Raw genomic sequence first — 288,358 nt, 5'->3', positions numbered from 1 at the left:
ACACAGAGGAAACCAGAATTGAAAGAGACACATGTACTCCAATGTTCATCACAGCACTCTTTATAATAGCCAGGACATGGAAGCAACCTAGATGTCCATCGGCAGATGAATGGATAAGAAAGCTGTGGTACATATACACAATGGAATATAACTCAGCTATTAAAAAGAATGCATTTGAATCAGTTCTAATGAGGTGGGTGAAACCAGAGCCTATTATACAGAGCGAAGTAAGTTAGAAAGTAAAACACCAATACAGTATATTAACGCATATATATGGAATTTAGAAAGATGGTAATGATGACCCTATATTTGAGACAGCAAAAGAGACACAGATGTAAAGAACAGACTTTTGGACTCTGTGGGAGAAGGCGAGGGTGGAATGATTTGAGAGAATAGCACTGAAACATGTATATTATCATATGTGAAATAGATCTCCAGTCCAGGTTCGGTGCATGAGACAGGGTGCTCCGCGCTGGTGCACTGGGATGACCCTGAGGGATGGGATGGGGAGGGAGGTGAGAAGAGGGTCAGGATGGGGAACACATGTACACCCATGGCTGATTCATGTGAATGTATGGCAAAAACCACCACAATATTGTAAAGTAATTAGCCTCCAATTAAAATAAATTGAAAAAAAGAAAAAAAAAATAGCCAATACTCTTTATCCTTTAAAAAAAAAAAAAAAAAAAAGAGTCGGACAAGACTCAGGGACTAAATAACAGTTGTGAACTATAGTCACTGTCCTGCACATTAGATCCATCAAATTTGAGGCTATTTGAATTCAGAGCCTGAGTTCCTATCAATATTCTGTCTTTTAGAGGATTCTAGATCACATTTCAACCAGTGAGAAAAGCATGTGTAAGATCTTTGGGTATTTCCTTTCTCCTTAAAGTTCTGGGACATCTCGAGGTTCAGCCCTTGTCGAACAAATGGCTCCTTTCTGCCGCCTAGAGGACACAGCCTACACAGTGGAGAATTAAAGGCAAGAAGGTATGGGGAAAAAAGTGTGCTCAGATCCGGACAGGTCCAGACCTGCAGAAAACAAATCTAAAAATGAACACCATTTAGTCCATGAAAAGTGGGTGGTAATGGGTTGGGGACTTTCTGGATCAGCAGTGAGAACAGTGTATCAAGGGCAAGACCTGCAGTCAGATTGAAGTCATTTTTGAAATGTGCCCAGATAATTCACATGCTTACAAAAATGTGCATGATTCATTTATCCTAAAAGGGTTTGAAGATCACCTTCCATTCACAGTCCACTGTCACTTTAGCAGCTGGTAGATCCCAAGGGACTCAAGGCTGGGTCCCTTCCTAAGGAAGGAGATAAAGGGGCCCCAGGCTGAACAGATTCTCCACTGTGGACAGAAACTCCATAAAAGCAGAAACTCATAAAAGCAGATGGAGGAGGCTGAACCCTGTCCAGATAAGAGATAAAAGACAATATATATTCCGCATTCTTGACGTTAAGGAGAGCTTCCCAACTATACACGGGCAGAAAGGCTCCTTGGAGGTCAAGAGAGAGGGGGTGTCACTTCACAGCAAGTGATGTCAGATACCCATAGGCCTCTTCACTAGAATCCATCTTCACTAAGAGATGAACTCACACACATGGAAGGACTCTGAGGTAAACCCAATATGGATTCAGAATCAGGCAAAGCAAGATGATTGGTCAAAGGAAACCCAGCAGAAATGCCTCATATAAGTGATTCAAACTACCAGGAGGGCACGACTCTCTCTGAGCCCGCCCATGTGTCTATCCACACATACTCTTTTTCTCCCAGTAAACACTTTACTTGTTTCACTACTTTCCAACTCTATGTGGAAATTTACTTCTACACCGCTGATGGGCTAGGGCCTTGCCACTAGCCACTGTCCCTCGTGGTCTAGTGACCAGGATTCAGCGCTCTCCCTGCCGCTGCCTGAGTTCAATCTTTGGCCAGGAAAACAAATCCTGCTTCAAGCTGCTGCAGGCCGAGGCTACCTAAGATTGTTCCCACGGGCAATTGCATCACCTCTCAGGTTCTGGGCTTCCTAATTGAGAAAATGGCTCATGTTCTAAATGGTGTGGGAGCCAGGAGACCCAGATTGTGCTTGCAGACAGTAAAATTGTTCTCTACCTAATCTCCCAGACCTGTTTCCCTTTCAGCAACAGGAGAGGGTGCATGGCCAAGATTCCCTCCTGCCCCAAGATTCCTGAGTCTCTTTCAGTCCCAGCTGAGAAGCTCCAGGGAAACCTTGAGTGACCTGCTTAGGAGGCTGGGCTCAACAGGGCGCAGACACCTCCTCCTGCCTCCCTGTTCAAAACTCTTCTGTGGTCTGCCTCCTCTTGAGGTTCAGAGCTTTTCAAGTCTTTGTTATTTGCATTCACAGCCACACTGTAGGATCCTCTTTTTCACTGCCCTGTGGGGTGGACTGTTTACTTTCTGTTCACACAAAGGCCCTGAACATGAAGTTGGTTTGGAAAAGGAAAGTTCTCTAGAAACCGAGAAATAGAGTTTCTGAGATCATGACCTCTGGAGTTAGACAGACCAGTCTTCAGATTCTGGCTGTTGCTGCTCAATAGTTGTGTGATTTGGGGCAAGTTGCTCAGCCATTCTACCCTTGGTTTCCTGTAAAATGGGCATGAGAATAGTACCTATACCATTGGGTTGTGGTGAAGATGAAGTGAGAAGATGCCATGACAAATGTTTGGTTCATACCCGGTATATAATAGGTATTCTGGAATGTGCCCTGACTGCTACAATTGGGAATGGCAAGGTAGTTCACAACTGATACCTCACACAGAAATTTAGTATCCAAGTGACTCCTTGAGCTTGTCCTCTACAATGACCCAAAGTGCTCTTTGTCCCCTCTTTTCTTTTTTCTTTTTGGCTGCATAGCTTGCAGGATCTTAACTCCCTGACCAGGGATCAAACCCAGGCCCCAGCAGTGAAAGCACCGAGTCCTAACCACTAGACTGCCAGGGAATTCCACACCCTGCACTCTTGTTTAAAGATGTTCTTTTCTTTTGTAAACTATTTATTTATTTTGGCTGCACTGGGTCAACCTTGTTTCTCTAGTTGCGATGCACAGGCTTCTCATCGCAGTGGCTTCTCTTGTTTCAGAGCATGGGCTCTAGGCACACAGGCTTCAGTAGGTGCAGCATGTGGGCTCATTTTTTGTGGCACAGGAGCTCAGTAGTTGCGTCTCCTGGGCTCCAGAGCGTAAGCTCAAGTAGCTGCAGCGCGTGGGCTTAGTTGCTGGATGGCCTGTGGGATCTTCCCCGACCGGAAGTTGAACCAGTGTCCCCTGCGTTGCAAGGCGGATTCCTAACCACTGGACCACCAGGGAAGCCTTAAAGATGTTCTAATGAAGCTAAACTCCCTTTCCCAAATTCCTCTAGGTGAGTCCCCATGGGTCCGTGGACTCACAGTGCCACTATCAAGTCACTGGCTGGCATGGCCATCTGGGCTGAGGCTTTGGGAAAAGTGATGCGTGAGGGTCTACAGTAGGCTGAGGCCTCAAAGGTGTCCTTCACAGGAGCCGGTTCAGCAAGCAAGAGCTGGGAGGGCTGAAGTGTGACCTTGCCTGACACTTGGTTGTTTGCAGTTGGAAAATGAATAATTACTGCCTTTGCCCTAGAAACAAGCTACTGCTTTTGACTAAAACAAAAAAAAATCCACAAAAACATCCAGCAAACAGGCATATGGAATTGACCAGAAAGAGTACTAAGGTCTCAAGAACAAATTGCTTATTGATTGAAGCAAAAGGTCTTAACAAGAACTGGCTTCAGCACAAATACAGCTTTTGAGTCTGCAGCATCTCACTCCAACCCAAGTGACCTGCAGTAGGTGGTGGGGCCCATGGGGCCTATATAGAGATGATGGTCAGGTATAGAAAGCACTGGGCTCTGGTCACATGATTCACAAAGGGCCCCCTACTCTGGCTTTGGACATCATCTCTAGATGACAGGATTGAGAGACGTTGATGTTTGGGGTAGATCTCTAAGTCCAAGTTCCATCGCTGCCTGTAGAGCACTTCATGTCATAGATTTAAAATAAATCAGGGCATTATAGTTCAAAAGCATAATTACCTTTACTCTATGTTTCTGTGGTAAAAGTATTAATCTGTCAAATATAAACTTTTAAAATATAGCACAGTTCCCAGCAACCTTTTGAGGGGGGACATTTCTTCACATTTTAATATTTGTTGTTGTTCAGTCACTAAGTTGTATCTGACTCTTTGGCACCCCATGGACTGCAGCACACTAGGCTTCCCTGTCCTTCATTATCTCCAGGGAGTTTGCTCAAACTGATGTCCATTGAGTCAGTGATGCCATCCAACCATCTCATTCCCTGTCATCCCCTTCTCCTCCTGCCCTCAATCTCTCCCAACATCAGGGCCTTTGCCAATGAGTCAGCTACTAGGAACCTTAAAAAATTCACATAACTGCAGGTTACTCTCAACCTCTAAGTGGCCCTGGCCAAGACCTGCTGTTGAGAGCAAAGAATTCCTGCAAAAATGGTTTTTCCCTTTTTCACATTGATTTTTCTCAGGACTTTTTTGCTTCTCGGTAAGAGGAGACAACCCGGTAAAGGATCTGTCTCCTCTTCTCATTTAGAGGAAATCCATCTGCAAGAACAAGCCCTGAAAATTCCCCTTGTTCAACCAGACTGAAGGGCCTCTGAGCATATTCACACATGGAATGTCTGGCTCCCTCCCTACACCCACTCCACCAGGGTCTGAACTACAGACATAGCACATTTCTCTGTATTCCTGCCAGCTCTAAATCATGGCCTCACGTAGCACCAACTGGTTTTCTTTACCTCTTATGTAAATCTCCAAAGCCTGCAATAAAACACATCCAAATTCTCACTGGAGTACTTGCCACCTGCCCCTGGTCCTCCTAAGATGAAGCTGTGATACTTGGCCTTGAAGTCTGGGATGTTTTTGTTAATGTGACACACCTCAGAAATCAGTTTCAAGAAAAAAGGGTCGAAGCCTCCCTCTGGAACTTCCTCTCTTGAAGTTAATAAAAATGTCAGTGAGGACTATGTCCAGCAGGATTGCTGGCAGCCAATGCACAGTCGCAGATAAACTGCAGCCACGCCGTTTTCCCACACAGAGTGCCAGCGTCTCACCCTTTAGAGACAAGCTTTTCTTAGGAAACACAGCTAGCCCTAAAATCTCAAAAATCTGAGAGTTGATCCAGAGACCCCAGAGTTTCTGTTTCAGGGATGAACTGTTCACTCAATAAACGTGTGTATCAGGAATTCCCTGGTGGTCCAGTGGTTAGGACTCCTGTGCTTCCAATACAGGAAACCCAGACTCGATCCCTGGTCAGGGAACTGAGGACACAAAAGTTTAGCATGCCCTCCCAAAAGAAAAAAATATGTATATTTTAAGGCAGAATTTTTAAAAGTTGGGGTACAATTCATATAATATAAAAACCATCACCTTAAAGTTTACAGTTCAGTGTTTTTTAGTATATTTCCTGTATTGTACAACTATTACAGCTAATTCCAAAGGATTTTAATCATAACAAAGAAATCTCATGTGAAGAGATTTTTTCTTTTTTTATTATCTCCTCCCCCTACTAACCCCTAACAACCCCTGGGTTTTTTATGGATTTGTCTATTCTGGACACTTAATATAAGTGGATTCATATAATATGCAGCCTTTTGTATCTGGCTTACTTCACTTAGCATAATGTTTTCAAGGTTGTAACAGTACGTCATTACTTTTTATGGTTGAATAATATTCCACTGTATAGATAGACTGCATTCTATTCATGCATGCACGAGCTGATGGACATTTGGGTATTTCTGCTTTTTGGTTATTATGAATATTGCTGCTATGAACATTTGCATACAAGTTTCTGTGTGGACACATGTTTTCAGTTCTCTTGGGTAAATACCTAAGAGCAAAATTGTGCACACTATGGTGACTTTAACTTCCTGAGGAAGTGCCAGACTCTTCTCTCACTCAATGCATGTTAACCAGCTCCCCTATCCTCTGTGCCAGGAGTCAACAGCACAGTGGTGGACCTGGCAGGCCTGGCTACTTGCCCTCTGGGGCATGCAAGTCAGCAGAAGGAGACATTAAACAGATTATTAAAAATAAGGATAAAAAACATCACTAAAAAAAAAGATCACTTGAACAAATTCCAAGAAAGGGAAGTTAATGCCACTATGAGACTATAATACAGGGAGGCCTGACCTGAGGATTGAACCAAGGTCACAGGACAAGAACACAGGCCCTCTTGAAACAACAAATTTAGGACCTGTGATACCAGGAAAACCCCTTAATTAACGAGAAATTGAAATGAAGAAGTTCTTGTAATTAAGTGGGGTTTTGAAATTTCTCACCATTCGGGGGCAGAGACGCTCCACCTGCCCCCATGGAAGGTCTGAAGTGATTTATGGGAATATTTAGACATGGAAATGTGACAAGGGAACAGGCCAATAACGTTTGAGGATAATAATGAATAAACTCTCAGGCTGCCTTCCTCCTCCTCTTTAAGGCCCAGGAGAATTTTCTCCCTTCTTCACTTGTCCCTGCCTTCCTGACTCAGACCTTTGCAGCTTTCCCTTCCTGCGGCCCTTCCCAACAGCCACTTACAAAATCAACCACCTATTGTTTAAAGTAGCAGTTCAAATTCAGCTTCTCACAGGAAGAAGGGAAGCTCTGGAAATGTCAGCAATTAATTCCCAGGAATGTGAAAGTTTAGTTTGACCTCAAGAGATGGACATTGCTGTATTTCAAGTGGCAGAATTTTATGAAGTTTCGTTCCTGTTGAATGAATCTAAAATATGTGTGCTGTGATCAAGGCGCTGGGTTAGGGGCTCTAGGGAGATGCAGAGGAACAGGGGTGTTGGCCTCAGTCCTGTCCTTAAGAAAGTGTCCACTGAGAGGGAAGAGCCTGATGAAAGATATACACCGCACATGTGAGTCCTGTGAGGCTGATGGATCCATAAGAGACAGAGTTATGTGGGGGAGGAAAAGAGGTCTCCTTGGGTTGTGTTGGGAACCCCAGACTTCACAAAGGAAGTAAGACTGAGGATAAACAAACAGGCTTTACACAGGCACCTAGCAGGGGAGATGACTTTCCGACACAGCAGATGACAGGTGCAAAGGCCCAGTGGTAGAAATTTGAAAGATATGCTAGGTATAACAGAGAGGTTCCTGAATGATGCTTTGTTTTTTAAAGAAATGAAGACACCTTGAAATTTCTAGTTTTTATCCAATAGTCCCAGTAAGGTCTGAGGTTTCTCTTTCATCCCTGACCAAGGAGATATCAAACTTCCCTCGCTTCACTCCAAGTGTGGGAAACATCCCATAAGCTTAGGGTCCCTTGATGCAGATGACAGTGAATATATGCAAAAGCGCTCTCTTCCGGCTGATCCTGGCTGGTGGTGGTCATTGGAGGAGCAGGGTGGGGCCTCTACCAGGGTCTCTGGGATAGGTTGGGATCCCTCCACCCATCCACACGTGCATAGGTCTTACCTATCAGATGTGACATGAGGCTTTTTGCCTTCCATCCTCTATTTTGTCACTGGGTGGTTCATTTCTGTCATCAGACAGAGTGCCTGATGAACTATGGATGGAGTGTTCGTGACATTGTACAGGAGAGAGGGATCAAGACCATCCCCAAGAAAACGAAATGCAAAAAAGCAAAACGGCTGTCTGAGGAGGCCTTACAAATAGCTGTGAAAAGAAGAGAAATGAAAAGCAAAGGAGAAAAGGAAAGATATAGCCATTTGAATGCAGAGTTCCAAAGAATAGTGAGGAGAGATAAGAAAGCCTTTCTCAGTGATCAGTTCAGTTCAGTCGCTCAGTTGTGTCTGACTCTTTGCAACCCCATGAACTGCAGCAACCAGGCCTCCCTATCCATCACCAACTCCTGGAGCCTACCTAAACTCATGTCCTTTGAGTTGGTGATACCATCCAACCATCTCATCCTCTGTCGTCCCCTCTCCTCTTGCCCTCAATCTTTCCCAGCATCAGGTTCTTTTCAAACGAGTCAGCTCTTTGCACCAGGTGGCCAAAGTATTGGACTTTTAACTTCAACATCAGTCCTTCCAATGAACACTCAGGACTGAGATTCTCCTTTAGGATGGACTGGTTGGATCGCCTTGAAGTCCAAGGGACTCTCAAGAGTCTTCTCCAACACCACAGTTCAAAAGCATCAATTCTTCGGTGCTCAGCTTTCTTTATAGTCCAACTCTCACATCCATACATGATTACTGGAAAAACCATAGCCTTGACTAGACGGACCTTTGTTGACAAAGCAATGTCTCTGCTTTTTAATATGCTGTCTAGGTTGGTTATAACTTTCTTTCCAAGGAGTAAGCGTCTTTTAATTTCATGGCTGCAATCACCATCTGCTATGATTTTAGAGCCCCCCAAAATAAAGCCAGCCCTCAGTGCAAAGAAATAGAGGAAATCAATAGAATGGGAAAGACTAGTGATCTCTTCAAGAAAGTTAGAGATACCAGGGGAACATTTCATGCAAAGATGGGCTCAATAAAGGACAGAAATGGTATGGACCTAACAGAAGCAGAAGCTATTAAGAAGAGGTGGAGAGACTACACATAAGAACTGTACAAAAAACATCTTCATGACCCAGATAATCACGAAGGTGTGATCACTTACCTGGAGCCAGACATCCTGGAATGTGAAGTCAAGTGAGCCTTAGGAAGCATCACTATAAACAAAACTAGTGGAGGTGATGGAATGCCAGTTGAGCAATTTCAAATCCTAAAGTATGATGCTGTGAAAGTGCTGCACTCAATATGTCAGTAAATTTGGAAAACTCAGCAGTGGCCACAGGACTGGAAAAGGTCAGTTTTCATTCCAATCCCTAAGAAAGGCAATGCCAAAGAATGCTCAAACTACCACACAATTGCACTCACCTCACACACTAGCAAAGTAACGCTCAAAATTCTCCAAGTCAGGCTTCAAGAATATGTGAACTGTGAACTTCCTGATGTTCGAGCTGGTTTTAGAAAAGGCAGAGGAACCAGAGATCAAATTGCCAACATCTGCTGGATCATGGAAAAAGCAAGAGAGTTCCAGAAAAACATCTATTTCTGCTTTATTGACTATGCCAAAGCCTTTGTGGATCACAATAAGCTGGAAAATTCTGAAAGAGATGGGGAATACCAGACCACCTGACCTGCCTGTTGAGAATCTGTATGCAGGTCAGGAAGCAACAGTTAGAACTGGACGTGGAACAGTTTCCAAATAGGAAAAGGAGTACATCAAAGCTGTATATTGTCACCCTGTTTATTTAATCTATATGCAGAGTACATCATGAGAAACACTGGGCTGGAGGAAGCACAAGCTGGAATCAAGATTGCTGGGAGAAATATCAATAACTTCAGATATGCGGATGACACCACTCTTATGGTAGAAAGTGAAGAAGAACTAAAGAGCCTCTTGATGCAAGTGAAAGAGGAGAGTGAAAAAGTTGGCTTAAAGCTCAACATTCAGAAAACGAAGATCATGGCATTTGGTCCCACCACTTCATGGTAAATAAACGGGGAAACAGTGGAAACAGTGTCAGACTTTATTTTTTGGGGCTCCAGATTCACTGCAGATGGTGACTGCAGCCTTGAAATTAAAATACGCTTACTCGTTGGCAGGAAAGTTATGACCAACCTAGATAGCATATTAAAAAGCAGAGACATTACTTTGCCAACAAAGGTCCATCTAGTCAAGGCTATGGTTTTTCCAGTAATCATGTATGGATGTGAGAGTTGGACTATAAAGAAAGCTGAGCACAGAAGAATTGATGTTTTTGAATTGTGGTGTTGGAGAAGATTCTTGAGAGTCCCTTGGACTTCAAGGAGATCCAACCAGTCCATCCTAAGGGAGATCAATCCTGAGTGTCCATTGGAAGGACTGATGTTGAAGCTAAAACTCCAATACTTTGGCCACCTGATGCAAAGAGCTGACTCATTTGAAAAGACCCTGATGCTGGGAAAGATTGAAGGTGGGAGAAGAAGGGGACGACAGGGGATGAGATGGTTAGATGGCATCACTGACTCAATGGACATGAGTTTGAGTGAACTCTGGGAGTTGGTGATGGACAGGGAAGCCTGGCGTGCTGCAGTTCATGGGGTCACAAAGAGTCGGACATGACTGAACTGGACTGAACTGAACTGGTTCATTTCTATACTCCCCAGACTTCCTCACAGGAATCTTTGGAATTTCTCTGTTCCTTTCCTTTTTCTGGGGCTTCCCAGGTGGCACTAGTGGTAAAGAACCCACCTGCCAATGCAGGAGACATAAGAGATGCTGGTTTGATCCCTGGGTCGGGAAGATCCCCTGGAGAATGGCATGGTTTTTATTGAATAGTCCCAGTAAAGTCTAAGGTTTCTCTTTCATCCCTCCAGTATTCTTGCCTGGAGAATCCCATGGACAGAGGAGCCTGGAAGTCTACAGTCCATGGGGTTGCAAAGAGTTGGACACGACTGAAATGACTTAGCAGGTATGCACTTCCTCTACAGAACTGCTTCTCAATAGGGTTGCTGATGTCCTCCACGAGGAGTTTTGGAAAAGCATAGGTGCTGTTTTTGGTGGTCTCAATGCTGGAGAGGGCACTATTGACTTTTTAAAAATATTTATTTATTTTTGTTTACTTATCTGGCTGCACCAGGTCTGAGTTGCGGCACGTTTTTTGTTGCGGCATGTGGAATCTAGTTCTTTGACCAGGGATCGAACCCAGTCTCCCTATATTGGGAGCACAGAGTTTTAGCCACTGGATCACAAGGGAAGTTCCCACTACTGGGTTTTAGTAGGGATCACAGAGGCCAGAAGTCCTCCTGTGATTGTTGGAAAGTTCTGTAGGAATTGCCTTATATCTCCCATGACGTTTGCGTGTTCCCTGAGGCATTCCTATTGGTAAAACAGCTTATTTATAGATTAACAATCTATTTCTATAGGCTTTGAGCTTTGAAACCTATTAATAACTCCACTTTACACATAAACACAATGTGATTTTGCGAACTTTTATATGCTCAGATTTCCCCCAAACCCCACCACCCTCCACCCCGACCCCAGGAATACAACTACCATGTAAACAGGAAAAATTGCACTTTGTCTTGTGTAGAGTTTTAGAGCATTCACCATTTTGGAAAATCACACCACCCACAGCATCTCCACTCGTGCTTTTTGAGTTGCCCTTGGGACACACCTGTAGTAGTCTGCACCTGTGCGGCTCACATTCAAAGTGATGCTGTGAATAGTGCAGGAATCTGACTTCTCTACTGTAACTGTGAGAGCAGCCACACTGGAGAACTTACATTTTGAAAGACATAATACTTTATTATAAATTGGTTTCCTTTCCCCTTATATCACAGTTGGACATTTGTTACATCATATTTTCCAAAGATGCCAGACCAATACATACCCCATGCCATAAGCGTATGCTTCTTACAACATGGTATTTATATTACTCTATTGAATTGGCAGCAGGGGGCATTCTGTGGTCTCTTTGTTTGTATTTGACTAAACCTTTGTAACAGCCTTGACCAATAGAATGTGGTGGAAGTACACTGTGTGAGTTCTGAAACTAGGTGTAATGGTTAGTTTTACGTGTCAACTGGGCTGGGCCACAGTGCCCAGATATTTGGTCAAACACTATTCTGGATGCTTCTGTGAGGACTTTTGGGGGATGAGATTAACATTTAAGTCTGCAGGCTTTGAGTAAAGCAGATTGCCCTCTATGATGTGGCTGAGCCTCATTCAATGAGTTGAAGACTCGAATAGAACCAAAGACTGACCTCTCTCAACAAGACGGAATTCCGTGGCAGACCGCTTTTGGCCTTGAACTGCAACACTGGCACCCCTCTCTGGATCTCCACAATACTGGCCTGCTTTGTAGATTTGGACTTGCAGCCTCCATAATCACATGAACCCATTCCTAACTAACTAACTATATATATGTATATATATATATATATATATATATATATATATATACACCCTTGAACACTGCAGGGATTAGGGCTGATGATCCTCTACACAGTTGGAAGTCTGCAGTTCCTCTGTATCCACAGTTCCACACCTGAGGATCCAATTAACTGAGGAATACTACTACAGTGTAGTACTGTAATATTTACTCTTGAGAAAATATCCTTTTATAAATCCCTGGACCCATGCAGTTCAAATCCATATTGTTCAAGGGTCAGCTGTATATATATATGCATATATACACATAGATATAGATATCGTCTAATGTTTTCTCTACCTCAATTACTCTGACAAACAGGTCATAAAAGGCAATGCAGCCTTCACCTTGCTCTCCCTGTTTCTCTGGGCACTTGTTTTGGAAAGAAGCTGCTTTGTTGTGAGGAAGCCCAGACCATGTGTGGAAGCCACATGTGGACGTTCTCACCAACAGCATCAGTGAGGTTCCCAATTGAAAGCCAGTATCAATCGCCAGCACATGAGTGAAGGCACATTTAAATGATTCCAACCCCTAGCCTTCGTCAACATCTGCCATCTGAAGCCCCAGATATCACAGGGCAGAGAATAGTCATTCTCACTGTGTTTGATCTGAATTCCTAACCAATAGAAATCTTAAGATAATAAATAATTTTACTTCAAGACTTAGTTCAAAATTTTAATCTAAATTATTCAGTACTTGAAAGAACAAGATGGATACGGTCTCTAAAGAGGGTAAAGATGAAAACTGCAAGGAAGTCTTTGCTCTTAAATCTGTGAAAACTAAATACACCCTCCTTAATCTACAGACACCTCCACCCTCTGTGACTTCCTGAACTCGTGTTTTAAGTGATGAGCCAGAGTAGAGCCCAAACCACACCCTCCAATGTCCAGCTTAGAGAGATGCCATGTCCCCTCCTAGTGGCTATGCACCGGACCCTTAGGGTCTGGCCTCCCACATGTACCTTCAATCCCCACCTGCCTACATTTGAGACACTGATGGCCGACCTTTAGGATAAGCCACTGGCCAGGAATACCTGGCTGCCTTCCAGAACTTCTGAAATGAGGAGATTTAGATGGGCCACCTCTGGATTCAGAGTGGAGCCCTCTGGACACCTAGAGGAAATTCAATCAAGCCCCAGGCTGTTCAGGAAGAGATAGATGCTTGCCCCAGCAAGCGACAGGAAACCTGGACTGTGAAGCAAGAGCTCCATCCCGGGGCTTTGCTTCAGACTTCAGTGCTTTAGCCTGGGGATCTGAATTCAGGCCAAAGAAAATAATTCTGACTAGTGGCTGATCCCGAAGACAACAATGTCTATGATGATGGTGACAAGGTCTCAAAGCAGAGCAGCCAGGAGGGAACCCAGGAGGGACCCAGCCACAAAGCTGGAAAGCTAATGTTTGTACAATGACAGTTCTTCATCCCTCTGAAACATGTTCAGGCAATAAAGATAGCTAGAGGTTATGGAAGGCTTGCCATGTGCCAAGTATCAGGGTAAGCTCTTTACCAACATTGTCTTTTTTTTTTTTTTTTTTAATTTTTGGCCCTACCTGAATTTCTCTGGTGGCTCAGATGGTAAAGAATCTGCCTGCAATGCAGGAGACCCGGGTTCCATCCCTGGGTCAGAAGAACCCCTGGAGAAGGGAGTGGCTACCCATTCTGGTATTCTTGCCTGGAGATTTCCATGGACACTGGAGGCTGGCGGGCTACAGTCCATGGGGTTCCAAAGAGTCAGACATGACTAAGAGACTGACACTTTCACTTCACTTCACTGTGGCATGGGGGACCTTAGTTCCCTGACCAGGGATAGACCCCGGGCTCCTTGCATTGCAAGGTGGATTCCTAACCACTGGACTACTGGGAAGTCCCTCATTGAATTCTTAAAATTCAATGAAGTAAGTAGAGTATTAGCTATACTTTACAGAAGAAGAAACTTAGACTTGGTTTGCAAAGGGAGTCAGGTGTGTTGAATTTTAAAGCCCATCTTCCCACCCACTTTTGCTGTTATCCTGCTTTTAAAGGCGGAGCAACTGTTCCCCACTTAATTACTTGAGTGTGTTTCCCAAGTTCAAGGACAGGCTGCAACATAACCACAGTACAACCATGACAATCAGGAAATTGACACAGATTATCTCAAGGATATCGTCTAATCCACAGACTCATTCAGATTTCACTGCTTGTCTCAGTTATGCTGATTACAGGTCCAGCATTCAAACCTGGATCACAGTTGCCTTCACTTGCCATGCCCCTTTAGTCTTTTTCAATCTAGGACAATCTCAGGCTTTCCTCACCTTTCACGACCTTGATATTTTGAAGAGCACAGGCCAGTCCCACTATGGCGTGTTCCTCAATTTGGGTTTGTCTGATGCTTCCTCATGATTTATATATTTGAGGCAGGAATACCACAGAAAAATTGCTGTGCTCTTTTCAGGGCATTGTATTAGAAGGCGCATGACATCAATTTTTCCTGTTAGTGATAAACACAGAGGGACTTTGAACCAAGGACTTGGAGTCCATATGAGAAGAAAGACTGCAAGAGCCTGGAATTCTGTCCCCCACAATGAACACTTCAATGTACTTTGACCAGTGGGCCAACCGGACAGAGGCCAGACCTAGTCTATGAGGGGAGCAATAGAATCACTTTCAAGTTATTAGGAGAGAACAGGTTGTGTTGGCCAGGACTCCACTCCTCCTAGGGAGGGAACCTGAATGGTTGGGAAGGAATTCCCCAAAAGCCATTTGGAGAAGAGGGTGAGGCCCCACAGGGTATTCTCACACAGCCAAAAGAGTCAAAGCTACATTCTGGGTAAGAAAAAGAATGAAGCTGATATAAGAGGGAAAAAGAAAACAGGAAGAGCAAGAGAGGAGAGTAATGGGAAGAAAACCAAATCATCCAAAGGGCTCAGAGTATTTGCTTCATGTACCTTTATGGGTGTTTAAATATATATGCTTTGGAGAAAACCATAATTTGAAAAGATGCAGGCACCTCAATGTTTATGGCAGCACTGTTTGCAAAAACCAAGAGATGGAAGCAACCAAAGTGTCCATCAATTGATGAATGGGTAAAGAATGTATACACAAAAACACCCAGTGGAATACTACTCAGCCATAAAAAGAACAAAATAATGCCATTTGCAGCAACATGAATGGATCTAGAGATTAGCATACTAAGTGAAGTAAGCTAGACAGAGAAAGACAAATATCATATGATATCACTTATATGTGGAATCTTAAAATAAATGATACAGATGAACTTGTATACGAAACAGAAATAGACCTACAGAGATAGAAAAAGAAAAAAAAAACAAAACCAAACCTTATGGTTGCCAAAAGGGGAAGCTGTGGGAAGGGATAAATTAGTCGTTTGAGATGAACAGACACAGACTACTATATATAAGAAAGGTAACCAACAAGGACCTACCATTTGGTACAGGGAGCTATATTCAGTGTTTTATAATAACTTGTAAGGGAAAAGAACTGGAAAAAAGATATATACATACAAATGAATCACTCTGCTATACACCTGAAACTAACACAGCATTGTAAAGCTAATATACTTCAATTAAAAAAAGAAAAAGAAAAAAGAAGAACATACTTTATTTTGATGTACTTCTTATGCACTGGACTTGGAGCCAAAAAACCTGTGTTAATCCAAATCATTGGGTCAATTACTCAGTCTGGCCGACTCAGTTTTCTCGTTTGTAAAGTGAAGAGAAAATACCTCCCAGGATCGCCCGAAACCCCACCTCGTCATATGTTCAGGCACTATTGATGGTGTGCCTACTGTGTGACCCCATTGTTCCTTGGGCTGGGAATGCAACAGAGAACAATACAGAGAAGAATGCTTTTTTTTTTGCCTCCAGGGAGCTGACATTCTGGGGGCAGCCTTCCCGAGTGTTCTCTAAACTGTCGGGCACTGCGCACAGTTAAGGAATTCCTGCTCTTCAGGTTATGGTGAGTGTGACCTGAGTGTTACAGATGGGAACTAAGTCACAGCGGCAGTTTGAGCAATGGCGGCCCTGAGAGAAGAGAGGTCTCCTTCAATTCTGTTCAGACTCTTGTCATCTGTAGAAGGAACCGTGCCCATCTGGAACTCTGACAGAGCCAAGAAGAGCAGAAGAGCTCTGGAAGAATAGTCACCAAATTTCCCCTTACTCAGCCACAGTCATCGAGTCAGGAGCAAACTGGGCCTGTGTGTGATTTTGGGAGGCTGGAGACAGTGATCCTGTTAGGGGAAACATTCCTGCATTCAGTCTTTGGCTCCCTCTTGTCTTTATCTCTCTGCTCCTTTCTTAAACCTGGGTCCTCGGGACTTCTTTGGTGTTCCAATGATTAAACTTCACCTTCCTATGCAGGGGGTATATGTTTGGTCCCTAGTCAGAGAGCTAAGATCCCACATGCCTCGTGGCCAAAAAAAAACCAAACCGTAAAACAGAAACAATATTGTAACAAATTCAATAAAGATTTTAAAGATGGTCCATATTTTTAAAAAATCTAAAAAAAAAAACTCGGTCCGCTTGTGAGAAAGTGAAAGTGTTAGTCACTCAGTCGTGACCAGCTCTTTGTGACTCCCCACGGACTGTAGCCCACTAGGGTCCTCTGTCCATGGGATTTTCCAAGCCAGAATACTGGAGTGGGTTGCCATTTCCTTCTCCGAAATATTTTTTCTTCCAATTTTATTGAAATATAGTTGACATGCTATGTTTAGTGGCTCAGTTGTGTCCAACTCTGTGACCCCATGGACTGTAGCCTGCCAGGCTCCTCTGTCCATGGGATTCTCCAGGCAAGAGTACTGGAGTGGGTTACCATGCCCTCCTCCAGGGGGTCTTTCTGGTCCAGGGATCGAACCCTTGTCACTTATGTCTCCTGCACTGAGAGACAGGTTCATTATCACTAGCTCCACCTAGGAAGCGTCCCTGTGCCACACCACCTCTCTTTTCCACAACGCTGCTTCCTTTTGCTTCAGCTGTGCAAACTCTTATTTGGGAAATCTTTACGTTCCCATCCTTTTTAAACTTCTCCAATAGTCATGCGGTTTCCAATTCTGAAAGCTAAAAGTATTACATAGCACCAGAGGAGGCGGACATGAACCATGTAACATGGGAGAGGGTGAACACAATCCCACGGCTGAAGTATAAACTTGTTTCTCATTTTATAAAACATTCCATTAGTTGGTTCCCGAAATAGGAGCGTTGCTTCCTGGTTTCTATGGTGATTTAAAAAATTTTCTCAAACATTAATATCCATATGAGACTGAACACGAATTCAACAAACCAGAGCTCTGTGATGGCCAGCGCTATTACTGCTGGCGAGGGACGCTGCATCAGCCAAATGCCCGCCCAGCTCTGGAGCGCAGCTGGCCAGGGGCACAGACCACAAGGCTCCTCTCCACCTGGGTTTCCGTTCTGATGTTAAATGAACCCAGCTGCTTGGCTTTACTCATATTCACTGACTTTTTTCTGTTGAGGATGTTATTTTATTTTTAAGGGCAGTTTTAAATTCACAGCTAAATTCAAAGGAAGGTACAGAGATGCCCCATATACCTCTTGCCCCCACAAATGCATAGTCTCCTGTATTAGCCACATCTCCCACCAGAGTGATGTATTTGTTACAACTGATGAACCCACATCGACACATCGTAAGTACCCAAACTCCACTGCTGTTGCACATCCCATGGGTTTGGACAAATATATAATGACTTGTGTCTATCATCATAGTATCATGCAGAGTATCTTAACCACCCTAAAAGTCCTCTGTGCTTCATTGATTTTTTTGGATATATTTCATCCTTCTCTAAACCAACCATCCTCAGAGGCATTGCAACTTCCCCTCTTCCATCCATGATCACCTTAAAGTACACTAGTGGTTTCTAGAACTTTCTCAGTGTTTTTCTAGATGTGTCTGATGTATAGATTTTTCTGGGGAAGATCTGACCAATCTCCTCACTCAACTTTAATCCAATTCAACAAACCCTGAGGATGTGGTAGGGAGGATGGTCACAGACTCTAGAACAAGGCAGCTCTGGTCCACATCCCAGCTCTTGCTTTTGCCCTCCAGCATGTTACCCAATCTCTTTGTATTTCATATTCTCATCTGAAAAATGGGGATGATAATAATATAATCTATCTCAGTTACCCTGAGAATTAACTGAGTTAATACGTGTATTGGTTCTGGATAAATGTCTGGTATACATTGTAAGTGTTCAACAAGTAATTGGCAAAGCTGCTTACCCTAAGTCAGGCATTACCAGGTTTGGGGGACATAAAAAGGAATAAAAACACAGATTCTGATTTCAACAGGATTTTTCAAGGGAGCACCCCAAAAATACATACATAGAAAAGTAGCAACATTTTATACCCTTTTCATGAACATTTCTAAACAAGCTAATACTACATCATTTTTGTGTTCCATATGGAAATTTGTTGCTATAGCATTAGCTTTGAATACCACTAAATAAAATAATTTTGTTTATAACTTTTAAATGCCACTGTCCATTAATTCATCAACATACTGACATCTACTATGTTCTCAGCACTATAAAGGCACTTAGGATGTAAATGTGATAAAGACACAAAACGTTAACACATCGTTCTTCCTAGCCTCCCTCTTCATCCTCTCTCCATGCCCCACTCAAAAGTCTTTGTGGCTGATACCTGGTTTCTGGGGCTTCAGAGTAAAGGGGAGAGCTGAGAATTAAGAGAAGTTGACTTAATCTACACAGTTGAGATGGGGGTGGGGAGAGGTATGAGGATTTGAGTGAGTTTAGAAGAAGAGAGAATTTGGTGTGATGAGTAATAACTTCGGAGAAATATGTGAGTGAAGAGGAACTTTAGAACTTTTGATGGGCCCCAGGCAATATAATTCCGTCTTCCTTGCCTCTCATTGAAATGTCAGTAAAGACTGCTTTTTCAGCGCTTTTGAATGTGAAACTGGTGGCTCTTTTGAAAATGGTACCATGCTGAGACTGGCCGCACTAGCCAGCTTCCGTGAAGGCCTCCAGGGAGCCTCGTCTCCTGATATTCACGCTCTTGCGTCATTCCCTCCCACACTGAATAGGGATAAACTGAGACAGCAGTACATGCTTCCCATATGGCACTAGCGGAGAAGAGACTGCCTGCCAATGTAGTAGACGTAAGAGACATGGGTTTGATCCCTGGGTTGGGAATATCCCCTGGAGAAGAGTATGGCGACCCACTCCAGTATTCTTGCCCTGAGAATCCCATGGACATAGGAGCCTGGTGAGCTACAGTTCGTGGGGTTGCAAAGAGTCGGACACAACAAAACACATATAACAACAGGATATTATAGAAAGGAAAGAGTGGATCACTTACAGTCGGGTAAGTCAGCTGCCATGTTATGAGGATACTTAAGCACTACTATGGGGAAGTCCTCTCACATGGGACCTCCCACCCCTACCAAGAACCAACACTAGAGTGAGTCTTCCCACAGTGCATCCCCCAGCCACCATCAAGGAACGGATCCTCCAACCTTGGCCAACAGTTGACTGCAAGCTCATGAGAGATCCCCAAGTCAGAACCATTCAGCTAAGCCACTCCCAAATTTCTGACCTGTGGGAGAGAGTAAGCATTTACTGTAATTTTTAAATTTCTAAGATTTGGGGTAACTTGTTCTGCAGCAACAGGTAACTAAAGTGCTGAAGGGGAGGTGGGCCAGCTTTATTAAGGTTACTCAAGTGTGCCTGCGTTTCCCAACTCAGTCCATGAGTAGACACAGCAAGAGCAAGACTGGGATTTCACTGGTCTCTTGTCTCTTCTGCTGAGACCTGGGCTTGCATTTCTCTACATGAGCCTTTCCCCTGCCCCTATAGAAAAATAAAGAGTATGTTTGTTAATTGGGAGAAGAAGCATAATTCTCACAGGTGCTTATGAACCTCCTTGTAAAAGGTTGCTGCTACAAGCGTGTAGCAGCTGGGATGCTGGGATTCCTGGCCTTCAGAGGAGAGGATTTCAATCCAGGGCCAGATTCAGTACTTTTGTGTAATGAAGTTTGAGAATTGCACCAGGCCCCTCATTCCACAACATGCGTTTTGAGAGAGCATTGGCACAGGGTGAGTCATCCTGGGCCATAAAACAATTGACATGAATCTTGAAGAGAGGCAAATTTCCAAGCAGATACATAGTTCCATTAACATAGCTGAAGAGAACATTTCCATGAGTAAAACATACTGGTTTGTTGAGCCATTATTGGTTCTGAGTCTTAGATGGAACCGACTTGAAGAAAGGCAGATTCTAAGGTAAGCACATAGCATTAACATAGCTTAAGAAAAATATTTCCATAAGAAAAACACATTGGTTAGCTCAAGCTTTGAGAAAAGTTAGGTTCAGGTGGAACTAGGTGTCGTTATGGCAACACAAGACTTTTAAAAGAAAACTTTTAATTTTGTATCTGTTCAGTTCAGTCTCAATCCTGTCTGACTCTTTGTGATCCCGTGAACTGCAGCATGCCAGGGTTCCCTGTCCATCATCAACTCCCAGAGCCTACTCAAACTCAAGTCCCCAAGTATTGTTTCTGAAGAACTCATTGGACCAAAGCTGGGAGAAGCTCTGTGATGAAGCAGCAGGAAGATGCTTCTCTCCTCTTTGATGTTCTGCCCTTGCCCTGTAGTTTTATGAGGATTTTACTGACATAATTCCATTTGTACTCACAACCCTGTGTTCCCTTAGGTCTCAGCCATGTGCCAGGCATTGGGTAGGGACACAATCAAGTGACAGCTGTTATTAGGATCCTCAGCATCCTTTAGTGATTCAAACTTTGTTACTTGGCTGGGCTAGGAAAGGCAGAGGATCCAGAGATCAAATTGCCAACATCCATTGGATCATAGGAAAAGCTAGAGAATTCCAGAAAAACATCTGCTTCATTGACTACACTAAAGCCTTTGTGTGGATCACAACAAACTGTGGAAAATTCTTAAAGAGATGAGAATATCAGACCACCATACCTGCCTCCTGAGAAACATGTATGCAGGTCAAGAAGCAACAATTAGAACTGGACATGGAACAATGAGCTGGTTCCAAATTGGGAAAGGAGTACATCAAGGTTGTATATTGTCACCCTGCTTATTTAACATATGCAGAGCACATCTTGTGAAATTCCAGGCTGGATGAAGCACAAGCTGGAATCAAGATTGCCAGGAGAAATATCAATAATCTCAGATATGCGAATGACACCATCGTTATTAGCAGAAAGCAAAGAGGAACTAAAGAGCCTCTTGATGAAGGCTCTTGTCTTGGGCTCAGAAATCACCACAGACAGTGACTGCAGCCATGAAATTAAAAGACGGTTTCTCCTTGGAAGAAAAGCTATGACAAACCTAGACAGCATATTAAAAGGCAGAGATATTACTTTGTCAACAAAGGTCCATATAGTCAAAGCTATGGCTTTTCCAGTAGTGATGTATGGATGTGAGAGCTAGACCATAAAGAAGGCTGAGCGCTGAAGAATTGATGCTTTTGAGCTGTGGTGTTGGAGAAAACTCTTTAGAGCCCCTTGGACTGCAAGGAGATCAAATGAGTCAATCCTAAAGGGGATCAACCCTGACTATTCATTGGAAGGTCGATGCTGATGTTGAAGCTGAAGCTCCAATACTTGGCCACCTGATCCAAAGAGCTGACCCATTAGAAAAGACCCTGATGCTGGGAAAGATTGAAGGCAGGAAAAGGGAACAACAGAGGATTAGATGGTTAGGTGGCATCACTGACTCAATGGACATGAGTTTGAGAAAGCTCTGGGAGATGGTGAAGGACTGTGAAGCCTGGCATGCTGCAGTCCATGGGATTGTAAAGAGTCAGACACAACTGAGTGACTGAACAACAACAACAACAAAGGCGTGGCTACAGGCTTCCCTGGTGGCGCAGACTGTGAAGAATCTGCCTGCAATGCAGCAGACCCAGGTTCGATCCCTGGGTCAGGAAGATCTCCCGGAGAACGGAATAGCTATGCACTCCAATATTCTTGCCTGGAGAGTTCCATGGACAGAGGAACCTAGTGAGCTGCAGTCCATGGGGTCAAAAAGAATCAGACATGACTGAGTGACTAACACTTCACTTTTCAGGCATGGCTACCGGCAGCTCTAGGTGAGATCATGCCTCACAATGTTTGGCAATGCCACAGTTTGGCAATGCTGTGGAAGAAAATAACTCCCCAGGGAAGAGCTCTAATTAGTTGGGTGGGAGTCTCATGCTCACCTCTTGGGCTGTCATGAAGAGGAGGCCAGGGAGCTGTGATAGGCAGTGCTGTGATCTGAATGTTTGTGTGTCCTCAAAATTCATATGTTGCCATCCTAACCCCCAAAGATGACAGTATTAGGAGGTGGGGCCTTTGGGTGTGCCTCTATGGAGCCCATAAATGGGATTAGTGCCTTAGGAAAACTATCCCACTGGGATCCCTTGCCTGCTTCCACTAAGTGAGGGCACAGCTAGAAGGCAACACATGTGAACCAAGAAGCAGGCTCTCACCCAAACAGCCGTGCTGGCAGCCTCATCTTGGACTTCCAGCCTTCAGAAGTGTGCGAAACACATTTCTGTGGCTTATAATCCACCTTATCTGTGATATTTTGTTACAGCAGCCCAAATGGACGGAAACAACAGCTTTACCAGGATCACAGGGAGTTCACCAAAGGAAGGAGGCATGCTCACCCTCAATGCAGTGGGGCCACTGCTGGAGGTCACACGGTGCTGCCCAGGTAGGTCTGGAAACCCAGAGAAAGCCCAAAGCTCCACCACCTCATGTAGCCTGACAGAAAACTGCACTGTGGTCATATTACTCAGTTATAAAAAAAGAATGAAATCATGCCATTTGCAGCAACATGGATGGATGTAGATATTATCATACTATTAACATACTGAAGTAAGTCAGATGGAGAAAGACAAATATCATACAATATCACTTAAAGGTGGAATCTCAAAAAAATTATGCAAAGAAATTTATTTATGAAACAAAAATAGACTCACGGGCTTAGAAAACAAACATGGCTATCAAAGGGGAAAGGGTAGCGAGGAATAAATTTGGAGGTTGGGATTAATAGATACACACTACACACCATTAAATACAAAGCAGATAAACAATAAGACTTACTATATAGCACAGGGAACCATATTCAATATCTTGAAAAAGTGTGTGTGTGTATGTATATATATAACTGAAACACTGGAGAAGGCAATGGCACCCCACTCCAGTACTCTTGCCTGGAAAATCCCATGGATGGAGGAGCCTGGTAGATTGCAGTCCATGGGGTCGCTAAGAGTCGGACACGACTGAGGGACTTCCTTTTCACTTTTCACTTTCATGCATTGGAGAAGGAAATGGCAACCCACTCCAGTGTTCTTGCCTGGAGAATCCCAGGGGCGGGGGAGCCTGATGGGCTTCCTTCTATGGGGTCGCACAGAGTCGGACACGACTGAAGCGACTTAGCAGCAGCAGCAGCAACTGAAACACTTTGCTGTATACCTGAAACTAACACAACGCTGTAATTCAACTGCACTCCATCTTTTTTTTTAAAGGCCTACTCTAATTAAAAATAATGCATTGTGGTCATGTAAAATGGTGCAATGAGCATATACCCAACTATATCCAAAATGTGGGGATTTTGTAGGACAAAGAGTCTGGTTTCTTCAACAAATAAATGTGAGTAAAAGAGACGGCTCAGACAGTAAAGAATCTGCCTGCAGTGCTACGGACCTGGGTTTGATCCCTGGGCGGGAAAGATCCCCTGGAGAAGGGCATGCCCGGCCACTCCGGTGTTCTTGCCTGGAGAATCCCATGGACAGGGGAGCCTGGTGGGCTTCAGTGCATGGGGCTGCAAACAGTAGGACATGACAGAGCAGGTGTGCACGTGCACAGGGTTGTGTGTGTGTGTAAATGTTTTCTGTGAAAGACCAGACAAGAAATATTTTAGGCACGTGGGTCACACGATTTCTGTCACAACTATTCACCTCTGCTGCTGTGATGCGAACACAGGTATAGACAATAGAAACCATTGGGCATGGCTGTGTTCCGGTAAAACTTTTTTTCTTTCCCTGAAAAACAAGAGGCAAGTTGGTTTTGGCCATGGATTTGGCCAGGCCCAACTCTAGTGCAAAAAAAAGAAGAGGAGCAGATAAGTGATAAAGGTTGGCAATGTTGATAATTGTTGAAGTGGGATGAGGGGTACCCAGTGGTTCATTAGACTATTTTCTCTAGTTTTGAATGTTTTGAGTATTTCCATAATAAAAAATCCAAGCACTCTGAAGAGATCCTTTTAGAAGGAAAGAACTATTTGCCTTTGACCTCTCTCCTTATCTCCCCATTTTATTTTTGCCTGTCTTTTTTTCAAATCTGTTTCACACGCCTACTCACACAAACACATTTCCATTCTGATATATTTTTAAATCAAAATGAACTTCCTAGACAGCCCAGTCCCGCAGAGGAATGCAGCGAAATTCTACGGCAAATCCTCACGGTGGGGTCTCATATTCTTTCCCAGGAGACTCACAGGCCTTTTCCTTTCAGAGGATTCGTGCTCGGGGAAACATTTTTCCTAAAATGGAGATTGCGAGGCAGGGCTGAGGCACACTGCCCTTAGGGAAGCACTGTTGTTTTCTTACTTCTCGGCAGGAAATAGGAATGTCCCGGAGAGGATTAGAAAATTTACCCGACGGCTCTGGTGAAGGGCTGGGAACAGGGACTGGAGGCTGGAATCTGGTCAGAACATCTGGGAGTTCAAAGAAAGAAACATTCAGCTATTCATCAGGCCCCATAAATTCTCTTTAAAAGCAGTTAATTATGAAGCAGAGAGAACAGAGTGGAGCATGTTGTCAGAGCAAAGGAATTACATACATCTCACTTGAAGCTGCCTTGAAAGTCTAGGGCTGAGCACACACGTCATTTCAAATCAGGGCCTGAAGATCTACAGAGGACAGAGGAGGTCTTGACCCTTCTGTTCCCAAATCCTTCAGCAAATGACAAAGTGAAAATGAAAGTTAATCGCTCAGTCTTGTCCGACTCTTTGCGATCCCATGGACTGTAGCCTGTCAGGCTCCTCTGTCCATGGAATTCTCCAGGCAAGAATACTGGAGTGGGTAGTCATTCCCTTCTTTAGGGATCAGACCCGAGTCAGATTCTTCATGGCCTGAGCCACCAGGGAAGCCCAATGGAGGTAACGTAATCATAGAATGAGATCATTTCAGGAGACAAGTCCTGGAATTTAATACAGTCCTCTTAAATGTTAAAAACTATGTCTAATTATGTCTATATTCTGGCCAGCCAACTAATCTCTCCCTCGAGCAACCGGCAGCCACAGGTCTTGGATCCCGTGCACCCCGACTCTGGCGGCTGAGTTGCTGACGCTGGCACCAGTCAAGTTTGGGACTGGGTTTGAAGGGCAGGGCCTGCTGATATTCTCAAAGGGTCCAGCAGGTGGCAGTGTTTCCAACACTGGCAGAGCCGACCAGGGTCTATACTGAGGGGCTCTGGAAGAGAACTGAAGGACAAATCCACCAACCTAGATTGTTATTTTTTTAACTTACCTTTTTTTTACATTTTATTTTTTAAACATTTCATTAAAAATAAGCAAGGTAGGCTTTAGTGAAGATGGTAGAAATAAGCAGGCTGCCTCCCTTCTCATGCATTGGATGTCCTTGGCTGCCCGAGCCCCTCTCTGTGTTGTTCCCAGTGGATCTGTCCTTTTGGAGACACCCAGGAAGATGATTTCCAACCCTTAACTTTCTCCACCTGTCCCACCCCAGCACCTACCATCAATCTGCTGCCCCACCTCTCTGAAAGCCAGCTTGGTGCTGTCCTTCTCAGTTGCAATTCTCCTGGGAGAACCAAGCCTCCTTCCTGGAGGAGGCTGTGAGGGAGACCGAGCCATCCGAGAAGAATCCTGGGGCCCCAAAGAGTAACTAATGGCCTACAGCTGTTGGCTGTAAGGAAAACCCATCAGGACTGATGGAGACTTTGCCAGGTTTGTGCCTGTGTGGCCCACCAGCAGCTACTGCAAGTTTAATTATTAGCAACAGTTGGGAAGTGCTTCTCTCCCACCCACAGCCTCCATATAAATATTTCTTTCTACCATCTGTCACACTGACTGAAGTCTCCGTACTCAGTACAGATTTTGACAATAGTCAGGTTTTCAAGAGTTTCCTACTAAAATTGTAAATGTGGCAGGGAGATCATCAAACTGGACTATGAATGCCATGGAAAGGGGCTGCTTCAGGGGGATTGGTAACTGACAAGCATGTAGATAAATATGATAAGAAACTCCTTGGTAATTTTCCTAGTGGGAAACATTTTTATATACAAAAGCAGAATTAACTTTAAAGTTAATTAGAAAGTTGAACAGCCCTAGAAATTATGCTTTTAAATAGCAGTCCACTTTAAATAATGCCCCAAAGGCCAAAGTTTTTTAAAAAAATTATTGTACAAATTCTTGTTAAGTTAAACTATCTAAGCTTTGCTGTAATACTGGTTTCTCTTCAATATGTGATGGTACAAGAACAAGGTTAAATGAAGGGGTAGTATTAAAAAGCAGAGACATTACTTTGCCGACAATGGTCTGTCTAGTCAAAGCTATGTTTTTTGCAGTAATCATGTATGGATGTGAGAGTTGGACTATAAAGAAAGCTGAGCGCCGAAGAATTGATGCTTTAGAACTATGATGTTGGAGAAGACTCTTGAGAGTCCCTAAAGGACTCTCAAGTACATCCTAAAGGAAATCAGTCCTGAATGTTCATTGGAAAGACTGATGCTGAAGCTGAATACTTTGGCCACCTGATGCAAGAACTGACTCATTGGAAAAGACCATGATGCTGGGAAAGATTGAAGGCAGGAAGAGAAGGCGATGACAGAGGATGAGATGGTTGGATGGCATCACCAACTCGATGGACATGAGTTTGAGCAAGCTTCGGGAGTTGATGATGGACAGGTAAGCCTGATGTGCTGCAGTCCATGGGATTGCAAAGAGTCAGACACGACTGAACAACTGAACTGAACTGAACTAATTGCTGGGGAGTATTTTAAATTTCAGAAGTAAAAAATAATACATTTTTAATTACAGTAGGCTTAAGTTTATTTTTATGGGGAAGATTTTTCTTCCCTAAAATTGTTTCTGGAACAGCAAGCTGTTTCCATTATTAAAAGTTGAAGTTGTTAGGAAAGAAGGAAACCTCAGAGATTTGGTTGGAGGGACAGACATCAGTGCTAGGAAATTTGGCAGAAGAAGCTAGGAAATTTGGGGGGGAATCTTTTAATGTCTAGCCTTTACCTATTATCAGCTAACTTTTTTCTAGATTGTTTAATGCCTACTGTATGCCATGTGGTATGATAGATACTTTGTATACATCATTTTGTTTAGTAATGGGTCCTTTTTTGAATAAGAATCTGAAGCTTCACAAAGTTAAATTGTCCAAGGTCACCAAACTTAATAAGCACTGGCCAGGATTCACATCAGAATTCAAGCCCCAATTCAAGAGCTTCCTGCCGTTTCTACTTGGTCCCACCGCAGTCACACCAGAGTAACCCAACATCACAAACCACGGGAAAGTGACCAGTGACTAGAGATTTCCAAAGATCCCCATAATACTATTTGTCTCAGGTCTTTATTGAAATGCAAGGACACAATTCTTATAATCCAATTCTTATAATCCTAACTTCCTGGGCTATCAAATGCTCCCCTGTGAGAAATACTATACTTGGAAGGACTCTATATTTCTGTCCCCACAATCAGGACTAGTATTCTGACTTGGAGAATTCCACACAAGGCAACACATTATTTAAAAGTAGGATTTGGCCTCTAGGACACGTGGTCATCAGAGCTAAGCTCTGATTCAGATTCCACGCCCTGTTTTCGTTCTCAATACACAGAATTTAGTACTCCTGGCAGCTCCCTCCACCTGACATACATATACAGGTTTGGGTGCCCACACACTTCTCTTGCTGACAGGCACCCTGGCTGTCTGCTGGCTCCAGGGAGGACAAGAGATGTTAACTAGTCCATCTTCAAGTGGTTACAAAGGGAATGCTGTTGTGTGCAACAAAGAGGCAGTTTGTTTTGCTCTCAGGCCTCGCTGAGCAGGGCCAGCCCACGGCATGGTTCCCATGTAATGGGGATGATATGTATTAAACTGGTATGCTTTCTTTCCACTTAAGTCACGATGTTCTGTGGCTCTCCACCCATTTAATCAACAGGTTTCTATGTTTCAGGGAGAGAGATCCAGTGAGAACATCCAGTTCATTGCTCAGCTTTGGCTGCCAAAGTCTTATTTGTTTGTTTTTTAAAGCAAACTCCTCTGTCGATGGAGTTTTTTTTAGGCAAGAATACTGGGGCAGGTTGTCATTTCCTACTCCAGGGGATCTTCTCAACCCAGAAATCCAGATTGCATCTCTTGCATCTCCTGCATTAGCAGGCAGATTCTTTACTGCTGCGCCACCTGGGAAGGCCATGTAATATATTAGTACAGTATTACATATATATATTTCAAAGACACACACATATGGTACACATATATATCAGTGTATGATGACCTATGACCTCTGTCCATCGACCTATGACTTGATTTATGAACTCTTATCTATGACCTTTGACATATGACTTCCAAACTTTGACTCCAACCCAAACCATCAGCTCATGGCTTCTGACTCTTTGACCCTTGACCTATAACACCTGATCCCTTAACATATGCCTTCTGACTCTTGAACTATGACCCTTGACAATCATACCAAAAAAGTGAAATGACACAGCCACTGTGGAAGTCATTGTAGTGGTTACTCAAAAACTTATGCATAGAATTAACATGATATGTTGATTCCTGACCTAAGACCTCTGAGGGTCAATCTATGATTCTTGACTTATGGCTTTTCACTCTCAACATGTGACCCCTGATTTCTGACCCTTGACCCATTTCAAGTGCTCCCACTCTGTCAGACATCTCACCTGTGACCTGTAACCTATGACTTCTGACCATTGAACCATGATCCTTGAAAGTGCAAGTCGCTCAGTTGTGTCCAACTCTTTGTGACCCCATGGAAGAGGAAAAGACCCCATGCTGCTGCTAAGTCACTTCAGTCGTGTCCGACTCTGTGCGACCCCATAGACGGCAGCCCACCAGGCTCCCCTGCCCCTGGGATTCTCCAGGCAAGAATACTGGAGTGGGTTGCCATTTCCTTCTCCAATGCATGAAAGTGAAAAGTGAAAAGGAAGTCGCTCAGTCGTGTCCGACCCTCAGCATCCCCATGGACTGCAGCCTTCCAGGCTCCTCCGTCCATGGGATTTTCCAGGCAAGAGTACTGGAGTGGGGTGCCATTGCCTTCTCCAATACACTGGAATACTACTCAGCCACAAAACAGAATGAAATAGTGCCATTGGCAGCAGCATGGGTTGACCAAGAGATTATTATACTAAGTCAGAGAGAGAAAGACAAATATAAGATATCACTTACTGATGGAATCTATAAATTCATACTACTGCTGCTGCTGCTGCTGCTGCTGCTAAGTCGTTTCAGTTGTGCCCGACTCTTCGCGACCCCATGGACTGCAACCTACCAGGCTCCTCCGTCCATGGGATTTTCCAGGCAAGAGTACTGGAGTGGGGTGCCATTGCCTTCTCCATAAATTCATACAAGTGAACTAATTTACAAAACAGAAACAGACTCACGGACTTAGAAAATCAACTTATGATTACCAAAAAAAAGTTAGTTGGGGGGTGAATTAAGAGTTTGGGTTTGACATATATACACTGCTGCTGCTGCTGCTAAGTCGCTTCAGTTGTGTCCGACTCTGTGCGACCCCAGAGACCGCAGCCCACCAGGCTCCCCTGTCCCTGGGATTCTCCAGGCAAGAACACTGGAGTGGGTTGCCATTTCCTTCTCCAATGCATGAAAGTGAAAAGTGAAAGGGAAGTCGCTCAGTCGTGTCCGACTCTTAGCGACCCCTTGGACTGCAGCCTACCAGGCTCCTCCATCCATGGGATTTTCCAGGCAAGAGTACTGGAGTGGGGTGCCATTGCCTTCTCCGGAAATCAACCCTACTCCAGTATAAAATAACAATTAAATTACCGGAAAAGTGGTGGTTGGGGGGGGGCATGAAGAAATGCTACCACCTTGTGGCCATTTTCCAAAACAACAGCTTTAAAACCTGCACTGATGGGCACTTCATATTCACTAGGTCTGCCTGGCTGTAACTGAAAAACACCTACCCTCGGGAAATGTCCCAGACAGCTCATCAAAAAGAGTTCATAATAGCTCAGACGGTCAAGGAGCCAATTTCAAGAGGTAAGTTTAACTCACACCGTTTTGAAAAAAATCACATGAAAAGATGTCAACATCGCTAAATATGAGAGAAATGAATATCAAAACTTCAACAAGGTATCACCTCACACCAGTCAGAATGGCCGTAGACAGAAACTGTACAAGCAATAAATGCTGGAGGGGGTGCCGAGAAAAGGCAGCATTCCTATATGGATGCTGGGAATGGAAATTGGTAACAGCCACGGTGGAAGACAGCGTGGAGGCTCTTTATACAATGAAAATGAGGATGAAATTAGAATACTTCCTGACAAAAACACAAAAGCAAACTCCAAATGGATTAAAGATCTAATCGGAAAAACAAATACCTTGAAACTCTTGAGGAAAATACAGGCAGAACACGCTTTGACAAAAATAACAGCAAGTTCTTTTTTGATCCACCACTTAGAGGAATGAAAAATAAAACAAACATAAACAAATGGGACCTAATTAACCTTAAAAGCACTTGTATAGCAAAGAAAACTATGAAATGAAAGAAAAAGATAACCCTTAGAATGGGAAAAAATATTTGCAAACAAAGATACCCACAAGAATTCATCTCCCAAACACACAAACAGCAATATATATATATATATAGGTTCATGACATTGTACAGGAGACAGGGATCAAGACCATCCCCGTGGAAAAGAAATGCAAAAAAGCAAAATGGCTGTCTGGGGAGGCCTTACAAATAGCTGTGAAAAGAAGAGAAGCGAAAAGCAAAGGAGAAAAGGAAAGATATAAACATCTGAATGCAGAGTTCCAAAGAATAGCAAGAAGAGATAAGAAAGCCTTCTTCAGCGATCAATGCAAAGAAATAGAGGAAAACAACAGAATGGGAAAGACTAGGGATCTCTTCAAGAAAATCAGAGATACCAAAGGAACATTTCATGCAAATTTGGGCTCGATAAAGGATAGAAATGGTATGGACCTAACAGAAGTAGAAGATATTAAGAAAAGATGGCAAGAATACACAGAAGAACTGTACAAAAAAGATCTTCATGACCCAGATGTTCACGATGGTGTGATCACTGACCTAGAGCCAGACATCCTGGAATGTGAAGTCAAGTGGGCCTTAGAAAGCATCACTACCAACAAAGCTAGTGGAGGTCATGGAATTCCAGTTGAGCTATTCCAAGTCCTGAAAGATGATGCTGTGAAAGTGCTGCACTCAATATGCCAGCAAATTTGGAAAACTCAGCAGTGGCCACAGGACTGGAAAAGGTCAGTTTTCATTCCAATCCCAAAGAAAGGCAATGCCAAAGAATGCTCAAACTACCGCACAATTGCACTCATCTCACACGCTAGTAAAGTAATGCTCAAAATTCTCCAAGCCAGGCTTCAGCAATATGTGAACCGTGAACTTCCTGATGTTCAAGCTGGTTTTAGAAAAGGCAGAGGAACCAGAGATCAAATTGCCAACATCTGCTGGATCATGGAAAAAGCAAGAGAGTTCCAGAAAAACATCTATTTCTGCTTTATTGACTATGCCAAAGCCTTTGACTGTGTGGATCACAATAAACGGTGGAAAATTCTGAAAGAGATGGGAATACCAGACCACCTGACCTGCCTTTTGAGAAATCTGTATGCAGGTCAGGAAGCAACAGTTAGAGCTGGACATGGAACAACAGACTGGTTCCAAATAGGAAAAGGAGTATGTCAAGGCTGTATATTGTCACCCTGCTTATTTAACTTATATGCAGAGTAGATCATGAGAAATGCTGGACTGGAAGAAACACAAGCTGGAATCAAGATTGCCGGGAGAAGTATCAATAATCTCAGATATGCAGATGACACCACCCTTATGGCAGAAAGTGAAGAGGCGCTAAAAAGCCTCTTGATGAAAGTGAAAGTGGAGAGTGAAAATCAAGTTGGCTTAAAGCTCAACATTCAGAAAACGAAGATCATGGCATCCAGTTCCATCGCTTCATGGGAAATAGATGGGGAAACAGTGGAAACAGTGTCAGACTTTGTTTTCCTGGGCTCCAAAATCACTGCAGATGGTGACTGCAGCCATGAAATTAAAAGATGTTTACTCCTTGGAAGGAAAGTTATGACCAACCTAGATAGCATATTCAAAAGCAGATACATTACTTTACCAACAAAGGTTTGTCTAGTCAAGGTTATGGTTTTTCCTGTGGTCATGTATGGATGTGAGAGTTGGACTGTGAAGAAGGCTGAGCGCCGAAGAATTGATGCTTTTGAACTCTGGTGTTGGAGAAGACTCTTGAGAGTCCCTTGAACTGCAAGGAGATCCAACCAGTCCATTCTGCAGGAGATCAGCCCTGGGATTTCTTTGGAAGGAATGATGCTAAAGCTGAAACTCCAATACTTTGGCCACCTCATGGGAAGAGTTGACTCATTGGAAAAGACTCTGATGCTGGGAGGGATTGGGAGCAGGAGGAAAAGGGGACGACAGAGGATGAGATGGCTGGATGGCATCACCGACTCGATGGACGTGAGTCTGAGTGAACTCCGGGAGTTGGTGATGGACAGGGAGGCCTGGCGTGCTGCGATTCATGGGCTTGCAAAGAGTCGGACAGGACTGAGTGACTGATCTGATCTGATATACACACAAACTCAATTTTAAAAAATGAGTCAGAGATATCAATGGACATGTCTCCAAAGAAGGCATACAGATGACCATAAAGCTTATGAAAAGATGCTAGGCATCACTAATTCTTGAAAGTGAAAGTGAAATTGAAGTTGCTCACTTGTGTCCAACTCTTTGTGACCCTGTGGACTATATGTAGCCTACCAGGCTCCTCCGTCCATGGGATTTTCCAGGCAAGAGTGCTGGAGTGGGTTGCTGTTTCCTTCTCCAGAGGATCTTCCCAACCCAGGGATCGAACCTGGGTCTCCCGCATTGTAAGCAGATGCTTTACTGTCTGAACACCAGGGAAGTCATAATTCTTAGAGGAAGGCAAATCAAAAGTACAATGAAATGTCACCTCACATTGGTCAGAATGGCTATCTCAAAAAATCTACCATAATAAAAGCTGGAGAGGGTATGGGGAGAAGGGAATCCTCTTAAACTGTTGCTAAGAGTGAAAATCAGTACATCCACTAAAGAGAACAGTATAGAACAAACAAACAAAAATAAATGGAACCTAATTCATCTTAAAAGCATTGGCACAGCAAAGGAAACCGTAACTCAACAAAAAGGGAACCTTCAAAATGGAAACAAGTATTTGTAAACAAATATACCAATGAGGAATTCATTTCCAAAACAGACAAACAGTTCATGCACTTCAATATTAAACAATTCATCAATCCAATAAATTAGGGGTGAAAGATCTAAATGGACATTTCTCTAAGGAAATGACAGAGATGACCTTAAGGCACAAGAAACGATGTTCAGCAAAGAACTGCGAATCAGAAGTACAATGAGGTATCACCTCACCCAGGTCAGAAAGGCCATCACCAAAAAATCTACAACAATAAATGCTGGGGAGGATGGGGAGAAAAGCGAACCCTCCTCCACTGTTGCTGGGAGTGAAAATTGGTACATTTGCTAGGGAGACAGCACAGAGCTTTATTAAAAAAATTAAACGGAGAAGTAACATTGACCCAGAAACCTTGTATAACAGAAAAAAGATTATGTACTGCCAGGGTCCAGCCCCGGTGGATCCAGGGAATTCGAGGCGGGGACGGCGTTTGTGAAGATCGGAAACAACTGCTTAATTAAATGTTAATTAAGGATATAAAGAGTAATAGAATAAGGATAGCTCAGTGAGGAAATTCAGTGGAGAAAAGAGGCTGAATAATTCAGCCAGAAGATGAGAGAAAGAACGACATGGGGAGACCAAGTTTCGGTGAACAAGGCCCGCACTTTATTTTCCAAAGTAGTTTTTATACCTTAAGTTATGCATAGAGGATAATGGGGGAAGGGGTAGAGTCATGCAGTAAGCCAGGCTTTCTTCCTGCAAACTTATCATATGCAAAAGTTCAGGTGATTTGCATCATCTTTTGGCCCGGAGGCCTGTTAACATTTTAAGACCCTTTCTTCAGAAAACTTATTTTTCTCTAAAGGTGATTAGTCAGGTGCCACCCTCCAAAAGCATTAGATAAAGTTGCATTCCTACAGAGCAAATGTGTGGTGGGCTATAACAAGAAAAAGAATTAACTCAAGGGTCCAAGGTTACAAACATTAAAGCTACTACTTACACCAATCATATTAATCAATACACTGCCAGGGACACAGCAGGTAAGGGATATGGAGACTTAGCAGCAAACATTGGCCCAACAAGTGAAAAACCCTTCACCAGTACAATTTCTAATCAATCTTTTAACTGCTCAAAGGAATCTGTATTCAGACAGTTTAGAACACATCATGCCTCTCACAGTTGGGAGGCTCTGAGCAATCACATGTGGCTGGAAAAACCTATTCAGGCAGGCTAGAGGACTTCCAAAGGAGTTTGTAAGTTGAAACACTACCACACCCAGGAACTTTATTAACTGGAGCTGTAAGTTAACTCTTTTTTTCAGAGAGAGGTAGTGGGGGACAGCCCCCCATAAAGTCAGAGGTGTAGGTGAGAGCACAAAGCAGAAAGTAGGCAGACTCTGGTTTTGGGGGTAGATGCTCGAGAATTTCCAGGGGGACTCCTGAGGCTTGATCCCGCCTTTGCGTATGCCAAGCCTCCTTCCTCATGACCTTTGTCATGGGTGGAGCTCCTGCTCCCGGCAATGTACCTACAACCCCTTCATGGATCACAGTCTTGTTGTGGCAAAGGGACTTGCAAAACTCAATGAAGCTATGAGCCATGCCGTGCAGGGTCACCCGAGATGGACGGGTCACAGTAAAGAACGTGGTCCACTGGACGAGGGGTGGTGAACCACTCCAGTACCCTTGCCACAAGAACCCCATGGACAGTATGAAAAGGCAAAAAGATATGACACCAGAAGATGAGCCCTCGAGGTCAGAAGGTGTCCGATATGCTACTAGGGAAAAGTAGAGAAATAGCACAAGAAAGAGATCTGGGCCAAAGTGGAAAGGACACTTAGTTGTGGTGAAAGTAAAGTCTGATGCTGTAAAGAACACTATTGCATAGGAACCTGGAGTGTTAGGTCCATGTATCAAGATAAATCAGATGTGGTCAAGAAGATGGCAAGATTGAACATTGACATCTTAGGAATCAGGGAACTAAAAGGATGAGAGTGGGCCAATTAATTCAGATGACTATTATCTCCACTATTCTGGTCAAGAATCCCTTAGAAGAAATGGAGTAGCCCTCGTAGTCAACAAAACAGTCCGAATTGTAGTACTCGGGTGCAACATCAAAAACAACAAAATGATCTTGGTTCATTTCCAAGGCAAACCATTCAACATCATAGTAATCCAAGACTGTGCCCCAACTGTTGATGCTGAAAAGGCTGAAGTTGACGGTTCTATGAAGACCTACAACACCTTCTAGAATGAACACCCAAAAAAAAAAAAAAAAAAAGATGTCCTTTTCATCATAGGGTATTGAAATGCAAAAGTAGAAAGTCAAGAGAGACCTGGAGTACCAGGCAAATTTAGCCTTGGAGTACAGAATAAAGCAGGGCAAAAGCGAACAGAGTTTTGTCAAGAAAGCATACTGGTCATAGCAAACACCCACTTCCAACAACATGAGACGACTCTACACGTGAACATCATTATGTTGCAGTCAAAGATGGAGAAGCTCTGTATAGTCAACAAAAACAAGACCTGGAACTAACTGTAGCTCAGATCATGAGCTCCTTATTGCAAAACTCAGGCTTAAACTGAAGAAAGTAGCGAAAACCACGAGGCCATTCGGGTATGACCTAAACCAAATCCCTTATGATTACACAATGGCGGTGACAAATAGATTCACGGGATTAGATCTGGTGGACAGAGTGCCTGAAGACGCACGGACAGAGGTGCGTAACACTGTACCGGAGACAGAGACCAAAAGCGTCCCAAAGAAAAAGAAATGCAAGTAGTCGAAGTGGTTGTCTCAGGAGCCTTGACAAATACCTGAGGGAAGAAAACATGGCAGAAAGTGAAGAGAAACTAAAGAGCCTCTTGATGAGGGTAAAAAAGGAGAGTGAAAAAGCTGGCTTGAAACTCAACATTCAGAAAACTAAGATCATAGCATCCAGTCCCAGCCCTTTATGGCAAATAGAAGGGGGAAAAGTGGAAGCATTGACAGACCACATCGTCAAAGCTGTGGTTTTTCCAGTAGTCGTGTACACTTGTGAGACCTGAGTGCCAAAGAATTGATGCTTTTGAACTGTGGTGCTGGAGAAGACTTTTGAGAGTCCATTTGACTGCAAGAAAATCAAATCAGTCAATCCTAAAGGAAATCAACCCTGAATATGCACTGGAAGGACTGATGCTGAAGTTGAAACCCCAATACTTTGGTCACCTGATGCAAAAAGCCGATTCCTTGGAAAAGACCCTGATGGTGGGAAAGACTGAAGGCAGGAGGAGAAGGGGGTGCCAGAGGGTGAGATAGTTAGATGGCATCACCTACTCAATGGACATAAATTTGAGCAAATTCTGGGGGACAGAGGACAGAGGAGCCTGGTGGGCTGCAGTCTGTGGGTTTGCAAAGGGTAGGACACAACTTAGTGAGTGAACAACAACAACATCTACAACACACACAACATTGTATAACAATGTTACTCCAATAAAATAAAAAAAATATGGGGCTTCCCTGGTGGTCCAGTCTTGAGTCTGCTTTGCAATGCAGGGGACACCAGTTCAATCCCTGGTATGGGAAGATCCCACATGCCAAAAATTTCATTTTTGTATGTGTGTGGTTGAGTAGTATTGAATCTTCTTCATCAGTTCATCCTTCGATGAGCACTTTGGTTACTTCCATATTTTGGTAATTGTAAACAATGCTGCTATGAACATTGGCATGCACGTATACTTTTGTATTAGTGTTTTAGGTTTTTTTTTTTGATATACACCCAGAAGTGGAGTAGGTGGGTCATATGGTAGTTCTATTTTAAGATTTTTAAATCTTTTAATATATTCCATAAGTGTTTATGATCTAATTACCAATGTATTTAATTTTTTCAGTCACTTTTTAAAAAGCCATTGAGGTTCACAGTGAAATATATAACAGCCAAAAAAAAAATAGCTTCCCTGGTAGCTCAGATGGTAAAGCATCTGCCTACAACATGGGAGACCTGGGTTCAATCCCTGGGTTGGGAAGATCCCCTAGAGAAGGAAATGGCAACCCACTCCAGTATTCATGCCTGGAAAATCCCATGGACCAAGGAGCCTGGTGGGCTACACTCCATGGGGTCGCAAAGAGTCGGACACGACTGAGTGACTTCACTCACTCACTCAAAGTGAAAATATAAGAGCGATTTCCCATATACTTCCTGCTCCCACACAGGCATGCTGCTGCTGCTGCTGCCAAGTCGCTTCATTCGTGTCTGACTCTGTGCGACCCCAGAGACCGCAGCCCACCAGGCTCCCCCGTCCCTGGGATTCTCCAGGCAAGAACACTGGAGTGGGTTGCCATTTCCTTCTCCAATGCATGAAAGTGAAAAGTGAAAGGCAAGTCACTCAGTCGTGTCCGACTCTTCGCGACTCCATGGACTGCAGCCTACCAGGCTCCTCCGTCCATGGGATTTTCCAGGCAAGAGTACTGGAGTGGGGTGCCATTGCCTTCTCTGCCCACACATGCATAGTTCCCCTCATTCTCAATACCCCACAGAAGAGTGGTTCCTTTGTACCACTGGTGGATCTACATTGATATATCACACTAATTCAAAGACCATAGTTTGTTTACCTTATGGCTCATTCTTAGTGATATATATTCTGTGAGATTGGTCAAATGCATAAGGACATGAATCCATCACTACAGCATTATACAGATTATTTTCATTATCATGAGAATCCTCTAGACTCAGACTATTCATTACCCCATCTCTGCCACCCTGGGTAACCACTGACCTTTTAGCAGTCTTATAAATATGACTTTGATATATAACATATATTTGGAATCATGATCATACACTATGAAAAATAGTTTGGAGATTCCTTAAAAAACTAGAAGCTACAATATGATCTAGCAATTCCACTACTGGGTATAAATCTGAAACATAACAAAACAAAAGCAAAAACACTGATTTGAAAGGATACTTAAACCCCAATGTTCATAGCAGCACTATTCACAATAGCCAAGACATTGAGACAATCCAAGTTACCATCATCAGTCAACAGATATAAGAAGATGTGGTATATATACCTATACAATGGACTATAACTCAGCCATAAAAAAAAAAAAGAAAGAATGCTATTTAAGGCAACTTAGATGGACAGGGAGAATATTATGCCTAGTTAAATAAGTCAGATAGAGGAAAACAAATGTTATATGATCATTTATATCTGGAATCTAAAAAATAATACAAACGAATTCATGTACAAAACAAAAACAGACTCACGGACATAGAAAACAAACGAATGGTTTCAAAGGAGAAAAGGAGAGGAAGAAGGACAAGTTAGGAGTATAGTGCAGACTACTATTGGAGAAGGAAAGGGCAACCTACTTCAGTATTCTTGCCTAGGAAATCCCATGGACAGAGGAGCCTGGCGAGCTACAGTCCATGGGTTTGCAAAGAGTTAGACACAACTGAGCGACTGAGCACACAAACTACTATACGTAACATAGATAAGCAACAAGGGTTGACTCTATGGCATAGGGAATATTATTCAATATCTTATAACAACCTACAATGGAATGTAATAAAGAGAAAACCCAGAGGGACTTCCCTGGTGTTCCAGTAGTTAAGACTTTGGCTTCCAATGCAGGGGGAGTGGGTTCAGTCCCTGGTTGGGAAGCTAAGATCCCACACGCCTGTGGCCAAAAAACAAGACAAAACAGAAGCATTGTTGCAATAAATTCAATAAAGACTTTAAAAAAAAAATCCTTGTTACTCTCTCAGTTAGTTCCGCTCTCTCCTTCCCACACTGTGTACACTAGTCTGTTCTCTATTTCTGCATCTCCATTTTGCTCAGTCACTCAGTTGTGTCTGACTCTGTGAGACCCTATGGACTGCAACCTGCCAGGATCCTCTGTTCTTGGGATTTCCCAGGCAAGAATACTGGAGTGGGTTACCATTTCCTTCTCCAGGGGATCTTCCACACCCAGGCATCGAACTAGCGTCTCCTGCACTGGCAGGCAGATTCTTCACCACTGAACCACCAGGGAAGCCCTAGCTTCTACCAAACCATCCATATCTCCATAACATATCCTGGACTACTCTTCTAATCCTGCTTCCCTGAAGCGAGAGAATGAGGGAAGTCAAGGGCCCCAGATCTCCAGGACTGACGCACAAAACTCTGCAATCTTCTCTATAAACACCCCTCCTCCACTAGCTAGTAAGGTATTTTAACTAGCTGACAAGCTGAGTTCTTGGGGCTTCAGCTCGCTTTGCATAGTGATGGGTGAAAAAAGTAGCACATGACTCCACTGCACATGCACTGTGACCGGCGCCGGGCCCAGGTGTTTCTGGGACCATAGTCAGGCTTGGGGGCTGAGCTGGGCTTGTACCCACCCATGTGGCCTTGGGCAAGTGATAATCCTCCCACGCCTCCGTTTTCTCATCTGTAAAACCCGGGAACAAGGGAGATGTCAGAAGTTGAATGAGCAAGCGATAGAGGTGGAAGTATATGGCTTTCAAAGTTACAACATTAATCAATGCAATATAGGGGAACTAGCAATTTAACTATAAAGAAGTGGGAGGGGTGTCACAGAGGTGGTGACATAATCTAAATGCTTGCTTTGACAGCGGGACTCCAGATGTCAAGCATATTATTTAGAGATCAAGAGGTAGCCCTCGGAGGCAGTAAAACCATGACAGGTAAAAGTACTTACCTTTAGGGATCGGGATTCAAGGTAGGAAAAGACACAGCTGTAGCTTTTCATGGCTGGATTTTCCAAAGGTTTTGCTTTTTACTTTTATTTATTGATTAAAAATTTTGGGGGGGTGCGGCACCACTTGGCATGTGGTATCACAGTCCCCTGACCAGGGATCAAACACACACACCCAGCGCTGGAAGCATGGAGTCCTAAGCACTGGACCCCCAGGGAAATCCTCCAAAGGTTTTGCTTTTTAATCCTGGTCATGTATTATGTTGATTTAATTTTTTAAAGAAGAAAATAGCTATACCTTCTATTAGCTAGGTTTGTAACAGCTTGAAAAGTGAATTGGTTTCATCTGTTCTTTTCTCTGGAGTTGAATTTACCATCCTATGGAGACATTGGAAGGAGTTTATTTTTATAGCTCCTGAAACTGTAAGTTTCTGTAGTTCCTTGAAGTCTGTTTTGTATGTCTCGATTTATAATATGTTGGTAAATCATTCCAAATAAAGTCTTTTTTCTTGTAAAAATATGTAAAGAAATAGCACCAGATGACTCAGAGTTTGAAGTGGGTGCTTTCATCCCCGAGGCACTGAGCTGGGTGGCAGGCAGCCACGGCAGCCTGAGCAGCACCCGCTCTGCTCAGCTGAGCCTGGCCCTGACCTCAGAATCAGAACCTTGATCCCAGTCTGCAAACCCACCCCCACCCCCACCCCAACCCCCACCTCCAGGCCAAACTGGAAAACTTTGGCCCATTAACCTCAAGTCCACAGGCCTGAGGCCCTACGGATAGGCTTCAGGGGACCCAGCTGTGCACGTGTCAGTTGCTCAGTTGTGTGCGATTCTTTGCCACTCCATGGGCTGTAGCCCCCCAGGCTCCTCTGTCCATGGGATTCTCCAGGCAAGAGTGGAGTGGGTTGCCATTTCATTCTCCAGGGGATCTTCCCAACACAGGGATCAAACTTGGATCTCCTGCATTGCAGGCAGATTCTTCTTCTTCTTTTTTAATTAATTATTTTGGGCTGCCTCAGGTTTTAATTGTGGAGCATGGGCTCAGTTGCCCCTTAGTATATGGGATCTTTAGTTACCCAACCAGGGATGGAACCCACATCCCCTGTGTTGCGAAGTGGCTTCTTAACCACTGGACCATCAGGGAAGTTCCAACGCGGGCAGATTCTTCTTCTGAGCTGCCAGGGAAGCAACAAAACCCCAGAATTATATTTGCAATTGCATGTTTTTTCCGGAAAGAGTGTCCAGACAGTCTTCAGGTTGTCAAAGTCTTTGGGACCCTGGAACTGAAAAGGTTTTGCTGACTGTAACTCTCTATTATTCCTGATGAAGCAAACTTCAGGGGTTTTTACCCCATTAAACAGTAAAGGGTGATTCTCCACCCTTCCTTATGTTTCAGAGTGGTAGCTAAGCACTCCAACTCTAGGTGAGAATGCCTGGATTGGAAGCCTACGTTGACCATTTCCTAGCTGTGTGATCTCAGGCAAATTACTTAACCTTTCTGTGTCCCTATTTTCTCAACTATAAAATGGAGCAAATAATATCACCAACCTCACTGACTTGTTTTGAGGTTAAATTCTGGTGTCATTTTTGGCCTTTATTTTGCTTAAAGTCTCCTGTAACCTTCTTGAAGACAGGGGTCATATCTGATTCATTTCTGTATCTCAAACATCCATCATCGTGCCTGGCATACAGCCGTGCTCAATAAATGAATGCATGGATCTGGAATTCAGGCTTTGCAAAATTTCTACCCTAACTCACCCCAATTACAACCTTTTTTAAAGCCTTTCATCCTTGATCGAGTGATTTTTAAGTGCCCAGTTCATCCATTTGCTTATCATCCATTCAATAAACGAATATTTATTTAGTCCCTACTTTGTGCACCAGGGATATGGCAGTAAAAAAAACAGCCAAACCTCTCTAACTCATGAAATTCATATTCTCCTTTCATGGACGTAATCTTTGTGGGGACCTCTGCCTGGCAGTGCCATTCAGATACCACTTGTTGGTAAAATAGTGGTGAAGGGCACAGACAAGACCTTTTAGATTTACAATCCTGATGAATAAATACATGCACGCTAAGTCACTTCAGCTGTGTCTGACTCTGTGCCCCTACAGACTGTAGCCCACCAAGCTCCTCTGTGCAGGGGATTCTCCAGGCAGGAATACTGGAGTGGGTTGCCATGCCCTCCTCCAGGGGGTCTTCCTGACCCAGGGGTTGAACCCACACCTCTTACATCTCCTGCACTGGCAGGCAAGTTCTTCACCACTAGTGCCACCTGGGAAGCTCCAGATAAATTCATGGATATCAATAAAAGCTATTCCCACACTCAAATCAAAATACTCACAGCTCCCAGGCTGTGTGATAGTCCCAGAGCCCCTGTCTCAAGTACAGGGGCCCTCCTGGTATCCTGGGTTCCCTGTTCCCATGTACTGGGCTGCCTTCCCCTCCCCCTCCCCTTTCCTGGTTCTGACCCAGGGGCAGAGCCTGGGCTGGCTCGGGACACTCCAGTCTTGCCTGGGCTGTTGTTAGCATGGGAGTTAGGAGAGTCAGTACTGCTGGGGCGTGTTGGGTGGGGCAGGCAAGAGCTGGCTCTGGGTTACCAGTAACTGGGACCCCCCAGGTCAAGTGCAGGGAGATACTGCAGAGGTTCTGAGATTAACCAGGGACCCAGGGTCACAGAGCTCACCACACATGTCCTTCCTGGTATTTTCTCTCTATGAACAGGTTTTTAACCATAAAATCCTTTGTAGCTATGGAAGGGAGGGAAGATACAGTCTGTTACATCAAATAAAATCTTGTTACTGGGTTATGAAGGCTCCACACAGAACCCAGAGGCTGAACAAATCAGCCCTTGACTCCTTTTTTCCAGTTGCCTCTGCCCACAGCTACAAGACAAACAGCTGTCTAGCCATCCGTCCTCCTCCCATGACACAGTGGAGTCTCAGCACCGACCTTCAGCCTGTTTCAGCAGTTCCTCTGGGTCTCCCCCACCCTCTCATCTTCCACCCCACCTGACCTCGGGGCACCCAAAGCTATCTGCCTCAGTCTTCCCCTTCCCCCACCTCCTGCCTCAGGTTCTGTAATCAGCTATTTTTACTTCAGTGACTATATACACATGCATTGTGTTCCTTGGGACTGGGGTTGGGGAGCTGGGATTTAGGGGCTGCTTCACTTTCAGGAGGACTTCCCTGGTGGCTCAGCAATAAAGAATCCATCTGCCAATGCAGTAGACATGGGTTCAATACCTGGGACGGAAAGATCCCCTGGAGATGGAAACAGAAACCCACTCCAGTATTCTTGCTTGGAAAATCCTGTGGACAGAGGAGCCTGACGGGCTGCAGTCCATGGGGTAGCAAAGAGTCAGACACAACTTGGCAACTAAATCACCACGACCTTCAGGGGTCTGAATCAGAGCCGTCCGGTCCACACCGACCTCAAGCAGCCCTGAGTCTGTAGACCTGTCATTGTATATGCAACAAGTTCAGTCACGGTGCTGGGAGTCTTCTCCTGGGTTGGGAACTGGTCCTACTGGTTATTGGCCATGTGGGTCTCTGTGGAGAGTATGCTTGAGGGCAGAGTCTACATGGCGAACTCCTTGGGGACAGAAGCCAGGCCTCTACCTCTGGGAACCGCCCTCACCTCTTGGCATCTTGATGGTGAGTAGGAGGTATGGACGACCTTGCTGATGGATGGCTGATTAAAGCTGGGAACTAGCTGCGTCATTTGATTTCACCCCTGGTAAGAGAGGGAGGTAGTTGGCACTTTGGGGAGGGGCCCACACCTTGATCATTCTTTGCTTCATATGCTGTCTCAGCAAAAACCCGAGGCTGCATAGGAATCCAAAGGAGTGGAAATTACAGGGAACGTCTTGCTTGTCTAGGCTCATGTTCCAAAGCGATGATAAAACATCCAGGTACACTTCCATTCACAGCTCAGAAACCGCAACAGACAGGGCCGAGTGTGGGCCGTAATTAGAGGCCACGGTGAGAGAGCAGAGTCATCCATCGGGCCCTGGAAAACCTCATCAAAGGAAAGCAACACAGAATAAAGTCTCCCTAGGTTTGTTTTGGAAGAAAGGCTGGGATTTTATGTCCTGGCTCCTACACGTACAAGAGGCCCGGCACTGGCTTGGGCCATCCGAATAAGAAACCCGGTGATTATGTGCTGTGGGCAGGGCTGGTCTGGTTTCTCAGTGCCACATCCATTTCCTGTGGTGGGTGGCAGGTCTAGAAGGCACAGCGGTGCCAAGCTTTCTCAGCTCTCTTCTCAGTGTGGGGAAGTTAGAGTAAGGCAAAGAGCATAGTCTGGAAACACACAGTGAGCCATTGTGAAGATGGTTTGAACAAGATGGCCAGGTTTCAACCAAAACTGCTAGTTCTTTATGAACAGAATCAAAGCCATGGAATATATATTCCAGTGGCAAAACCAGCCTGGGTGAAGAGGCACCAAAGGCAGGAAGACAGTGAAGAAGCACCTAGTCTGATCTGGGCCAGCGAATGTTTTGGCCAACTTTATTATCTATCCTGAGGACTGCGTGGAAGCACCCAGGAGTTTCTGAATCCTGTGAGAGGTTTAGGGTCATGGTCCCTGCTCTCTCCCTTGGCCCTAGCATCGGCACCCTCTGTTAAGGGAGATGGCTCCTCTCCTTTGTCCCGCCAAACCAACTAAATACAAATGATCTAATTTGGTAAAAATGGTCATTGGATACCTGCACATTCCTACCCATGGGAGTGGGAGGTCCCCCCAGAATAGAACCTGGGGTCCCCACCATTTTGGGGCTCAAGGAAGGAGATGGTCACTGGGAAGGTCAGGGCTGGGAGGGTCCCACAGAAAAAAATTTGCACCATTTTGTAGTCCCACCAGTTGTGGATGAGTGTTCCAGTTCCTTCTCATCTTCATTAACACTGGTTTGGTCAGAAGTTTTCATTCTAGTCATTCTGTTATTTGTTTATTTCGGCTGGACTGGGTCCTTGTAGCTGAGCAGGCCTTTCTCCTTTCTCCTTTCTCTCCAGCTGCAGCGAGCTGGGGCTACTCATCGATGTGGGCGAGGACTTTGCATGGTGGTGACGTCTCTTGTTGCAGAGCACAGGGCTCTAGGCACGCAGGCTTCAGTAGGGGCACCGCAGGCTCAGTAGCTGCGGCGCAGCCGCTTGAGTTGCTCCTCGGCACGTGGGGCCTTCCCAGACCAGGGATCTAACCTGTTTTCCCTGCATTGGCAGGCAGACTCTTAACCACTGTACCACCAGGGAAGCTCTCTAGTCATTTTATTGAGTGTGTTATTATATACAGTGTTTTTTATTTAACATTACATCATGAGCATTCCCCATGATAATAAATATTCTTTGGAAACACCAGTTTCTGTGGATGTATTATATATCATTATATGGGTGACCCATATTCAGGTTAAGTAATTCCCTCTTGGTGAACATTTAGCTTATTTGTTGTTTTCTCCATAAACAATGCTGTTAAAACATCTTTATCAGAGTAAGTGGTTATTTCCTTAGGATAAATTATTCAAGTAATTCTTTCTTATGGTATAAAAATTAGTAAAATACAGAAGCAGAAGGAAAACATCATCTACAATTTCACCACTGAGAGAAAACCATTTTCAACAATTTGGGGTACAATTTTCCAACTAACTAGCTAACCAGCTAGCACCTACACCTTTGAGAGTCCATTTTTTTTTTTGTTCACTGCACTAAACTGCATCTCAAAATACGGTTAATTTTCTTCAAAGCTATGTCCATTTGAAAAAGTTATAAAGGAACGTAGTCGAGAATGAACTTTATTAGGACTCGATACATATTGATACATGCATAGCATTTTGGTGCAAGAAAAAGGGATTCTAGCATTTCATCTGTCCAGTGGGCAGATTTGGATATTCTTAATTGAAAGGATCTGGCATCTGGTCCCATCACTTCATGGGAAATAGATGGGGAAACAGTGGAAACAGTGTCAGACTTTATTTTTCTGGGCTCCAAAATCACTGCAGATGGTGATTGCAGCCGTGAAATTAAAAGACGTTTACTCCTTGGAAGGAAAGTTATGACCAATCTAGATAGTATATTCAAAAGCAAAGACATTACTTTGCCAACAAAGGTCTGTCTAGTCAAGGCTATGGTTTTTCCGGTGGTCATGTATGAATGTGAAAGTTGGACTGTGAAGAAAGCTGAGCGCTGAAGAATTGATATTTTGAACTGTGATGTTGGAGAAGACTCTTGAGAGTCCCTTTGACTGCAAGAAGATCCTACCAGTCCATCCTAAAGGAGATCAGTCTTGGGTGTTCTTTGGAAGGACTGATGCTGAAACTGAAACTCCAATACTTTGGCCACCTCATGCAAAGAGTTGACTCATTGGAAAAGAGCCTGATGCTGGGAGGGATTGGGGGCAGGAGGAGAAGGGGACGACAGAAGATGAGATGGCTGGATGACATCACCGACTCGATGGAGATGAATTTGGATAAACTCGGGGAGTTGGTGATGGACAGGGAGGCCTGGCGTGCTGCGATTCATGGGGTCGCAAAGAGTCGGACACGACTAAGTGACTGAACTGAACTGAACCTTAAGGATAATCACCTACCCTAAGGGCGTGCTTGTGTGCTAGGTTGCTTCAGACGTATCTCACTCTTTGAGACACTATGGACCACAGCCCGCCAGGCTCCTCTGTCCATGAGATTCTCCAGGAAAGAATACTGAAGTGGGTTGCCATGCCCTCCTCCAGGGGATCTTCCTGACCCAGGGATTGAATCCTTGACTCCAGCATCTCCTGCATCGACAGGCAGATTCTTTATCTAGCGCCACTTGGGAAGGCCCACTGTAAGGGCAATCCCCTACAAATCTCAGGGCATACTCTAGAGATATTATCTCTAAAAATCTCAACTGGGACTTCGCTGGTCGTCCAGTGACTAAGACTCTGTGCTCCCAATGCAGGGGCACAGGTTTGATTCCAAGTCAGGGAACTATGAATAGATCCCACATGCTGCAGCTAAGACCTGAGGCATTAAAAAACAAAAATAAATATATTTTTAAAAAGGAAGAATGAACTGCTAGACACACTGTCTCTGGACCCAGGGAGAATTTCCTAAATGCTGGGGGTGTACTAAAAGCAGAGAGGCTCTGCTGGAGCATGAAGACAGGCCCTGACAGGCGAATGTCTCCAAGCCTTCAGGCTGATGAGCACGCAGGGGAGGCACGAGGCAAAAACCACCACTCTCCAGAAGGGAAGAGGGAAGAGAAAAGCTTTTTTTTTTCCATCCAGGGGTTATAGCTAAAGGAGTATAGATTCAAGCAAGCACTTAGAAGCAACACTTAGAAAATGTACCTGTGTTGCCTTTGTGACTTCCCTGTTGCCTCAGACGGTAAAAATGTCTGCCTACAATGTGGGAGACTCAGTTTCGATCCCTGGGTTGGAAAGATCCCCTGGAGAAGGAAATGGCAACCCACTCTAGTACTCTTGCCGGAAAATCCCATGGATGGAGAAACCTGGTAGGCTACAATCCATGGGGTTGTAAAGAGTCGGACACAACTGAGCAACTTCACTTTCACTTTCTGCCTTTGTACTTCCTACGTGCCAGGCACTGGATTCAATGCTTTATGTGCATTTACTCCTTCAGTATTCACAGTGACTTTATGAAATCATTAATACTTTTATCCCAATTTTTTAGACAAGGAAATAGAGGCTCAGAGAAATTAAGTAACTTGCTTGAGATCACACAGCTCATGTGTATGGCCTGAGGCTCTCAGACCAGAGCCCTAATTATATGGACCCACACAGCCCCGTAATTCCCAGCCCCTCCCCTGTCTCCTGTACTTGGCAGCTCTCTGACCTGGGTCGCAGTCATACCACCTCTGCTCTGTTCATTGTATCCATATGTGCATCTACACCTGATCACACTGGTACTTTGGAAAGTATAACAGCAGGATGGAAGAAGTATGAGTGATTCTCCCAGGGCTCCCAGGTGAGGGAGGCAGCATTGTGTGGCACAAAGGGCATGGGCCTGGGGGTTAGAAGGACTGAGTCCTAGCCTGAGACCTGCCGTAACAGCCTAATGACCACGGGTAAGTCATGTGCCTTTCCAGATCTCTGTCAGTTCCCCAGCATCATTTGATTACAAGGCCTCCCTCGGGGTCCTTGTGGGGACTAGCTGAGACCATGTATTTCAGTATGAAACCCCTGGAGCCACTCAGCTGCCAGAGCAAACTGCTTGAATGGAGTCCATGGTCTGTCCACTTGCTGGTTGTGGAATTCTAAGTAATTTTACTTGCTGGGCTTCAATCTCTCCTCTGCAGAATGGGCCTACCTCATAGGGTTACTGTATGGTCCAAAGAGATGATGCCTGGGACAGAGTGAGCAGTACATACATGCTGTGATTATATGAATAACACTGTAATCTATACCTGCGCCTACTTAGGTTGGTTTTTCCCCTGTCATGTAAGCCCTTATTCTGCCTGTGTTACCAATGATGATGGAATGAATTTCCCACAGGCCTCTGGTTCTCTTCAGAGGTTTGCCACAGGGCAAGACATGCTTGGTGTTGTGGTTGGAAAGTGTTTAAACACAGGGCCAGGAAGAGAGCTGACTCCTGCTCACTGAGGTGAAAGCCACCTATCTCTTTCTTCATTGCACAGTGATTTTATTATCATGGGCAAGATGCTGTCCCAGAAATACTCCACACCATGATAGTGTCTAGGGGGCTTTTCAGGCGGTGCCAGTGGTAAAGAACCCGCCTGCAATGCAGGAGACAAAGAGACGTGGGTTCCATCCCTAATTTGGGAAGATCCCCTGGAGGAGGGCCTGGCAACCCATTCTAGTATTCTTGCCTGGAAAATCCCATGGACAGAGGAGCTGGTGGGCTACAGTCCATGAGGTCTCAAAGAGTTGGACATTACTGAAGTGACCTAGTACACACGCACAGTGTCTAAAGTGAAATTCTATTATGTATGTGTTCCTTCCCTGAAACCAGGGAAGAGCCAGGGCTACATAAAGAGTGAGAGCAGGAGGGAGGGCGCTGTAGAGACATTACTCATATGCTCTTCATTTTAAAGACTGCTGAAGGCATGGTATCCTTGCCCCTGTGTTTTAATAAAACAGCCTCAGTGGCACATTGCCTCAAAACCTGCAGGCAAATCACACTGATTCAGACCAGGTGGACTTTGTAAAATGTCAGCATTTTTGACTTTGCATTCAATTCAAAATATTTTCTAATTTCCCTTGTGATCTCTTCTTTGACCCATGGGGTACTTCCAGAAATCTTTCTTTTATTGATTTCTAGCTTAATTTCACTGTGGTTAGAAAATATACTTTGATGTCAATTATTTTTAAATTGCGAAGGTTTGTTTTTCAGGTCCAGGTTATAGTGGGGTATATCTCATGTGCACTCGAAAAGAGTGGGTGACCACCCTGGGGTGGAGTATCTTATAAAGATCAATTAGGTGAGGCTGGCTAATAGTTTTGGTCTTCTCTGTCTTTCTCATTTTTCTATCTGCTTATTCTTTCTTGCTACTAGAGAAGAGTCTTGAAATCTCCAACTATAATTATAGATTTCTCGAGTTTATCAGTTTTTATTTTAGATATATTCAAGCTCTGTTATTGGGTGCTACACATTTAGAATTGTTATGTCTTCTCAATAAAATTATTTTTTATCTTTATGTAATGTACCTATCCTTGGTAATATTTCTTATTTTTTAATATATTCAGCATTCTTTTGATTTATCCTTCTTTATCCTTTTACTTTTAAACAATTTGCATCTTTATATGGAAAGTATGTTTCTTATAGGCAGCCTACAGTTTGATCCAGCTTTTTTTTTTTTTTTGATCCAGCTTTTTAATTCAATCTGATAATCTCTGACTTTTACTAGGGGTGGCGTAGACTATTTATACTTGATGTAATTATTGCTATGTTGGATTTACAGCTATCATCTTGCTAGTTGTTTTCCATTTGTCACAACTTGTCTTCATTTCTTTTCTCTCTTTTTCTCTCTTCTTTTGAATTAATTTAGTATTTTAAATTATTTCATTTTACCTCCACTTAAACCATCTTATGGAGAAGGCAATGGCAACCCACTCCAGTACTCTTGCCTGGAAAATCCCATGGATGGAGGAGTCTGGTGGGCTGCAGTCTATGGGGTCGCTAGGAGTCGGACACGACTGAGCGACTTCACTTTCACTTTTCACTTTCATGCACTGGAGGAGGAAACGGCAACCCACTCCAGTGTTCTTGTTGGGAGAATCCCAGGGACGGCGGGGCCTGGTGGGCTGCTGTCTATGGGGTCTCACAGAGTCAGACACGACTGAAGCGACTTAGCAGCAGCAGCAGCAGCAAACCATCTTAATTGAAAGTGTTCTCGTACATACTGAAGTCTTTTGACATACTAATTCATTTAATGCATTATATATTTTTTTCAAGCACTATGTTTTATTTATTTATAGCTCTGCTGGGTTTTCGTTTGCTGAGTAGGCTTTTCTCTAGTTGTGGTGATTGAGGGCTACTCTCTAGCTGCAGCGGCGTCTCTTGTCATAGTCTTGTAGAGAACAGGCGCTAGGGCACAGGCTCATTGGTTGTAGCACACAGGTTTAATTACTCCATAGCTTGGGAGATCTCTCCGGATCAGGGATCGAACCCAAATCTCCTGCGTTGGCAGGCAGATTCTTTACCACTGAGCCACCAGGGAAGCCCTATTTTTAATTTTTTTTTGGCTGCTCTGGGTCTTTGTTGCTGCAGGTGGGCTTTCACTAGTTGCAGCGGGGACTGCTGCTGCTGCTGCTGCTGGGTCGCTTCAGTCGTGTCCGACTCTGTGCGACCCCATAGACGGCAGCCCACCAGGCTTCCCGTCCCTGGGATTCTCCAGGCAAGAACACTGGAGTGGGTTGCCATTTCCTTCTCCAGCAGCAGGGACTACTCTCTAGTTATTGTGTGTGGGCCTCTCACTGCCGTGGCGTCTCTTGTTGCAGAGCTTGGGCTCTAGGTGAAATGGGATTCAGCATTTACAGTGCTGGGGTTCAGTAGTGGCGGTGCACAGGCCTAGCTGCCCTGAGGCAGGTGGGATCCTCCCAGACTAGGGATCAAACCTGTGTCCCTTGCACTGGCAGGCAGATTGCCAACCACTGAATCATCAGGAAAACCACCCCCTCCCCGCCCCGACTTTTTATTTTAATTGAAATAACAGTGGACTTTGGAACTGATCAAACCTGAATTTGAAACTTGACTCTGCTTACCTGACTGGCCATCTGGCCTCTGTCAACTTAATCTCTATAGGATTCAATTTCCTCATTTGTAAAAGTGGATAATCATTACTACTCTTCTGAGTATGGTAAAAATCAAATGAAAAAAGTTTACAGTATCTAATGCTTACTTTTAAAAAAACGCACCATTTAAGAGTTGTAAGTTAAGTTTTATTTGGGGTGAAATGAAGTAATGCTCAAAATTCTCCAAGTCAGGCTTCAGCAATATGTGAACCGTGAACGTCCAGATGTTCAAGCTGGTTTTAGAAAAGGCAGAGGAACCAGAGATCAAATTGCCAACATCCACTGGATCATCAAAAAAGCAAGAGAGTTCCAGAAAAACATCTATTCTACTTTATTGACTATGCCAAAGCCTTTGACTGTGTGGATCACAATAAACTGGAAAATTCTGAAAGAGATGAGAATACCAGACCACCTGATTTGCCTCTCGAGAAATCTGTATGCAGGTCAGGAAGCAACAGTTAGAACTGGACATAGAACAGGCTGGTTCCAAATAGGAAAAGGAATACGTCAAGGCTGTATATTGTCACCCTGCTTATTTAACTTATATGCAGAGTACATCATGAGAAATGCTGGGCTGGATGAAACACAAGCTGGAATCAAGATTGCTGGGAGAAATATCAATAACCTCAGATATGCAGATGACACCACCCTTATGGGTGAACTCCGGGAGTTGGTGATGGACAGGGAGGCCTGGCGTGCTGCAATTCATGGGGTCGCAAAGAGTTGGACACGACTGAGCAACTGAACTGAACTGAAGAAGAACTAAAGAGCCTCTTGATGAAAGTGAAAGAAGAGAGTGAAAATTTTGGCTTAAAGCTCAACATTCAGAAAACTAAGATCATGGCATCTGGTCCCATCACTTCATGACAAATAGATGGGGAAACAGTGGCTGACTTTATTTTTTTGGGCTCCAAATTCACTGCAGATGGTGACTGCAGCCATGAGATTAAAAGACGCTTACTCCTTGGCAGGAAAGTTATGACCAACCTAGAAAATATATTAAAAAGCAGAGACATTACTTTGCCAACAAAGGTCCATCTAGTCAAGGCTATGATTTTTCCAGTAGTCATGTATGGATGTGAGAGTTGGACTATAAAGAAAGCTGAGTGCCGAAGAATTGATGCTTTTGAACTGTGGTATTGGGGAAGACTCTTGAGAGTCCCTTGGTCTGCAAGGAGACCCAACCAATCCATCCTAAAGGAGATCAGTCCTGAGTGTTCATTGGAAGGACTGATGTTAAAGCTGAAAGTCCAATACTTTGGCCACCTGATGTGAAGAGCTGACTCATTTGAAAAGACCCCGATGCTGGGAAAGATTGAAGGCAGGAGGAGAAGGGAACGATAGAGGATGAGATGGTTGGATTGCATCACCAACTCAATGGACATGAGTTTGGGTAAACTCCAGGAGTTGGTGATGGACAGGGAGACCTGGAGTGTTGCAGTCCACGGGGTCCCAAAGAGTCGGACACAACTGAGTGACTGAACTGAACTGAGGATTATAGCCCAGGAAATAATATTTCAGATAGCTCTGAGAAACTGCTCCAAACAATAAGGGGAAGATCAGTATATATGTGATCTTGATGAAGGGGAAGTATATGAAATCAAGCACATAGTTTTGCAGAAGGTTTCTGCTTGTCACAAATATCACCATGAAGGAATTCAGTGCTTTTCTAAATACAAGGAGATGGTAGAATTGGGCTCATAAAACCAGCTCCTGAAAATATCTATCTTAAGACCTGTCCTGCCAGTTTTTCCAGAACACAGTGTGCCTCATTTCTCCACCCTGAACTCCCTTCAAAGGGTGTTGAAAATCAGCAGCTGCAGCAACACATGATTTAATCCTTGTAGTGGTAGATGACAAGTGCCCATGGCAAGTGATAATTTCCCATTGATTCTAGCATAGGTCTAGAACACAATAAAGGATTAATTAATGCTATTTACTTTCATTGTATTTGTTTTCTACACAGCTCTGTTTCTAAAAGAGATTTGATCTTTATTAAGGAAGCAAATGCATGCATGTGTGTTCAGTTGCTCAGTTTGTTCTACTCTTCTCGATCCCATGGACTGTAGCCTGCCAGACTCCTTTGTCCATGGGATTCTCCAGTCAAGAATTCTGGAGTGGGTTGCGATTTCCTGTGTCCCTGGAGGGAATCTTCCTGACCCAGGGATTAAACCTTGCATCTTCTGCATTGGCAGGCAAATTCTTTGCCACTGAGTCACCTGAGAAACCCAAAGAAGCAAATACCTGGCCTATTTACCACCACTCCTGTATCTCACAGTGATGTTTTAAATAAACAGCGCGCCCTTCCTTTCTTCTTTTTAATGTATAATCTTCCTTATTGTATCAATCAATTAGAAATGGGCCAAAATATAGAATCCATCTACCACCAAGGACTAATCAACCCTAAAGTCTTTTCAATACATTTATCATTTTAGTTGGGTTAAATCCCCTCTTCCTCTGATGACTTTTTATCTTTGTTTATTTATTAAACATTTTGCTAAGGAATTAATGCAAGGGAAAACTTTAGTTAGTTCAGCTCCAATGATTTCAAATGCTGAATCAATGAGGTTTTTATTTGGCATCTGTGAAACCAGACACCGAAGAAGAGACGGAGGAGAAAGTAGAGTTGTTGGCCAGAGGTCAGGGGCAGGGCCTCAGGCCGGCCCATCAGGCTCCATTTAGAGCCTGACACAAGCATGTGATGAGGGCGTGGTGTCTCGTGATGGGCACCAACTATTCTTCCTGGGGCCTCGGGTGTCACTTGGCTACAGATAGACAAAGAACAATCTGTCATTTGCTTTGAAAAAAGCCTTGACCTTGCACCATAGCAAAGCACCCAACAGTCCTCGTTCAGCTGCTTCTCCCCCACCCAGCCCTGAAAATAAAGCCTTCCTATTAATGGTGCCAGGCCGTGTGCCATTCCAGGGACTTGCTGGTGCCCAGGGACAGATATGCAGCTCTGTCCCCTAAGGATCCTGAGTTTACTGGGTGGGGACCAGCCTGGTCAGTGGCGCCACCGCTGCCCTCCTTGTAACCCCAGGAAGGGCCTATCTTATAACAGGATTCAGTTATTATTGAGGAAAACATCAGCAAGAGAACAAACTCCCTGCCTGGAGGGAGGTTAGGAGAGACCCCTGGAACCCCGGCTTGACCTCACTCCACAAGACACCTGTGTCCTCCTTCATGCTTTCCTTTCTCTTTTATTCTACTCTTCCTGTCATAGAAGCCTTCAGAATGAAACCAAGCAGGACCCTGTGGGGTTCCTGGGGCCTGGAAGCCTTTCCGCGAACTCCGTTTTTTGTTTGTAGGTCAATGGGTACATATAACAATACCTTTGAGCTCTTCTGCAGAACTAAAACCCACAACAAATGGAAGATGCTAACCACTTGAAGTCATCTTCAGAGAAAATCAAGAGACAACTTGCAGTCGCATTAAAGAAACCAGACAAGCTCACCAGAAGATCACCTAGCCAGATTAAAAAAGGAAATAGGCCCTGCACACACCCTGATCCTTATCAGCAACCCCACCCTTGAACCATGGCTACTGATTCTTTGCAACCTGATGGACTATAGCCTGCCAGGCTTCTCTGTCCATGGAGTTTTTCAGGCAAGAATACTGGAGTAGGTTGCCATTTCCCTCTGCAGGGAATTCTTTCCAACCCAGGGATCAAACCCAGGTCTCCTACATTGCAGGAGGATTCTTTACCATCTGAGCCACAATATAAAACTCCTCACAAAATGCCCCCAGGTTAGGACACACAGATTTTGAGGCAGTGCCTTCTGTGTCCCCCTTTGCCTGGCAAAGGAATAAAGCTATTCTTTTCTACTTCACCCAAAACTCTTTCTCCGAGATTTGATTTGGCATCGGTGTATAGAGGTCATTTTAAGCATTAGTAACAGCATGCAGGGGGGTGAGATTTCTGGACATTTCCCTTATTATGTGTAGAGTGTTCTATGCTTTCACCAGTTTGGACCATAATGATAAAGGAGAAGAGTGTCTACTCCTCATACACTCCTATGATTGGGCAGATGTGACTAGAACCCTTACAAATAAATGAGAATCCAGAAAGAGTGCCTTCTCTTCTTATTTATCACAGACAGGACTTCTTTATCTGGCCTTTACTATTTAAAAATTATTTTGGTCCAAATGTAAAAGAATGGCAAAAAAATAAATAAATGCATAGATGGATGCACACACACACAAACCAAGATTCTTTTTTTTAACATTTATTTTGATTTATTCGGTTGCACTCCAACCCTATATTTCAAATCCTAAAAGATGATGCTGTGAAAGTGCTGCACTCAATATGCCAACAAATTTGGAAAACTCAGCAGTGGCCACAGGACTGGAAAAGGTCAGTTTTCATTCCAATTCCAAAGAAAGGCAATGCCAAAGAATGCTCAAACAATCGTACAATTGCACTCATCTCACATGCTGGCTGGGAGAAGGCAATGGCACCCCACTTCAGTACTCTTGCCTAGAAAATCCCATGGACGGAGGAGTCTGGTAGGCTGCAGTCCATGGGGTCGCTAAGAGTAGGACATGACTGAGTGACTTCACGTTCACTTTTCACTTTCATGCATTGGAGGAGGAAATGGCAACCCACTCCAGTGTTCTTGCCTGGAGAATCCCAGGGACGGTGGGGCCTGGTGGGGGGCCATCTATGGGGTCGCACAGAGTCGGACACGACTAAAGTGACTTAGCAGCACACACTGGCTTGGAGAATTTTGAGCATTACTTTGCTAGCATGTGCTGCTGCTGCTGCTAAGTTGCTTTAGTTGACTGAAGCGACTTAGCAGCAGCAGCAGCAGCACATGCTAGCAAAGTAATGCTCAAAATTCTCCAAGCCAGGCTTCAGCAATATGTGAACCGTGAACTTCCTGATGTTCAAGCTGGTTTTAGAAAAGGCAGAGGAACCAGAGATCAAATTGCCAACATCTGCTGGATCATGGAAAAAGCAAGAGAGTTCCAGAAAAACATCTATTTCTGCTTTATTGACTATGCCAAAGCCTTTGACTGTGTGGATCACAATAAACGGTGGAAAATTCTGAAAGAGATGGGAATACCAGACCACCTGACCTGCCTCTTGAGAAATCTGTATGCAGGTCAGGAAGCAACAGTTAGAACTGGACATGGAACAACAGACTGGTTCCAAATAGGAAAAGGAGTACATCAAGGCTGTATATTGTCACCCTGCTTATTTAACTTATATGCAGAGTACATCATGAGAAACGCTGGGCTGGAAGAAGCACAAGCTGGAATCAAGATTGCCGGGAGAAATATCAATAACCTCAGATACACAGATGATACCACCTTTATGGCAGAAAGTGAAGAGGAACTCAAAAGCCTCTTGATGCAAGTGAAAGAGGAGAGTGAAAAAGTTGGCTTAAAGCTCAACATTCAGAAAACGAAGATCATGGCATCCGGTCCCATCACTTCATGGGAAATAGATGGGGAAACAGTGTCAGACTTTATTTTTTTGGGCTCCAAAATCACTGCAGATGGTGATTGCAGCCATGAAATTAAAAGACGCTTACTCCTTGGAAGGAAAGTTATGACCAACCTAGATAGCATATTGAAAAACAGAGACATTACTTCGCCAACAAAGGTTCATCTAGTCAAGGCTATGGTTTTTCCTGTGGTCATGTATGGATGTGAGAGTTGGACTGTGAAGAAAGCTGAGCACCGAAGAATTGATGCTTTTGAACTGTGGTGTTGGAGAAGACTCTTGAAAGTCCCTTGGACTGCAAGGAGATCCAACCAGTCCATCCTAAAGGAGATCAGTCCTGAGTGTTCATTGGAAGCACTGATACTGAAGCTCAAACTCTTCAATACTTTGGCCACCTGATGCGAAGAGCTGAAAAGATCCATTTGAAAAGACTCATTTGACTCAAAGACTTATTTGAAAAGACCCTGATGCTGGGAAAGATTGAAGGCAGGAGGAGAAGTGGATGACAGAGGATGAGATGGCTGGATGGCATCACCGACTCTATGGACATGAGTTTGGATAAATTCCAGGAGGTGGTGATGGACAGGGAGGCCTGGCATGCTGAGGTCCATGGGGTTGCAAAGAGTCGGACACGACTGAGCAACTGAACTGAACTGAAAGTGAAAGTGAAAGTGAAGTTGCTCAGTCATGTCCGACTTTTTGTGACTCTGTGGATGGTAGCCTACCAAGCTCGTCCGTCCATAGGATTTTCCAGGCAAGAGTACTGGAGTGGGTTGCCATTTCCTTCTCCAGGAGATCTTCCCAACCCAGGGATCGAACATGGGTCTCCCACATTGTAGGCAGACGCTTTACTGTCTGAGCCACCAGGGAAGCATATGGGATCTATTTCCCTGATCAGGGATCAAACCCCGGGCCCCCTGCATTGGGAGTGTGGAGCCTTAGCCACTGGACCACCAGAGAAGTCCCACACACCAAGATGATTACTCTGAGTTGTTAGTGGTACTTTTGAAATCTTTCTGCAAAGCAGAGGTACAACTTAAACCTATGACCGCTGAGTTCTTTTGCCTCAAATACTGCATCATGTTCATGTCTATCTAGAAATGTCACTGATCTATGCCAACTTGACTTAGGCAAAGTAATAATGGTAATGTATAATGACAACACCCTTGCCCCTGGATCCAATAGAAACTGTCACTCTGTAGACCTCCTTTCAGCGTCATCTCAGAACTTCTCTCCCCTCCCCTCTTTCTTCAAAGTTCACTTAAGTGTCTGGGTTTCCGGGAGCCTTTGATGATTCCTAGGAAAAAACCATCAATCAGGCTCTGTTCCATGGCAGTTTGCACCTGAAACATGCCTTCTGTCACGTAATATTAAAATGAACTCATTGTCTTCTTTTTCTTGTTAGACTGTGAAATCTCTAAAGGCAAGAGTAGTTTGTCATTCTATAGGCCTAGCTACATCCTCAATAATGGTTACTTGAACTGAATGGAATTTATTTGAATTGAGTTAAAATGGTTCATTAACTCAAAATTTGGATATGGATTTATCTGTGGCTCAGCTGGTAAAGAATCTGCCTGCAATGTGGGAGACTTGGGTTTGATCCCTGGGTTGGGTAGATCCCCTAGAGAGGGGAAAGACTACCCAGTCCAGTATTCTGGCCTGGAGAATTGCATGGACTGTATAGTTCATGGGGTCGCAAAGAGTCAGACACGACTGAGTGACTTGCACTTTCATTTCACAGTATGACAGGAAGTCTATACGATAATATATCTGCAGTATCAAAAGAACAAGGAGCAAACATTCTCATGAGCCATGTCCAACTTTGCCGCCCATGTGATTGTACATGCGTACTGTGGGCAAGACGGCCACATTGAATGCACAAGATTTATAATTTTGAGATACAAGAATGTGATAGAGTGAGGCAGTTTTGAAATGATGGCAAAAATACTGTATGAGATGTTTTGCATAGACACCATGTGTTGTTCACAGAGTTGACTCAAACTAGAACCATAAATTTAACCATAAGTTTGAGACAGCCTCAGAAAAGATTCATGGATCCCCTCCAGGTACATGTTCTAGAAGTTTTACTATCCTTAGTGGTCAACCAGTAATCACACCCTTCTCAGGACTTTGCCTGCATCATCTCATACTGTCCTCCCCACAACCTCATGAGGCAGACAGTATTGACCTCCTGCTTATTAGATGGGCAAATGGAGGCAGATTGAGGGTAAGTCAGGCTCATAGATATTAAGTGGCCAAGCTGGGATCTAAACCCAAGCTAGTTCCAGAGTCCACAGTCTCTACATTCCAGGTGCTGAACACAGCTACCCAGTACAACTAATCTACCTCTAGCAAACATGTCCTTGCTTGCATGCATGCAAAGTCACTTCAGTCGTGTCCAACTCTGTGTGACCCTATGGACTGTAGCCCACCAGGCTCCCCTGTCCATGGGATTCTCTAGGCAAGAGTACTGGAGTGGGTTGCTATGCCCCCTTCCAGGGGATCTTCCCAACCCAGGGATTGAACCCACATCTCTTATGTCTCCTGCGTTGGCAGGAGGATTCTTTATCACTAGTGCCACCTGGGAAGCCCAAACATGGCCTTAGATCCAAGTTAATCCAAATTACTGAATGTTTACCTCTTGATTCACCAACTCGATGGACATGAGTTTGAGCAAACTCCGGTAGTTGGTGAAGGACAGGGAAGCTTGGCATGCTGCAGTCCATGGGGTCACAAAGAGTTGGACAGGATCGAGCAACTAAACTGACTGACCTCTTGATTTCCAGTTGTGTCTTTTGTGCAAAAAAGATATTTAGTACTCTATAATCACACCATGAATATTTGAAGAGGGTTCTAAAGCTCTGAGTTTTATTTCTGCAGTTTCAATTAGCTTAATTTTCCTCCCAGAGATTTCCCCTCTTTTCCTATTTTATAAGTCACCCACATTTTTCAAGGTACATCTTAATTTTTTAGATAGACTTCCAAATTATGAAGGCCCAAACTGGATAGGAATATTTTCCAGTTAAGGCCCGATCAAGGCCATATGTGGGAAAAGCATTCAGTTTTGCTTATCTTTCCTCATTAACATTCCAGCATCATGTTGTTTTGTTTTCTCAATAGTTTCTCTTCTACTGACTAATTCTGTGCTAGTGACATAGTTGCTAACTTTGAAAATCTCATCATAATTTTTTCACTATAGCTTTTGTGAGCCACTTCTCATCTTGTATTTGCGGTATGGCTCATTTTTCAAAAATGTGTCAAGGCCAATTTAAAAGGGTCATGGTGAGTTAAGTTCTCACTATTTGCTGCTGCTGCTAAGTCACTTCAGTCGTGTCCGACTCTGTGTGACCCCATAGATGGAAGTCCACCAGGCTCCCCTGTCCCTGGGATTCTCCAGGCAAGAACACTGGAGTGGGTTGCCATTTCCTTCTCCAATGCATGAAAGTGAAAAGTGAAAGTGAAGTCGCTCAGTCGTGTCCGACCCTCAGTGACCCCATAGACTACAGCCTTCCAGGCTCCTCCGTCCATGGGATTTTCCAGGCAGGAGTACTGGAGTGGGGTGCCATTGCCTTCTCACTATTTAGGATGTTAGCAACTCCACCTAATTTGGTATCAGCCACCAACATAAGATGCTTATTCTCAACTCTATCATGTGGGTCACTGATTAAGTATTTATATAAGTCTTTTCCCATAAATATATTTTTCTGGTTTCCAGATTGCCTGGGAGTGTTGAACTGAGTTCACATTTTAATCCTTTCCAAGAACTATACTTGATTATCTGAGCTTTTTGCTGACTTATGAAAAAAAAAAAATCACGATTTACTTCCAAATCGGAAGAAATACAGATGTTTGGCCACTGCTCAGTTCCTGCAAGACAACCAGAATTGAATTTATTCTAAATGCAGGAGGGAAAGCAATGTTCTTTGGAAGCAAAAGCTTGGCCTGAACATCTGGAACTTCTTGTGAGGGCTCTGCTCTCATTTTGTTTCTAGACTGGCATTCCTTTTAGTTATTGCTAAACAGAGAAAAATTACAGTCTGGTAGCAAGCCAGGGCGACTATAAATTTAAGGATTGGAAGTCTTTAAATACAGGTTTTTATACTGTTTATATTATATATTGTGTCCTAGAAAGGAGAACACAGGCCTTCTTTTATAAAGGAAATTTTATGGCTTTTTCTTTGTTTTCATGTTTGCAGGGTCAACTGATGCATGGCTCATGCCAATAAATCCCAGACCTGGAGAACCACCTGGAGAGTTTGGAAAATTCACAGGGTCAACTTCTCCTTATATTTCCTGAATCTCCATCTTGTAGGTGGTGTGTTTTTTTTTATCTTTCTGTTTTTGTTTTCCTCTAGTTTTATTGAGATATAATAAACATACGGGTTTCCCTGGTAGCTCAACTAGTAGAGCCCACCTGCAATGCAGGAGACCTGGGTTCCATCCCTGGGTTGGGAAGATCCCCTGGAGAAGGGAATGGCCACCCACTCCAGTATTCTGGCCTGGAGAATTCTGTGGACTGTATAGTCCATGGGGTTGCAAAGAGTTGGACACAACTGAACAACTTTCACTCCACTTTCAAACATATGGCACTGCACAAGTTTAAGGTATACAGCATAACGACTTGACTTACATACAACATGAAAGTGTTATCACAAGTTTAGTGACCATCCATCCTTTCATATAGCTACAAAATTCAAGAAATGGAAAAAGTATTTTTCCCTAGTGATGAGAACTCCTAGGATTTACTCTCTTGACTTTTACATGTAACATACAGCAGTGTTAATTACATTTATCAGGTCATACATTACATTCCTAGTACTTATTTATCTTGTAACCTGAAGTTTGTAACTTTTGACTACCTTTATCCAGTTCCCTGCTCCACCCATCCCACCCACCCACTCTTCTGCCTCTGGTAACCACAAATCAGATCTTCTTTTTTATGGGTTTGTTTATTCACTTTTGAAGTACAATATACTTGACCTACAACACTATATTAGTTCCTGGTGTACAATATATTGATTTGATATTTCTATATATTTCAAAATGATAAAATAAACAAAAAATAACCCTCATGAGCAGTCTACTTACCATGAGTCACCATACAAAATCTCAGGGTCTCTGGCTGTGGGACTGAAGGTCCCAGAGCTACTGCTGGCCTGCTGGTAGGTGGGGTCAGATCCAGACGGCTGGCCACAGGGCCGGGGTCCTGGGGCTAGCGCTAGCCCTCTAGTGGGTAGAGCTGGGTCCCAGCATCTCTGGTTGTGGGCTTTGGGAATCCTAGAGTTGATGTTGGACTGCTGGTGGGCACGGCTGAAGCTTAGGGAGTCCCAGGGCTGGTACCCCCTGCACTCTGCCCACTGATGGGTGAGCCTTTGTCCCAGTGCTAGTAAGCCCAATGGTGGGCAGGGTGGGTCCCTGGGTGGCTGGGGGCTCAGATGAGCCTGGGGCAGTTGACCTCCTGGTGGGTGGGGCTGTGTCCCAGTGCAGCTAGCTGCTTGGCTTGGGGAATCCCAGGACTAATACTGGCTAGGTCTGAGTCCTGGGCTCAAGAAGGAGGATTCCAAAATGTCAGTTGCCAGCACCAGCATCCTTAAGACAGATGAGCTCCCAAGATGACTGCCGCCAGTGTGTGTGTCCCCAGGGGGAGCCCCACTTGTCTGTTTCTTCGGAAGGCTCTCCAAGGTCAGCAGGTCAGTTGACCCAGGCTCCTTTCAAATTCCCGCTTCTTCCCTGGGTCCCAGCGTGTGAGATTTTGTATGTGCCCTTTAAGAGTGGAGTTTGTTTTCCCACAGCCTGTTGATCTCCTGAAAGTAAGCCCCACTGGTTTAAAGCCAAATGTTCTGAGTGCTCATTCGCCCAGTGCAGGACCCTCTGGCTGGCACCCAAAGCAGGGTTTGAACCCTTTACCTCTTGGGAAGAACCTCTGCAATTGTGATCATCCTCTCATTTGTGAGTTGCATAGCTGCGGATGTGGGTCTTGACTATACCATGACTCCACCTCTTCTACCCATCTCCTTGTGTCTCCTTTATATTTTTAGCTGTAGAAGATCTTCTCTGCTAATCTTCAGGTTGTTCTCATTGACAGTTGCTTTATAAAGAGCTATAATTTTGGTGTGAATGTGGAAATAAATGAGCTCAGGGTCTACTTACACTGTCGTCTGGGCCACACTTTTGCAGGTGGTATTGAGATATGGGGGAAGGACATCTCTATTTTTTAAAACCTCCCCAAACTGCTTAAATCATTTATAGTTAATCTATGTAATGAAGCAGTCATTTAAAAAGGGAATAAATCTACGTGTATGTATGCAGAAAGATCTTACATTAGCCACACCGAATGTTCCCATTTGACATGAAAGTAAGTTCCCATTTGATATGAAATGTGTCCTAAATTTTTGATATTTATATATACTTATATACATACACTTCCCTGGTAGCTCAGAGGATAAAGCATCTGCCTACAATGCAGGAGACCCAGGTTCAATCCCTGGGTTGGGAAGATCTCCTGGAGAAGGAAATGGCAACCCACTCCAGTATTCTTGCCTGGAAAAATCCCATGGACAGAGGAGCCTGGTAGGCTACAGTCTGTGGGGTCGCAAAGAGTTGGACATGACTGAGCGACTTCACTTTCACTTTCATATGCATACACTTACAATGTATACTGTGTACATTAAGATAAATCACCAGAGGTACCTGTTAATTAGACAGAATACCACGTGTAGTATCAGAGCACCTGTTCCCAGTGTAACTAGTGAGATGATGGGTTGTAGGGAAGAGAGAGGGTCCCAGGGGAGGAACCTGGAAGCCTAGCATCTCAACGGGGCTGGGAGCAGTGCTTATTTATCAATACCAACTGGCACAGAAGTATTTCATCATTTTCACAACTGGATGAGGTTTAGTCTCACATTTTCATTCATAAAACAATCCTGGAGGGATTCCTAATAACCTGAAATAAGCAGTCTATCAATCAACACCAGCTGATTCAAGGAGAAAGAGAATTTACTAGGAGCATATTAGGTAAAATCACCAAGAAGGCTCAGAAAATATCAAGAATTAAAGAATGGGCAACCAGCCATGACCACAGACAAGACTACACTGCTGAACCAGTCCAGTGAGCCCCATGCTGCCACCACCCCTTGTCACTGGAGGCTGCTGCGGGCACCATGCCACTTGCAGACTTTGGGAGAGCACTTCACACGTCATCTTTCGACATCACCTTTCCCTCTCACCGGACTGTGATCCCCATTAGCATAGGAACAGCATCTTATTAATCTCCCAATTTCCAGTCCCCACTTCAGTCCCTGGCACAGAGGGAACAAAATGCTGGATGAAATAAAAGAGCAAATAGAATTTAATTGCCAGGTATTGGCCAGGTATTAGACTAATATCAACCCACTCCAGTACTCTTGCCTGGAAAATCCCATGGACAGAGGAGCCTGGTAGGCTGCAGTCCATGGGGTCTCGAAGTCGGTCATGACTTAGCGACTTTACTTTCACTTTTCACTTTCATGCATTGGAGAAGGAAATAGCAACCCACTCCAGTGTTCTTGCCTGGAGAATCCCAGGGATGGAGGGGCCTGGTGAACTGACGTCTATGGGGTCACACAGAGTTGGACACGACTGAAGTGAATTAGCAGCAGCAGCAGCAGCAGCAGATTAATATAGGCAGAGAGGGGGAGAACTGTACCTGGCTGTCTGTGTCACTTTAGAGCCTCAGAAATGAACAGGTATACATGCGTTTTTACCCTTCATTCCTCCACTATGGTTGGTTGAATGTGGCTTCAACAAAAACACATGGCTTGGGTTTTGTGGTGGATCCATTTCTGCCTCTTTCTCTAAAGCGAGCATTCTTTTTAGCAGAGATTTGTATAAAACCATGGTGCCATGAAGTTATCTTAATTTCAAATGTAAGAGTCCAGATGAAGTGAATTTAGGAGTCAGTTGTACCTGCATCTTTTAGGACTTCTGTTTCAATTGCCTACACACATGAAGGAATATCCAGCCATACCTCTGAGCCTTTCCTAAGCAAGCAACTCAAAACCAAATATGGTTCATGTCGACCAGGATTCTGGAGAGAGGAAGAAGAAATAAACCCTACCTGAAGAACCGCACAGTGGTTTTCATAGTAGCCACAGAAAGCCAGAAGTAGAGAACACACATCAGAATTCAGTCTCCACTGGACCTGCAAACACCGTATGTAATTCTTCCAAGTTTCATCTGCTTTTTTCCAGGCCATGAGAAGAGTTGGAAGATGAAGGATAATAACATGATAATAACAATTGTGATACAAAATAGTGGATGGTCTTTTGTTTACTTATGATTGTATACTATCCACTCACAGAAAACTCAGAGAAATGAAAATTTATGTTCAAACAAAAACTTGTACGTAAATGTTGATAGCAGCTTTATCTGTAATAGCTCCAACCTGGAAACAACTCATATGTCCTTAGAAGGACGAACTAAACAAGTTGTGGTATATTCACATCACAGGATACAACTCAGCAATAAAAAGCAACAAACTAGTTTTCTTAATTTTTATTTTATATTGGAGTATAGTTGATTTCAATGTTGTGTTGGTTTTAGGTATACAGCAAAGTGATTCAGTTATATATTTGCATATATTTATTTTTTCAGATTCTTTCCCATATAGGTTATTACAGAGCCTTGAGCTGAGTCCCCTGTGCTATACAGTAGGTTCTTGTTGATTATTTATTTTATATATAGTAATGTATATGCTGCTGCTGCTGTTGCTGCTGCTGCTTCGAAGTCGCCCCAGTCGTGTTCGACTCTGTGCAACCCCATAGACGGCAGCTCACCAGGCTTCCCCGTCCCTGGGATTCTCCAGGCAAGAACACTGGAGTGGGTTGCCATTTCCTTCTCCAATGCATGAAAGTGAAAAGTGAAAGTGACGTCGCTCAGTCGTGTCCGACTCTTTGCGACCCCATGAACTGCAGCCTACCAGGCTCCTCTGTCCATGGGATTTTCCTGGCAAGAGTACTGGAGTGGGGTGCCATTGCCTTCTCCAAGTAATGTATATATATTAATCCAAACTCCTAATTTATCCTTCTCTCCCACCGTTCCCCTTTGATAACCATAAATTTATTTTCTGTCTTGTAAATAGTTTTACAAAATAGTCTGTTTTGTAAATAGTTTCTGTTTTGTAAAAGTTCATTTGTATCATTTTTTTTATATTCCACATATAAGTGATATCATATGGTATTTGTCTTTGTCTGACTTACTTCACTTTGTATGATAAACTCTAGGTCCATCCATGTTGCTGCAAAAAGCATTATTTTTTTTATGTCCAAGTAATATTCTATTGTATATATCACATCTTCTTTATTCATTCATCCATCCCTGTCTTGGCTATTGTAAATAGTGCTTCAAAGAATGAGTTATTGATACATGCAACATCCTGGATGAATTCCCAGAAATTATGTTGAGTGATAAAAACCAATGCCAAAAAGTTAGCTACTGTATGATTCCATGTATATATTCTTGAAATGACAGAATTATAGAACTGGAAGACAGATTAATGGCTGTCAGGGGCTGAGGGTGGAGACAGGAAAGAGGTATGTGGTGATAAATGGGCAGTGTGAGGAATGGAATGTTTTTTATCTTGACTGGATCAATATCAGTATCCTGGTTGTGAAACTGTACTGTAATTGTGCAAGATGTTAACACTGAGAAAACTGGGTAAAGGGTTCACAGGATCCCTCTGTACTATTTCTTAGAAATTCATGTAAACCTGCCACAAAATTTCAAAATTTTATAATTTAATTTTTAAAAGGAACAAAAGAAAAGATATAAGCAACACAAAATTGGGAAGATAGAAAAAAAAAATCAGAGAGATTGAAGCTCTAAGTTCTTATGATTAAGCAGTAAATTTATTTCTGTGCTTCCTTGAAGCAAAAGATAAAGAGGAAACCATGGTAAGTTAAATAGTCTTGTTCTGTGATGAAAGAAATCACAGAAAATTTTAGAAGAGACTTTCTTTTCCCTGGCAGTCAATTCTAGAAGAGAAATGAACTTAATCTTAAAATAGAACCTACAGGGCACAAAAAAAACATCTACAGAATTGAAGCTGACTCAGAGCTCAGGTGCTGTTAATTTTTTAACCCTTGATGATCCATGACTTGGTTAAGGAATCTTAGAGAAAAAAAAAAGATACAACTTTCCCAGCTGGTCTTATATAGAAGTGGAGTAGATGATCACCCAAAAAGTGTGGCTTCAGGGAAACCAAAAAGACACTTCCAGCCCAGCTATGTATTTCCTTCCTATGCAGAGTCTGAAAGTCCACCATTTAGAATGCACTTTGGCTGTTTTTGCTAAGTAAGTCTACTGAAAATTCAGAGGCTGCACCTTGCTCAAGCTGTACACACAGAAGGGGCCTCTGGGCATCTAAGGTAATCAAAGGAACCTGGGGAAAGAGCGTCACACCCTCTGATTTCCCTCCTGTGACTCCAGGTGCCTTTCCTATTAAGGGCAACCCCCAGCCTGTGCTTCACATCCCAGCCCTCAAGGTCTCAGCTCCTACAAACATCCCCTTCCTCTACCGGATCATCTGTATCAGTGTACAGACATATTCCAGACTCCATTCTCCATCTCCCACCCCCAGCCCATCTCCTGTCTCTAAAAAGCCGAAATCCAACACAATCCAACACTAAAACTGCACCCCCTTGGTCCTGCCTCTCCGCATGTATACTGCCTCATTTCTTTCCTCCCCTTCACAGCAAACCTTGCATTGTCCATGGTCTTCGTATCCACTATCCACTTTCTCACCTCAGCCCATTTCAAGGGGGCCCCACACCTTAAGTTTGCGCAGTTGTCCTCCCCGTCCCCAAGTCTGACGGTCGCCTCTCTCTTGTCCTCTAATTCCCTCTGCAGCGTTTCTACCCAGCTGCCTGCTTATTTCACATCACATTTTGTTCTCTGGTCTTCCATGACTTTTCCTCTTGCCTCACTTGCTGGTGGCACATTCTGAAGTTGAGTTTTGTTGCTGGAGCAGGGAAGGGTTTGCTGCATGTTGCTTGCTCCTCCTCCATCCTCTCTCAGCTAGAGAGTGATCTAAGCTGGTCCTTTGTCTTCTCCAGCTTCATTCTCCTTAGGTCATCTTACCCAGGCCCATGCCCAGTTACTCCAAATCTGTATCCCCAGCTCTCCCTAGAACTCCTGATCTCTACATCCAAAGGCCAACTCATATCTGCATGGGTGGCTGGTTGACATCTCAAATTTAACATTCCTAAATAGAATTCAAGATTTTCGCCCTCAACCTATTCCTTGTACACTCTCCCCTGTGGAAGCACCAAACACTCGATTGCTCAGGCCAAAAAGTTTAGAGGTTTCCTTGCTTTCACTTTTCTCATCCTCAACATTCAATCCACCAGCAAATCCTGTCAACTCTTCCTTATCCAGAACCCATCCCTAGTTCAAGTGGCCATCTTCCCTCTCCAGGGCCACCTCTGTAGCCTCTAATGGGCCTTCCAGCCTCCACTCTCCATCCTCCACCCCAGCCCTATTTTCCACACCGTGGCCACAGCAGTCCTTTCAAATGAAATTGGATCGTATTACTCCTTTGCCTGAAAATTCTCCATCTGATTCCTATCCCAATTAGATAAAGTCCCAACATCTTGCCACAACCCACAGAGCAGAAACTGTCTGCTCCCTGCTAACTCCCTCTCAATCCATCCTCTGTCAGGAGGGGGCTCCAACTGTGTGGAAGGGTACAGACTATGTCTGCCTTGTCATGGAAGTATCCTCAGGGCTTCGTGCAGAAGTACACAACAAATATTTGTGAAATAATTAAGCAATGAGTTGGGCTTCCCTGGTGGCTCAGATGGTAAAGAATCTGCCTGGGATGCAGGAGACCTGGGTTCGATCCCTGAGTCGGGAAGATCCTCTGGAGAAGGGAATGGTAACCCACTCCAGTATTCTTGCCTGGGGAATCCCATGGACAGAGGAGCCTGGAGGGCTAGAGTCAGACATGACTTGAGTGACTAACAATAAATAAATGCAATAAAATAAAAGCAATGCTTTAGTAAGACAAACTGACAATTCTAAACTGATAACAACACCTCTGTTACTCAGGATCCTGGCTTGAAAAGCCAGCAGTGTAACCCCCCTTCTTTCTGGTTTGGTGTGAGAACTAATGGAAAAGTTTTCTCCAGCTTTAAAAACCCACCCACTTGTTCTTTAATGGGTACATGTTAGTGTGCAGTGTGCGATGGCATTTAGGGCTCCTTCTCGCTTTCTTCTCTGTGCACAGTGAAAAGACTCTTCAGTCCTCAAGCAAACGCTCCATTTGTGCCTTATAGGTCTGCATCAGCGTGTGATTATCGGCCATGGTGAGGCATGTGTGTGAAGGAAAAAGGCTGCATGTGGGGGAGGAGATCATTACCCCCTAGTAAAGCAGCAGCGTGCGGGGAGGAAGCTGCACGTTCACCCAGAGTCAGTGGGCTCAGGGAAGTCACATGGAAGAACTCACGCCCCTGAAGGAGGAATTGTGCTCTAAACCCACTGCCCTGCTGTGGCAGAGTCTCAGGCTGATCCCCGCTGTGCGGGCATGTCATCGATTTACTGCTTTTTGTTACTGTTTTCTTTTTCTGGAGGGTATGTTTTGCTTGTTAGTTTAACACACTCATGCATGGTTTGGTCTGCACTCATTGTAAAGTAACAGGACTTTGGAAGATGGTATAAAAATCACCCTGCAATCGCATACAGAGAGTTGATACCTACTCATTTTGTTTCTTGATTTCTTTTCCACTGCTTACCTTTTCTCCCCCCTTCTATAAATATTTAAGTTCATGCCTCTAAAAATGGATGCAGTGTTAGAAAACAATAACACCAAAACAAATTTACCAAATATTCTTCAATATCAAATATCTCCTTAGTAGTAAATTTCCCTTGTACATGTACATATGTATACACACATTATATATAGTATGTGTCTCTTAAACTAATTGGCTTATTCAAATTAGGATCCAAGCAAGGACCTTAGATGTCTTCTAAGTCTCTTTTTTTAACCTAAAGCTTCTCTTTCCCCCCTTTATTCCCTTTTCATTTATGGAGGTTATTTTTCATGTATATGTATGGCTGAGTCCCTTCGCTGTTCACCAGAAACTATCATGACATTGTTTGTTAATTGGCTACGTGCTTGCATGTGTACTAAGTCGCTTCAATTGTGTCTGACTCTGTGCGACCACATGGACTGCAGCCTGCCAGGCTCCTCTGTCCATGGGATTCTCCAGGGAAGAATACTGGAGTAGGTTGCCATGCCCTCCTCCAGGGGACCTTTCCCACCCAGGGACTCGCACAATCGGCTATACCCCAATACAAAATAAAGTTAAAAAAAAAAAGAAGGGTATTTTTTTTTTCTGTAGAGTTTCGTGCATTTTAAATTTTTCTGATGCAAACTCTGTCCTATTATTTAGCATATTTCTCCTCCCTTGAATTTCCTATAAATCAAATGTTAGATTTAGAGGCTCAATCTGCTTTGGGTTTTGTTTTCTGCCAGGAACACCTCATAGGTGATGTTGTACCTTCCCATCTGGGCATCTGAGGACCAGATGTCTATTGTGATGTTAACCACTTCTGATAATCATTATGGGGACTCATTATTCCATTAAGGTTTTGCAAGATGGTAAGATTCTAACTCTATCATTCCTTCTACATTTTTTTTTTCTGAAATATTTCTATACAGAGAAGTTTTTCCCTCAATCAACCATTTGGGTTGCCCTGAGTTACACCTGGCTTCCCAGGTGGTGCTATAGTGGTAAAGTGTCCACCTGCAGATGCAAGAGACATGGGTTTCATCCCTGGGTCGGGAAGATCCCCTGGAGGAGGAAATGGCAACCCACTCCAGTATTCTTGCCTGGAGAATCCCATGGAAAGGAGGAGCCTGACAGGCTACAGTCCATAGGGCCACAAAGAGTCAGACACAACTGAGCATGCATGCATGAGGTACATTGTAAACAAAAGCAACGCCTGCCAGGGAAAAGGTCAGTTCAGTTCAGTCGCTTGTGTCCAACTCTTTGCGACCACATGGACTGTAGGCTTCCCTGCCCATCACCAACTCCCAGGGCTTGTTAAAACTCTCATCCATCGAGTCGGTGATGCCATCCAACCATCTTATCTTCTGTCGTCCCCTTCTCCTGCCTTCAATCTTTCCCAGCATCGGGGTCTTTTCTAAGGAGTCAATTCTTCACATTAGGTGGCCCAAGTATTGGAAAAGAATCAAATTCAAATGCACTAGCCACGCTGCTTGATAAGAGTGTTCATAAAAGCGTTGGTTCAGGAGGAGGTGGAGAGACCAGTGGACACAAGAAGTTTCCACGCCTCTCCAGGATCCTCATTGTTTCTGCACAGACGATTCTGAACTGACTCATTGCTGAGCCTGTAGTCTCCAGGTCACAATTTCGCCCTACCTGCATGTTCCCTGCTGCTGTTATTAAGGTTCATCCTGACTCTGTAGGTCAGCTCTGAGGACAAGAAGTTTACCCTGAACTTGAGTCCTTGATAAACCTTGCAAGGCAATGAGCCCTGAGTAGACTATCAGTAAATGACTGATGATCGTCTGTAAATTCAAGAAAAGTTTTTTCTTTTATCACTATCATCAGTTCAGTTCAGTTCAGTCGCTCAGTTGTGTCCAACTCTGCGACCCCATGAATCTCAGCACGCCAGGCCTCCCTGTGCATCACCAACTCCCGGAGTTCACTCAGACTCACGTCCATCGAGTCAGTGATGCCATCCAGCCATCTCATCCTCTGTCGTCCCCTTCTCCTCTTGCCCCCAATCCCTCCCAGCATCAGTCTTTTCCAATGAGTCAACTCTTCGCATGAGGTGGCCAAAGTACTGGAGTTTCAGCTTTAGCATCATTCCTTCCAAAGAAATCCCAGGGCTGATTCCTTCAGAATGGACTGGTTGGATCTCCTTGCAGTCCAAGGGACTCTCAAGAGTCTTCTCCAACACCACAGTTCAAAAGCATCAATTCTTCGGTGCTCAGCTTTCTTCACAGTCCAACTCTCACATCCATACATGACCACTGGAAAAACCATAGCCTTGACTAGACGGACCTTTGTTGGCAAAGTCATGTCTCTGCTTTTCAATATGCTATTTGGTTGGTCATAACTTTCCTTCCAAGGAGTAAGCGTCTTTAAATTTCATGGCTGCAGTCACCATCTGTAGTGATTTTGGAGCCCCCCAAAATAAAGTCTGACACTGTTTCCACTGTTTCCCCATCTATTTCCCATGAAGTGATGGGACCGGATGCCATGATCTTCGTTTTCTGAATGTTGAGCTTTAAGCCAACTTTTTCACTCTCCTCTTTCACCTTCATCAAGAGGCTTTTGAGTTCCTCTTCACTTTCTGCCATAAGGGTGGTGTCATCTGCGTATCTGAGGTTATTGATATTTCTCCCGGCAATCTTGATTCCAGCTTGTGCTTCTTCCAGCCCAGCGTTTCTCATGATGTACTCTGCATATAAGTTAAATAAGCAGGGTGACAATATACAGCCTTGACATACTCCTTTTCCTATTTGGAACCAGTCTGTTGTTCCATGTCCAGTTCTAACTGTTGCTTCCTGACCTGCATCCTTACTGTTAATGAAAAATGTAAATTAGAACAAACATATGATTCCATTTTTCACTACCATAGAATTGGCAAGGATTCCAAGGAGTGGTAATGCCCAGGTGAGGGGTGAGTATTCTCATACGCAGACAGAGGTAGCATGCTTTAGGGATGGCCTTGGGGAGGAAATTTGGCAATCATAAGGTCTAGAGAAGGTGTGTGATCTTTGAGGCAGCAATGTCATTCGCAGGCCTTTATCCTAAGGAAAAAAGCAGGATGTGTGCAAGAAAGTAGGGGATTGGGCAAGGACACAGTGACCTATTCATACCATAGATCACTGTCATTTAGTCAGGAAGTTGTGTCCAACTCTTTTTCCACCCCATGGACTGTAGCCGGCCAGGCTCCTCTGTCCATGAGATTTTCCAGGCAAGAATACTGGAGTGGGTTGCCATTTCCTTCTCCAAGGAATCTTCCTAGCCCAGGGATCGAACCCACATCTTCTGCATTGGCACGCAGATTCTTTACCAATGAGCCATCAGGGAAGCCTTACCATAGAATACCACAGGGTAATTAAAATCATGTTTTAAGGGGACTTCCCTGGTGGCCCAGTGGCTAAGACTCCATGCTCCCAATGCAGGGGGCCCAGGTTCAATTCCTGGTCAGGGAACTAGGTTCCACATGCTGCAACTAAGACCCAGTACAACCAAAACAATAGAATATTTTAAAAGTAAATAATTAAAATGTTTTAGATGGGTACTGGCTGACACAGGAGAATGTTTGAGATATATCACTTTGTGTAGGAGGGAGGTTGCTGACAAGGGTACACAGCATGACCTCATTTTTTGTTTGTACATATATGCACACAAATGATTGAAAGGAGATTTACCTAAACATTAATGATGAGTTATCCTGAGTGATGAGATTATGGGCATTTTTTTTGTGTTTTCTAAGGTTCTTTTTTTTTTTTTTGCCCTGAACAAGGATTAATTATGTAAATTAGGCAGATGGTAGCATTAAAAATCATTCCTAGAAGTACAGGTTGATATGGGGCAACTACAAATAGACTCTGATTCTAAATAGCTCCAGTGTCTGACACTGGCCAGCTGGGGTGGCACAGGTGTTCCCTGCCAAGGTCCTAGGTGTGGGCGGCCATCTTTGTGCCAGGTTTCAGTATGACCTGAGCTCTTGGGCCCCAGGGCATTCTCCTACTGCTCTGCTCAGGCCTCTGGGTTAGAGACAGGAGAAGTAAAGGAAATGAGATCAAACCATTCTGTACAAAGAGGATGAGGGGGGCCGAGGTACAAAGCAAGTGGTATAGGACATCAAGCCACTTGGCATGGCTCACCCACCTAGACTGCCTCAGGCAGAAACTCTAGGCAGAGAACAGCAAACCCTCTGCCAGACACAGACTGCTCTGGAGATATCCTGCAAAAACAAGGGCATAGTTCACCCTGAAACCGCTTGCTTTCTGCAACCTGAAACTTGCTCAGAGGGAGGAGAGCTGAAGGGCAATGGTCCTGGAAAAGGCACATTTATTCTTCTTTCTTGGTAAAAAAATTAGCTAGAGTTCTCTGGTGGCATTAGTGATAAAGAACCCATCTGCCAAGGCAAAAGATATAAGAGACATGGGTTTGATCTTTGGGTCAGGAAGATTCCCTGTAGGAAGGCACAGCAACCCACTCCAGTATTCTTTCCTGGAGAATCTATGGACAGAGGAGCCTGGCGGGCTACAATCCATGGGGTTGCAAAGAGTCGGACCCGACTGAGCAACTTAGCACGCACATCCAGGTGGCCTAGTGATTAGGATTCTGGGCCCAGGTTCAATCCCTGGTCAGGGAACTGAGATCCTGTAAGCCTTGCAGTGCAGCAAAAAAAAAAAAAAAAAATTAGCTAGAGACCAGAATGCCATATGCCAAGTTCTAAGTAGGGTGATTTGTATCTATGATGGAACTTAAGCTCAAAACAGAGGTAAGGATGGAAATGCTGACATGGTTGGCCAGGCTGAATCCTAGAAGAGGGTGACAGTTTAAATGTTACAGGAGCCTGCAGGGGTCAGCCTGAGAACAAAGATTGAATAGAAAACATTTTGCAGCCCTTGGAAAAGGTTAAGAAATAACATGATCTTTCCTACATGAAAAAGTCTTCACTGCTTCCCTAACCAAGCCCACAGCCCAGCTTAACTGCACAAGGCCCCACTGCCACCTGGTTTTCGGGTCTGAACCCTGTTAGAATGCCAGGAAATATCTCCTGATACTCCCACCCCATCTCTGCCTATCCAGACCCCTCACATCTTCCAGGGGTCTTGGAAGATGTGTTCCAAGACCAATGCTCTATGCTCATCTCCCAGTCTCCTAACCTGAAAGGCTCTCTCCTTTAATACCTATTGCATTGTGCTTCTTGATTCCTGACTTCTAGACTCCATTCTGTACATGTGCTTATCTTATCCTTCCACTTTTGTCCAGAAAGCAACCTGAATAAAGACCGTATGTGGTCCAGCTCTATGCCCACATGTCAGGTTTGACATAAGTATCTGCTGAACGTTTTTTTTTTTTAACTTTTTAAATTTTAGAACAGTTTTAAAGAAAAGTAGCAAAGATATATAGATAATTCCTGTATCCCTACATCCAGTTTCTGATTATTAACATCTTATATTAGTATGGTACATTCGTTATTACTGTTGATTGGTCGCTAAGTTGTGTCCAACTATTTTGCAACCCCATGGACTGTACAGCACCAGACTCCTCTGTCCATGGGATTTCCCAGGCAAGAATACTGGGTTGGATTGCCATTTCCTTCTCCAGGCCATCTTCCTGACCCAGAGATGGAACCCATGTCTCCTGCATTAGCAGGCAGATTCTTTACCACTAAGCCACCAGAAAAGTCCATGGTACTTTAAGGAACCAATACTGCTACATTATCATGAACTATAATCCATATTTCATTAGGATTTCATTAGGTTCTGCATAATATCCTTTTTTGATGTTTGTTTCAGGATCCTCTCCAGGGTACTAGATTAGATTTAGTCATCACGTAGCAATTTCTCAGACTTTCCTTGTTTTGTTTTTAATTAGGATATAATTCACATACCATAAAATTCGCTCCTTTATCAGGGATGGTCTATTGACAAAGTTGTGTAAAATTAGCATTATCTAATTCCAGAAATGGTATGGACCTAACAGAAGCAGAAGATATTAAGAAGAGGTGGCAAGAATACACAGAAGAACTGTACAAAAAAGATCTTCATGACCCAGATAATCATGATGGTGTGATCATTCACCTAGAGCCAGACATCCTGGAATGTGAAGTCAAGTGGGCCTTAGAAAGCATCACTACCAACAAAGCTAGTGGAGGTGATGGAATTCCAGTTGAGCTATTTCAAATCCTGAAAGATGATGCTGTGAAAATGCTGCACTCAATATGCCAGCAAATTTGGAAAACTCAGCAGTGGCCACAGGACTGGAAAAGGTCAGTTTTCATTCCAATCCCAAAGAAAGGCAATGCCAAAGAATGCTCAAACTACCACACAATTGCACTCATCTCACACGCTAGTAAAGTAATGCTCAAAATTCTCCAAGGCAGGCTTCAGCAATACGTGAACCGTGAACATCCAGATGTTCAAGCTGGTTTTAGAAAAGGCAGAGGAACCAGAGATCAAATTGCCAACAGCTGCTGGATCATGGAAAAAGCAAGAGAGTTCCAGAAAAACATCTATTTCTGCTTTATTGACTATGCCAAAGCCTTTGTCTGTGTGGATCACAATAAACGGTGGAAAATTCTGAAAGAGATGGGAATACCAGACCACCTGACCTGCCTTTTGAGAAATCTGTATGCAGGTCAGGAAGCAACAGTTAGAACTGGACATGGAACAACAGACTGGTTCCAAATAGGAAAAGGAGTATGTCAAGGCTGTATATTGTCACCCTGCTTATTTAACTTATATGCAGAGTACATCATGAGAAACGCTGGGCTGGAAGAAGCACAAGCTGGAATCAAGATTGCCGGGAGAAATATCAATAACCTCAGATACGCAGATGACACCACCCTTATGGCAGAAAGTGAAGAGGAACTCAAAAGCCTCTTGATGAAGGTGAAAGAGGAGAGTGAAAAAGGTGGCTTAAAGCTCAACATTCAGAAAACGAAGATCATGGCATCTGGTCCCATCACTTCATGGGAAATAGATGGGGAAACAGTGGAAACAGTGTCAGACTGTATTTTTCTGGGCTCCAAAATTACTACAGATGGTGACTGCAGCCATGAAATTAAAAGACGCTTACTCCTTGGAAGGCAAGTTATGACCAACCTAGACAGCATATTGAAAAGTAGAGACATTACTTTGCCAACAAAGGTCCGTCTAGTCAAGGCTATGGTTTTTCCAGTGGTCATGTATGGATGTGAGAGTTGGACTGTGAAGAAAGCTGAGCGCCGAAGAATTGATGCTTTTGAACTGTGGCGTTGGAGAAGACTCTTGAGAGTCCCTTGGACTGCAAGGAGATCCAACCAGTCCATTCTGAAGGAATCAGCCCTGGGATTTCTTTGGAAGGAATGATGCTAAAGCTGAAACTCCAGTACTTTGGCCACCTCATGCGAAGAGTTGACACACTGGAAAAGACTCTGATGCTGGGAGGGACTGGGGGCAAGAGGAGAAGGGGACGACAGAGGATGAGATGGCTGGATGGCATCACTGACTCGATGGACGTGAGTCCGAGTAAACTCCGGGAGTTGGTGATGGACAGGGAGGCCTGGCGTGCTGCGATTCATGGGTTGCAAAGAGTCGGACACGACTGAGCAACTGAACTGAACTGAACTGAATTCCAAGACATTTATAATCACCCAAAAAGAAACCCTGCTAGCAGTCACTCCCCATTCCCTCCTCTCTAACCTACCTTGTCTTTATGGATTTCCCTATTCTGGATGTTTCATACCTTTATAATCACAGAATATGTTGCCTTTTCTGTCTGGCTTCTTTCACTTGGTGTGATGTTTTCAAGCTTCATTCACCTTGTAGCATTCCTTTTTATGACTATATAATATTTCATTGCATGGATATACATATTTTGTTTATTCATTCATTAGTTGTTGATCATTTGGTTTGTTCCACTTCTTTGTCCATTGTGAATGATGCTTCTTTGAATATCTGTGGGCCAGTTTTGATGTAAACATATGTTTTCAATTCTCTTGGGTATATACCTAAGAGTGAAATGCTAGGTCATGTGGTATATACTAAACTTTTTGAGGAACTGACAGTTTTCTTAAGTGGTTGCAACACTTTACATTCCCATCAGGAATGTTGTGAAGGTTCTGATTTCTCCACATCCTCATCAACACTTGTTCTTCTCTAGCTTTTTGCTCATAGCTATCCTAGTGGGTGTCAAGTAAGATTTCACTGTTGGTTTAACAACTAAAAATGTTGAGTGCTTTCTCATGTGCTTAGTAGCCACTTGTACATCTTCTCTGGAGTAATCTTTATTCAAACTTTTTGCCAATTTTTAAATTGAACTACTTTTTATTGTCAAATTATAAGAGTTTATTATGTATTCTTAATACTAGACCCTTATCATATATAGGAGTTGCAAATATCTCCTCCCATTCTGTGGATTGTGTTTTCACATTTTTCTCTATAACAGCTTTATTGATAAAACAAACAACGAATATATTGAATTATATATCAATCGCTAACAGCTTTTTAAAAATATAATTCACATGCCATGAATTCATCATTAAAATGTACAATTCCATTTTCTTAGTATAGTCAGAAATTGTGGTACAATCATTACCCTAATTTTCTATTTTATTATTTTTATTCGGCTTCACTGGGTCTTAGTAGTGTGTGGGATCTAGTTTCCCAACCAGGGATTGAACCCAGGTCCTTTGCACTGAGTGCCGAGTCTTAGCCACTAGACCAACAGGGAAATCCCCCTAATTTTTTCAGGGACCCAACTTCACTCTTTTGCTTGCACATACTCTCTCACTTGTTCACGATGATAAAATCAGCTGGCATGTTGTAAGCTTCTTTTGGAGGGACTTTCGTGGAAAAGGACCAAGGAAGGCCTTGGGCCAACAGCATGCCAGGAACTCAGTCCTGCCAACAACCACTTGAGTCATGCTGGAACCAGATGACCTCTCTTTTGCAGCATTCCCCACCGTGGCAATCAGTTATCTGAATATTCGATCCCTGTCTTTCTTCCCCAAGACTGTCAATTCCAAGTCAGAACTGGCTATATCATTTCTATACTGAATTCCCAGGACCAAACATGGTTACCCAGCACAAAGTAAATGAAAAAAATGAATAAACAATGGAAGGAATTAATAAATGAAGGACAATAAAGCCTCACAGGTCAGAAAGAAGGCAGGAGGAAAAAAAAAAAAAAAGCCCAATGCCTTAGTAAGACAGTTATAAAAGTCTCAAAGTTCCCAGGACTTACTTAAAAAAAAAAAAAAAAAACCCATAAAAATAAAATCACGTCAACATGTTCCAGATAAAAATTTGTTATGACAGAGTGCATTATAACCAAATGCTCTGAGTAAATATAAAGTTCAACAGGGGTTAGTTCAGGATTTTTTTCTTTTCTCCCCGCCTTTCCCCCCTGCAGGATCTTTATTTGAGAAAAATGTTGCAATTTTAACAGGAGTAATTGGAGCTGACCTGGAACATAAGGGATGACAGTGAAGCCAGGCTGTATGTTGCACAGAAGATGCCCCACATGATCAACAGGCTGGAGCTGCTGTTCCTCTGCTCTTGATATTAAATCTGGGGAACCTTTAGCTAAATGCAAAAAGGAGGATTTTTGAAATTTGAGGATAAACCCGTGGCCACAGGAAGGTAAATTCACCAGTTGTTTTAGTCGGTGAAACTCCTACAGGACTTTTTAAAGGATAATACTGCATACAATCAGAGGTCAAAAAACAGCTTCCTTCAACTGGCTCCCTGCAAGGGCATGCAGGGCTCGGCTCACCTTTGCAGTCCGCTCTTCTTCCTCTCTGCCTCGCACACCCTCCCCCCTGTACACCCATGACTCTTGCCATCCTCGGTCACAGGACATAACTTTTCATCTCTGTGCCTTTGTACACTGTCTTTCTCTGATTGGAGGCTCCTGTTTAGTGCCACCCAGTCCCCACAACACCAATTTCAAAATCTGAATGCTCCTGATTCCTCTGGAAAAGTGAAAACTGAGAGTGAAAGTCACTCAGTTGTGTCCCACTCTTTGCCACCCCATGGTGGCAAACTATACAGTCCATGGAATTCTCCAGGCCAGAATACCAGAGTAGGTAGCCTTTCCCTTCTCCAGGGGATCTTCCCAACCCAGGGATCAAACCCAGGTCTCCTGCATTGCAGGCAGATTCTTTACCAGCTGAGCTATGAGGGAAGTCTGATTCCCCTGGAAGTGAGGGCTCTATTGATCTGTCCTCAAAGGGTACTTGGATTTATCTCTTTAAAGGCCTCTAACTCATTCAATGTTGTATCACTAGCAGGTATGTGTTTTACTGATCCTTTCTTTACTACCCAGACCAGAGGATATGGTCTCTGTCTTGATGATCTTTTTTCCTTACACAACCCAGCACAACGCTGTGGATGGAGCAGGGGCTTGAAACTTAAGTTTTGTTAAATAAACAAATTTAAAAAATCAATGAAATGTACATGCTAAAAGGCCTTTAAATGAGTCAGATGTACTTTACATCCCAATGCCAATAATAATATAGCCATAGAAAGAGATTTAATGTTAAAAATATTTTATTTTGCCTTTTTATGATATATTGTTTTCAGATGTACCAATTACTCTCTCTCATAAAACAAAAAGGAACTCAAAAATGAAGAAACAGAATGTTTCTTCACTAGTCCACTAGAACACTGGCGAAATGTCCTAATTATTGTTCATTCCCTAAATTGTGTCTTACTCTTTGTGACTGCAGCACACCAGGCCTCCCTGTCCCTCACCATCTCCCAGAGTTCACTCAAGTTCATGTCCATTGCATCTGTGATGCTATCCAAGCATCTCATCCTCTGCCTCCCTCTTCTACTTTTAGCTTCAATCTTTCCCAGAATCAGGGACTTTTCCAGTGAATCGGCTCTTGGCGTCAGGTGGCCAAAGTACTGGAGCTTCTGTATCAGTCCTTCCAATGAATATTCAGGGTTGATTTTCTTTAGGATTCACTGGTTTGATCTCCTTTCTGCCCAAAGGGCTCTCAAGAGCCTTCTCCAGCATCACAGTTCAACAGCATCAATTCTTTTAAGGTGCTCAGCCTTCTTTATGATCCAACTCTTACATCCTTACATAACTACTAAAAAGACCATAGCTTTGACTATACGGACCTTTGTTGACAAAGTGATGTCTTTGCTCTTTTTTTTTTCCTTTGCTTTTTAATACACTATCTAGGTTTGTCATAGCCTTCTTTCCAAGAAGCAAGGGTCTTCTCATTTCATGGCTGCAGTCACCAGCCTGTGATTTTGGAGCCCAAGAAGAAAAAAATCTGTCACTATTTCCACTCTTTCCCCTCTACTTGCCATGAAGTGATGGGACCAGATGCCATGATCTTCGTTTTTTTAATGTTGAGCTTTAAGCCAGCTTTTCCACTCTCCTCTTTTACCCTCATCAAAAGGCTCTTCAGTTCCCCTCACTTTCTGCCATTAGAGTGGTATCATCTGCATATCTGAGGTTGTTGATATTTCTCCCAGCAATCTTGATTCCAGCTTGTAACTCATCCAGCCCAGCATTTTTCATGATGTACTCGGCATATAAGTTAAATAAACAGAGTGACAATATACAGCCTTGTCATACTCCTTTCCTAATTTTGAACCAGTCAGTTGTTCCATGTAAGGTTCTAACTGTTGCTTCTTGACCCGTATACAGGATTCTCAGGAGCCAGGTAAGAATGATCTGGTATTCCTACTCTTTAAGAACCTTCCACACTCTGTTGTGATACATATAGTCAAAGGCTTTCGTGTAGTCAATGGAGCAGAAGTAAATGTTTCTGGGGAATTCCCTTGCTTTCTCTATGATCCAACGAAAGTTGGCAATTTGATCTCTGGTTCCTTTGCCTTTTCTAAACCCAGCTTGTACATCTGGAAGTTCTCCATTCAAGTACTACTGAAGTCTAGCCTGAAGGATGTTGACTATAACTTTACCAGCATGGGGCTTCCCTGGTAGCTCAGTCGGTAAAGAACCCACCAGCAATGCAGGAGACTCCAGTTCAATTCCTGGATTGGGAAGATCCCCTGGAGAAGCGATAGACTACCCACTCCAGTATTCTTGGACTTCCCTTGTTGGCTCAGCTGGTAAAGAATCCACCTGCAATGCAGGAGACCTGGGTTCAATCCCTGGGTTGGGAAGATTCCCTGGAGAAGGGAAAGGCTACCCATTCCAGTATTCTGGCCTGGAGAATTCCATATACTGTACAGTTCATGGGGTGGCAAAGAGTTGGACACGACTGAGCGACTTTCACTTTCTTTCACTTTACTAGCATAGGAAGTGAACCCGGTTGTCTGGTGGTTTGGTGGCTCAGATGGTAAAGAATCTACCTCCAATGTAGGAGACCCAGGTTCGATCCCCAGGTTGAGAAGATCCCCTGAAGAAGGGAATGGCAAGTCACTCCAGCATTCTTGCTTGGAGAACTCCCTGGACGGGGAGCCTGGCAGGCTACAGTCCATGCGGTCACAAAGAGTCGGACATTACTAAGTGACTTTCACTTCTGAACATTTTTTAACACTGCCCTTCTTTAGAATTGGGAAGAAAACCGACATTTTCCAGTCCTGCGGCCAGTGCTGAGTTTTCTAAATTTGCTGACATATTGAGTGCAGCACTTTAACAGCATCATCTTTTAGTATTTTAAATAGCTCAGCTGGAATTCCATCACTTCCACTAGCTTTATTAGTAGTAATGCTTCCTAAGGCCCACTTGACTTCATACACCAGGATGTCTAGCTCTAGGTAAGTGACCACACCATCATGGTTATCTGGGTCATCAATACCTTTTTTGTACAGTTCTTCTGTGTATTCTTGCCATCTCTTCTTAACCTTTTCTACCTCTGTTAAGTCTTTACCATTTTTGTCCTTTATCATGCTCATCCTTGCATGAAATGTTCCTTTGATATCCAATTTTCTTAAAGAGATCTCTAGTCTTTCCCATTTTATTGTTTTATTCTACTTCTTTGCATTGTTCATTGAGCAGTATAAAAAGGCAAATGTCCTAATACATTACTCTACACAGTCATGTAAAGCCAAGGAAGTAAATAATTAACAAAGCAAACTATTAAATATAGGAAAATGAGCTTTTCAAAAGCTTCCTAGAACTCTTTAGTCTACTGTTGAACTTTTAGCAAAATAATTTGGATAAGTTTTAAAGTTTAATAATAAACACTAGTCATATAAAGTGATTAAGTCAAAGTAGTTTACTTCAAATATAAGAATTAACTACAGAAGTGGAATGTATAGATTATTTAGGGAATGTTGTTTGAGAGGACAGTGTTCTCATGACTAAGTCCAGTGTATCCTGAATCCTCATGTTATTTCTTTCTATCAGGGAAGACGGTTTCCCAGACTTCATGCTTTCTTCTGGATCAAGAGGGATAAGGGTATGGGGGTTGAACTGACATCGAGGCTCCCCCAAGATGCCAACTCTGTGGAAAGAATGATTGGTATAGATGAATCTTTGCTGAGGTCAAAGACTAAGGCATATGGTTGTGCTTTGTATGTGTATAAAGCTAAGACTGATAAACACACACACACACAGATTTATGCACCTATTTTTTTTAAGCTTTCCCTATTTCTATGAACCACCACTGTAGTCTTAAATATGGGTCCAAACACTTGACACCTAGCAAGATTTCATACACTTCCCAAAGATTATTCTTCTAATGGGAAAACCTCAGTCTTACAAAGTCTGCTATTTACTTCACCAAATTAAAACTGTTTGAAGTCTAGTATAACTTTCTAGTTTTTTCTAGCCTAGATGCGTATACCAAGAGCCGATCTGGAAAGAAAACAGGTGGACAGGAGCCAGGGATGGTAGGAAGACTGTGTTTCCACCTTTGTTCAACTTTCTGGCAGAAGTACTGTTTCTGAGACCCTGGCCCTCCTGGGTCCCAGCTAGGAAGTGACACACAACACTCGGTCTCTCCTTCCTCTCCCCTGGGGCCACTTACATTGGCATGTGCAAAGAATCCAGAGTTTCCCTGGGCTCTTGCATCTGCGCTGGGAATTTTGTGCCTATTTGACGGTACTTTTTCTCAGAGACATTCTGAGCTTTTTCTCTGAGAGAGGGCAGCAGAGTGGACATGACTGGAGAGCGCATGTTAATGGCTTTTTTAATCGCTGGGCGTTTTGCCATCATTCTCCTGGCAGGGAGAAGCAGGGATGACATTTAGGTCACATGATCCTGTTTTCTAGCAATGTCCTTGAACTTAGAGTCAAAAGGTCATACCTGAATTGTACAAAAGTCATGCGCTTCTTCTCCCCTCCTGACTCTTCATCCTCACGCTTCCTTCGAGGAATGTTGAACATGTTGGAACGAAAGAGCCTTCCTATTTCTTCCTCAATCTCTGTGAAGTGTTGACGTCGGAAGACAATCCAGGCTACGTATGTACAGAATGTATAAAAGGACTACGACAGAAGACAGACAAGAATCACAGTCCACAGCTATGCCATGAAAAATGACATGGGAAACTCCCGTCTATGGAACACCGCTAAGGAGATGCAAACCAAGATGACCCACTCTCTCCACATGCCTGAAGAGCTGTGGGAACTTATACATGTACTCACTTTGGCAGGAGGAAAATCAGACCAAAGATTTAAGGAATGGCACACAGCTTATTAGTATCCTTTTTAGAAGATATTTACTAAAAATATGTGCCCGAAAAATAACTATTGGTTATTGCTATACTTCATATTTCATGTCAAAGAGCAGAGTCCCCAAAGGTAAGTGACTCACCTCAAAGAATTTCCAGTCTTTTTGTGTATCTGATATTTTCCCCCTGAAATAAAACAAATTACAACTATAGGTTGAAAAGGAAGTTCAATATTTCAGTGATCTAGGCAATCCTTTATCTTCAAAAGGCCTCTTTGCAGATTATTACCAATGGTCTCATAACTATTTACTCACATAAATGCTATCAAAAAGGCACTGTGAATGAGTGCCAATGTCTTTTTCTTCAACTTCCTAGGTTACCTAGATCAAAACCCCTAGTGTTTGGTTAATCAATATATCCTGTGAGAAACCATAACGGAAAAGAACATGAAAAATGATGTTTATGTGACTGAATCACTTTGTACAGCAGAAATTAACACAACATCGTAAATTAACTACACTTTATTAAAAAAAATAAAGTGGGACTCATAAAAAAACTAAAATAAATTAATAGAATTTCAAGATATACATAATCAGTATAAATTCAGGATAAACAAGCCAGCGAGAAAATGTACTGTTCCAAATATATCTGGTAAAGTGTATGTTAGGGAGGTGAGGTGAGGAGAGGGGAACGGTGGTGAAGAGGCCACACAAGGTGTTGGTACGAATGGAAATAAAGAACTAGAGACTGAGTTTAAAATAAAGAAAAAACATCTCAAACAGTGGTTATGGCTATTGGATGCAAAAAGAATCAGAAAGAAAACAGACACAGGTTGATAAGAGTGTAATCCAGTAGAAATATAATACAACCCCCAAATGTGACTTAAAACCTTCTAGGAGTCACAGTAAAAAGAAACAGGTGATATTAATTTTAATAATATACTTATTTTACCCCCAAATATTATACTTCAATATGTAATCAATATTTTAAATTATCAGTGAGTTATTTTATTCACTTTTAAACTTTTTGTACAGTGCATATTTTACACTTACAGCACATATTCATGTGGGTCAGCCACGTTCCAAGCACTCAGGAGCCACAGCTGGTAAGTGGCTGCCATGCTGGTTAACAAAGAGGCCTTACAGTCGCCTGTGAGGGTGGAATCCAAAGGAAAGAGGGGGAAGCCAGGCTGTTGGTAAACTCAGAGACTGTCATGGTCTGTTATATGGTTTCTTTTTCCTTCCTGCTAAATGCGGCTCTTAGCTCTAAACCAAATCATATTTTCAGTCATTCCTGAAGGGGTGTAAAGCCTAGAGCCAGACATATGGGGTTCTGTGCTGGGGAGAGAAAAAAAAAAACTGTGTTCCCACTAGGCCCCCTGCTGCCTTTAGGTTTAAAAGATGGTCAAGGCCTGCTCTGTACAAGGGAAGAAAAATTTCAAAGGTATGTGCTTGGGGGAGGGAAAAGAGGCCTTGGTGCAAGTGACTGAAGATAAGGGTTGGGGAGAAGGACTTAAAGATGACTTAAGCACCTGAGCTTCAAAGAAACCCCTTTGTCCCCATTGCCATCCCCACCGCCAGTCTCTTTGGTCACCGGTCAGGTGACAGCTGCACTGAGAGCAGAGGACGAGGCGTACCTTCCAGGGCAGAAGTGGGGCCGGAGCCAGAATTGGCCATAACCAAAGACCAGATCCAGTTCTATGGGCTTGTGCCATTTGGAGACTTTCTTATCTATCCCGGAAAACACAGAGCGCTTTTACTCAACAAGTTCATCAAAATTTTGCTGAAGATTTTGTAATATCAGGATTTCACAGATGTATTTAGAACAGAAAGACATGTCCTCCTACTTCTCAAGAATCATGAAAGCACCAAATTAACAGCTGCTAAATTACTGGTTCTACTGAAATCTTTATCTCCAGAGATAAACAGTAGAAGGTGTTCTAGTCCAACATTAAGGATGCATACATTAGAAAGAAAAGTCAGAAAATACACAGGAGAATAGAAGCTTGTTCACAACAGGACTAAGTTAAAGAATGATATGTTAAAATCAATTCATAACTCATAACTGGCAAAAACATTGTCCTTGTCTTCTCGAAATAAAAGCAACCAAAAAGAGCAATATAAACTTCATGCAAGGACGCAATCAACACTCATGGCCAATTAACAACTTTTTCTGGTAAAGTCATGTTATAATCTGTTTTACTCAATATCCATTGTTCAGCAATTTGGCCTATATAAAATTTATTATGTGAATGGGGGTGGTGAGCTAAAAAACTGATTATTCTCCAAAGCAGGTGACATTGTCCACAATGGCAGAAAGACCAACATCTCCAGGAAATGTACTGAGGCAATCACTTGTAAACATGAGTTCTTTTAAAAGTTTGTATAAAAAATACTATGTAATAAAAATGTACTTAAAAATGTTTTTTAGAGTATGTGTTTTTTTAACCTTGTTATAGACAGAGTGTGTCTTTCCCCTATCCTAATTCATATGTTGAAGCCCTTAAAACCCCTCCAAAGTGATGATAATTGGAGATGGGGCCTTTGGGAGATAATTGAGTTTAGATGAGGTCAAGAGGATGTGGCCCCATAATGGGATTAGTGTCCTTTTAAGAAGAGGAAAAGACAGTAGGGAGCTGTCTAGATTTGTTACATTTTCCCTTTCAACTCCAATTCCAGTTCCTACGGAATATTGCTCTTTACAGTATTGGACTTTACTTTCACCACCAGACACAGCCACAACTGAGTTTCTGCTTTGGCCTAGCTACTTTATTCTTGATAAATCTAGACAGTACATTAAAAAGCAGAGAAATCACTTTGCTGACAAAGGTCCACATAGTCAAAGCTAGTTTTTCTAGTAGTCATGTACTGGTATGAGAGTTGGACCATAAAAAAAGCTGAGCGCTGAAGAACTGATGTTTTTGAACTGCAGTGCTGGAGAACACTTTGGAGGGTCCCTTGGACAGCAAGGAGATCAAACTAGTCAATCCTAAAGAAAATCAACCCTGAATATTCCTTGGAAGGACTGTTGCTGAAACTGAAGCTACAATACTTTGACCATCTGATGTGAAAAGCTGACTCATTGGAAAAGATCCTGATGCTGGGAAAGATTGAAGGCAAAAGGAGAAGGGGCCAGCAGAGAATGAGATGGCGAGATGGCATCACCGACTCCATGGACATGAATTTGAGCAAACTCTGGGAGACAGTGGAGGACAGAGAAACCTGGCATGCTACAATCCGTGAGGTGGCAAAGAGTCAGACATCACTCAGTGACTGAACAATAACAACAACAACAAAACAGCGCAAATGAACAAAGTTACTTATATAAAGATATTCAATGTAAAAACAGTAAGCATAAAAACTGAAACTACACAAGTGTACACAAGAGGAAAGGTTAAGCACACTGGTATGTTATATAACAGAATAACCACAGTTGCTATTCAAAGTAGTAGGTGAGGTTATATAAGCAGAATACTAGAATAAGGTTCACAGAAAAAAAAATGTGGAACACAAAAAGTATATACAATACAAATATTGGTATTTTGAAAAATGTGGGGGAATGTGGGGAGAGAGAAATTATGTACTGGGTTCTTTGCTAATAAAGTTTAAAAAATTTTTTAAAGTCTGGCCATGACCAGAGACAGGTCTTGAGCTTGTTGTGAAATTAGTACTGTTGTGATGTTGTGAATGTTGGTAATGTTGTGAAATCAGAGAGGGAGATTTTGGGTTAAGGATTGCAATTTTCTCTCCTGTGATTCCAAACTTTCCTGTGATATGACAGTTTAAATTTTTAATTATATTAGTTATTATAAACTGTCGTCCTAAGGTAAACAATTACATCCTTTCACAAACAGGGTCATTTTACTACTCCTACCTTACTCATACCCACAACTGTTTCTGAAAAGCAAGCAGCACAAGGGCAGAGGACACACCCAATACCCCTTCAACACTGGCCCATCACTCGGCTGCTCACCCAACGCAGCCAAGCAGCCCTTGTCTGGCAACAGGAAAGCATGATTTAATCAAGCTGATATAATTTGAGATTTTTTTATTTTATTTTTACTGTTCTTACTTTAATTTTTATTTGGAAGATAATTGCCGGATAATATTGTGTTGGTTTCTGCCATACAACATCGTGAATCAGCAGTAAGTATACATATGTCCCCTCTCTCTTGAACATCCCTCCTCATCCCTCCCCTCTAGGTCATCAGAGCACCAGGTTGCGCTCCCTGTGTATACTGCAACTTCCTACTAGCTCTCTATTTTATGTATGGTAATGTGTATGTTTAATCCTATTCAATCTGAAAGAAATTTAAACCCAAGTGGTAGCAGGCTGTTAAAACATCTATCACACCTGAAACTAACACAGCACTGTAAATCAACTTTAATTGAAAGAAAGAAAAAGAAAATCAGCTGAGATTCTGGGGTTCTTCCTAGACTCACTTGGCTCTCTCCAACACGACATCACATGAGTTTGGGACAGTCTCAGTTGAGCCCACTTATTCTGTACAACAAAGAATAAGCCTTTCTCAAGGGTACCGAAAGTCAAAATTTAGGGTCATAAGGATGTGGATATACACACAAGTGAAGATCTAAATGGGTGCTTACTTTCCGCAGCTCATGTGATGCTTATCAGGCATTCCCAAGCCCAGGATGAGGACACAGTACTTCTGTGCCAAGTATTTCTGTGCTGCTTCTAACTTACTGATAATCATTTCCATTTCTTTCTTCTCTTCAAGGCCCCTGAAAAGAAAAACAATAATCTGTATTAATTTGGTAAATTTCTTTATCAACTAGTGAAAAGTCAGAAGTATAAACTATTTTGAAACACAAGTGAGTCAACACATCTCACTTATCGTTTCTTTTTTTTAATTTGAGCTGGGGCAGAGGAAGGTCCTCCAAGTCCTTTGACATTTATCATTGTAATCAGCATCTCAAGTTTATGCCAAATATTATTAATTTATTTATTTTTGGTTGCGCTGAGTTTTCGGTGCTGAACACGGGCTTTCGCTAGTTGCAGAGGGCTACTCTTCCGTTCCAGTGTGAGGGCTTCTCATTGCAGTGGCCTCTCTTGTTGCGGGGCACAGGCTCTATAGCCTGGGCTCAGTAGTTGTGGCTCATGGGCTTAGTTGCTCTGCAGCCTGAGCGATCTTCCCAGATGAGGGATCAAACCTGTGTCCTCTGCATTGACAGGCGGATTCCTATCCAGTGTACCATCAGGGAAGTCCTGAGTATTCATTTTTTAAAGATTCTTTATATATTGTGCTATGTACTCTTGGGAGTCCTGAGTGTTCATTGGAAGAACTGAACTCTAATACTTTGGCCACCTGATGCCAAGAGCAGACTCATTTGAAAAGATCCTGATGCTGGGAAAGATTGAGGGCGGGAGGAGAAGGGGTTGACAGAGGATGAGATGGTTGGGTGGCATCACAGACTCAGGTGGCATCACGGACTCAATGGATATGAGTTTGAGTAAACTCCGGGAGTTGGTGATGGACAGGGAGGCCTGGCTTGCTGCAGTCCATGGGGTCGCAAAGGGTCGGACACGACTGAGTGACTGAACTGAACTGATGTACCCTTAATTTTATACACAGACAGTCCTAATTGAGAACAGCTCAACTAACAAATTCCCTATCCTAGTTTCTGAGGCAGTGAGCAGCCCACTTTCCTGCTGTTTTGGTATAACAGCCATGGAGACTTTTTCCCACCTTAGCGCCCTGAGGGTTTTCCGACGTTACTACTACGTTTGGGGGCTCAATGTTTGAACTACTCAACGTTTGCCCACCCTCAGTTCTTTGTTTGCTAAAAAGGCAATAGTGAGGAACTACTCTGGAAACTTTGGCATCAATTACAATCACCTCCCTGCTTGCCTGTAAAACACAGCCCCATCCAATTGAATTGCAAATGCACTTTCTAAAAGACAATCTGTTTTTAGGTTACAGCATGTCTGAAGCCTAATTTTAGAAGCTTCACAGTACAATATAGTAGGAAACAACATTGCCAACGATATATTCCAATGATTGCTACTGAAAAGCGAAGTGGCACTGTCTTGTTTCCTGCCCTTTTGTTTTCAGAAAGATTTAAACCAGATGAAACGCACTTCAAACAACAGGAATAGCATCCTGCCCCTTCTGTTGTTAACCACTAGACTAACCACAGGAGGATAAGCTGTGGGGAAAGGGAGTGGGTTTAAGGATAATATAGATGTCTCCAAGCACAAAACTTTATCACACATGGTGAGAAGGCCTGTGAGTCATCAGAATAACATGAGCTTCTGCAATAGATAAAAGTGGGTTCCAACTTTAAATGCCCAAATATCATATAACCCAACACACACTCTCCCACAAGCACCCCAATGACCATCACTGTTTCCGGCCTCCCTGTTTCCTTCAGAAGCACCACCTTCAGCCTTCACCTCTACTTTGCCAGATCTGCCAATAGTTAATCTCTCCTTTTGCTGCTGAAAACAAAGCAAACCAAACAACAACAAAGAAGAAATGGTTTGAAATGTTTAGGCAAATGGTTCTCAAGTCTTAATAAGTGTAAAAAATTTCACCTGGGGTAATTGCTAGACGTCCAAATTCCCAATGCCAACTTCTCTTTCAGATTTTGGTTTCATTAAGTCTGGGTAGAGCCTGGCATTTAAAACAAACCCAGGTATAATCCTCTGGAAAAAATTTTGGTAATAATTTCAAGTGCCATACAACTGGTCGTAAGTTTTGATGCAACAATCTATCCTGGAAATTTCTTTTTAAAAAAATCATCCAAAGTTAGGGGAGAACTGTAATACATGAAGATATCAATGCAATTATTTATGTCTATCAGAAAACCTGGAGACTCCAAAAATATATAAAATACAGGGATAATAGGAATAGTAATACAGGCTATAGTAACACAGCCAGTTACTGTTTAAGAACTTGACAAGGATCTAACATGTGAGTCCCTGTGGGATTTAAGCCAGGCACCAAAGTCTGTCCTGTTATCACTATACGACATTGCTTCTTAACAGGCAGATCTATAAGTCACTAACATACAGTGGCTTGATGGAGCGTTATGCCACCATTAAAAATTATAATTATGAAGCTTGTAACAACCTGAAAATACTTATGATGTTTAAAACTCCATACATAGTTGAACCTTTGTTTGGAAGCTATGGAAAATCCATGGACAGAGGAGCCTGGTAGGCTGCAGTCCATGGGGCCACTAAGAGTCGGACACGACTGAGCGACTTCACTTTCACTTTTCTCTTTCATGCATTGGAGAAGGAAATGGCAACCCACTCCAGTGTTCTTGCCTGGAGAATCCCAGGGACGGGGGAGCCTGGTGGGCTGCCGTCTATGGGGTCGCACAGAGTCGGACACGACTGAAGCGACTTAGCAGCATTAGCATTGGAAGCTATAAGTCCTAATTACAAATGGATAACCTTAGCAACAGAAAGCCAATCTGACTAGTAAGGGATGAGAGCATACCCCACAGACATAGACTGTAGAGTTAAAGAGACGTGTGTTCTAGTCTTAGCTCCACCACTAACTTGGCAGGTAACCTCCAGCCAGCTATTTAAACTCTCTGAGCCTTAGCTTCATCATCTGTAAAATGGGGATAAGGCTTCTTCTTCTGGAATGAGGTCTTTTAGTCATCTAAGATCATCAAAGTGTACCTTTGATATCTTTCTATATCTCTTCCTGCTCTCCTCTCACAGGTTATAGGCTTTCCTTCCAAGTGCCAACCACTAGGTTAGGATAAAATGCATTATCTTATCTAATTTGGACAATAACTGAAAATGAGTGCTACTATTATCTCTATGTTAGACCTCATTATTTTGACTGAAATTAATTTTTAAGTTATGCCCAGATATCTCAATTTAATTTGTTTCTATTATAATAAATAAACCAATCAACTAATGGAGACTTGAAAATGAAGTCATGCTGTTTTAGAACCACACCACAGAACCATTACTTTTAAGGCTTGAATTTTTCAGTCATTCTGTAACTGATTCCTTCTATGAAAATATACAAATATCACTGAAAAAAAAGTGAGTGTTAGTCGCTCAGTTGTGTCTGACTCTTTGCAGCCCCATGGACTGTAGCCCCCCCAGACTCCTTTGTCCATGGAATTCTTCAGGCAACAATACTGGAGTAGGTAGCCATTCCTTTCTCCAGGGGATCTTCCCAACCCAGGGATTGAACCCAGGTCTCCTGCACTGCAGGCAGATTCTTTATCATCTGAGCCACAGGGAAACCCCAACCAAATATTACTAGGTAATTTTAGTACATTTCAAAAATAACTAAGAAACTTTTCTTCTCTGTTATTTATTCTTATAGATTAAGAACTGAAACAATGTCTCTGGCTTGAGTAGCAATAACCTGCAGAATTTGAAAACACTATACAAAATAAAAGCTAATATGCTACCAAAGTCTAATAAATTTTCTCTTTGGAAACAGTAAGACTCCTCAAAGTTTCTGAGCCCACAGCTGGCTTGAGCCCCTCTGCTACCATAGAAACACTTCATGATCTCTGGCTGCTCTGGTGGATGTTGCATATTATAATGGCTTTACTGGAGCAGCAAAGTTTGAATTATTTATTTGGTTCCTTAGAAAATTGCTATCCCAATACATTCATCTGTCCACAAAATGTTTCTCAGGCTGCTTGTTTATGTGCAAGGATTTTGCATTTTGAAAACATTCCACAGCAACAAACTGATGACTCTTATCCAGCATTCCTAAGAGCTAAATCATTGGGTTGGTTCCACATGTACTGGGGAAGGCACTGGGAAAGTTTCATGGCTTGCAAAGGTCACCATGCCTGAGAGGCATTGTTCCACTTGGGACGCTGAGTTCCCAGATTCTTGCCCTGTATAGCTCTGAGCCACCTCCACCTAAAGTGATTAAATTCTTCATATGTAGCCTATGAAATCTTGTTTTCTTCTGTGATGTGGAATATCATTTGGGTCATACCTATTAATTTTTTTTAATTCTTAGTTTTTTTAAATTAGATGCTTACAAACCCTTTAGCAAGAACTTTGTAAGCATGAAAAACAGAAATAATATCTATATCCACATTGTTCAATATGGCTGTAAGCCACATGTAGCTGCTGAGCACTTTGAGCAGCTAGTGCTCACCTATTCCTCAATTCCTCTGAATTGAGGAATATTATAAAATAGACCTTATTTCAAAAACTTGCTAAATAAAAGTAAAGTATTTTATTAATAACTTCCTAACATTGACTACAAGTTGGAATGACAATATTTTTGAGTCATTGGATTAAATAAAATACCTTGTTAAAATTAATTTCACCTGTATCTTTTTGCAATTTAAAAACATAGCTATCAGAAAAGTTTAAATTACATACATAGCTCTCAAAAGTTGAGCATACTCTTCTATTGGGCATTGCTGGTCTATATTATTTGGAATATTTCATTAACAGAATACCCATCTGAAGTATTCAGTGAGCGTTAAAACTGAAGAACTCCTCCCTGTAAAATGTTTGATAATAATAAACATTTTATTTTTTATCTTATAAGAGAAACATTAAATAAACATTTTATCTTAATAATCCAAGATTTCTCAATTTCCATCATCTCTTTAGCCTACACAAAATTTAGTTCTAATACTGGCAGTGATAAAGCTTTAAAGTGCACTATGGGGAATTTCCTTGTGGTCCAGTGGTTAGGACTGGTGTTTTCACTGCCAGAGCCCTGGGTTCAATCCCTGGTGGGGAACTAACATCCTGAAAATCCCGAGGCTCAGCCAGAAATAAATAAATCAATTTTTAAAAAATTCTACTTACACCATATAGCTTCTGGGTTTCTTTTCCTGTGAGATTTTTTCCAAGTAATAATATAAGTAGTACAACAATGCCATAAGGAAATTGTCAAGATTCTTATTCCTATGAGGAGATTAAAAGAAAATAATGACAACGTATTTCAATCATGAAGCTAGTCATAAAAAAATACATAGGCACACAACACAAGAATAAGTAGAAACACATGTCAGCATACCCATCACACAACTAGTTTACATTTAAAATTCTACCTACTATAACTGTTGAAGATATAAGAAATCTGACTTTTGTAAACAAAACTTTTTAGGAGGTCACAATTCAATTACAATTTTGCTTATCAGTTAGTTTTCATATTTTAAAAGTTTTTATACTATAGGTAACTTTGTTGTTCAAAAAATGTACACAAACGTACGAGGTAAAAAGGCTCTCCCCTCACTCTTTTGTCACCATCCTACTCCTTAATGGTACCCACTGTTAAGAGTTTGGCATGAATCCATCCTAACCTTTCTAGACCACAGACAATCACATATAAGGTCCTCCCCTACCAACACACATACATATGCATGAATATATGCCTTAATTTTTTTGGTAACAAATGGGACAATGCTGTATACACAAGTCTTTGCAACGTGCTTCTGTCACTTATCTGTGTAGGATGGACCTCTTTCCATGATACCATGTATAGATTTTTCTCATTTTTTTTAAACAGCTGGATAAAGTATTCTGTGGCTCATAATTTAATCCTGTACCGATGGATATTTAGGTTTTTTAAAAATATTATAGACATTGCTGCAGTACTCATTCTTATAGCCACATTTTTGAGTAACTTCCTAGAAGTGAAAATGCTAGGACACAGAATATCTGTACATTAAAGTTTCATAAGTTTTGCTCTCCAAAAAGATTGCATTGATTTACAGTCCTACATCATTTGTTTTAAAACTAAAACCCTTTGTTTTCTTTCCAAATATTCTTACAATTTTTGCTGCTTCCTTTCTAGCCCCAGATGGAAATGTTTACTGTGGCATGCTTTCCTTAAACATACCTTGAGAGCAAGATGAAGATGAGCAGTGCAGACTTTTTTTCCACGATATTAATAATTACCTGTCCTAGGCTGGGTTCTCTCAGAAACGTGCCATGAGACAGATGTGAGAGTAAGTAGTTTACTTGGAAATGATCAGAGTAAACATCAGTAAGGGAGCAGAGAGGTGAGATAGAAAAGGGGTGCTAACAAGTTCATTATCACTGTGTAGTTCGGTCCCATGGGGGACTCTGGGAGGCAGTATAGAAAACTCAAAGTTATCCTGACAGGTGGAAGGTGGGCTATTTATCTGCCAACTCTCCCTCCAGCCCATCACTGACTGGAGGCTGCTTCTGGGACGCTGACTCCCTAGTGCCCCAAGCTTGCCCTGTAGTCTGGCTGAGTGTGCTCCTGCCATAGAATAAAGCATCAGGCAGAGACTCTCAGATGTTTTCCATAAATGGTCTTCGCTGAACGCTGAGGGAATCTGAGGGCGCTCCCACAGTTCGGGATACGCATCTTCCACTGAGCGGTCCAAGTGCAGCTGTCACGTGGAGCACCTTCCACGAACAGCCACCTGCGACAGCAGGACTTCCAAACTTGTATCTGAGCAAACTGACCCTTAGGAAGGACAAGAAGCTCTGCCAAAGTCACACACCTAGTACTTGGGGCTGCCAGACACAACTAGTGGAGAACACTGATCTTCAGTAAGTGAGCATACCCTTTAACTAACATACACACAGTGTATACTCATTGGAACTCTGACAATATGCTCTCCAAACTCCTTGACTTTATTTTGGGCTCCTGTGACCTGACTTTTTCTCCCTGTGGTCTCAGTCTTTGAAACAGAATTGTTTCAAAGGAGGATGGCTAGCACAGAGCCAGCTCTTTCTCCTAAACTTAGATTTTTCATCATTTATCAGATGGAATGACTTCAAAATAAAAGATAAAGGATCTAAAATGTCTCACAAAGCATTACATACCTCATAAATGTTGTAAAGGAACAGATACGCGGCATCTCAGTATCTTGTAGCAAAAGCAAAGCCACAACTGAAGGGAGAGAAGATGGACAGTTGAAAGAGGGATGAACTGCTGCGTTAGAGGCTGACACCAGGGAACATATGTAAGGATGATGACACAGTTACTCACATTTAACATCATGGAGTGTAACGTTGCCCTGCTGACTCCGTTTCTCTAAGCCTCTGGGTGACTTATCGTCTCTTAGGGCAAACCTTTTATCTGTCAACCTGTTAGGGGATATGACAGTCTCTAGTAGTGCTTTAAAAATTATTTTTTTAATTTTTGGCTATTCTGGGTCCTTGTTGCTGCAGGGTTTTTCTGGTTGCACAGAGCAGGGGCTACTCTCTAGTTGCAGCGAGCAGGTTTCTCACTGCCATGGTTTCTTTTGTTGGGGACCATAGGCTAGGGCATGTGAGCTTCAGCGGTTGCAGCACATGGGCTCAGTAGATATGGCTCCCAGGCTCTAGAACACAGGCTCAACAGCCGTGGCACATGGGCCTAGTTGCTCCACAGCATATGGGATCTTCCCGGATCAGGGATGGAACTTGAATCTCCTGCACAGCAGGTGGATTCTTTACCACTGAATCCCCAGGGAAGCCCTTTAGTAGTACTTTGAAAGGTTTTAGTTGTATTTAATCTATCCTGAGGCACAGAGAGTATTTACTATAAAGTAAGAAGACCCTGAGTGTTATATGTGGATTTCATTTAATGTAGGATCATTTTGGAATATATTTTATTAAACATTATATATACTATGCTAGGGATAGGAGGAATGCATACTGCCTGACATAAAATGAAAATACCAATTTCACCCAAAATAGAACATTTAGCTCATCTGTTTTTGGCATATCTATCATTTTCAATTCTTTTTAAAAGTATAAGAAGCTGAAAATTCATTTGTAGCCAAATTATCACAAGAATACACTACTGGGATGACTAGCTCCTATCATAATTGTGAAATAGTGCATCTTCTTTCCTTAATGCGTATTTGCATTTCAACTTAAGATGATGGGAGTGATATTTTCTTAAGAGTTTGTAGAGGCTTAAGCCATTCCGCTAAGAGGCGCTATTAGCAACACTGCCATGGTGGTAGTTAAGCTACCTGTCTGAAGCTGGACCATCAATTTCAACAAAGTGAACTGCTTTGCCTTTCTTTCCTCTTTCCTTGAATTCCACTGCAGGTGTAAAACTGTAATAGAAATGAGAAAATTAGGAACTTAATCTTTTCTTGGGAGAAACTAATCAGAGCATTGCCACAGCTCATGGAACCTTAGGACTGATACATATTGTGAGTGTCCTGGAGAGAATCGGAGGTACATCCACACTTAATCCATGTATTCACATGCGGAACAACCACCTAGGAAAAGATGAAAAGATTGGACTTTGTATTCAGCATCTACATATCACTAGCCCCCAGAATACCACCATAAACAAATCATTTCATCTGAAAATCCAGCTGTAACTTCACAAGAAATAGAAGGCTTGTGATTGATTTGGAAGGATTTTTTTGATTTACTGAGTACTTGTTAGATGCAAAGTGCTTTGAAGTATGATCTCATTCAATCCTCACAGCAACTCTATGAGGAAAATATTGCTACTGTCACAATTCTTCCATTATGAGAAAGGCTGAAGTTTAGAAAGAGATTGTAAACTGACCAAGATCACTTGGCAAGTGCCAGAGCCAGAACCGGGGCCAGTTCTCTAGCTACAGAGCCATGTGCTTATCCACCAGGCAGTCCTGCCTCCCGAGCAGGACTCAGTTGTCATCGCTGTGAACTCTTCTAAAAGCTTGATTATCTCTAAGGTTTCAGGACCCTTTACTTAACTCAGGGTTTCTTAGATTCTTTAGCTTGTGTACAAGCATTATTGACCAGTAATGGGCCTAACAAACAATGGACCACAATTAAGCAACAATAAATATATACTGAGGCCATACTCTGTGTCAGGCATTATTGTAATATCAAAAATAAGTGTTGTCTGACAAGAGTGTCCACTTTCACTACTATTATTCAACATAATTCTGGAAGTCCTAGCTACAGCAATCAGAGAAGAAAAAGAAATAAAAGGAATCCAGATCGGAAAAGAAGAAGTAAAGCTCTCACTGTTTGCAGATGACATGATACTGTACATAGAAAACCCTAAAGATAGTATCAGAAAATTACTTGAGCTAATCAGTGATTTTAGCAAAGTTGCAGGATACAAAATCAATACACAGAAATCATTTGGATTTCTATATAATAACAATGAAAAATCAGAAACAGAAATTAAGGAATCAATCCCATTCACCATTGCAACAGAAAGAATTAAATATCTAGGAATAAACTTACCTAAGGAGACAAAAGAATTGTACACAGAAAACTATAAGACATGGATGAAAGAAATCAAAGATGACATAAACAGATGGAGAGATATTCCATGTTCCTGGCTAGGAAGACTCAATATTGTGAAAATGACTCTACTACCAAATGCAATCTACAGATTCAATGTAATCCTTATCAAATTACCAATGGCATTTTTCACAGAACTAGAACAAAAAATTTCGCAATTCATATGGAAACACAAAAGACCCCAAATAGCCAAAGCAGTCTGGAGAAAGAAGAATGGAGCTGGAAGAATCAACTTTCCTGACTTCAGGTTATACCACAAAGCTACAGTCATCCAGACAGTATGATACTGGCACACAAACAGAAATATAGACCAAAGGAACAAGACAGAAAGCCCAGAAATAAACCTATGCGCCTACGGGTACCTTATTTTTGACAAAGGAGGCAAGAACATACAATGGGGTAAAGACAGCCCCTTCGATAGATGATGCTGGGGACACTGGACAGCTACATGTAAAAGAATGAAATTAGAACACTTCCTACCATCATACACAAAGATAAACTCAAAATGGATTAAAGACCTAAATGTAAGACCAGAAACTATAAAACTCTTAGAGGAAAACATAGGCAGAACACTCAATGACATAAATCAAAGCAAGATCCTCTATGACCCACCTCCTAGAATAATGGAAGTAAAAGCAAAAGCAAAATAAGTGGGACCTGATTAAACTTATAAGCTTTTGCACAGCAAAGGAAACTATAAGCAAGGTGAAAAGACAACCCTCAGAATGGGAGAAAATAATAGCAAATGACACAACTGACAAAGGATTAATTTCCAAAATATACAAGCAGCTCATACTACTCAATGCCAGAAAAGCAAACAACCCAATCAAAAAGTGGGAAAAAGACCTAAACAGACATTTCTCCAAAGAAGACATACAAATGGCTAACAAAGACATGAAAAGATGCTCAACATTGCTCATAATCAGAGAAATGCAAATCAAAACCACAATGAAGTATCACCTCACACTGGTTAGAATGGCCATCATCAAAAAGTCTACAAACAATAAATGCTGGAGAGGGTGTGGAAAAAAAGGAATTTTCTTGCACTGTTGGTGGGAATGTAAATTGATACAGCCACTATGGAAGACAGTATGAAGATTCCTTAAAAAACTAGAAATAAAACCACCATATGACCCAGCAATCCCACTCCTTAGGCATATACCCTGAGGAAACCAAAATTGAAAAAGATACAGGTATCCCATTGTTCATTGCAGCACTATTTACAATAGCTAGAACATGGAAGCAACCTAGATGTCCATCAACAGATGAATGGATAAAGAAGTTGTGGTATATATATATAATGGAATATTACTCAGCCATAAAAAAGAATACATTTGAGTCAGTTCTGATGAGGTGGATGAACCTAGAACCTATTATATAGAGTGAAGTGAGTCAGAAAGAAAAAGATAAATATTGTATTCTAACACACATACACGGAATCTAGAAAAATGGTACTGAAAAATTTATTTATAGGGCAGTAGTGGAGAAACACAGAGAACAGACTTACAAACATGGGGAGAGGGGAGAAGAGGGTGAGATGTATGGAAAGAGTAACATGGAAACTTACGTTACCATATGTAAAATAGATAGCCAATGGGAATTTGCTGTATGGCTCAGGAAACTCAAACAGGGGCTCTGTATCAACCAAGAGGGGTGGGATGGGGTGGGAGATGGGAGGGAGGTTCAAAAGGGATGGGGTATATGTATACCTATGGCTGATTCATGTTGAGGTTTCACAGAAAACAACAAAATTCTGTAAAGCAATTATCCTTCAATTAAAAAAATAAATTAAAAAAAAAACCATTCTCTGATTACAGTCAATGCACAGATTCTCAGGATTATTAGGAAATGCTTAATAGGAAAACAGAAAAAAGTGTTTTAAAGACCAGTAGGATGCGGTTCCTGCCTTATAAAGAGTGCATTTTATAAGAGAATTGTGGTGTCTACCAAATACATTAGTTTGGCAGCCACTGTGGATTATGATGTTTATTTTTCTGCCTGAAATAACGCCACACTGATAACATGACCTAGAAGTTTAATCTCTGCCCACGGTTACAGGTCTCTTTGTTAAGTGTAGATATAGTAGATAGCAGCACTTTCCCCCCGACTTTAATCATTCTCTAAGCATGCACATACACTCTTATCATCTCCTTGTCAACATAAGTTTTGAAACAACTTCCTTTACATTTTTTCTGGCATTGGTTGCCCACAAAGTCATAATTTTAGAGAAATTACCTGCCATGGGAATAATAAAGTTAATCAGTTTGGTACTTTCTTCTTCCAGGAGTTTTTGCCAACATCCTGGCAATATTCAGATTGAAAACTAGGTTAGAATCTAAAAGCATATATATACTTTTAGATATGTCACCTCAAGGGAATGATTTTTTTCTTTTGTTCAGAACATTGACACCAAGTTGGTTAGTGGATGATTCCTGAACTTTTCATTCTTTCTTGTCCTCTTCTTATCACTGGTCTCCATGGATTGGGTATTTAGGGGGAGGGTGTGCTGAAACACTGAGAAAAAAAGAAGTGAAAGGATACCAAATGGTGATAGTGGCCGTCTCCAGAGAGAGATGGGGATCGGATAGGACAGAGAGGCGGTACGGTGATGAAGGGAGCTATCTTCCCCAGCTGTATGCTTTTGTATTATTTGAAGTTTTTTTTTTGTAATAACAAGAATTTGTGTCGTGTGCATGCTGTCATGTCTGACTCTTTGTGACCCTTTGGACTGTAGCCTTTTAGGCTCCTCTGTCCATGGGATTTCCCAGGCAAGAATACTGGAGTAGACTGCCATTTCCTCCTCCAAGAATAAAAAGAATGTATTGATATATTACCTGCATACCTTAAAAAATGTTGATAGAGGTATAGAGGAAGAAACAGTATGTGGTCAGTACATTCTATTGACAGACCATTTAGATAGTCTTTAACAAGATGGTCAATTCCTCTAAACATTCAGACGTTTTCTAACAGCTCTGTGAAGTCCATTCTGCTTGCTGGATATCTAATGTGCAGCATTGATATTAATATAACCACCTTAAACAAGAACACAAAGCTGTTTTCAGTTTTCCCTTGGACCATCAAAGTGTTTGGGGCACTTATAAGCCATTGGCTGTTAACTCTCCCCCCAGGCTAAAGAAATTTCAGGTCACCAGCCCTTTCCATGGTTTCTCTTCTCTAGGAGATGAGAGAATACAGAAACACCCAATCTCAGTTAATGTCAAATGAAACTGCTTCTCTCCTAACCTTGTTTCAGATCCATCCCTACAATTCAACATTTCTTCCCCTGTTAGTTTCCCTGAGTTAAACTGGAGATGAGAGAGCCTTATGGTAAGGAAAAGGACACGTTTGGGATCTTACAGATCAGGTCTGTGAACTAAGTCAAGTGAACTTAGAATTATAAAGGCATAAGATCATAGAATTTGGGGTTAGAGGACATCAAAAAGATCATCCAGTAGATGGATGTCATTTTACTGATGGAGAACTAAGGCTCAGAGAGGCTGACCGTGTCTCAGCATTTGAAACTTGTGGCAGTGCATGCCCTTAGCCAACAGTCTGACATTTACTGCTAAACCTTCATCTTTATTTTTATGACCTCTGGACATGTAACACCTTCCCACACTTGTCTGAGTGGCTTTTAACTTGACTAAAGTCATCCTCTGGTTCAGATGGTGAGATGGATTCCTCCTTGTGAGTGTCCTGCCATAGCTCTGAAAGCAGCCTATGCTCACAGTGCTTTTGGAATCACTAAGCAGCAGCACTAGTAAAAATTGAAAATTGTCCCTTAAATTGCACCTCTGATTGGCTCCTAAACCACATTCTGACCTAGATCTATACTTTCTTCCAATCTTCATAGTCCCTCCTTCAATCTGGCAACCTATTTAGACCACGTTGTGTTGATGTGCTTTCCTGATATTTCTAGAACAATCATGTCATTTTTCCTTTGCCCTGAAACAAATGAGAAAAAACAGTCATATTTTCTCCTAGAACTCATCACTAAGATGCAGAGGGTTGGACCACTCTTGGCTTCCACACCATTAGAGCTCTTCAGGGGTTACTAGAGTCTTTTCTTAAGCTATGTTGAAAAATAAGTCCAAGGCTTCTGGAGGTGTAGTTTCCTGTGCGTCCTCAGGGGAGTCCATGACCTTAGCAAAGACTCAGACAGGGGCTGATTCTCTCTCAGCTGGAAGAAGAAGGCACCTGAAACATGAAATGATAGAACTATAGACACTGTCAGAGAGATGCATGTCTTGTGGGCCAACTCACCTGTGAATAAAGGTATTCCTTTCTGTAAAAGATCCTTTGATGTGGACCATTTTAAAAGTCTTTATTGAATTTGTTAAAATATTGCTTCTGTTTTATGTTTGGATTTTTGGCCCTGAGGCATGTGGTATCTTAGCTCCCTGACCCGGGATTGAACCCATGCTCCTGCATTGGAAGGTGAAGTCTTAACCACTGGACAGCCAGGGAAGTCTCCACGGTATTCCCTCTTTAACAAATAAGAAAAAAATGGACATGCAAGCTGATGAACTATGCAATGCCCTCATTTACTCCTCAGAAGCCATTATTATTTAATTTTCTGAATAAGGGAACTTACAATTAACAAGGCTAAGTAACTTGACAAATTATGACCACCAAATTAGTAGCAGAACCAGGATTTGAACCAAGGTCTCCCTCCAAACCACTCTCCATGGTCTTTTTCTTAAGAAATAATGACCATCCTTTCCCTGCCCATTACTGTGTCATTTCATGCATGGAGGTAATGGGTATACTGCTATATTCTGATACAGTTATCCTCCTCAGGGTATAATCTGCAAAGGTCAGACACTCTGCTTGTGAATAGGGCACTACTTCTCTGAAAGTTAAGAGTCCCAGTGTCATTCATCCAGGAAAGATTCCAGGAACTGCAAGGTGGGGGAGAGGAAAAGGGGTCATCTTCTCTTGACCTGAATCTGAGAGTACCTAGATGTCTGTGAACTCCTGTTGGCTAGTGGGTGTAAAAGGTGACCTACCTACCCTAGGTGGAGGGAGACCAAAATCATGGAAGAAATCTCCAAGGTCTTAAATTGATGTGCTAGAACTTGACCACTCCTGAGATCAAGCTGTTAGTTTGCAAAGCAGATTATCTGGGTACATGACACTCCAAATTCCCTCCCACAGCCCCCATGTCCTCAGTACAGTATGCGCTTGTTCAGTAAACATTTGGTGAGTGCCTACTCTGTGAAATTCTGGAGACGGTTTCAGGGATGTGAAGATGACTAAGACAGTTCCTGCCACTGAGGGCTTACAGTCTATAGGAGGGAGATGCTGTTTAAAGTGGAAAGGACTTTGGCATCAGATAAATCTTGGTTCGAAATGTCAGTTCTGCTGTTCTGGCTGTGTGGCTTTGGCTTAATTGCCTCATCTCCCTGAGCCATGTTTCTTCATCTATGTAGTGGAGAGGAGATATTAACACTCACTTTTCAAGGCTGTTTTAAGAATCAGAAAAATATGCAAATATCTGGGACATAACAGGTGCATAGCAGATGGTGGCTAGTCTTGTTAGTTTAGCAAAACACTTAACAGAGTCAATATTTTCCCAGTGGAGAATTAAAACGTTCTAATCTTCCCTAGTAGCTCAGTTGGTAAAGAATCTGCCTGCAATGCAGGAGGACCTGGTTCAATTCCTGGGTAGGAAAGATCTGCTGGAGAAGGGATAGGCTACCCACTCCAGTATTCTTGGGCTTCCCCTGTGGCTCAGCTGGTAAAGAATCCACCTGAAATGTGGGAAACCTGGCTTTGATCCTTGGATTGGGAAGATAAGATCCCCTGGAGAAGGGAAAGGCTACCCACTCCAGTATTCTGGTCTGGGTCACAAAGAGTCAGACGTGACTCTCACTTTCTTTCTTTCCTCTAATCTAATAATTTTACCTTGTAAAATTTACTGTCTATTGCAGCAGGTATAACATGGTCTCATTAATGTAAAACTCTATTTCTATAACTCAAAAAAGCAATTTTATAAAGTAGTTAATAATATAGAGTGTTAACCAAGTAGACGTAGATTTAAAACATCTTAGTCACCTCTGAGCTGTGTGATATGGCCAAGTCTGTTAGCTTTCCTCAAACTTCTTAGCCCTTTGACATCAGTTTCTTCATATGTAAAAGTGGATTAACATGCAGCTGTTTCAAAGTAGATAAACTGATTAGCACAGTTTCTGGTACATAGGAAGCAGCTGATAAATGTCATCAGAAAGTGATATCTGGAAGGCTGCCAAAATAGTTATCTCTAGATGCTGAGATTTCAGGAGACATTCATTTTATTCTTTGTACTCTTCTGTATTGCTTGAATTTTTTTTTTTTTTACACAAACATGTAATTTCCCTAAAAGCTATAATATAATAAAATTTTGTTAAAATTTACCTTCTGAATTCAAGTGTTTTGGTTTCATCTTTCCAGTACCACGTCCCTAATCGCAATCCCAATTGCTGTAAAATGAAATGATTGCAGCAAAAATAATTAAAGGTTCAATTTAAAATCAACATGTCATAATGAACTTTTAACAATAATTCTCACTAGTTGCTCTTTAACGCTACAGAGCCTTAAACTTTACTACAGGTTCGCACTCTCCAAGGCTGAGTAGCTACCAGCTCGGAGCCTTTCCTCTCCGGGGATCCCAGCCGGACCGAGCAGGACTGCTTCCTCCGAGGGTTTCTTATTTTGCAGACAACCCATCAGAGGTGGTGAGGTGGAACTTTCCTACATCTGGATATCAGCGTGGGGAGCCGGAATTCAATTCTGACCGTTTGCTGAACACACCTCCATCATCTGGTTTTCGCAGACCACTTTGCCCAGGTCTCGCGTCGAGTGCGGCTCGCCCCAGGCTACGGCGGCGCCGCCCGGGGAGCGCGGAGGGCAAGGCCGCGGCTGAGGCAGTGTAGGCGCCGCGGCCCAGCCACCGAGCCCCGTCGGGCGCCGGAGGTGGGCGGGGGCCGCAGGGTCGTCCTTCCACCCGCCGCGGGGTGGGGTCGGCCGAAGCTGCACTTACATCCGACAGGGCAGACTGCGCGTACAACCGCTGCCGCCTCGAATAAAACTCCGGAACACGACTCATGGTCTCCCGCTGGCCGCTTCAGAGCGTCGCCTGGAAACCGTGACTGGGGGCGGGGCCGGGGCCGGGGGCGGGACCCTGCTTCCTACGCCGCTGCGGCTGGTGGCCGTAGCTCCCGCCTCTGCCTACACCCCCGGCAGCGGTGGCGCGCTGGCCTCTCACTGCGAAGCTGCCCGAGGGTTTCTTGCTTAGGAGTCAGTTCTTCGTGCCTTCCCACCGAGAAGCCAGCCACGTCACTGGCTTTGTTTTTAATTAGAAAAACTAGATTCAGTTCCATAGGGAAACTCCCTTTGTTCCCAAGTTTGATAGCACGAAATGAAGTTTAAATCCAGGTTGGAGAAACAAAAAAAAAATCCAGGCTGGGACTAAATTGATTGGGGCGGGGTGTGGGGTGGGGTGGCGTGGCGTGGCGTGGCGTGAGTGGCGCAACCGTGGAAATCAAGGTTTTTGATGTGGAAGTCGTTTGAAGATACCCAAATGATCGGTGTTTGAGGATTCTTAAGGAGTAATGTATGTAAAGCATCACCCTGAATTAAAGTACTGAGAATTAGTGTTGCTGAAAGCAAAGAACCTTGGTTTGTGTCAGTGGGTATTCAACAGTGTCTCTCATTTGTGTACAACTCTTTTGCAACCCCCCATGGACTGTAACCCATTACGCTCCTCTATCCATGGCATTTCCCAGGCAAGAATACTGGAGAAGGTAACCATTTCCTTCCCGAGGGGATGGAACCCCCTGTCTCTTGCTTTGGCAAGTGGATTCTTAACCACTGAGCAACCTGGGGAAGTCCACGTTCAACTTCATTTCTGCATTTACTTTGTCTTGTAATTTCTTCTTGCAACTGAGTTGATACGCAGATTGTTTGGTATTTTCCCCCTTCTAACACTGATGGTAAGCAATGCTAAATGACACTATATGACTGGGAATGCCTCATATATTCTTTTGTTTTAGCTCCACAACTTAATTAGCATTAAATAGATGGTCAGTAACTACCTGATTTTATTTTCATATAAACTTATGAATCCCACATTGGTGGGATGATGGATAACACCCATTTACTAGTTGGTTTCTTTTTTTTTTTTTTCGGCTGCACCCTACACACATGTGAGATCTTAGTGCCCCAACCAGGAATTGAATTTGGCACCCCCTACATTGGAAGGTGGAGTTTTAACCACTGGGGAAGTTCCTTGCATAAACTTTACAAACAAGAGCAATAGACACTCCACTGCTTCCCCTTAACCCCACCATCCTAGTCTACTTGGTAACACACAATCACTGTTCACAGTAGTATAAAATTGTAAACACCTAGATTCATGATCCACTCTCTTGAGTCCACTGCTGGTAACTGCTCCAATTGGCTCAGATATAAGGAAACCCACCAGTACACTGGCAATGTTGCTTTGAGGCTATGGCCTTAAGAGGCTGGCTTATTATAAGATGACTCACTTGAAAAGAATTCACCGAAATATCCCAGTCTTCAAAAGCTTTTCTCCAACCTGGGTATTTAACTTTGGGTGGGAACAAGGAGAAATAATGAGTTGAAGCTCCAAAAAGGACCAAGGAAGAACAAGGACTCTGGGTGGTACCCATTTACCACACTTCCAGGCAACCTCTTCAGTTTAGCTAAATGAGTGAAGAAATGCTAATAGAAAACCAAAGATTTTTTATACCTTACCATGTTTAACTTTAGGCTGTCTAATATACAAAACTAAAGGTAAAAATAAAGGAATTGAGAACCCAGAACAATGACCTACATAAAAGTTACATGACAAGTTACCACAGCTGTGCTAGAGGGCCATGTTAATACTTAGAGGAAACCCTGGATAACTCTGAATGTACCATCTTATATTTCTGTGTTACTAGACCCTAACGAAAGAGGGAGTAAAAACTGTTTTTATGACTCTAAATCATTATTTTTAAAGTGACCCACTCATCTAGATTTTCCACCAGTTTTTTTAATGACATTAGAAACTCACAACCTAATATGGAAATATAATTTTCTCTTAAAAAAAAAGTCATGATGCAATGAAGTAGGGGAAAGGTGCTGTCTAAATATTTAATAATTTCAAATGTCCTGTAAGGATTTTTTCTTTTTGGCCTAATTAAGTTCTTAAGATCACAGAACTAAGAGCATATGACATAAAATTAAGTTGACTGTCTCAAATTTTAGGCCCAAGATATTAACTGGGTACTATGCATATTTATACTATGAGAAAATCAGTGGACAGATTTTCAAAATGTTATGGTTCTACTTTTAAAACTAATATATAAGAAACAGCAATACCAGTATTTGAATTAGCAATTCCATTTCTGGTGCTTATTTCTCCAATCTTCAATTCAAACATCCTAATCTGTACTAAAAGGGATGGAGAAAGAGTCTGACTTTTTCACTAGTTTAAGGGAAAAACATTTCAACATTAAATTTTAGAAATACATATATCCTAAAATATTTCCATCCCCAAAGCTGTAAATACTTAAGCTGTAAAAAGAATAAATACTGAGCTCTTCTTGTAAAGATCCGTAATTTTTCTTGAAGGATTTAAACTTTATATCTAATTTTAATGCTTAAGGAAAGTCCTTCAGAACAGTTGTCTCATACATTAAATATACAGAAACAATTGAATATTACTGTTGTTCTATATATATATATCTATATATTCCTTTAGCAATTGTCTTGTGATCATATGGATTTGAGATTCTTTAAAACTTCAGTTCCAGTATTCAAAAGCAAGAGAAATATGCCTCACAACTTTTATAAACTACATCCAATTGAAATACCTTATCATGAGCCCAGTATTTGATGTTCATAAGAGAGACCTTTTGATTTCATCTAGCCAGATTATATTCATGTTTAAGATTATACATAGAATAAAGATTTTTAGTTCTCCTTGACATACAGAATATATTATGTATTTTAATATGCATGCTAAATTTAAAGATGTAAAGAGTACTAGTATCTCCTAATGCACAAGTCAGGTGCATTAACTTCCATTATACATATAAATTAATATGATAAAAAATTTAGTTATCTTGTTTTGAAATTTCATACAACTGAAATACTCAAAACAATTTTGACAGGTGTCTAGATTTATTGCCTCAAAACAGGGACAAATGTTAATCAGACATTCAAGAAAGAAGAAATTAAGTCCCCATTCTGAGAAATGTACTTTTTCAATCCCTAAGCATTCTATACATATTTCATTAGCTGTAGTCATGACCACTAGTCCCTAACATAGTATTACTTTCAAGGGCAAGTGATGTTAATTATTCCTTAAATTGTAATTTAGCCTCATCCTGAACTCAGGTACTTTTTCCATTGTCATTTGACTATGGCTGATCTAACATCTGCTAAAGGGTTCCCATGAGTTATTGAGTTACCAGCTTCAACTGACCCTTGAAACATGAATGGCTACTGTAGTGGCATTTTATCTTAAGCAATATTTAGATCTAGGTAAATTTGAGAAGACAAAATTAAAAGAACTCAAGAGTTTTACAAATTACTTTTCAAAATAACAGAAAATGAAGTATCTACATAGATTGATGTTAATGTTACAGCAAGTTACCAGAGGTCAGGCTATAGGATCAGAGAGATTACCATTTGGCATTTTTCTGATCCTTTAGAAACTAATCTTTTCTAAAATGAGGTCTAAAATGAGTCAAACTAATACCAAACTGCACTTAAAGACCCCATTATACTTTGTATACTTTGAAGTTAGAGCAAGGGATAAACACTCAATATAGAACAAAAGGTTAACAGAATATTATCTTGGTAAAAACTCAGGAGAAATGTCACTCTAAGGCTACTAATTACCAAGGTAACTTGTCAAATATTTATGCAATGCTATCTGCAGTCAATGAAATATCCTTAATGCTTCTTTGCTGAAAACTTTCCACTCCGGCAACAGCACTGAAAAACTCAAGTTATGTTCACCTTTCAGAGTGTAAGGAACAACTATCTTTTTCAAAAATGTTTATTTTGAAGCAATTTTACAACTGCCTTTTTATCTCCTCCCACCCACCCAAATGCGACTTGTTAAAAGAAAAAAATTCTATGTACAAAGAGTCAGCTCTTACATGAGAGGACTGTGACTGAAGCTCAATATTTTTAGGCTATTTTGTTCTCTAGTTTTTATATTTCAAAAATTCCTCTCTCTGCTTGATATGGAAGAGTCCACTACTAAGTTTAAAATTAGCTTTTATATATGTCACTGTTATGAATAACATGAAGTAAATCTACATCACCTGGAAGGGGATATTAAATTGTCTGTATGGTGAAAACATTAGATTAACTATGCATTTTCCAATCAGCTTTACTGAATTTCTTCCAAATTCTCCTTAAAGAGAATAAATCAGTACAAAGCAGATGAGTCAGTCCACTAAAATATAAACATGAACTCCCTTCTTCCAAGGATGTGGATTTTTAAAATTTAAGCCCAGGACAGTGGATTTCAAAGGGTTATATTTCTATCTGTAATAATCTCAAATTGGAAATATTGGAAAATGAACAAGTTGCATATTGACAAAATACAGGACTATATTGCAGTTTATCTTTTAAAAAAAGAAATACATTCTAGTGATTTAAGGCAGGTATTGAAAAAGCACTATGATCGTCAAATCAGAACAACAACAAAAAACTATTATCTTCCTTTACCATCCAAGTAATTTAAGTGCTGAAAACATATATTTTTTAATTTGCCATATGCCCAGAATTTGAACTGTTTTACTAGAAAAAGTTAACAAAAGTTTGACTGAATTTGGACTCAATATTAAGTGGCTTTAACTTTTGTCTGTTGGATCTTGTTTCAGACACCTGTATGCAGCAGAAAGCAAACTTGTTTCATATTAGGTTATTTTCAGAAGACAACTCCTTTTGTTTACAGAAAGAATCTTTTTGTACTTAACCTTGGAATACAGCTTGTATTTTGCTGGAATATTCAGGTGGATTTTCACTTGAACATTTATGCCAACTCTGGTTTCTGTATTAAAAGGAGGGTAAAGTTTACCCAGATCTTCTCCCTTTAAGTTGCTGGTAATTCAAAGCAGGAAACTCATCTGAGAATTAGATAAGATTGAGTTAGACAAATTTCACCCTATACTTATACCTTAAAGACATACATGGGTAAAACAGTAAAAAAAAAAACAAAATTAAAAACTCCAAGACAGTAATTTTTAGATCAATTTCAGCTTTTTACTTTTAAATCTGTATTTATGTGTTTGCAAAAAGTATGCTTTCCTTAACATTACTGCAATGTTCACCTTTCTCTTCAAGTAGTACATACAAATAAGCAATTCAAGCTTCTATGTAGTTTACTGTTACCAAACTTCTACAGAAACTGTGTGAAAACTTCAGGTTTCCCCTCTCAAATCTCCATGCACAAACTAAGCTAACCAAAAAACGTTCAAGTCAGCAAACAAGCAAAATGCATTAAAGAGATACCTCAAATAATGTTTCTAAAAAATCAAACTTTAGAACTAATCTTTTATCATTCAACTAAGTTGTTGCACCTTTCCTTTCATATGCATACACCGGTTAAACACTTCCAATAATAGATCTCGTATTTGGCACAAGGACATTTCAAAGAAGAAACAGAAACAAAAGGAAAAAGAAAATAGAAAGGAAAAGAGGTTTTTACGCTGTCTTGAGTGCAGGTTTAGTCCACTTCCTCGATGGTCGGTCCCCCAGATGCTCCTGAACCGCCGCCGCCGCCAGGGCCACCTTGGTATAGTTTGCTGATGATGGGGTTGCACACTCTTTCGAGCTCTTTCTGCTTGTGTTCATACTCATCTTTTTCCGCCATCTGGTTCCGGTCGAGCCAGTTGATCACCTCCTGACACTTGTCGAGAATCTTGTTTTTGTCCTGATCGCTAATTTTGCCCCTCAGTTTCTCGTCTTCCACCGTCTGCTTGATGTTGTAGGTATAGGACTCCACAGCGTTTTTGGCGGCTACTCGGTCGCGATTGGCCTCATCTTCCGACTTGTACCGCTCCGCCTCCTGCACCATCCGGTCAATGTCATCCTTGCTCAGACGACCCTTGTCGTTGGTAATGGTGATTTTGTTTTCTTTACCGGTGCTCTTGTCGGCGGCGGTGACGTTGAGGATGCCATTGGCGTCGATGTCGAAGGTGACCTCGATCTGGGGGACCCCGCGGGGCGCTGGGGGGATCCCGGTCAGGTCGAACTTGCCCAACAGGTTATTGTCCTTGGTCATGGCCCGTTCGCCCTCGTACACCTGCACCAGCACGCTGCTCTGGTTGTCTGAGTATGTGGTGAAGGTCTGCGTCTGCTTGGTGGGGATCGTGGTGTTCCTTTTGATGAGCGGAGTCATGACGCCGCCAGCCGTCTCGATGCCCAGGGACAACGGGGTCACGTCGAGTAGCAGCAGGTCCTGTACGTTCTCTGACTTGTCCCCGATGAGAATGGCCGCCTGCACCGCGGCTCCGTAGGCCACCGCCTCGTCGGGGTTGATGCTCTTGTTGAGCTCCTTGCCATTGAAGAAATCCTGCAGCAGCTTCTGGATCTTGGGGATGCGAGTGGAGCCGCCCACCAGCACGATCTCCTGGATCTGGCCCTTGTCCAGCTTGGCATCGCGCAGAGCCTTCTCCACCGGCTCCAGGGTCCCGCGGAAAAGGTCGGCGTTGAGCTCCTCGAAGCGAGCGCGGGTGATGGACGTGTAGAAATCCACGCCCTCGTAGAGCGAGTCGATCTCGATGCTGGCCTGCGTGGACGAGCTCAGGGTGCGCTTGGCACGCTCGCAGGCGGTGCGGAGTCGCCGCACCGCGCGCTTGTTGGGTGCAATGTCCTTCTTGTGCTTGCGTTTGAACTCCTCCGCCAGGTGGCTCACCATGCGGTTATCGAAGTCCTCCCCGCCCAGATGAGTGTCGCCAGCCGTGGACTTCACCTCGAAGATGCCGTCCTCGATGGTCAGGATGGACACGTCGAAGGTGCCGCCGCCCAGGTCGAAAATGAGCACGTTCTTCTCGCCTCCCGCGCAGCCCTTCTTGTCCAGGCCGTAGGCAATGGCCGCCGCCGTGGGCTCGTTGATGATGCGCAGCACGTTGAGGCCCGTAATGGTGCCCGCGTCCTTGGTGGCCTGGCGCTGCGAGTCATTGAAATAGGCCGGGACGGTGATGACCGCGCTCTGCACCTTGCCCCCCAGGTAGGCTTCGGCGATCTCCTTCATTTTAGTGAGGACCATGGAGGAGATCTCCTCGGGGAAGAAGGTCTTGATCTCTCCTTTGTACTCCACCTGTACTTTGGGCTTCCCTCCCTCGCTCACCACCCGGAACGGCCAGTGTTTCATGTCTGACTGCACTGTGGCGTCCTCGAACTTCCGACCAATCAGCCTCTTGGCGTCGAAGATGGTGTTGGTGGGGTTCATGGCCACCTGGTTCTTGGCTGCATCGCCGATGAGGCGCTCGGTGTCGGTGAAGGCCACGTAGCTGGGGGTGGTACGGTTGCCCTGGTCGTTGGCGATGATCTCCACTTTGCCATGTTGGAAGACCCCCACGCACGAATAGGTGGTGCCCAGATCGATGCCAATAGCCGGGCCGCGGGCAGACATCCTGACTGAAAGACAGGCAAGCGACGTTAGACGAGAACACCTGGGGCAGAAAATCTGCGGCCTCAACTAACGGTCACCTAGCACCAGACTCCGCGAACGCAACAAGCGTCTCTCACTCCCCTCGCTCGGCTCCCCACTCTTATAGTCGCCTCCCCGCCGCCTTTTGGAAACTCTCGGAGCCAATCCGCTCTCGGGACCGCCCGCCACAGGCTTGCCGGGATCGGAGTGACCTGCCTGAGGCCCAACAGACTTCTAGATGGATAAGGGGCGGGACTCCGGGGCGCGCTAGGACGCGAGGGGCGGCCGTTATGCAAATGAGACCCCTCCCACGTGCCCGAGGCGGCCCGCAGTCTCCGCGGCCCCCGAGCGGCCTGCAGCTCGGGGGCGTTAGGCTCGCGCCTCAGGCCAGGTGTACGCGCTTTTTCTCAATTTTCACCTTCCCTGAGGCAGGATTCGTCGACGTCCGTTGGATTGGCAGGGCAAGAAGCCAATGAATAGCGCGAATTCCCAAGCAGGGCGGGAGAAAAGGATTGGGGCGTGGCGCTGGGAGGAGTCGCGGAAGCAGAACCGGGAAGAGGGAGCCACCTAGTCTGTTCGCTCAGTTCTTAAATCCTGAAATGTCGGTCAATTACTAATGTCTCGGCCAACCTAGCTCGCTGGGGCGGGGCAATTCGTTCTGAGCTTGTGGCAGCAAAGAACTAGGGCCAGAGCTGGCTTTTTTCTTCTGCCCGCTTGTGGGCGTTGGCTTGGCGGGGCCTGGGCGTGAGGGCGGCTATGGCCCAAGGGAGGAGGACCTGGGTGGAGGACCGCGGAAGATGAAGTTTCTAGGACGGGCCGTCGGCCTCCTGTAATTTAATTTTGCGTGCTTCGCAGCGTCTTGGTGTGAGCTCTGGATATCTTATCTGGCGGCGCGGGCAGCAGGAGACCGGGAGAGCTACGGGAGAGGCTGACCATTTTTCCCTGCGCGCGGCGGCCTAGAGAGTGGGAGGGAGGCATGGGCGTGGTTGCATTGCAACTCGTCCCCTTTCTTGACCTCACTTTCCGTTTTCCCTACTTGTCTTACTTAACCCCTTTAAGCTTCCTAGTTTCATCTCCATGTTCTCTCGCCACTGCTTTTGTTATTTTCCGTTTCAAGTGCTTTATCCGCCGCTTTGAGTTCTCCGGGAAGCCTGTAGTCAAACCACACACGTTGAAGTATCATAAAATAACCCGGTCTCACGCCTCTCAGGATTCTCTTAACCCAGGCGGTCGTAAACTCAGCTGAGTGAGAACTCTCAGAGTAGGTAGAAAGGAGCGCAATTCATTATGTCGTGTTTTAAGAGGAATATGGGATAGGTGATAGAAGCAGGCTGCTATAAATGGGCTCCGGAAGGAAGACAGTAACAAAACAACAGTAACACTTCACCTTATGTGGGGAAGCTGGAGACATTGATTCAGCTTTAACAAGTCCCAGGATGTGAGAGTAAGACGACGAGTGCAATAGTGTGTCTTTATGAGGTTGACAGCTCAATAGAGGTAAAAATAGCTCAAGAGAAGTGCTATGGGGAACACAAAGGAGGGAGCACATCCAGTCGGGAAACTAATGTTCCCGAGGGCTTCCTGTAAGAGGTGACATGCCAGCCTCTGACCTTTGACATTCTTTGCATGGGTTGTAGCATGGGCAAAGATGAGAGCAGTGTGTGCTGGGGGCAACTACAAGTTGAAGGTTGGTGTCAGTACATGAGGAGGGATACAAACAAGAAATAGTCTTTTCAGTTGGACGGGATATGCCATGATCTTTTCCCTGAGGCTATGGGGCCGTGGAGAGAAACATCTTTTGAAGGAAGTTAATGTATGGTTCATATTCAAGTTCTTTGAGACAGTGCTGGAGAAAAGCTTTTGAGAGAAACAAGTTATCTATAATTTAAAAAATAACGTTGACAGAATCCTATGAAGTTAACCAATGGATATTTAAGTTTCTTTTATCTAGTTGTGTATGTAATTTCCAATTTTTAAAAGTACATTTACTGTTAATTTGTTAATCTCATTTCACAATTCCCATCTCTTTTTCCATTAAAGAAGTTAAGGAAAAAATTTGAACTAGGAAAACTTTTTTAAAAATTAGGAATATAAGGATCAAACCAAAAATTTCTATCGAAGTTGCCTTAAATGGTAAGTACAGATTTCTTGATTTTATTCTTAGAAATTCTTGCCTTTCGTGCAGTTGGAGAGCAATACACAGTCTTTATAGAACTAATATGTGATTTAGAGATAGGGCCCAACTACAACTGAAAGCAGAAGAGAACTGTGAGAAACACTGACTCTTCAGATCTGTTGTATTCAGTCCTCACACACCTCAAACAAAGCAAGATTGTGAAAAAGCAGACATGTCAATTCTTACACACAAAAACCAAAATTAGAGCTTCAGAAGGGAGAGGTTTTTTTGTATAGTAACTATGTACTATCTCTCTGCACAGTTATTACATCTTGCCATCTAACTACCACATTCATCATTAATACAACTTTCTGAAACCACAGTAGCAATTTTGTCTGTATTTTCATTAGCTGTATGTTTTTTTTCTGCTCTAACTTTTCACTCAGTAAATTGATGTTTCATAAGTTTCATACTTTAAATGGCATCCTGAGCTTGTCCCAAAAAGACACAGTATATGAAATAAATTTTTGCAGTTCTGGAGCATTATCATATACTGACCTTTCTTGGATTTTTAAATATTTCTCCTCATTTGTATTAAAATTTTTTTTTCTATTTTATGATTGTGGCTCATAGTTCCTTAAACTTGTGGCACATTAAAAATGATCAAACTTAGCAAACTTGAAATGATATTCATCAACCTCAGTAATGGTGTGGCAAAACAGGTAAAGCCCTACCTACCGGTGGGAATGTAAATTAGTACAGTCTTTCTGGAGGACTGTGTGACAATATTTTTTCTTTACCTTAAATATGACCTTACCCTTCATTTAGCATTACTCTGTGGGATTTATCTTAAGGAAATAATGGAGCATGTAGGTATATTATTTATGATAACAGTGATAAAGGGGAAATGGCTTAAATATCTGACAATAAGAAATAATTATTTGACCTATAGTCATGAATTAAACGGAGAAGACAATGGCACCCCACTCCAGTACTCTTGCCTGGAAAATCCCATGGATGGAGGAGCCTGGTAGGCTGCAGTCCATGGGTCGCTAAGAGTCGGATACGGCTGAGCGACTTCACTTTCGCTTTTTCATTTTCATACATTGGAGAAGGAAATGGCAACCCACTCCAGTATTCTTGCCTGGAGAATCCCAGGGGCAGGAGAGCCTGGTGGGCTGGCTGTCTATGGGGTCACACAGAGTCGGACACGACTGAAGTGACTTAGCAGGTAGCAGGTAGCATGAATTAAAAATTGTTTACAGGATTTTTAATGACACAGGAAAATGTTCTTGGTATAGTTAAGTGGAAAAATTAGATACAACAGTTTTGTATTATCTTATCCTCTGTGTAGGATAATCATATATATGAGAATTGCATCAAAATTAGTTATCTCTAGAGGGTAGGATTATCAGTAATTTTTCTAAATTTTCTTTTTTACAGATGATTTTTAAAGCTTGGCTATCAGCATTCAACTGAAATACAATTCACTAATCCTACTATTTATGTAGAAATTACTACTGATTTTCAACAGGTGAGATCTGTTTGGCAGATTATAAATACTAGGGTGTTTGAAAATATTTTTAAAATCCAAAGACTGAGATTTTACAGTCTGGATAAAACAAAACCTATATGTGTGTCAGATTTTCTCTGATGAACTCCCTAAATCCAGAAGAGTACCTGGAACACAGTAGTAATTCACTTGTTCAGTGTTTATTAAAAGTGACCTGAGACATTAAAAACTGGAAATAATAACTTCACTTTTTCCCTGTATAAGTGGACGATTCTTTGCTTGCCTCTTACATTTCTGTACTAAATAATACTGCAGAGACCAAAAATTGAAACAAATTCACATCTGAAAATACTTGTACCTAGAGATACAAAGATGAATAAGATGAGGTCTAAAACTGTGTGCTTGTGGTAGTAAGGCCTACCCTAAGGAGATTACCTGAGCAAGAATACATTTTTTCCAGAATTACTAGTAAAGAAATTTATGGATATTCTGAAACCCTCTCATTCCCTACCCAGGCACCACCTTCATAAAGGTTGTGGATTGAAAAGGTAATGTTGCCCTGAAGAGAGGAGTGGAGTCAGTAGCAGCCTATAATTTGAGAACCTATCAGCAAACTGGAGTTCAACTTCTTATTATATTTAAGATCTCTATGAATACTGCCATTTTATAATTCTTTGGATGTACCCAGTCCCAAAACATTTCTCCAATCACCTGTTACTAAAATTTCACCATCTGTTTCTTTGAATCTTGAAAAACTCAAGTCTTTAAAAGTTCTATTTGAATTGTAGATACACAGTAATTGGAATACGACATTACTTTGCCTTGTATGGAAGGCTAGGGCTCCCAAACCTGGAAGAGAGACTTTTCTAGAAAAGTGAATCTGTGTAATAGCAGACAAATTGTACCTTCTTCAGTTTTGTAGAGTGCTAACCTCGAAGACAAGACTCTTGTAGAATTCAATGAAATAATTTAAAAGAAGTAAAAGTAAAAGTCGCTTAATTGTGCTGGCTCTTTGCGACCCCATGGACTATACAGTCCATAAATTTCTCTAGGCCAGAATACTCGAGTGGCTAGCCTTTCCCTTCTCCAGGGGATCTTCCCAACCCAGGGATGGAACCCAGGTCTCCTGCATTACAGGCGAATGTATAGCATTGCTGATCACTTGAAAAAAGAAAAACAATTTTTTAAACTCTCAAACGGAAATTTAACAAAATGAACTACATTGATAAGGTAGCTATTTCTCTGAATAAATTGTTATTTTGAGAAATAGATTAACGCTCTAAAAGAACTAAATACTATGTCAGTTAATTTTTATAAATAATTACCTATTTTTATATTATGAGGAAACCTAATTTGTTACCATCTGTTTGCCATGAGATAGTACTTTTCTAGTCATTCTGTATTGAAAGAAACCAGAATTTGGAAATAAGAATTTTAGTTAATTCTTTGTGTACTTCTTAAGGTGCTCAGGAATACTATAATTAGCTATATCAGATACTTTATTATTCTGGTATTATAGAATGAAAGGAACAGATAACTTTTCAGCCAAATAATTTTTTAAAAAGAGCAAGGTTAGAAAAGTACAGTATAAAAAAAGTAATATAAAGACATTTTAAATTCTGAACATAGAGGAGGAAATTTTATTAAATAAAGCGTGGATTAAAAAATGTAACAAAAATTCTCTATGTAACCCAGTATTCCATTTTATACTAATATACAGAAAGTAGTCACATTATAGAATGCACTTATATCATTTATAATTATTATAATTTATTACATTTGTAGTTTAGTACAGTCAAAATTTAAGTCATATTTCTCCTGTAAATCTAATTCCACCAGTAATCAAAAATTGTTGAGTTTCTACTATATTGATCTAGCACCTTGAATTATTGATAGTATTCTTTTATCTTTACTGTTTTCTATTTACTTGTTAGAAGTCTGCAGTTCTATATACTTGTTCATATTTCTAGAAGAAACTGGCTATAGTTTTTGGTTTTTAGACTGTAACACTTCTCTAAGTTTATTTATTTCTCTTAAAGCAGATGAATTCTTATGAATTTGAAGTCTTTAGTGGATTTCTCATCTCTCTTCTCACCCCTGTACCCAGTATCACATTTTAATTAACTTTTTCTGATTTTTAGTTAGTCTAATTATTAGAATATTCATGTTATTATCCTGCTTTATATCTAGAGATGTTAAATGACTTAAATTCTGCATCTGCTCTTAAATATGCTCTTAAGTTAGATGTCTTTATGCAACTCCCTATTAAAACATTTGAAAGCATTGGCATAAAAACAAAATAACCATTTCTGAATATATACATCTTAATATTGCAGATGAAACAATAATGATTATGATGATGATATTGAGTTGACTATGCAGTTAGCCAAAACTACAAATATATTCACAATATGCAAATAATATGGCTGTAAGATTAATATGGTTGAGAAAGGTATGTATATGTATCTTCAGGTTAAAATATCATCAAACATTTCATTTTCCCATGAAAGCTTTTTTAAACATGTTAACAGTTGTTTCATTCAATACTTAGTTGAATTTTGTCTTGAAATTTGAAAACTGAGAAGCATGGTATTATGTATTAATACCAAGAATAAATGTTTAACAGAAGCTTATTCTGCCTATTAGGTTACATTGCTAAATTGAGAAGAAAATGTGACTTGATACATTCTTCTTGGTTGTCTGTGATCTGTGAATATATACCACCATGGAAGTAATACCACTTCTGTTTTTTCTTAAAGCAACAGACTTAAAAGGGAGCCTCATTAATATTAATAATCAAGATTTGTGACTGGTATATACAGTGAAAAAAAGAAAGGCAAATGTCACATTACACTAAGCAATAACTAGATTATCTTGTTAAAATATTGGTCTTACACGTAACGTCGTCTTCTTTGTACCCACATCTTTTTATTTATAACCTAAACTACAGATTTGGGATATAATTTTTGAAACTAACTACATTTCATGATATATAAATTGTAATTTAAGTTTAGAATTATATGTGTTTACACAGATAGGTGATTATCTTACTTTATAATGTATTTCTAGTAGCCTAACAAGCCCTTTTATTTTAGGAGGGGCTCTTGAAGATAATTAGCATGTAAAGTTTCATTTCAGTGTAGTTTAATCACTGATGTTGTTGTTTTCTTTAGCAGATTTTTTTTACAAATAATAGAGTCACTGTGAATCGATTTTGTCACAACAAAGTGATTCCAAAGTGATCTTTACTGAGTTTTCTTGGATCCTTGCAACTGGAACTTTTGGGGTTGATGAGGTTTGTCAGAAGACAGAAAAGATGGTGTCACTTCAGATCTGAAATTCCTGGGTCTGGACTTAAAGATTATCTGTTGATGATTGATTCTTCCCCATGTCCTCTCCAAATTCAGATCTCACTTCTCCAGAGGTTTAGAAGGCCCTATTTGACCACTGCCACACAGAAAAAGACAAAACTCAAGAAAAATAATATTGCAAGTTGACTGCTCTACAAGATACAACATAAATCTTAGGTCAGAATTTCATGACTTTTGGCACCAGGCCAGCACACTGGTAATTGAACAAAAAATGAGAACAAAAGCACAGATCCTAAAACTTAGATTTAACTTCTTCCCGAATGTAATTCACTATACCCTTTAAATATAAGGTATTCTTTTCACCAATATAATTTTTCAGCTATTGGGGCAACTTTTTCTTACAAGGGCTAACAAAGAATGGGTAGGACTCATAAATATGAAACAAAGAGGAGGATAGTCAGGTAAAGTAGGGAGGAAGGAAGCAGTTAAAAAGTATTTTCCTTCAAATAAAATAATTTTACAATGTACTTGTTAATAGCAAATCTCTGAATGAAACATACATCTAACAAGTTCATGTTCTTTTTATGAGTGCCTTCAGCCATCAGGCTAACATTGTTCTCTTCAAAGATTGTTTTACACTCTGCAAATGGAAATAAAGTACACCCACACACAAAAAGGAGTGTTCCTTCAAATTCCTATATTCATAGCACTCCTAACCTGCCCCAATGATTCTGGGTAGAATTTTATTTTTTGCAGCAATGATTTGCCCTAATTTTGTAATAAAAGAAATTTTTTATTTTTTCCACATCAAGGAACACATAAGCATTTGAAAGAAACAGTGACTTTCATAATAGAGATGTTTATATTTCTGTCATCTAAAAATGAGCTCTGTTGATTCTGCCATAAGGAATTGGTTTAAGTAGAAAAAAAACAACATAGTAACTTTCTAAATAAAGCTTAACTGGGATTCATGAGATGTCTACCCATTCTTTTCTCAAATAGGTAAGTACAAAGTTATTCAAATGTTCCCACATAAAATTACTACTATTCCTGACTCATGAAGTCATGTTTTTTTACATTTTTGTCATCCTTCAGTCCTAGAGTTTCCTGTGATTTTTTACTTATTACAGTGGTGATTAGTACATTGATACATTTAATTTAGAGGCAAGTACTCAATTATAATCTTCATACAGTCTTTTTCTTGCCAGCAAGATGATTAAAAAAAATTATAAATGGCTTCCTGCCCACTAGTGATCTGTGGTGGAATTTGATAGAAAAGATGAACAATTTTGTCACTAATAATGGACCTTAGTGATTTGGTTCTCCTAAATATAGTAAGGGAGCAACTTAAATGAATTTAACTTCTAAATGCTAAGTCAACTAAGCATATGCATATGTGTTATTAAACTAGTTTAAAATTAGCATGAATTTATAAGCTGCTATTGTCATTTAGTTTATATTTACCAATATTTAGAGACACAAACATTCTAAATCCTTGCACTTTCGCCTCTTGCCAGCATATAAATTTATAAGTAGCTAAATTTCACTTGGTCTAGACTCAACCCATATGTTGGAGCCTTCCTGGTGGCTCAGTAGTAAAGAATCCGCCTGCCGATGCAAGAGACACTGCCTCAATCCCTGGTTCAGGAAGATCCCCTGGAGAAGGAAATGGCAACCCACTCCAGTATTCTTGCCTGGGAAATCCCATGGACAGAGGAGCCAGGAGGGCTACAGTCCATGGGGTCACAAAAGAGTCATGATTTAGGGACTAAACAGCAACAACCCTTGTTACCAAGGAATAAGTCCTTGAGTTTGATAGAAGGCAATGAAAGTGGGCCACCTAAAAGATTATATATTTTGTATGGAATCTTCACCATCTTCTTCTTCTAGTCTCACCTTTTAAAAAAAATAACATTTGGCAGATGGTAGAGATCATTAAAGTAGTAGGCTTTGTTAAGTAACAGTAAAACCTATTGTATAGCTTTTAGAAATCAGGCAATAGATGCATGAAATTAAAATCGATTAGATGGGGAGGGATGTTGTTTCACTTAAACCAGTAGACTATTCCATTTCTTAAAAGTTTGCTGCTAGGTTAGGGTGGATATACAATTGTTTCCGGAAATTATCTTTCATTTCTTTTACAAGTAAGATTGTAAGCTTACACTAGAAATACATAGATACTTTTGGTAAATTGAATTACAAATGGCTAGAATAATTTGTTTTTAGACAGACTTAGATTAATCTGTAAACTTCAATCCTTACAAAATGATAATTAGGGATTTTGTTTTGTTTTTTAGCCAAAAAAATGAAGAATTTCTTATCCACATCACCTGCTAAGGCAAAAGAGGAAAACATTCTGGGGTCCTGATTTGAGGGGGGGCACAATGGAGGTTTTCAAATGATTTATCACATAACCAATAAAAGGAAATGCTGACTGGTCAGAGAGGTTAAAACATAACAATCATAACAGAGGCAAAACATCACAGAGGTAGAAATATAAAGGAAAATTAAAACAAGAGTATTTAATATTCATTTCTAAAACATCATTCTGAATGATCTACTCAAATAAAAATGTTTTGCTTCTGACTGATATATTTTCACATTATGCAATATGTTCATTTAGGTACCACTATTACCAGCTATCTTACCAGGCACAGTAGATGACAGATGATGAACAAGGAGCACAGAATCTCCTAGGAGCTTTGTCATACGTGTTACCTGAACTGAAAAGGCTTTTCTTTGTACTTCTTGGTAAAGTATGTTGCTTAATGGTTAAGTACAGGAATGTAGGAATCAAATAGGCTTAGCTTCAAATTTCAGTGCTAGTATTTAGCTTCTGTATGCTCTCAGGAAAAAGACTCAGTCTCACTGAACCTCAGTCCCCCATCTGGAAAATTATTGATAGAATACTTACCTCATAAGGCCATGACGATTCATTAAAATTACATCTGTATCAAGTGTTTAGCAGAGTACAAAGAGTGTTAATGAAGTGGATGATGGGATTACTGAGAGCCCTGGGATGGGTAGTTCATAGACTTCCAAATCTGGGCCACAAATTCTAACACCAAATCTAACTTTACTTGCTTCAGTTCCCTGGCATTCATTCTATCACCTTGTTTACTGCACCTCAGGTATCAGGAGATGGGAGACATTCCACAAAGGTATGTTCCCACAGAGCCTTTTGGTATCCTGGGAATCTTAGGCATTGTCAAAGCCTTCAGAGCACTTCTATCACTGTTAATGGCAAAAAAAAAAAAAAAAATGTGTAACTCATAAAACCCATTTAGAATTAAATACACCAAACTACTTTATTCTCAACTATGTATGCATATACATATTCAGGTTTTTCTCTTCTGATTGGTACTAATTTAGTGTTTTGTTAACAAGTTTTATGTTTAACTTAAACTGTTACACTGGGTCTTTAGGGAATTTTCCACAGATCTATTAAATACAGAAGTTCTTTAGTGATATATAGGAACATGTATTGTTTAACCAGAGAATGTTACAAACCACCACCAGCTTCTCTTCCCACTTTTTTTAAACGTTGGAATATTATCTCACATGTTATGCATATCCTTGGCATGTTCATAAAAGCTGTTTTCATTAGGCATTCTGTAGCTCTAATGGAATTAATCATTATTTTAGCCAATCAAATTCTATTTTTACTCACTTCACTGATTTTTTTTTTTTACCTCGATGTTTCTACCTGGCTCATATTTTTGTTCTCAACCACAATACTTGTGATTTTTACTTGGTCTATAATATTTCCTTTTAATTGGTGCTGGCTGCTCTAGAAAACTCTGTCCTTATTTTAATTCTTTAATTTTTGTATCTTGCCCTTGGAGTGCTGCTTTTTGTTTATAGTCAAACTTTAAACATTAGCCATTTTACTCATGTAAGTCATTTCTCTGAATATTACTTTAAAAATACAGGATTAAGACAAATTTCTGAGTCATAATCCACTAATCTCTGAGATTCTTAGTCCTGTTTACTAAAAATTATCAACATCTGAGCTGCGCTGGAATTGGTGGCAAGATTTTTTGCTGGAGAACAAAAGGCCCTTTAAGAAAGACTGTATTTGTAAGAAAAAACAAGTTTCCATATATACCTATCTAGATTTCCCCTTCATTTTCACATTTGGAGCCTAATCACGTAAATTATAGACAGTAGGAGGAGGCAACATTCACAACCTCGATTCACTGTCTTCATAGCACTGGAGGGTAAGAAGCGGTATTAAGTAGGCACGACTCTGTAGCTCCACTCCGGGAGAGGGAAGTGAGAGAAAACTGGGCTAGAGAGGTGTCGGATAGTTTTCACTCCCCCTAGTTTTAAAAGGAGGCACGTAGTCATTAAATGAACTCTTAATGAGGAAGACTGTACATATACTCAAAGAAGCTTATACTGCTGTAGCTAGTTGCAAAACAAAAGGCATGTGTCCTGTGTAACACACGGGGAAAACACATCCTGTGGTGTGGCTTTGTGAAACTATAAACATCTCAGTTATGTAAAATTATGTTTAATGTTTATATATATGTTTATATATTCGCTTGCTAATTGGCTGTTAGTACATGTCTAAAACTAAACCCCTTTCCCAATGGGTGTAGAAATCATTTTTTACAGAGTGGTAGTATTTAGATAGGCTTCTGTTCTTTAAAGGCTTCCCAGGTGGCTCAGTGGTAAAGAATTCACCTGCCAATGCAAGAGACATGGGTTCAATCCCTGGGTCAGGAAGATCCCCTGGAAAAGGAAATGGCAACCCACTCTGGTATTCTTGCCTGGAAAATCCCATGGACATAGGAACCTGGCTGGCTACAGTCCGTGGGGTCGCAAAAGGAGTCGAACACAACCTAGGGACTAAACAACAAACTTGTTCTTTAATGGTGGGAAAGCCATTGCAATAGAGGCTTTGAAGAGGGTGATGGAAAAAAGTGGTTCCAAAGAAAGTGATGTCGGCTGCTGCTGCTAAGTCGCTACTAAGATGCTATATACTTTTGAAATTTGGTTTGAGATCTTCTATTCTCTGATGGTCTCTGGATTTGTTACAGAACTTTTATCAGGTTTCTTCAGTAATGTATATACATTTTTCATTTTAAGTTGCATTTCAGATTTAATAACTTGATAAACTACTGTATCCACGAACTAAGATGAATCATTTTTCTTGCTTTTTCTGCTATATGGCTTTTTAAAAAAAATCCTGATTTCTCATTTGCCTTTTTGTGTATTTCCCCCATCTCTACTTCCCATTATTTTGCTCTAATACTGTATGGCTCCTGTAGTATTTCAATTCTTAACACCTCTCAACATGCCCCCACAAATCTTTGAGCACACACTGTGGTCTTCTCTTTCAACTAAATCTATGCTAGTCAATATGTCTCTCAGTTCTCTTGGCAAACTTGTTCTTTTATGCAAATTGTATATAAAAATATGACTTGCATATCTTTAAAATGTGATATAAACAAAAAGAACAATACTGTTAAATTACTGTTCGTAATCACAAAATTATACTTTTAAATATAGGAGTTATTTAAAATCCCTTTCATTATGAGAAGGGTATTACTATGCAAGTAGTTTACATTAAAACACATTCTATCCAACAGATGTGTGGATTTGTGGGCTGGTTTTGCCAGTTTTAATTCACATGTAATTCATGTAGACTTCGTGTCAGCAACAACTAACAGTAATACTACTTTATCTAAAAAATGATAAACTATTTACATTTATATGTTCTGTTATTATTTTATAGTCCTCAAATTTTATAGTCCTTTACAGAAAAAAAAGCATGTTGATAAAACTGTAATTTTCCATAACACATTTTCTCCAAATCTTAGTATAAAACACAAGACATGTTTTTTTTGCACACTCTACTTTTATAGAACAACCAGATTTGTGATTGATTTCTTTATTTTATTAGATTTATCAATATACATGGCAGCTTTCTCAAATCTCAAAGTAAGTTCCAAAAGTATGTCATTTTAAAGGTGAAAAATCATTTTCCTTTAGATGTCATCTTCCTAGAAAGCTATTAAAGTCTATTTATAAACAAAAATAATTGATAAACTAACACATTTTAGAAATCAAAATATTTTAAATTATTTTAAATGAATACAAGATATGCTTTTTTAATTAACTATCATAGTTAAATTTAATATCACAAAACAAAATGACTTGTCCCCACTAATTTGCCAAGTGGAGTACAGTCATTGGGTTTTTACACTTAATATAAGTTTTAAATGTGATTATTAAATGATAATATTTTATCAATTATAGGAAATATTCATTTATAGGAATTTCCTTAGGTCCATCAATCTTTTTAGGCCAAGTTTGAGCCCATGTCAACCTTCAAGGTTAGATTCAGCACACCTAACCTGCCTACTAAGTTTTCAATTTAAGAATATGAATTTCACTGGTAAGAGGGAAATAAACAGTGGCTAAATCATTGTTCAACTTACAGGAAAAAAAAAAAGCTAAAGTAAATGGGATAGTTTTAAATAACTACTTAAAAAATATATTTTTTAAAATTTAAAACAGGAATGGCCAATGATATTGGGTTTAAAATTTCACAAGGTAGCCTTAAAAAACAACATAAAATAAAAATTGTGACATCATCACCTTATTGATTAAAAAAAAACAACCTAAGCTTCAATAGTCACCAAAGGGGTAACAACCACTTGTAATCTACATTTAAAAGTAATTTTAATCATAGCTAAAACAAACTAAAAACAAAGAATTCTATTAAGAAATAACAAAAATGATAAACATTTAATAACACCTAAAATGTAGATACTTAAGATCCTAAACAAAAATATTAAAGGTAAAAGGGCCTTAAAATTTTTTTTCAACAATTCCATCTTATAAAATCATTTTCTAAATAGCTCATATCCTTTGCTTTGGTGTTTTGTCTCCTATCAGCTAAACATTATACAGTAGAAAATCACTTATGTTCTTTTCAAATGCTTGGCATTATAATGTGATCTCATATCTTTCCTCAAGTTAAATTTTGCTCCACATATTCCACATGTATACAGATGAATATCCATGTGCTGTTCCAACTGTTCATTATTTGGAAATATCTGAAAGCAGACCTGGCATATAGTCTCACCAGCAGATAAATGAGAAATCATATGCCGTACATGGTCATGTTTTCTGAAGTTGCCTTGATCACAAATGGAACAGACATACCTGGCCATGCCTTTGTGCATGTCATTGTGCAGGCGCAATTGACGTTCTCTTAAAAACTGCTTTCCACATGTCTGACAAACAAACTGTTTTTCCTTGGTATGAACAGTATAGTGTTCTCTTAAGTGACACCGCTGATAAAATCCTTTCCCACACAGGTTACAAAAATGCTTTCGTCTGTGATCTCTTTCATTCTCTTCCATGATGGCACTCTTAAACACATCTTGGTCTAGGCAGCTAGACATATGTTCAACCACTAGATTTTCAGTTTCAAATCGCTGGCCACAATTAGGACATCGAAAAGGACAGGCAGAATGTTTAAATAACTGCTTCTTTTGGATACTGTTTATCTGGAAATGATTGTCTCTAAAATCATCCAACATTTCAACAAACATATCCCTTATTTCTGACTGTTCATCAGGATTCTCTTCCATGTCCATCTTCTCCTCGGCATTTCCTAACCCATTCATGGTCAGATCTTGGGGCTCTCCGCATCTCTGGGCATGCTCCTGAAGCTGTCTACCCTTCACAAGTATTTGTCCACATTTGCCACATGCGCAGATATTTTCGATGTGTTTGGCTAAGTAATGAGATGACAGGTCCTCCTCAGTTATTGTGAGCCCACACAGCTCACAAGAAGCATTTTCAGTATCCTCTTGTACAGGACTGCTGTTGTTCGGGGGCCTCATATTTTCTAAACCACCTCTTTCATCAGCATTTATTGACATCCGAGGTTTTAGAGTTTTCCTCCCACTTTTTTTAATACTGACATCTTCTTCAACATAGTATCTATAAAATGGCTCTTCAGCTTCGTCTTCTAACTCATCATTGTCAGTGGACTCATTACAGTCTTTATCAGTAACTTTAATAATGTTAAAGTCTTTCAGTTCATCTGTAGGAATATCTTCTGGTTCCATCTTAATGATGATTCTTTTCCTCTCAGCAGCTCTGCTTTTTTCTTCACTGGCTAGTTCAGACTCCACTGTGCTACTTTTCCTGCTTCCAGTAGTTGAAGCCGAATCATCAGCAGCCTGGCTTGTGTCTCCTCTGTATTTGTCTGTCTGTGCAGAAAAGGTTTTAGAAGAATCCTTTTCACCAAATTCAGCTTTGATATTACTGTCTTTTCCATCTCGAATATCCACTAACCTATGATAGGATCTTGTGTTTTGGTATGAATGTCTGTTAGTACAGGTTAGCACATGCTCATCTAGTAATTTTTCACAGCTAAAGCCAAATCCACAACTATCACAGGTGAAACTCCGTCCAAAGCGTCGTGATACACGTTCTTTTGGAGTAGATAATTTGGACACAGAACTCTTTTTACATACATCAAATAATGGCTCAGGAAAATTACCTAATTGCAACGACTCTTCATCAGGCTCTCTATTATGTGGTGTATTCACTGTTGAACTTGGCTCTGCACACCACCTATTAGCTTCACTGCCATTTCTAGCCACAGTGTCTTCATACATTCTCACCCCAAATATCATTTTGCTGTTCTGTTTGCTAGAAGCAGAAGATGAACATTTTGAACTAGAACAATCTGCATCCTGTATGTCTTCTAAGCAGTCAGGGACATTGTACAGCTGCAGGTAGTTCATTGCCACTTTAAACTGTTCAAAACTGGAAGGAGCTGTCATAATTTTTCCTAAATACATGAACTGCAAAATGAGATCAAAACACTCAGCACTAATTTTCATGTTGCTGAGATTCAGTTGTGCAGTACTATGCTGATGGTTCATGAAAAACATTCTAAAATAGGAGCTACAAGCAGCTAGAACAGCTTTGTGTGCTTGAAAGTAAATGTCATCAATTGCAATACAACAGTCACAGAGAAAACCCCATTCCCTTTGGTTGTTTAGCTGCTGAAGGACGTAGCTGCTGTGGCTGGGCTTTGCCATCTTCTATTAATTAGAGACCTATGTAAAACAAAAACATTAAAATCAGACAAGAAATCAGAAAAGCACTTGAAAAAAAAGAGCTGTCCATTCTAATGTAGTAAAACTCAATTAATATATATCTGAATCACTTTTAAAATTTAAAGGTGAAGATACCCAGCCATTTATTCAAGCTTCTCATTTTTATTTTAAGAAATACAAGCAAAGGTATCAAAAGCAAAACCCATCATTTTGGTTTCATTACAACTCTAGGAGGAAACATGCAATTTCAAACTAAATTTGAAAGGAAAAAAGACACTAGTTTTAAAGTACTTGAAGAATACAGTGAAAGCAAGTAAAATAGCAATTTGAATTGAAAGTAATTGCCGAATATTAAAAACAAAAAAACTCTTCAGGTGATTGATATAAAGGAATTATTGCTCATGCTTAAGTGTGATGCAGGTATTTTGGTTGTGTTAAAAGCATCCTATCTTTTAGATACACATATTGCTGTATTTACTGATGAAATGATACATCTAAGATATGCTTGAGAATAATCCAGTGGGGTGGGTATAGGCTATAAATGATACAAGATTGGTCCTGTGGTGATAACTATCGAAGGTAGGAGGTAGACATAATTCTATTTTTGTATGTTTGAAAGTTTCCTTAGAAAAAATTCTACTCACTAAAGCTTATTAGACTACATGCAAATGGTACCAAGCAAATAGGTTTGGTCAATGCCTGTCTCTTAATTTATTAGAGAAGGAGTAATTCTGTATAAAGAAACAGGGGACCTATTTGGGAAGGAGGTATCTGTCCTTAGATTGTAAATTTTTCTTAATTTTTCAATCATTAAAAAAAAGGAGTACAAAAGTAACACATGCTTACTGAAAAAAATTAAAACATAAAAGTACATAAAATAAAAACACACCTTAGGTCACATACCTCTTTCCAGAGATAACCTCTCCAATTATTTATCTTCAAATCTGTTTATATGTATACCTACAGAGTCAACAGCTATTGAGTATCCACTACATGCCAGACAAATAGTTTTGCTTTGATTTTTTTTAACTTTTTTTTTAACCTAAATGATACTGTACTGTACATATCTTTCTGCAACTAGTTTTCTTCACTTATCAACATTATAAATATTTTTAATGTATAGAGCTGATGCTGAATAAAGACAGGAGCATTGTAAGTCCAATATATTACAAAGCTAAAATAAGATCCAATTTTAGCCCTAATTTTTAACCTATATAAATAAAATTTCAGAATCTATCTTCTACTTGAAAACAAGTTCCTATGCAATTTGACTGAACATAAAAAGAACTGAACAAGCTGTTCACAGAAATAAAACATTCACGTCTCCACACCTTTTAATCTCTGCAGTGATAATTAGAAATTATCTAAATTTACTTACTTCTACTTGCTTTTTATCTGTCACAAATCACATGTGGGTCACATACCCCTTTCCCCTACTGCCTAAAGATCACCCTGCTTGTTTTTTTCCTGCCTGAAATCAGAGTTACACAGTAGGGACATGCCCCTGGTGAAATGAAGATGGCTTATGAGACCTACTGCCATCTTTAAATTGAAATGTCTGGACCTTTTCTGTAAGCCAGATCAAGTAGTATTACAAGTAGGTATAGTATTTCAACCTTGTGTAACTTAAATATCTGTATCAGAATTGAGTCATGTTCAGTATGTAGCTATATACAAAATGCAATGTATGCTCAGGTATTTATCAATGTGTTATTTATAACTCAAAATGCCCGATAAGAAGGGAGTTGTAAGTAAACCAAGGTAAATCCACTTCCAAAAATTCACTGTCATGTGGCCTTTATGAAAATTATATTCATGAATGAAGGCTATAAAAAAATGAGAAAAGTTTTCAGGATGGAAAGTCAAGTAAATAACCACAGACTATGAAGTTATATAAAAATTACAATAACATAACAACAACAAATCCTTATTTAAAGAGTTAAAACACACACTCACACACAAATATTGACCCCCTCCAAGCCCATTTTATGTAGGATGAGATTTCTAGGTCTATAGACATTTTACAGCAAGGGTCCCCAACCTCCAGGATCTAATGCCTAATGATCTGAGGTGGTGGAGCTGATGAAGTATATAATAATAAAGTGCATAATAAATGTAATGCACTTGACTCATCCCAAAACTACCCCCCTGACCCCAGACCTTGGAAAACTTGCCTTCCACGAAACCGGTCCCTGGTGCCAAAAAGATTGGGGACACCACTGTTCTACAGGCTTCAGAGAGACCTTTAATGAATAAAGAGGTAGAAGGATAGATATTATCTCACATTTTCTTCTAATAATAAGAGTTGTTAAAAAATGAAACAAAGTCATCTAGAGGATAATGACTGTCCCATCTAGAAGCAGGGAAGAAATTCTGTTGAGGACAGTACAGTGAAAAGGCTTTGGGTCAGGCCTGAGTTCCAACTTAGCTTTGCCACCTTAGATGACTTGGTTGTCCTCACTGACCCCAAGTTTCCTGAACTGTCAAAGTGGGGATAATTACACCTCAAAAATCAAGTCAAACATGAGGCTTCACAGGAGCCATGTGTGAAATGTTCAGTGCTTGGCACGTGATAACTAATGGAAGGAATAGTGGCAGTTGTGATGGTAGTGTTGCTTCCTTAAGCACAGGAGGCAAGTCTGACTAGACAGTCTTAAAATTTCCTTCTAAATAAGAGCCCATCCGTATGAAAGCCAGCAGTTTATCTGTTAAAACTTTCAGGTTTAAATGTCTTATGCTTGAAATAATGACATTAAGAGCTTAAAAGTTCCAAAGACCTTTCTAATCTAAAGGAAAAGCAGTTTTATGGTCAGCAACCAACATGATAGGCACATCTGTAGCTACAGTTATAATTCACTTAAATTAGTGAACATACATTCTGTGTTAAACAAAACACTAAAACAAGAGAATCGACAGCATTTTAACACACATTAACTCAAAAATCTGTTGAGTATTTTGGTGTACCAGGCACTGTATAAAGTACTGAGAATCGGCAACAACATAGGTATCCTATAATCTCAAGGATACATCACTGAGGGCAACTTATTGCTCTAGATGAGTTACTTCACTCAACACAGACTCATGTACTATGCACGAAGGCAATGTGCTGTGATGGACAGAACAAGGGCTCAGGGTCCAACAGACCTGAGTATGAATCCCACCACCACCATGTCTCTATATGTCTATCTTCCCCTCATACAGCTGGAAGCTGAACAAGTACCTTTTTGTTAAAAATTAATGCTAATACTACAGCTCTTAGGCTGATATAAAACTGTAGTTTCTACAACATTACAACCAAGTTCTGAGTCAAGCTGATTTTAGGGAGAGTAACCTTTACTAGCAACCATTCACACATTAGCATGAACAACTCTCTTCTTGTTACATCTCATTCAGAAAAGCTTTAAGGCAGCTTAATAACACCAAAACAAAAACAAACAAAGGCAGGAGGTGGAATCATGGGTGAAGGATCTAAATTCCTGTGAGACTTTTAGCTTGTTATGTCTTGAGAATAATTTTTGCATTAAAATCTTTATTTTCACTCACTTTTATTAAACAATAGTTTCACTTGGAGATTGCAGGGGGCTGGAGTTGGAAAAAAAAAAGTTTCACTCAAATTCCAAAAGAAGTTTGCTCTTTTTTTATATCCTTAATAATGCTACCCCAAAAAACATAGTGAACTTTGTTACAGTAAAGCTTGTTACCTGTTTTTAATAAATGTTTAGATTTCAATTCTTGTTTTTATAATGACATTCTGTGATTGCTTTTGTTTGTATATTACTACTAGCTGCATCACTGGTAGAGCAAGTTTGTACAGCCACAAGTCAAAGGGCTAGGGCTGAGAGCAGAAACTTCAAAGTTGATCCAAAGCTGAGGGTTCTCCCAAGGCTAGAAGGAAACCCAGTGTGGATGTAGTTCTCTAGAGGAATAAGGAGTTAGGTGATGCACTGGATTTTTAAAATTTTAGTTTGAAAAAGTTTAACCAGCTTTCTCAAATTCAAAACCAGCTACCAAGCACATTAAGAATATTCAGTAATTTAGATATTCAGAGGCTTTTAGAGCTTAGAGATCTAATCTGGTCAAACAGGCTTATTTCACACAAGGACAATGATGTAGTGCTGTTAAAACAATGTATTAAGGAGGGTTAACTGTGGTAAAGTAGGAACTGGGATTCCTGACCATCCAGATGGTACTAACCACTAAACAGTGATTACTACATACTCCTTGCAGTGTGCCCTTCTGCAAAGAACAGTCAGCAAGGATTGAGCATGAGTCCTTAACACGAGATTTATTAAGATCCTTGCACAAAAAACTACCCAATCTGAACTCCCATCTGTAATGTGGTTGTGTCTGTGTATGTGCATCTAGTCTTATTCAGTAGATGTGTTCCCTAAATTATACTTTAAGCTATTTCAGTAAATTTCTCACTGACATAGTAAGGTTTCAGAAATACTTTTCCTTCATTGCTAAATCTCTTAAATGGAAAAAAAGTTTTGCTTGATGTTTCTATTGCCCTGCTGCTGCTGCTAAGTCGCTTCAGTCGTGTCCAACTCTGTGCAACCCCATAGACGGCAGCCCACCAGGCTCCCCCGTCCCTGGGATTCTCCAGGCAAGAACACTGGAGTGGGTTGCCATTTCCTTCTCCAATGCATGAAAGTGAAAAGTGAAAGTGAAGTCACTTAATTGTGTCCGACTCTTCGCGGCCGCATGGAATGCAGCCTACCAGGCTCCTCCGCCCATGTGATTTTCCAGGCAAGAGTACTGGAGTGGGTTGCCATTGCCTTCTCCGATAAGGCGAATCAAGTCAGTTCAGTTCAGTCGCTCAGTCGTGTCCGACCCTTTGCGACCCCATGAATTGCAGCACGCCAGGCCTCCCTGGCTATCACCAACTCCCAGGGTTCACGCAAACTAACGTCCATCAAGTCGGTGATGCCATCCACCCATCTCATTCTCTGTTGTCCCCTTCTCCTCCTGCCCCCAATCCCTCCCAGCATCAGGGTCTTTTTCAGAGTCAACTCTTCGCATGAAGTGGCCAAAGTATTGGAGTTTCAGCTTCAGCATCAGTCCTTCCAAAGAACACCCAGGACTGATCTCCTTTAGAATGGACTGGTTGGATCTCCTTGCAGTCCAGGGGACTCTCAAGAGTCTTCTCCAACACCACAGTTCAAAAGCATCAATTCTTCAGTGCTCAGCTTTCTTCACAGTCCAACTCTCACATCCATCCACCCTCTAATCTGTGTCAATGACTTGCATTACTAAGAACACTCTTCTGAGAACCATTTGCATAGCTCAGGGCTTCCCAGGTGGCTCAGTGGTAAAGAATCTTCCTGCCAATGCAGGAGAGGTGAGTTCAATCCCTGGGCTGGGAAGATCCCTGGAAAAGGAAATGACTACCCACTCTAGTCTTCTTGTCTGGAAAAATCCCATGGACAGAGAAGCCTGGGGGGCTACAGTCCACAGGGTCACAAAGAGTCAGACACGATTAAGCACACACATGCAGTTGAGTTTATAGTTCAGCATCCTAATCTCTGAACTAACAATTACCTCTGTGTCTCAAAGGTAATTGTTAAGTACATACATTCATTTCCTCATATCTATTTCTATGTCTTATATGATAAATGTATGTATATGGATTTGACTTGAGGGCTATAGACTAGATTCTTAAGAAGCCTGAAATATAGTGAAAGGATTCTCTTTGCTTATAAACCAGAATATCAGAATGTATTAAACACCCACCGTGTTCCTAACACAGCATAAAGCACTGAGGTGGACGGTGGAGAAGGATGGTATACAGTAGAGCTAATTACATACGAGGGATTACATTTTCTTTTTTTATTTTGCTGAGCGGTGAAGCTTGTGGGATCTTAGTTCCTCGACCACAGACTGAACCCGTGGCCCTGGCAGTGAATGTGCGAGTCCTAATCACTTGACCACCAGGGAATTCCCTGAGGGATTACATTGTAAACCAAGAAACAATTTGAGAAAAATTAAATACTAAATTATATTCAATAAAGCTCAGTAAGAGTTTAGAAAGAGAAAAGCATGAATTGTACCAGAACAGTGGCCTTTAGGAAGGATTTGACTAAAGTCTCCACAAGTGAGGATAAGAAAGAAAAGTAGAAAGCAAGGGGAAAGACATTTCAGATATCTGCACTGGTGTGTATGTAAACAATTGGGGAGAGGTACACATCAGCAAAAATAAAAGCTTGAAAATGTAATGGGAGGGAAGATAAATTTGTTTCACTGGCCTTACTATCAAGCAGATGTGTGTGTGTGTCTATGTGTGTGTAACATATATCTGCTTAAACTGGAGCCTGGCATGTCAACAGTTAAGATATATAGTATTATATATAAAACATGTATATGTGCATGTAAATATGTATATCATTTTATCATTTAATCCTCATAACAATCCTACAAAGTATGTTCTAAGACCCATTTCCAGATAAGAAAACAGAACACAATGTTCTATAACCTTCCTAAGGCCACAGAGTACTTGGTGAGATTAGAACACAAGCAATATGACTTTGCAGCTTGAGATCATAGCCTTAATGACTTTGCTGCCTATAAAAATAAGGTCACCTTGGCAAAGTTCTTCCTAGAATACCATTTTCCAGGGTATACAGTGCTCCAATCTCTAAATTTAACCTCAGTAAAATTCTTTAGGTTTTCTCCTTGAGATTTCTAGGAAGAACTGGTTATACAGGTTTGTTTCCTAAAGAGAACAGGTTTTTATTCAAGGTGCTGAAATTGGACAGTCATCATCAAGTTTAGAAAATTTTATTCACTTTTTAGAATAGGCATCCTGACTGATTATTAGACTGCAAATTCAGTACTTAGTACAGGAAGTTCTGAAATTTTACTGGGTTATGTTCCAAAACTTTTAAGTTATTTGGAACTTAAAACATATTCCCATAGAAACAAAGCTATAAATGGTGGCTCCATTCTGTCCTCACACCATAAAGTCTTTAAAAACCCCAATGAGGCTGTGTATTAATTTGTCCTAACTGTGCTGTGCAGTGCATGCCATGCTAAGTCAATTCAGTCATGATTCACTCTCTGTGACCCTATGGACTGTAGTCCACCGGGCTCCTCTGTCCATGCGATTCTCCAGGCAAGACCACTAGAGTGGGTTGCCGTGCCCAGCTCCAACGGATCTTCCCCACCCAAGGATCGAACCTGTGTCTCTTAAGTCTCCTGCATTAGTAGGCAGGTTCTTTACCACTAGCGCCAACTGTTCTGTAGTAGTATTAATACTTGCACCTTTAGCACTAACAGAGAGACTATGCCTACTACACTCAGCTCTCCAAGACAGGGACAAGGCTTAATGGACTTTGTGTTCCCTGTGCCTAGCACAATTCCCATGGAGTTGGCACTTAATGCATGCTTGTTAAATGAACATATTAAATAAGACCCCAGGGAGCAGACATTGATAGATTTGAATACCAGCTCTACTACTTACCCAACTACAAATTTTCTTCACCTCTCTGAGCCTGCTTTCTCAACTATAAGATAGAGATAACCATACTCCTCATGTAACTCTTATATAAACCAGAGATGAAAACTGTCTTTCTAATCCAAGAGCAACAGAATTTTTCTTAAACATTAATGTCATCATTGTGAACAAAATTCACAGAATTTTACCAAGTGATCAAGTTCAACCTGCTGCTTTATAGATGAGAAAACAAACTGAGGCCCTGAGAAATTAAGTCATACTCAAAGTCATATCTAATTTTTTAGATGACAGGACAGGACCTTTGTCTCTTTCATTCTGGTCTGGGGCTCCTCCTCCAATTCCAACAGCTGCCCCACATACAGCAACACCTGGCTGGCTACTAGCTCCTCTGCACCAGTTTTGTTTTTCTGAAAAATAGGAACTGTTCAAATTGCAAGGGTTGTTCACACCTACACAAAACAGCCTGAGGCTGTTATACTTTTGGAGAGTGTAGTTTGTGGGGTGGTTAGTATTCTTCTGTCTCCTTACTTGTCCAGGCCAACTGCTGTCACTTCTAAAAGGTCTGCTGATCTCCTGTAGCCTACTACTTCTGTTATGGGTTATGAAATTCAACAAAAACTCATTGAAACTGAGTCTACATAAATAATTTAATTTTCTGTGAGGACCTAGGGAAGTGTTTTATGAGTATAATAAGGTTTTAATTCATGCACTTTGTTTAACCTATCTTAATTTTTGATAGGCAACAAACTGCCTTACTCTTTGCTGAGGTTGTCAACCAAATAACTTCTGAATAACTGAGGTGTTCCTGAAGTCAAGGTGCTAGGTCTAGGAAATGAATTTATTCACACAGAATGCAAAGGAAACATAGTGACTCCTGAAATATTCTCTCTCTCCAGGAGAAAAGCATTTAATTCAGTCTACATTTTGATCCGTTCATCCTGAGGAGGCAACATGGCATCTTCTGACCACCAGAGGGCACTGGGTGAACAGCAGGTTTGTCTCAGCAAAAGGCAGCTTCACCAGGAAGTCCCTTTTTGCACGTGGCATTCATATTCTTAGGGTTCATTTTGTGGAACCCTATTCTTCAACATATTCACTCTGTGACTTTGTCTGGGACCCACCTAAAATTGCTCTTCCCCCGCCTCCATCATGCACTAACCACCCAGGATACTTGTGAGTCACCTAGGACTTCTGCCTCACAGTTAACTAAGTCTTGCCAATTTTCTCACTAAATATTTCTCAAATTTGCCCCTCTATCCCATCCTTACTTTTCCTGTCCTTTGAGGCATCTATCTTTACTTCTAAATTATTACAATAGGCTCCTTAACTGGTCCCTCGTATCTATCCTTCACCCTCAGATGATTCATAAAGAACAAAAATCAGACCCTGTCATTCTGCTTCTCTGAGTCCTTTCACATACCCTCAGACTGAAATGCAAACTCCTTAAGGAAAGCATACAAAAGCGCTTCCGGTCCACCCATCTAGTCTCCTATGTGGTTACTTACTGCTTCAAACTTCAGACAAGAAGCATCAAACTGCTTGCCACCTCCCCCATCCTCCAACTCCATATACTTCATGTATTTCTTATCTCCATTTTTATTCATGCTAACTGGTTTTTAGCTGTTTTCAGCTGTCTGAACCCACCACATATCTTTTAAGAATCAATCACCTTCTCCAGAAAGTACTCTGTAAGACCTCCCTCTCCCACTGATTTAGGTTTTGATATTACTGTGTATTATCTCCTTATTTTGCACTGACTATGCTATTTTTTAAATCATCAGAACAGCAACATAAAGCAGATGTTAATGCACAGACTAACCAGACTGCCTGGATTCAAATTCTGGCTCTGTCACTTAGTAGATGTATGAACTCAAGCAAGTTACATCTAAAATGTGCCTCAATTCTCTCATCTGAGAATGGGGATGATAATCCTCCCTAGGGCTTCCCTGGTGGCTCTGGTAGTAAAGAATTTGCCTGCAATGCAGGAGACCCGGGTTCGATCCCTAGGTCGGGAAGATCCCCTGGAGAAGAGAATGACAACCCACTCCAGTATTCTTGGCTGGAGAATTCCATGGACAAAGGAGCAAGGAGGGCCACAGTCCATGGGGTTACAAAAAACTGGACACAGCTGAGCAACTAACACACAATCTTCCCTAGGGTTTAGGGTTACTATAAGGAGGTGTGTCATGGAGCAACTGCTAAATAAGAATCAGTTGCCACAATTATCCATATGTTGCCACAATTATCCATATGTCTCCCAACTAGACTGTGAGCAACTTGAAGGCCAGGACTTTGGCTTGTTCAATTCTCTGCAGCATGGTGTGTACCCAGTAAATGTTGCTGAATGAAAACTGGTCAGGCAGCTCTAAGATGATGGGAGGGACTATCCAGCTTCCTTCTTTCAGCAAGTCCACATATATTTTTTAATTGTATTGTTTTCAATTGTTAAATTGAATAGCTCCAAGTGTTAAATTTTTAATTCTAACCAAAATCCTGAAAACTTCACACACCTTGAAACCAATAAAAAGTATCATAAAAAGTATGTTCAGGGGCTTCCCTGGTGGCTCAGTAGTAAAGAATCCGCCTGCCAGTGCAGGAGACTGGTTCAATCCCTGATCTGGGAAGATCCCACATGCTGCAGAGCAACTAAGACCATGTGCCACAACTATTGAGACTGCTCTGGAGCCCAGGAGCTGTAACTACTGAGCCCACGTGTCCTAGAGCCTGTGCTCCAGAACACGAGCAACCAGCCCAATGAGGAGCCCGTGCACCACTACCAGACAGTAGCCCCTGCTTGCCACAACTAGAAAAAAGCCTGTGCAGCAGTGAAGACCCAACACAGCCAGCAATAAATATAAATCATTACAAACAACAACAAAAAGCACCTGGCCTCCAGAATGTTGAAAAAATTAAAGTAAAAAAAAAAAAAGGTTATGTTCATTCTAAGAAGCTTAACTCCATTTTTAAGTCTTAAGTCTATTTAATATTTCCCCTCATCTCAAACTAACTAACACAGCAAATGCCTTTGTGCTTTCATACAAATAATGTATCATTCAAACTGTGATGCTCTATCACCACACTCAATGGCAGGGATTATTATGATGTGGTTCCCCTGCTTCACTGTAGGCTCCCTGAGATCAGGACACTATCTTAGTCATCTCTGTCCCAAGCCTCTAACAGTTGCCTGACATTTAGTTGGTATTTGATCAGTTTTTGAATGAATAAGTGTTGAAGAAGGCAAGTTTTATTTTGCTTATGAACTTTTTGCATTATTTCAATTATGGCTACTTTTATATAACAGTCAAAAATTACAATGTGATTTCCCATACAACTAATTTTTACAACAACCCTGAGGTAGGTATTTTTACTATCCTCATTTTGTGAAATGAAGAAACAGGTTCAGTGGTTGATACTTAAGTGCTCATCTTACAAGATGGGATTCAAACTCTGACTCTTTTGATTCAGAGCCCTACGTTTCAGTGTTTTCAGCCAGAAAACACTCTTTCTGGCAATGACTATTAACTGAAGTGTCCCTTTGGACATTCTAAGCCTCCCAGAGTCACCCCATTCTTATAAAGCCCCATACTGCAGGCAGAATGCCCTACTCTCCCCATTTCCTCTTCCATCTGCTGACTCCCACCACCCATCAAAGGAAGCCCTCCTCTAATACAAAAGATTTAAAGTGAGAATGGAGCTCTTCAATTATCTCTAAAAATGATCACATCTCAGACAACAGAAAATCTGGTTGGAGATTTAATTCTTTTAATTTTCCAATTTTATTTTGAAAGTGATTTTAAATTCAAATCACAGAAAAAAAAAAAAAACAACAAAAAAAACAAAACTCATGTCCTCAACACTATCAACCAATGTTGTAATTTAACTTCTACGTACTGTTTCAGCAATTTGTTTTCAGAATATCAGTTACTTCACAGTTTACTCTTCTTGAAAATACCAGGCTAAGAAATGAGTGATTCTGTACTCTTAAGACTTCTTACATGTGCCACAATATGAATATACTTAGAAATCTAACTTAAATATGTACTATCTCCTTCTAGGCCACATCTGAAACCCACAGTCATTAATCTTCTTTCCTCTAGTTTCCTTTCCTTGATGTTTGGCATGTTACCTCTGGATACAGATCCAGAGGGACCTCTCACCCTGTATCAGCACAGTGATATCTTGGCAGTGGTCTTAATGATAAGTATAACTACTCCTCCCCAACTATAAATTATGAAACTCTTTACAAATGTGAGGGTTTGGTTTTGCTTTAATGAGTTTGGCCAGTATAAATCAACCCATCAAAGGCCTGACACCAATATTAACATTAAAGTGTGAGAACTAGCCTGCCAAGCTACAGTAAGTACTTCATAAGGACAAACCTAAAATAGCAGCCCTGTTATATTTAAACTCTCATGTCTGTTACTTAATCATAGAATTTTAAATCACTCTAATGCAAAACTTTCCCTTTTTCTCTACCTTGCCAATTCTCACCAACCAGAATAGTGAACAGAGAGCATGAGTTCATGAGTCCATGAATCATCACGGCTGTCCCTAGCCAGGGTGAGGTGCACACAGCAGCACAGTATGACCAAATGTTGCCCTCTCCCATTTTAAACAAGGAATTGACTGTTAACAGTGATTATCTCTAAGGAATGGGAGTCAAAATTACTTTCATTTTTGTTTTTTATGTACTTCGGTATAGGTTGAATTTTTATAAAGAAAATGAATTTTATATTAAAAAAAAAGCATTTCTATTCTGAGGGGAAAAAAAAGACATGAATCACTTTTAATTTGGTTCCCATAAGAGTATTAGAATAATTTCAATTTTTACGGTAAGAGATAACAGCACAAGAAAGTGTCAGGAGACAAGATCCTACAGGGACCAAAGTGACCTCTCAAGCAAATTTTTGTTTTCAAATGTATCTCAATTTTTTTGGGCAGAGGGAAAGACAACAGATTGTAGCTTAAAAATAAAATTTATGGAAAATTTTCTGTATTTTTAATCTCAAATGGTTCTCTCTCCCCTTTGGACCAGAGCTTAATAGCAAAGGCTTAGCACTTCTCTTGGATGGAGGAGAGGCCTGAAAGCAGGCACTTCTTTTCTCTAGCATATTAGAATGGTTATTCTGCAAGGCACAAAGAGATACCCTTAAAAAGCTCCATGAACTATATCTTCCCCAGAGCCTGGCAAAAGAGAACGAGGAAACAGTACAAAAATTTAGCTGCATTAAAGCGAAATAAAACACAAGGTCAAGAGCAAGTGTCTGAGACTGCTCTGCCCTGCTAGGGTCCTGGTTAAATATGATTTCTCTTTGACAACGATGCATCAGGGCTCCCCCTTGCCTCCAATTTAGGCCATACTGGGGTACAAAGAATAGAAAGGCTTCAGTAAGATTGCTTAACTCGAGCAGTTATTATTCTATACCATGAAAATCTGGTTGTAATAGAGAAACCTGCTTTTAAAATGAATATATGATGCTGATTGAGGGGGTTCTACTTGCAGACTATCATTATTTTATCAATCTCTGGGAAAGTATTTCCCCATCACTACGGTTCAATTTTTTCTGTTTAAGATAAGGAAGCCCCATCTAGCTTCTTCCAAACCCATTCAGGTATTACTGAGACTTTATTAGATATCTAGCAAGTGACTCAAAAGTTTTGAGGTTCTGATGGCCAGCCATCATTCAAGCTTCATCGTTTTGTATTCCAAATCTCATCATATCCATTTGAAATGACAAAATTTCCTAATTTCAAAGAAAAATGTGGTGATTGCTTAGTAGTCATCATGAGAACGGCATCCTTCACCAAATCTGCTCTGGAGTGCCTTGAACTTGAGCTCAAACGACTGATTCTAAGTCTCAAAGAGCCTGGGACCATTTCTTGGGATCGAGTGTCAAAGGGGAAATATTTCGTTCCTGGCATAGTTTTCCTGACGTGATACATATTGCATGGGAATACACTTAGGCCAGTAAAGAACCTGCGCGTGCATACCAGTTTGATTTAGAAATATTATTACATACAAACGCCGTACTGTCCCCAGAAAACATCAAGGACTTTCATCAACATCTCCCTGACGCTCCCAGCTTGGAAAATGTCATGTCAGCCTTTCAGATCACGCAGATGCGCTGCTTAGGTACGAAGGGAGACGGGGTGAGTGGCTGAGCTCAGACCCAAACCTACATATTTTAGTGTTAACTGCTCCCGATCTACATCCAACATATTTACCGAACACTAACAGAACTCTAGTAAGCGCCCACCACTGGAAAGGAAAGCACTTTCTTCCCAGGAAACGGATCTTTCCACTAAAAATCCCCAAACCCGAGACCTACCACTTTTTACTGAACAAAACAGTGAGTGTGACGGCAAGAGGGGGTGGGAAAAAGCGTGGCAAGAATTTGCACGGCTCTTACGCCTCCTCCCTCGGAGCGCGCCCAAGTCTGCGGCCTCGGGCTCCGGGACACTTCCCCTCCCACCCGCCAAGGAGCCGCGGCTGTAAGTTGAGAGAAGCGGGCTCTGGGCACGTCAATCAACCGGCTCCTCCCGCCTCCCGTCTACACCTCCCCTCCCCTCCCCCCTCAAAAAAATAAAGGCAGAGAAAGAAAGGGAAAAGAAGGTAACTAATTTGGGAACTAGTCTCCGTGGGGGCTTCGCCTCCGACCCAGGGAGGCCGCACGTCCCCGACTGGGCGCGCTGGCGGGCGGCGGGATCAAGCAGGCGGCCCGGCAGTCACCCGTCACCGGGTCCTCGCCGTGCGCCCGCGGCGCTCCGGCTCCCCGCACGGGTCGGCGCCGCTCAGGTCCCGCACTCCGCCGAGCCCGCCGCCCGCCGCCCTGCAGCCCGGGCCAAAGTTGCGCAAATAGCTCCATAACTGGCAAATACTCACCGGCCGCAGCAGGAACCGGGGCTGCGGAGATTTTAGGGAGTTTAAGGCAAATCGGCAGCGGGAAAGGCGGGCGGAGGCGAAGGGGCCGAGAGCTGCAGTGGCGGCGGCGCGCGGCGCTCGGGCTGGGCTGCGCGGAGAGGCTCTGGCTCTGCCAGGGACTGCGCTGCAACAAAGGACTTCCGCTGCCGCACAGCCGCGCCTGCTGCACCGCACTGAGCCGGCCCCGCTTACGCGGCGACTCCGGGTCTGCCCACCAGTTCGCTGCGGCGTCCGCCAGCCTTCCCCTCCCTCTCGACCGCCCACCCACTCCGCCGCTGGCTGCTAGGGGCACCCGCGGTCGCCTGTTTGTTGCAACAAGTTTCTGCGTCGGGCTCCGAGGAGGCTGGCGCAACCCGCACCGCGGGGGCCGGCGCGGCGGCGGCCTGACCACCCCTCTCGCCCCTTTCCCAAGGGTAGGCTTGGGACCTCCTCCTCCTCCTGTTTGCACAGCTGGATAGGACTGGGCTCCTCCCGGCTCCCCAAGGGCAGGCTGCTGCTTTCCCACTCCGTCCAGATGTCAGAGCCCGGCCCCAGAGGGCCCAGCAGCTGAGACCCTCCCTCACAGTACGTTTCTAGCGTTTGGGGGGCGCCGGAACCCTCGTCCAGTCCCGTGCGCTACCGGTCGGTTCAGGGTCGCCCATTCCCCGCACCTCCCCCACGCTTGCCTTCCGTGGGCTTGTCCGCCTCTGGCCTTGAGTCACTTCCCCCGCCATGCCCCACCCCGCCCGACCGCCTCCCCTCGTAGGCTCCCGGGGCTTAAGCTTCCCTGGCCCCGCGCCCTCATTCCTCTTCCCGCGAAGACGCGGGTGCACCCTTTCCCGCCCCCATCTCTGAATTGAGGTGGTGCCTGTGTTTTTGCACACCCTGGGGAAAGTCCCCGGGTCACGCGGTTGTGTGTGGGGGAGCCTGTGACGCTCAGGCTGGTCTCCACGCTTCCGCCTACAGAATCACGACTAGCAACCGTGGCGAAGGCACCCGGAGAGCGGGCCGACCCCCGCCAAGCCAGTTGAGCTGGCGGGCGAGCGGGCGGGACGGCGCGCACGTATGCACGCACGCACGCACACTTCGGCCCCCGCGCCTCTGGTTCCTCAGCTACAAGAGGCGCGGTCACGTGGGGCTTTCGCCGGGCGGCTGGCGCGGGAAGCCGCGCGAGAGCGGGCCGCGGGGTGCGTGAGCCGGCGCCGCCGCGTGACGTACGCGGCGCGGGAGGCGCCCCTCCCGCACGGAGAAGTCGGCCGCCTGCCTGCCGCGGCGGCCTCTGGGTAAGCGACGCGGCCCGGCCCCTGTGGGCTGCCCCGGGCTCAGTCCCTCCCGCCGCGAGCCGCCTGGGGCGGCGGCCTGCAGCTGCGCCGGTCGCGGGACAGATGCAAGTAGCTGGGGAGATGGGTGTTTCTGGTCCGTTTGAGATGTCAATCAGGGCACTGGAGGAAAATGGCAACCGTCAGTGAAAGCTGGGCGGAGGATGTCCAGAGCGGCCTTTCTCTGCCCACACCACCCGGCCGCCGGGCCCGACGCAGGCCGGGACTGGGCTCCGGGGCGCTTCAAAGGGACGGAGACCTTCCGCCTAGGGGTCCCGGGGCGACTTGGCGCGGGAAGCCCCTACGGGCCTGCGGCATTCCCCAGGCTGCTGCACCCTCGACCCCTCTCGCCAGTGGGCGGGTCTCCAGGTGCCACTTGCGGAATGCTTCAGGCACTGTCCTGCGTCTCCCCTCCACAGCCCCGTTTGTGATTACCCCGTCTCTAGGGCAAGAATTCCCCCTCATCTCCATAATTCTTTTTTCAGATTATGTTAATCTCATTCTAAGTCAGTTTTTCTTTTTAAAGCCTTCTCCATCTATCGCTGACTTCTTTAGCACTATTTGGAGAAATCAAGCTGATGTCAAATTGCTTAGGCAGCGCCTAGCGCCGTACCTGGAAATTGACAGCAGCTAACATGTTTCAGGCAATGGCACCCCACTCCAGTACTATTGCCTGGAAAATCCATGAACGGAGGAGCCTGGTAGGCTGCAGTCCATGGGGTCGCTAAGAGTTGGACACGTCTGAGCGACTTCACTTTCACTTTTCTCTTTCATGCGTTGGAGAAGGAAATGGCAACCCACTCCAGTATTCTTGCCTGGAGAATCCCAGGGACAGCGGAGCCTGGTGGGCTTCCATCTGTGAGGTCGCACAGAGTCGGACACGACTGAAGCGACTTAGCAGCAGCAGCAACATGTTTCATAAATTAACGCCCCGGTTCCCCCCAGTGGCATGCATTCTCTTGAGACTCCTGTTTGGCAAAGCTGTTATTCTCACAGGATTTTGTGAAGTATGTAAAGTACACCTTAGAATAACAAGTCTTAAAGCCAAAAGGGGCCTAATAGAAAATGCAGTTCATCCCTCTCATTTTACAGGTGAGGACACCAGGCCAAAAGACTAGCTTGATCGAAGTCCTATACCTCTTCAATAACTAGACTCCAGGGCTCTAGATGTCTTGGTCTTCACAGTCCTCACCACACCAGGGGTGCGATGCCAGTTTAACCCACTCACTATAGAGACTTATATGCTAGAAGTGATTATACTTGATTCCGGTTATTGAGAAATCAGACTTGGCTAGTGTGATGACTCTGGCATCTTAAGGAATGTGGTTAGCACTATTTCTAGGTGGAATAGACTGCCTATTAATGTACTTTGAGCTCAAAGCTCCTCCCCCTCCCCCGCACAAAAACATTGAGCTCTGTTTTCTGCAAGAATAACCAAGATGTGCAGCATTAGTTGCTTCCTTGGGTAAAGGCACAAGAGATCACTTTGGCAATCTGAATATGCTGTAATTCAGAGTGAACTATTAATCCATTATCAGACGTCAGCTCTCTAATAGGGAACAAAACTGTGATGGGATAGGAAGCAGAATAGATGAGTTCTGATGGCTGGGAGGTTTTCAGGAACCAATAGAACATCACAGGGATAGTCAGCAAGAAGACAGGAGGGGACCGCACATAACTTGCTACACCTTTTCTCCCAGTGCAGCTCTGAATGTCTTATTTGGAGGTAGCAGAGATGGATTTGGTCCTTGTTTATTGAGTAAACAACCCAACAGCAACCTGCAGTGACCCGCTGCTTTCATAGATGAATTATGAATACTTAGCAAAATGGAGGTAGTATTGTCTCCCATCTTACAAGCAAGGAAACAGGCTCAGAAAGGTTTACCTGGCTTCAATGATGCTGTCATTTGCAGTAGAATTCAAGGCTAAATCACTTTATCTCCCAAGTTTGGTCAGTGCTCTTTTACATTAGATCTTGCTACCACTTCAAGCCAGGAAGGGGATGAGTGAATCGCCTGTGGCTGATTTATTGGCGCCTGTGGTTGCCCAGAGAGGCTGAGCAGGACTTTCAGCTGCCCTCTATGCCTTAGAAAGTAGAGCTGTGTGCTTCCACCCTATCTCCTGAGGGGAGTGCGGAGGAGCCAGGCTGTCTAGCTGGGGAGGAGGGGCCCAAGTGCCTTGGCCATAAATTATCCTGGTCAGGGCTGTGCTGGGAAGTGTTGCATAATGCCCTCCCCAACACTGAACCAAAGTGATTTATTTACTATGGTCCGTAGATGGTGCTTGACCATCTTGTTAAAGAAAAACTTGTACATTTTAGTAATAAAGGCCAGAAAAGAGTTGGGGGTTTTATATTATTGCAGGTTTTTTCCTTGTCTTAAAAAGCAGTGCAGGTGCTCTTATCTTGATAAATTATAAAGTACTTCTATACCACTTCCTGTGCCCCCTTTCTGCTTATTTATTCCAAATTGCATGTGAACTTCAGTCTCTTGAGAAAAGAATGCTAAGAAAAATACTGTTCCAGTTTATAGTTACCAGCACAGGCTGTGGAGTCAAATATAGCTTTTGATCCCCACTTTGTACTATTTGCTTGTTGTATGTCCTAAGCCTAGGTTTTTTCTTATCTGTAAAGTGGAAATAGAAATAATACATATAGTCATGGTGTGGATTAAGAGATAGTGTACATACAGCATTTAGCACAAGGCCTTACACATACTATTTACTCTATAATAATAGCTATTAATAACTAACAACATTTCTTCTAGGCTAGAAAAGATATTGCTGCTTGAATTTGCTTAGGGAGAGTGGAGGAAGAGGAAAGAAAGTGTTTGAAGCAAACAGTAGTTTCAGGATTATTGGTTGAATTTATTAACACATCTGCTTTCCTTTTCTAGCAGGGATTTTTTTTTTCTTTTTTAATCTTACCTAGAGAAAATGTGTTTATAGTGTTGTTAGTTATTTTTGAATATTTTTCAATTCATTATTTCCCTGGTTACAAGTCAATCATACAATGGCTCTTTAATTCCTCCTGAGAAATCCTAGGCACTTTAAGTAAAGGGTTTCATTAACGCATGTGGATAATGTGTGTATGGAACATTGCGTGGCAAAGGAAGCGTTGGTTCACCTATATTCAGAAGTTATAATCATTCTTGTTTGTACTGTGTTCCAGGTCTGTACCAGCGTTGTTGTTTTCCAGTTTTCTCCAGCCCTGTCAGTGGTTTGCTTTTTCTTTCAGAAATGCAGACTTAATTTTTTTTTTAGTGGACCAAGAGGAAACTTTTCCTTTACAGGGTTCTGATATTTTTAAGATCCAGTAGCAATTTGCACTCACCGGTGTTAGCTTTCATGTTTGCCTGGCATTGCGGCTTTATCAGGCATCCCACGTGTTGGTTAGATGGGGGTAGAGATGTAGAAGGCTGGCTGTGTCTACCAACAGGCAGCAGGCCCCAAACTAACGTTTCCCTTGTTCCGTTAAAGGTTTCTAGAGCTTAACTGCTCTTCCTGTATCATCTACTGTGTCTGCTCCTTGCCCTCTTCTCTTACATTCTCAGAGATATTTTCATTAGCAAATGCCTAGAATTACTGCAGGGTTTACCTCACACAATAATTTTCAGATTTTGAAATTTCCATGTCATTTTCAGATATTATAAAAATAGATATAATAGTGTCTGAGAGAGTAAATATACCTCTTTTTCCTAAGTAGTTTTTAAAAAGAAATTTGAAAATGGTGTGTTCTTCATCTGCTCCCAAGACCCATACTACTTTGGGAATATTTGTTTCTTAATCTGGCAAATTTTTAGTTTACAGTTAGAATTACAGTGGTTGATTTTGGTTCATTTAATGTAATTCATATAATTCCCATATTTTAAGCCCTTCTTGTGAAATAGCTTTTCTCTGTAATTTTAGTGTGTGAAATAGTCTCTTGGATTTTCTGGGTCCCTTGTTCTTCTAATGCAGTGGTTCTTAATTGAGGCATTATATTAGAATCACCTGTATGTTAGTCACTCAGTTGTGTCCAGCTCTTTGTTACCCCATGGGCTGTAGCCTGCCAGACTCCCCTGTCTGTGAAATTCTCCAGGCAAGAGATACTGGAGTGGGTTGCTGTTACCTTCTCCAGGAATCACCTGAGGAGGCTAAAAAAGGCTCTGTGCCTCACCCTCAGCAGTTCTGTTTGGGTTAATCTGGAGTAGGACTCAGACATCAGTACAGCTCTGCATAGAAGGTTTTACAATGCAGTTAGAGCCACTATTCTGGGGTAAAATGATTTCTGCAAACATTCTTTCTCTTGGTTATAAAACATTACACTGCCACAATCATGTGGAGGTAAATTAAAAAGTTAAAATCATTGTATAAAGTCTTAGTAAGTAGCACTTTGGATATCTCTGCTTTTACCTTTGTATTTATAGCCATGAGTAAGTATCTCAAAAAAGCTGTACACATTCCTAGGCCAACTTTACTGTCTCTGTGTCTTAATAATTAACAATAAAGTTACACTGGTGGAAACCACAAAGAAAATAAGTGTTTTCCAGAGAAACGGATGTCTTACTCCTTTTGTTTATTCTTTTATTGAAGAGTCTTATAGCCTGCCAGAATGAAAAGTTGCATATTGTAGGACATTATTCTGGCTGTCATAGGTCTGAGAGTCCAGATCTGAGAGTCCAGTCTGTCTATTATAAAATATTTTTTTTAGTAAATTCAAAGATGTTGGATATCAAGCTAATGTTGAAACTGTTCTAGCTTACTTAGATTGAGCTAATCCAGAGTTATTACAGTCTAGTAAGTAAACAATTTTTTGTAGTCTCTTAAATATCAATGCTATTATTATAAATATCGCTTTGATAACAGATAAACCATTTTAAGATGTAGCATCATTACATTTGGTTATGCATTTGTAAATATAATGGTAAGTTATTTTATTGCAACCTCTCACGTTTTAAATCTCCACGAAAATTTCTCAAATGTAACTTCTAAGATGTTTCTGTACACATAGGAAACTGACTATTCCACATACTAAAGAAAATCAAATAAGTAGACAAAAAATGATGAACAAAGGCTATATTAAAAGCCTCTCTAATAATTTGTAAGGTGAGTTGTATTGGAAAACGTCCTGCATTAACTATGTGATGTTTTGGTTCTATTAACATGAGGTAAAGTCTGGTTGTACTGCCTTAAAACTTGAAATGTCTATAATGCAAACAAGTTTGAATGAACTTATATATATATATGACTTTTTATTTAACAGATTTGACTTTATTTCATTTTATAAACTTGAAACATTTATCCCCTTATTTGATTCAATATATTTGCAAAATCTGCCATCAGTATATATGTTGATAGTTCTAGATGGGGATTTTGAAGAAAGGGTACCGAGTTTGAGGTCAGACTTGAAGTTCTGCCAGTACCATTTAACAGGTAGTTATCTGATTTTGGTTACCTTTCCTGCCTTCTCTGAGCTTATGGTTTCTTAACCTGAAAATGGAAATAATACAGGATCTGCTTTAGTACCTCACAGGATCAAAAAAAGATAGTGTAGGAGAGAGGTTCTCAAAGTGTGGTCCACAGACACCTTGAAGTTTCCTGAATTTCTTTCAGTGGGTTTACAAGTATCTCGCTTTTACCAAGGCAATTTCTCTTAATACATTTGAACCAAAACATCATGTGGCAATAGACTGATTGAAAAGGCAGAGAAAAGAACCCAGCTATAGTTTTTAAAGCCAGGTATTAAAGAAGATTGCAAAATATAAGTGCCACCCTTCACAGTGGATAAGAATCCACCTACCCAGTACAGGGGACACAGGTTCAATCCCTGGTCTTGGAAGATTCCACGTGCCGCAGAGCATCTTAAGCCCACACGCCGCAACTACTAAACCCATCCATGCTCTAGAGCCCTTAAGCCGCAACTACTGAGACTGTGCCACAACTACTGAAGCCCACATGCCCCAGAGCCCATGAGCTGCAACTTCTGAGCCCACATGCTGCAAATACTGAAGCCCAAGTGCCTAGAGTCTGTGTTCCGCAACAAGAGAAGCCCACGCACCGCAACGAAGAGTAGCCCCAGCCTGCTGCAACTAGGGAAAGCCCACACACGTACACAGAAAGCAGTGAAGACCCAGTGCAGCCAAAAATAAGTATTTTAAAAAACTGATGCCACCCATCTCACTTAAAAAAGTTATGTTTGAGAATGTATGTCTTATTTATATTAATATGTAATGGGTTTATTGTTATTTCAAACATTAAAATTTTTAAAATTTCTCACTCTAATTCTGAATATGATAGTGATGAACATAACCCACATAACAGCCCTTAGTACTTTTCTTAAGAGTGTAAATGGATCTGAAGAACAAAACTTTTTAGAATAGCTAATAAAGGGTAATGACTGAGTAGTTCTATCAGGAAAATTCTGCAAGTGAAAATTGTAAAGTTGAAAAAAAGTTTGAAAACGACCATATGGCATTAGAGAGCGACAAAAAGCAAGCAGAAACTGGAATGAGGTCTACACTTGGAAGAATGGAACCGTTGTGAATAATTTTCCATTTTTATGGCTTTTAGCCTGAGAAAGGCCCGAGTTGGGGACATGAGGGCATGCCTAAAACTGTGATAGTAATCTGTAGTCTTACTTGCTTGAAGAAAAGAGAACAGAGTTCAGAGTGACCACATAGGTAGAAAGTAGGGAGGAAAATCCTAGAAAGGTTGTCGAGGGGACCCCCAAATAATGTGTATAAACTCAGCTTAAATCTCTTGCCAACCCTGAAATGTATATGTGTGTTGAGCAGCCTCCAAACAGCACACCTAACACAAAAAAAACCCCAAACCATAGTGGAGGCAGAACTTGGGAGTTTAAGTTCAGCCTAGTTAATTTGCAAAAACAAAACAAAAAAACATTAGTGCTGTTTGGAAGAATATTGTAGTACCTAGAGTCTTTAGTAATGACAGTGTCTAAGATATTATCCAAAATGATGAGACACATGAAGAAACAGGGAACTATCATCCTAATTGAGATTGACCCCAAGATGACCCAGAGGTTGGATTTAGCTGAGAAGATTTAAAGCAACTACTGTAACTGCTGAAGGATGTAAAGGAAAATAAGTTCATAATATGTGAATAAACTGGAAATCTCAGCAGAGAAATAGAAACTTAGAAAAAAGTGAGATGAAAATTTTAGTCCTGAAACTATATCTGAGATAAAAAATGGGTTAACAGGAATGATGAACTTGAAGATAGGTAAATGGAAATGATCTTATCTGAAGCAGAAAGAGAAATGACTGTGTGTGAAAGTTCTCTATAAACTTCAACACTCTATATTAACAGATCAGATCAGTCGCTCAGTCGTGTCCGACTCTTTGCAACCCCATAATGGGTTTCTTTCAAGGCCTAAGCTTACCTCTTTCCTCTGCATATGGACTGACATCATAGTTTGTAAATCGGTGCCATCTAAGAATACTCTGAGATTCTCTCTCCTTACCTCAACCATGTGCTTTCCATGATCAAAAAAATTTAAAAAAAAAATCCTTTTTTTCCTCCACAGCTCACTGCTGCATTTATACTTTTGATTCTGTTCTTTCCAGCTTCTAGAGATTCTACCCCTCTTAAGCCTGGAAGTCTTTGATCTGCCCTTCCCTCAATATCCTGTTCTATCTGTACCTATCCTCAATGGCCTCTGCTTTCTAACATTCTAACATCCCCCTGCAATCAGATACTTTGTTCTTTCCCAGAGTGTTGAGAGAGGTCACTAGAAACCTTGGTCAGCACACTTGGGGGGTGTTTGTAATAGGTCTCTTCCCCATGTTTCTCAGCCACTCCTTTCATCAAGGTTTCTTGCCTTTTCTTGTGTTAGTCGCTGAGTCGTGTCCGACTTTTTGTGACGCCATGGACTGTTGCCCGCCAGGCTCCTCTGTCCATGAGGTTCTCCGGACAAGAATACTGGAGTGGGTTGCCATTCCCTTCAAAGCATCCACCTTTTCTTTACCTCCCTCAATAACAATATATTTTCTTACTTCTCTTCATCTGTCTAGCTGTATCCATGTTTCTCAAGGATTCATTTCTACTTTTTTCATATTTTACTTGGTAATCCCATTCATTCCTGGTGACTTCAACCCAGTTATTTTGGAGGACCTCCTCTCCAGTGCTGCCTGTATCTCCACTGGTAACTAAACATTTCTACTCAGTTGTCCTAGGGTGACACCTCAAACTCACTGTATCCAAAATGAAGCTTCTCTCTCACCAAGCCAGTTTCCATGCCTCTCCTCTGGCATTCTGCTATACTACCTGTGTATCAACACCTTGCACATGGCAATTACTCTGCAAAAAGGATCCTGAGGAAGGAATGAATTCTTCCAGTTGCCCAAGCTGGAATTCTGAAACTCACTTTTGATTTGATCTTCTCTGTGACTGACCACATCCAATTCTCAGCTGATGCTTGTCAGTTCTCCATCTGGTATATCTTCTTGTATTCCTTTCTTCATTCCCACTGCCATTATTTGGATGTTACAAAAGACTACTTGCTGGTCTTTATTGCTCCATGCCTTTTCTTTGTTAATCTTTTATATGTGTTGCTAGTAGAGCAGTCTTGATTCTCAGGCCTAATGATCATGATTTTACTCATTCTGGTTTTTTTCCTGCCTGGAATGCTATGTTCACCTCCATTTTCATCTAAATCCAGTTCAAATGGTTTATTTCATTGGGTTTCCTGTCATTTATCCCCCCCTCCTGCTGTCCAGTTGCTCTTATGGCACTTACCACTTTTGCTTCATGTCATAATTGCTCTGTTTTATGTTTTGTCTCCCCTATTAGCTTACTGACTGCAACATCATTGTTATTTTTTTCTGTCCCTGTGCCTTGTACGGCGCATGCTTTCAAATACTTTCCTTTATTAAATTTCTCTTCACAAAGTATTTGATAAGTGAATTTAACTGTTACTCATAGACCATTAACCACAGATTTTTATATATGTGGCTTTTTAGTGTGTGCTATTTTCATTTCTACATGGTTCAATAGTTCACTATACTAATGCACTATTTATATACACCATATGTATGTATATATATATATAGAGAGAGAGAGAGAGAGAACTGTTGAAAATGTTTACGATCCAAGGCGGGTGTTTTGGAGACAGTTTGTAAGACTGGTTTAAAGTACTTCAACCTTAACTATTTTATTGAATCTAAGACTTGTTTTTCACATATTGAAATATCCAATATAGAGTTTTAATTTGGTTTTTTAATCTCCTTATAAATTGGTGGTATTTTAGAATCAGGGAAATGTGGTAAATACAATAAATAATGACTTGATTAATTGGCCTTTTGGAACAATAGCCCCAACTTGGATTTTTTATTATGTTTTTAGAGGATAGGCTCAGGTCACTGTAGTTTCTGTTATCTTAATTTCTTATTTTATTTCTGCTTAAAAGCTTTTAAAATGAGATAGAAAGGGATATGGGTTTTGTTCTGTTACTCGAGGGAGGACCAGGGGGAAGCTATTATGTGTGAATTAGAATTTTTTAAAGTAGTATGTGAATATAGAGTTAAAAGATGTTTTAGGATTCCTAAAGTATAATACTATTCATATAAAAACCTTCTTAAGGGATATATGGGACTTCCCTGGTGGCTCAGATGGTAAAGTGTCTGCCTACAATGCAGGAGACCTGGGTTAAATCCCTGGGTTGGGAAGATCTCCTGGAGAAGGAAATGGTAACCACTCCAGTATTCTTGCCTGGAAAATCCCGTGGACGGAGGAGCCTGGTAGGTTACAGTCCATGCAGTCACAAAGAATTGGACATGACTGAACGACTTCACTTTCACTTTCAAGGGATATATACATATGCAGTAGAACTATGATGATGTACAGGAGAGTCATAAACACTAAATCAAGATGGTGGCTGCCTTTGGAGGCAAGGAGTGGGGGGTGGTAGGGGATAGACTGAGGGAGAGATGCAGTGGTTTTCTTCTCTGTTTGTGATTGTTGACTCTCTATGCCCGGGGCCAGGTGGATGGGAGGTGGGTGCTTGTTACATTGTGCTCTTTATCTACTTATCTGTTTGAAATACTTCAGCATATTCAAACAGGATAGTTCACCCCACCCCCACCCTTAACTCCCTGTTCTCTAGTTTTCCTGGCAGAAACGAAAGTGGTTTCTTTGAACCTTTCCAGACATGTGTACATAAACAAGAGTATATTTATGCATAAATTCTTATCCCACCTTTAAAAATAAAATAACCACTCTACCACTTTTTCATAAATAGTAGTCTTCTCTACACAATTTTACATTTTGCTCTTTTTTAACTTAATATGTATTGGAGATTATTCCATATTAGTACATTAAATACGTGGTTTTAACAAAAATAGCTCTAACTTTTTTATCAGTAATAATTGCTTTTGTCTTTACCAGTTTTAAATGTTTATTTTGCTGTGTCACATTTGCTTAAGTAGCAGGAATCTGGGTTTCTCCCTGATTCTTCTTTCCAGGTATTCCTCTGAGACTTCCCAGGGTACTTGATGACTGTTCCCTCTGCTCCTTCAGTTGGTGGGTTGTGTCTTTTTCTGGGAGGTGGAGAGGGAGGACCCTGGGGGTCTGGAGTCCAGTGCCCAGGTTTGAATCCCCAGCTCTGTATCTCACTAGCAACATGATCTTGGGTCAGTCAACTCTCTGTGCTGATTGTTTCCTCACCTGTAAAATGGATTGATTATTTCCTTTCTCACAGAATTGTATTGAAAATTAAATGAGTGAAAAATTCCTGACACACAGGAAACATTATAAACTGTTGATGATTTTTATTATCCATCACTCAGCATTTTGCAGCCCAAGCTACTGCCAGTCTCCAGACAGCTAACCCCCCACTCTCATCACTGACCTCCTTAAGACTTTGATCTGTCTGGTTAGTGAGAAAGCTTCATTCTTTTTTTATGCTATGCTAAGTCACTTCAGTCGTGTCCGACTCGGTGCGACCCCATAGACGGCAGCCCACCAGGCTCCCCTGTCCCTGGGATTCTCCAGGCAAGAACACTGGAGTGGGCTGCCATTTCCTTCTCCAATGCATGAAAGTGAAAAGTGAAAGTGAAGTCACTCAGTCGTGTCCGACTCTTAGCGACCCCATGGATTGCAGCCTAACAGGCTCCTCCATCCATGGGATTTTCCAAGCAAGAGTACTGGAGTGGGGTGCCATTGCCTTCTCCGATTCTTTTTTTAGGACCTGCTCTTTTAGGGAAGGTTCTCCCAGACCCCAGTGATGCCCTTTGTACCACAGCTGCCTTCTCTTTGAAGCATTAGGGCTCTGCACAGTTGAGGTGAAGAAGGTGGACGGAGAGGATGGCACAGCCTCCTGCTTCCAGGGCGCCCTCACATGTTCTTGCTGCTCTGCTCACACTAGGCTTCTTCACCAGAATTCTTTTGCATGTTCTTCCCAAGGCATGATTTTTTTTCCCCCTGAGACCAGTGGTCCCATCCAGCATTCTACTTCTTCGGGAACCTCCATGCTTGTATGTGTCTGAGTCCAGTTAGGTCAGGGCTTAGGTTCTTTCCCACTGGGCTCCAAGCCCCATGTGGCTTGACATCTATTTTAAGGGCTTCTGTGACTGATAAGTTTCCCAAACCTTATATGATAGTTTGGTGGCCAGTGTCCCCTGAGTACGCAGAGGATCCCTAAGGAGCAGGGACAGCTCTTGCCTAGCCAGGACACACTGTAATGTTATTAACATTTAGAGTCGACATTTGAACAGTAGTTTCCTTTACAAGGTGCTTTTCACGTAACTTATCTCATCTGGCCCTGAGGCAAAGATCCGTACCTTATTCCCATTTTTGCCAGTGAGGAAACTGAGGACTAGAAACATTGTGGTCACATGGATAAGAAAAGGACAAACTTCCTCTTTCACATCTTTGGAACCCACAGCAAGTCACTTTCTTACCAGATTTTAAAAAGGCCATGTGTTACCTGTTCACTACAGTTGATATCAGTTATCATAATTTAATGTTAGCTAAGTTTAGGGTTAGATTAACAGTATTGAAAATTTGAGTAATTTCATTTAGATTTAGGTCTCCCTGTCCTCTGTAGGTTTGTGTGAACAATTTGGTAAAAAAAAAAAACTATATTGTCCTTTTTCTCAGAGCCACAATGGACACAGCTAGCCATAGCCTTGTCCTTCTGCAGCAGCTGAACATGCAGCGAGAATTTGGTTTTCTGTGTGATTGCACCGTTGCTATTGGAGACGTCTACTTCAAAGCCCACAGAGCAGTGCTTGCTGCTTTTTCTAACTATTTCAAGATGATATTTATTCACCAAACAAGGTAAGGAGGTGCTTTTGTAAATCAGAATTTTTAATACCGTGATATAGCTAAGCTTTATTATAACATCATTTTTGGGTATTCTTTTTTATGGGATCACCTTAGGAAATAATAAAAAATTATCATTTTTTTACACATCTGTAATTAAGCTCTGTATAGGATGCATGGTGGAAGATAAGAATGAAAACAATAATAGGTAAAGTTTATTTATTTAATCCCATAACCAACCACTAAGCATTTATCTAATGTAAATTCTACCATTATCCATATTTTTTTTAGAGAAAAAGAAACTGAGTTATTAATTAACTTGTCCATCTAGGATTACACGCACAGCTAATAAATGAAACTCAAATGCAAATCTGTGCTCTTAGTTACTAAGTTGTTGATTTCTGTTCCTTAATATTTTCATAGCAAGATTTCAATGTCATAACTCCACCCACCTGGTGCCGGCAGAGGAGCCCTGCTGGTGGGCAGGAGAGTCCGTTCCACCCTTCTTTCCTCTCTGGGCTCTGCCTCTCTGCGGGCGGCGGTGTCCTCAGCCCGTTTCTGTGGCCGTGCCGCCGAATCCAACCCTGGGTCGAGTGGCGCTGTCCCCACGGAAGGAGGGCCGATATTCCATTTTGTAATTCAAAGGTCATTTGTTTCAAATATTTTTTCAAAATTAAAAAAAAAATTTAGATTAACTCAACATGATAGGTAGAGGGGTATAAAATGGTATCCAGATTCTGAGCTCTTGGTAAAAAATAGCTTTAATGCATCTTAGGTTAAAAGTGATGGAACACTGCTTTTTTAGAAGACCTTACATTTGGCATTTCTCCGGCAGTCCAGTGGTTAAGACTCTGTGCTTCCCCTGCAGGGGGCGCAGGTTCGCTCTCTGGTCAGGGAACTAAGATCACAGGCCAGGTGGCTTGGCCAAAAATAGAAAAAAGACATTTATAGTCTAAGAGAGAGGTAATGCATGTAAGGAAAATAATTGCAGTGTAATTGATCTCTTTGTGCCTCAGTTTCCTTCTCTGTAAAACACTAGAATAGTATATCCACTTCATGATGTTGAGAAAATTAAATGGATTAATAATATTAAAATGTTTGGAACAGAGCTTTGCACTGTTAGCTGCTGCTATTAATTGTGTGATGTGTATAGTCGAAGTGCTGCACAAAGTAGACTGGAGTGTCAGCCTTATTTTGGGAGGGTTAGAACAGGTTTTACAGAGGTTCTGGGGACTTCCCCTGTGGCCTAGTGGTTAAGCCTCTATGTTCCCACTGCAGAGGGCCTGGGTTCAATCCCTAGCTGGGGAATGAAGTTCCCACATACTGCTGGGTGCAGCCAAAAAGAAAAAAATGTAAAAATACAGAGGTTCTGAATCGTAAAGGATCAGGAGGAGTTTTTCAGATGTTATAGAGGAATGCCAATAATTGCAATTATAGGCAGAGGAAAAAAATACAAGAAAACATATGCAGATATGAACCAGGCTAGCACATTCAAAAAATGGAGTAAATCAGAATGATTGGCATATATGATTAAAAAGGGGAGAGGAGATTAGAGTCAGGGACAGGTCATGGGTAGCCTTTTCTGTCACACAAAAGTTTCCTCTCCAACTTAAGTGTCAGTGTAGAAACTAGATTAGGAATGCTACTTTCACATCAGCCTCATTTGAGAGCAGTGAGTTGGTTTAGCTCTTAAAGCACCTGTTGTGTACCAGGCACCATGCTAAGCTAAATTCAGGAGATTCAGGTAACAGGCCTGCTCTGTGATATTTCTGCTGAGTAACTAAAATTCCTCATTTAAAAGACCTCTGTGTTGATACTAAAAAAAAAAAAAAAAAACAACCCTGCCACAGACCATGGCAGTGAGTGGGTCAGAGGTAAGAGTGAAACCCAAGAGGGAATCCTAAAATATCAGGACTAAAGAAATGGATTGCTGGCATACAGACTGCTTTCTGATGTGTTGAGGCAAACTTTCGTTTCAGGGAAGGTAAGTCCATCGACTGATTCCATTGTTCCTTGTTATCCAGCCTTTCCCTCAGGTTCTCTTTATCTTAATTTTAACAGAGTGTCTCCTGATTTCTTGTTACACAATTATTTCCATCTATCTTCTGAATTCTAGATTCATATGTGAAAAATTGGGCTTGAGATTAAAGCTTTTCAAAATTACACTTGTGTTCATTTGTGATCTAAAGAGTAGATATATTAATATATTTGGAAGCCAAAATAAGGTGAGTATGATTCAAATTCTATATGGTACCAATTCCAATAAGCCCTTTGAAATTTTTAAAATATTTTTTGTTGTGGCAAAATATATATAAACATAAAATTTGCCATTTTAACCATTTTTAATTGTACAGTTCAAGGGCATAATCATATCCACAATGTTGTGTAACTATCACCATTACCTATTTCTAAAACTTTTCATCATCCCAGAAAGAAACTAACCATTACATAATAATCCCCCATACTCTCCACTCTCAAGTTCTCAGTAACCTCTAATCTATTTTCTGTCTCTGAATTTTCCAAATCTAGATGTTTCTTACAAGTGGCATCATATAAAATTTGTCCTGTTGTGTCTGGCTTATTTCATTTAGCATGTTTTCAGGATTCATCCATGTTGTAGTATATATCAGAACCTGATTCCTTTTTATGGCTGAGTAATGTTCCAGTATACATATATACTGCATTTTGTTTCTCCATTCATCTATTGATGGATAGTTGGGTTGTTTTCTGCTTTTGGTTAATGTAAAATGCCATTGGTTTATGGATTTCCATTTGAATCCTTGATTTCAGTTCTTTTGGTTATATACCCAATAGACTGTTAAGTTCCTTAAGGGCAGGGTATCTGTTTTATTTGTTTTTCTACCCCCTGCATGCAGTTTAAGTGCATGTCACTTAGGAATCACTAAGTGTTGAACTAATCAGAATATCTGTGTTTCTTAACTTTAGGCAGTAGATTGAATAAGTGAAGACTTGGTGCTGGGCCATAAACCTGGTATACAATGAAAATCTGAGCTTTTGTTGCTGTGTTTCATCAAGGCAGATTGTCAAATTAGAAGTTAGGAAGAAACTGCTTTAGCCTAAGACTGTATGCTATTAACTAAAAGGCCAACTGGGTTGTTTCATTCTGTGTGGGTCTGTTTTTTTGTTTTTAACAGTGAATGCATAAAAATACAACCAACTGACATCCAGCCTGACATATTCAGCTATTTGTTGCACATTATGTACACGGGGAAAGGGCCAAAACAGATTGTGGACCATAGTCGTTTGGAGGAAGGGATTCGATTTCTTCACGCCGACTACCTTTCTCACATTGCAACTGAAATGAATCAAGTGTTCTCACCAGAGACTGTGCAGTCCTCAAATTTATATGGCATTCAGATCTCAACGACCCAAAAAACAGCTGTCAAACCAGGGCTGGAGGTCAAGGAAGCTCCTTCCAATAACAATGGAAACAGAGCTGCTGTCCAGAGTGACCACCCCCAGTTGCAGCTCTCTCTTGCTATTGGGCTGGATGATGGCACTGCAGACCAGCAGAGGGCCCATCCTGCCTCCCAGGCCTTGGAGGAACACCAGAAGCCCCCAGTGTCCATCAAGCAGGAGAGATGTGACCCAGAATCTGTGATCTCCCAGAGCCGCCCCTCACCTTCATCAGAGGTGACAGGCCCCACTTTCACCGAAAGCGGTATCAAAATACACTTATGCCATTACTGTGGGGAACGTTTTGATTCCCGTAGTAATCTAAGACAACATCTCCACACCCACGTGTCTGGATCCCTCCCATTTGGTGTCCCTGCTTCCATTCTGGAGAGTAATGACCTTGGTGAAGTGCATCCACTTAATGAAAATAGCGAGGCTCTTGAATGCCGCAGGCTCAGCTCCTTTATTGTCAAGGAGAATGAGCAGCAGCCTGACCTCTCAAACCGGGGTGCCACAGAGCCTTTGCAGATCAGTCAAGTGTCTTTGATCTCCAAAGACACTGAGCCAGTAGAATTAAACTGTAATTTTTCTTTTTCAAGGAAAAGAAAAATCAGCTGTACCATCTGTGGTCATAAGTTTCTCCGAAAGAGCCAATTGCTGGAGCACATGTACACACACAAAGGTAAATCTTATAGGTTTAACCGATGCCAAAGGTTCGGTAATGCATTAGCCCAGAGATTTCCGCCATATTGTGACAGCTGGTCTGACATCCCCCTGAAAAGTTCTCGTTTGTCGCAAGAACAGTTAGATTCGTCTTGTGCCTTAGAGTCAGAACTCACACAAGAAAATGTGGACACTATCCTGGTTGAGTAGCAGTTTCTCCTTCAGAATTTTTATATCAATTCTGAAAAAGGAAATCCACATGTGGTTTTTTATTCATAAATTATTTTCCTCCTCAAGTTCTTTACCATTTATCCCTAGTTCTAAGGTTGTATATACTACATCTTTTTATTGTAAAGATATATCGATACATTGCTGCCAAAATGTAACCTTCTAATTAGGGCTGTATTTTCCTCAGTTAAATCACAATTTAGAAATGAGAAATCAATGTGGAAGTATGGAAGTTTTTTCAGGTTGTAGAATCTGTAAAAGCAAATTGAATATGAAATAAGTGTAATCTTTTTTAAAGAATGTTCTAAACTATCACTTTTGGTTAATGTTCCACATGAATTAAGCCCCTATGAGGATTATTTTAAAATATTTTCTGCCATATAGGAAATTAATAGTTATATTAGTATATAAATATGTTATAATGTATGAACCATTTGTTTGAGGGTATAACTATACCAAATCATGAGTAATTTTAAATTACTGTTTATTTGCTAGTTCTGCAACATCTTGCATGATTGTGTGTGCATGCTCAGTCACTCAGTCAGATACTGGGGTGTGATTCTTTGTGACCCCACAGACAGAGTGTCTGACTGTGACCCCATGGACTGTAGCCTGCCAGGCTCCTCTGTCCATTGGATTATCCAGGCAAGAAAACTGAAGTGGGTTGCCATTATGTGACTTTATTTATTTAACATTGAGCATACCTCATTTTCAATAAAAGTATTTTATTTAAAAGAGAGAAAAGGAGAAGAGTCAGAAACACACAAAACTTAGTCAGTAAGATACATACATGTAGGTAAGTGTAGATGCCGCCGGTGTTAGAGACAGCAGTTCAGACAGATCTGGTGGACTGACACCCTGGTGTTGTTACCTTAATCTAGTGTTTTCTTAAAGAAATTAAGAGCAGTTTGAGATTTTTATGACAAGAGGTTTATATGAGCTTAAGAGGAAAATGATAGAATACAGATTATCTTTCTATCCATAGTATCAGAAGATTTTATAGATTGAGTTGACATTAATTTCCTTTTCTTTTCCCCTTTTTAGCTAAGGAATTTATTTTTTAATATAAATTTATTTATTTTAATTGGAGGCTAATTACTTTGCAATATTGTATTGGTTTTGCCATACATCAACATGAATCCACCACGGGTGTACACGTGTTCCCCATCCTGAATCCCCCTCCCAGACATTAATTTTCTAACAAAAACCTGAAAAGGTACCTTTTCAGTGGCACAGTTTTCACTTTTTTTCTGGTACATAAAACCAGCAGAGTAGATACAGTCAGTGTACTAGAACTATGTTTAAAAATCATGACCAGCCTTCCCTCTGTGAGTCAACTTAATTCCCCTTTCTAATAGTGAAACTTACAAAGCTAAAACTCCAGAAAAATTAAAATTGATGGACCGAATGACAGATTCTTCTGCTATGTGTAGCTGGGAAAAAGCTGGTCAAACTTGACCACAGAGGATAGATCTAAATTGTTTCTGATATGTTTAAATTTTAAATACTAGATAGTCAAGAATAACCAAAGAGAGAGGCTTTAGAACACCCTCGTCTTTTTTGTATGTTCCCCTGTTAAATTCTAACTCTCACAAGTATTTTAGTAAATTTAATAAATTTGGTTTCTACAGCTTATAATTTAATTGCATACAAAAACTCTTTAATCTCCCTGATGACTGCACACTTCATAGTTCCTGGCATCAGAGTTCCTTAAGTGTCTGAGTTTAGTCAGGAAAGAGCTCAGAGAGAAATCCATCTCATTTTAAGGGTGCAAGGATTTCTCTGAGTTATCGGTGAGTTTAGGTAGATTATGAAGTGGTAAGTTTTTCTTAAGAAGTGAATGAAGAAAACCAATGGGCATTATCTAAGGTGGTTGAACTTCTGTCCTAGAAAAGGATGTGAAGCCTCATGGGGTCAGGATTAACGTGCTAAGAACAAAATCTAAGTAGCTATTGATACAGAGTCAGTTGTATCAGTCAGAAGTTAAAACAAATGCATTGCTCTTTAGTATTAGAACATCATCTAATCATATTCTTAAATCATTTCAGCAATTATTCAAACTTACGCTGTCCTCAATGACTTCATCACATACGGTGAACACAAATATTAACATTGATTTCATGTATCTTAGGCTATTCTGGATATATTCCCTAGCCTCCTTCAAGTAAAATTTTATTTTTTCTTGTTTAGATAAAAATTTTCTTGATTTTTCTGTTGTGTTTCCTTTCCTACTTGGTCAGTCATTAGTCCTTGACACAAAAAGTATGTGTACCTTAAAGGATGGGATTTAGTGTGCATATGAGTTGTGGGTAGGACAGCAGTTCAAGGCAGAGTCTGGATGAGGCAAGAGTTTGCTATTGGCTGACTGTCCATAATAGACAACATTAACTTAAAGCAGACATTTATCTACTTTGTTGAGTGTTAAGAAAGGAGTAGTTAACTGTATTTTTATTCTTATTCATAAGGTTCCTTTTAGGAATTCAAAGCAAGTGTTCTTTCCTTCATCTTTATAGTATTCTGTCTGTATTAGGAAGTGGGAAAATGAATACTCCATTTTATAGGAAAAAAATCCCCAAACCTGGGTTCCAGAGAGCCAGTGAGTAGTGGTATGGGGAATGATTCCAGTTTTATCTTTTTCATTTGTTCAACAGGAATATTTTAAAAATTATTTTATAATTAATATTGTGCCCTGAGTATTTTTAAAGACATGATTCCTAAGAAAATCTACCTTGTGTAAAAAAGTTCCTCCAGCTAAACACTTTAATTTTGACTACATCATTTATAAAATGGAGCTGATATCTTAGCCATATAGTATGGTCTGCATAATGATTGTCAAACTCTTGAAACTGGAAATGCTGCGTGCACCTTAGTGTATCAGGCAAGCACTAAACAGACATTTCCTCTTTGGATCAGCTTAGAATTTCCCCTTTTTTTCTAGATCCCACATATAGTTGTTTTCTGGAGGAAAACTGACTGTTGCAGTATTTGTTCTTGTTAGCATATTGTTAAACTCAGTATCTGATAAGTGCAGTCTGCCTTATAAGAAAACCAACATTCTGGATTTATCTCTTGAAATTATTATTTCTTTCTCTGAATTATTATTCACTTTTCCATCTGTAAAGTGTGTGAAAGCAATCCCTACCTCACAGGGGTGTTGTGAGGATTTGTTTTAAAATTGTGGTAAGTTATATCAGTATTATTGATGAAAACCAACCCTATAGGGACTTCTCCAGTGGTCCAGTGGTTAAGACTTCACTTCCCAATGCAGGGGGTTCCGGTTCAATCCCTGGTCAGGGAGTTAAGATCCCACATACCTCATGGGTCAAGAAACGAAAACATAAAAACAGAAGCTGTATTGTGACGAATTCAATAAAGACTTAAAAAAACCAACCATATAAAGAAAATTACATTCTGCATTTTTTATGTAGCTAAACCTTTAACTTTGGTATTCCAACTCATAAATTCTAGAATGTCTTCAGAAGCAGTCATGTACTATTTAATACTCAATAATTAATTGGCAAAATTTTTACTTTTTACAAATACTCTAGAAACAGCAGAGTTGCTGGAATTCCTATTCTACCTTAGTTTAATCCTAAGTATTTCTCTTTAGCCTTTAACAAGAAAGATAGTAATTCTTTGGCATTATTGGGAATGAAAACTTTCCAAGTTCAATGTTACTGAAAGTTCCCCCAAACATATTTATATATAGGAAAAGGAACAAAAGCAGTTGAGAAAATACCATTTTCATTTCTTTGATGTAGATCATCTAAAAAGTAGATAGAGACAGGGAATAGAGTAGGGATAATAACAGTAATGTATTATGTTCTATCAAAATAGTATTGGAAAAGGCTTCACTTAAAACTGAAGGAAATACTTATTAATCATGGGAAAAGATAGTCTGGAAAATGTATAATTCCATTGATGTTTATTTGCACAGGTGAATTCTTGATATTGTAACTCAGATCCTTGAAAAGTATCCATTTTTTGTCTAATTGAGGTAAAAAATAGGCCATGTGAAGAAATTTCATAACGTAACTTGTATCTTTGTATGTTTTAAACTAAATGTAGCTCTGTGGTTTTTTATTATAATTTTTAAATTCCTAAGAATGAAATCTGTAAATTATTATTCTTTGCTGTACTTCTGTATGTGTATGGTTGGACTATCTGAAGACTGGTGAGATTATACAGTCCTTAGCCTGTCTGTCTTAAATGTAAGGAATTACAAACTGTGATTTTTTGTCTTCAAGACCTGAAGAATCCTTTGTGCTTCAGTGTGTATCTGTCCACACTTGATTACTTAGTAGATATTGTTCCAGTGCAATTGATGGACTGTCATCAACTCTTCTGTTTTGTTCCAAATAGTCATTTAGTCAGATTAAATCAAATATCAACATAAAATGCTTTCAAAGAAACTTGGACTTAAAAAATTTAAACCAAAAAAAAAAAGGAAAAGGGAAATTTCCTGGTTGTCCAGTGATTAGGACTCTGTGCTTTCACTGCTGAGGGCCTGGGCTTGATCCCTGGTTGGGGAACTAAGATCCCACAACCTATGTGGCACTGGCAAAAAACCCCCAAAACCTGTACAATGAAAAAGGCCCCCTGAATAAATCTTCAAAGTACTACTAACACATAGTAACATATAATACAAGAGACTGAAATCAATAATATATTGTATGCTTAAACTCTTCCACGTAATGTATTGTGAGTTTGCTTCAGAAATATTCTTTCAGAAAGTTTTGTATTCTCCATTTGGAATGAAAACAGTGAATTTCATGTATTTTATCATGACAAATAAATTAATGTGGCTTGATCATAAACAAAACTTTTTATTAGCTCAGCTTATAGAATGTGTTCTTATTTTACAGCAGTGTCTGCCAAATGTTGTCTTCCTAGTGTTGAGGTAAGTAGTCTGTGTATCAGGTAACATTTTGGATGTGTGATGCAAAAATGCATCAGTGGGTCCAATTCTTGTCAGCAATAATCTGTGTTAATAGAAAAGTTGTGTCCTCATCAAGTGCTTGTCAGCTGGTATCTCTGGAAAGGTAGTATCTAGTAATTTTCTGGAAGTTTCTTGCTTTGCTCCTTTCTCTCTTCCCTTTTTACTATCCCTCCAGTAGTGGAATCTGCAACAGCGATTTTTAGCCAGGATGTATTAATTGGGGTTCTCCAGAGAAACAGAACCACACTGTGTGAGTATGTGTATGTGTCTGTGTTTGTGAGAGAGGGAGAAAGGGAGAGAGAGAGATTGACTGGTTGATTATAAATAATTGGCTTATGCAAATATGGAGGCCAAGTCCCAAGATCTGCTGGTGGCAGGCTGGAGACCCAGGGGAGCGGGTGAGGTAGTTCCAGTCCAAACTTTGCAGCTTGCGACTCATAAAGGCAGGAAAAGCCCACTGTCCCAGCTAATAGGCAGAAGTTCCATTATTCTCAGGAGGGTCAGCCTTTTTGTTCAATTCAGGCCTTCAGTTGATTGTACGAGGGCTACTCACATGAGAGAGGAAATCTTCACTCAGTCTACTGAGTTAAATGTTAACTCATTCAGAAACAGAGACACGCCCATAATAATGTTTGACCAAATTTCTGGGTATCCTGTGGCCATGTCAAGTTGACACATAAAGTTAATTATCACACTGGGTGATCCCCCCTCACCATGGTGACATTTAGCAGTGTGGAGGTATTTGTCACAACCGGGTGGGGCTAGAAGAAGGTTGCTGCTGGCATCTAGTAGGTAGATAAATCAGGGGTACTCTGAACATCCTACAGCACAGATTATAGCCCCCACAACAAAGAACTGTCCAGCCAAAATGTCAGTGGTGCCAAGAATTAAATTTCTATTTGTATTAACTTGATCCCATCTTTTCAAAAATAAAAATGTGATTATTAAAAATTGTAGATGTATTAAGCAACAGGACTGTCTAAAATCTACTCATATAATCTTTGAATTAAACAATTGTGTCCCTAATAAGTTCTCTGTGAAATTAAAATGTGATCATAAGTTGTAATTTGTATAAATATTTAATTTGGCCAAAAGGTGGCACCAGTGTACCTTTTAAAAGTCTTTCACATACCTTTGACTAGGCTGATAAAGGTCCCTCTAGTCAAAGCTATGGTCTTTCCTGTGGTCATGTATGGATGTGAGAGTTGGACTATAAAGAAAGCTGAGCACCGAAGAATTGATGCTTTTGAACTGTGGTGTTGGAGAAGACTCTTGAGAGTCCCTTGGACTGCAGGGAGATCCAACCAGTCCGTCCTAAAGGAAATCAGCCCTGAATATTCATTGGGAGGACTGATGCTGAAGCTGAAACTCCAATACTTTGGCCACCTGATGCAAAGAACTGACTCATTGGAAAAGACTTTGATGCTGGGAAAGACAGAAGGCAGGAGAAGGGGACAACAGAGGATGAGATGGTTGGATGGCATCACTGACTCAATGGACATGAGTTTCAGCAAACTCCAGGAGATGGTGGAGGACAGGGAAGCCTGGTGTGCTGCATTCCATGGGGTCGCAAAGAGTCGGATATGACTGAGCGACTGAACTGAACTTTATTCTCAAATTTGGCATCACTATTTGTTTAATTCAAATTTATTTAGTACTTAGATTCTTTGGGATTTTGTCTCACTTTATAGAGTCAAGATTAATGAAAAGCTTCCTAGCATTCCCTAATATACTAGGTACTGAAATATACTGACATCCTGCTTTGATCAAGATGCTCCCAATTTACCTGTATAGCAGCAGATAACTTGAAAATATCATTTAGTATGCTTCTTATATCAATAATTTCTGAGGATGCTTGTAAGTCTTTAACATTAAGTGAAAGTGTTAGTTGCTCAGTCTTGTATGACTCTTTGCAATCCCATGGAATGCAGCATACCAGGCTCCTCTGTCCATAGAATCCTCTAGGCAAGAAGACTGGAGTGGGTTGCCATTTCCTTCTCCAGGGGATCTTCCCAACCCAGGGATCAAACCCGGGTCTCCTGTATAGCAAGCAGATTCTTTACCATTAAGCCTTAGGCATTTTAGTCTCAATCACATTTGTTCCTTTAATCAGGCATCAAACTCAGTTTTTAGTGTTCTGACGGGTTAGTAGATAAATCCAGGGACATATGAGTAAATACTCCCTAGTTTCTTACCTTTTGTTTCTTTCCTTCATATGCACAGCCAGTGAGGTTAGCCTGTATATTATTTTCTGGAACTTACTTTATTTTCAACTGTGATTTAACACCTGACTTTCTAAGCTGGTGTTCTTTTTCCGTCTTCATTTGCTTCCTTCCAGCCAGTTTCATTCTCTGAGTAGGCTGAGACATTCTCTCATAGAGTTCTTGTGCCTTCCAATGCTGAGTGAATGCAGGCTACCCTTTCCTCTCCACTGTTTCTGCTTGCAGTAGTGCTATTAATATTATCCTTGGGCTTTGTGCCTCATCACTAAATACTTCTCTTACATTTATTTTACAACTGATTAACCAGCTTGGGCAATGAACCTGCTTCCTCCCAGATAAATTCTCTTCCAGTGTTTATTTATATAATGTTAAAATAAAAGATCTTCATTTAAGCTGCTAGAAATCTTGGTGTCCTTTCATGTCAGAAATCTGAAGGAACAGCAGTGCTATGGGAGGGCTGCTCTGTACAGCAGTCCTGGCTCTCTTGGGAAGTGGAGGAGAAGCTTGTGCAAGAAGGAGGCCTTCATCATCTGAAGTCACCTGCTGTATGATCTATGTTATTACTCAGTTTCGAGAAGGTGCATGTTAGATTCTTGTGGACCAAACAGGCCCTTGAGGAATGAGATCTTACGAATTTAGCTCTGCCACATTTTTCTATAAGGGAAGCCATATGGTACTTAGTCCAAACCATATGTAGGTAAGTATCTAATTCTTAAAAAATAGTTTTTTTGATAACTGGCATTTGTACCAAGTGCCTTGTAGGGAGGAAAATCTAAAGAACCTATGGTGTGGTTCTTTAGGAAAAGGATACAGCATGTGCAGAGATAAGAGAAAAGGTTTTGAAATGCAGACCAAAGGTTCCAGTGGAGTGCATCTCAAAAAGATTTTTTTACTGGACCAGTTCTCATTTCCCACACTGCCCTTCTTTCACATGTGTGCACACAGTCCATGCTATGAGCTCAGTGGTACCTGTCATCTATCACAGCATTTCAAAATTTGGGAGGAAAGGCATATAAATGGAGAACACCTTTTTAAAATGCTGAACGTCTCCTGTTTCACTGTTAACCACAGTTTTTCAGATTTCTCCAGTTGATGGTTAGCTTCAGACCCACCATGTAGAGCCATGCAAATTATGTACAATAACACTAGGGGGCGCCACTCACCAAATGCATACTTCTGGCGTTAGGCTTGCAGTTTGCACAGCTGTGCGGGGCAGCCCTGTCTTTCCTTATCCTGGTTTAAATGTTCAATTTAAGAAGCCCTTATTTTGAATTTCTGCAGCAAGTGACAGTTTTCACTTGTCTAGCCAGGAAATTATATTAAACTAAAATACACAGGTGGTATAAAGAACAATGAAGAAAAAATGAATACTCCCTAGGTGACTCAATCATGTGTTTGTTAAAATTTGTAGAACTGTGCACCTGTAGAACAGGGTGGATTTTACTGTATGTAAATTACACCTTAATGAAGAAAAGATTAAGACCACCCAGATAAATATAGAAAAGTCTTAAAGTTTAATGAGCCATAATGATTATCATTCACTATTAATCCTTCCATGGGTCAGGGAAAAAAAAAAAAAAAAAAAAAAACCACCACCACCATCTAGACATTAAGAGTACAGAGAAAAACTCATGAAACTAAAAAGGTGATTCTGAAATTCACTCAAATCAGACAAATTACTGATGAGGCTGTGGCACATCTGGATAAAAGATCAAAAACTCAGGTTGAGTTTTTCACCTGAATTGAATTGTGAGTGACCAATTATTTTGGCATTTGGTGCATCTCAGCTTTACACAGAGGACAGCTAGTCATTCTGATCAGGGAGATAGAAGGCTGTTCCACATGGAACCTCTGCATTGTAATTTATATATGAAGATATTTGATTGACTTGAGCATACACGCCTGTAGCTGCATTAGTCATGACTGTGACTGATCACAGATGTGGTCCAGAGGCCCGCTTGTCACTGTACTGACCAGACCTTCCTGTGACCTGCAGATACAGTATGGATTTGGGATTCAAAGGTTTGAGTACAAGTATACAAATGACTGCACCTGCTTTTGTCACTCCTAGACAGAAGAAATGGCCATCCACTCCAGTATTCTTGCCAGGAAAATTCTATGGATAGAAGAACCTGGTGGGCAATAGTCCGTGGAGTTGCCAAGAATGGGACATGACTGAGCAGGCACAAACATCTCTCAGGAGTACAAAATTGGAAGACCTGTTTTTTTGGCCACAGTTATAGCTGAGAAAAGTATAGGAAAAGTTTAATCCCTGCCCCAGAATTGCACTGTCATAAAGATCAAGACAGAGCTTCCCAGGTGGTGATAGTGGTAAAGAACCTGCCTACCAATGCAGGAGACGTAAGAGACGTGGGTTCAGTCCCTGGGTTGGGAAGATCCCCTGGAGAAGGACTTGGCAACCCACTCCAGTATGCTTGCCTGGAGAATCCCGATGGACAGAGGAGCCTGGCAGGCTACAGTCCGTAGGGTTGCAAAGAGTTGGACATGACTGAAGTGACTTAGCATGCATGCAGAGATCAAGATAAGGCCAAAAGTCCTATTTGAGTCTAGCCATGAAACAAATTGTGAAGAAAGTGCATCTGGTCTTGTAAAATGCAGAAACTGCTAGACACTGCTACCATTGCCGTTACGATAAGTTAGAGACAGTTTTAAGTTTAGGAGTTTTCCACCCTAGGAGGCATCCTCCCCTCACCTAGGTTTTTCTTAACTGTGGTATCTGTGCCCAGCTTTGCTGAGGATTTTCTGTGAATGTATAGTGTGCTCATGTACAGATACATATTTACTCACTCTTTTTCCTAAATTCAGAAACTTAGCCTCCAATGATCTCAAACTTCAGGGAAAAAAAGGTATGTACTTCACAAAGTGATTGGGGGCTCCAGACTTAGCATAAAGGGCAGAATTGCCTGTGAGGACAAGTGTTGCAAAAGGTTATGTACTATTCTCTTAAATTAGAAAGATGTGACTTAATAAAAAATTTTAATTCCACAAAGCGTGAAATATTAACTACCGTATGTACAGTGTACATTAACAAGACATTTTACTTCAGAACAAAGTTTAGTTTTAGGACTTTTAAGATGTTATCAACTTTAAATTGATCCCAAGGTTTGGAAAGCACATTTTTTCCTAGAGCCTAATTATTGTCATTGGTCTGTGCTTCAGAAAAACAGGGTTGTCAGTGTTTAGGGAAGAAAACTGGTGTCTTAGTAAACAGAACCTTTGAAACATCCAGCTTTAGCAGGCACCATCTGAATAAGCATTTTTTTGCATCAAGGTTGCTTAGTTATTTGGTAACCATATAGATTATTAACAATGTGTCAGTTAATACAGAAAATACAAGAACAGCAAGAGATGAAAACAAGTGCACTTCTGTCAGGTTCATAGATGGCATCACAAACAGAATTGCCCTTTAGGTGGAATTATTTCAGTGAAACTCAATTCAAGTTCAAGGTGTTTTCCTTCTCTTTCCTGGAGGTGGGCTCTTAGGCATGTCATCATAAAATCTGGCCAACACTCAGCAGAACAAAACTTTTGGTGGTGCTAACTCAGTTTCAATCTGTGATCTTTATGGTTTTAGGAAATTAATGTACTATACCATGTTTCTCTTAAAAGACCTGGGTAAATAAACATGAACCAATATCACATTTATTTTATATTAATATTCAGTACATATTATTAATTCAGATTAAAACTTTTTTACAGAGTATTATTTCTTTAATATTTGCATCTGATCCACAGTAATATAGTACTAATTTTAATGAGAAATACAAATTAGAACTTTTGCTTTCATAATAGCTCATCCAATTAACATTTTTACAGACAAAGAACTACTATAAATATGTAACATTATGTAGGCTTTTTTCCTGCACCTGTTCACAAATCAGAAGGAATATACTTTAAAACTACTTAGAAACCAAATGCTATCAAGCTGCCCCTGTACTTATATGACCATCTCCCCACACCTGACAACATGAATTCCTCTCTTTGGTCTCGCCCGCAGTGCATCACAGTGCTCGTCCCTGTGGCTCTTTCCTTAACCCTGGTCCCTGTTTCAGTTGCTGCTGTTTCCCAGGTTGGGCTTTTCAAGGGCAGAGAGTCTGTCCCCTTTATCAGTGTTTGGGATGTGTCATACCCAAAACATTGAATACATTGAATTCAACCTAAATTTAAGTAGTTGCTTTCTGTTAAATTTTTTGTTAACTAAGGATTACAAAAAAATCTTTTCAAAAATGTACCATAAAATGTACTATATACTGAAAATTTGAATTCTGTATAATAAGAAACTGTAAGTTACACAATAAAACATCACAGGAATTTGAACCTACAGAACTCTAAACCTTAAATAAAGATCTTTAAAAATGCAGAAAGGGCAGACAGAGAAGTCTACCCCTAATGTATTGAGTATCAGGTGAAATTAAAAAGCAGACTTCACACATCTGAATAAAGTTGACATTAAGAGGATCTCTTCAAACAATAGGATTCTGAAACCTAACCATTACGTTAAAAATTCCGCTATAAACTGTCCCCCCCTCAAATTAAGTCTTAAACTATAAAAAAATAAGGCAACTTGAAGTTAGAAACTTACGGATGAAGTTAGCTCTGGATTTTTTGCAGAAGCCAGATTGGACTGGTGCCCTCTCACAATGTGTATTTCTAAAAGCCTTTAGCAGGAAGGTGAGTCACACATACTGGTGAAATAACGTATTCTCTCAGAAATACATCAATCGAGTGTCTAAGACTTCACTAAATAGTAGACCAATTAAGATCACAAACTTCGTGCTGTCAAATAGATTATCTTCAAAGAAAATTATGCAGACAGTTTTTCTGAAGAACTCTATTTGTGCCACATGCTTATTGTTCTTTGAGGTGGAGGTGGCAGGGAACCTAATTTCTACTTGAATGTTCTTTTGTTTCCTGCTGCCTTTACTTAAATGTTACCAGGGACTATTTTTATACCCTATAAAGTACTTTGAGAAAATGCTAAGTGGCTAGTGCTACACAAAATAGAGGAGGATTTTCTTATTCTTGTTGTAAAGCAAACTGAATAACAGGACTCTCAGAAGGGGGAATATAATGTGCTGAAAAATCATCTGATAAACAAACTAGCCTTGTAAAATTCTGAGTTCAAGAGAAACTGAATCCCAGCTAATTGATGAATGTTCATTAAAAGCAGCATTTATACCACAGCAAACTTAAAGGAAAATTAATGTGTTATTAAATTGCATTTTAAGTGATATTTTAATACTATCAAGTGGATATGAATTGAATAAGAACCTATTTACATTCACTTCATGTCTTACATATAAGGTCAAATTGCTTAAAATAAAAAATATTTTATGAGAGACTCCTAAGTCATCTGATTCTTGATTATTTCTATAAGAGCAAAACAATTTAGATCATCTTAGAATTCACAGTAAGTAGAATTTGGCCATGTAGCAGAATAATCAGATTGAGACCAGTGCATTTCTGGATTCCTTTTTCAAACTGGAATCCTACTTAATTCACCAGATATTCTCAATAGAAAAGATTGAGGAGAAACCATTTAAGAATGAATGCAAATAAAGTACACATTTCATCACAAAAACACTCAATTATAATACATTCTAACCAAATATGTATCACACCACAAAGGGAAGAAAAACAGCAGAAATCTAGGACTACTTAGTCTTAGAAAATAATCATTACACATATTTATCTCACATGTTTTTAAAACTCCCAAATAAATATACCTAAACATTTGAAAATATTTTCAATAACTGGTAAGTGCTATACTTTTTGCTCATTCATGAGAAATTACTAAAAACTTACAATCAAGTATATTGGCTTGAGCCATCCTTGCAGTAAATGAAGGCAGGATTCTTCAAAACTCTGTAAAACGCACCAACTTTAGTCAGTTTTTTTTTTTAAAAATTGCTCACTTTTAAATATGTAGTTGCTGGTAGCTGTCCAAGTCCATTAGCACCACATATAGTGAATTAAAAAGTATTTTTAGGGAGGATGACTTAGCAGTCTTTTGCTTAAGAGTTATATAATTAAAAGAAATTGATTTCTTGGGTCATGTTTTGAAAGATCCACTTTTCATCTTGTAAATTGAAGGACTGGTAGTTTCCTTCCCTGCGCTCCCTCCCTGCAAGGTTATAAGCATGAAGGGAGGAAAATCTGGGGAAATACTTTTACACTTCAACAAAGAATCTTGCTAATAATATCCATTATCTGGTTTAGTTCCAAAGTCACATTCTTTTGCCAGAGGTCTCAATAGGTACTTAAAGGAAGAAACTAGATTCTAAGGGACAAATTAGCACATACTTTCTGTATGCAATCCATAAATAATGCAGGAAGTCACCAGATCATTTTAAATCATCTAACATACATTCTTTTCTTTAAGAACATACGAATACCTTTAACAAGTACCTTACAACTCAAGTGAAAGTTCTTAGCTATTTCATCTACTTTCAGAGTGACACTGTCACTCAGTAGGGGACTGTACAATGTGAACCCTGACCTGTGAGGTAGGGAAGTGTATTGCAGTCTTATGGCTATTTCACACAAGGAAAGGCTGAAACAATTACTTTTTCAAAAAATATGGCAATCACTGAGATTGATGATTTAAATAACTAAATAAAACACTAGCCCTTCTTGCTATATTAAGTTCATTTTTTTTGTGTAAGGGATTAGCTGGACTAAGTACTGATGAAAAAGTAAATTTTCAATATTCATGTAAAATGTTTACTGGTGTCTCTCAACACATAGGCACAATGAAAGAATACTAGCATTTAAAATATAATGTACTTTAGTAATAACTTTCTACTTTATATTCAGCTATGTATTTGGCTCATTCTTGAGCAAGCATGAGTAATATTTTCATTAAATTATTGTGATTTCCTAATAAATCACAATCCAACCAGTCCATCTTAGAGGAAATCAGTCCTGAATATTCATTGGAAGGACTGATGTTGAAGCTGAAACTCCAATACTTTGGCCACCTGATGCGAAGAGTTGACTCATTTGAAAAGACCCTGATGCTGGGAAGATTGAGGGCAGGAGGAGAAGGGGACGACAGAGGATGAGATGGTTAGATGGCATCACCAACTCAATGGACATGAGTTTGAGTAAGTTCCGGGGTTGGTGATGGATAGGGAGGCCTGGCATGCTGAGTCCATGGGGTCACAAAGAGTCGGACACGACTGAGCAACTGAACTGAATTGATTGTGATTTCCTAGGACTTTTACTGCCAGGTTGGCTTTGAATCCACTCTCCCCTTTTCGAGGAGAGATTGATGTATATAGTCTTCAGAGATTTAATCTTGCAAGATGAATCCTGTGTCACCTGTGATCACTTGTTACTTGGGAAGTTTGTCTTCTCCTGGATGGAAAATAACATTCCACTTTTTGTTTTTGTTGTTGCTTTTTTTTTTTGTTTTAGGTTTTCAGCAGGTGGTCTTGCATAAGTGGATTTACACAGGTCTTTCTGGGGTAGAAGAAAGATGGAGAGGGAAAACGCACTCCCTGTATCCACACCTTTGCACTTGGTAATTACTTGCCTGTTTCAAGTAGTTTGTGAATGGCTTTTGTAAGGAACTTGAGCAAGACTAGAAAACCACTCATGTTTAATCAAACTATATACATATATATTTTGGTTTGCAGTATTGTTTTGAGGTAAGGCTACTGCCTAGGAGTGTAAGTCCTAGGCAGTAGTCTTACTACTATAAATCACACATTCACAAAAACAGTTCACCATATTCATCATTTCAAATAACATAAAAGTGCACTGTAAAAAAAAGTTGTTGAAAACAGAATGCAAACAACAGAAAACAAAATAGATATTAACCTATACACAGTGTTGAACTATCAAAAGGAAACCAGGCTTTGTGACATCAGAGGACATGAAAGAGCTTATGGCATACTGCAAGTACTCATTAAATGTATCTTCTCCCAAGCACTCTAATCTCCAGAAACCATTTTAGCAACTCCCCTGATGTCACTTTTCATTGCAATTTGTACTGACTTCCTCCAATCCAGAAATGGCTGCATTTCAGTGGTAGGGAGGGTTTTATAACTTGATTCATTCTTTAGCACTTGACTTCTAGGTTGGAATTGTGTTGGGTTAAATTCCAGATGCTAAATCTCTCATTTGTTGCTGAAAAAAGAAATGCCACAAATATGTAAAATAATTAACTATTAAGCTTTTGTTTTCCCTCCCATGATCTAAAAATTGTCACTGTAGACGATTGTTTATTGTATTATCATCAGAGGCCATTTCATTAACAAGCTGTTCTATAGACAACTGGATAGCATTCTTGACAAGAGAAGAAGCTGTTTCTATTAAGAGTGTTTCATATTGTTCCGAAGTTCTACCCTCAAAACCACTGTCATTAGCAAAAACCCCTACTTGCTCATTTTCAATTGAAATTAAGAATGGCTTAGGGACATTTTTAGATTTCTTAACATCAAATTCACTGATTTCAGTGTCTGTGATAATAATAGCAATTGGCTCCATTCTTTTGCTTTCTTCTGGTTTGGGTTTTTCTGCAGTGATCTCATTTTCTTGAAAATCCAATTCCTGGCTCAATTCAGTATCTTTTGGCTTACTCTCCTCAACAACAATCTCTCTACTTTCATGCTCCTTCCAATCTGGTCCACTTTCTAGGACACCATTTCTGGCTTCTTCCAGAATTTGTTGATCTGGGACTGCAGGTGAGGGAGGAACTTCAGAACCCACTGGGAGCTCCTGTTCTGTGTCCGAAGCTTCCAATGGGCTCATGTGCTGAGGTTGAATGCTTTGTTTTTCCTCAAGCATTTCAGTATTTTCAAGGATTAGAGTTCCTGTTTGAATAGCAGAATGACCCATATCTAACTCAAGTTCTACTGAAATCACTTTCTCTCCAGGAGAAGTTATGCTGCTGTTCACATTTGATTCACAGACCTCATTGTCCCCTTTCTGTGAGACATCTTCCCTTACATCCTGGGGCGACTTGCTCTTTGTTGCCTGGTCATCTGATTGGGTCTGAGTTTTTGTAACCAGATTTTCAGCCTCTTGGACTTTGACACTGCGGTCTGAGTCTTCTATGATTTTGGAGTGATTACTTCTTTTCTCTCCTTTTGAGAATTTTATGCAGGGAATCTTGAGTCTGGATTTTACCTTTTTCTTAGAAGGATTAGCATCCTCAGCATTGATTTCAGATTGCAGTTTAGCCTTAAAGGGCTTTTGCTGCTTTGAAGACTCTGACCTTTTCCTGCGTGTTACAAGGCGTTTGATTGAGTCCCAGGCCCTGCCAGGGCGCTGTGGCTGATCAGAAGCTCGCGCTTCTGGAGGACACTTCTTTGCTGCATCAGCAGCTTTAGAGCTGGCTTCAGGCTTCATTGCTTTGGCTGCTTTTTTTCTTCTCTTGAAGCAAAGCATCGATGCTTTTTCCTCCTGCCTCTCATCCTGAGGTCTAACTTCTACTGATCTCATCTCATCCTTGCTTTCTACTTGTATTTCAGAAACTGTGATCTCCATTTTCACATTACACTTTTCTTCCTCTAGAAAACTATATCGTCTCTTCCTTAGCAGTCTATTATGACAAAAAAGTGGGCAAAAATATCACACTGAGTATAATTTCTTCCAGATGTAATCATTCCTTTCGTCTTACTCCATATAGTCATTTTAGGTGGTTTCTTCAGTTATACAAATGCCTACATTCTCTATTGTAATTTTGCTAATTTCTTCATGAAAGCCCTTTTACTGGATAGATTTTTGTTTTATTTAAGGAGCAACCTGATAAGAGAAAAGAGGGATATTTTATTTCATTATCAGTCTATTGTTTTCTATAGAGACTATTTCAGTTGAATGCATATGATTCTACCTGGCATATTTCCCATATACTAATTTACTGAAATGACTGGAGAATAAAAGTTGGGGTTTATTTTTGCCCTATACAAAAGACTTCAGTGTGAATTTATTTTACTCTTTTTTTTTGTTGTTGTTGTTAAAACTTCATTTTGGATTACTCTGCAGATCTGTTATTATTTTATCAATTCTGGAGTTGTGCTGTTTCTATGAATTGTTTATGTAATTCTCTGAATTGCAAATTAAGAAACAAAAATCACCATTACCACCAAAAACAATAAAAAACAATGAAGAGCAGGGTGATAAGCAAGCTAATGTAATTTTTTACTACATGCAATAAAAAGTTCTGAAGTTGCAAAGATCTTAGAGATTATTTGAGATTATTCAAGTCGAGCCAGGTGAAAAAACTGAACTCCAGCGTGGGCAGCTGGCCTGTTGAAGGTCTCAGTTAGATGAAGTCAGAGCCAGAGTTAGAACTGAAGACTTTGACTCTCTAATGTTCTTTCCAGTATACCATAAGGTTTCTGTTCTAAAAATGTATGTTCCATGAAGGAGGTGCTACTTTTCATACATGCTCATGGGAAATTTAACATTACTGTCATTCTCTACTTGTAAATTTGTTTGTATAATTTTAACATTTTTTTCTAAGTATCTGCTGTTCAAACATTTTCTATAATGAGCACATAGTTGAAGGTCAGAGTGAATGATGATAAAACAGTTGACATTTATTGAGCAATTCCTATGTATTAGGAAGTGCTAAGCACTTTTATATACATCTCTAATCCTCCCACATTACAGAGGAGGTGGTGCTATCACCATCTACAGATGAAGAAATCTAGGCCTAGATAGGTTAAGTAACTTGCTCTCGATTATACAGCTAGTTGATAACAGAGCTCAGATTCAACCCAAGATTGCCTGTTTTCAAAGCTTGTCCTCTGAAACTGGGCTTTAAGAGTTTCATCAGAAAAATGAATTGTTTGGAGATGCTAATCTGCACTAGACTCACTAGTCAAAAAATTTTAAAACTGCTTAATGATCATGTAACCATAATGTAACCCATCAACTCATAACTGAACCAAGACTCAGAATGAGTTCTTGCTATTTTAAAATCAAGCTTTTGAAATTCTTTGTATTTTATTATCTTGGCTCTGGAACTAATCTGAAAGCCAAAAATAAGTTGATAAGATATGCAATTGGCAAACTAATTAGTGACATAAAGGTATATTTTAAAATCAATCCACAGAGTGGTATGAGGGTACCAATGAACAGAGATGTGAGGTGGTCACCTAACAAAAATCCTATGAATTTTAGATGGATGTCCTAAAATAAGCAAAGGGACTCTTTCTTTGTACTGTTTTTTGTTTGTTTTTTAATGTAAATCCTTCACTGTTGAAGGTTTATTTGGGTAGCCCTTGATTCCATGAACCATAGAAGGAACTGGAACTCTGAAAATCAGTTCATCATCTAAGTAAATATCCCCTTAGGTTGAGTCTTATATACTCCATTCCTCTGACAGAAAGACAAAGTCATCCTACAACAATGACGAAACTAAAATATGAACATTTTTACAATGTCCCTCCTCATATGCTTCCAAACACAAGAACCACGGCTGATTATAGCTCTTTAAATCCCCTCCCTTCTTGTGAATTCTCAGCGCCTGAGAGTTTTTATTAACCAGAGGATGTAGAGCCAATAGAAATATCGAAATTAGACCATGTTTAGAAATGTATCATTTGAAATTATCCTAGATTGCCCAAAGACAACTGCTTGAGAAGCTCACTTGAATGTATATCAGATGAAGAAATACAACAAATATCCAAATAAAACCTAACTGAAATGGGGAAGGTTCAGGGCAGCGACACTAAAACTTTGCATAACACTAAGCTGCGACTGATTCGTCCTTAACCTGCGCAGATGGTTTTATCGCCTCGGCAATCTTAAAGTCCCTGTTATAACTTCCTGATAGAACCGCAAGTTTACTGCCACAGAAAATACCCCTCCCCATATTCCCGTGAGCAGAGAAGCACGGAGGCAAAAAGCAGCCGCTCTCTGGGGAAAGTAGTGAGTCTCTCCCATCTCCCGGTGCTGACGGCGAAGCTTCCTCCTGGAGGAAGGCGTCTCTCCTTTGGCTAGATTGTGCGTTTGGCAGGAGCCAGAGCGCCCGAGAAAGTACTCAAAAAGGAAAATGCTGGGGCGTGGAACAGGTAACCCAGCTTCAAGTTCTCTGCACAATGATAATGGCCAGGAACCCCACACCATATTTCCCCCCCAAAAGGGCAAGGAATGAAAAAAAGCTATCAGCAACACCTGCTCCTAGGAGGAGATGTAACACGAAGAGGTGGGTGGACAGAGCCAATGAGGGTCGCTCTGGCTGGAGATGTCTGCGGACAAATGACCTTCCTGATTCTCACCCTGGCCACCTTGGGTGGTCCAGCGGGCACCTCCCGCCTACTCTGCCGCACAGGCGAACAGCGGACCGGACACCTGCCCGCACCCTCTTCCCCTCAACCTCCTCGCCTTTCTCACTTACCGCGGGGTCCCTGGCCGACGCAGGGCTGGACGCCGGGGCACGCGGAAGCCACGGTCGCACCGGGAGCGAGCAGCCCTCTGCAGAGGGACCGCAGCCCCGCGGCGCCCCCTCCCCAGAGCGCGGGGACCGACAGGCGGCGGCACCAATGCGCGCGGAGGGGGCGGGCGCGGGGCGGGGCCGGGCTGGGGGCGGCGGGGCGGTGAGGGTAGCAGATCCAGAGGTCTCTCCATCTAGCAGTTCGCCCGGCCGCTGAGACGCTGACCGTCGCGCTTCCAGCCTGGCGGCAATCCCTGCCGCGCGACCTCATTGGGGCCAACGAGAGCGAGCCGGCAGATGGGGAAGGGACCAGGGTCAAAAGCCTCCTCTATTTTTTTCTCAGAGCAAAGTAGTTAAATCCAATTTTGAATAACGCGCATCCCATTATAAATCCCCCCACTGAATATTTAAGTCACAGCATACAGCACATTTTAAAAGTAGGATTCAAAACTTTGCAGTGAACCTTGTTGGGAGAGAAAATGACATTATGTGAATTGAGAGAGAAAGAGAGAAAAACGAAACAAAAACCTCGTTACACCCAAACCCACTCCTGGGAAAGTTTTGGATAATCAAGGTTCACGGCCAAAAGGTTTCAGAACCTCAAGACATAGTAGGCTCTTCTCTCCCTAAGTGTCTAGATGTGATGTGAAGTCGCTTAGTCGTGTCTGACTCTTTGCGACCCCATGGGCACCAGGCTTCTCCGTCCATGGGATTTTCTAGGCAAGAGTATTGGAGTGAGTTGCCTTTTCCTTCTCCAGGGAACTTCCTGACCCAGGGATCAAACCCAGGTCTCCCGCCTTGTAGACAGACGCTTTACCATCTGAGCCACCAGGGAAGTCAGTGCTTAGAAGGCGGGTAGAAATGATTCAATCTGTGTGCCGAAGGAGTTCAGAACGCAGGAATCCAGCTCCACCCATCCTTTATACCTTGTATAGATTTCCAAGATTAAGTGGCTTACAAGTTACCCATGTTTCCCTTCAGTATGTTCCTAGGTGTCTGCTTAACCTTGTCCCTCTCAGTTAAGTGGGGGGTGGAGAACTGGAGCCCTGTTTCTCACAACTCCAGTCCTGATCAGAGCAACGGTACTGGCATTATCTACTCTCCTGCCTGACTGGAGGGTAGATTCAGTTTAGCTACTGTGTATTTTGAAACATTTTGAGTCTTTATTTACAGATTCTTAAACTTTAGTGAAAAGCACCATAAGCATTTATTTGAATACATAATCCATTGTGTGCTTTATGTTAACACCAATGAAAGGTGCTGCAGTGAGTGACTTGCTTTGGGTTTAATATGACATCCAAGGGCACTCCTGGGAGCTCCAGAGGTGAGGTCCTCCAGGATGCTCGGCTCCTCTCTCCTCCTCTGGCCCCTCCCATGCACACCCCCAGATGAAGAACTCATTAAGATGGAGGGAAGAATTTCTGAAAAGTAGTTGTACTTATCTCTCTTCTTTTATAGGATCATGATACTTTATAGGTAAACCTCAGTTACCCATTTGGGGATGTTTTTCCAGGAATATATTTTACTTTTGTTAAGATTCTATAGCTTTATCTGAGACTTATTAAGCAAAGAACTATTAGCACACAAAGGTAAAGCTGAATCTAATCTGTCAAGATCTTAGAGACAAAAGCTGTAAAACAGGAAAATCCATAAGCATTATAAGCACCAATTTATAGTAGTTATAATTAAGAGTTCAACTTATCTTTGTTTATTCAGCAAATATATGTGAAGATGTCTCAGATGGGTTACTGACCCTGCTGTTAGTTTTGAACTTTAAACAAATCAAAAGAAATCCATGTCATTCATAACTAACTGAGATGCTATTATTGAGATACAAATTTTCCTAGATCTAGCAGATTTGGGAGTTTGCAGCAATTTCAAGCAAAAATAAGATGAGCTTATCTAGATGAAGACAGGGTAGAATAGCTGTCTTATTAGGAAGTAATTGGAAATGAAATAAGCAACAGATTAAAACAATAAAGGTCATCTTAATGACATAGATCTTATTCCATCTGCTTTTCTTAAAAAAAAAAATACTGAAAAGTGGTTTGGGGTGAGAGGTGAATTGATTTTGTATTTGAAGGGCAGATTTCTTTAAGGTGTATTACATATAACTCATCTCCAACCTCCAAGACACACATAGTATAGAATCATAAATAAAATACTGTATTGTGGTTTTTCTTTAGAATGTAACTAGAACCCAATGCTAAGTCAGAGTTCCAAAAAATATATCCAGTACCTCATACATGAAAGAAACCTGTCATCCTTGAACTCATTTAAGTGACAATTAGTAAGTAAACCCATATCATTGTCTGCTATTCCATTAGTAGCTTTTTATTATATAATGAGAAACAGGCTCTAAATATATCTTCAATCTGATGAGATATCCAGTACCTCATACATCTGATGAGATATCCAGTACCTCAAACAATCTGATGAGATATCCAGTACCTTATACAGCTGATGAGATATCCAGTACCTCATACATGAAAGAAACCTGTCATCCTTGAACTCATTTAAGTGACAGTAAGTAAACCCATATCATTGTCTGCTATTCCATTTGTAGCTTTTTATTATATAATGAGAAACAGGCTCTAAATATATCTTCAATCTGATGAGAAATTACCCTACCTACAGCTTATCTTGTTAATATCACCAGATACAATGTGCCAATAAAATCGCTTATTTATCTGATCTCTACAGATGATACCATTTCTCCCATTCTAGTCCCTATCCACCCACAGCCTGGGTCTGCAGTTACCAAAAATGGTTCATAACTCCCTGGTAATAATTCTTACATGTTATGAGACCTCCTGGGAATAAGCCCTCCACTTCCCTTCCCCGGTACACCATTAAATGAATATGGCTGCAGCTCTCTGCTGGTTTGATCTGTTTTCGGGCACCACCAGGGTTGCCCCAGCCAACGTAAACTCGACACTAATTCTGCTGCAATCTGCTTTACTTGACAGCACATAAACATTTTCTTCCTTGAATTGAGAATGTATATACATCTTCATTGCACAGCAAGCCTCTGAGGTGCAGATCTGAGGAGATGCAATCTGTTTATCAGTAACATTACGAATATAGGGAGGGAAACCATTAACCACTCAGGGTCAGAGCAGGGACAGGGAGGTCAGTGATCTTGAAGGATGCCTAGGCCCAAAGGAAAGACACTAGTCCTTCTCTGGCTACACACACTATTCCAAGGCCACTAATGCTTGGCAGTCAGTCTTTTTTTTTTTTTTTTTTTGGCAGTAAGTCTTGAGTTCAGGTCTTCAGATAGCCTGCAGTTATTTTTTGTTCTTTATGCCTTCTCTTGACCTTCAAATACTGGGTAAAAAACTATTTATTGTATTGAAAGTGAGTTGCTCAGTCGTGTCCGACTCTTTGTGACCCCAAGGACTATACAGTCATTCTCCAGGCCAGAATACTGGAGTGGGTGGCCATTCCCTTCTCCAGAGGATCTTCCCAACCCAGGGATCGAACCCAGTTCTCCCACATTGCAGCTGAGCCAGCAGGGAAGCCCATTTATGTATTAGGGCTTTGTTTATAATCTTTGTCTTCCCACCAGTTGTGTTCAGTATTTCTAGAAATATTAAAGATTAAGCCCATATGGCTGGGGCTTCCTTGGAAGTCCAGTGGTTAGGACTCTGTGGGTTCTGCTGCAGGGGCCACGAGTTTGATCCCTGGCCTGGGAACTAAGACCGCACAAGCTGTGCAGCACAGCCAAAACACATATACGACAAACAAAACCCACATGGCTTTTGGTGGTATGAGAAAGCCTAAATTTTTAAAGATGATCTTCAGGTCACCTAGACTAACAATACACTGCTTTACTCTCTTGTTTACAAACTGAATTCCCAGCAGGTCCCATTCCAGATGAGGTTTTATAGGACATTAAAAAAAAAAAACCCACTGGAAATAGTGAACTCTGTGCAGACGGCCCTAGTGATGCTTTCTAACAGGAACTGACATCACTGAGTGTGTATGATGTGCCAGGAAGCGTGCAAGGCGTGATGGAGCTGGGGCTCTGTGCTTTGACCCCCTCTGCCATATGCCTATGCTGTCATTTCTTTAGACTGTGAAACTGACAGTATTATAACATTGATATGAACCAGCTAGGGGATTAAAAATAATAAAACCAAGGACACCAGGAGAAACACTGCTCTGCAATGCTAACCGTGCAGCACCGGCACCAGTGTGGATGTGACATCTTCTGGAAGGGCCCAATGCAGGAAGAGAAAGGGGAAAGAGAAGGAAAAACGGCACGACAGAGATGGACGATAAACAAAGAGAAGGGAAAACTTTTGAGGGGGAAAAAACATCCTGTAGGGAGGGCTAGAGAGCTCAGGCACAGGGTAGAAGCTAAACAATCATTCGCAGAGCCAAAAGAGCCATCCTACGGTTAATACTGTATAACCATCCTTCCTGAGGACTTTTAAAAATAAATGATGCTGGGGACTTCCCTGGTGGTCCAGTGCCTAGGACTCTGAGCTCCCAATGCAGGGGGCCCAGGTTTGATCCCTGGTCGGGGAACCAGATCCCACATGCTGCGTCTAAGACCTGGCAAAGCCAAATAAATAAATAAATAATATGTATATTAAAAAAAAAAGAATGGTGCTGAAGCTGTGATAGCAATGGGAATTGTAAGGACGTTCAGGATAAAAACCTATATAAGCAATACTTTCTCAGAGTTTAAAAAAAAAAAAAAAAAAGGCAGTATTTTGGGCTTCCCTGGTGGTCCAGTGGTTAAGACTCCAAGCTTCCAGAGCAGACGGCATGGGTTCAATCTCTGGTTGGGGAAGTTTCACATGCACACAGTGTAGCAAAGAAAAAAAAAAAAAGTAGTCCCCAAAAAACCAGACTGACTTACTGACCAAGGCAATGAGGCCAAGAAAGCATTAAAAAAAAAAAAAAACTCTCTCTCTATATATACATATATATATATATATGTACATGACAAAAAGGCATGTTCTCCAAATTCCATTTCTCTCTCAGCCCTCTAAGGAGGTCTCCTTATTACGTGTCCTCCCAGAAACACACAAGCACGCACGTATCGTTCCCCCTTTAAACACAACGTATCCTAAGGTACACACTAGGACTTGCTTCTTCTGTTGTGGCAGAGATCTCCCAGATCACAGGGGAAAGCAGAGCTAAGGCAACACAGACTGTTAAATGCTACAATTTCTATTTGAACACGGAGACTGAAAAATTATTTACTTTTATTCCATGGATTCAGTAAGGTAATTAGATGTGTACATGATTCAGGTTAATTTATACACAATGATGCAAATTAAAACTGAAGAAAGGCTTCTAGGGAAACTCCCACTACTCATTTCAGAAGACCTTTGGGGCAGGGGCTGACTTCTCTTGATTTCCCCACACTTCCTGACAGGAAGCCTGAATAAACACCAGCCAAACTTTCAAAACAGCTTCTTGAAGACGGACAATCTAGAAAGACAGAGAGACAAGAAACACAGTTTTCTCTAAGCACTGAAGTATCTCCTCTTCCTGTCCACGCCACACCATCATCTTCTACCGCTGCTGAAGTTGTTAACATTTACCTCCTTCCTCACCGTCAAGACTTCTGTCCACAGACCTGAAAACAACGTACAGGATTTACACCATGGCTGTGCGAATACTGTCTAAGTCCAGACCAAGGATGTATAAGTCCAGACCAAACATGGGCCATGACAACATTTCCAAGGTCACACATGCCTCCTGAAGAACAGTGCTTCCCCAGCACCAAGCACAGGTGTCTGTGCTTCTGTGACAACCATCCCTGCAGTTGCCTAGGTGATAGCCATGGTTGGCTTCCACCTGGACCCTGACTTTCTTAGACAATGTGAGAGCCTTTCTTTTGCATAATTACCCTTTTGACACCCTTGTCTTAGCTGTCTCCAGTCTTTCCTCCCCACTTCTATTGCATGTGGGACTTGTAACTCTGGGTCACTTGCAGTTCTCAGGACTCCCCTTCATTAAGTCCAGATTAAGATTTGATCTTCTGAAAACCATGTCTTCCTTTGTCCTGGTTTGGTCCTCCTTTTGCTGGAGTAAACTGCTAAATCCCTTCCGAGGAAGAGACGTGGGAGCAGCAAGCCTGAGAACACCTGGACAGTTTTAGTGGAGTGTAAATACAGGTGGAAAGTCACCTTTCCTCGTGAGTGTGGAGGGCTTTCCTCCACTGTCTAAAAGCCTCTTACTACTAGGAAGACAAGCGTTCAGTCTAATTCTCACTTCTTTCACAGGCCAGCCATTTTTTCTTCTCTGGAGAAGGGTTTTTAGGATTTTTCATCTTTAATGTTTTTGAGATTTCACCTGGTATGTCCAGGAGTGGCTCACTCATTGTGAGGAGTACTTTGAGGCCCTTCATTTAAGACCCCAAGAATTCCTGGACTGCTCCCGCTTCCTTCTCTCATCTACTTTCTAGGACATTTACTCACTCCTGCCTGCCGTCCATTCAGAGTATACAGACCTTTAGCTGCTCCTGCCCTCCAATGTGCCATCAGCTCCAAGCCCAGAGTCTCCTGGGGCTCCACAGAGGTCTAACCTTCACTGGGGTCCCTCCACAATTCATCAGATGGTGCCTCTCCCCTTGATGCTGCCAATTTGTGATGAACCCTGCTCTTCTTCCCAAAATGTAAGGAAATATAAATATTTCACTTACTGGGTACTACCAATGCTCACTACTACCGCCTCTCCTCTCACTGATGTCTGGAAAGGAATCTTAAATTATGAAATCTGCGTTTTCATAGCTTTAGATGGAATCCGATAATTCATAAATATGCCTCATAAGGAAAAAGCAAAACTCCTGCCAGTAATGACTTACCTGTTTAGAACAGCCCATTCACCTGCTCGGTTTCAGGGTCCAAATCAATATCATAGAAACAGGGCCGAGTAGGGAGTCCAGGCATGGTGCTCATCTAGGAGATGTGAAATAGCATTAAAAACAAACTAAACCGGGTCTTTTCCTTCATGCTCCTTTCAGTTAGAAAGCCCAAGACACAATATTATTTTACAGTTGTCCATAAAGTGGCACTCTTCGTGTTACAAATTAAAAACCAAGTCACTGATTCTGTTATGATCTCAAGAGAAAACCCTTGAGTCCTCCAGCAAACCAGTCACCAGTCTTCCCTCTGGGCTCCCACACAGACAGCTGCAACAGGAGGCTGAGGGGGAGTTTGCACCTTTGTCCCACAATGGCAAGTGCTGGGAGGCTAAGCCAGTTATTCACCCCCTTGGTTCTCACACTGAAACACCAAAAGGAGGTGCAGGCTTGTCTGCTATTTAATTTTGTTTTAAAGAGTCTTGAGATGATACTGGTATTATATATTTGCTTCAGTAACAAAAGATTAGCAATCAGTATCTTTAAACTTGGGCCAAGACGTTGCTGGACACAATCTAGATGGTTTTACAATCACTGTTACTACTAGTCCAATCTGGCTTTCTAAAACTGAACTTGCAATGCTTATGGATTTTATTTATACTTGTTTCTTCTGAAGACTTGGCTTTGACAAATACCTACTTGGATATAAATTTGTAAAGTCTTGTCAGTGAAAACTCAGCATATTTTAACCTGTAACAACATCCTTTATAAAGAATACACACATACAAGTTTCAAATCAGATCCAGACAGGAGGCGAGACTAAATGGAACTTCTACAACTTTACTATAAAAGTGTCATAGAAAAGGATGAGTCACCTTCCATAACACAAAATACATATACTTTAGAAAACCTGATTCTGACATGTGAGTGTCAGTCAACACTCCTGAGAACACACTATATGGAGCTCATGTTGGTCTCTAGTCTCAAATTCTGTAAGACAAGCAAGTGCTGAGTGTGGGGACGAGGAAGAAAAAGGGAGCCTGAAGATGACATTATAAAGATGAAGGACAGGTGCCCACTGATGTAGACACGCATGTGCAAGTTGGCAGAAAATTCTGAAGATGTTCCCCCAAATAGTAATTAGCAGGATTTTCAGTACTTTTATTCTTTTCCAAGTAGGACTTTTTCCCCTTAGACACTGGTCATATTGATAATCAGAAAACAGTTTTAAATAAGATTATATATACACATATAGGAACTTAGATAAAAAAAAAAAAAAACACCTCTAAAAAGAAACCACCACCCCGTGAATTAGTACATAAAACGCTCAAATCCTCTAAGCCTCATTCAGGCCCCAACAGCAATTAGGAAGCAGGAAGAACAGTAATCATCAAGCCATCTAGATTTTGTGTGGAAATGTGTTGGTCCACGCGGGCTTCTAATGTGAGTTTGTCTAGATGAGACTGCCGTGGAGCTGGGCAGGCTGTGCTCCTCTCCGAACTGCAGGCCTGAAACTTTCAGTTTCGCTTTTGCCTCCACAGCCACCCTTCTGCACGCACACATCAGAAGAGACAACACTGTTCTGCTTCTTCAGCTGCCAGCTGCTGAGTTTCTCCAGAATCAGTGTACATTCTACAATATCCAAGGTGCTGGATAAATGGTTTAGAGTTCTTATAAAAGGGGATTTTGACAAACCCTGAGCATTGATGAATGCTGTCACCAGAGTGAGGCCTCTGGCATCTGGAGGGGCTGAGGGACACTGGCTTGCAGGCCCGTCTGACCACCACTGTGACGTGGTGACGCTGCCCCAGAGCGCTGCGAGGAACAGGGCTCACACCTCTTGTTGTTGTTTGGTCACTCAGCTGTGTCCGACTTTGTGACCCCTTGGACTAGCCTGACAGGCTCCTTTGCCCATGGAATTTCCCAGGCAAGAATACTGGAGTGGGTTGCCATTTCCTTCTCCAGGGGATCTTCCCAATCCAGGGATCCAACCAGTGTCTCCTGCTTGGCAGGCAGATTCTTTACCACTGAGACACCTGAACTTTCCTGAGGCCCAAACCAGCAGAGCTGAAAATGAATTTGGCTTTAACCTTCTGTACTTCCGACTGTAATATTGCCTCCTACTGCCTTCTTACTAAACTGAAAGAAGCTCCAAAAGGAGATGTATTGATTTCTTTACTTGTGTACTGGCTTAGTTCACTATTTCAATCCTGTTATTTCAGGTAAGAAAAAGCTGCAGATATACTGGTTGGCCAAAAAGTTCATTTGGGTTTTTCTGTACATCTCAAACAAATTTTCTGGCCAACCAAATAGGCTACTGGGCAGATCTGTGGGGGAGACCTGGGCACAGGATCAATGCAGACTTTGGGACAGAGTCCAAACTAACTAACAAAGTCAGTCCAAATCATGCCCATAACCTTTCCTCTACTTCCCAATTAGCAATTTTCCTCCTAAAACATGTATGAAACCTGTAAGACAAGGAAGGATTTGAAAATTAATTCATCTCAAAGTGTAAATAATCAGTCATAAAAAGGAATGCATTTGAGTCAGTTCTAATGAGGTGGATGAACCTAGAACCTATTATACAGAGTGAAGTGAGTCAGAAAGAGAAAGATAAATATTGTTTCTAATGCACATATACAGAATCTATAAAAATGGTTCTGAAGAATTTATTTACAGGGCAGCAGTGGAGAAACAGACATAGAGAACAGACTTAAGGACATGGGGAGAGAGGAGGAGAGGGTTAGATGTAAGCAAAGAGCAACATGGAAACTTACATTACCATATGTAAAATAGACAGCCAATGGGAATTTGCTATATGGCTCAGGAAACTCAAACAGGGGCTCTGTATCAACCTAGAGGGGTGGGATGGGGAGGGAGATGGGAGGAAGGTTCAAAAGGGAGGGGGTATATGTATACCTATGGCTGATTCATGTTGAGATTTCACAGAAAACAAAATTCTATAAAGCAATTATCCTTCAATAAAAAAAATTAATTAAAAAAAGAAGAAAAAAGCATAAATAAGCCACCTTATCTTTCTTATTTATAGGCTTCATTTACACTTTAAGGGGCAAATTCTTTACTCAAGAATGGTTAATTCCCTGAATTTCAGGCATAAGCTCCAGGCCTATTGATAAGACCCAAGAGGTGCAGAGCCTCAAACAGGCTATTGGGAGGACTAAGTTAGTCTGTAAAAGGTGCCCAATAAAAGTCAGCTGTGATTATATACAACAGTACTATACATAGCCTATGAATTAGGCCCATCCGGGATTCAGACAAGGTCACACTGCCACTGGGAAACAATTATTATTCAGTACAAGCAGTCATGGCATCATCCTTGAACTGAGACCAAGATGGTCCACAGCTAGACAATTTATCGTAATGGGTCCGACTCCAGCTTTCTCCTTAGCAATGAACTCTGCTAATTAGGCATTTGTGTAATGTTTGCAGTAATCGATTTAAGAAGCACTGATGAACAAGCGGTCCTCTCTGCTTGCAGCACTCACTCACCGTTCCCACCAGAGGGTACAGAAAGCCGGCCCCAACGCTGGCACGGATGTCACGAATGGGTAGGACGAAGCCAGTGGGCACGCCTTTTAGCTCTGGGTTGTGAGACAAGGACAAGTGGGTCTTGGCCATGCAGATGGGCAGATTCCCAAAGCCCTGGGCAAAGATGGGAACAGAAGTGGGAGAAGTGAAAGGCTGGCAATGCAACGAAGAACATCTGGGCACTGTGCTTCTGCAATTTACCTGAAACACCCAACTCCCTTTATGTCCATGTCTACGTCACCGCTCTCCTCCAGCTTAGTCATTATAAATTAAAAAAAAAAAATCCTTGTTGGGCAAAGGAGTGGAGCCGCACAACTATATCCCACAAATAAACATTTCACTTTCATTTATATAACCGATTAAAATGATAGTCTGGAGCAGAAGTGAAGATACGACTCAAGGCAGGCTCTCAGTGCTTTAGTAAGACATTTCATGTTTCCTCATGACTTTTCTACACTCACTTACCACCTCAGGGAAGATAAAGAACTTGGGACTGGACCACCTAATCCATGCTCAGTATTTAAGAGGGGAGACGGCTGCCGCCCAGAGGACAGCGGTGCCTGGCGGGGCTGGGAGAACGCAGGCATTCTGCCTCCAAGACTTGATATTTAAAAAGAGCTGAAAGAACACACCTACCTGCTTTGTGTAGACCTCCGCTTTGTGCTGGGCTTCAGGGAGCAATTCGATGTTGTCAGCGCCATAGATCTTCTGTGCAATAATTCTGATTTTGTCCTCAACTGGGAGCTAACAAGAGAGAGAGGGGAGGACATGAACCTTTACTTACAGCGGTATTCCGGGTCAGAGTCCCCGAAACGGCCACAGGTGTTTATACATATACAAGGATGGGCAAGTAGTTCAAAGTTTACTGGATTAGAAACGTTTTTTACTACAAGGTCCCAGATCTTATAAGCCGAAACTGTCCCACAGGTGCCAGGTTACTGTATGCGTGTGTGCATGTGTAAGATTTTACTAGGTACCTCATAAACAATACTGCTCAAGGTAACTATTTCTTCGTAAATAAAAATAATGTTCTAATACTGACGATCAGTCTCCCATCAAAGCACACTTGGGATACTGTTTATGAAATAAGACAACTGATACCCATTCACAGAACCCCCGGTGTGTACAGATGCTCCCTTTAACACAAATGACTGTCAACTGCTGTTACTTTGGAAATAGTTATAAAAACAAAATCATCCACATATGTAAACAACAATCTAATGACTTATACGATCAACATACAACAAGGATGGTGGGAAAGGATATGTTTTTCATGGCACTTGTGTAGCGGATAGAGGCCAGTGGTCCAACCAGTGACCTCCAGGTCTAATGAGGAAGCCCAGAGCTGCTTCCTCCAGGGCAAAAACCTTCAGAAGTGGCGTCTGGCCTCTGAAATACTCTTGCAGCCCAGCTCAAGTCACTAAAATTCAAGAGCAAACAGCACAAGGAGAAACTGCCCAAAGGAAATGGCAAAGACAGCTACTCTCACAGGTAACCTGGGTGAGCAAATCACGTAAATTAGGCAGTATGTGACTCCATGCCCCCTAGCAACTAAGGCTAACATTGGGCGAGTTTTGCTTTCTGAAAAGAATAATTACGAAAAGAATTACCTACGAAAACAAGTATTTCCTTTTGAACTAAACTGTGATCATTTATGAGGGGGATTTGTATAATGGACATGTATAAAGTGAAGCTATTCAATTGCGGCTTTATAAAGATTCAATAGAGATTACTTTCATATGCCTCTTATAACTGGAGCTCTATAAATGCCAAGGCACATTCAGAACTTCTGAAGCAAAAGTACTTTCGTTGAGGAGTGATTTAAGACCAACAGATGCTGAATACGACAAAATGCGACAGCTTCCCGTCTGTCAGATACAAGTTCCAAGTAGAAACAGGTTATGAAGTCCTCATTATCCCACTTCTTCCAGGCCTCCTTCTCACCTCCAAGGATTGGGGTTCCTCACTCAGGCACTGTGGATGCGGGCTTAGAGAAGGTGTCTATAAATGCTCTGTATTTGTGTGCAAATTTCTGTGTATGGCACTTCCCCCAAAGACGGATGGTTGAACAGGTTTTCAAACCAGTCTATAAAACTAAAGCTCAACAGGAAAATGTCCATGTCAATAGAACGTTAATTAACTGTAATTAAGATATAAGCAGATTAGGTCTGCGAGGGACAAAGAAAACAAGAGACTGTTAAAATTCATGAGTAATAGGGTTTGCTTCCTTCTACCTTTTTATGGCTATTTTTGAAAGTCTATGGCCTAGATAACACAAGCAGAACCAGCTGCAGTGTCCATGCCATGCTCCTAATGAAGCTGGCAGTTGTTGCTGTGGGCAGACTGCTTAATGTCCAATCGCCTTCTGAAGTATATGGACAGAGAACTGACAGCAAAGTACAACCCTATAATAAGAACAACCACTTTGTGAACTACCTTTATTGTACCCCAGAATAAGCAGTGCTTCTGCCTACGCCAGACGTATCATAATTTACTCAGCGACAGAAAGGACGCTGAAGCCTGCCAAGGTGCTCTGGTTTCGCGCCTGAGTGCTTCTCTGAACCCCAGGCACCCCGTACCAGGAAAGGTGTGCAGAACCACACTGCTTTCCCCTATGCTGGGAAGCAGTCAGACGACACTTCTCAGCTTGATGTAGCCCAATGCCAGTTTGCAGTAACATGGCTGGTGCCCTGCTTTAAAGGCTGTGGTTCTCTATGTAAGCCTTTCTCCTGCCAGAAAAGAGGCTGTACTGTGAGCCTTTTCCAAAGTTAGGACGTGAGCCAACCTCCTGGGGTATTCTTGTCTGGATGCCCTCCTCGGTCAGAAAGCAGCAATGCACGTTGTTAAGAAAGCTGCCTGGAGTTGGGCGTCCAGGCTGTGGTCATGTAACTCACCTCCATGAGACGCAAATCCACAGGTTGAAACTGCTAAACATGGCTCTAAACAGAAGCCTAAACAGAAACTTCGTTGTGCTTTTTTTGGCTTATTGTTTTTGCATACAGCAGTTAACCCACCTTGAGGTCATAGAGAAGCTGGAAGCTGCTGGGGGCCGCAGCTGCCCTCTGGACGGCCTCAGCCAGCGCCAGGGCGCCCCTGCCCCCTTCTGCCCAGTGACTGCACTTCACGGCGTCAAAAGCACCATGTTCTTTGGCGAGGCGGCTGACGAGGTCCAGCTCGGCCTCCGTATCTGTCCTATAAAGGCAGAACTTCATGTTAAAGCACTGAGGATGGGGGAGAGGACAGAATTTGTCACGTTTTTGCCATAAAAATCCATGTGCATTACCCACTGATAAAGAGACATGAACAGTAACACTGCTTGGGTTTGAACCCTGACGCCACAATTTACCAGCTGGATGACTTGCAATGTCTTGGTGTCCATGTGGGTAGAATGGGCATAATCACTGCATTTCATGGGATGTCATGAGGCTTAGATGGCAAACACACGCAAGGTACTTAGAACATTCCAGGCACATCATAAGGAATCAATAAATACTAGCTTCTCAAAATTTTTGTTTCCTATTTTGCTGTGGCTAGACCATCAGAACAAGATCAAAACCAGCATGAGAATAACTAAACAACCCATGCAAGTTCTCTTACAGGAACATTTCCAGGTCACTATGCTTAACAAACTGTCAAGACACTCTCCCACCAGACCTGGAGAAATAATGGAACTGTAGGCCCATGACCTTATCTTAGCACAAAAGGCCTTTAGAGACCAGAAAGAACATTTAAGTTCTGGCCTGTGTGTTACCCACTTCACCTGGTGAGGATGGGCACCCACAGGAGCCAAATCTGACTCCGCATGCTCAGCAGGGAGGGTGACAAGTCGCCTGGGACATATGCAGTTCCTGTCATATGGCAGGCTCTCATCAACAGCTCCCAAAGCAGACGCTTGATAACTGACAGCAGCAACTGAAGAAAAGAACAAAGCCAAGAGCTGGGCTGCACATCCGCTCCAGGAGACGTCTGCTGGCCATTTCCCACAGTCTACGTCAATTCTTTGTTTTATTAATTAATTTTTTAATTGAAGGATAATTGCTTTACAGAATTTTGTTGTGTTCTGTCAAATCCTGCCTCAACTCACACCCCATACTTACTTGAAGGCGTTCACGGCCACTACCACTGGCACGCCAAACATCCTGGCATTTTCAATCTGCTTCTTCAAGTTACTGAAGCCTTTTCCAACCAGCTCCAGGTCCTGCAGAAACAACAGAGGAAGGTCTGGAAGGTTAGAGACCAGAAGTTAAAACAGCTGCAGGTTCTTCTTAAAAGAGAAACTGTCTCCTTGAGCCAGCAGCCACTTGCTGTCAGGACAAGCCGACAGAGCGCAGGGGCGGTGATGCGTTCCCCAGGCCGCTCCAAGTGACCTGCAACCCTGGCGCAAGCTGTGCTCGTGGCCTGGCTGCCCTGAAAGCTGAGATCTGCCTGCGCATCTGCCTCACCACGCCATATCTCGAGCTTATTTGCTGTTTGAAGGGACTCAGATGCCCTTAAATTATATTTACAACCCGTTTTATAATAGACTGTATGTACTTCTATGGCACAATGGTACAAACTGACTGTTCAGGATGGCACAGACGCTGCCATCAGAAGGCAGGGCCTAGCATACGGTGCACAAAAAAGTCAAAGTGTCAGTCACTCAGTTGTGTCCAACTTTTTGCAACCCCATGGACTACAGCGCCCCCCAGGCTCCTCTGTCTAAGGGATTTCTTAGGCAAGAATACTGGAGTGGGTTGCCGTTTTCTCCTCCAGGGGATCTTCCCAACCCAGGGATCGAACCTGGGTCTCCCATACTGCAGGCAGATTCTGTACCGTCTGAGCCGCCAGGGAAGCCCTGTGCATGGCATTTGTCAGAAAATGTGGAGTCATCAGGAATGCTTCAAAAGGTTTAAATGAACTCAACCATAATAAACCTTGTATCAGAAATAAGATAAATATCATCTTTAAGAACCAAATACTATGAAATTGAAAGGAAAGTAATTAAGGAAACATTTTAAAATATGCTTCCTGGAGTACTGCCTGCAGCATGAGAAGACTGCAAACAACACACACCTCCTCCAACAGGGGACTGAGTCAGTGAATTATGATATACACACTCAATAAATATGTATCATGTACATGTCATGAAAAGTGAGATAATCTGTATTAGCACAGAACCTCTCAAAGATGTACTAAAACTGTGAAACTATGAATAGCTTAATTAATGCTATTTTGGACAAATACAAAAATACATGTGCATATGCAGGAAATTTTAAATGTTGAGAGATATATACACTAAACAGGGGACTCATATCATATATATTATAATCTTAAATTTTTTTTTACAAAGTGTATGTTATTATATAAGCTTAAAATACATTAAGTATTTTAACAATGAAAGTATCATGGTCTCATATACAAATATGTACCCAAGACCATGGGTAAAACCCAGCAGTAATAGTGCTTGGTTTATGGACTCCATAAAACCATGGGAGAAAGGGTAAGATACAAGCACAAAACAACTATCATTATAAACATGATTTATGGTTTTTTTCCCTTTAATCACTGAAAACTGAGATTAGAATTTAGTTGACATTCTAAAGAGCACAGCTAATTCTTTACCTCTAGTCACATGAAAACCAATTAATATGTAAGACTGATTGAGAACAGTTTTAAATAAGGCGTATTTCTTAAATGAAGACACCAGCTGGGCCAGTGAGGGGCAGTCACTCTAATTAGACACAGGAAAGGCTGCGGGGTGGCAGGAGGGCCAGAACTGTGAATTCCCCTCCTACGCGTGAATCACACAAATGACCATAAAAGGCAAATCATAACTCAGAAGACAGGCAGGCTGAAGGCACCAGCGATGCTTTGCTAGCTGCTTTTGAATTACTTCATTTGGGGGCTGAAAAGTGACCCTGCACTGTCTGACAATTTAAAAGCCTCCAAAAAAGGCAGAGAACTTGAATCAACGGTGATAGCCGCTGACCTTACCATCTCACATGGTGCCCGCACCTCTCTCAAGACCACCCCAAACTGGCGCCAGAGATGCTTCTCGATGGTAAATGATACGAACATGAGAAGCTCTACACTAACAATTCTTTGAGCTCCTGCTTACTGCTATAAACCATATCAGTTTATGAAAACCTTGCTTAGAAAAATAACCAGGGTGCTGATCCTATCTTGGCCCTTGACTATGAATTTAAATCTGCAGAGAAAAAAGCATTTGAGAAAATACCCCTACTTGCCTCTGATTTGAATGGCATTTGCGAATCAACCAGTCAATGCAGGGAAGACAAGGAAACTTCCACTAGATTAGTGCATGGTTCCTTATTTCTTTGTAGTGGGGGGTATCCTACGAATTATAGCTTCCCTCTTTAGCAGCAACCCTGGCCTCTACACTCTGAATGCCAGTAGCACTCCCCACCTCCAGTTGTAACAATCAAAAATAAATGTCTCTAGACATTCCCAAATATCCTAGGATGGGCGAACTGCTTCTGGTTGAGAATCAACCACTGGTCTAGGGGAGTGGTTTTACCAGTATCCTATGTAGGCAACTGTTTTATGAGGCATTTCTTCCCTGTTTCATTTAGTCCAGTTGTTCAGCACACTATGGGCCCCTTGCTCCCAGGAACAGCCCTGGGTCATATGACAGCCCACTCATTTCCAGATATGCCAGGCTGAGAAATGCTGATTCGGAATGTGGTGCATCCTAGGGCAAGCAATGAGAAGTGACTGAAGTTACCTCCTCTATGTAGGCCTTGGGAAGCGGAAGTCCAGCAGTAACCTGGAAGATAAAGCAGCAAAGTCAGAGGCATTTTTACTTACAGTAAAATTTTAGCTTCTAACAGTGCTTTGCCATCTGTTCAAAGCCAGAAACTGCATCCTTGGGGCAGGGGGCTGGGGGGTGGGGTGGAGGATATACAGCAGTAGAAAGCTGTTTCCTGCTTTAAGGATTTAGAGCAAATGACCAAAACTACGGCACAGAACAAAAGTCACTGCTGTGAGCAGGGTGGGAGACCTTCATGAACTGAATTAAAGAGAGAAGGGACGAATCTATGAAGGCGGGTGGGGGAAGCGATGTGTTCCCCTGTGAAGCACACAGCAGTGGGGGTGGAAGTAGAGCTGAGTACAGGGAAAAAGGCAGCTGTCAGCCCTGCAAGAGCCACCCTGAGACGTCCGCTGTGGAGTCTGAGATGCGCCCGGCAATGTATTCATGAGCTGGTCCACCAAGCCAGCCCACACCTTGTGGAGCTGAACTGGGTGCGTGGGGGCTGAACTGGGGCACGTGAGCAGTACAAACAAGAGGGAAACAACACACAAAGATTTTCTTCCTCTACGGTTACAGAGGTACCTGGTGGGACCTACTGTATGCACAGGGAAGTGCGTGAGGGTGCAGGCGCCGGTCCCAGGGATCCGGCTGGGCAACGGACTAAGAAAATTCCGAGTGCTCTGCTCCCTTTCCTCAGACGCCACGGTGCTCCACCTCCAAATGGGGCCTCAGAGAAGTGGGGCAGGAAGCTGGGACCTGATCCCACTCTCTGGGCCTCACATGGCTCCAGGAGGTACAGGAGCAGCGGGCCAGTCTCCCAACAGAGCTGTGTGCAAAGCTTTCCTCTCAGTGCGGCCAGGTGACACGCCCACATGATTCCTCAGACCATGAGATCAGGAGGAAGGGAGGCGCAATGGCGTGAGGATGAGTGAGAGGATGGAAGAGGAAAAACGCTGGTTATGATAAGGAAGAGAAAGGGAGTCCATCCTGCAGCCCAGCAGAAAGGGATGTCCTGGGTTAGGAGGGCCACAGGATGAGAAGGACCAGAGAGGTGTGCTGGGCTGTGGCGGCGGTGGTTCTCCCCTGAGTGGGGACCTAAACCTTTCCTGGGGTCCAAGAGGTCAGGACTACTTCCATAACCCTAAGATATTATGGCTCTTTTCACTCTCATTCCCTCAGGAAGTCTACAATGGATTTGCCCACAGATTATGTGACATCACAACAGATCAAATGCTGAAGATGAGAATCCAGCAGTCTTTGATTAAGCCAGACACTGAAGAGATCTGAAAAACATACAATGCCCAAATGTTGTTTTGGAAAATAGAGTCACTTAAAAAAACTGTTTATGTAAGCATTTAATTATGTTAATATTTATGCTAAAATTTAATTCCTACTTTGGTAAATATCAATATACACAACTCACCTAAACAAAAGTTCTTTTAGGCCTTTAATAATTTTAAGTGTGTCAGGAAGGTCTGAGGCCAACATTCTTGAGAACTGCTTTATCAGGAAAAGCCCTGATCACTACACTAAGAAACAGTGATTTTCTTCTGCAGATGAGGGAGGTCTTACTGCTCAAGCTACAAGACCAGCTCCCAGAGGATAGGAATTTAATACTTCATCAACTCATTCCTGAAAAAGAGAGCCGTATCTTCACATGTACACGCTGAAGGAAAGGTTACAATAGTGAGAGTGTTAGTCATTCAGTCATGTCCGACTCTTTGCCGCCCCAGACTGTAGCCCACCAGGCTCCTCTGTCCATGGGATTCTCCAGGCAAGAATACTGGAATGGGCTGCCATTCCCTTCTCCAGGGATCTTCCCGATCCAGGGATCAAACTGGATCTCCTGTATTACAGGTGGATTCTTTACCGTCTGAGCCACCTGGGAAACCCAACAATAGAGCAAAAAGTACAATTTCTAAGCAGTGTGAATAGAGGAAAGCACAGTTTCAGGATACAGCTGAAGGAAAACCGTGCTCACCTGTTTTCCCCATCACTGGAGGCAGTCCCAGCATACCTGCCCCTCTTCTCCTCCTCTCCCCAGCCCAGGCTGTTATCAGTCCTGCCCGGCACGCTGACCTCTATCTCAAGCTAAATGGTTTGGCTGGCTGGCTGCCAGCAGCACCATTAGAGGGAATGGGACTCAGATGTAAAAAGAACAGTCCGAACAGAAAGGAGTTTTTCGGTAAATATAGCCAAGCACATGTCCTTGGAGGGGTTTGGATATCATCAGGTGTTTTCCTCAGAAAGGTAGGCCACGAGGCCAAACTTGGCCCTCTCCAAGAGCTGGGACTACCTGTGAGTGATGAGACGGCCAACACAAGAGCCATGTAGATGTGCCCTGCTTTGGTACCCTAATAATCTTAGGGATAAGAGCAGCTTAATGAAGAAATAGGCAGGAGTCATCAGCTTCCTTTTAGCCTTCAGAACATGTCTGAGAATCAGACCCTTCCAATCCCTGATTCTCACCGTGGGGCCACCTCCGTGCATTTTCAGAGCCCTGACAGTGGCGACAAGCACCACCACGTGCGGGCGGAGACCCGAGTACCGGCATTTGATGTTAAAGAACTTTTCCATTCCAATGTCTGCTCCGAATCCTGCTTCAGTCACTGTAAGGACAAAAGCAACTGTAAAAATGCTACCCCAACTCCCTTGATGCTGAAAGAAAAATGGTCTATCACTGATTTTGCAAAAGTACTTGCCTACAAACCCTTCGGGACCGACAAGCTTGAGTGCAATCCTATCTGCAATGATGGAGGAATTCCCATGTGCGATGTTGGCAAACGGCCCAGCGTGAACAAACACTGGAGAGCCCTGCAGAAAGCAAGACACCGTGAGCAAAGCTGCCAATCCTGCTTCAGAAGGGACCATTCGGTCAAGGGGAACCAAAATTAGTTGGCATCCAAAAGAAAAAGGGCAAGTATGAAGCCACCTCTTTTATATTTCAGTGAAGTCCCAGTCATAACTGTGAGAAGAATGGGAATAGAGAGATGATCAGGAAAAGAAGTGTCTCCCTAAGGACACTGTCCAGTCCAGGACAGCGGGAGTCACTCTGCTCACCTCTAATGTCTGCATGAGATTGGGCTTGATGGCGTCCTTCATAAGGACCGTCAATGCTCCACTCACTCCCTACAAAACAAAAGCACAAATGGTTAGTTCCCACCAGGAAAAAACCCTCCCTTTTGAAGCCAAAATTCAACATTCTTAGGTTTTCCATTTTTGGCCATCTTGGACTAATGAATATTTTTACCTAAACTAGACCAGTCATTCATGTACTTATAAGCTACCAATTACCTTAAAGGAGAATAGAGAATGAAAATGGCATTCACATGTAAGTTCTGGAAAAACATGTAACCCTGGAAACAAGCATCTCAATGAAGCTCTGGTTACTGATCCATGCGGGGAATCCATTTTAGACAGCATGAAAACGCTAGTTCCTAGAATACTGAAGTATAGGTAACTCTGTGGTGTCTGGACTGAAATGGCTGTAAACCAAATTTAACATGCGTGTCTTGGGGCCTCTCCAAATTTAACATGGGGCTTCTCCTGTGGCTCAGTGGTAAAAAAAAAAAAAAATCTACCTGCAATGCTGGAGCTGCAGGAGACACAGGTTTGATCCCTGGGTTGGGAAGGTAGCCTGGAGAAGGGCATGGTAACCCATTCCAGTATTCTTGCCTGGAGAATCCCATGGACAGAGGAGTCTGATGGGCTACAGCCCATAGGGTTGCAAAGAGTTGGACACGACTGAAGGGATGTAACATGCATGCATGTCCTGTACCTTAAACTGAAATTTACCCAGGAGTTCAACATCAACTCATATATCAGGACCCTCTTTTAAGCCATCCAACCATGGATGAACAAACTGGTATCAATGTACGATAAAGCTATAGATTTCAGTTTCCATGAGTTTCCAGGTTTCTGGTTTGGTGTAAAAATTTAAAGCAATTTTTGTTTTTACATACAGAAACTGTGAAAATAAAAAATTAGTATTTCCCCCCTTTTCTGAATTCATCTGACATACCACTAATTGTAGACCAACCATTTTGGTGTGTGTCAACACAAATAGGCTTTTTAAAAATTAATCTAGAGATTATCTCATTTCAAACTTCATATTACCATGTAGACAGTTCAGAAATAATCCTGACATGGACAACAGCCAAGTAGGATCATTAGAAGACCTGGTTGAGCTATTTCCAATATGGTCATCAGTGTGGATATGGGGCCAATGAGCCTCATGATGAGAGGTCTCTGTGCAAGGAGGCCTGTTGCGGGGAGGGGCCGGGATGGGATGCTAAGCTCAGCTCTAAGGGACTTAGACTTGAGACTCCTGATGCTCTCTGAAACTGAAGTCAGACACCCTCTCTTGGAAATATTCACAGGTTGAATATAAATGCTCAAACCATCTGAAATCTGTGGTCTGTTACTGGAGCATACTGCCTGTCACTCTCTGTGGAAGTGTTTTTTATAAATTCCATATTTATTTACCAAGTAAAAAGATCATATGACTTCATTAGTTAATTGCAGTATCTTGACTACACCATAGTTTGTGTTATCGGTAGCTGCTGAGAGAGGCTGGGAATACAGACACAGAGGAATCACCCTGGGACCCACCAGATCCTCAGTACTGATGGGCTCCCCTTTCTTGCTGGACGCCACCACCATTTTGCCCAGTCTCGCTCTCATATCTTCTAGAGAACTGGTGAGAGCCAGGACAGCCATGATTTCACTGGCCACGGAGATATCAAACTGGGCCTGTTGGCAGGGAAAAGACACAATAAGGAAAACTGTGTTAAACCTAGAAGTGTGGATTCTCTTCACATCCTAGGCTTAAACAAATAACTTAAAAGGACAGAATAAAAGAACAGTACACGAAGAACTTAATGAAAATAAATAATCCCCTAAGAGCAAACAAGTTTGTAATTAAATATTCCAAGACTTTGAATAGACAGTTTTTAGAAATAAAAGTCCTAGAAGGACCAACAATCCCTCTGGAGGCAGCTTGTGCTTATGTGATTATGGTTTCCCTAATATATAGGGACTGACACAGAAGCTCTCACACTAAAGAAACATACTGCAAGATGGCCACAAAAAAGAAGCAATTTTAATCAATTTGTGTGCAAGGATATTCACTGGGGGCTCTCCACCTCTAGGAGAAAATGTTGGGGGAAAATACATAGGTGACACATGGGGTTTACTGCAAAAGCTGTCAAGAGCGCTCAATGCCACACACCTACTCGCTCCCACTTTAAAAGGAAGAAGGCAGAACAACACCCGGCAGAATCAATCAATCGGGAAAGGACGGAGGAGGAGAGAAGCAGCAAGGATCCAGTCCCCATGAACTAATCTACTTAGAAAGGAACAGTTACCGTCCGTGAGTGCCCCTTCTCCGTTGGAGCCTGTCCGATTGTGATCTTCCTCAGGAATCTATCGTTGGTATCCAGCACTACAGGAGAAAGGGAAGACGCAGAAGAAAGATACGGTAGACACAGCAGAAAGGAAAAAGGACCACAGAGTTAAAGGAACTTGCAGATTTGTAAAGCAACAAGTCTAACTTAATGACTATTTGATTTCAAATTTTATGGTAAAGCTAGAATATGGGTTCAAGTTTAGAAATGATGCTCACGTACTGCTAATGTGCAGGGATCAAGGACAGGATTGTAGAGTGGCTTTGTTTACGCTTTCTAGAGAATTCAAACAATTATTAATAACTAGAAATCTGGACTCTGTTTCAAAGCATATTCCAAATTCCACAGAAAACAGAGCAGGTCACACTGTTTCAAAAGGCCAAGGTTTGTGCTGGTCCATAGGATGACTCACTGATTTTACACAACCCTGAGAACCACAGGGGCCATAAACACAGGGCAAGGGCAAGGCCTTGTGAAGCAGGCTGGGTGACAGACCAGCTCTTTCCTTAGTATGTGCAGATGGAATAGTTTCCATTCTGATGACACAACATCGATCCAATTGCATACCCTTGGAAAACATGGCTTAGCTCAACCTACTAACTACTCTTAATCCCACCGCCTACGTCTAACTACAGTGAACATTTTAATATATTCCCAGTTTTTGTGGACTTCGCTGGTGGCTCAGACAGTAAAGCATCTGTCTACAATGCAGGAGACCCGGGTTCGAGCCCTGGGTTGGGAAGATCCCCTGGAGAAGGAAATGGCAATCCACTCCAGTACTATTGCCTGGAAGATCCCATGGACAGAGGAACCCGGTAGGCTACCGTCTATGGGGTCGCAAAGAGTCGGACATGACTGAGCGACTTCACTTTTCACTTTCACTTTGTTTTTTGTATGACATGCCAAAAATAGCAACAAAACACAGAATGAACAACAGTGGCAAACCAGTTCATACTTTTAGGGTGGATCAAAGAGAAGAGGCATTTTTAAGGTACTTGATAACATGCTAAATTTTTTCCCATAATACCATATTTAAACACTAAAAGCAGTGTCTTGTACAGCACTTGGAGACACACACACAACCCCATGTTGACAGTGAAGGATGTAATGAGTTGTTGGAGTTTATCCTTTTTTTTTTATAAATAGTGTCAAGTTCCTTGTATCTAATTTCTGTGTATAAAACAGCCAATGGGTATGATCTATTTTTTCCCTTGTCTACTTCTACCTTCTCAGAAAGCATGAAATTACATATAAAGCAACGGAAAAGTGAAGGAGATACCAAATTTTCAAACCGGATCTTTATTCCTCACAAAGTATTATACCATAGGGTTAAAGCTACTGAAACAAAGGAAGAGAAATATCAGTGTAATTTTAGATGTTAAGAGAGTTACCTTAAAAATGCCATTAGCTAGCACAGTTATTGGGCCAATGACAATCACAAAAACAGTCAATAAATTACTTGTTAGCTGCATTCTGTGCACCTGGATAAAAATTCCTTCTCAGCAATGATAGAGTTTGCATGGATGCACTGTTGGTACAAAATAAAAAACTAAGCCATGCTGGCTGATATAAAGAAAGGCAACATATGGCAGGGAAACCAGGCAACTCACTCTTCAACTTGCTAAATGTTTAGACCTACAAGGCTACCTATTTTGTTAAAAGAGAGTTTAACAAAATGAGGTAAAAATGAGTAGGCAAGCTCCAGAGCTACAAGAAAAATCAAGTCACTTATGCCAGACAAGAATTCTAAGAATAAAGGGCAACATGATTCAAGAAGTGATTAAATATTACTTCTGTACTTCATGACACCGAAACTTGCTGTATAAAATGAAACTTGCAAAAATGTTACTTCTGGTTTGTGCATGAACTTCCTTAAAACCATCCTCACCAATGAACACTGCAAAGCCAGCAAAATGTCCAACTGACCAAACAAAAGCAGGTTTGATTACAGCTAATAAGGAGAGAGACTGGTAGAGGTGGCCAGGAAAAGGAGTAAGTTGCCATCTTGGTCAGCCATTAACCATGAACACAAGAATACCCAAGCTCTGGACCTCCTGTTTTACCACCTTTTAGGGAGGGCATGGGGTGTGCGGCATAACTGAACCAATGGGGCGTACGCTCTGCTCTGGTACCTCTTTGCCAAGTTATAGTTTCTGGATCAATGTCCAATCTTGCAAATCTGTTTATCTCTTCATCTGTCAGTGTGGCAGGGTCAGTCTTTTCAATGCCTAGTCTCTGAAGAGATAAAAAAATTAAAACAAAAATAAGACAAAACAAACAAAGCAAATAAAATTTTAAAAAAGATTTTTATCCTTAGCTCCAGATAGGGTCCCCTCTAGGAAATATGAAAGTGAAAATGAAAGTGAAAGTGAAGTCGTGTCTGACTCTTTGCAACCCCATGGGCAGTAGCCTGCACCAGGCTCCTCCGTCCATGGGATTTTCTAGGCAAGAGTACTGGAGTGGGTTGCCATTTCCTTCTCCAGGGAATCTTCCCAACCCAGGGATTGAACCCAGGTCTCCCTCATTGTAGACAGACGCTTTACCATATGAACCACCAGGGAAGTCTTAAATATAAACCATATATTTTAGGTTATAAGTCTAGGAAATATAAACCATGTTAAATTCAGAAGGGCAAATTATGATCCCTTTAGCTAAATCTTTATTAATACCACTCACACATGTACCAAGGCATGAGTAACACATTTGTCCCTATTACTGAACACCAGAGGCATTTCCCTAACCAAAGCCTTATGTAAGCACAGTGACCAAAACATGTCATACTAATTCACCATATGCAAACATATTGAAAGGAAAAGAAGTGCAAAGCTTTTTCAATCAAACAACTGAGAAGCCCAAGTCAAATGCAAAATCAGAAATGGCCAAAACAAGTAGCAATCAATAAAAATCAATGGAAATCACTTTTAATGTTTTTTTAAAAAAATAATATGCTAATATTTTGAAATATATAAAGGGATAGTCTTTTCAATGCAGAGGAAAAGAAAAAACATCGCTCTAGCACAGTACATGCTTTTGAAGTAGCCCTATTGTTTATTCCTTCTTACTGTTTCAAAAGGCATAAGAAAGCTTTGTCTCTTCCTCCTCATGGAACTTGGAAATTTGTCTATTTACAATGTGTACCGTGGTCACATCCTGAAATGGAAAATTCCTTTAAAACATACCCTCCTTTTCTCATAACTCTTAGTAGAGCTGAGTGGCCTCAGCAAGCCCTACTCTTCCCGTAGTTTCCTTCCTATGCCAATAGGACTTTGTTTTCAAACCTCAGGTGTGTTTTCAGAGTTGGTGCTCATGGGCTTGTCAAACAGCCTCACAAGCCTGGAACGTGATATTGTTTACAGAGGTCAGCAAAACCCTCAGTCGCTAAGTTGCGAATCTGCGGTTGATAATCCACTATTTACTTCTTTGGTTGCACTGGGTCTTGGCTGCGGCATGCGGGACCTTTGATCTTCACTGTGGCATCTTTAGCTGCAGTATGCAAACTCTTGGTTGCAGCACGTGGGATCTAGTTCCCTGAGCAGGCATCGAACCCAGACCCCCTGCCTTGGAAGTATGGAGTCTTAGCCACTGGACCACCAGGGAAGTCCTGACAACCCACTCTTGACTAAGCCAGGGGGTTAGACTGAGAAAACAAAGTTCAGGAGAGAAAGTTTGGGAACCAGGAAACAGGGGACCAATGTTCTCGTTCTAACCTGTCGAGGGGTTCTGCGGCCACGGACAAATCCCTCGTTTTCAAACCCTAGAGCATTTTAAAGGATCATTTAAACACTGAGTCCAGCCCCTCCCCACACACTGACAGAAAGTTCTACCAACAAAGGTTAAGATCAGTTGCCTGCTCTTTCCACCATACTTGCAGAACACAATTCTCTGACATAACAAGGTAGGAGCTGACTTATTTTCTGCATAGTATTTTTGGGGAGGTGTGAAAACAAGAGAAGCTAAGCAATATCAAATTGTGTAAAAGTCAGTTTTTCTCATGTCTAGAGAAAAACGCATATGCATACACGTGACAGCACGGTAAAGTAAGTAGGGCAAAATGCAAACAATGACTGCATCTGGGTACAGGGGACCTTGTGTACTATTCTTACAGCATCAAAATACAAGTTGCAAAAAATTAAAAATAAGGTGAGTATAACTAATATTGGTAACAAGGCAGCACATACCATTTACTGAATGCTTACATGTGCCAGGCAGTCTAAGATTTATAGATGTACAATATTTCTTTCATATGTAAAAGTAACACAGGAATATACTTTTGAGTTTTATTTTTAAAATTCCCCTGTGCTACCCCTTTATAGTCACACTGTCCCTGACCCGTAACTGCTGGCACCCACTGACCCATTCTCCATCACTATAGCTCTGTCTTTTGAGATTGTCATATAAATAAATGCAAGCATACGGTATGCAACCGTTTGAGACATTTTCTTCCACAAAACATAATGCCCTTGAGATTCATTCAAGTTGTTGTATCAGTTCATTCATTCATTCATGGTACGGATGTACCAGTTTGTTTATCCATTCATTCACTGAAGGCCATTTGGATTGTCTCTAGATTTTGCAGATTATTAACAGAGCTGCTAAAAAAATTCATGTTTTTATATGAATACACATAAAAGTTTGCATTTCTCTTGGGTAAATACCTAGAGGTAGAATTTCTGGGTCATACAGTACAGTGTATGTTTAATAACTATATATTTGCATTAGAGATTCAAATAAAATACAGTAGCAATAATCTTGCTAAGCTCCCAATGCTGGGATGAGCAAGTATTGAAACTCCCGAAGCTGCCATGCTGGCATCCTGACTCCTACACCCATGCTGTAAAGGAAGTGTCATTCTTTTTCTTAGCTGAGGGCAGGTTGTCAGATTTCTGCTTTTTTCACTAAAAACTCACAGACAAATGAGAAACAACCTCTGCCACCAATCTCCGCTGTGTATATCATGACCTTATGATTACTAAATGAACCTGTCCAAAATAGGCTACTCTAAGGAGATTATCAATCACCTAATTCCACATAATAACAAAAAAGAACAAGGAAAAGGCTTACCCGCAACCTCCGGATTTGGATATCGCAGAACTTTCTCACTCCATTTACTGATGGCACCAAACGATTAAAAAGAGCCTTAAAGAAAAGGAGCACAAGAGTTTTTAAGTGAAAAGAACCCCACTGCCTTGCTACCTGCATTATCAGCACCCACTGGACCAACATTAATTCACACCTTCTCAAAGTGTCTGTGGGGTCTGAGCAGCCTACCTTGTCTGTCTGGGTCTCTTCATGGAACATACGGGCATCGATGGCTGCGGCCACAAGGTTATTAGCTGCAGTGATGGCATGGATGTCACCAGTGAGGTGGAGATTAAACTACAATAGGGTGGAAGCCACATCAGTCTTAAAACTTCTTTGTATCTTTCCAACAGTCAATCTATCATGACCAAACCTATCCCTATGGTAAAGCCAATGGAAAACGGACGGCAGCACAGCTAGTGGACAAACACCCAATAGCCCTTGAGAACAAATGCCTATCTGTCCTCAGAAGGGACTGGGACCTTCCCTAAGAGATCTGGCTAGTAGCCACAAATGCCACACCACTGGGATCAATAGTGACACTGGATTAGAAAGGACACACTCATGAGCTTTCAATAGTGAGCAAGGAGTACACTGGAGCTCCATTCCTGTATGCTGCTCCCACTTCTGTGGTTATTACTTTGAATTCACTGCATGTTGGTTTTCCCCTCTCTTGTGCCACATCTGATTGCTTGCTTAACGTTACTTCCACTGAAAGCCAGGCTTTGAAGTCCTTGTCATATCAAAAAAGTAAGCTGTTTAGAAGTTTACAAATTAAGATGTTTTTCTTCTAAGTATTGCTTCTGCCGAGCAAACGAGTTGTTTGTCTACTAAGATCTCTGCGATAGACTTCAATTCCAGGAAGGAAAAACTATAATAAAAGATCTGATTCAGCCAAATTCTGGACTGCGTTACCTCTTCCATAGGAATGACCTGAGAGTAGCCACCGCCTGCAGCGCCACCTAGAGGACAGGTCAAGGGTGAGGACTCATGTTAAGCACACTTCATAACTTGAAAATCAAATGAAAGCAAATCGGTTTTTGTAACTGCCTCGCGTATTATTTACTTTTTACAAATATTTGGACAGATTTGAATAAGTGATTCTTAATTTTCTTTACCAAGTATTATTTGTTTACTTTTTACAAACATTTGGACAGATGTGAACAAGTGCTTCTTAATTTTCTTTACCAGACTAAACCACTCACTCTTGTTCATGCTGAATAGTCTCTCAACTGAAATGTGACTCTAACTGACAAAACCATGAACACATACATACCTACTCATTATCTTTAAAAACAGGTTCCCCGTGATTCCTAACATTTGTTAAAAAACCCAGCCGACGGTTACATAAAGACAAACCTGTTCAATTTCCTACCCTCATAACTGCTATTCTGGCATTTTAAAAAAAGGAATATTTAAAATACACACACCAACATAAACACAGAGACTGCAATTCTTCCTAAATAGGACACATATGGTGGAAAACAGCTTAAGTGCTAGATTTTTGCTGGCCCATACTGGGTTCAATAAACAGGAAAAGGCTCATTCTGAGCTAAAAGGGAGTTGTTAAGACAAGCTCAAAAGCAGAACTAAGTCAACGGACTTATAGCTAAACAACAGGCTGAAGAAGGGCAAAGGTGTACCCATATCAACATTTGTAGTAATGAGAGTAAGGAGAATATATAATACCCTATCACCAAGCAAATGATGAAGCTAACTCTGAGTTAACCGATTATAATTAATAAAAATATAATTTTAATTTTAATTACAAGAAGATGTTTGGAGTATTGCTGCTACCAAAAACTGAAAGTGAAATACAGTTACTGATGTTGTGTTTTCATCTCATCAAAAGAAACACTGTGTTGATGGTATTATCTTAGACCTTGAGATAGACCCGGGGGCTCTCCCTGGTACTCGATGATAGTGCCTTGACCAAGCTCCTCTGAGTTCCAGCTGTTACTGTTCTAAGTGGTGATAAAACTATCTTAGGAGAAATAGGCATAAACTGCTTAGCAAAAAACCTGGCATGAAGCCTAATACTCAGCAAGTGTAGGCTTTTCTTATTCCCTCAGCGTGAAACATCTGTAGGGTTTGTCTTTGTCTCTAGAGAAGTCCATGGTGATCAGCAGTTGTGACTGTCTGCTCAGTTGCTCAGTTGTGTCCGACTCTTTGCGGCCCCATGGATGTTAGCCAGCCAGAGTTCTCTGTCCATGGAATTATCCAGGCAAGAATACTGGAGTGGGTTGTCATTTCCTCCCCCAGGGGATCTTACTGACCCAGGGATTGAACCTGCATATCCTGCGTCTCTTAAACTGGCAGGTGGATTCTTTACCATTAGTGCCACCTGGGAAGCCCCTGGGAAGCAGTTATGATTACCTTTACTTGTTACTATGACAATCGACTATCAGTCATATAAAAGCACTCCTGGCTATGTATCACCCAATCCAGGAATCCCTGTGTGGTGTCAGACAGTGACAGTAGGAACTGGGGTGAAATGATGAAAGCTTTCAGCAGAAGTACCATGATGGGGTGTAATGAAGACGCATCTAGTGTCTAAACGAGTTGAAGACCACCGCCCACCAAGATGTTCATGGGCCAAGTGGGCCAGAGGACTAAAGGAGAGGCAGGTGCCCTCTGGCCACCCAAGTCTGGTCCCACTTATACATTTTATTCCTCCTCCAACTGAAAATAAATAATTTTTTTTAAAATACCTTTTATTCCAAAGGTCGGCCCCTGAGAAGGCTGTCGCACACACGCAAAGACATTCTGATGGAGATGGGCCCCGAGGGCCTGCACCAACCCAATCGTGGTTGTGCTTTTCCCCTCTCCCAGGGGTGTTGGAGTGATTCTTCAAGATGAAAGCAGAAAAGGAAAATTAAGTTTAGATAAATTAAACTCATGTGTATCAGTAAGTCAGATCTAACAGAGCCTAGAGAACAACTCTTAGTCTGAATAATCAGAAAGATGAAAGACATGAAAGGGATCTTTTCCAAGAATCTTAGTTGTAACTTTCTCCCAGTTAAAAAAAAAAAAAAAACCTCCTGCATTTTAGCTCTTCTGACTGTGAGGGGCAAATATACTTTACCTTGTAAGAGACACTGCTAAAATCTTACATAATTTCTCAATTTTAGTCTCAAAAACTAGCTTTTAACTCAGTAAAACAAAAATATAGATGAATGCTCAACAGATCTACGGAATTAATGATTTGGGGCTAAAAAGAAAGGCACTTTCATCTGAAGATCAGGTTTTAAGACTCAAACTCTTCCACCTACTAGATGAATGACTTTCACAAATTTTCTCATCCCTGAAGGGTTATAATCTACTCATACCTCACAAGGTTGCTGTAAGGATCAAATCAGTAAAGACATATGAAAATGCCCAAACCAAATTAAAAGAACCTCCACAAATACATGCTAAGTGCGAATGCAACCTCTGGTAATAATAATCAGCATTAACATTCAATTGGCAAATGGACAGAAGTCATACCCAGTTACCACCACGTATTTCCCATCAGGCTGGTGCTTCAGCCGTTCCAGCGCCGACAGCAGGACTTTAGCCTTGGTTTCACCATACAATTCTACCTCTTCAGTGCGCAGACCAATTTCTCGAGCCAGGTTACCAATGGGCTTTGGCTTGTAAGACCGTGATATATCAATGTCACTTAGAAGAAATACAGAAAATACGAATCAACCTTTATGAATCCCATCGTAGTAATGACACACTCCAACCCCTTTCAGAAGGGGCATACACATTAACCATCAGTTAAAAACCTAACAATCCACGGAGTTTTAAAACAGTAATTTTTTTTTTTAACAGTAAAATATTTTACCTTGGCACGGGTGTCTTCAGGTTAAGTTTGTTATACTGAATGATCCACTTTCCTGGCTTGAAGTTCTCCAAGAAACGCTTTGCACTCTCTACTGTGCTCTAAACAAAATGACACGAATGGAACTGAGAAGAGGTGATGATTTTTTAACCTCCACCTCAATTCTTTATCCTGGTCACTCAAGTTCAATTACAAAATGAACAGCTTCATGATCTGACTATTAACACGCTTCAACTGTAGGCCAGAGTCTACGAGCAGCCAGGACTCCCTGGGCTGTGTGCCTCGCCCCCATCAGCTGGTGTGTGTTTCGAAGGGCAGTAAGCCAAAACAGACCGAGCAAAGCCAGGGTGTTTATACAGTTTTTTTCCCCCTGAAGTTATCACATTCCAGAGGAAATTAGAATCGTGCTCCCCCTGATTCCCTTTATTAATATGCCTGATTCTACTTCTTTGGTCTTTCATTTCCTTTTTTTCTTCAAAATATTCACATCCTTACTCAGATTTTGAGTAGGTTCTATGACATTTCTACTTGAAGAGAAATGCACTCCCTAGAATTCTATCAGTTTTGTAGAACTATTATAGAAACTTGCACCCACACGCACCTGCATTAGCATCGCCACTGTCATGGGCCCGACGCCACCAGGAACGGGGGTGATGAAGCTTGCCCTCTCCTTGGCTTCCGTGTACGCTACATCACCCACAATTTTCTTCCCATTTGGTTTTGTATCATCTGGTCAAAGAGGTTTAAAAAAAAAAAAAAATCAAAGCCCAGCCTCAGAATCGCAATCCTGGTGTTTATGTCTAAGTTATGTGATCAATTATTACAATAGCTTGTTCCAAAAACTTAAGTTGAGTTTAGGGGGTGCTGACCCATCTGGTTCAAGTGCCTGCTTTACTTTTAAAAAGCTGTGGGGTAACAGGTATTTGCTATTTCCTAGGGAGAGACTTACTCTACCTGCAAAATTCCCCAAGATGCTTAAGTGGTTTTTCAGAACCAGGAGAATCCTTTTGTCATCTGTCAGGTGGCAAATAAAATACCAACTGTTTTGTATTCTTACAGCCAACCACCCAGTATATAATAAGCACCTTTTAAAATGTTAATTTGCCAAGGCCTTCAAAGGGATTTTTTGGGTGCACAAAGCTCCAACTGTATCACAGCTGCTAGATGCGGTTTCCACAGCGACTGTCAGCGTGTGGTAAGCTCCAGGCATGAGCTGGAGGAACAATTCAACATCCAATTCCAAAGACGAGCAGCTACTTAAATGTATGCAGAAGGCAAAGAATATAATTACACTCCCCTTAAAAGGATACAAGAACAACTACGAATCTCAGCAGCAAAGAATAGCTATTCAAGAGAACAAAAATCCCACGATGCATCACTGCTCACACACGAACCACATCCTACACTTGGCTTCAGAGCCCTTCTGGGAGAGGCTGGGGATAGGGCTGGACCTTGAGGCTCTCAGGCTTCCAGGCAGGACCTGGTAGGATCTTAGCCATTTCATCTTTTTGAACAGAACACCAGAAATAAGAAAGAAAACCTTGCTGCTGCTGCTAAGTCGCTTCAGTCGTGTCCGACTCTGTGCGACCCCATAGACGGCAGCCCACCAGGCTCCCCCGTCCCTGGGATTCTCCAGGCAAGAACACTGGAGTGGGTTGCCATTTCCTTCTCCAATGCATGAAAGTGAAAAGTGAAAGTGAAGTCACTCAGTCATGTCTGACTCTTAGCGACCCCATGGACTGCAGCCTACCAGGCTCCTCCATCCATGGGATTTTCCAGGCAAGAGTACTGGAGTGGGTTGCCATTGCTTAGGTTCAGCCAAAAACCCAGAATTAAGTGACCTCGGCTCTAGGATCGGCTCTTCTACTAAGATGGAGTCCTCAGCCCCTATGGGCTCCTTACTCGTGAAAAGTCCAAAGGGGCAAAGAAGGATGAACACTACCTATTTCAGAGGCTTGTGAAGACTCAAGGGAGAAATTGTGTTTCTTGAAACTGAAAAAAAAAAAAAAACATTCTCCAAACATAAGGGTTTCTCTTCCCATTCTAGATGTGGTGGTTGGTTTAGTCGCTAAGTCGTGTACGACTCTTGTGACCCCATGGTCTGTAGCCCACCAGGCTCCTCTGTCCATGGGATTCTCCAGGCAAGAATACTGGAGTGGGTTGCCATTTCCTTCCCCACCCATTCTAGATACATATTTTCTATACATACTCTAAGGGGGCAGGGGACAGAAATCCTTACGATGGTTTCAGGTTTCTAGATTATAAGGCAACAAGTTATGGCAACAGGAGAACATTTCCTACCATAACCACAAAGGTTGTTTCAAGATGCCAAGGAAATATAATTCAGCGCTGCCTTCTGTATAGGTTTCAACTTTCTAACACCGAAGTCAGCTAAAAATACCCCTACACCTCCTTCTCTCTATGAATGTTAGTCCCTTTTTCCCTGTGTTTCTCCATACGTACAGGAGATGTATCAACGACTACACAGCTTAATGCTAAACTGTGTGAGCTCAGCTCTGCCCCTCCTTCAAACACTATCAGGGCTGGCCTGAGTGCCCTCTGATATATGCATGGGCTTCCCTAGCGGCTTAGATGGTAAAGAATCTGCCTGCAGTGCAGAACACCAGGGTTCTACCCCTGGGTCGAGAAGATGGACAGGGTTTCATGGAGGGTGTAATGTGGTCAGCGTAGCCATGTCTCGATCTAAGCGTATGGCTTCAGTAACCAACACACATTTTGGTTACTTATCCCAGCCCCTGAATTTCTGTTTCATTGGGAATTATTAGCACAAAACTACTTAAGATCAGCTGAGGGAATTCCCTGGAGGTCCGGTGGTTAGTACTCTTGTGCTTCCCCTGTAGGGGCACAGGTTCAGTCCCTGGTTGGGGAATGAAGATCCCACAAGCCTGACAGAATGGCAAAAAAAAAAAAAAAAAAAAAAAAGACCCAGCTAAACGTTAAGTCCTTCATGTGTAATCTGGGGATCCTAGTAACAGGGTTCAGCATAGAAGCCACTACACTAAATAGACTGAGACTGGATGGGGGAGCAGTGAGGAATCTGTTTCCACTTTTATAACCTTGCCAAATAAAGCACTATTAATCCAGCCCTTTTCAAATGATCTTTAGTAAGCCAAGCAGAAAGAACACTTTCACATGTTTCTCTGGCCAACACTTTCTGCTCTGCACTTGAATCTTAAAAAAAAAATTCCGTAAAAAAACAACAACAAAAAACCACATACCTTAATTCATCCTGAATTTGGAAAATGACTTAAGACATTATCCCTGACTGGACCATGCAAATGATTTAAATAATCAAAATATGAGCTAAGAAGTGGCCTAGCTGTGGAACATGGTGCTTTAAGAATGAACATTTGCAAAGAGCAGTCTTAGGTCCCTCTGCTCATCCATGGATTGGTAACAGCAATCCTGCCCTCCTTGGGGAACAGTAACATCCAGGCTTGTTGATGCTTATTCACCTAAATGACCAGGACTAGAAAAAACTACAGCTGACCAGGAGGAAAGATACTACTTTGACTATTCATATTTCACCTTCTATGTGAGGAATAAATGTGAAAGGGAGGTAAGCTTCAAGTGTAAGTCAGCATTTCATGCCAAACTGTGAGACTCAAGAACCCTACCCAGGCTTTTCTTCTTTCATCTCTCAAATTCAGTCCAAAACAGAAAAAAGCCAACAGCAGAACTATGTTACAGAAGATGCAAGGTTTTAAACACAATGAGCCTGAATGTCACATTGCAAGTACTGAAAGTGAGGAGTTATAGGAGAGCAATTTCTTTATCACCCGTCAGATAATTACACTACAAGACAATGAATGATCAATTGTGAGCTACTGTCTTAAAATCATGGTACCGAGAGTGGGAGGGAGGTTAAAAACGGAAGGCTTGACAGTGACTAATGTTCCTGGCAGCTTAGTGTCAATATTTCAAACCTGAGATGGGAAGGGAGAAAAAAGGAATATTCTTGCTATAACTCTCTTCAACAATCCAACAGATGAGGGCCTGCTGTCAGCAGGCCTAAGCTGGACACGACACCACAGAGACCACTGCCCCGAGGCACCCATGGGCAGACGAGTGGAGAAAAAGTCAGAGACACATACGATGAGAGAAACACCAAGTTCTGTGGGACGGGAGGGAGAAGAAAAGCACTTTCAAAGGAGAGATCCTCTTTTGATGAAGGGAAATAAGACAAGGTTTGGAAGGAAGAATGGACATTTCAGACAGAGAAGAGGTGGGCAGGAAGTTGCTGAAAATGAAGATGACAGATGAGTTTTATTTGACTCTGTAGCCCAAGGCCTGGAGTGGTGCCCCATGCACAGAAATGATCGCTTGATTAAAAACTGTTCCCTTTTTAAACTCACAAAGTATGTACACAAGTATCACTAAACTGTCCTTTCAGCTTTTACGTTTGAAAACTTCATCAGAGAACAGCCTGTCCCACTAAAGATGCAGAGGAGCTGCAAAGGAAAACAGGCGTGTGTGTGTGTGTGTGTGTGTTGGGGGGGCACATGGTCCACTTTACAATAGTTAAGACAGGTATTCACAAAGTGCATGTGAGAAAAAAGCCCGCAGAGGTGGCCGAAACTAGTACAGGGCTGAGGAGTCTGACAGGTGACACAGGACAGAGAGGCTCACAAGTCCACGTCAAGCCCCCAAACCTGGCAAGAGCACGCAGATGGACTGGAATGGGAGGCAGCTGGCGGTAGGCAAGCCAGGGAGACATTTATGGTAGTGCATCCACTGGAGAGGGGGACACTCGGTGGTGACACTGAGACCATAGAAGGGGAAAAAAATTCATAATATTTAAAAATGGATCCATACGTGGAATGATTGGGAGGGAAACTGAAAGGTTTCAGACCCGCGGGAAGGAAGAACAGTGATGCTATTACTAACCAAACAGGGCCATGAGGAGTACCTTAGGGATGAGGATTCAAGGACAGTTACAGACATGACTATAATGTTAGCATTATCCTTGGTCTGGAAAAGGTGCAGGTCAAACACCTCTGCAAAGCCCTAACTGGAGGCCTCTTGACACTATGTATCCCTCTCCTGGAGTTTCAGAGCAGTTTGTAAAGATCACACTACACTTTAACTGTCCTTTGCTAAAATCCACTCAAGGTGAGGCTTCCCTGGTGGCTCCAGTCTATAGAGAATCCATCTGCAATGCAGGAGACCCGGGTTTGATCCCTGGGTCAGTAAGATCACCTGGAGAAAGAAATAGCAACCACTCCACTATTCTTGCCTGGGAAATCCTATGGACAAAGGAGCCTGGTGGGCTAGTCCATGCAGTCGCAGGAGTTAGACATGACTTAATGACTAAACACCACCCCATCTCTAGGTCATCTTGGGACTGCACGGCACAGTGGCTAAAATCACAGCTTCTTCCCGCCAAGGGGCAACTATGCCATCTACTAACGTCACGCGCCCAAGGGCAGGCTGATCGCTCTGAATCTTAACACGTCAAGCCTAAAACGGGACAAAAGGTTCTTGCTTAGGCTTCATCTTCCTTTTCCCAGCCTGCCTCCAGAAACCACCTTCTTCCCTGCAACACTTACCTGTGACGTAATTGATTCCACAGTCGATGACTATCGCCCCAGGTTTGATCCACTCCCCTTTCACCATTTCAGGTTGACCAGTTGCAACCACCAGGATGTCACCTTTACTTATCTAGGAAAAGATGGTTCTGACTTCAGAAACTTAACAGTGACACATAAAAAAAAAAATGTAGAAGCGGAAAGGACACCCCTAAGTTTTACACGACATTCTTCGTCATCTGCTATTTTATGCAGGCCGCACAAAGTCTCTGACAGCTCTTTGTATACTGTGCTCATTCCTACACATGTCAAAACCTCCCCTTTCACTAGATATTTTACTGAATGGGGAACCTGATGAGAACCTGCAAGGTAGGGAGGCGTATAGGCTTAGAGCCACAGGCCTGAAACAACGTCCCTGAGTTACATGCCTCTTCCCCAGGATGTGGGAACTATCACCTTCCACAGAGGACTGCTTGGGGAGGATTAAAGAGATGCTGGGCCTCTCCTGGACTCTCCCCACGTTTACGAGACTGCACTGTTAATGGGATGTGTCTGTATAAGAATTCCTGAGTCCAGGTGTCAAGAACAAGCTGTGACTGAGGTCACAAGACCACCGTCCACATCCTCCTCTAAACACCTCCACCTCTGAGGCCACCCCGTCACGTATCTGGGATCTGGCAGCCAGGGGTCAGTCTCAGTTCCTATACTGCTAAGCCCTGTCTACCGCGGGATGGACTGGTGGAGAAAAATACAGTCAGAACAAAATCTGTATAAATTTGGGCAAGTTTTAAACTTGAATTTGTTTCTTCATCTTGTAAAATAGACAAGAATCATAGAATTGTTAGAGGGGTTAAATGAGATAACGAGGTAAAGTACACGACAATTTTTGGCACTGAAATGTTAGCTATTCCCATTACGCAAGAACCCCCACCACACATGGGAACGTGCATGCAAATGTGAGCATGCGTGTATGTGCACGCGCACACACACCCCTTCCACTCCACTCTGGATCCCTTACCTCCTCGTTCAGATTGGCAGTCTTGGAGTGGCAGGTGGTCACTGTGGCATGGTTCCATAGAAGCAAGTCATGCATTGGGGCACCAACGATTTTACTGCGCCCGACCACCACAGCGTGCCTTCCGGCAATTTGCACCCCTGAAAGACAAGCCAGCGAGCATCAGAGAACAGGGGAAGCTGCCCTCCTTTGCAAGCCACCTAAATGGGAAAATTCAGAACAAGTGCACAAAAACAGGTTCTTAGCATCAAAAACAAATCTTCCTAAAACCATCCCTTCTTTGGCAACTCAGGGTTTCAGCTACAAAATTGGGACTTGTCCATGTGGCCTTCTTGCAAGTGGGTTTTTGAGTGGAGCTTAAGCCAAGATCCATTTACTGAGTCATAGCAGAGTGGGAAGAAAACCTACACTCAAAGCAGAAAGAAACCCTGACATACAGCTTAACAGCCATATGGAAGCAGAGAGCCGATTACATTACCTGGGAAAAAGTTATAAGAAATAGGGTGCATGTTAATGGAGTGGAGGAGAGAAGTGAAGGAAATTAGATTCGTATCAGTAATTCTTTAGTTCCTCATCCAAATTTCTCTTTTGGCTTAGGGCCTGAGCCACAGGGTTATTTGCAGGGAAGTGATAAAGGGGAACCTAACTGTAATATAAAGCTTTCTTTTTGTTTACTGAGCACCCATTCTTCTGGCAACATTTCTCAGGACCAACATACTCTCCGCAGTAGAGTTGATGTGGGTGAGGACCCAAGTGTGGATGAATGACTGTATTTCATCCCCTGGCCAACAAGATCCGCCCCATCACTCTTAGGCACAAGGATGGAACAGGCTGGAGCTGCTCTGGGAGACCAAGCAGAGCTGAGAAGGAGCTGCCATGCAAAGGGGAGCAGAGATGAGGTCTCTGCTGAGGCCCTACACCCAGTCCCACTGAAGCCAACTCAAGGCAGTTTGTGTTCAAATTATGCTTCTTGTGTAACATTAACTCTATCCAAAAATAGGGAAGTTTCTATATAATGCTAACACCATGAACATCTAGAAGTAAAGCCCTCAAATTGTGAAGTGTTTATAAGGTAACTTTCTATACTTTTTAGGGTTCAGCAAAGGACTTGAAGCTGCAGTCGGGCAAACTGTTGCTTCAATATCAACAAGAGGGAATATCCCTGGTGATCCGGTGGCTAAGACTCCTCACTCCCACTCATGGGGATCTGGGTTCGATCCCTTGGTCAGGGAACTAGATCCTACATGCTAAAACTAAAGATCCTACAGGTTGCAACTAAGACCCAGTGCAGCTTAAATAGATAAAAATTAATTAAAATCAACAAGAGGAGGTGGAGGCCCTACAGCTGCTGCAGCCTAAGGGACTGGTTTCCATCGAGTTGTAATACACTGTAGGCTAAACAAGTCATAGAGGATAAATTTAGTTGTAGGACTGATCAGCAATAGCTGTCCCAAGGGTTATACCTTGACCTTTCCTTGCCAGCCACAGAAAGTTTTCACTTACGTTAGCCAACACTTTCCACTTGAAATTTCTGATCCACTTCCTCTAAAAAGGGCACACTTCCTTGTTAAAAAAAATAACCTTTGCTAAAAAGTGTTCATGATGAAATTAAAATACCAACATGTTGACTAGGTAATGGGGGGTTGGTTATTCAAGGGATTCATTTGCTAGAACTACAATAGCTCAGTGGCCCATTTTGGGGTGGGGATTTTTCATCCTACAGACAATATGAATTTGTATTACCAAATTGGTTTTTCCATACACAATAATCTGCTTTGAACTCAAATAACTCTGAGTTCAAATCTTGGCTCTGCTGCCTCTTGGACAAATGACTCGATCACTCTGAGAATGTCTTCTCAGCTATTAAACAGTAAGAGTACCTACTTCATAGGGCTGTTGAGAACATTGAGAATTTAGGTCAAGAAGCCCCTAGCATACAGGTCCTTGTGCCAATCAAGCCTGCTTCTTTAGGGCCCACAGCGTATCTCCCCTAAACCTCCAAAGGTATAGACCACGTTCCCCAAAAGGTGCTTTGTTTCTGTTTTTACCTGTCTCCTTGATGAGTTCCAAGCATCCTTTGGGTGTACAAGGGATGAAACAGTTACTAAGGTCCCCTCTAGCAAGTTTTCCAGCACTGATGCTATTCAATCTAAAACAAGGAAAGTGACAGGTATTTTTACTCTTTAGAAACAAAATGACATGTTCCTCAAATAGGAATATATTTTAATCGGAATCAAGCAACGCGGTGCAGAAAGCCAAGCCACACTCACCCGTCCACATCTTTTTCGGGGGCGATAGCATTGACCAACGTGTCGGTGTTAATGGGATTCTCTGAATCTAGAGGTAGCTGCACTATGAACCCGTGCACAGTGAGGTCTTCGTTCAATGATGTGATGCACTTTAACACCTAAAAACCACACCACATACCAGTTTATGTACCATGGAGAAATCAAGAGGGTAGAGAAACACTTCCCAAGCCAAAAGCCAGGTTACCTCACCCCTGCCCCCTCCACACACCGAGAGTTTAACCGTAGCTTTCTCGCCTTGCATTCTAGCGCAACTCTACCTTAACACAGAAGGTCATCTTCAGGTGTCTGGTAAGAAATCCATCAAATAAAAGAGCTAAGAGCTTTAATAATCTACTGCTACACAGTAAAATTCATGTTATCATCATCTAAACCAAGACTTTAGTGAGGACAGAAATGCTCTATAATCTGTACTTTACAATTGTGGCTCCCGAAGTACTTGAAATGCGGCTAGTTCGGGAATTCAAATTTTATTTCATTTTAGTTAAATGAGCACATGGGGTCAGTGGCTCCCCTGCTGGACTGTGTGGATGCAGAACATAGCCACGACCTCAGAAAGTCCTTTTTCCCTCCTGTCACGTCACAGCCAATCCCCCACCTACCGGCAACCACAGCTGCGACTTGACTCACCCAAGATTTGTTCTGCCTATTCTTGAACAGCATGTAAATGAAATATACGTTTTCATTTTTAAAGTACACAAAACGACAGGCCAACGATTAGTTTTTAATGAACATCGCAAGTGATTTGGAAGCAAAACATGGGCAATCACACTGCAAGTACCCAACATTCATAGCTGGCACTGCCCCATTTACTGATTTTCAAAGATTTTCTGGAGGCTGAGTGTGCAGACAAAGAATTATCTGGAGATCTCTTGTGTGTTGAATGTATCAGCCCCTAAAGTTCTCTGAAACTAAAACCAGTAAGAAAAGCACTTCAGCTGCCCTCTTAATAGCTGACTCCTAACTGCTCACCTCAGATTCCGTGGCCGTCCGGGGTAACTTAATGTGCGTGGCTTTGATCCCGATCTGCAAGAACGAACATTTAAAACGGGTACACGGCAAAAGGACTTGAGACATGGGCCTGTTTCCTCTGCAGATGTGACTAAACCAAAGCAAGTGAGGCGGGCGTCATTCCACCCTCACATGTCCCGAAGAATGAGTCTCCTGCTTTGACTCCCCCATCCTTCCCTTGTTAACTGTCGCCACCGAACTGAGGCACGTTTATGTTCTCTACGCCTGCTCTTTAGAATCAGATCACTGACTCGAAAACACTGCAGGGCCAACGACAGGCCCAAGCTCTGTCACCCATTTCTAACTTGAAAAATAGATAACCTGAAGTCTGCGGTGGGTGATGCAAGTTTTTGTGGGAGGAGCGCAAGGGGTCACAGATAAGACCCAGAGAAGGGGAGGGGTGGGAGCTGAGGTGGGGCGTTGGCACCATTTTTCTGGGCTTTACCTCCTCAGCAGCCTTCAACTTCATATTTATATAAAGATTAGAGTCATCTCTGTTGCCAACCTGGAATAATAAAGACATGCAAATTGGATGATTAGGGAAAGGCAAACTGTATGGCAAAGCTTCTAAAATTTCAGTTTTGATAAAAGCAATGTTTAATTATGAGACTCCTGCTCCCGAGAACTTTTACAGGAGAATAAGGAGGATGCTGGGACAGCATGGAGACGCGAATACAGCAGGCAGTACCAAACAGAGCAAAGCACGCCTGACCCCCAAAGAAAAGACACTTCAGGACCCGCTCTGGAAACTAACTGAGGGAGCAATGACCTGCCTAAACCATGGGGAATCTCTGCTTGCCAGCAAGCAGATGAGCCAGAGCAACAGGGCAGGGGGGCGGAGGAACTGTCAACATGCAAGAACGTACTGTAGCTCTGGTAAAACATCTGCCCCCTCTCCCCACATCTGGGGGCAGGGCAAAGCTCTCAGGCTCAGCCACAGAGAAGAGGAATCAGCGAGGGTGAACCGAACTATTCCCAGCTCACACACAACACTCGCCTACGCCAGGCAAAGGGCAGTCTGCTGCCCTCAAGACAGAGAGGAAAGAGTACACAGAAGCCAACTTCTCCGACCCACCATGCTAGGTCTCAACGTGGTCCCTGTTTCTTTAATCATGGATATACATAGGTTTTCACTGTAATCACTTACCTAAAAAATTTCCTTTACAAATATTTCCCCATGTTTCAGTGCTGACATTTGCTCTTTTCAGTGATGAAATGTCCTCTCGGGGTGATTTATCACAATAAGTTTGGTTTCTCCCCAAACTGCAGAGGGAAAAACTGTAGGTCCCTTGACACCAGAGAAAAGTGATGTGTGGCTGCTTTACACAGGACAACTCTGGAGAAAGCAGCTGGCCCTAGGAACAGAGCAGCTCTAGGCTTAGTCACTTGATGCTGTTCCTGGAGGCTCTCCTTAGGTTCACGGAACACAGGTTCATGGAACATGGCCTCACTCCTAGCTGCAGGTGTCTTTCTAGAGAAGTCTCAGTTTTGCCAGTGCTAAGCTGAATTTCAAGACAGCCAGAGGAGTCCAGTGAGGGGTATTTGGTTTTCTGCACCTAAATGCATTAGCTGCTTACTGGGAGGATTTCCCTAGGATTTTAGGGAAATTTAGGGATTTTAAGCTCATCTTTCCTATCCTTTTCACATGTATGACCTTTGCCCCTATCATCCAACCTTCATTGATTTGGTTACCCGATTTAATACCTTCCGGGATTTTTAGATCAAATAAGAAAGGTAAGAGTATTTTGTTTTTACTTATATTGTAAACAAACGATGTCTCCTGCCATTCCAGTTCTGTAAGGATCCCATCATTAGCCACCATAGTCACTGATCTGCAAGTGTGCCCTGAAAGGAATTCAGGTTGCAGTATATTCCATGTTTTGGATACGTGGGCCCCTCAGACAGTTCAAATGTGTATCTTAGGAAGAATGTCAATGACCCCAGATTCACGCATCTTCTCACACACAGAAAAGCACTAAAATCATTGAGATATCTGATCCTGGCACCCACAGTTAACCTTTCACTGAGATCCTGACTGCCTGTATCCCCAATCCACATTCACAGACGTACACTGGCTCCTCCCCTGACCTCTTTGGGACAGTTTCTCTGAGCAACTGGAGAGACTACTGCTGTCTCCTGGGGTACAGCCTTCAGTTAGACACTGAATAAACGACTCACAGCTCTTAGGTTGTATGTTTTTTAAGTAGACCATGTTCATAACTACAATTAGTTATTTCGACTTAACTCTGAGATTAAATGGTTTTTATCACTCCCTGCTGTTTTTTTTTTTTTTAATAAATTACAACTGTTCTATACTTTATCTTCATCTCTGATGTAGCTGAGATACACCTGTAAGTCACTTTTCCTGGAAAGGTGTGGGCAATTCCCCCGAGTTGTACCCGAAAATATCTCTCTGCCGTCTTTGCACTCGAAGGACAAATTTGGCCAAGTTTGGAATCACGACATTTTCCTTCAGGGTTGCTGTCTTTGGCATTTAGTATTACGAAAGTCTGAAGTCTTTTGTTGTTATTGCTGTTTCTGTCTGGATGTTTCTGAAGGAATTTTTCTAAAACTCCAAAATGACCACTAGTTTTTAAAAAAAGCTTAAGAGGTACGAGCATACATCAAAGTCTGATTGTAATCCTAAGGCAAAGGAAAACGCCTCTTAGGATCCAGGTGAAACATTCAGCATAGGCAGCTAATAGGGAAAATGGTTACACAATCATTCTCAAACTGGACGCAAAAGGAATGTTTAGTTGAAGAACAGTCGATTTCTTGACTGACAGTCAAGTGGGTGGATGGCACACTGGTTTCCCAGAACAAATCTTAATCCCATTATAGTTTATATTAAAAAAAATCACTTAAGCATTTTATCAGAAATACCAATTTCTTCTTTGAAGGAGGTCAATTACATCATCCAAAAAAGGTCCTATTGAGACAGAAGGGAAGGGGGCAGGGCACAACAGTTAAAAGAACGACACAACCGTTAAAGAACAGGATACCACAAAAATCGGTCAGAATCCATTAGGTACAGGATGGCAGTAGAGCCATCTGCTTCCAGTAGAGCCTGATTATATGCTCACTAATACATTAGCAAGCTAAATGGCACACTCCCAGGCACCACAACAGTTCCCAGGGTGACCATAAAAGGCCAAAACGTGGGCAGTGGCCCAATTCCTGGAAATCCCTGCCACCTCTCCAAAGTAACTGGAATAATCTTCCTACTTCCTAGCCTAGGAAATTACCCTGCCCTGAGCGCTGAACAACTGATGCTTCGAACTGTGGTGTTGGGGAAGATTCTTGAAAGTCCCTTGGACAGTAAGGAGATCAAACCAGTCAATTCTAAACGAAATCAACCTTGAATATTCATTGGAAGGACTGATGCTGAAGCTGAAGCTCTAATATTTTGGCCTCCTGATGCAGAGTTGACTAGCTGGAAAAGACCCTGATGGTGGGAAAGATTGAGGGCAGGAGGAGAAGGGGATGACAGAGGATGAGATGGATGGATGGCATTAACGACTCAATGGACATGAGTTTGAGCAAACTCCAGGAGATGCTGAAGGACAGGGAAGCCTGGCGTGCTGCAGTCCATGGGGCTACAAAGAGTCAGACACAACTGAGTGACTGAACAAATCAAATCAAATCATAACAAGTACAACAGCACATGAACTGAGAACTTCCAGATGTACAAGCTGGATTTAAAAAAGGCAGAGGACCCAGAGATCAAATATCTGCTGGGTCATAGAAAAAGCAAGAGAACTCCAGAAAAACATCTGCTTCTGCTTCACTGACTATGCTAAAGCCTTTGATTGTGTGGATCACAACAAACTGTTGAAAATTCTTAAAGAGATGGGAATACCAGACCATCCTACCTGCCTCCTGAGAAACCTGTATGCAGGTCAAGAAACAACAGTAGAACCAGACATGGAATAATGGATTGGTTCAAAATTGGGAAAGGACTACATCAAGGCTATATATTGTCACCCTGCTTATTTAACTTATATGCAGAGTATATCATGCGAAATGCCAGGCTGGATGAAACATAAGCTAGGATCAAGATTGCTAGGAGAAATATCAATAATCTCAAATATCAGATGACACCACCCTAATGGCAGAAAGCAAAGAGAAACTAAAGGGCCTCTTGATGAAGCTGAAAGAGGAGACTGAAAAAAGCTGGCTTAGAACTCAACATTCAAAAAATGAAGATCACAGCATCCAGTCCCATCATGTCATGGCAAATAAATGAGGAAAAAAAGGAAACAGTGACAGACTTTATTTTCTTGGGCTCCAAAATCACTGAGGATGGTGACTGCAGCCATGAAATTAAAAGACCCTTGCTCCTTGGAAGAAAAGCTTTGACAAACCTAGACAGCATATTAAAAAGCAGAGACATTACTTCGCCAACAAAGGCCAACATGCTGATAAATACAGTCAAAGCTTCAGTTTTTCTAGTAGTCATACACCGCTATGAGAGCTGGACAATAGAAGAAGCTGAGCACTGAAGAACTGGTGCCTTCGAACTGAGGTGTTAGAGAATATTCTTGAGAGTCTCCTGGACACCAAGGAGATCAAACCAGTCAATCCTAAAGGAAATCAACCCTGAACATTCGATGGAAGGACTGATGCTGCAGCTGAAGATCCAATACTTTGGCCACCTGATGTGAAGAGCTGACTCACTGGAAAAGACCCTGATGCTGGGAAAGATTGAAGGCAGGGGGAGAAGGGGACGACAGAGGAAGAGATGGTTGGATGGCATCACTGAGTCACTGGACCTGAGTTTGAAAAAGCTCCAGGAGATGGTTAAGGACAGGGAAGCCTGGCATGCTACAGTCCATGGGTCACAAAGAATCAGTCATGACTGAGCAACTGAACAAGACAAAATGGTCTTCTGATTCCTGTTTTACAACGTAAAATATCCTGGATACTGGTTTATTCATTAGTTTTTCTTCTGCTCCAGGGAAAAGATTTTATAGGCAAGACTTGGGTTGAAAGCTACAGAGTGTGTGACTTTCTTCAGACTGGGTGGTGAGGAAACAGGGTAGTGCTCTAGGAAGCTTGTGCTCAGCTTGAAGTTACCATCCTTCACTTGTGTGGGAGCCTTAGTTCTGAAGAATAACTCAAAGCTACTTTTATGTATATTCCCTGAGAAGGAACCAGGATCCTGCCCCAAGGCTGTGCTGTACTATTGTTTCCAGACAGTCCCTCTCCCGTGTTTCTACATCCCCTCCCTTCCCTGACAATCAACTGTTTGAATCTGCCCTATGGGAGGCTGAATTAAGCCTATTTCCTACAAATGAGAAATGGGGGACACAGGAAGGATTTGTACCACATGGGACCCCACAGGCTTCTGCTTGGTTTCATTACTGTGTCTACAAGAAGACAGCTCCCATCCTGTGGGTGGGGGGCGGGGATAAAAATTAGAACAACCAGAAATATATACAATCACTTGAACTACAGAGACATTACATAAACAGTACTGTCATTCCTTCTGCATAGGATGGGCAGTGTGTGTGGCTGGATTGATTGTGATCAGATCTGCATTTTGACAAGGGTGGCATCTGCAGGTAAAAGGACAGACTGGAAGCATCCAGATCACAAGTTTGTAAGCGTGTGACTAGTGCCCCAGTGGGGTGGGAGAAGCAGAAATCAAGAGGAGGGAAAATGGACTTCCCTGGTGATACGGATGGTAAGAACCCGCCTGCTGATAGAGGGGACATGGGGGTGATCTTTGGTCCACATGCTGTGGAGTGACCAAGCCTGTGCGCCACAACTATTGAGCCTGTGTCCCCTCGAGCCTGTGATCTGCAACATGAGACGTCACTGCGATGAGAAGCCCGGGCACCACAGCTAGAGAAAGCCCAGGCACAACAACAGAGACCCAGCACAACCAATAATAATCATAATGATAGTAAATTAAACAAAATGATTTTTAAGATAAATAAATATACAAAAGGAGGGAAGAGATCTCAAGAGCTTATGATGTGGAGAGCAGAGAGGACAAGACACAGCTCAGGTTTTTGGTTTGAGTATGTGGGGAAATGGTGGTGCCACTCACCAGGGTGGAAAAAAAAAAGAGGTCTGAGGCAGCACAGATGTGATTACAACATAATCTGTGAACATGCATCATAGAATAACATTGCATCATAGAATGACATTGCTTCTGGTGCTAAAGTGCAAGATTAAAATATTCTACCACTGTTTTATTGGCAAGAGCATAGGAGACAAGTTGCAGAACAGCATTTATGTAACAAAAACACTTTGCAATCAATAAGTTTAAAATAGGAGCTTGGAAGTCAATTTTAAAAACAGGAAAAAAAAAAAACAAAAAACCTCTATTGCTACAAAAAGGGTTTTAGATAGACAGATTTCTTGTCTATGACATTTACTCTTCATACAACAAACAATTCACAAGAATAAGCCAAGAAATAACTGGTCCCACAAATGTACCAAGTGTACACCCACAACATATACCTTTGATTCTTAGCAATTTGTAAAAATAAAAAAGGAAAATCCACCAACCACAGAACAGACCAAGCAGAACGACAGGCCTTCGGTGCTTTTCTTGTCAACTAAGGCCTCTCAGATAATGTATAGCAATGGGGGGGATATTATTCACTCTGAAATTCTTGGAGAACATGGAACAGAACTTAGCAAGGAATTAAATGATATATATGGAGACACACCTACAGAGAGAAATGAGACGTGAGGGACCAGGTATTTCTGAACGGAATTGCAAATGCAAGCTATCAGTTTCTTGTCGTCCCAATAAACCCTTTAGACATTCATTTGTACATCTGTCCACATGACACGTATTTATGAAATACCTTCTGCCTTTTTATTGAAGGCCTCTTACTGGATGAACCTGGAGCTCTTGGAAGAAAGTGGCTAGGAAGTATTCTCCCAAGCAGCCATGGGCCTGGGGGCTCACTTACACAAAGAATAAGGTAGAAAAGAAGTCTGAGCGTTGAGCATTGGCATTTAAATGGTCAAGGTAACAGGAACAGCAAGCAAAAAGATTAGAGAAGGGAGTGATGTCCTGGAAGCCAAGAGTCTGGAACTCAGAAGAAATCCAGGTTTACAAGTTCCTGACCTACAGCGGATACCTGGGGGTCAGATGAAATTGTGCAGGGCAATGGTTCCCAAAGTGTGGATCATGCACTCTTGGGGAACCCCAACACCCTTTTAGAAGACCTGCTAGTGCCATTTTAATACCATGATGTCATTTGCCATTTTCACTGTATTGACATGTGTATCGAGGCTGCAAAAGTTATGGCGGGTAAGACTGCTGATGACCTAGTAAGAATCAAGACAATGGCACCAAACTGTACTAGTCATAAGGATATCCTTCACTATCACACACACTCAGTAAAAAAAAAAAAAAAGAAAAAAAAAAAAAAACAACACACACACCAATTTCACTTAGAAGTGCTCTTGATGCAGTAAAAATTATTTTTATTAAACCTCGATCCTTGAGTCCATGTCTTTTAAATATTCTGCATAAAGAATGGGGAAGCAATCATAAAGCACTTTGGCCATAAACAGAAGCGGCTTCACCAGGAAAAGCACTTGTGCTTTCTTGCCTTGCAAGCAGAACTGGCCAGTTTTTTTAATGAAACACCAAATTTACTCGAAAGAACAACTGACAAACAATGATTACTGGGGCTTGAACATTTGGCAAGTATTTTCTCAAAATTGGATAAAGCGAGCCTGCTACTTCAAGGAAAATAACTAATGACAAAATTGGAGCTTTCAAGCAAAAATTGGTATTTACGTACTTCCTGTGAGCTTGACAACTTCTCAACACTTACAGGCTTTTCTGATGAGCTTGTTGGTGACAGTAATGATTATGATTTTTTAAAATATCATGTAAGAGAATGTATTAACATTTGGGAGATCTGTATAATTCAGTGAACCATTATTTTTCAGATGAGGAATGAAGAACACAACAAAAACCACACACAGGTAAATATCCATTCAAACTGTAACATAAAACAAGATTCCGACTTAACAAAATACGAAAGTTCACTGATAACAGTTTCAGATTTCACACTGCAACTACCTTTTTAAAACTTTACTTACTGAATCCTTATAGTACTAAAGAAAAACAACCACAATTATCTGAGAAGAATATCAAAAGAACACTTCCTTTTACAACCATATGTCTGTATAAGGTCAGATATATGTGAAGGTTCTTCATATATTTCAATCAAACCAGTAGAGCAAGAGAGTGAAAAGTGGATAGGAATTCAGCTGTTCTCTATTAAGCCAGACAGTAAAGGGTTTTGCAAAAATGTAAAACAATGCCCCTTTTCTCATTCCATTGTTTTTAAGAGTTACTAAATCATAAAAATACTACTTAGTGCTAATATATAGTGAGCATACTATTGGTATTTAAAAATATACAAGTATCTTTAAACTTCTTAGTTTTCATTTCTAATATAGTAAAATATCAATGGATAAATTCATATAAACAAAAGTTCCGAAGTCTTAAATTTTTTAGTGTAAAGGGGTCCTAAGACCAATGATCAAGAGATGCTGGATTAGGGGAAAGTACCCACAAAGAATAGCCGAGAGCCAGGGCAGGTCCACATGCAGAAGTTGAGCTGAAGAGGAGTAGCCTGCACAGAGAAACTGAAAAGTTCTGAGGCTTCACAGAAGCCAAAAAAGAGGGAGAACTTTGATGTATTTGTTGTCTTAAGTACTACTGAGAGATTGAGAAAGGAAGAAAGATACTAGTGGAAACACACTATCATAATACCTGTAAAATTGCCAGGCCTGGTATGAAACCAGGTACTTCCTCCTTCATCTGAATGACTTGGTTCTTCAGTCTCTCCTTTATTTGCCTAGAGAAAAAGGAAAAGACTGGAGTTAAAACTTAATGCTTCAAGTCACAAATAAGCGATATGTATTATTAGATATATTGAAATTGAAAAAACACCTTCACTAAACAGACATTAGGAGAAGGCGATGGCACCCCACTCCAGTACTCTTGCCTGGAAACGCCCATGGACGGAGGAGCCTGGTAGGCTGCAGTCCATGGGGTCGCCAAGAGTCAGACACGACTGAGCGACTTCACTTTCACTTTTCACTTTCATGCATTGGAGAAGGAAATGGCAACCCACTCCAGTGTTCTTGCCTGGAGAATCCCAGGGACGGGGGAGCCTGGTGGGCTGCTGTCTATGGGGTCACACAGAGTCGGACACGACTGAAGCGACTTAGCAGCAGCAGCAGACAGACATTATCTGACGTTGTATGTACTCCGCACCACCCATCAGTTTTCCAGGGCTCAAGCAGACACGGATCTTTTCTAATTCTCACTGACACTGACTGGGCCATGGGTTATGGGGCAACTAGTTTAAAACACACTAGTTGAATATATAAAATAGATCATCAACAAGGACAGAGAACTCCTCATTATTCTGTAATAACCTAAATGGGAAAAGAATCTGAAGACTAGATATTTATATATCACTGAATCACTCTGTTGTGCACCTGAAACTGAAACATTGTAAATCAACTATACTCCAGCATAAAATTAACATTTTTAAAACACATACAAGTTTACAGCATTCAAAATCATACAGGGAACAAACAGAAACTTGGACCAATGCTTTTGGAAGGCTGCTAATACTCATCTTTTTCAGCATTTCCACTCTCTGAGTGCTACTGGAAAAAAGTTTACAGGAAAGAACTCAAGCTCACACCTTCTGCTCAACCTACCCTACCTAGTCACAGGGTATCTACAGAAGCTTGAATGATAAGTCAATGAATCCCACTCTGAATTCAGCATGAATTTACAAATTATATCCTAGTTCACAAAAGAATTTACCTTACTAAGTTGAAAGTATAACCTCTTGTGAAACAAAGATACATCAATTTACTAACATACAACTTCTCTACAATAGGACATTAAGTAAATGCCATTACATCCGTAAGTAAACATTCAAATTAGTCCAAACTGTCCAGTTACGATGCAGTTATTAACTTGAACAGGATCTGTCTCTCCTGAAGGACCAGTTTTGCCATTTATCTTCATCTTAACCACAGTGACAAACAAATATGCCCAGATATTCACAGCATCTCTTCCCTCATTCTAATTTGGCTACTCCCTCCTCCAGCTCTCCACATTTTACACATATCTGGCACAGGAGGACTTCTCTGGTGGTAGAGTGGATAAGAATCCACCTGCCAACGCAGGGGACATGGGTTCGATCTCTGGTCTGGGAAGATTCCACATTGTGCAGAGCAACTAGCCTGTGTGCCAGGACTACTAAGCCTGCACTCTAGAGCCCACAGGCCACAACCACTGAACCCATGGGCTACAACTACTGAAGTCTGCACGCACTAGGGCCTGTGCACCATGACAAGGGAAGCCACTGCAAGGAGAAGCCCATGCACCACCATGAAGAGCAGCCCCCACTCACTGCAACTAGAGAAAGCGTGAGTGCGGCCACAAAGACCCAGCACAACCAAAAACAAAGTAACTCCAACAAAAAGCACAGGAGTAGCAAAGGACAGATTATTTGGGTTAGCCTAGTAAATGGTAAGAATGTTTAGGGATACAAGAAGTTAGAACTAGGACTGCAAAATCTTGTAGCTAGTAGCCTTGTTTTTTCAAATCCAATATTCTACAAATCATACAGTTCAACACAAGTATTCTGACTCTTGGATTTCTTTTACTGGGATTTTAATGAACAGAGGCACAATTCTGCTCTGACACAAGACAACAGGAAACACTAGAGTTGCCAAGTCCTCCCTGGGCTGCCACTGAAACTTCCCAGCAGCCCCAGACAGTGGTTTCTCCTGCACGAGGACTGAAGTACTGCCCAAGTTGCTGCAGAGAACAAGTCTCCACTCTCTCCTCTCCCCTTCCTTCCCGCAACCACTGTCATAGCTAACACAAAGTGCCAGGCAGAGGCTTCTACTGGTTCTCCCTACCCCTCCTCACCCAAACAAAACCCACAGTGGGGAAGGGAGTCCTAGGAGGGGTAGGCGTTAAAAAAAAAAAAAAGCAATTCCTAGCACAATGTGAGAGAGTAAGGTGAACCAACAGTGAAAAGATGAACACATCTGAGACTCTCGATAACCCCCTGCGGTAGCCAAGGGAGAAAAAGCGTTCTTATTCCTGTTCACAGATGCAGACACAGGCGCTAAGCAGTCGGGACAGGTGCCTCTCCCAGGGCCAGTTTACAGAAAGAACAGGTGCAAAAGGCCCCCAGGGGGTAAATGAGGTCCAAGAGGAAGCAGTAATCAAATCAGGTAGATAGTCCTTTATTCTGAATGTGACGGGAAGCCATTTGAGGGTTTTCAATGGGGCTGACGTGATGGAACTCACTTTAAAAAAAACAAAAACAAAAACACTTTTTGGCTGTGCCCTGTGACATGCGGGATCCCGGTTCCCCAACCTGGGATGGAACCCTCACTCTCATTGGAACCGAAGCATCTAGACCACCAGGGAAGTCCTTGGCCTTACATTTTTAAAGGATTATTCTTGCTGCTGAATTGGGAATACACCCAAGGGGGAAAGATGAGAATCAAAGACATCAGCAAGAAGTTACTGCAACTGTAAAATCCAGGCCAAGAGGTGGTGGTAGCTTGGATTACGGACGGTATCAGTGGTAAGCTGGCAAGAAGTATGTATTCTAGATATACAAAACATGAAACACAGAGGAAATGCTAGGAATACAGAGGACTCTGAGTTTTGGTGGGGTTGTGAGATGGAGCTGGAAAGACTGATGGTACAAATATTTTAAGGACAGGACAGTGAATTTATTTACCAAATCTTATAAGGATTCTAGAATAAGTAAGCATTTGAGACCCAAGGAAAGAATCTAGGGACAAATAAAAATAACACTTAAACTCAGCAGGTAGTAAGCTATAGGAACCCAGTACTGCAAGGTAGTTTAGGTGGAAAATGTTGTTTCAGCCCAGGAAGTTAAAAGCAAAGAATAAAATATTCTTTATTTTCTATGCTATAATTTAAATGGGTATAAGGGTGCATTTTTTTTCCCCTAAAAGAAATTATAGCTTGAGATCACTTATACTGCCTCCCTTAAACTTTTTCTAAGAAGCAGGATCATTTTAAAATTTGCAGGGATATTCTTCCAACTACAAAGCTCTGTTGACAAGTTAACACTTAGTCCTCTTTATGAGACATGATCGGAATATCAATGAGACGGTCTAACATGCATATAAACCACAGTAAGCAAGAACTAGACAGCAAAGAACGCTAAAGCATCAGGTGGGAAATCTGCCCTGGTGAGGGGGGTGGCGGGGGGCAGAAATTAAGATAGTTGTAATTAGGTCTCCATAAGTCCCTTAAAATTTTTTTTTCCTGCCTGGCTTTCTTGTTTGGCCAGAAACTGAAGTACCTTAAAATGAAAAGTGGAAAAACAAACCCAAGTGTCAGGTATGTCTGAAGTTGAGACTATAAAAGAAAAAGATGGAGAGAAAAATTAATACTCCCTTCCTTGTCTACCTTTATTTTAGGGTCATAAAGCTGTGATGAATTAAATAGGGGGAAGCCCTTTACTTTTTTATAGCTCATTTTTAGAAAGCTTAAATGTATAATGGAAAAACTTTCAAATCACTGAAGTTTCCTCAATCAACAGAAACTTCCTTGATTGCAGACACCTCTCATTTCTATCCACGGCCCTGCCAAGTTACATCATCCTGGTAAAAATTTTGGGAGCAAAGCGAGGCAAAAGTGGGCATATGGAGATACATCCCTGATCCCTGAATAGAACTACACATGCTGGTCACACCATCTTCCATCAACATACCCTAAAATCTAAGGGAAGACACATCCCAATCTTGATGTAGGAAAAATCAGAACTAGAGTGCCACTGACATGAGCAGGACAAAGTAGCAGTAAGCCACTGAAGTCTCTCTGGTCCTGAAGGACAGGTACTAGTCCTGAGCCAAGAGTCATGGCCAATTAAACATGAACAGACACAGATGCAGTTTAACTAAGTTACTACTGGCATCTAGTGGGTAGATGCAATTACATACCCTACAATGCACAGGGCAAAGCATAGCAAAGAATTACCCAGCCCTCATGGTAACAGTGCCCAAGGCTGAGAAACTCTGCTGCTGGCCAATAAAATGCAATGTTCGGGGTTACCTTTTCTTTCTAAGCTGCAAAAATCAAGGTGGAATCATTTATAGCTCAACCTGTCAAAATTTGTTTGAATCTCTATGGATCTGCATGACTTATCAGTTTTTTCCAAGCTGACTTCTACCACATCCAAGTGTCAAAGACCCTAGTTAATAAAAGTCAAAGGTGTACGTCCCTATAGAATCTTATTACTCTTGAACAGTCCTAGTCAAAGTCTAACATCCCTAAACAGTCACCTAGATCTCTTGCCTCAAGTCCTGTACAATTACTCATGAAAAAATCCATTACAAATTCCAACTCATTCTGTTTCACAAAAGGGCCCATTTTTAAATTTTGGACATTTTATGCCTGAGGAAAAAAAAGCATTGCCAAAATACAACCCTAACAAAGACATTTCAACAGAAGCTATAGGTAGGAAAAGGAGGCAGAAAAGGATATTCAGCTACATGGCTAAGAAATCTACATGATGAAAAAAAAGCTGCCCAGTCAACAAACACTGAAATGTTAACACAGGCTTAGAGGAATTTGCAAATGATCCTTAAAAGGGCCACAGAATAGGCCTTTAGTAGTTGATCAGAGAAAAAGCAAGAACATTCAGCAACATGTAGGGCTATTCTAAACCAGGACATACATTTCTCTCTTTCCCCTCAAGGAGGCTGTTAAGATTTTACAATGCAGTAAAACACAAATGTCTGATTTTATTTGCTTTATTTTCATTTTGTTCATTTGCTGTTTTATTTTTCACTGAACCTCTCATTTGCTAAAAAATTCTTCAATTTTGGAAAAAATTAACATGTAGTTCCTTGTAAGAACAATTGAGGCCACCTAGTGTTCCAAGAAAGGTATATACTTCAAATTCCAAGTTAGTTTAATTGAATTAAATATTTTTCTTGTTAAAGAACATATTTACAAATGATGCGACTGACAAGGACTTAATTTCCAAAATATATAAACAACTCGTACATCTCAGTAACAACAACAAAAAACAATGCAATCAAAAAATGGGAAGAAGACCTAGACATTTCTCTAAAGAAGACATACAGATGGTCAATAGGCACATGAAAAGATGCTCAACGTTGCTAATTACAGAGATGCGAATAAAAACTACCCTGAGATATCACATCACGCTAGTCAGAAGGGTCATCATCAAAAAGTTTAACAAATGCTGGAAAGGGTGTGGAGAAAAGGGAACCTTCCTACATTGTTGGTGGGAATGTAATAAATTGGTGCAGCTACCATGGAAAACAGGGTGGCGATTCCTCTAAAAACTAAAAATAGAGTTGCCATGTGATGAAGCAATCCCATTCCTGGGTAGATATCCAGCGTGTATGTTAGTTGCTCAGTTGTGTCCGACTCTGCCACCACATGGACGGCAGCCCACCACGCTCCTCTGTCCATGGGGATTCTACAGGCAAGAATACTGGAGTGGGTTACCATTTCCTTCTCCAGGACGATATCCAGATGCAACTATAATTTTAAAAGATATACATGCACCCAGAATCTGCCTGCAATGTGAGAAACCCAAGTTTGATCCCTGGATCAGAAAGATCCCCTGGAGAGGGAAATGGCAACCCCCTCCAGTATTCTTGCCTGGAGAATCCCACGGACAGAGGAGCTTGGTGGGCTACAGTCCACGGGGTCACAAAGAGTCGGACACAACTGAGCAACTATACTTTCACTGTTCAGAGCAGCACTATTCACACTAGCCAAGATATGGAAACAAGCTAAATGCCCATCAGCAAGTGAACAGATAAAGAAGATGTGATACACACACAATGGAATACTACTCAGCCATACAAAAGAACGAAATAATGCTGTCTGCAACAACATGAACGGACCTAGAGATTATCATACTAAATCAGAAAGAGAAAGACAAATATCATATCACTTACATGTGGAATCTAAAACCTGATACAAATGAACTTATCTACAAACCAGAAACAGACTCACAGACATAGAACAGACTTGCGGGTGCCAAGGCAGGGCAGGTGCGGGAGGGACGGATTGGGAGTTTGGGAGTAGCAGATGCCAACTGAAATTCTATATATAGAATGAATAAACAAGATCCTACTGTACAGCCCAGAGAACTATAATCAGTACCCTGTGATAAACCATTATGGAAAAGAATATAAAGTAGAATGAGTGTGTGTATGTATATATATAGACACATACACACACACAAACAGAACTGAATCACTTTGCTATACAGCAGAAACTAACATAACACTGTAAATCAACTATATTTCAATAAAATAAATGTAAAAAAATTACCTTCTTGTTGATACATCATTTTTAGTGAGAAATAATATCAAGCACTACATTTTATCAATATACATATCAACTAACACCAGTACTCTTTTATTATGTTTAAGAACAAAATATTTACAATGATTATAATTTTATGCAAATATTTACTAAACTTAACAGGTACCTCAAACATATATTTGAAAACTTAATATGAATCTATTTTATGCTCCAATGAGAATTTATAATGTAAAATTCTTCCATCCAATTCTCTCCAACTCTCTAAGACCCAAGGGAACGGTGACTTACCTGATACTTATGACATGAAAACAGCTAACTGGTGTAAAGTTCTAATAAACCTCCAAATTCTCAGTGAGCGTAAAGGTCATCATTAATCCATATACGAAGTGACAAAATAAATGCTTTTGAGGTCTCCAGATCAGGGTTTATGGATCTCAACATGACTGACATTTGGGCCGGATAATTCTATGTTGTGGGGACATCCTGTGCATTGCAGGATGCTCAGCAGCATCCCTGGCTTCTCCTTCTAGATGCCACCAGCACACAGCCACTCGCCGTATGACAAGCAAAAATGTCTCCAGACATGTCCAAATGTGGCCATGGAAGGAGGGACAAAACTGCCACCATTTAAGAACCACTGACCTAGAGGAAACTACAAACTAGACTGAATTGGTGGAGAAAGGCTTCATAAAGGGCTTCCCTGGTGGCTCAGTCAGTAAAGAATCCACCTGCAATGCAGGAGACCTGGGTTTGATCCCCGGGTTGGGAAGATCCCCTGGAGGCGGGCATGGCAACCCACTCCAGTAGTCTGGCCTGGAGAATTCCATGGACAGAGGAGCCTGGCAGGCTGCAGTCCATGGGGTCACAAAGAGGCAGACACAACTGAGCTTTATAAAAGGTAGGATTTTAAAAGCAGACTAAAAGTGCATTAACATTAGAGAAGGGTCACACAGAGGAAAGCATTGTCAGAGAGGGTGCACACAGCCAGGTACAGTCCCACCTTTCCCCCTGCCCTCACACGGGAGTCGGGGCAGCTTCTTCTCAGACCCAACAAATCGGTGATGCTGGATCAGAGTATAGTATTGCTGGACTTTACATGTCTTTCAAAACGTCAGGTGACCAGATTCTTATGTGTAATTACACACTAATGTTGGGAAGTAATCCAATTTTTAAAAATAAATCTGTAAGCCCAACGAAACACAACTACATCTGGCCTCCAGGGTACCATTGTGTAATCCCCAGCTGGTAGCAAGAGTTATGAGACGTGATGGAGTGGCCCCAAGTCTCAGGATCTGCAAGCAAGGGCCCAACACCCAGAATTAGTCCTATTTCAGGACTGTCTAACCACAGATCTAAATGTTAGAGCAGATGACATTCAGTAGGCCTCTGGGTCAGCATCCGAGGGGAATGTGGAAAGAGTGTAGAAAATACTGGGGTCTCCACCAGGAGAAGAGGAGGGGCCAACAGCTCTTAGCTGAGACAAGGCTCAGAGACCTGGCCTTTCTGCTTTTGGAGAAGACTAAAGCTGTCTTGGAGAAGGCAATGGCACCCCACTCCAGTACTCTTGCCTGGAAAATCCCATGGACGGAGGAGCCTGGTAGGCTGCAGTCCATGAGGTCGCCAAGAATCCGACATGACTGAGCGACTTTACTTTCACTTTCATGCTTTGGAGAAGGAAATGGCAATCCACTCTAGTGTTCTTGCCTGGAGAATCCCAGGGACGGGGGAGTCTGGTGGGCTGCCATCTATGGGGACGCACAGAGTCGGACATGACTGAAGCGACTTAGCAGCAGCAGCAGCAGCAAAGGACAGTCTTGGGTAGGAACGGCTTAGGTCCAAAAGGCTTCTTACTTACTAAGCAGGGGTCAACATCCAAAGGAAAAATCATTTATCTTAAATCATGCAAGGCGGTGAACCCTCCTCCCCATAACACTGGCAGGATCATGGCCCCACCTCCTTCAAATCTTTGCCTACAAGTCCCTTTTACAATGTGTATGAGGTTAATTTCCATATTCAAAGTTATAATCCCTGTGACTCAGAAGTCTGCCCCTCTTCCCTGCTCTGGTTTTGAAAGGCTTTGGCAAAACCTTTAACAAAAACACTCCCTATTTCCTGAGGCACATCAAGCATCAGCAACCCAAAGCTGTACCTCTCCTGCCCAGGCTTGAAGGCAAGAACTTTTCAGCAAGTGGGAAAAAAAAAAAAGTTTAGCTAACAAAGGAGGGTGGTTTGACTGGTCTTCAACCTGTCAATAATGACTGTGACTCTGAAAATGATTTTCTGAGGTGACTCAGTTTGATTCATTCATCTCTTAAAAGGGAGAGCCAAATCTAGCCAGTAAAAGATTGCAATTCCTTTTAGCAGGCAAATAAAAAGCCCTTGGAGAGGAAGGAAAATAGGCTGATGAGGGTCTGCCACTAGCCTTAGAACTCTTGGTCAAACAAATCACTTCTGGCTGCAGTTTCATAAACTGCAACATGGAGGAAGCGGTGACCTGGGTAGCGGAGAAACCCTGCCTGTGGCATGGTTAGTTGCCCTCTCCCTCAAGGTCAAAGGCTTACAGGGTGCCAGGAGCCACCTTATGGGAAATCATCAAGGTGGGGGAAACTCACAAAGCAGAGATGCAATGGCCTTCTGCCCTGTGGATCAGATGTCAGAAGGTACAGCTGTAACCAGAGAAGCACACAGGACTTCCTCAGAGACCCTCATATACTCGTTTAATCCTCTCGGCAACCTCAGGAGATAAACACCATCATCGCCCCCACTACGCAGAAGTGGAAAGTGAGGTTGACTGACTTGCCCAAAGCCACACAGGCTGTAACCTTTACCCTATCCAGCATCTCCAGGAGTCAGCTGGAGAAGGGAGCCTGTTCCCTCCACTCCAGGGACCCTCCTCTGTGCCAGGCCAGCCTGATATCCCTTCTTCCAGAGGCTTTTTCATGCAAATGGGGATATAAACAGGGACTATGTACCTCTACTCAAAGCCCCTTGTCCAAATTCCAACCTGCCTTATCCCCACACTCCTGGTGGGTGAGGACAGATACATTTTCTTGGATGATAAGCCCTAGCAAAGATTTTGGCTGGTGCCATGGCCACGTAAATGACTGCCAGCCCAACTGCCACAGTCCACCTACAACACACCCAACAGCCTGATTGAGTGGCCTAGTGAAGAACCAGTGGAAGGCCCCACTTTCAGGAACTCCTGCTTGCTCTCCTGCACAGGCTCTCAGACTCAAGCCAAGGTTGAGGTTGATAGTCACCGTTCCATGGAACTTCCAAAAGGCCCACACTCGGAACTTATTACAGGTAAATCTTTTCAAGCACAAAAAGGCCTACAGGTACTTTATCTGCAGGACAAAATGAAAAGCTTATCAATTTCACTGTGGTGAACAAACTCTTTTTACAGAAAATAGTTCTTCTAGCCCTGTAGCTAAACATAATCAAGGCTCCATTTTATCTTTGAACAGTAGCATACATTCTAATTTTAAGGCTCAAGATGATAAACCAGCGTTCAGATACAGTTTGGATAAATACAAACACCATCTGTTTATTCAACATGTACTAAGTACCAATTTATTGTAACTTAACTATGTGCCAAGGACTGTTCTGAATGCTCTACAAGTAATGACTCATTTAATTTAACAATCCTATGAATTAGGTGATCAATATACAGATGAGGGGGCTTCCGAGGCGGCATTAGTGGCATTTGAAAAGAACGCACCTGCCAATGCAGGAGACATGAGATGCAGGTTCAATCCCTGGGTTGGGAAGATCCCCTGGAGGAGGGCATGGCAACCGTTCACTCCAGTATTCTTGCCTGGAGAATCCAGTGGGCAGAGGAGCCTGGTGGGCTACAGTCCATAGGGTCGCAAAGAGATACAACTGAAGTGACTTAGCAGGCATGCACGCATACAGATGAGGATGCTAAGGCAGTAGGTAAACTAAGTCGCCCAGTGATCCTGGAGGGAGCACACCATGACCAGCTCTGTGGATACCTCCCACAGGAATCTGTGTTACCGGCACATCAACAGGGTCTGCTCCACTCACAACTCAGAGCACCTTCTCTTGATGGCCTGACAAGCGGCAAACCATCTGTCTCTTCACAACTGGCCTTTCTATCAAGAAGACTTAATCAAGAGACTTAATCGATCCCTCCAGGGAAGTAACAGGCTCAACTGCAAAAGGAAAGGTCAAACAAATTGTACACTTCATTAGCCCCCTTTGAAAAGCGAATGGTGGTTCGCTTCTGGTCTAACAGCTGTTATCAGGGTAGTTTTATGACACCCTCTATTTTCCACCCTCTGTATCATTTCTTTAGAAGCTCCTCCCTGAAGCCAGGGGGCGCTCTCACCACCAAGGTCAGTGCACTTTTCACTCCCCACTCACCTTCAGCTTCTCTGAGGCCATCACTGCTGACCCCAGGGCAGTCATTTAATAATAACTGCCGAAGTCAAAGTTCCATGGCACAGGCTGTGTTTTTGGTGAAGAATCCTCTTCTCTGTAACACTGGCAGGCTCACGGCCCCACCTCCTTAAAACCTCTGCCCATAGGTTCCTCTTACACTCTCATGTTCAAAATTACAAACCCCATACCCCCACGCCTCAGAAATCTCCATCCCCTTCCCTGCACTGGTTTTCTCTTTGCCATTTCTCACTACCTCACACCCTGCTTTAACGAATTTTACCATCTTCATCTACCCATCAGGACACAAATTCTACCAGGGTAGGGATGCGGGCTGTCTTGATGACTGTTATACTCTTGTGGCTTTGAAGAGTGCCTGGCAGACAGGAGGCACACAGATATTTACTGAATGAATAAATATCCCCAAAGACACGTTGGTCCCTAACCCTCAGATCTCCCCCAGTGTTCAAATCCAGGCTACAACCTTGGAAACTCCCCTAAGGAAGAAATGGAAGTGTTCCTTCCAAAGAGACACGACTGGCAAACAGATCCAGGTTTCCCACAGGCAGAGAAGACATTTGGAATGATGAACTCTGCCCAGTCCTGGCTACCAGAAAGGGAGAAGTAAAAGCAGACAAAGTCTAGGATGGCCTTCTCAGCAGAATGGGAGGCATGGCAATGAGAGGAAGACTGGTGTAAAGAAAAATCACTTATGAAATTCCTTTTAGGGAAAGCAATAAGCACTTGATGGTGAGAAACACCATGTACTGGGTGAAGACCCTGATTCTAAATCAGCCTCTGCCGTTAACCAGTCAAGCAACCTTTGGCCAAATCATATCACTTTTCTTGCCTCAACTATTTCCTCAACTGCAGGATAGGATGGGTGTGAACTCTATTTTAGAGAATTTCTCACCATGGGATTCTTGGTCTGCCTCATTATTCCTCCCCCTTCAAAGAAGAAAGCAAAGTATTATAATTCAAACACTACATCAGGACAGAATCTGCCCAGGGAACTTGACGTTTTGCAAGGTTGTCCTGAGAGAGACTCAACAGGAATCTGACCTGCAAATCTGGGGAATGAGGAACCCTTCTCCTGGACCCCAGGAACCCTGGCTGCACTTACTTTCCTCTGAAGAGTGTCCCTGGCCCAGGAAAAGAGGGACGTAGGGACACCTTGCAGCCCCACCAGCTCAAGCTCTAAGACCCACCACCTTCTTGTTCAGGACGCCCTCCCTGGGCCATAGCCACGAGTCCGAGGCCTGCCACAGCCTCAGCACTGGAGCTGAGGGACTGCACTACTGCATGAACCAAGCAGGCTGTCCCCCCTCTACAGCTTCTCCTCTCTGCTGTGAGCTCTACCTGCTCCTGGATTCAAGCTCTCCATGAAAGTCAAGGTGCCATGGCTGCGTCTGAAAGAGCTATTTTATGAGTATATTAAAGAAAAATCCTCTGTAAGCACAGAGTCCTTAGTCTTAGTGCTTGTTTATGAATTGTATTAGGCGGAACGATCTGATTGCTCAACCATGGGCAGTGTAAAAGGTCAGCTATGTGACTTCTGAGCAGACGAGGGAAAGGAATCCTTCCAGTTCCTGGAACAGTCCTTTCCAGATCACTGCCATTCTCCTCTTCAACTATGAAACTTGGACTTAAGAGTTAAAGTGAAGTCACTCAGTTGTGTCCAACTCTTCGTGATCCCATGGACTATAGCCTACAAGGTTCCTCCATCCATGGGATTCTCCAGGCAAGAATACTGGAGTGGGGTGCCATTTCCTTCTCCAGGAGATCTTCCTGACCCAGGGATTGAACCTGGGTCTCCCGCATTGCAAGCAGACGATTTTACTGTCTGAGCCACCAGGGAAGCTCAACCTAAGAGTTAAGGGTTTAGATAAGTGGTTAAGATGCATTAGAATCACAGGATGAGCTTTTAAAAGATTTTTAAAATATTGAGTCCAGTGGTTTATTGCTAGCAACTACAATTAAATCAGTGTAGTGTAGGTACCAAGCATGGAGTGCATATGTGCCGGTGCTCAGTTGCTCAGTCGTGTCCTACTCTTGTGAACCCATAGATGGTAGCCCGCCAGGCTCTTCTGTCCATGGAATTTCCCAGGCAAAAATACTGAAGTGGGTTGCCATTTTCTCCTCCAGGGATTGAACCCTCTCACATACCTGCACATGCACAAAACTATCTTGGAAAAGATTGGCAATTTCTACTAAAACTGTTCATATATGTGTCCTATTACTCCGCAATTCTACTCTTCAGGATCTAACCAACAGAAATGAATATATTATATGCTCCACCAAAAGACATGTAAAAGAATGCTCACAGCACTATTCAATATTCATAATCAACCAAAATGAGAAACCAAAATGTACGTGAATAAGTAAATAGTGGCATATTCACATAGAATACAAAACAGCGATGAGAGTTAATGAACTACAGCTACACATAACATGAAATAATTTCAGAAATACAGGGCTGATTGAAAGAAACCAGACACACAGAAGACTTTATACTACTTGATGTCATTTATATAAAGATCAAAAACAAGCAACACTAACCTGCAGTGTTGGAAGTCAGACAGTGATTACCTTTGTTGGAGGGTGGTGATGGGATGGGAGTGAGAGAGGAGTTTCCGGAGAGCCAACAATGTTATTTCTCGCTGAGTGCTACTGAAGTTTAGCAGTGAAAAACTCATTGAGCTATATACCTATGACAGGTGCACTTTTTTGTATGTGTTCATATGTAAGTAAAAAGAATTAACAAAAACAAAAAGCTCCCCAAGTGATTTTAATGTGCAGTTTATGTTGAGAACCACTAAAATAGGTCTCAAGGCAACTATCACTGTCAAAAAGATAATGAATCAATCACTTCCATATACATTAACTAATTACCAATTGTTAACAGCTAACATGTATTGAACGCTTATTCTGTACCAGGAACAGTTCTAAATTCTCTTCAGTTAGAAACTCATTCAATTCTCTTAATAATTCAACGGCCTAGATATTATCTTTATTTTACATTTGAGAAAATTTTGGCACAGAGAGGTTAGCTAACTCACTTAATGCTAAAAAGCAAGTAAGGAGTGAAAGGTTTTCAGGTGTTCTGGATACAGACAGAAATAAGGTGATGCACATATCTGCCCTTATGGAGCTTACAAACATATTTAATTTGCTCTCTATTCAAACCAAAACATATCCAGTGAGCACCTATTCTCAGTAGCCTGCCAAGAAGCAAACCTAAATTATCTCTTCAGCCTCTCTAAAATGAAGATTTTATCAAGAAAAGCCTCTGATTAAGGGAGTGGGTTTGAATATACGCAACCAAACAACAAAGATCAAGCACAAGCAATGCAATTTAGGAAATCACATGCAGAAAAGAGCTCAAATGTTAAGTATTGTGATTTCTAATCTAGAAGTTCCAGGTTCCTCCTCACCACTGTGAGAGATTCACCATCATCTAAATTACATCTCACCTTCTTTGTTCCCCTCTACCTTCCAGGAAACAATCATTATGGCCGAAGGTGGGTTTCACCACCAGTGACTCTATAATTCGCTCAAAAACCTGTACACACAAAATTAGGGCTTCATGGGGCAATTATTGTTGCCAGCTGCGGCTGTTACTAAATAACAGGTGAAGTCCAAGGTCCCAAGAAAAACCTGCAGGTGGATCACAGACAATATATCCTTCCCTCTTCTACTTTCATCTCTTCCCCTCACTCCACTCCGGTCAACTCTCAAAACAAAAAGCTGCCAGGTGTTACTCCCAGGGAATTAAGGCTGGCAATCATATCCACTAATTAAGCATCCAGATTTCCCCATAGAGTAGAAATGGCAGAGGTCAAAAGGAATGTAAAATATTGTCAGGACTCAAGAGCCAAACCAGAAAGTAACTCTAGGGTCAGGACACAGGAGATAGCTGTTAGAGGAGCATGAAATTGAGGGGGAAAGAAATGTTTATTAGATTTCACTTAGCAAATGATGACTCTGGGGTAGTAGGAAAAAGCTATGATCTTGGATGGAGACCCTCTGACACTAATCAGCCTGGTAAACTTGTAAAGTCTTGCTACCTCATTAATCTCAGTCTCCTCCCCTCCAAATTACGGGGGAAGGGAAGTAACTGGATTTCTGAGTGGGATGCTGCAGGCAACCCAAACTACTCTTCTGGCAGCTGCACTTCTGGGAGAATAGTTGTCGGGCTGAGGAAGAGAGCTTGTCCCAGAAGCAGAGGAGCCAGCAGGCACGGCCACCAGGTACCCAATCTACAAACGCAGATCATGTCCGGGGCGCATTTTTTTGGTTTCAGAGACCCAGTCTTCAGGGGTGAGGAGTTCAAGACAAAGTCCTCGCTACCCACTCTGCTGGCCTGACTTGCGCTATACGTCTCCCTCCCGCAAAAAAAAAAAAAGTCCTTGGGAACCTGCACACCCTGCTCACAGTCCTCGCCTGCAAACCCAACACGCCCTAACAACAAGGACAGGTGCTTACGCGGAGACCACCTTCCCGTTCAGGATTTCCGCCGGCGCCATGACCTTTAAAAGTCCGCCGCTCACAATGGACACCGACAAAATCGAGGTTCGACTCTCTCCACTGCTGCGCGGAACAGCCCAACACACGTGTCTAGCGACCGCGCAGGCCTACACTTCTACTGCGCCTGCGTCCCCGCCTCCACACGCAACGAAGGAGAATGCGCGTGCGCAGTCCAGACGGACGGAGGACCCTTAGGCCGCTTAGAGCTGAGGAGTAGAGGGTTTGAAGTGCAGCGGGAATTTGAGGGACCTCTGTGTAGACTGGCTGGAGGACATGATTGGCTGCTGGAAGGATTTTTTCCCCCAGAATGCGGCATCGTGTGGGCGGGGATCTAGCTGAATTGGGAATCTGCCTAGAATCCAGACCTTAGGGGGCGGAGTCGAAGCACAGGTTAGCGGGAGACCAGTTTGGCGGGCGCGGGAGGGCAGCGCCGGCTAAGGGCGTGGAATCTCTGCTGTACGATTCTTACAGGGTTCCCGCGTAGGGAGCTTGGAGGCGCCGGGCTGGCTTGCAGCGGGTAGACCTGCGGAATGTGGGGCGGCTTCCCGCGTTCTCGTACCGCCCCCGCCCCCGTCCTTTCCCCCCCACCCCCACCCCGCGTGGTCAGACTGGGGTCGCGGTCCCCACCCTGATACTGAATCGGAGAGTCTGGGTGGCGCCCCTGACTGCTTTTCAAGTCTTCTCAGGCGAATCTGATGCTTGGCCAAGGTTGAAGCCCAGCCCGCTGTTTCAGACCCGCGTAGCTGGAGCGCTGTGTTGGCTCCCTCAGGGTCCGGGTAACCCCCAGGACAACCATTGCAGGGAGGGTGGTCAGCTTTGCAAGTCTAGGTTTTATCAGATGCCCCCACACAGATCTGGGGTTGGAGAAAGGACATGAACCTTGCAGAACTGTATGGCCTTGTGACCTCAAGGGCGGATACTCTTGGAAAGCAACTGGGATGTTCATAAGGACGAGTCCTGCAAGTTTCTGATTGGTTCCAGAATCGTCCCACAGATACTAAAGTCCGCAAGTGCTGAAGTCCGTTATAAAAAAACAGCGTAGTGTTTACCGAAGCACATACTCCTGTGTAAATTACATCATCTGTAGATTACTGATACCGTGTAAATGCTATATAAATAGGTGCTGGTATGCTGCAAATTCAAATTTTGCCTTTGGGCACTTAATGGAACTTTTAAAATTTTTGACCAGGCTTGGCTGACTGAGCAGGTGGAACCCAAAGATACTAGAGGGCCAACTATATAATAACCTAAAAAATGTAAGGACCCCTGAAGGCATACTGTTACGTTATGTTCCATGTGAACAACAGATTAAGAGAAAAATATGTTCCCTGTAAATTATGGGTAGTGAAAGTTTTGTGTTTATAATGCAAAATAGATATTGACTGCAACTGTCTGGTTTGCTGAGAAAGATGACATATACCCCGAATTGCAGATTGAGAAATAGAATTTGAAGGATAACTTTCAATAGGGACCAAACCTGATTGTTTAAAATATGTTGCCTTTGCCACTTTAACAGCCTGGTTTTCAACTATGATATCTCTGTGTGACCTGTACAATTCATTCACTGAGCAAATAGTTATTGAGTGGCTACTGTGTCAACAACAGAGAGACACTGCTCTAGGTGCTAGGGATACCACAGTGAACCAATTAATTCCCCATCCCCCACCCCCACTTCCCAGCTAATATTCTGGGAGTCAATGGTCAAAGAAATATGTACTCTAATTTTACATATTAAGAAATACCATGTTTTACCAATAGACAAGCTAAAAGGATACGGAGTGGTGGTGGGAGGCAGGAGAGTGCTGTTTTAGAAATGTGTTAAGAGGAAATTCCCTCTGGGGAATCTGAGGTGCGGAAACCTGAATAAAGAGAGGAAGTTAGGGTATAAGAGAAAAAACCAAGAATTTGGTTTGATCAACTGAAAAGGTGAAGTTCCATTACTGAGCTGAAATAAGTTTTAGATGCATCTTAAATGTCTGATATTTATATAAATGAGATCTGCGATATTTGAATCCATGAAATTGGAAGTGTGCCCAAGACAGGAATGAGTGTAGGTAGAGAGATGACTGAAGACTGATACCTAGGACACTTCAGTGTTTAGAATTCAAGGAGATATGAAGAGAAACCAGGAAGGAATACTGAAAAGAGTCCAGCGTGTTATGAGAAAAACTTTGAGAGCATGCAGCCTTAGAAGACAAGAAAGTGTTTCACAGGAAAAGAGGTAACATTCTTCCAAATATATTGCAGGTTGGTCAAATGAGATAAAGCTGAGAATGGATCATTTCACAGAGAATAAAAAGATAAAATATTTTTATTAAAATGCTGTTAATGGCAGTTGCTTGAAAAAATATATCCTTTCTGCAGAAGTACCATTTTTACAAAAATACTGAGGGTTATTTGAGAATATCTATCAAAACTTTAATGTGGGCTTTCTTTAATCTTGTAAGTCCACTTCTAGAAATTTACCCTAGGGTAATAAGTACATGTATACACAAAGATATATGTATAAGAGTGTTCCTCACAGCATCAATGTCAATAGCAAAAAGCAAATCTCCATCAGGATGGATGAAGTTGTTAAGCAATGGATATACATCTATAGATGCTGTGTAAGATAGCTTTCACAAATTATTAAATCATCAAGTCAGGTTATCCAGTAAGATGTGTAATATGATTTCTATTAATATTTTCAAAGCAGACTGTCTCTGATTACGTTATCAAAAATGACCCCTCACTTAGCTACTTGTTACTATCATGATAGCCTATTTTATTCACAGCACTTATCACTATCTAAAATGATTTCATTTATTTATATAGTTGTTTGCTATCTTTTCTTTTTCCACCAGAATTAGCTTTATTAGAAATTTCCTGTCTTTTTCATGGTTATGTTTCTGATGCTTAGGGATGTAATTTTTAAAATCTAGTTTTAGAGGAAAAAAAGGATATTTCTAATTTTCCTGGTTTAGTTATTAACTCTTACTCTCATACTTATTAATACTACTTATTTTAGCCCTACCTCATTTTTATTCACACTAGGATTACCTGTCTAGATTTTTTAAAATATTTATGCTTAGACCCCACAGTAGACCAATTAAGTCAGAACTTGGGGTAGTGTCAGAGTATCAGTATTTTATGAAGTTGTCTTTGAGATTTTAATGGGTGGACAGGGCTGAGAACCACTAGATTAGATGATATTTGAAGTATAAATGTAGTGATTCTAATATCAAGAATACCTAATAGGGACATGCTTTCTTAGAATACCAGTTTTTCAAACAAGTTATATTTTGCTTTTACTGTGTTCCATAGTAGATGGAGTCATCATTTTTCTCCTCCTTTCAAAGTACTTCTTTGTTTATTAGGTGTAGGTGTTTGACCTATTCCAAGAATTTCACAAAAGAAAAACCCAAAATATGAATTTCACCTTTGCTGGAATATTTACTTTTGGTGGGATTACTTTCCTAAGAGTTTGCTAAGTTCTCTCATGCTTGATGAAGCCACTTTATGTTTTTCACTTCATTAATTAGGAAAATAAAGACTCACAGGCCTTACTTTATCACTTTAGGAGGTCCCTTGACCTCTGTGATGCGTTGACCTAGCAACAGCTCCTTTGATGTACAAACATTCTTTTGGCAAATAGTGCAGGGCAGTCCCTCATATTGAACAATTCAGATTTCTTCTGGGAACCGAACTTGGAATTGGAATTTTCTCTTGTGCCTGATATGGTAAACATTTATGGTTTTTACTTTCTACTAAATGAAGCATAGCATACTGTATTTTTCTAATGTGAATATTGATAAATCTTATGAATGTTGTAAAAGAATTCAGTAGTTATGTACAGACCTAAAATCATAGAATAATTGTGTCATATGGCTGTATTTTATTTTTCACTTGAAACGTCTATTATATTTTTATTATATTTTTGTAAGGTAAATTTGGAAGAACAGTATTATCACTTATATGAGTTAACTTTGTATTTAAGAGTGGTGTTTTGTGTTTTTTTTTTTTTCCTGTTGGGTTTTTTAGTTGTTCAAACTGTATTTTGGGGGCCTAGTATGTTCAAGCTGGTTTTAGAAAAGGCAGAGGAACCAGAGATCAAATTGCCAACATCTGTTGGATTATGGAAAAAGCAAGAGAGTTCCAGAAAAACATCTATTTCTGCTTTATTGACTATGCCAAAGCCTTTGACTATGTGGATCATAATAAACTGTGGAAAATTCTGAAAGAGATGGGAATACCAGACCACTGGACCTGCCTCTTGAGAAATCTATATGCAGGTCAGGAAGCAACAGTTAGAACTGGACATGGAACAACAGACTGGTTCCAAATAGGAAAAGGAGTACGTCAAGGCTTTATATTGTCAGCCTGCTTATTTAACTTATATGCAGAGTACAGCATGAAAAATGCTGGACTGGAAGAAGCACAAGCTGGAATCAAGATTGCTGGGAGAAATATCAATAACCTCAGATATGCAGATGACACCACCCTTATGGCAGAAAGTGAAGAGGAACTCAAAAGCCTCTTGATGAAAGTGAAAGAGGAGAGTGAAAAAGTTGGCTTAAAGCTCAACATTCAGAAAACGAAGATCATGGCATCTGGTCCCATCACTTCATGGGAAATAGATGGGGAAACAGTGGAAACAGTGTCAGACTTTATTTTGGGGGGCTCCAAAATCACTGCAGATGGTGATTGCAGCCATGAAATTAAAAGACGCTTACTCCTTGGAAGGAAAGTTATGACCAACCTAGATAGTATATTCAAAAGCAGAGACATTACTTTGCCAACAAAGGTCCGTCTAGTCAAGGCTATGGTTTTTCCAGTGGTCATGTATGGATGTGAGAGTTGGATGATGAAGAAGGCTGAGCGCCGAAGAATTGATGGTGGTGTTGGAGAAGACTCTTGAGAGTCCCTTGGGCTGCAAGGAGATCCAACCAGTCCATTCTAAAGGAGATCAGTCCTGGGTGTTCATTGGAAGGACTGATGCTGAAGCTGAAACTCCAATACTTGGGCCACCTCATGCGAAGAGTTGACTCATTGGAAAAGACTCTGATGCTGGGAGGGATTGGGGGCAAGAGGAGAAGAGGACGACAGAGGATGAGATGGCTGGATGGCATCACCGACTCGATGGACGTGAGTTTGGGTGAACTCCAGGAGTTGGTGATGGACAAGGAGGCCTGGTGTGCTGTGATTCACGGGGTTGCAAAAAGTCGGACGCGACTGAGCTGAACTGAACTGAGTATGGAATGATAGAGATAAACCAGAAATAAATTCTGCTCTTAATGTAGCTTTAATATAGTAGGAGAGATCAGATTTTTACCTCATACAATATTGAATGACATAACAATCAAAGGAAATGCATAGATCATATACTCTTAAGAATTAGGAAGAGAGAGAGATTATTCTCACCTTGCATGAATCAAGGAAGGAGATGGTACTTGAGATACTGTAAGATCAGTTCATGCTTCTGGGAATATATTTTGGCCCACATAGTACCTTGTTTCTTAGAAGCAATATAAATGAAACTCGTAAGTTGTTTTTAATAGAGCGTAAGATTCATAAAATGGTAAAGAAATTAAAAAAAAAGCAGAGGATAGGATTCTTAAGAAAACCTTTGTCTCCAGTATGATCCTTGTTCCAGGACTGAGGAGCAGTTTATTCCTTATTCCTCCTTTTCAGTTCACCAAAACTCAAGTGAGTTCAGTTCAGTTGCTCAGACGTGTCCAACTCTTTGCGACACCATGGACTGCAACAAGCCAGGCCTCCCTGTCCATCGCCAACTCCCAGAGTTTACTCAAACTCACGTCCATTGAGTCGCTGATGCCATCCAGCCATCTCATCCTCTGTCGTCCCCTTCTCCTCCTGCCTTCAATCTTTCCCAGCATCAGGGTCTTTTCCAATGAATCAGTTCTTTCCATCAGGTGGCTAAAGTATTGGAGTTTCAGCTTCAACATCAGTCCTTCCAGTGAATATTCAGGATGGACTGCTTGGATCTCCTTGCAGTCCAAGGGACTCTCAAGAGTCTCCTCCAACACCACAGTTCCAGCTTGTGCTTCTTCCAGCCCAGCGTTTCTAATGATGTACTCTGCATATAAGTTAAATAAGCAGCGTGACAATATATAGCCTTGACATACTCCTTTCCCTATTTGGAACCAGTCTGTTGTTCCATGTCCAATTCAAACTGTTGCTTCCTGACCTGCCTACAGATTTCTCAAGAGGCAGGTCAGGTGGTCTGGTATTCCCATAGAAGAATTTTCCAGAGTTTGTTGTGGTCCACACAGTCAAAGGCTTTTACATAGTCAATAAAGCAGAAGTAAATGTTTTTCTGGAACTCTCTTGCTTTTTCGATGATCCAACGGATGTTGGCAATTTGATCTCTGGTTCCCCTGCCTTTTCTAAATCCATCTGGAACATCTGGAAGTTCATGGTTCACATACTGTTGAAGCCTGGCTTGGAGAATTTTGAGCATTACTTTGCTAGCTTGTGAGATGAGTGCAATTGTGTGATAGTTTGAGCATTCTTTGGCATTGCCTTTCTTTGGGATTGGAATGAAAACTGACCTTTTCCAGTCCTGTGGCCCCTGCTGAGTTTTCCAAATTTGCTGGCATATTGAGTGCAGCACTTGCACAGCATCATCTTTTAGGATTTAAAGTAGTTCAACTGGAATTCCATCACTTCCATTAGCTTTGTTCGTAGTGATGCTTCCTAAGGGCCACTTGACTTCGCATTCCAGAATGTCTGGCTCTAGGTTGATGATCACACCATCACAATTATCTGGGTCTTGAAGGTCTTTTTTTGTATAGTTCTGTGTATTCTTTCCATCTCTTCTTAATATCTTCTGTTTCTGTTAGGTCCATACCATTTCTGTCCTTTATTGTGCCCATCTTTGTGTGAAATGTTCCCTTGGTATCTCTAATTTCCTTGAAGAAATATCTAGACTTTCTAATTCTATTGTTTGCCTCTATTTCTTTGCACTGATCACTGAGAAAGGCGTTCTTTAAGTCTATTCTTTGGTTCTTAGAAAAGGAATTGATATAGTAATGATTTTAAGTATCGAATAATTAAAATGAGGAAGAGACTAAAGTTTCATTAGAGATATTTGTTCTTTAATAATTGTCTTCAGTATTAATAAATGTGGAATAAGTAATAGAGGAATTTAAAAATAGATTTCCAGGGTTAGTAAAGAAAACCAGGGTTTCATACTTTCAGCTCAATATTCTTCAGCTCACACCCTCCTGATATTTTTTGTTCTGGAACTGTTCCATTTTCTGGGAGATACCACCAGCAAAGGAAACTCATATCCTATTTGCATGCAGCCTTCTCGGTGCACAGTTTCTAAATGCCACATTCCCCCCACTAGAGTTCATTCTCTGATCTTAAAAAAGAAATCTCCATCTTATTGCTTAATAAAATATATGGATAATAATTTGGAAGGTGTCTTTCTTCTATTTCTCTTGTTGGAAAGAAAGATAATACATGAATTGAACTGGGTAGGGAAAATGGATTTAAGGCAGTATTGAGTTCTTAGGAAATTGAATTTATAAAATTCATAATGTGAGGTTACATTCTATGTTTCTCTGGGACAGAAAGAGCACTATGAGCTATCACATGTTACATTAACTCATTTTAGACACTAGCTTTTGACTGAATCTTGAGGGATATAGTTATATTTCCTATAGACTCAGAAATTGAAAATGAAGGAAATTTGCAAGTCAGGTATCTAAAGATACGATTCACAAGTAGCATTTAAGTATGATATAAGTGCATTTGTGTATATCAACAGGCTATTTTCAACCAGTTGTAATTTAAGCATTGTTTTGATACTGCCTTTAGAAACTAGATCTGTCTTATCTCCAAGCTACAGGTTCAGCGGGCAGCTTCTTCTGAGGTCTGGCTAAACTACAAGGATCTGACGTGGAACCTTAGCAGAGACATTGTTGTGGATGCTGGCCAGACCTCAGCATCTTTTCCTGACTACTCTATGAAAACTCTTCTTGGAAGCACCTTGGTTCACCATTAGTAGATCTTGTTCATGCTTCTTTTATCTCCAGCATGTCAAGCCCTGTCCAGTTTTTAAACCACTCAAATCCAGGGAAGCTGGCTACTGCCCAAAGCAAAGGACCCCGCAAGGCTAAGCCGTTGGAAGTCAAACATATATCAGCTTACACATCTCGGAAAAATAGCTCAGGGGTGAGTTGTACTCTGGCATTTATTTAATTTTTTCTGTTCTCAGGAGGAAGCGGTAAAACAGCCTCTTGCACAAGCAAGAGCTAGCAGAAAGGAAAATTCAGTTCTGTTTGCCCCCTTGCCTGTGGAGCACCCTTCCAATGCATGACTCAAGACATGAGTCAAAGATCTCACTTCCAGTTCCTGACTTAACTCTAGAACAAGGAGCAATGAAATTTCTGAATCTAATGGAACCTCAAAGTGAATTTTACTTATTTTTGCCTTTTTGGTGATTCTGATATTTCACCAAGGCCCACAGTCCCAAAACAATATAAAAATAGACTATAAAGGGCCTCTGAGTTAATTTGATCCAACCCTATCATTTTGCAGATTAGCAAACTGAACACTGGAAAGAGGCCACAGAGATTTAAGGGCAGAACTGAGTGGTCTGACTCTCATCACCTTTTTGTTGTCCCATATTACCCCCTTGATATACAGCCTTGTATTATTAGGACTGGACCCTGATGAGACTGTTTCTGGAAATTAAATACCCTCTTGGGTCAGATGATATTTTTAAGACCATTAGACAGATCCATCTATTCTTTAGCTTGTAACTCCTAGGAGATGAAGTCTGAGCTGTGGGGTAAGGATGGGGGCTTAGGGGACTGGTTTATTTCCATCCCCTATTGTCTTTAAATGAGAATAATTAACCTAGTTTCTTCCCTAGGAAAGGAAATGTATTACATTAAAAGTAAATAAGTCAACAGATGAATGAATAAAGAAAATGTGATACATGTATTCTTTAGAAGAATATTCTTCAGCCTTTAAAAAAAAGGAAATCCTGCCATCTTCAACAACATAGATGAACCTGCAAGACATTCTTACTTAGTGAAATAAGCCGAACAAAGACTAATACTACATGATCTCACTTATACGTAAAATCTAAAACAAACTTACAGAAACAGAGAGTGGAATGGTGATTTACTGAGGTGGTGGAAAGGAAATGAGGAGATGTTGGTTAAAGGGGACATTATTTTTGCAAGATAAATAAGTTCTGGAGATCTAATGTTCAGCGATGTGACTATATATATATATAATTAATAATACTGTATTGTATACTTGAAACTGCCAACAGTTTAGATTTTAAATGTTCTCATCACAAAAGAAAATGGTAACTGTGTGAGGTGATGGATATGTTAATTAGCTTGATTGTAAAGATTATTTCACAATGTATACAAATATCAAAACATTGTCACATACTTTATATATAATTTTAATTTTCAACTATACCTCTAGGAAGATGGGGAAAAGAAGTAACTGATACAATGAAGAAGGACATTATTCTACAATCTCTAACTCCTTTCAAGTGCATAAATGCTCATAAATACTTCTGGGAATATAAAAAATTGTTTTATCATTTTCTACAAATTTTAACAACATAAAATATATATTTAAATATTGGTACATTATGAAGTTTATAATAATAAAATTGTCTTATTATCAGCATGTCCTCATTTAACTATGAACTTTATTTTAAATCAATTATAAAACAAAATGAGTTTGCAACAAGTAAGTTCAAAAATAGCATGTTTTCAAAAAAAAAAATAGTATGCTTTCTTTGGGACTGTGTGTGTGTGTTTGCTCAGTTGTGTATGACTCTTTGCAATCCCATGGACTGTAGCCCACCACGCTCTTCTGTCCATGGGATTCTCTCAGCAAGGATACTGGAGTAGCATGCCATATCCTACTCCAAGGGGATCTTCCCAACCCAAGGATCAAACCCATTTCTTACAGCTCCTTCATTGACAGGTGGAGGCAGATTCTTTATCACTAGCGCCACCTGGGAGTGAAGTGAAGTGAAGTCAAAGTCGCTCAGTCGTCTCCGACTGTTTGAGACCCCAGGGACTATACAGTCCATGGAGTTCTCCAGGCCAGAATACTGGAGTGCGTAGCCTTTTCCTTCTCCAGGGGATCTTCCCAACCCAGGGATCGAACCAAGATCTCCCGCATTGCAGGCAGGTTCTTTACCAGCTGAGCTGTGTGGGAAACCAGTGCCACCTGGGAAGCCCTACGGAAAAGTATAGAGACTAACACATTTCCCTCCAAATTTGCTTTAGTTGTTCTTTTAAGAAAATAAAACGTCACTCATAAAATTGAAGACCATTTTGTAACCTCTCATCCTTCTCCAGTCTTGGGTTGCATGCATGCATGCATGCTGAGTCACTTCAGTTGTGTCCAACTCTTTGCCACCCTATGGACTGTAGCATGCCAGGCTCCTCTATCCATGGGATTCTCCAGGCAAGAATACTGGAGTGGGTTGCCATGCCCTTCTCCAAGGGATTTTCCCAACTCAGGGATCGAACCTGCATCTCTTATGTCTTGTGCATTGGCAAGTGCGTTCTACACTAGCACCACCTGGAAAGCCCCTCTTGGGGTGGGTAATATAAATAAATTTAACAGTAGAATCAGACATCAGCCAGTAAGAATCTTTGCCACTCTTAGCTCTAGGGCAGGTCCTGGGGCCTCTGCTGCTGAGCATTAGTCATCTTGGTGAAGGGAAGTGAGTGGATCCAGGGTCTGGGGTGGTGAGAGATGAGGGTGTTAGGGTAGCTACCATTACAAGTCTAGGTGAAAGTACTGCTGGACCATCCTGGACCTTTTTTTTTTTTTCCTTCTTCTTTTCAGAGATAATTTCTGAAGTAAGTGTATAGCCTTTGTGTCCATGTTTTTAATGTTTAGATATATGTGAATGCTTCTTATATTGTTTTGGCCATTTAAAAAATTACATTAATGATATTCTACTAAACCTAACTTTCTACCTTGCTATTTGCACTCAGTCTTTTTGTTATTCAGTTGTTCAGTTGTGTCCAACTCTTTGCAATCCCATGGACTGTAGCACGCTAGGCTTCCCTGTCCTTCACTATCTCCCAGAGCTTGCTCAAACTCATGTCCATTGAGTTAGTGATGCCATCCAACCATCTCATCATCTGCCGTCCTTTGATGTCTTTTTGTCCTCCTGCCTTCAATCTTTCCCAGCATTAGGGTCTTTTCCAGTGAGTTAGCTCTTTGCATCAGGTGACTAAAGTATTGGAGCTTCAGCTTGCATCAGTCCTCCCAATGAATATTCAGGGTTGATAGTCCAAGGGACTCTCAAGAGTCTTCTGCAACACCACAGTTCAATAGCATCAATTCTTTGGTGCTCAGCCTTATATGGGTGTTTTCTGTTTGTTTTTTGGTAGTCTTTCTTTTTTTTTTTGTTTAATGGACTTTTAAAAAAAATTGGAGTATAGCTGCTTTATGATGCTGTGTTAGTTTCTTTGTATAATGAAGTGAATCAGCTATACATATTCATATATCCCCTCTGTCTTGGACCTTCCTCGCACCTTCTGCTCCTGCCATCCCATTCATCTAAGTCACCACACAGAGCTCCCAAGCTTAGCTCACTGCTATACAGCAGGTTCCCGCTAGCTATCTACTTTATACATGGCTGTGGACACATGTCAATCCCAATCTCTCAATTCATCCCCTGCCCTGCCAGTGTCCATGCATCTGTTTTCTATGTCTGTGTCTCTATTCCTGCCCTGAAAATAGATTTATGTTTTTGAGAGAAGTTTTTTTTTATTCATATGAATTTAGTCTGTGCATGATAATTCCTGCATAGAATTCCAATACAAATTATATTAATATATCAATTTTTATACATTTTAATTTTTTATTACATAAGCAAGCTTCGGCGAGCTTCATATACAGCATCCCTCCTTGTTCATTTCTTCTAAACTATGAAATAAGAAAAGAATTTGAAAGAACTTGTCTATAAAACTTAATTGCAGGTTGAATATTTCTTATTTTTATAAATTAAAAGCCTAATGAAACATAATGGTTACTGTTTTTTCTTTTTTTTATTGGTGTTTGAAATCTTAGCAATATTGTGATATGTTAAGAACTTAGCACATTTTAATCAATTTGCTCTTTTGTTTTATATCTCAGGTACATTGTCAAGTTAATCATGCTTAGTTCATGGTACAATATCATCTTTCTGTACAGGGCTCCTCTTGCTTTACTTTTTCTCCATCTCCATTTCTGTCTCATCTAATACATTTGATGTATGTCTTTGGATATAGAGGCATCTTTTAAAAATATGTAGTTTTGTTTTGTGAATGGATTTTTAAAAAATATACATAGGAAAGAACTATAAAATGTATATGCACAGGTTAGGTAATAAAACAAATACCTATAAACCCACCACCCAATATCTTAAAACACTCCAATACCTTCGAAGCGTCCTCTTTGCCCCTTACTAACTGAATCCCTTTATTCCTACCTACACTTAAAAATAGTGGCTATTATGAGTTTTGTGTCAATCATTCTCTTGCTTTTCTTCCAAGTTTTAGCACTTATATAAGAATCCCTAATAAATATTAATTTTATGTTTAAAAGTTTACTTAATGTAATTATACTATTTCTGTCTTTTTGTTACTTCTTTCACTTCATGAGATTTGTGTCACTTTGTGTGCATTCAGTAATGATTCTATTGTATGAATACACCATAAATTACCCATTAAATCTTTCTTGAAATGTGGGTTGTTTTCAGTTTTTGCTCTTTCAAGTAACATTGATAATCTTTGCTTTTAACTGGAAAGTTTAGTCTGTTTACATTTATTGATATTATTGATTATTTGGATGTCTTTCTATCAGCGTATGTATAATCTACTTGTCCTATTATCTTGTTTCCTTTTCTCTCCTATCATACACAAAACTGATTGTTTTGTTTTGTTGTATTGCATTTATTTCTTTTTTTCTCATTATTTTTTTTCTACAAGTTTAAGAGTTATATGCTGTATGACTATTGTTTTAATAGTATATTAGTGATTTTAAAATATATAATCAGCAAAGTTAACAGTTTTTATGGTTACTCTTGAGAAATCTGAATATTTTATTATAATGCTTTAAACTATTTTTATCCTCTCAGTCTATATGCTTTTATTTTGTCCTGCACTGGTTCTATTCTTTATTTTCAACCCCATAAATCACAGTTTTAAAATTAATGTTTGTGTAATTATGCTCACATAATATTTACTGTTATTTTTTATTCACTTTTCTTTCTTGTATCTCAGACTTTGTGAGTTCATTTTCTTTCTTTAAAATTCTCTTAAGTAAGGGCCTGTTGGTGGTAAATTCAATTTTTGTCTAAAATGTGTTTATTTTACTCTTAATCTTGGAACATAATTTAAGTAGAAATTCTGGTTGGCACTTACCTTATATCTTTGATTTGAACAAGTAGTCCTGTCTTAGCCACTATTTTGAAATTTGAAAGTGTGCTTTTGGCTAACCAAGCCATATAGGAATTAGTGGAAAGTTTAAGATGCAGCCCAGTTGCAGAGATGTGAAAATCTGTGCCTTTTATACTCAGTGAAGGATGATGTATTTTTTATTAGTATATTACAGATGTCATTTTGCTGTTTCTCAACTTCTGTTGCTATTGAGAAGTTGCTCACCTGTCTAATTGCTATTTCTTTGTAATTATGTCCTTTCTATTATCTGTTTTTTAGATCCCTTTGATATTCTGTAGTTTCATTATGAGTGTGTTGGTAAAGAAATTTTTTTGATTTACTTTTCTTGGCACTTGCTGGACCACTTAGATTAGTATCTTTCAACAATTCTGTAAAATGATCAAAGCATTATTTCTTCAAATATTGCCTCTTCATCATTCTATAGAATATAGCCTTCTTGGACGCCAAAGAGACATATGATAGACCTTTTCATTTTAATCTCTCTGCCTTAAACTCTCTTTCTCCATTTATTTGTTCCTGTATGCTCAAAAATTTCCTTCATATTTGAGTTCACTTGTTCCTCAGCTGTGTCTGATTTGCTTTTCAATGTGTTCGTTTAGTTTTCAAATTAAAGTTATTCTTTTTATTTCAAAAAGTTGTTTTTCCAAAATGTTTTCCAATGTTAATTCTTTGTGGTATCTTGTGACTTAGTCATATTTTCAAAAGTTCTCTTTATTTTTTAAAAACATTTAAATATAGTCATTTTGTATTCTCTTTTTCAGATCTGCATTCCTAGTATCTTGGTAAGAATAAAATTTTAAAAACTGATAACTTTAGAAAAATGCATTTTGTTCCTTTAATACAATAAGTACCATGTAATACATTTATATACTTTTTAGGGATTTAGATTAATATATTTTACTTGGTTTCATTTGAATCATATAAACTTTGTTCTTAACCAGTTATGCTAATTAAATTTAGAATATTATATATACTCTTTTGGTAAGGGGAGGAGATATTGTAATACAGATAAATCTCCCTAATTTTTACTCTCAGTAAAGAGTGAAAGAAACACAAAATTGATGTTGATTTACTGAAATCAGATTAAAAAAAAATTTGTATAAGATATAAGCATAGGAATTTACTTATAATAAAAATAAAACAAATACTGGTAAATCTTTCACCAGTGACCTTATAACAGTTTAAGGCTCTGTAAAGGCTTTATTAAGTGTGAATTAAAATTTTCTGACATTTTGTGTATGTTTTCTTTCCTATACTCTCAGAAATTATGTTTATTAGATGTGCTGCATTTACTCATGGCAGGTATTATAAGTTGTTAGGTAAGAATTTTTAGAGAAATGTAAAGTAGACTTTTTTTTTTTGTAAAGTAGATTTTTAAGTTAACATGTTACTTCCTACTTTTTGAGACCTATTTCATTTGTTAGGATACCACCTCAAAATGAATATTTTAAAGTTGTATTTTAGAGTTACTTATTTGAGTTTGTGAGCTAAAACAGTGCAGTTTTTATTATAGGGTGCATGTTTAGCTGATTAATTTGACATTTCTTTTTGTAGGCTTGTCTTAATCCACCTCTTGAAATGGTTCCCACCAGGAACCCAGTCAAGTGCAACAAAAGGGCAGCTGATTCAGTCCATCCTGACCTTGCTGGTTTGTTGGTGAAAAACAAGAATCTTTTAGCTGAGGTATATGGATTACTTGAAAATAAAACACCATGGGAAGTTATATCCTCTGTAGGGAGCGAAACATTCTGATAAAAGTCTCCAAGTATTATCTAAACTCAGTTTTGCTTTTTTTCCCTCAGTACCGAACCCTTTTATCACTGAGGGGCACTAATGTAGATCCAAATCTATCTTTTACCAGAGAAATCCCTTTGGAGATGTTACATATTGCTGCTTTTGAGTGACTACTGAATGACGTAGGAACTGCCATGCTCAAAATGTACATAATAATAATCTGCGTATGCATGCTCAGTTGTGTCCGACTCATTGTGACCCCAGGGGCTGTAGACCACTAGGCTTCTCTGTCCATGGAATTTCCCAGACAAGAATACTGGAGTGGGGTGCCATTTTCTACTCCAGGGTATCCTCCCAACTCAGGGATTGAACCTGTGTCTCTTATGTCTCCTGAACTGGCAGGCAGATTCTTTACCACTGTGCCACCTGGGAAGATAATAGGTAAGGATGAGTTCTCACTTTCAGTAAAGTGCCAAATGGCAAATATCTACTAATCTTATTAAATACTTGATGAAACATCTGAGTAGTATCAACAGATGAAAAAGAAACCACATTTGTAAGAAGTACCTTGACTTTGATACATTTGATACCCTGCAATGAACTAAAGGATACTTGTAGGAATTTTTTAGCTGAACTCTAGTACTCCAGTGTTCTTGCCTGGAGAATCCCAGGGACGGGGGAGCCTGGTGGGCTGCCGTCTATGGGGTCACACAGAGTTGGACACGACTGAAGTGACTTAGCAGCAGCAGCAGCAGTACCCTAAAATATTTGTTGCAAGAGATTGGTAATCAAGATTGGAATCCCAAGGCTGTTGTCATTGTTAAAGGTAACATAATGTGGCTGTGAGTCCATATTGCCTCTATGGTTACCTTTAAGTAAAATGTTCTGAGTGCTGATATTGTGGGACATTGAATAATGCCTTTTGAATAAGTAGCTATCTGTCGTTTCTATATTGGTTTGCTTGGGCTGCCGTAATAAAGTGCCATGGCCTGGCTGGCTTAGTTAACAGAAATTTACTTTTTCATAATTCTGGAGGCGAGAAGTCCAATATAAGATGTCAACAGGGCTAGTTTCTTCTTCTTTTTAATGTTTCCCCCAGCTTTATTGCCATGTAACTGACATAACATTGTGTAAATTTAAGATGTGCAGTATGGTGATTTGACATACATATGTGTTGTGAAATGATTACCCCAATAAGGTTGGTTAATAACATCCATCACCTCGCATAATTACTTTTTTTTTTTTCATGGTAAGATGGTTAGTTTCTTCTGAGGCCTCTCTCCTGGACTTGTAGATGGTCATCTGTTTTCTGTGTCCTAACTTGGTCACTGTGTCCAGGGGTTCATGTGTATGTCTAATTCATAAAGAACCTTTAAACAGATTTAAAGAAAATATGTAAGCTATTCATATAGAATTTCCAAGTACTTCTTAAAAACAATTTTTTACATGTACACAAAGCATTTGGTACCTATACATAGTTTTTGTTTGTCAAAGGTTCTACAAGGTCTACAAAGGTTCTAAAAGGTTCTACATGGCCTCATTGTGAATTGATTTTAGATACTGTATACATGAAAAAGTATTTCATAGCTCATATTGGCATTTTCTAAATTTAATAAAAATCAGTGACAATTTAACTCCAAGCTTTTTTTAAAAAAAAAAAAAAAAAAACAATTCCCTGGTGGTCCAGTGGTTAGTACTCCGTACTCTCCTGCCAAGGGTCTGAGTTCAGTCCCTGGTCAGGGAACTAAAGTATTACAAGCTGTACAGCCAAAAGAAAAAGAAAAGAAAAAAAACTTCAAAAAATAAAATAAATAAAATAAAAAACAAAATTTAAAAAAGTATATTGATTACAATAGAATACCTTCAGCTTGAGTCATCTTTCCCTTTCCCAATAACCTATTATTTAATTTTATAGTAACACAGTTGTCTTGATGAGACAATTTTTCTATTCATGCATACATTTAAGTCTTTCTGTTATAATTATCTCTTTGTGGGACATACAAAAATAATTACCATGTGTTTCTGTCCAATAATGGAGAAACAGGTGCAAAAAGCTATATTTAGAAAAAGGCAGATACAGAAGGGATAAATATTAAAGAATTCAGTTGGTAATTGGATTGTCTAGTTTAGGGAATACAATATTGAGCTAAAACTCTTGCATAGTGCTAGGTAGGCTGCTGTAGTAATAAAAGTTAAACAGGAATTCCCTGGTGATCCAGTGGTTAGGAGTTGGCACTTCCATTGCAGGAGGCCTGGGTTAGATCCCTGGTCTCAGAACTAAGATCCCAAGAGCAGTGAGGCTCATCCAAGGAAAAAAAAAAGTCTAACAATTTGTTTAAAAAAAAAAATTACTGATAATATGTATAATAAGGCCTACTGTCTTAAATTTAAGATAAAATTAATGTGTTTTGCCAGTATTTTTAATTTGATTTTCAAGGAAACTTCTATTTGTGAGGGCAATATGACTGTTTTTTGCAGATATTTTTCTTCCCTTAGTGTAGTAACAAGGCAAATAATATAAACCTGGTAAATGCACCAGTTCTGGAGGGGGTGAATGGAGGCAATATAAATTTTGCAGCTAAAGAAAAAATCATGAGAACCGGTTATTATTAATTTTAGTTGAACTTTTTATTTAGATAATTATAGATTCATTTGCAGTTTTAAGAAATAATACAAAGATATTCTTTGTAAACTTTTCACAGTTTCTCCCAAATTTTGAAAAACTGTAAATGTAACAGCCTATATATTGACATTGATGCAATACAATCCACCAGTATTATTCAGGTTTCCCCACTTTTACTTGTACTTGTTTGTGGGTATTATGTTCTAAACAGTCAGTCAAAATACTGAACAATTAGTTTTAACAGCACAAAGATTGCCATTTGATATGCACATCCACTTCCTTACCATCCAAACTCCTGGCAACCACTAATCTCTTCACCATTTCTAAAATGCTGTCATTTCAAAAATGTTATATACCGGAAAAAAAAGTTATATACTGAAAAGCTAAACATATTACCATGTGACTCAACAGTTACACTCCTAGGTAGAAACACAAGAGAATTAGAAATATATTCACATAAAAACTTGTAAATGAATGTTCATTATAGCATTTTCTGTAAAACCAAAAAGTAGACACAACACAAATATCCATTGATGAGTAAATATGCAAAATATGGTATATCCATATAGTAGAATATTATTTAGCCATGAAAAGGAATGAAGTACTAACTGATGCTCCAACATAGATGAACCTTGAAAACACTATGCTAAGTGAAAAAAAAGCCAGTCACAAGAGACAGCATATTATGTGATTCCCTTTATATAAAATGTCCAGGATAGGCAAATCCATAGAAACAGAGAACAGATTAGTGGTTGCCAAGGGCTGGGTTGGAGGTAACTACTATTGGGTATGGGATTTCTTTAAGGGATAATGAAAATGTTCTGGAATTAGATCACGGTGATGGTTGCACAACTGTGAATATACTAAAAACTGAATTGTATACTAACTATAAAGGGTGAATTTTACAGTGTGTGGATTATATCTCAATTTAAAAAGTAAAAAAAAAGTTCAGTATGGCTACACAACTCTATGAATGTACCGAAAACCATTCAGCTGTGTACTTTAAATGGATAAATCTATGAATTATACACCAATAAAGCTGTTTTTTAAATGTTTTGCAAATAGAATCATGCATATACAACCTTTTTAGATTGGCTTGTTTCACTCGGCATAATTTCCTGGAGATTTGTTTAGGCTGTTGTATCAATAGTTTGGTCCTTTTTATTGCTGAGATTATGGTATGTATATACCACAGTTTGTTTAACCATTCACTTGTTGACAAATACCTGGATAACTTCCGGTTTTTTAGCTATCAAAAGTAAAGTTGCTATGAACATTCATGTACAGATTTTTGTGTGAACATAATTTTTCATTTCTCTGGGATAAGGGCCCCAAAATACAATAGCTGGGTCGTGTGGTATTTGCATATTTAGTTTTATAAGCAACTGCCAAACAATTTTCCAGAGTATCTGGACCATTCTTTCTTCCTACCAGCAACATATAAGTGATCCAGTTTCTTTGCATCCTCACCAGATCTGGCGTTGTCCCTGTTTTGTATTTTATATATTTTAATATTAATACATGGGGAGTGTTATTGCACTGTGGCTTTTATTTGCATATCCTTAATGGCTGGTGATGTTGAATCTATTTTTATGTGCTTGTTTGCCATCCATATATCCTTTCTGGTAAAATTTCTGTTCAAGTCTTTTGCCCATTTTTTAAAATCAGATTGTTTTCTGAGAATTTAGAGTTCTTTATATTAATATATTTTAGATATAAATCCTTTGTTGACAGTTTTTATCAACAAGCTCTATCTGAGTTTTGGGGTACCTAAATTTCGTTAAGTTCTAAATATATTTCAGGTTTCATTATGTCCAAATCCAACATCAAACTTATAAAAAAATTGGATTCTTTAACATAAACAATAACAGGCATACCTCTTTTATTGCGTTCCACTTTATTTCACCTCACAGATTCTGTGTTTTTTTTATAAATCAAAGGTCTCTGGCAGCCTTGCATTGAGCAGCTCTGTCAGGGCTCTTTTTCCACCAGCAACTGCTCACTTTGTGCCTCTGTGTCACATTTTGGTAACTCTTGCAATATTTCAGACTCTTTCATTGTTTTATTTGTTGTGTTGATCTGTGATCAGTGATTTTTGATGTTACTATTGTAATTGTTTTGGGGCACCATGAACTGTACCCATATAAGATAGTTAGCTTAGTTGGTAAACATTGGGAGTTTTGACTGCTCCATCTACCTGCCGTTCCCCATCTCTCTTCCTCTTCTCTGGCTTCCCTATTCTCTGAGACACAACAATATTAAAATTAGGCCAATTTATAACCTTACAATCAAATGCAAGTGTTAAAGTGGAAGAAAGAGTTGTAGATCTCTCACTTTAAATCAAAAGCTAGAAATGATTAAGCTCAGTGAGGAAAGCAAGTCAAAACCTGAGATAGGTTGAAAGCTAGGCCTCTTGCCCCAAACTGTCAGCTTAGTTGTTGAATATTGAATGCAAAGGAAAAGTTCTTGAAAGAAATTAAAAGTGCTATTACAGTGAACACACAAACGATAAGAAAGTGAAACAGCTTTATTGCTGATATGGATAAAGTCCTTGTGATCTGGAGAGAGATCAAATCAGCCCCAGCATTCCCTTATGCCAGAACCTAATCCAGAGCAAGGCCCCAACTCTCTTCAGTTCTAGGAAGGCTGAGAGAAGTAAGGAAGCTGCAGAAGAAAAGTTGAAAGCTAGCAGAGGTTGGTTCATAGGTTTAAGGAAAAAGCTGTTTCCATTACGTAAAGATACAAGGTGAAGCAGCAAGTGCTGACATAGTAGCTGCAATAAGATCCAGACCATCTGGCTAAGGTCAAAATGAAGGTGGCCACACTAAACAACAAATTTTCAATGTAGACAAAACAGCCTCTTGTTGAAAGAAGATGCCATCTAGGGCTTTCATAGCTAGAGAGGAGAAGTCGGTCTCTGGCTTCAAAGCTTCAAAGGACAGGCTGACTCTCTGGTTAGAGGCTAATGCAGCTGGTGACTTTCATTTGAAGACAATGATCAATCCCAGTCTTAGAACCCTTGAGAATTATTCTAAATCTACTTTGCTTGTGCTCTGTAAATTGAACAACAAAACCTGGATGACAGCACATTTGTTTACAACATGGGGTAACTGAGTGTTTTAAACCTGCTGTTGAGTTTTACTGTTGAGAGAAAAAAAGTCATTTCAAAATATTATTGCTCTTGGTCACCCAAGAGCTCTGATGGAGATGTACAATGAGGTTAAATTTGTTTCCATACCTGCTAATTCAGTCTCCATGGATCAGTGGTCTGTCGTATCTCTGAGGTATGCCTGTAAGGCAAGAGTGGTGTTTTTGTTTTCTTTTGTAATTCGTAAAGTCATGACTTTTTAATCAAAATATTTCTCAATCACAGTTTTTCATTATACAAGCTGTAATTTTTTCAGACTTTCCTGAATATTCCACTACATGTATCAAACTTTTTAAAAAAATTTTATTATAGTTAATTTACAATGTTGGGTTAATTTCAGGTGTATAGCAAAGTGGATCAGTTATACATGTGTCTACTCTTTTTTAGATTATTTTCCTATATAGGTCATTATAGAATATTGATTAGAGGTCCCTGTGCTATACAGTAGGTCCTTATTATCTATTTTCTATATAGTAGTGTGTATATGTCAGATTCAGTCTCCCAATTTATCCCTCTCCTCCTTATCCCTTGGGAACCATAAGTTTAATGCTGATGAGATTAAAATTATTTATTCCAAATCCTTTGTGTCAATTTGATATGATTTTTTAAATTAATTAATTTATTTTTGGCAATGCTGGGTCTTTTGTTGCTGCGCACAGGCTTTCTCTAGTTGTGGCTCACAGACTTTATTACCTCGCAGCATTTTGGGGATCTTCTCAGACCAGGAATCAAACCCATGTCCCCTGCATTGCAAGACAGATTCTTAACCACTGGACCACCAGGGAAGCCCTAATAAGTTTTTTTTAATGTATTTAATATTGGAATCTACTGTTAGGAGATTCAAAAATCCTCATTTTGTTGTATAATGTAAATTTAAATGCTCATAATGATTTAAAATCATGGATTTTCTAAAACCAAAATTATAAATGACCTTAAAATAACACTTTCCTTTTCTCATTAGCTAAGAAATCTTCGAAACAAACTTTTCATAAAAGAAACTTCATTGCAAGAGATGAAGAGTGAGCTAGAAACTTACAAAGAAAATAATGTGCAACAGTCATTCCAGATAATGTCCCTGAAAGACGATATCAAAGGCTTAGAGGAACTTATTGCTTCTCTAACCAGAATTAAATCTTTGAAAAACACCAGTATTCAGAGTCTTGAAAGAGGCAACTGGGATCTAACTGAAAGAATTACAGAACTAGAAAATCTTCTAAGGTAGGGAATTTTCTAGTTTGTTTTCAAAATTTCACTCATTTTTCATAAGCTTGCAATTATATGAACTTCATATTCCTGACTGATCACAGAATTTAAATCTAACAAAATTTAACATGCCTGACTCAAAATTAAATTTTTAATTGAGATATAATTTCCATTTCATTAAAATCACCCTTTTGCAGCATACAATTTAGTAGTTTTTAGTATATTCACAAGGTTGTACAAGCATCACACACTCTAATTCTAGAACACTTTCATCAACCCCTAAAAAAATCCATGTCTACTAGTAGTTACTCCCCAATCCACTCTCTCCAGTTTCTGACAACCAGCAGTCTACGTCTTTCTCTTTGGGCTTGCCTCTTCTGGACATTTCATATGAATGAAATGTTATAATATATGGCCTCTGTATCTAACTTCTTTAATTTAGCACAATGTTTTCAAGATACATCAATGTTTAGCCTGAATCAGTACTTAATTTTTTTATGGCTGAATAATTTCTGTTACAAGGTTATACCACATTTTGTTTGTCCATTCATCAGTTGATGGAACATTGGGCTGCTTCCTTTGCAAGGGACTTTATGAATGAGCTGCTATGTACATTGTTGTATGAACTCTTACATGACTGTAAGTTTTATTTCTCTTAGTTAAATGCCTTAGGAGTAGAATTGCTAGGTTGTAAAGTAACTCTTCCCTGGTGGCCTAGAGGTTAAAGCAGTCTGCCTGTAACGCGGGAGATCTGGGTTCGATCCCTGGGTCAGGAAGATCCCCTGGAGAAGGAAATGGCAATCCATTCCAGTATTCTTGACTGGAGAATCCCATGGATGGAGGAGCCTGGTGGGCTACAGTCCATGGGGTCGCAAAGAGTCGGACACGACTGAGCGACTTCACATCACATGACATGACAAAGTAACTCTATGTTTAACTTTTTGAGGTTACTTCTGAGGGACTTCCAGGCTGTTTTCCAAAAAGTTTTGATGAAGCTTACCTTTTTTTTCTTTTGTCATTTTGTGTCTTTGGTGTTATAGCAAAGAAACCTAATCTCGTATCACAAAGATTTACACATGTTTTATTTTAATAGTTACTGTTTTAATACTTAAAATTGTATCTTTGATCCATTTTGACTGTTTGTTCATTTATTTTTGGCTGGCTGGTTCTTCACTGCTGTGTGCAGGCTTACTCTAGTTGCAGTGAGCAGAGGCTACTCTCTAGTTGCGATGTGTGGGCTTCTCTTTGTGGTGGCTTTTCTTGTAGGTATGTGGGCTTCAGTAGTTGTGGCTTATGGGCTCAATTGTTGTGGCACACAGGCTGAGTTGCCCCATGGCAAATGGAATCTTCTCAGACCAGAGGTCAAACCTGTGTCCCCTGAATTGGCAGGTGGATTCTTAACCACTGGACCACCAGGGAAGTCCCCACCATTTTCTTTTAGATTAATCAAGTTTTTATTACTATTTTTCTCCTGTGTTATTTTTAACTATCTTTTAAATTATCATTAACTTTTTACCTTAGACCTTCTGATTACAATTAAAGTCTAGATTAGTGCTGTTATGTTATCCGAAAATAGAAATCTAACAATGTAACTCTACTTACCCATCTTATGCTCCTGTACTATTGTTATGATACATTTTACTTTTCCAAATGTTGTAAATCTCATAAGATATTAATTTTCAGTATTAATTTCTATTGACCCCCACATTCACTCCTGGTGCTCTTCATTCCTGTGTAGCCACCAAGAATCGTTTTCCTTTATCCTGAAAAATTGCCTGTAATTTTTCTGCAATTTAATGCAGTTCTTCTAAGGATGAATTTTTTCATTCTTCCTTCTGAAAGGTTTTTTTTGTTTGTTTGTTTTTACTGAGAACTCTAGGTTGCCAGTATTTTTTCTTTCTGCACTCTAAAGTGTTCTTCAGTTATCTTCTAACTGACTTACTTTGACTGACTTACTTTGAAAAGCCAGTGTTCAGTCTTATAGCTATATGTTAGAAGGTAATATATGCTTTTTATCTGACTTTTAATTGGTAGAAATTTGATGATATGTCTTGGTGTGGCCACCTTTGTATCTATCCTACTTTGGATTTGCAGAATTTACTTAATCTATCAATTGATGTTTTTCATCAGGTTACAAAAATTCTTGGGAAGTATTTTTTAAAGTATTGTTTCTATCTCATTCTGTGTCTACTGTCATTCTAAGGCTATAATTACAAGGAATGACCTTTTGAGTGTGACCTACATGTCTCCAATATAATTTTATTGAATTATATTTTCTCTTAGATAATTCAGATATTTTCTTTGACCTGACCCATATTCACTAATTCTGTAGGATGCAAATCTTCTATAGAGAAGAATATAACAAACATGGAAGGTAGACTGAAACTTTAACTTAGCTTCAAGGTAGAAAATATTACCAAACCTATCAATTGTTAATCAAAACAAGAACCAAATAATTAGTTGTTTGTGTTTGATAATAAAACAAGTTTTTACATATGCTGTTTTCTGTTGTTCCATTTCTAATTCCTTTACTTTTCTTGAAACTCTATTCAGGGATTCAGTTAAAGAGCCCATGCGGGTATTACTAAAATGGGAATACAGTTGTCCTTCATCCCTTGTGCCTCAGTGTCTGCAGGGGATAGTTCTAGGACCCCTGAGAGTACCAAAATCTGCACATGCTAAATCCCTTATATAAAATAGTACAGTATTTGCATATAACCTATGCACATCTCTTGTGTACTTTAAATCAACTCTAGATTACTTGTAATAGCTAATCCTATGTAAATGGTTGCTTGTGTAAGATAAATTTAATTTTTGCCTTTTGGAACTTTCTGAAAAAAATTTTTTTGAATAGTTTCAATCCATGGCTGCTTGAATCCATGGATATGGAACTTGCAAATACAGGCCCATGGTAATTGTACCCATGTGGAACCTCCTGATCATCACGATATTATCATAGTAGCAGAGACATATTCATACTTAAATTTCCTCTTGAAAAAGAGTGGTTTCAAGATTGACCTCTCCCAGGGGAACTACTACAGACTTAACATGGAATCATTCTCTCCATTTCTCTGCCTTTTCTCATCTCTTTCTAGAATTAAGCCAGGAACTTGCACAGCTCTTTTCATAAGGAATACATTTTTATTTGGTACACATATTTAATTTAAGTGGGGATATTTGTTGTTATTATTTGAAGTTTGAAAAATTGGTTTCATGATATTGTTACCTACCAATATCTTACACAGAGTACATCTGATTGAAAGAAAAAGAGCAGAGCGAAAAGCAGACCTTTTGGAGAAAAAGTTAGCAGGTGCTAACAGGTTCTCCCCATATATGAGTATGAAAGAACAAGAAGATTCCTTGGATAGTTTCATGACAAAGGTGAGAACAAATTTGGATTGATTTTTGAAGAAAAAGGATTTTTGTTACTTTATGTTATTCCAGGAGATAATTGGCAAATGTTGAGTGGTTTGTTGGCCCTCTTCTTGTGGAGGATAAAAGGAAGCAGTATAGCACAGTGAACTGAAAGCGTTTCTGAAGTATGGAGACAAAGTGCAAGGCAGATCTGAAGGTCTCTGTGATACTAAAGAGGAGGTTAGAGGGAATGGAGCTGTGAGAGAACTGGGAGGAGGTGGTGGTTAGAGAGTGAAATATTGAAGTTTTAAATTTCTGGTATGGGGTAGTTCTTGCTGCTGACAAAATATGGGTTTTTGGATTTGAGTATAAGGATTGAGTAGGAGTGTAGAAGAAAGTCATTGAAACTGAGGCACAAGGGTCACAAAACTAAACTGGTGGATCATCCACACTGGATATTGAAATCTAGATGTATGCATGAGTTGGGTTTAGAAGGAGGAGGTTAGCCTGGTCCCTAGTAGACAGCAATTCACAGGATGAATAGAAGTTTTATGGAGGAATGCTGAAGGAGGATGGGAGATGAATTATTGTCAAGGAAGTGGTAAAAGTTTATTCTGAAATCCGTAGACTATAATTGTTTATCATATGCACGCTAAGTTGCTTCAGTCATGTCCAACTCTTTGCAACCCCATGGGCTGTAGCCCGCCAGGCTCCTCTTTGTCTGTGTAATTTTTGAGGCAAGAATGCTGGAGTTGGTTGCCATGCCCTTCTCCAGGTTTATAATATTCTGAATGTAAAATAAGTTCCATCGTGATCCAATTAATGTGAAGGGTTCCACTTAAAAAATTCAGCAACTACTTTCAGAGTTTAAAGTAATTCCAATTTTTAATTACCTCTTTCAAGTAATTCACAGTAACCCTTTCTATGTTCTTCACTTCTCTGTCATATCTCTGAAAAACTCTCCCACACCAGTCTATGTAGCGCTGACCTTTTCTTCCTCTGCTCTTTTATTCTACCTCTTTTTTTTTTTCTTCCTGGGCTTTTAGTGAGACAAACCCATCATTACTTCAACAACTCTAGCTTCCCTTCTCTCTCCAAGTTTCACATGACAAAAAGTCCAGAAAGCAAACTTATTTACTCAGTTTTCAGAATTGAAGGTGAAAAGAATTTATAAAGGCAGAATCTTCCTGGGAGAGGGAGGGTGAAGGAGTAGTATTGCGTTATCTTCTATTTTTTCCTGTTTACAATGAAAGCAGGGTGCTTACAAGGGAAAGGTTGGGGGAAAGAAATGTGACTTATCTGTACTTTTACATTATCAAAGCTGTTACTATTAAATGATGTTCTATAATCATAATTAAGTCTTTATGAAAATATCCATTTCCCTGCCAACTTTGCACCTAATAGTCTTCGCATTCATTGATGATCCTTGCCTGAATCAGTTATTTTGTTAGCAGAACCAAAATGCTGAGCTGCGAAATTCTATCTTTCCTTCTACATTTATTACCTCAAAATATTCTGTAAACAGTTCCTTCATAAACTGGAGCAGTTGGTTAGCTACTTCTCTAAGTTAAACTTCCTGTGTTCTCAAAATACTTTCTCCATAACATCAGGTTTTTTGCCCTTCCCACATGCCCCCCAAGAGGTATTTTAATACCTCTTGATGTTCTAGTTTACTCTTATGAGTATTTTCTTGTCTGTCTTATAACTCTGTAACTCTTTGTTTCTATAGAGAGCATTTTCTCCTCAAGTTCTGTATTATGACTATACTTATATTTCAAAAGGACAGAAATAGATGTCTCGATACTAAATTCCAAATGAGAATTTTAACACGTGTGTTGGTATATTTAGGATGACGCTATCCTGGTCAAAAATTTTGAGAGAGACAACACTTTTTGCTCTGAAGGACCAAAAGATGGACAGAAAATTTGGGATAAGTGTCAACAAGATTTGATCCATGAGGAAAAACAAATACTTGAGTTAGACAGACCTCCACGTTCATACAACTGGGAAACTAAAACAGCGCGATCCCACTTTCAGAAATTCCTCAGTCAGCTGTCTGCCCTTCCCAGCAACAGTGCTGAGCCCACACCAGCCATAGAGGAAGCTGTGAAAGAGAGCCTTCTGGAGACTGGTGCAAATGAGCAATCTTGGAAGTCCGTAAGTGTATCGACGGATGAGTTCCTCCTTCAAATTAGTTTTAAGATGTGGATTTTGATGTTAGTCGTCAGTGAACCCTGTGGCCCTGATTTTATTTTTATTACTATAGTGATAAGAGGGATGAAGATGTCCATTATCACAATAGGGGTAATATAGTGTGTTTAAGAGCAGAGAGGCCGGGTATGAATTCCAGCTCTACAATTACTGAATGTGTGCTTTGGGGCAGGTTATTTATGCTCTCTGTGCCTCAGTTTTGTAAATTTTGGCGGGAGTGGGAGTGGGTTTAGGGGGGATATAGTTTGTGTACCACAGAATGGTTGTAAGGATTAAATGGATTAATACATAATAAATGCTTAGTACAGGTCAGTGTAAGCTCAATGAATGTTAGCTTAAAAATAGTGGTATGGTGAGGATAATGCTTCTGTCATGACCAAACACTGGTCAGTTTAGTCAGTGCAGTGAAGTAAATTATCAAGTCAGTCATTTGTGTGAATTTACTGGTCACGTCTGTCAAGATTGATCCAGCAAGTTCAAGTGGATATATCTCCTGTTATGTTCAAATTATTGTAGTAAAATTTCATCACTCTTCATCCTAACATTCAAGTGAAAATAGGTATTGCTTAAATTCAGTTAGTAAAACCTAACATAAGTAGTATGCTTATTGTACAGTTACAATTTTTTTACACACTCTCTCTTAAAATTCATTATACTATTTTATTTCTCAGTATTCACTAAAATGTCTTATTTTTGTATATCAAACCTTTGTTTCTTTTTTTTTAAAACCAGCTTATACATGTTGAGTCTTCTTAAACATCTTCCCCATTCATCTATTTAGTAACTTAGTGTCCAGTTCAGTCGCTCAGTCGTGTCCAATTCTTTGGGACCCCATGGACTGCAGCACACCAGGCCTCCGTGTCCATCACCAACTCCCGGAGTTTACTCAAACTCATGTCCATTGAGTTGGTGATGCCATTCAGCCATCTCATTCTCTGTCGTCCCTTTCTCCTCCTGCCTTCAATCTTTCCCAACATCAGGGTCTTTTCAAATGAGTCAGCTCTTCACATCAGGTGGCCAAAGTATAGGAGTTTCAGCTTCAACATCAGTCCTTCCAATGAACACTCAGGACTGATCTCCTTTAGGATGGACTGGTTGGATCTCCTTGCAGTCCAAGGGACTCTCAAGAGTCTTCTCCAACACCACAGTTCAAAAGCATCAATTCTTCGGCACTCAACTTTCTTCACAGTCCAACTCTCACATCCATATATGACCACTGGAAAAACCATAGCCTTGACTAGATGGACCTTTGTTGGTAAAGGAATGTCTCTGCTTTTTAATATGCTGTCTAGGTTGGTCATAACTTTCCTTCCAAGGAGTAAGAGTCTTTTAATTTCATTACTACAATGTTAATATAAGTAGAACTTGTACATAGTTTTGAAAATAGAAATCATGGACCATTGGGGTGTTTTATCTATTTTTTTTTTCCCTGCAGAGAGCTGAAGTCCTCCAGCAGGAAATGCAGATGTTCACTAAACGATTGGAGAAGCAATCTCATCACACTGAAGAAACTGCTGGAGAACTATCCGACACTGAGGAAAAGTATATGGAACAAAAAAGACTCTTGAAATGTCTGGAAGGAAAAATTTCTATTAATGACCTTTTTCAAGGGAAATTAGACTTGGACACGAACAAAGTAAGAATTTCTTGAAGTATAAGGCATTTTTTTGACAATGAAAATGATCATCTTATATCATTTACATGTTCAAAGCTATTAATACTATTTGTACTTTTTTAATAGTGGGAAAGGGAGGAAATTTTGCTACAAATTTTGAACCTTCTGATTTTATCAAAATACCTCTCATTATTCCATATCTCCCATTTTTCTACTGTACACATTTGATATTATAAGGGCATTTGTTTATATATATTTTTAAATTGGAGGATAATCGCTTTACAATGTTGTGGCGGTCTCTGCCATACATCAGTGTGAATCAGTCATAGTGATATAGATATTCCCTTCCTCTTGCGCCTCTCTCCCGCCCGTTCCTCCCCTCTAGATCATCACAGAGCGGCAGGCTGGGCTCCTTGTGTTACACAGCGGCTTCCTGCTCGTTACCTGTTTACACAGGGTAGTGTATATATGTCAGTGCTACTTTCTCAATTTGTCCTACCCTCTCCTTCCTCCACTGGGTCCACCAGTCCACACTCAGCATCTGCATCTCCATTTCTTCTCTGTAAATAGGTGCATCAGTACTATTTTTCTAGATTCCATATACGTTAATAAACAATATACTTCTTAATATACTTTTAAAAAAAGATTAGAGGGAAATGAATTCAAAGAAATGACTCTCTAAAGATGGAATTTTAGCTACTGTGTCAGGGAAGGGGCTGTTGGTGAAATTCCTCAATAATTACCTTATAGACCATTTCCTTTTCTATTTTTTGCTTCTCTACATCTATAAAGTCAATCCTAAAAGTGGAATGGGATTAGGTAGGATGTTTTTCAGGAGATTTTGATTCTATTTCACTACCTCTTCACAGAATTGCATGTCATACCCATACCCATGCTATACTATTTCTATACTTGTGCCCAGAGTATAAACTCACTCACCCACTATTGAGTCTGTCATTCCATTCATTCATTCATTCATCCCATATGGTTTGATCACCCAGTTTTTAAAAACTTCCAGCACTTGGTAAAGTGGTATTGGCAATGCACTCCAGAGCACAAAGATGAATCCAGCTTCTACCTCTGCTCTTGAAAATGTAGTTGACAATGATTCATTTCCACATAAATATTTTAAAATATATTATGTTAAAATTTAAGACTATATAAATAGCACATGCATTCCACAACCCTTGAAACCATGCTAAAAGATTTGGCGAAAACAATAATAATCGTCTCTAACCCTCTTTCTGCCTATTTCACCTCAGTAACCAGTGTGTCTATATCTTCTATAACTATTGCAGTGATTATGGAAATATATGAGTATATACATATATGTAAATGTTGACATTTTTACAAAATTTGGACTGTACTAGTCAAAATACTCATCTTACTTGATAAGTAAGTACTTCATGGTCTTTCCTTAGATCAAAAGATACAGGTTTAACTCATTCCTTTATAGTTGCATAATATTCCATGCTCTATATATAACTTATTTAACCAGTTCCCTATTAAGAACTATTGATGGTCATTCTCTTATTCCTGCTTTTTATGCCACTACAAATAATGCTGAAATAAGTATGTTCATACATATGTATTTCCACACTGGTGCTTTCTCCCTCTATGGTGGGTGTGTGTGCGCTCAGTCACTTAGTTATGTTCTACTTGGCTACCCCATGGACTGTAGCCCACCAGGCCCCTCTGTCCATGGAATTTTCCAGCAGGAATCCTGGAGTGGGTTGCCGTTTCCTAGTCCAGAGGATCTTCTCGACCCAGGAATTGAACCCGCATCTCTTTGCATCTACTGCATTGGCAGGCAGATCCTTTACCGCTAGCGCCACCTGGGAAGCCCCCTCTCTCCATGGGATTGAGTTCTAAATGTGTTCAATTAATGTATGAGTTCAATACAGTGTATGAGTATTTTTTTTTCCCTTTGGTTGCACCACATAGCTTGCAGGATTTTCGTTCCCTGACCAGAGATCAGATCCAGGGCCCTGGCAGTGAGAGTGCTGAGTCCTATCCACTGGACCACCAGGAAGTTTCCTCAGTATTTAAAAGTTTAATGGCTTCCCTGGTGACTTAGATGTAAAGAATCCACCTGCAATGCCGGAGACCTGGGTTCAATCCCTGGGTCAGGAAGATCCCCTGGAGAAGGAAATGGCAACCCACGCCAGTATTCTTGGCTGGAGAATCCCATGGACAGAGAAGCATGGCAGGCTACAGTCTATGGGTCGTAAAGAGTCGGACACAACTGCGCAGCTGAGCTCACACACATGTACCACCTTACTGAATTTACTTATTAAGTCCAATAATTTAGTTCTAGGGTTTTCTTGACACAGTTGAATATTATAGTTTTATAGGAAACAATGTATTTCTTTTAGGTTTTCAACTTATTGCCACTGAGTTACAAAGTGGTGTTTAGAATTCTTTTCATGTTTTCTATATCTATGCATTCTGTATGTTTCTCCTGGCTAATATTGTGTGTTTTCACTTTCTCTTTTTCCTCCTTAACCAGACTTGCCTGAGACATCTATTTTATCGTTCCAAAGAACTAATGGTTCTTTTTTATATACATTTTACCAGTTTAGTTTTGATGTATACATAATGAAAATATACGGTACCTTTATTAAATCTATACCCTTTGTTTCTCTTTTTCCTTATGTAAATATGCTCTTTTTTTGGGGGGGGTTCCCTTGTTTTAATTCATAAAAACAGCAAAAGCTGTAAATATTCCTCTGAAAGTTGTTCAGTATATTTTTATATGAAGTTCTTTCACTGTATTTTATAAGTGTTTATAATTTTTCTATTAATTTTCATTTCTTCTTTGAGCTGCAGTTATTTAGAATTTTTTTCTTCTACACTTATATGTATATATTATACATACATTTTTTTTAATTAAATATACCACGAGTCTTCTATTGAAAAGCAGCAGCCCACTTCTGTACTTCCACCTATCCTATTTCCCAGAGGGAACTACTTTTAACCTTTTTAGCTATTGCTTCTGGTAGTAAACTCCATTTTCTTAAATGATTTGCTTATACTGCTATGTGTGCTGTGCTGTGCTTACTCGGAGCTCAGTCATGTCCAACTCTTTGCAACCCCAAGGACTGTAGCCTGCCAGGTTCCTCAATACATGGGGATTCTCCAGGCAAGAATAGTGGATTGGGTTGTCATGCCCTCCTCCAGGGGATCTTCCCAACCCAGGAATTGAACCAGGATCTCCTGCCTTGCAGGTGGATTCTTACCAGCTGAGTTATCAGGGAAGCCCTTATATTGGTATATCCTGAGTTATTTGTTTTAGACATTATCTGTTGACTTCCTATCATATGATAGATGAAGGTTTATCTCTTTCCCCCTCCACCTTCTATTGTCCCAGTATAGCTATATCAGTATTTTTAGCTAAACCCATAATCAGCATTTACTTCACTATGACACTAAATAATGTTTACAAAATGCCCAGTATTATACTCTTGTGACATTTCCTTTCTTGTAGTAGTGTGTGTTATTTTTCCTAGAGTTGATAGTTTTCTTGTATTTTCATATGTATAATTTTCAACATTCACTTATTAATTTTTCCCCAATACTATGTCAGATGATCTTATAATATACAAAAATCTCCCATTCTTTCTCATCCAGACTCCTTAATTCTCTTGCATCAGTCTGGACTGTTTGCTCTGTGGGCCTGGGCACAGCTATAATCCTGTGACTTTTCTTCTCCAATCTCTTGGTTAGGTTGCACTGTTTGCTGAATCTTTTGTCTTCCTTTCTTTTGATTTACTTTCTTATTTTGCTGGGGTAAATCTTCTAATAGATTTCTAAGAAATGGTATCTTGGAGGGAAAAAAATTCTTTGACTAAATTACACGGTCTTTTTTTGTTATTGTTTACCTTCAGGATCAGTTGATAGTTGGGTTTAGACTTTATTTTCACACAGATTTGAAGGCATTACTCCATTGTCTTCTGATTTCCAGTGTGTTATTAAGAAAAATGGTGCCATTCTCATTCTTATTCCTTAATATGTTACTTGTTTTATTTTTTTAATGGATTAAGACATTTGTAATAACATTTTAAGTAACTTTTTTCTCATTATAAAATTAATTTATGTACATTAGTTCTGTATGTTTCTCTTTCCTAATAGTATTTTCATTTTTTCTTCCTTTTTTAAAAGTTAAAAAAATATATTTATTTATTTATTATTGTTGGCTGCACTGGGTGTTCAGTGCTGGGTACAGGCTTTCTCTAGTTGCAGCAGGCAGGGGCTATTCTCTAGTTGTGCTACACAAGCCTCTTCTTAAGGTGGCTTCTCTTGTTGCGTATCATGGGCTGTAGAGCAAGTGGGCTTAGTAGTTTCAGCATACTGGCTCAGTAGTTGCAGCTTGTGGGCTTAGTAGTTGTGGCACATGGCTTAGTTGCTCCATGCACGTGGAATATTCCAGGACCAAGGATCAAACCTGTGTCCCCTGTATTGGCAGGCAGATTCTCAACCACTGGACCACCAGGGCAGTCCTCTCTTCCTTCTTTAACCAGCCTTGCCTGGAGTATCTATTTTATTATTGGAAAAACTAGTGATTCTTTAAAATATATTTTATTAATTTTTAGTTCATGTATAATGAAAAGATGTGGTATCTTTATTAAATTTGCACCTCTTCTCCATCTCTCTCTTTTCTGGTAGTAACTTTATAAAGTACAAAATAGTAGAAAGGATACAATTAAAATAGCCAGTAATTCTACCACTTTGAGATAACCAGTGTTAACAGATAGGTATATTTTACTATCGGAGAAGGCAATGGCACCCCACTCCAGTACTCTTGCCTGGAAAATCCCATGGACAGAGGAACCTGGTAGGCTGCAGTCCATGGGGTCGCTAGGAGTCAGACACGACTGAGCAACTTCCCTTTCACTTTTCACTTTCATGCACTGGAGAAGGAAATGGCAACCCACTCCAGTGTTCTTGCCTGGAGAATCCCAGAGACGGGGGAGCCTGGTGGGCTGCCGTTTATGGGGTCGCACAGAGTCGGACACGACTGAAGTGACTTAGCTTAGCATAGCATATTTTACTATGATTATTTTTCATGAATATTTTAACATAACTGAGATAAGCATCGGAGAAGGCAATGGCACCCTACTCCAGTACTCTTGCCTGGAAAATCCCATGGATGGAGGAGCCTGGTGGGCTGCAGTCCACGTGGTCGCGAAGAGTCGGACACAATTGAGCGACTTCACTTTCACTTTTCACTTTCATGCATTAGATCAGGAAATGGCAACCAACTCCAGTGTTCTTGCCTGGAGAATCCCAGGGATGGGGGAACCTGGTGGGCTGCCATCTATGGGGTTGCATAGAGTCGGACACGACTGAAGCAACTTAGCAGCAGCAGCAGCAGAGATAGGCATAATTTTTCTTCATCCTGCTTCTTTCATTTAAATATATCATTAGTATTTTCTCTTAGTAAGTATTTTTGAAAACTTGATTTATAAGAAATGTATTAATCTGAATGGAATCCTAGATTTCTAATTTAAAAAAGAATGGATATGTAACAAGCAATGAAGGTTTACTGTATAGCACAGGAAACAGTAGTCAATATCTTGTAATAACCTATAATGGAAAATAATCTGAAAAATAATATATGTGTATATGTATAACTGAATCACCTTACTGTCTACCTGAAATACTGTAGGTCAACTATAACTTCAATAAAATGTATATATTAAGGGAAAAAAAAAAAAAGAAATATATTAATTCTTAATACATGAAATGTATTAATTAATCACATGTAATTTAATTATTTTTTGACATTTGTATTTCTTCATGTTATAAATAATGTTGTAGAGGATATCTTTTTGCTTGAACCTTTATCTAAATATTTTATTATTTCCTAATCACACCTTATTAGAAAAGTTGAACTAAGACATGCTATCACGTGGTGTTTATAAATTGTCTGCTTAACTGTACCTTTGTTAGCATTAAGCCATCACTTTTACTGTCACATTTTATTTTCTGAATTATTATAATGCATATTTATGGTGAAAACTATCCTATTTATATAAGAATCAAGTCTATAATTTATCAGTCTAGAGTAGATCTGGTATGCTAGTATGGAATACCATCTTAAAGCATAGCTTCTTTATTTCAATACTGTTGATTTCTGTAAAGGAAAACTCTCCATCTAAGATTTCCCAGGTGGATGAGCATGGCAAAACATTTAAGCAGCTAGAGAAAGACAACAAGCAAGAAACATTACTGAATATTCAGCAGAATTTTCAGACTGTTACAACTCAAAGATTAGAGGAGAAAATTCAGAAACTTCAGAAACAGCTCAGTGACTTGAAATTGTCAAATAAAAATATGAAAACTCAACTGACAAGAGTAAATGTCCTTAAAGTAAGTAAAAGACGTGAGGCTTTCAAAAATTCACTTAAGCTTTGTTCTGTTACTGTTTTTGCTGTATGTTTCTCATTGAACTTAAAAAATTATTTTACACCCATAAAAATAATATATATAATATTGAACATATAGGATAATAAAGTTAGATGTTGTAAATCCACCACTCATCTTAAGAATCAGAGTATCTTTGGATCTTCGCTATATCAAGCTTAGTTGTAGTATTTTGAAAGTACATTTTTTGCCTGAAACCAAAGATGCATTAGACACTTATTGGTCAACTTTTTTTGCCTGTTTATCAAGAATATTTAATCTTACTGTATCCAGTTATTCTCTATTTCTGTGTTTGATTACCACAGACTAAGACTCTTGAGGACATGGAACATATGTTAAACCTCTTTAAATCCCAAATGCCTAGTTAATAAAAGTTCTCATTAACTATTGGTTATTGATGAACATAGTGGAGAAATGTCCTCTTAATTCATAAATTGTGGAATTTTCTTTTTCTACATTATCTAGCTCGTAAAAGAAAGAAAAAAAGAGAGAGGAAGAAAGTAAAAAAGCATGAGTTATCATGCATCATGCCTGTCTATTACTTAGAAGAGATCTAATCATAGTCTTCTCCCTTTCCCACAACCTCTACCCTCATAGGACAAAACAATTGAGAAGCTCAGGGAATCTCTAACAAAAGTTGAAGCAATGAAAGGGAAGGCAGTTATGGAAACAGATCTGAAAACTACAGTAGACTCTGATGAGCAAGAAGCAAGATGGGATAAAAAGAAGATCCATCAAGTGTTAGAAACTGCCACTCCTGAGTTCAGCACAGCAAAGAGCACACTTGAAGAAGTACTGGGAAAACAAGAAAAGGTTTGTTTTCTTTGAATACTATATTAAAATTCTTTAAGTTGAAGTGATAAACACCCACCTCAATTTAGACTACGCTAACTTAGACAACGGAGAAGGCAATGGCACCCCACTCCAGTACTCTTGCCTGGAAAATCCCATGGACAGAGGAGCCTGGTAGGCTGCAGTCCATGGGGTCGCTAAGAGTCGGACACAACTGAGCGACTTCACTTTCACTTTTCACTTTCATGCATTGGAGAAGGAAATGGCAACCCACTTCAGTGTTCTTGCCTGGAGAATCCCAGGGACGGGGGATCCTGATGGGCTGCTGTCTATGGTGTCGCACAGAGTCGGACATGACTGAAGCGACTTAGCAGCAGCAGCAGCAGCAGCAACTTAGACAAAAGAGAATTGATTGCCTTGTGGAATCAGAGTTAAACAACCAGAGCTCCGAGAAGGCAGAGATGCACCTGGGCTGTGGATCAGCACCTGGAATCTTCAATATAAGGCCTTTGTCACCATTTCTCCTTGGCATCTCTCAGTGAACTTCTGTCTGACTGACAGCCACAGGGTTAGAGTTTCTGTGACAGGAGAGAGAATCTCAAGAAAGGGTCTTAAGAGCCTTGAACAGTTTGGATGTTCGTGCTTTTCTGTTTTCTTCTCATCATAATTTTGAATGCGTATTTGCCATTTATCTATTCATTTTAAAATCCCTTTAATTGCCTTGTGCTCTCAATTTCAGGTGTTTCTACTTTAGGGTATTTAGGGGGCAGGGTTTACATACTAGGTTTCTTAACTCAGTACCACCCTCTTCTGTTGACATGGTGAGTGGAGCTTCTTAAAGTTTACTTAGGAAGTCAAGCCTTTTATTTTGGGGTGGGGTTTATGTGATGTCTGTTTCTGCAGTACTCTCTGGTTTATATAAGTCCTTAATTTCCAGTGATTGCTTTTTCCTTTTCCTTTATCAATAAGCCTCCTCAGAAACCTTGCCCTCTAGATCTGCCTTTCCTGCTCTCACATACTTTCATGCACCTTTCTTTTCCTTCCACAGACACCGGTGTTCTGATCCACCAGTTCTCAGACTTGTTTTTAGTGTTTCCTCCTTTGTGAACTGTCCCGTATCTGGGACACCGGAGGAAACTAGCTGCATACTCCAGCTTGGGTTCTCAACTAGCCTTTGCTGGTTTAGAATATTTATTTCCCCGCTTATATATGCAGAATGAAGTCTGTGGTAGTCTCTACTTGTGCTTTAGGCATGATTTATGGATGATTTTATCTGCTCTCCTGTTGATCACTATAGAGAATGGGCGGAGAGATATGTACTTTGGGGACTCTATTACCTACAGCAAATCAGAAGCCCCCAAAATAATTACCTCACGGATGAAAAGCAAGCAGCAATAAAATTAAGTTTATCCTATAAAATTGTAAAACTAAAAACAAATCTTAAAATACAAAAGTAAGTTTAGATTTCTTATAATAGAGTTTTTTTAGCTTAAATATATATTTGAATGTAGAATATGTTATACTTCATAAAGAAATGTTTAATAAAACTAAATTTCTTAATATTTCATTTTATATAGTAAGGTGATCAAAACTCATAACATATCTTGATTTTGGGGGGGGTGGTTCTTTGTAGCTTGTTGACTTTCGAGAAACTATTATGAAGATGTTGGGCTTTAACATGAAAACAGCAGACAAGAAAATCATCAATCACCTAAGGCTTATTATACAAGTATATGAAGCATCTGACAAATCAAAGATGGCTTCTGAGTGTGAGACTGGACAGGATAATGAATAAAGAATTTCTGCTAACAAGAACTCACAAATATGGACATTTCCTCTAGCATCTTGAATATGGTTACATTATAAATAAAATGCATTTGAAACTTTTCAGTTAAATCTGTTCTCTCCTTTGATATTTGGCAATTCACTTTTCTTTGTTGCAATCATGTTCTGTACATTTATTTGTGCTCTAGTCTGGATTGTTATTATAATGTATAGTGTCTAATTATATTTATTAACTGTATTTTAAGCAGAACTAACCCTTAGTTGGAATATTTGTATCTACGTTAATGGCTTGTGTCTAGAATGAATGGTTTTTTGGGGTATGCCCCCTTATGAATCTAGGTAAAGTTACAGTCTATAATTTGAATCTATTTTATCTATTTGATTAACTGAGAGTTTGAAAAGCAGATATGTGCTGGGGTCCAGCCCCAGCAGGATCCAGGGATTCCCTCGGGAGGACAGTGTTGGCTAAAGAATAGATAAAGAGATAAGGAAAGAATTTTGCAGTTCAGAAAATAGAGGAGAGAAAAAAGAGGCTGGTATTCCTTGGTTTATGCAGAAAGCCAATAAAGCCCCAGCATGGGACTTGCTCTGTTCACGTAGGCCACAGGCGCCCTCTCGAATCGTGAAAGGTGCCCCACCTTAGGCACCTTCTCGAGTGGGTCTTAGAAGCCCTGGCAGGAAAGTGAACGCAGAGAGCCCCTGAGCTCCATGGAATCAGCCTGAATAGGAAAAGGAAAGAGAAAGAACGACATGGGGAGACCGAGCTTCGGTGAGCAAGGCCTGCACTTTATTTTCCAAAGTAGTTTTTATACCTTAAGTTGTGCATAGAGGATAATGGGGGAAGGGGTGGAGTCATGCAAGGTCAGCAGTCCTTGATCCTTATCGAAGCCAGGCTTGCTTTCTGCAAACCTATCATATGCAAAAGTTTTAGGTGATTTACATCATCTTCTGGCCAGGAGGCCTGTTAACATTTCATGACCCTTTCTTCAGAAAACTTATTTTTCTCTAAAGGTGATTATTCTAAAGTCAGGCGCCACCCTCCAAAAGCATTAGATAAAGTTACATTCCTATAGGGCAAAAGTGTGGTGGGCTATCACAAGAAAAGAATTAACTCAAGGGTCCAAGGTTACAAACATTAAAGCTACTACTTACATTTCTATACACCAACTATATTAATCAGTACACTCCCAGGGACACAGTATGTAAGGGATATGGAAACTTGGCAGCAAGCATTAGCTCAACAAAGAAATCCTCTACTGCTAAGTCGCTTCAGTCGTTTCCCGACTCTGTGCGACCCCATAGACGGCAGCCCACCAGGCTCCCCCGTCCCTGGGATTCTCCAGGCAAGAACACTGGAGTGGGTTGCCATTTCCTTCTCCAATGCATGAAAGTGAAAAGTGAAAGTGAAGTCACTCAGTCGTGTCCGACTCTTAGCGACCCCATGGACTGCAGCCTACCAGGCTCCTCTGTCCATGGGATTTTCCAGGCAAGAGTACTGGAGTGGGGTGCCATTGCCTTCTCCGAATCCTCTACTAGTTCTAGTCTAACAATTTTAACTCTCTGAGAAGCTCTGCATTGTTAGAATATCTTAAGCTTCCTGTGCCTCTCGTGGTTGGGAGGCTGTGAATCTGAACAAACCTGTCAGGCAAGCTAGAAAGTCATCAGAGGGGTTTGAATTGAAACACTCTTATTATGCCCAGGAGACTTATTAACTAGAGTTTTAAGTAGATATTCTTCAGAGAAAGGTGGTCGGGGATAGCCCCCTGTTAATGTCAGAGGAGTTGGTGAAAGTCATGAAATAGTAAAACAGATTTTGGTTTTGGGGTAGACGCTCAGGCAGGCCCAGAGGGGCACCCCTCGAGTTCTGGCTCGCCTTGCTCACCAGAACTCTCCCACATGGCCTTGTCATGGGTGGGGACTCCTGTGCTGGCTCCCGGCAGATATGAAATATTGAAAGGTAGGAAACTCATTAAGAATTATTAATAATGTGCAAGACTATATTGTTTATTTTTCTTAGTTAATAGTGTCTGCCAGTGTTTTCCTAATTGTAGATAGATCTCTAAGTTAATGATGTTTTAAAATATATTATTTCTAAATTTTACTTAGAACAGGAAACTGTTCATCTTACAAGATAGTTTTAGATTTATCCAAGATGTCCTCTGTAGGAACAGGTCAGAATCTGGACAGGCCTGTGGACACCCAGTGCCTGCTGTTGTCATTTGAAAAGATCTCCTGTGGGGCTTAGTTTTAGAGGGATCTTCAGGGTGGAAGAAGTGATGTTATACTGGACCTGATAGTAGTAACACTTTGGAAGAAAACGATTCTCTTGAATACTCATTCAAGGAAAAGATGAGTGAACTTCTAAAATGCTCACATCGTGTCCCAAGGCACTCTGGAGCACCACAAGATCTCAGCATGCCATGGAGTGTTTAAAATTTTAAAGGGAAACAGTGACATTTGACACTTGTCAGAAAAGTACTTGAACTATTAGCTCCTACTAATTTATAATTTGAACACTGGCTCACTCTTCATTCCTTTTGATGACATATATTTTTAATAAAAACTTCCCAGGGTTTCTGAGGACTTTTGAATTTGTTGCCAAGTGGAGGTCAGCAGTTGGTGGTATCACTACCAAGTAAGGTGATTCCAGGATCCCTGGAGGCAAGGTAAGAGGTTCACTTACCTTTTTTTCTGGAGAATATCCTTAAGGAAAGGTAGGGACACCCTGCACAGAGCCTCCACCTACAGCCCAACCTGCTCAAGCTCTAAGAAAACCACCTTCTTGTTCAGGATTCTCCCACGGTCAGTGGTCGGGGGGTCAGTCAGATGACTGCTACAGCCTCAGCTTCTAAGAGCTGGAAGGACAGCACAACCCCATGAGCCTGACAAGCTGCCGGACCCCTTCCTCCAGCTTCTCCTTTCTGAGGAACTGCAAGTACTACCAGCTCCAGGGTCAAGTTCTCCATGAATGTTAACAGTGGCAAGGTCTGGCAGTCTCAAAGAGTCAGTTCATAGTGTTAAAGAAAATTCATCTTTAAGTAGAGTCCTTAGTCTTAAGGCTCCTTTATGAATTGTATTAATAGAAACTGTTCAACCACAGAGCACTGTATAAGGTCAGCTATGTTAGCTCTGAGCAGAGGAGGGAGAGGAACCCTTCCAGTACCTGGAACAAGTTGCTGCCACTCTGTTCTTTAATGAGAAGTGAATTTAGACTTAAGGATTTAGACAAATAATTTTCAACCTTCAAGATTCAGCAAAATTATCTAATTTAAAATAATACATTTTCTGGACCTATCTGGAGATTCCAGTTCAGTGCATGTTGTGTGGGGTAAAGTATGGACATGTTTTCAAAGCTGCTTAAGTGTATGAATTGGTAAAATTACTTTGGAAAAGTTTGGCAGTGTATCAGTTTCCTACTGCTGCTGTAACAAATTATCACAAACTTTGTGGCTGAATCAAATGTTTATTATTCTACATTTCTGGAGGTCTCAGAGCTATGTTCCTTCTGGGGAGGGGAGAGAATCCATTTCCTTATCTTCCCCAGCTTCTAGAAGAATCCCACAGTCTATGCTCATTGCCTTCTTCTCTCTTCAAAG

General features: G+C 41.2%; 7 protein-coding genes, 4 long non-coding RNA genes and 1 other non-coding gene across 32 annotated transcripts; 5 read left to right on the top strand and 7 right to left on the bottom strand.

Annotated features, from left to right (window-relative positions):
- Positions 1 to 22,838: 22,838 nt before the first annotated feature.
- Positions 22,839 to 25,827, bottom strand: LOC129621664 (uncharacterized). Of its 3 annotated transcripts, none has more exons than XR_008699590.1 (3): positions 25,701 to 25,827; positions 24,767 to 24,879; positions 22,839 to 24,641 (listed from the first exon to the last, which is right to left on the bottom strand). It is a non-coding gene; the product is annotated as an uncharacterized LOC129621664 (long non-coding RNA). The 3 variants fall into 3 exon arrangements; XR_008699588.1 differs by having other exon boundaries at positions 25,682 to 25,818; XR_008699589.1 differs by lacking the exon at positions 25,701 to 25,827 and adding an exon at positions 25,456 to 25,606.
- A 13,125-nt stretch (positions 25,828 to 38,952) lies between these two features.
- Positions 38,953 to 40,601, bottom strand: LOC129621665 (uncharacterized). The gene is made up of 3 exons (XR_008699591.1): positions 40,050 to 40,601; positions 39,730 to 39,779; positions 38,953 to 39,029 (listed from the first exon to the last, which is right to left on the bottom strand). It is a non-coding gene; the product is annotated as an uncharacterized LOC129621665 (long non-coding RNA).
- Positions 40,602 to 63,164: 22,563 nt separating this feature from the next.
- Positions 63,165 to 63,236, top strand: TRNAC-ACA (transfer RNA cysteine (anticodon ACA)). The gene has a single exon. It is a non-coding gene; the product is annotated as a tRNA-Cys (tRNA).
- Positions 63,237 to 82,388: 19,152 nt separating this feature from the next.
- Positions 82,389 to 105,558, bottom strand: PPP1R36 (protein phosphatase 1 regulatory subunit 36). Of its 2 annotated transcripts, XM_055538348.1 has the most exons (11): positions 105,306 to 105,548; positions 104,681 to 104,745; positions 97,000 to 97,086; positions 96,027 to 96,124; positions 95,861 to 95,927; positions 93,866 to 93,964; positions 88,687 to 88,821; positions 84,223 to 84,265; positions 83,716 to 83,894; positions 83,438 to 83,629; positions 82,399 to 82,912 (listed from the first exon to the last, which is right to left on the bottom strand). In XM_055538348.1, the coding sequence occupies exons 1-11, from the start codon at positions 105,369 to 105,371 to the stop codon at positions 82,729 to 82,731; spliced, it is 1,215 nt and encodes a 404-aa protein (XP_055394323.1). In that variant the 5' UTR covers positions 105,372 to 105,548; the 3' UTR covers positions 82,399 to 82,728. The 2 variants fall into 2 exon arrangements, with proteins under 2 accessions (XP_055394324.1, XP_055394323.1); XM_055538349.1 differs by lacking the exon at positions 83,438 to 83,629 and having other exon boundaries at positions 82,389 to 82,912; positions 105,306 to 105,558.
- A 4,974-nt stretch (positions 105,559 to 110,532) lies between these two features.
- Positions 110,533 to 113,090, bottom strand: HSPA2 (heat shock protein family A (Hsp70) member 2). The gene has a single exon (XM_055538347.1). It carries the CDS (start codon positions 112,926 to 112,928, stop codon positions 111,018 to 111,020), a length of 1,911 nt encoding a protein of 636 aa, XP_055394322.1. The 5' UTR covers positions 112,929 to 113,090; the 3' UTR covers positions 110,533 to 111,017.
- Positions 113,091 to 113,453: 363 nt separating this feature from the next.
- LOC129621660 (uncharacterized) lies at positions 113,454 to 122,286 on the top strand. Its single transcript, XR_008699586.1, has 4 exons — positions 113,454 to 113,810; positions 114,990 to 115,079; positions 116,506 to 116,596; positions 122,184 to 122,286. It is a non-coding gene; the product is annotated as an uncharacterized LOC129621660 (long non-coding RNA).
- A 3,316-nt stretch (positions 122,287 to 125,602) lies between these two features.
- Positions 125,603 to 143,454, bottom strand: ZBTB1 (zinc finger and BTB domain containing 1). 2 transcript variants are annotated; one of them, XM_055538328.1, is made up of 3 exons: positions 143,318 to 143,454; positions 131,156 to 131,224; positions 125,603 to 128,981 (listed from the first exon to the last, which is right to left on the bottom strand). In XM_055538328.1, exon 3 carries the CDS (start codon positions 128,961 to 128,963, stop codon positions 126,822 to 126,824), a length of 2,142 nt encoding a protein of 713 aa, XP_055394303.1. In that variant the 5' UTR covers positions 128,964 to 128,981; positions 131,156 to 131,224; positions 143,318 to 143,454; the 3' UTR covers positions 125,603 to 126,821. The 2 variants fall into 2 exon arrangements, with proteins under 2 accessions (XP_055394303.1, XP_055394304.1); XM_055538329.1 differs by lacking the exon at positions 131,156 to 131,224.
- ZBTB25 (zinc finger and BTB domain containing 25) lies at positions 143,029 to 176,011 on the top strand. 8 transcript variants are annotated; one of them, XM_055538339.1, is made up of 5 exons: positions 144,092 to 144,618; positions 156,751 to 156,930; positions 160,071 to 161,014; positions 166,089 to 166,123; positions 175,825 to 176,011. In XM_055538339.1, the coding sequence occupies exons 1-5, from the start codon at positions 144,401 to 144,403 to the stop codon at positions 175,876 to 175,878; spliced, it is 1,431 nt and encodes a 476-aa protein (XP_055394314.1). In that variant the 5' UTR covers positions 144,092 to 144,400; the 3' UTR covers positions 175,879 to 176,011. The 8 variants fall into 8 exon arrangements, with proteins under 8 accessions (XP_055394319.1, XP_055394317.1, XP_055394314.1 ...); XM_055538338.1 differs by lacking the exon at positions 175,825 to 176,011 and adding an exon at positions 167,305 to 167,510; XM_055538340.1 differs by lacking the exon at positions 175,825 to 176,011 and adding an exon at positions 171,211 to 175,816 and having other exon boundaries at positions 144,093 to 144,618.
- On the bottom strand, positions 175,947 to 177,951 carry AKAP5 (A-kinase anchoring protein 5). Its single transcript, XM_055538345.1, has one exon. The coding sequence runs from the start codon at positions 177,898 to 177,900 to the stop codon at positions 176,617 to 176,619; it is 1,284 nt and encodes a 427-aa protein (XP_055394320.1). The 5' UTR covers positions 177,901 to 177,951; the 3' UTR covers positions 175,947 to 176,616.
- An 8,047-nt stretch (positions 177,952 to 185,998) lies between these two features.
- MTHFD1 (methylenetetrahydrofolate dehydrogenase, cyclohydrolase and formyltetrahydrofolate synthetase 1) lies at positions 185,999 to 246,561 on the bottom strand. 5 transcript variants are annotated; one of them, XM_055538323.1, is made up of 29 exons: positions 241,217 to 241,621; positions 230,872 to 230,956; positions 222,559 to 222,618; positions 222,075 to 222,128; positions 221,067 to 221,203; positions 220,845 to 220,945; positions 218,800 to 218,936; positions 217,803 to 217,914; positions 212,834 to 212,961; positions 212,236 to 212,333; positions 211,893 to 212,066; positions 211,118 to 211,254; positions 209,322 to 209,368; positions 208,596 to 208,703; positions 208,389 to 208,463; positions 205,460 to 205,562; positions 203,289 to 203,365; positions 202,534 to 202,674; positions 200,983 to 201,051; positions 200,625 to 200,736; positions 200,392 to 200,531; positions 197,896 to 197,937; positions 195,269 to 195,369; positions 194,186 to 194,363; positions 191,808 to 191,915; positions 191,133 to 191,285; positions 187,626 to 187,719; positions 186,361 to 186,395; positions 185,999 to 186,247 (listed from the first exon to the last, which is right to left on the bottom strand). In XM_055538323.1, exons 1-27 carry the CDS (start codon positions 241,396 to 241,398, stop codon positions 187,630 to 187,632), a joined length of 2,949 nt encoding a protein of 982 aa, XP_055394298.1. In that variant the 5' UTR covers positions 241,399 to 241,621; the 3' UTR covers positions 185,999 to 186,247; positions 186,361 to 186,395; positions 187,626 to 187,629. The 5 variants fall into 5 exon arrangements, with proteins under 5 accessions (XP_055394298.1, XP_055394299.1, XP_055394302.1 ...); XM_055538324.1 differs by lacking the exons at positions 186,361 to 186,395; positions 241,217 to 241,621 and adding an exon at positions 246,382 to 246,561; XM_055538327.1 differs by lacking the exons at positions 186,361 to 186,395; positions 241,217 to 241,621 and adding an exon at positions 245,370 to 246,308.
- LOC129621661 (uncharacterized) lies at positions 186,734 to 187,329 on the top strand. Its single transcript, XR_008699587.1, has 3 exons — positions 186,734 to 186,956; positions 187,045 to 187,117; positions 187,227 to 187,329. It is a non-coding gene; the product is annotated as an uncharacterized LOC129621661 (long non-coding RNA).
- Positions 246,562 to 246,674: 113 nt separating the features above from the next.
- LOC129621657 (coiled-coil domain-containing protein 170-like) lies at positions 246,675 to 285,230 on the top strand. 6 transcript variants are annotated; one of them, XM_055538333.1, is made up of 12 exons: positions 246,690 to 246,813; positions 248,518 to 248,644; positions 254,279 to 254,604; positions 260,633 to 260,653; positions 261,426 to 261,554; positions 268,338 to 268,594; positions 271,825 to 271,960; positions 273,782 to 274,090; positions 275,580 to 275,780; positions 281,904 to 282,131; positions 282,783 to 282,998; positions 284,611 to 285,230. In XM_055538333.1, the coding sequence occupies exons 3-12, from the start codon at positions 254,467 to 254,469 to the stop codon at positions 284,770 to 284,772; spliced, it is 1,797 nt and encodes a 598-aa protein (XP_055394308.1). In that variant the 5' UTR covers positions 246,690 to 246,813; positions 248,518 to 248,644; positions 254,279 to 254,466; the 3' UTR covers positions 284,773 to 285,230. The 6 variants fall into 6 exon arrangements, with proteins under 6 accessions (XP_055394307.1, XP_055394309.1, XP_055394310.1 ...); XM_055538331.1 differs by having other exon boundaries at positions 254,273 to 254,604; XM_055538332.1 differs by lacking the exon at positions 248,518 to 248,644 and having other exon boundaries at positions 246,675 to 246,813.
- Positions 285,231 to 288,358: the final 3,128 nt, after the last annotated feature.

This window comes from Bubalus kerabau, chromosome 10 (assembly GCF_029407905.1).
Source record: "Bubalus kerabau isolate K-KA32 ecotype Philippines breed swamp buffalo chromosome 10, PCC_UOA_SB_1v2, whole genome shotgun sequence".
Lineage (NCBI taxonomy): Eukaryota > Metazoa > Chordata > Mammalia > Artiodactyla > Bovidae > Bubalus > Bubalus kerabau.
The sequence above is the reverse complement of the archived record's forward strand: the minus strand, read 5'-3'. Positions and strand labels throughout refer to the sequence as shown.

Excerpts from the sequence above, each read along its gene's own strand:
- LOC129621657 (XM_055538332.1), top strand. The coding sequence starts at position 254,467 with ATGTCAAGCCCTGTCCAGTTTTTAAACCACTCAAATCCAGGGAAGCTG. Across the intron at positions 268,595-271,824 it reads GAACTAGAAAATCTTCTAAG|AGTACATCTGATTGAAAGAA; the intron begins GTAGGGAATTTT and ends TATCTTACACAG. Across the intron at positions 282,999-284,610 it reads TACTGGGAAAACAAGAAAAG|CTTGTTGACTTTCGAGAAAC; the intron begins GTTTGTTTTCTT and ends GGTTCTTTGTAG.
- ZBTB25 (XM_055538337.1), top strand. The coding sequence starts at position 144,401 with ATGCACGCACGCACGCACACTTCGGCCCCCGCGCCTCTGGTTCCTCAG. Across the intron at positions 144,619-156,750 it reads CCTGCCGCGGCGGCCTCTGG|AGCCACAATGGACACAGCTA; the intron begins GTAAGCGACGCG and ends CCTTTTTCTCAG. Across the intron at positions 156,931-160,070 it reads ATATTTATTCACCAAACAAG|TGAATGCATAAAAATACAAC; the intron begins GTAAGGAGGTGC and ends TGTTTTTAACAG.
- HSPA2 (XM_055538347.1), bottom strand. The coding sequence starts at position 112,928 with ATGTCTGCCCGCGGCCCGGCTATTGGCATCGATCTGGGCACCACCTAT.
- MTHFD1 (XM_055538323.1), bottom strand. The coding sequence starts at position 241,398 with ATGCCTGCTAAGTCACTTCAGTTGTATCTCTTTGCGACCCTATGGACT. Across the intron at positions 212,067-212,235 it reads CTGAAGACACCCGTGCCAAG|TGACATTGATATATCACGGT; the intron begins GTAAAATATTTT and ends ATTTCTTCTAAG. Across the intron at positions 211,255-211,892 it reads AAATACGTGGTGGTAACTGG|AATCACTCCAACACCCCTGG; the intron begins GTATGACTTCTG and ends TTCATCTTGAAG.
- PPP1R36 (XM_055538348.1), bottom strand. The coding sequence starts at position 105,371 with ATGAGTCGTGTTCCGGAGTTTTATTCGAGGCGGCAGCGGTTGTACGCG. Across the intron at positions 95,928-96,026 it reads TACACTCCATGATGTTAAAT|TTGTGGCTTTGCTTTTGCTA; the intron begins GTGAGTAACTGT and ends CTCTCCCTTCAG. Across the intron at positions 93,965-95,860 it reads TCCTTTACAACATTTATGAG|GAATAAGAATCTTGACAATT; the intron begins GTATGTAATGCT and ends ATCTCCTCATAG.
- AKAP5 (XM_055538345.1), bottom strand. The coding sequence starts at position 177,900 with ATGGAGATCACAGTTTCTGAAATACAAGTAGAAAGCAAGGATGAGATG.
- ZBTB1 (XM_055538328.1), bottom strand. The coding sequence starts at position 128,963 with ATGGCAAAGCCCAGCCACAGCAGCTACGTCCTTCAGCAGCTAAACAAC.